The sequence below is a fragment of the Labeo rohita genome, chromosome 12 (genome assembly GCF_022985175.1).
Source record: "Labeo rohita strain BAU-BD-2019 chromosome 12, IGBB_LRoh.1.0, whole genome shotgun sequence".
Taxonomy (NCBI): domain Eukaryota; kingdom Metazoa; phylum Chordata; class Actinopteri; order Cypriniformes; family Cyprinidae; genus Labeo; species Labeo rohita.
In genome coordinates this window covers 25747499-25995678 of record NC_066880.1, presented here as the reverse complement: position 1 = coordinate 25995678, position 248180 = coordinate 25747499, and the positions used below count along the sequence as shown (strand labels likewise).

The window sequence follows — 248180 nt, the reverse complement described above, 5'->3', positions numbered from 1 at the left end:
AAAACCATGGAATTCAATAGGGTGTCCAAACTTTTTCACATGACTGTATATAGAGAGACTTGTCTAAATTATCAGTGATTTTCATGATCTTAAAAAAAAAAAGCTTAATCTAAAGGCTTTTGCTTAAAGGAGAAGTTTACAGATAATTATATAATTATATAATTATTACATAGATTTGTCTTTCTTTCTTCAGTCGATAGGAAGCTGACTCTTAAAGGAAAAAAAATCAGGAATTCTCTCAATGTAGTGGACTTCAATGATGCCCCCAAGTTGGAACTTCCAAAATGCAGCTTCAAATGGCTCTAAATGTTCCCAGCCGAGGAAGAATGGTCCTATCTAGCAAGACAATTGGTCATATTCAAAACAAATTGACAATTTATATACTTTTTAACCTCAAACGCTTATCTTGTCTAGGTCTACGTGAACTCTGTTGTTTTCCGGGTCAATACAGTTAGGGTATGTCGAAAAACTCCCATCCCCTTTTCTTCCCCAACATCAAAATCGTCCTACATCGCTGCAGAAGTACCGACCCAATGTTTACAAAGTGAACACACAAAGAACATCAAATGCCCTTTACAAAAATAAAATAAAAGTTTGAATAAGAAAACGAGATCAGAGTTTTTCGACCTACCCTAACTGTATTGATCCGGACATGCTCATCGCAGAGACGAGACAAGACGGGCATTTAAGGATTAAAAAGTATAGAAACTGTCAATTTGTTTCTAAAATGACAGATCGTTTCACTAGAATAAGACCCTTCTTCTTCAGCTGGGACTGTTTAGAGCCATTTGAAGCTGCATTTAAACCACATTTTGGAAGTTTGGAATGAAGTCCACTATATGGAGAGAAATTCTGAAATGTTTTCCTCAAGAAACATAATTTCTTCACGACTGAAGAAAGAAACGAACACCTTGAATGACAAGGGGGTGAATAAATTATCTCTCAATTTTTGTTCTGGAAGTGAACTTCTCTTTTAAATCTTATAAAGATACTGTATATAAAGTTTCAGTTACACTTTATTTTAAGATGCCCTTGTTACAGTGTAATTATACATTTATGCACCGAGTAATAGAGCTGGGTAAAAACTGATTACCTGTAATCTGGATTACATAATCACATTCCAAAAATCAAGTACTCATAATTAGAGTATATTAAATTTTATAATGCTCATAATCAGATGTAGTTATTTTTATAGATTACATGATTACAAATTATTCATGCAATGGCAGTAAATCATTCATAATTCATTGATTCTCACCCATCATTTTTTTTCTATAAAACTCCTGTTTGTTGTACCATTTAGCTTTCACAATATAATAATGACATGTAAATGCTTCTTAGTTTGGTGAAAAAAGCACCTCCCAAGCAATTAGATCATGTATGAAACAAAAAATTCTGTAAGTTACTAAACACTGGTGATGTATACCTATGAATCTCTGTCTTCATATCAAGTGAACCTTCAGTTTTTAAATTAAATGCGGTTTGGGAAACCCTGATCTAATGTAATGTAATTTTATGATGTTATTATAAAAAAATGGAATAAATATTTTCCCTTTGCTTTTTATATTAATATGGTATGTTTAATACAAGTTAGATTAAAAAAAAGTAATCTAAAAAGTAGCCTGATTACATTATCTAGATAGATTACATTACTGACTACAGTTTTTATCATGTAATCTGTAATCAGTAATGGACTACACTTTGTAAGTAATTTACCCAGATCTGCTGAGTTAACAACATATACTTACTTTGGGGTTGGAATTAGGGTTGGGTTAGAGTTAGTTGCATGCAAATATACAAAAACCATTACTATAGTAAGCATCTGTAACAAGAGAATTGTAAAATAAAATATTACCATTGATTCTGAATATAAAACACTGAATGAAAACATCTGAATAAATAAGCTTACATTGATGTATGGTTAGGATTGGTCAATATGTGTTAGGATTGAACAATATTTGGCAGAGATACAACTATTTGAAAATCTGGAATCTGAGGTTTGCCAAAAAGGCCTTTTTATAAATGTTTATATTTACAGGAGGAAATTTACAAAATATCTTCATGGAACATGATCTTTACTTACTATCCTAATGATTTTTGGCATAAAAGAAAAATAATAATTTTGATCCATACAATGTATTTTTGGCTATTGCTACAAATATACTCGTGCTACTTAAGTCTGGCTTTATGGTCCAGGGTTACATATTACTTGCATTTGTTAATATTAGACCCTGTGCATAGACTATATACAAAAAGTGCATTTTAATACATTTTTAATGTGCAGAGTAGCATAAATGTACTTATTCTTGTGCATACGTGATGGAAAAAAGCAGAGCTTATAACAATACGATAAGGGTATTTCTATTATAGATATTTAGTTATAACTACACCATTTTACTCACAGCAATAAAACATTTTATTTGTTTTATTTGCTGCATCACACTTTATACCATCTAGATTTAAGTATTTTATAGTTTTAAAGAAATCAAAGCGTTCTGAAATGAATGAAAAGAAGATGCATATGTATGTGTATATGTATATGTATCAAAATTAGTTTTAGAAATATTTTTTTTTCTTAAATTTTGCATTTATTTTGTTTATCATTAACTAAAAATTGTCTGTGGTTAAAATTATCTCAAAGGTTATGCAACTAATCTAATCTAATCTGAGAGTTTGGTTTCACACTGTCAACATGAAATAATGGCTATAAACAGTACAGAGAAAATTACCTTTGTCCTTGTGTTATATACACTGGAAGTGTGCACTTGTTGCACTTCACTTTTTCCTCTGTGCAAAACCTGCACCATTCAGTGAGTTAGAGCTTGGAATAACACATGTAAGTACTTTTTCCACATATTATATAAACCAGGAATATGTTTCACCTGTTTGATATTATGTTACATCTGTATTGGAACATTGCTGATAGCAGTGTGAATTATTTATATACCCTTTGCAGAATAAGCAACATGTTAATCATTTAAACAGAATATGAGGGATCATAAACAATGCATGTTATTTTTTATTTACTACTGTACTGAAGATGTTTCACATCAAGATGTTTACATATAGTCCAAAAAACTAAAATGAATTTACACAAACAAACTACTTCAAAAATACATAATCATGCATCTTAATACGGTCTGTTTACGCACTTCTTGGATGATCAACAGCATATTTTGGAAGGGGTATGTAAACTTATGAGCATCATAAGTAAAAATTAATATATTTATTCAGCAAGGATGTGCTAAATTGGTCAAAAGTGACTGTAATGATTTTTACATTATTATACTTATTTCAAATAAATGCTGTTCTTTTACATTTTGTATTCATTAAGGAATCCTGAAGAAAAATGAGTGCTTTCAGAAAAATAATCAGCAAAACAACTGTTTTTGACATTGATAGTATAAAGAAATGCTGCTTGAGCAGCAAATCAGCATTTTCGAATGATTTCTGAGCGCTGAAGACTGGAATAATGGCTGCTGAAAATTCTGCTGTTCCATCACAAGAATAAATTGCATTTTAAAATACATAAAAAACAATCCCAGATATTTGAAGTCTAGTGTTATCACCTTTAACAAGATAGAAATACAGATTTATGTTCAAACTTTGCACACTTGCTCTTTGTTCTGTGTAGCAATGTTGTCTGAGTTGTTTAGTGTGTTATATGTATTTATATTTTGTATGACATGTATGTGCTCTGTGTGTATGTGTGTTTGTCTCAGTGAAGGGCGATGGCGCGTAAGACTAAGTGCTGTCGGCTCAACGGTCTGGAGATCTCACTCCTAGTTCTCTTCCTTTTGATGACAGTAGTCTCAGTTGGGCTAATAACAGTCCTGGCCCTCAAAATCGATTCAGAAAAAAGTAATTATATGTTTTAAAGTAATTTTTGAATCCCACGGTAATTTTTCCATTCATAAGCTTATTGAAAAATCATATCATGTCTGGTTTGAATTATTTGCACACCAGAAGAAACAACTCCAGATGAACCTGAACCGATCCCATCAGTGAATCCTCCAGAGATGCATTATCTGATTGGTGTGGGTCGAGCTGACTGTACTGGGCCTGTGGCCGATCTGCCTATGGTCAGTTTCACTTCTCCCAATACTTCTCTGTTCAGTTCGACTTTGATCATTTGACTTTACTCTGAAACTATAACCAGCTGTTTAGTTTGATTATTGGTGAGGCGTTAGTTGGAAGTTGATATGAATCAGTTACTACAGACTGATAATGTTTATGACTGTGCATTTAAGATTTTCATTAATGCTGTTTTTTTTAATCATGGGAAAGATGGGTTATGCCAGTACTCAGCAGACGGCGAGAGGGATTCACACACGTCTCTTCAGCAGAGCCTTCATCGTGGACGATGGCAAAAAAAGAGTGGTGTTCGTCACCGCGGACATCGGCATGGTCTCTCAGAGACTGAGGCTAGAGGTAGCACATACTTATCATTACACTCTAAAAATGCTCAGTTAAAAACAACCCAACTTGGGTAATTTGGCAACCCAGCACTGGGTAAATATTGGACAGAACACATGCTGGGTTATTTTGACCCAGCTGGTTGGGTTATATGTTTTTACCAAACATGCTGGGCTAACTATTGTTTAAAAAAAATATTTTGCTGGTTTAAGATGGACTGGAACTTATGAAAAAACACACAGAATTACTAGAGGCAACAGCAATAATAAGAAGATGAAAATTTATTATTAAGCAAGAACACGTACAAAATACAAGACAAATTGAGTTTATTTGGATGAATACAGCATAATTTACAATATTACATACATTTAAACTCGTGTAACAAGCATTTTAGACAAAAAAAAGCATCTCTCGCTCTCGTGCGGCAGTACAGGAGAGTCTCAGAAACAAAATGGGTTTCTCCAAGAAGTCGCTAGATTTGTCGCTAGGCGCTTTTTTGGAAAAAAAGGGTCTGTAAAGTCGCTAAATCTGGCAACAAAGTCGCTAAGTTGGCAACACTGCAGCTGGGTTGTTTCGTCAGAGACGAAACCAAGCATTAAAAAATACCTAGCAACTTAGTTACAGAACTAAGTACTCAGCACCTGGGTAAAAAATATTGAAAATAACCCAATAAAATTACCCAATGCTGAACCCAGCATTTTTTAAGAGTGGGGGTTTCTTTTTCTGAAGTACACCACATATTTTACTACAATTATGGTTGCTGTAAGCTTCATCGCATCAGTTTGATCATATTGTGTTTGTATGAGCTAAAGTTTAATTTCAATATTGCCCAAATCTCATTGGAATTGCATTTTGAAGATGTATTTAAAGTCATTGTCCCAAACCATTCCAGGTTTTGCAAGAGCTAAAGGCGAAATACGGAGACCTGTACAGGCAGGACAACGTGGTCATGAGTGGCACGCACACACATGCAGGCGTGGGCGGCTATTTCCAGTACACGCTCTTTATGATCACCAGTAAAGGCTACATCAAACCATCTATACAAGCCATCGTCAGAGGAATAGTCAGGGTATGTTTTACTGGCCAACTCTTATTTGAAATTTTTGCTATGGAAATACATAATGCTTACTCTTTTGGTTCTTGTAAATGCCTTCAGCATGTCATTGCTAATGTTTTCTATCCTGTGTATCAGAGCATTGATGTAGCTCACAGGAATTTGAAACCTGGACGCATTTTCATAAATAAAGGACAACTAGTTGACAGCAACTTGAACAGAAGCCCACATTCATACATGAACAACCCTGAGGAGGAGAGAAACAGGTTTGTTTGTTTGCTGATGTGCTCATATTGATCCAGCTTTTATTATTAAAGGGATAGTTCACTTACCCTTATGTTTATTTCTTCTGTAGAACATAAAAGAAGATAATTTGAGGAATGTTGGTTATGTTCAAACTGTTTCTTATGGAAGCCCGTTTCTGGCACTGAATACAAAATAAACTGTGATTAAAAACTCACAATTCTGACTTTTTTCCTCAGAATTGCAAATTTACATCTCGCAATTGTGACTTTTTTCCTCAGAATTGCGAGTTTATATCTCGCAGTTCTGACTTCATAATAATTGCGAATTATTCAGTCAGAACTGTGAGATATAAACTTGTAATTCTGAGAACATATCAGTCTTTTTTTCCCCTCAAAATTTGACTTTATAACTGACAATTGCAAGTTTATATCTTGCAATTCTGACTGTTCTAAGCAATTCTGAGAAAATAAAGGAATAAAGTCATGCAGGTTTGGAACAACATGATGAATTTTGAATTTTGGGTGAACTGTCCCTTTAAGGGGCAATATTTGGCCTCTGGAATTGATTTTAATTTTACCTGCATGAGGGCATTTTTTTCTCCCTATATAAAACACAAAAAATGCTGTCCTTTTATGTGATATTTAATATTGCACATTGAATCAAGTAAAATGACCTTAAACTCAGACATTAAAGAGGTTCACTTACAGAACAAAAAATTACAGATAATTTACTCACCCCCTTATCATCCAAGTTGTTCTTGTCTTTCTTTCGTCAGTCATAAAGAAATTATGTTTTTTGAAGAAGGCATTTCAGGATTTATCTCTATACCAGGGGTCACCAAACATGTTCCTGGAGGGCTGGTGTCCTGCGGTGTTTACCTCCAACTTTCCTCAACACACCTGCCTGGAAGTTTCAAGTATACCTAGTAAGACCTTGATTAGCTGGTTCAGGTGTGTTTGATTAGGGTTGGAACTGAACTCTGCAGGGACACCGGCCCTCCAGGACCGGGTCTGGTGACCCCTGCTCTAAATAGTGGACTTATATGGTGCCCCCAAGTTTGTACTTCCAAAATGCCATTTAAATGCAGCTTCAAAGGGCTCTAAACGATCCCAGCCAAGGAAGAAGGGTCTTTTCTAGCAAAACAATCAGTTATTTTCCAAAAAAAATTACCATTTATATATTTACCATTACTCCCATCTCATTTTCTCCCCCAACTTCAAAACTGTCCTACATCGCTGCAGAAGTACCGACCCAGTGTTTACAAAGTGAACATGCAAAGAAGATCAAACGCCCTTTACAAAAAAAAAAAGGTAAAACAGCGATGTAAGGCGATTTTGAAGTTGGAGAAGAAAATGACATGGGAGTTTTTCAGCATACCCTAACTGTCTTGGACTGGAATACACAGAGTTCACGCAGAGCTAGACAAGATGAGCATTTGAGGTGAAAATGTATATAAATTGTCCATTTTTTTTTTTTAGAAAATAACTGTGCGTTTCGCTAGATAAGACCCTGCTTCCTCGGCTGGGATCGATATGAGCCCTTTGAAGCTGCTTTTAAACTGCATTTTGGAAGTTCAAACTCATGGGCACCATAGAAGTCCATTATATTGAGAAGTGTTTTATGCTCAAGAAACATAATTTCTTTACAGCCGAAGAAAGAAAGACATGAACATCTTGGATGACAAGTGGGTGAGTAAATTATCTGTAGATTTTTGTTCTGGAAGTGAACAACATCTCTAAAGCAATTTGTATGTAGTTTTGTGCTTTTTTCGACTTTGGAGCCCCCTACAGGTAAGTGAGTGGAATTCACTGTCGTAGATATTCACTGTGGTAATTACAGCGGATAGCTGTGCAGGTGCATTTGTTGCTGCCGTAACGCAGCAAAAAACGTGATTGGTCTAGTTTTGGGCTGGTTTTAAATAGCAGTTGAGTGGGTTTTGTTGTGAAAACCTGGCAACCCTGATTAAAAGTTAGCTTGTCATCAGTGATTTTGAAACTGATAAATCAAGGTAAACACTTACATACAGTTGCTTTAATTTCTTAATTACAGAGTCAAAACAAAATTATACACAAAAGTGCTTGTAAATAATACAAAAGACAGGTTAGTTGTCACACAGTCTATGTGTCAGTGACTACAATAAGATTTTTTAAATTGTTCGCAAGTATAAATCTGTCTTCCAAACTAAAATTCCAGGATCTTTATATTTTTGTAATAGCTGAACCCAGGGCAATTTGTCTCATTATTATTATTATTATTATTTTTTTAACCCAAACTATGTGTTTATATTGCTGCATGTAACATTTACATTTTTGCAGTTTCATGAATTGTTTACGTCTCAAAATTGTGTTGAATGTGTCGTGACAGCTAGCTCCAGTTTCCTGTTAAAAACACTTCATATCGGTTGTAAGTTGCTACAAGTTAATTTCTGACTCTGTTTCCAACCCAGATATGAATTCACCACAGACAAGCAGATTGTCATCATGAAGTTCACAGACCTGGACGGGGACGGTATGGGCTTGCTCAGGTATAATATACATTTTACTTCAAAAAACCATAAGCGTCAGTACAAGCAGAGTAAGATTTTAGGGACTACAAGTTCTGTTTCTAAGTTTCCAAAATACACTGATAATAATACAGTGCTCTGATAATTGATTTATTGGTTATGTGTCTGCCCTCAGCTGGTTTGCTGTCCATCCCGTCAGTATGAATAACACCAATCGCATGATAAGCTCAGACAATCTTGGCTACGCCTCCTATGCCTTCGAGCAAGAGAAAAACATTGGCTTTCTACCCGGTCAGGTAAAAGGTCAACCTTTTTAATTAGAGCCTTTTCCCTCTGAGCCCCACCATCAGGGTTAATTAACTTTGTCTTTATTAGTTGTAATCTACTTGAAGAATTCACAAGGACATTTTGCCACTCAATAAAGTCAATAGTTCCCCTGAGAATGCTCTAAACATAGAGGAAGTTTATTGAAGATGGTTAATTAATGTTGTTATTATGCAAGATCTGTTTGCCCTATAAATGAAGCAGGAGATAAAATTTCTGTTGCTTATGTCGACAGTTTCTTTAATAGGCTTTTTGACTCAGGGACAGTATGAAAAGCTCAGTGCTAATGCATTACGGTCTGTTTACCTCCAGGGTCCATTTGTAGCCGGCTTTTCCTCCAGTAATCTTGGAGATTCATCTCCCAACATTCGTGGCCCAGTGTGTGTGAACACAGGGGAAAAGTGTGACTACCTTAACAGTTCCTGTCCCGTCGGTGGAGTGAGTTATTATTATAAACATGCTGTATTAACAGTGTTGTGCACCATTTACTATGGAATTAAACTAAGGATACCATTATTACCATCTATAATTTTTACATTCTTAATTAAAAATTGTTATTTATAAAGATTTGACACCTTCTACCAATCTGCTGTGTCATTGTCGATTTTAAAAAATATATTAATAATTTTATTTTTATATTATATGTATATTTAAATAATCTGTATATTTATTTATTTTTGGACAAATGCAACCTTTTATTTCAACTTAAATAGTTGCGGACTCTTGAAAATATTAATTCTTCACGTTCTATTTCACATGTACCTTTCAACAGAAAAAAGCATGCATAGCTTTTGGACCCGGTGAGGACATGTTTGAAAGCACCAGGATCATTGGAGAGAATATGTATAAAAAAGCAAAGGTTTGTCTCATTTGTCTTATTGCTTGATTCTAATGTGTATAAGTGATTGCGGTGTGAGTGTGTTACTTTACCTAGTGAATTTGTTCTGCAGGAGCTGTACAGCAGTGCAACACAGGAGCTGCACGGGCCTGTTTACACTGCACATCAGTGGGTCAACATGACCGATGAGACTGTCCCATTCAACTCCACTCATACAGTGAGTACAGGGTTCCTGTGCATAAAATACAGCTAATGAGACCAGCAACATGTACTAAGAAAGTAGTCAATTTGCAAAATTATGTTCATGTAAACTTATTTAACAAAAACATAAAGATTGAGTACAGAATAGTTTCATCTCAAAAGGACAATTTTATTCAACTTTAAAGATCAGCTGAATATCACAGATGCTGTCTGTAGAGCTTAACATGAACCAGAAAACTCATCTTTGTGGTGTTTATGCTAAAACTGTTTCTGTCATCAGGCACGGACATGTAAACCTGCTCTAGGCCACAGTTTTGCTGCTGGTACAACCGATGGAGGAGGAGAGTTTGACTTCACACAAGGTAAGATGATGAGTTTCATAGACGTAGACACACTTTGCAAGTGCTTTGTTAATTCTTATGGTTGCATATGTGACAGGCTGATAATTTTGGTTATGCTTTTTCTTGTCATCAGGGGATACAGATGGGGATCCTTTCTGGGACGGAATAAGAGATGCTATTTTGGGAGCCCCATCCAACGAGACCGTGGCTTGTCATGAGCCTAAACCAATCCTCTTCAGCACTGGGGAGGTACGAGGACAAGTACAGCTCATAAAAAAAAAGAATAACAAAATCTTACAATATGTTATCTTTTGTTATTATAAACATACAATGTGCCAAATTGAAAAATCACTTCAGAGTTGGCACTTTTTAAACACCCATTGGATTGTTTTCTTTGTTTTGAAATAATAACAGTTATAGTTGTTTTTATGCAGATGGATTCACCCCTCCCATGGCATCCAGCTATTGTGGATGTTCAGATCATGACTATCGGCTCTTTAGCCATAGTTGCTGTCCCAGGAGAATTTACGTGAGTTCTGTTTAGTATAGGGGAAATTAATATAGGAAACAGTGTCTCTATAACCAATAGCCAATAATGTTTACGCTAAATTGTTTGCTATGTTCTAGCACCATGTCAGGGAGAAGGATACGGGAGGCAGTCAAAAAGGTGAGAAATGCACATATTCTCTACAGGTCAAAAGTTCGGAATAATTTATGACTTTGAAAGAAGTCTCTTATGTATGTTAAAAATAGTAATTTTGTAAAGTATAATTATAATTTATAATAAATATAATTTAATTCAGTCACATGATCCTTCAGAAATCATCCTAATATGCTATTCTAATGGTCTGATTTTGGTTATTTTTGCTGCTTGATATTTTTGTGGAAAATGTAATACATTTTTTTTCAGTATTCTTTAATGAATAGGAAGTTCAAAAGAGCAGTATGTAAAACAGAAATCTTTTGTAATATTATAAATGTCTTTACTGTCACTTTTGATCAGTTTAATGCATTCTTGCTGAATATGAGTATTCATTTCCTTTTATTAATCTTTCTTAAACCAAACTGCTGAATAGTAGCGTATCATGGTTTCTACAAAAATGTAGGAAAAACTGTTTTTAAAATTTATAAGAAATGTTTCAGCAATTCAGCATATTAGAATGATTTCTGAAGGAGCATGTGACACTGAAGACTGGAGTAATGATGCTGAAAATTCAGCTTTGAATCACACAAATAAACTACATTTTAAAATATTTCAAAAACATTAAAAATTATTTGAAGAAAATGTAATTAATGTAATTATTCTAAACATTTGACTGGCAGTCTCATTAAAAATGGTAAAAATTTCCCAAAAATAAGAGGGATATATTCCACAAGAGAAAATAATTGCTAGAAATTACCCAGTTCAAAAGTTTACATCCCCTTGATTTTTAATATGGTGTTTTTTTTGTTTAGTAATAGTTGTTCATGAGTCCCTTGTTTGTCCTGAACAGTTAAACTGCCTGTTGTTCTTTAGAAAAATCCTGCAGGTCCCACAAATTCTTTGGTTTTCCAGCATTTTTGTGTATTTGAACTCTTTCCAACAATGACTGTATGATTTTGAGATCCATCTTTTCACACTGAGGACAACTGAGGGACTCATATGCAACTATTACAAAAGGTTTAAATGCTCACTGATGCTTCTGAAGGAAATACAATGCATTAAGAGCTGGGGGTGAAAACTTTTGAACAGAATAAGGATGTGTAAATTTTTCTTATTTTGTCCAAAAAGTCACATTTTTTGTCAATTAGTACTGCCCTTTAGAAGCTACAAAAGATACATACATGTTTCCCAGAAGACAAAATGAGAATTTACCCTGATCTTCAAATTAAAAAGTTTTCACCCCTCGGCTCTTCATGCATCGTGTTTCCTTCTGAAGCATCAGTGAGCATTTGAACCTTCTGTAATAGCTGCATATGAGTCATTTTTATAAATTCAACTATTATTTTCTCTGGTGGACTATATGTAAACATTTTTTATGTGAAATATCTTACTCAGGTCAGTATTAAATAAACAAGTAATAACATGCATCCCTCTTATTTTGGTAAAATAATTAACATTTTTAATGTTTCTGAAAGGGGGGTGCAAACTTTTGACCTCAACTGTACATATAGGGATAGTTCACCCAAAAGTGAAAACATAAACATAAATATAATAAATGAACTATGTTAAATAAATGTATATTTTTGACACAAATAAAAATGTATTTATGGGGAATAGTGTTAACACATTTATGTATTTTGACATCACAATCATTTCACATGATTTCCATAGGAGCTGGAGGTGACAGAGTCTTTCTCTAATGCAGAGGTGGTCGTCGCTGGTCTGTGCAACATCTACACCCACTACATCACTACATATGAAGAGTATCAGGTATATACTGTATGCCTCAGTTTTAGTGTTTACAAAAACATATCGTAATATAGTGATGGTGCTTCAAGATGCATCAGTGATCTAAAAACTAAATATATGTGTCTATCTTTTTCTGCTACCCTCACAGATCCAGCGATATGAGGGTGCATCCACTATTTTTGGTCCGCACACTCTCTCAGCTTACATCCAGCGCTACAGAGGCCTGGCCAAAGCTATAGCTCATGTAACGCTCCACTGCCTTACAGTCATTTGTGACTTTTTGATGAACTGACATGGTCTGGCTGATCTCATGAATGAATCAATCTTCCACAGGGAACAATAGCAGAGCTGCCTAAGGGTCCCGAACCCCCTTTCTTTGATGAAGACAAACTTTTTAATCAAGTGAAGGACCCGGTGGCAGATGTAGCACCAGTTAACACCACATTTGGCGACGTTGTAGAGCAGGTCAACCCCGTCTATAAAGTGGTAGGTCAATTATACATACAGTACATACGGTTTAATAAGGGGGCAGTCACATTTACCATTGCTTGGCACATTTTTGCAGGCAAAATCAATAATTTCAATAGGAATCGGCACGTTTGAAAGTTTCACGTGAGGGTGAAAAAGTTCCCCATATAGATTTAGCTCTTGTTCAAGTTGGACCAAGATAAAGCTACTCGGTTCAAAAATTGCACTGTTAACAATGGACCTATTTTGCCTGTGCAATATGAGTGTACATTAACACTGTACTAGTGAAAGCTAAGCTTGCAGCGTACATATGCTCACTATTATAAATTGACAACCTGTAATTTATTTTTTTAAAGGGAGAAATTGCATCTGTCACATTTGTTGCTGGAAACCCGAGACACTCTGGAGATATTGTGAGTTCTTTAGTAGCAGTAACTTTACAGTAATCTCTTGCAAAACATGCTCTTTTATGAATGAGATATAACTAATTTTATAAATGAGATATAACTAATCTGTGGTGATTATGATATCAGAGAGATACGACATTTGTCACAGTGGAGATGTTTCACAACGACACAGACTCATGGGAAACAGTTCACAATGATGCATCATGGGAAACAAGGTAATGTGTTTTTTACAGATATACAGTACATGCTGAAGAAAGATGCATTTAATGCTTTTTAAATGCTAATGTTATCATATTCATTTGTATCATTCTATGCTTTCACTTTGAGGTTGAGTTAATAAAGTCATTTTAAAGCTAATGTATCTTTCAAGGTGTGTCCCCGATAAGGTAAACGCTGAGTCAAAGTCTTATCACTTTTTATATAATAGGGGTAGGAATCACAGGGTACCTCACGTTGCGATATGATACATGGTTCACGATACAGATATCACAATCCGGCAATTCTGAGATAATTAATATATTGCCAGACAGTCCGATAATGATCATCACGATAACTTTGATTACTTTGATAAACATCATAACTGTATAACTATGAAAACAAAATGCCTGTAAAAAGATTAAGTGTAGGTTTTCTCTATTTATTATTAAGTCCAAACTGTTAGAAAACAGAAATAAAAGGTAACATTTTAAGTAAACTAAACATTTTATTCTGACACTTTTTAAAAGCTTAAACCTTTCTTTGTGATACATTTTTATACAAGTCACTTTCCCAGTCAATAAAATTTAACACATCCAAGCATAGGACTTTAATGAGAAATCATAACTTTATTAGGCTTCATTCACATCCTCTTCATTAAAATGAAATATGTCATATACTGTAGAAAGAAAGCAGATTTATCAGCATGTATGATCAATAACGTACCTCAGAAAGTAAGTAAGATAGGTTTTTTGATTAATATTGATTTATTTGATATTAATTTTCATACCCTGTCTGAATCTGAGCATAGAGACAAACCTGAGTTTTCAAACTGGGACCACAGAAAAAAGGGAAAAAAATAGTGTAAAAATGTTAAATGATAATATTAATAATTAAATAAATGTACTATAATATATAACACATACTAATTTTTTGTATGTCTGTCTGTTCAGGTTTCACTGGATTAAAGGACTTGCAGGCCGGAGTCAGTCAAAAGTGGAGTGGCATATCCCACTCACGGCACAGACAGGAACCTACCGGATTCAACACTTTGGATACTTCAAGGATAACAGCAACATTACTAAACCATACGTGGGCACTTCTGATGCTTTCAAAGTCACCAAAAGCTTTTACTACTATTGATCAGTGAGAAAGAACATTAGATGCAATGCTGACAAATATTAGCTGCTCATAAGGCAGTAAACAAACGGCAACTTAATATTGTTGTTCTTTACACAACAATATTATTATTATTATTATTATTATTATTATTGTGTAAATCTACATAAATGTTAAATGTTCATACAGCGAGAGTACTAAATGTCAAATGCACTGAACTTTGTTTTTCTATAATATTGATTTCTAAGGTGAAGGAATTGTTTAGTGAAATATAAAAATATCTATAAACTGTTCCAGTAGCTCCTGATTGGTCTCTAACTGCTAAAATAAACAATATGTGTTCATATTATCATTGAGCAACAGACATAGAAGCCAAATATTAAACTTAATTTACATGTCAGGTACACTGTCTTAAGAATTTATTTAATAAAGTTTTTAACTGAAACTTGTGTCTTAATATTATGCCATATTTGTCTTGTAACCTCGAAAAATGGTTAATTTATCTTTAAAGGTGCAATCAGTGGTTTGATTCTGGTTTTAACAATTTCACATTGAAATGTTTTGTAAAGGCTAGTGTTCCATTACAAAAAGTTTGTATGTGATGGACAGCCCCTCAGGTGCAATGTACTTCGCCATGTTGAAAAGTCTTAACCCGCGTTTTTTTTTTTTTTTTTTTTTTTTTTTTTTTTTTTTAAATAAACGGAGAGTTATGCTAGCAGCATAATATAGTTTCATGATGCTAAGAGCGAAAATTAGGCAATGAAACCTAATTTAGGTAGGTTTTGATGCTGGTTTAAGCTGGTCCTTTGCTGGTTTATGCTGGTCCTTTGCTGGTTCATGAGGGTCCTTGACCAGCAACATGACCAGCAAAAACCAGCAAAGGACCAGCTTAAACCAGCATCAAAACCTACCTAACCAGCATTCCAGCATCAAAACATACCTACCAGCATATGCTGGTTTTTTCACCAGGGCGCTATTATCATTATAATTTATACAGAACGCAAAGAGACGATCGTGGTTCAGTCAATAATGTGGCATCGATACTTAAAAGTACATAAAGAACAGCCATGCTAACGCTAGCTAAAGAACTACTGGGTGTGCAACATTTACATATATAATACTTAGGCTACGGCATATAAAAAAATGTGTTGTATTTTAAAACGTGTCACAAATGCAAAACAAGACGTCAGGAGACACGTCAAGAAGTGAATTTGATTTATTGATAGTTAGTTGATTTACTAGAATTATATTTTCACAACTCTCTTAATTTGTAGCACTGTGAAGATCTTAACTTTTTATTTTTGTCCTGATGTTGCCCGTCCAATTCTTCCTACAGTTCTGATGCCAATCACTTGGACAATAAATTATTTAAAACACTCTATGATCGAATAACAAAGTTCATGGTACAAACAGAGTTGGAATTCAGGTATAAAAATAAGTTCTAAGTGCTACACAAACTTTAATACTGTCACCTTTAAGGCATCTTTATATTTAACAAAAATGTGTCCATGTGTATTTAAACAATGCTCTTATATTCCCCACTTACAAAAAGTATGAAGTGGGAAAATATTAGTAGCAAGCCTGTAAATATCTTATAAAATATAGCAAAACTACTAATAAATGAACCAGATACAAAGTGTTAACCATATCTAAAATGATCCTAAAACATGAAGATACATACAAAAGCTTGTGAATGGGTTTCAACTGTTAAAACTCTCTGTACTACAGTGTTAATGTTAAAATACTGAAAGAAAACCAACACAAAAACAAACCACTTTAAATACAATACCAAAGCTTACTAAAGTAAATGTCTGGATAAAAGTCTGTATCATGTAGCACAATGAGATATTACTCTGTGTTTTCAAATTACATTCCATTGTAATGATTCAGTGTTAAAGGCAATTGTTCAAATGCAGCATTGAACAAAAATCCAGCCTAAATTTCTGGAAAAAAAAAAAAAAAAAAAAATCAGCAATCCAATTACAATTTAAATCTGAAGGGTTCACCATTCTGGATGACCACAGTTTATGACACAAGTAATGTCAAGGGAATTCAAGCCTTGACAAACAGCAATAAATCATAAAACACAAAAAGTGAAATTTTCTCGAAATGTTTGGGACTGAGTTGTCTCTTCCTGAGTTAAGTCAAAAGATGACTCATATTCTTCAATAATGCTCAAAAACACTTGGGAAGAAATAAAGTTATAACTCTAAACAAACAGTCACTACTAAACCTACCTACACAACAAAATACATGGAACAGATTAACATTGACATTGCAGAGACTCTTAAAGGTTAAAGGTTTTAAAACACTCCATATGCATCCCCACGGGTTGCCACAGCGAAGGCAGGGTAACCCTCGTAGGTTGCATAGGCAGTCAGGTCCTGACCCAGAGAAACGGCCTGTTTCAGCTGGGTAGCAGTGGGGCTGGCAATTGTATAACCTGTGAAACCAAAAGGAAAAAACTCAACAAAATAATTTGAGAAGCCAAAGGTGTTTTTCTTAACCTTAAAGAGATAGTTCATCCAAAAATGAAAACTCTTTCATTAATTGCTCATTGTCATGTTGTTCCAAACCCGTAAGACCTTCATTCATCTTCAGAACACAAATTAAGATGTTCTTGATGAAATCTGAGAGCTTTCTGACCCTTCATATGCAGCAATGCAACTGACATGTTCAAGGCCCAGAAAGGTAGTAAGGACATCGTTAAAATAGCCCATGTGACATCAGTGGTTCAAACGTAATGTGCGTGGAAGACTGACGCGGAACAGAAAAAATGGTTGAATAAGGTCATTATTTTTGTTTTCTTGTTCTCATAGCTTCATAACATTGCCATTGAACCACTGATGTCACATGGACTATTTTAACAATGTCCTTACTACCTTTCTGGGTCTTGAACATGTCAGTTGCATTGCTGTCTATGCAGGGTCAGAAAGGTCTCGGATTTCCCCAAGAATATCCTGATTTGTGTTCCGAAGATGAACGAAGGTCTTACGGGTTTGGAACGACATAAGGGTGAGAAATTAATGACAGAATTTTAATTTTTGGGTGAACTATCCCTTTCTTTTCGTTACGTGGTCTTAAAAAGTCTTAAGAATTTACCTTCATAAAACCTACAGAAACCCATATGACATTAATATTTAAATATGAAATACAAATATGTATTCTTTAACTATATTAGCATTATGTGCCGGTTTCATTATAATTTAATAATTCTGTTACTTATGAGTTTTAGGTTTAAAACAAATCTTTATGCCACAGTCATACATTATTGAGTAATTAATACAATAAAACATTAGTCCTAATATGTGCTTACTCCATTATAACAGAATCACAGTAAAATAAGTAGCACTCTTACAGACCTTACATACCTGGGAATGCAGCAGCGACGGCCGCAGCAGCGGAAGCGTCAGCGCCCTCTGTCTGAACACCAAGGATTTGCAGCGTGTGTTCGGCTGCATGCAGCTTTGCCTCATCCACTGATGCACAGAGCTTGGCGGGGGTGAACGGATGTCTGATTGGGCACACAAAGAGCAAGAGTAGTAAAATATGGTGTTGAGTAAATGTAGATTTTACACTGTATGTATAGCACTGTGAGCTGTTTTGATTTCTAATGGCTACGTTGGCACCTGTCTACACCTGAAGTTTGTTTATTTATTTTTTTAAAGAAACTGATGGTGGATCGTTATATTGTTTTGTGCTTAATTTCCTTACACTGCTACTGCACCAGATTCACCCATAGTTCACCCACAAATGAAAATTCTGTCATTAATTACTCACCCTCTTGTTGTTTCAAACCCGTAAGACCTTTGTTCATCTTCGAAACACAAATTAAGATATTTTTGATGAGATCCAAAAGCTTTCTGACCCTGCATAGACAGCAAGGGTCCTACAATGGTCAAGGCACAGAAATGAGGACATTGTAAAAATAGTCCATGTGATTTTACAGAACTATGAGAATAATTTTTGTGCACAAAGAAAACAAACAACTTCATATTCAAAAATCCTTCTCCTCTGCGTCACCCTAGCACCATTGTGGAGAGTATCACAACGCATGTGTTTTCTACTTAAGCAGCACCAAGTGTATACGTCGATAATAGAGCTAAGGTGGAGCAGAACTGTTAAATAAAGTTATTTTTAATTTTGTTTTCTCGTAGCTTCATAAAATTACAGTTGAACCACTGATGTCACATGGACCATTTTTCTGTGGCTTGACTGTGGTAGGACCTCTGCTGTCTGTGGAGGATCAGAGATCTCTCGGATTGCATCAGAAATATCTTAATTTGTGTTCTGAAGATAAACGAAAGTCCTACAGGTTGGGAACGACATGAGGGTGAGTAATTAATGACGGAATTTTCATTTTTGGGTGAACTATCCCTTTAATGAATGCTCAGATGTGAAAAAAGGTAATGAGGTAATGATTTCCTAATTAATGATTTTCTAAATTTTCCAAATGTCAGTTTTGTTTTCCTTTTTTTCAGGTAGTTTGATCAATAGTGTGCAGGCGTTGTACGTAATAACCAATCGTGGTTGCAAAAAGGGTGTATCTTTAGAGAATGGTCGAAGCAATGCAAATATGTGTACATATAATGTATGAGGACTGTAGAGAATAAGTCGTTAGGAAATGAAAGCCAAAACCTGGACATTTTAGGCAATTTAGAAATCCAAGAAAAAGAGGACATGGTTATCCTAATCTACGTCAGTAGTTGCCAACTATGGTCCTGGAGTACCTCCAACACTGTACATTTTGCATGTCTCTTTTGCATGTCTCTAATCAAACAGACTTAATTCACCTCATTAGCTCTTTTGGTAGAGACTTCAAAACCTGAAATGGGAGTGTCAGAGAAAGGAGACATGTTTACGGCAGTTCATGTGCAGTGTTTATGGCTCCTCCAGGAATGTGGTTGGGATCTATGTTTTGTGAGTTAATGCAACTGTTCTTGCTTTGTGATGATGTGCGTATGGTTGAGGTAGAGGTTGTGGCGTACATGTTTGGATATTGAGTAGCCAAAGCAGGGATGGTGACTTTGTAAAGGAACAGTTGCCTCTGATCTGGTCCAATAGCAGAGTGAAGCTGGTAAACAGGTTGCCCCCAGTTATTCTTTTGGCAAATATCCTCTAAGATCTGCAAAAACAGGCAAAATCGTCCTTGGAAAATTGTTCCTTTGAAAGCTTCATCCTTTTAAAATCCACAAGTAGTCTTTTCAGTGAGGGAATAAGTGTACCTGTGGGGCGTGTTTGATGCCTTGGGGCTTCAGAGTGACTGGGTTCATGGGCGTGAGCTCCATGCCAGGAAGAAGGTCATAGAGTTTGTCGTCGGGGCGTTTGTCTGTCTTGAGTTGGTACATGGCGCAGCCACGACCCACGCCTGCATAGGCGAGGTATCCTCGCCCACCCAAACCACGTACGCCCGCTGCCCCTACAGGTACATTCATGTAAATTTCTAGGAATGCAAAAGGCATTAAGTCGAATCAAATCACCAGAAATCAGCTGGATTTCAATCAAGATTTAGAGAAACTGATCATATATTCCAAGCCAGCACATTACAGATGCTGCATCTCTGATTCTTGTCAGATCATTTCTTTTAGAAATTTGACAGACTTGATTTTTGGACCCCATTCATTCAGAATAATACATTATTGTAATTGGACTGTAATATGCAGGCATGGATAACATTCAAATGCTAGATAGGACAAGCAAGACTATCAAAAACAATATAGCAAAATACATTATGTTTAAGGTCACATGCAAATGAAGATGCAAATATCATACGGTTGAATTGGCATATTAAAACAGTAATGGAAGATCTTTACATAAGCAATTTGCCCTGTCTCTTTAAAGTCAACATGAAATAAAAATGTACTCAATTTACCTCCTGGCCTTATTGTGCACTATTCATCAGTTCATGTCAATCCAAAAATGTTAACTATTATTTCATTAATATACAGTAATTTGCTCCACCTCTGAAACTGTTCATTTCATCCAATCAATTTGTTATTTTTTTCCCCCCTCACTGACTATGCCATTTCGCTTGGAGTTGTCACATTGTGAATATAAAATATAATTTGAAATACACTTCATGTTGACTTTAATAAATGTAGACTGGCCAAGTCTGTATTCATTTTATTACTTGCTTAGATATGAAATGGATCTTTTGGTCATTAAAGAATCATTAAGAACTACTGCATACTTCACAAGCTTGATTAACAGTTACAGAATGATATTTCTTCGGAGATGATTTCATGTAATCACGTCTGAAACAGATTTCAACAAGTGAATCAAATGAATACCCACCTCTCACAGAAGGGGAGCGCACCAGCCCCCTGGTACTTATGTGCCCTTTATTACTGGGAAAGCGGAACTGATTAGGTATGGCTGCGTATGCATGGGGGGCGTAGAATATAGGTGCTCCTAGGTAGGCAGCTGAGGGGTCGTACATCTGGCCTACGGTGTAAGCATAGTCTCCTTGAAGCAAAGTACCGCCACGACCCCCTGTGCCTCGGGTGTACCGAACATAGCTGTCCTTATCCACAGGCTTGGCTAATGTGACCTCAATGGGAGAACCATCAATGACCTGGAGGGAAATCAGAGGTTTTTATACAGTATTATTTCGTAATGACTGGCGCGAGTTTCAATAGGTTGTGTCCCGTCTCACCTTTCCATTCAGTGCGTTCATGGCGTTGATGGCATCCTCTCTTTGAGAGAAATGAACAAAAGCGTAATCTCTGATCTTCTTCACCCTTTCAACAGCACCTGCGAGTCCACAAATTGCATTTAAACAAACCCACATTATGAACAGCAATCATATGAAATTTTATGACAATGCATGCAACACAACAACACTATTGTTATTATTATGCCACCTAGAGGGTGCTTAACTTTAAAACACAACTGTAGGTCATAACAAACTGCTTGCATAACAACCTACTGGGTCATTTTTTGGAGGAGGGCAATTTCCATTAATGATACTTCAAATTATGCATCTAGTTGTGCTGTTACTTTTCTAAGTGCTCGCACTTATGATTTTCGCCTGACAGATGATAGAAAGTGTAAAAAGACTAGCACTAAAGGTGTGACCTGAGCCATATCCAGAGACTTGAATATTAAAAAGACTTTTTGTTAGCTCACCAGGTTTGATGCTGTTAAACTCTATCTCTATAGTCTCCTCTGTAGTGGGCAACATCAGATTGCGAACATAGAGGATCTTCACTGTGGCCATGGTGTCTTCATCTACCTCTACTTCAGGTTCAGCCCAGTCAACTGCAATTGGATGACCCCACAGCTGAATCCTTCCTGGAAAGAGAGAGAAAACCATGTCAATGTCTAGTCTTTTATCTCTCATTTTCTTTGGGCAATGAACGAAGTATCTTTGAACTCAACATGAGTTCAGCCTGAGGGAAATCAATAAAATCTTGTCTGGCTCTGGAGACTGACGATTGGTTTGAAAAATGTCTGTACATTTAAAGAAGTGGGAGTGCTTTTTGGACAAGAACATTGGTGTAATATCTAACTTGATGTAGCTTACCTGGTAGCAGTTTCCTCCTGGCCATGGCGGCAGCTCTGTGGCTTTCATACTCGACAAATGCAAAACCTCTGTTTTTGGACTTGTCAGCAGCACTTGGATAAACGATGACATCCATGACACCATCCGTCACCTTCTTCATCTCTGCCAGGATTTCTTCTCTCTTTTTGGTCTTCGGAATGCCGCCCACAAATAGCCGACAGTTGTCTACACTTGCACACACACCAAGAAGTCTTCCATTCCTGTGTGAAGATATGTGAGAATTGTTCATCAGTTTTTTTGGTTACAAAATGCTTTGTCCACTAGATGTCCAGTGTGAACAATGGCTCACCGGATTTCATAATTGTTGAGCTGTTTCATGGCATTCTTAGCCTCTTGTTTTGTGGAGAAGGTAACAAATGCATAGCCTCGATTGTTGCCATTGAAGTCCATCATCATCCGTACTTCGTAAATTTTGCCAAACTGCAAAGACAGATAAGTGTAAGTTTTAAAGCTACACCACTGAAGGATTCGTTCACTTCCAGAATAAAAATTTCCTGATAATTTATTCATCCCTATGTTTTTTCAGTCAAGATGAAATTAAGGTTTTTGAGGAAAACTTTAGAGGATTTCTCTTCATGTAGTTGACTTCAATGGGACCCAGTGGATTGAAGGTCCAAACTGCAGTTTTAGTGCAGCTTCAAAGGGCTCTACACGACCCCAGCCAAAGAATAAGGGTCTTAAGTAGCTAAACGATTTTCATTTTGAACTAGCTTTGCGTCCCACTTCATGCATTGCGTAGCCACATTGAAAAGGTCACGCGTAACATAGGCGGAAGTACTGACCCAGTGTTTACAAAGTGAATGTAAAGTCAAACGCTCCTTACAAAAAAGACAACAATGTTGGACGAATTTGAAGTTGGAGGAGAAAATGAGATGGAGTTTTCATCCTACCCTACCTTTTTAAATCAAAGTACACAAAACTAACTTCGCATGACCTTTCCAATGTGATTACGTAGTGTGTGAAGATGTGCATTGGAGAGCTAATGCAAGATGAGCATTTGTGGTTAAAAAAGTGTATACATTTTCATTTATTTTTAGAAAATGGCCAAACGTTTCACTAGATAAGACCCTTATTCCTCGGCTGGGATCGTGTAGAGCCCTTTGAAGCTGCACTGAAACTGCAATTTGGACCTTCAACCCATTGATCCCCATTGAAGTCCACTATATGGTGAAAAATCCTGGATTGTTTTCCTCAAAAATCTTTCTTTTCAAATGAAGAAAGAAACATGAACATCTTGGATGACATGGGGGTGAGTAAATTACCAAGAAATTCAGGAGTGAGCTAAGAAGCTTTTAAGCTTTAAAGTCATTATCCATTCATTTCAAATTATTATAGTTGACCACTTTCCCCCTTACTTTTTCACAGAGCGGCACCAGTTCATCCTCAAAGAGGTCTCGAGGAAGCTTTCCCACAAAAATCTCACTGCCTCTCTCTGGAGGTGGGCCTTCCCAGCCAGGAGGTGGACCACCGTATCTCCTCTGGCCATTTTCCTGAGGAGAAAACAATTATAATGACTCTCAAGAATGGACAAATCATTGTACTGATCCGAAGACATATGCTACTTTTTAATTCACAGATGGAAAGGAAGGAGTTTTTTCCATTTTCACCATATATTGCCACTACACGACATATAAAAAACTGCTGAAGACAACCACACAGATATTCCCAGAGGAGAAAACATCAAAAAAATGGATTTTTATGAACCAGCGGCACTGAATTTCTCTCTCTGTGTTAACAGGTTAGAGTGGAATTAAGCAAGTGTTCCTATCCCATAATCCCACAGCGGCATCTGTCCTGTTACCCGAGACTGTGGTAACTCCTACCTGGTGTATGTGATATCCTGTGCGCTGGATCAGAGCACGCAGCGCAGTCTCTTTCTGCGTGCCAGTCAGTCCGTCCCCGCATTTTTGATTGGTTTCCATTGTGAGTGATTATCAGCAATAAATCAGCAAAATTAGGGGTGCTCACTGAAATTAAATCAAAGTTCAAACACACATAAATGACAGGGCAAGATTGCATACTCCTGCTTTAAATCTGAACATGATAAGAAGCCAAGACATGTCTCGCACGGACAGGTTCAAAGGTAAGAAATGTATATGTCTCAAATATTAATGCTCTTTTGAACAACACTAATCCATTAGAAAATAGCCATTTTCTTCATTCATACATAAGAGCCAACTTTATCACAAAGATCTGATCCTAGTGGAGGAGAAACGTGATTATTTGCTCTTAATGTAGGCATCTGTCATCTTAATTTAATCAGTGTCTCTGATCAAAGTCTGTTTGAACTGCATGAAGAAAGCTTTGGGTATATATTGGCTTTTTACCTGCTGGACAGCGCTGGCGCTGGCAAAAAAAAAAAAAAAAAGTGGGGGAAAAACATTTTCCGCACCTCCAGGTCAAGGACCGTGGTGTAATTATTAACTGAAGAGAACAAATCAAAACAGCAGACAATCATTGAGTCACATATGTTTCAATAGGAAGACATCTGTGTCCCGCCCTTATTTCACACCTTGTTCCAGCCAGTTTCCATCAATGAGAATGTAGAAAATAGAAACGCATAATTCTATTATAACATCAAAAGACTGCTCTATAAATAGCTTGCAACTCAGAAGACTAAAAGGATTGTTCACACATAAATTTAGATTCAGTCATCATTTACTTAAGTGTATGACTTTTTTTTTCATCTATGGAATACAAAATATATGTGTATAACGTATAACGTTTTTGTACGTATTATGAAAGCTGGGTCCAGGACATCTCTGGACACCTTTGACTTTAAAATCTATGACTTTGCAGACTCGTGCAAATCTGAGCACAGTTTAAGATGTTGAGATCTCTTTGGAGACTCATTAGAGACACTAGATACTATGTTTGTTTCTGAGGATAAAATTTGGGCAGGAATTAGGCTTAAGTAAAAAGTAAGCAGAAGTCCCCATTTATCTCGATCTAATATTAACAAGATCTCGCTTGTGATTATTCGCTCTTTTAAGATGAGAGCGCTATCAAGCGTGATTGAATCACATGGCCACGGGTCTTTAAAATCATCAGTGGAGTGTCTATTTGTCTTTGTCTTTTTCAGCTTCACTTGATCAAAGGGAGATGCTGAAGACAACAAAGGATGACGAGTACAGAATAGGGGTCAAAGGTGACAAGACTGCTAGTCATTTTCAAAAGCTCTTCAGCATCAGCGTGTAATCATGACAGCAATGATTATACCATGATACCATGATCATTGTCTCTGTATAAGCGGCTCAGAAAGACAAAGACAAGCTAGCCTTTATTTGGTATCTATCTATCTATCTTTGTAAACTTGTAATTTCTCAATTTTGTTTAGGTTGAAGTACTGAATTATCAACTTTTTGCATGTTCAGTATAAGGTCAGAATTTGAATCCACATGAAAATAACCACTTAGTCATTAAAATATGCTTATCTTGCCTAGTGCATCAAGTAAGCAAGGACTGCGCCCCATTAAAATAGGTGCACTATGTCCTGGAAGTCTGTGTTCTCTTTTGAATTTTCTCAAGCTTTCTTTGTATTAATTTTACAGTGCACCGCATATCACCAGCAATGACAGCGCTAATGTGTTCGCCTCTGCAAATTCAATAGCTTTTGCAAAGCACAGAGAGTTTATCTAGACTGAAAGGACTCGTCACATATGACTCACTGAGTGAGATGCTATTACCGCACGCTTTTGCAGTTGGCCTTTTATTCAATCCGTACAGTGCATAAGACCAAAAATCTTTAGGGAAGCGCCACAAATGGCGGCTTTCATGAAACTCAAACGTCAGGGATATAAGAGAGATGGGTGAACATTAGGAAGCCATTAAAGAGAGCATTTTAAGACAGTACGGAAAGGACTCCATTAGTCTGCAGTCCTTCCACTGCTCTCTCCTGGACAGCCTGGTTACCGTTTGCATAAACAAGATAACTAGACGTGCGCTTATCGTGCCTGGATCTCTGGCTGCTTTTCAGCCCATGTTGACTGAAGCTAAATACACATGTTCTGAAGGCCATTGTGCTGGACTAAAATGTGCAGGGAATATAATATATGTAATTGCACTTCAATTGCATGTTGCTGCCTGCCTCTGTATTTAGGCTTTTAAGACCATAAATCAAAAAAGATATCATATGCACTGACCAATCGCACATGTACACACTATTTCTAGTGTTAATAACCATCTGTGAGGTTCAGCATGGCGTGTTTAATAAATACCAAATGTTGGAGAAGTACCATATGTTGAAACATTACAGTAACAGCATTTATTAGCTCTGGGCTAACATTGTAGCTGAGCTCCTTACAACTAATGTGATATTTACATGTGCATGTGCTGTATGTTGAAATATAACAGTTGAAGAAAGGTGATGAGTGGCTTGTTTCTACATTATAAACATTGTGATGAAGTATCACAACAGAGTTTGTGTTGCTGAATCTAAATAAACTGCATTAGTCAAATTAATGTGTATAATTCATTGATTCTGTATTATATCTCACCTAGACAGTGTCCTCACAATCATACATGACAGTTTTAATGCAAAATGATTCATTGCATTGCGTAATTAAATGCTTTATATACATGCAACAATGCCGTATGGATGAGCACGGTGTTTTTTTAAACACTGCCACTACCTTGATCTTGCCACTACCTGACAAGACTCCCTTATGTCTCATAATTTGGTATTAAAGAAGCAACTTACCTGAGCAATTTCAGAGATCACCTCCCGGAAGACTCAGACCCTCATTCTGCTGAATTTGGCAACGTGTCACTGGGGTGATTCTGTAATCACATCATATCAAACTCCAAAGGTTCACTGTCCTGGGGCTGCTTTACAAGCCGGCGTGGTTAAACGTTAACCAGCTCTATCTCTGCCTCTCGCTGTAGGCCAGCCCTTTGACCAGGAACAGCGATCATGGTTCGCCTGCAGCAGGGAGCCTCCTGAACCAGATATCATGCTGCAGAAGACTTATAGTGCTCTTTTTGTAACAAATATTAATAGCTTTTTTAAAAATATATTTCTTGTTTTCAACCAAAATATCTCTTGTTTCCAAATGCACAAATACATTTAAAAATAGCATATTCGCTTGAATTCAGGCAGCTGGAAATTAAATTATAAAGGTGGGCCCCCATCATCACAGGGCCCAGGAAAATGTCCTTACCGACGGCAGTCCTGATGTTTTTATTTGTAAGGAGGCATTTATTGATTAAATACACCATAAGGTGCCATAATCTCTTTTATACAAATGGTTTTGTATAACGGGGCCACAAGAGGGTGTTAGAGGGTCCATGGAACATTTGTTTTACAAGATCAGTAATCAGTATATACATTTATATTTAAATACATTTAAAATGGCAGTAAAGACATTTATAATGTTACAAAATATTTTTAGCTTAAATAAATGCTGTTCTTTTTTTATCTTGAGCACCAAATCTGCATATTTTTTGACACTTAAGATTGGAGTAATGACTTATTATTTGGCATTCGTGGTTTCATAAAGAACTTTGAATGTCCATGGAATCTTTCCATTCCACAAAAGGTTCTTTATCATGGAAAAAGCTTCTTTAGATCATTAAAATGTTCTTCAAACACAAAAAGGGCAACTAAAAATGGTTATTCTCTGGCAAAAACCTCCTTTTTCAACCTTTATTTTTAATAATTTAATTTAATGTAAAATAGAAACTAGTTATTTTAAACTTTAATTATAAAATAATTAAATAATTGCAGCCTTGGTGAGAATAAGAGAATTTTCCAAATCTTACTAAATCTAAATGTCTTTAACCCTGAAAATACATAGCTGCCTTTATAGCCTCAAGGAGTCTAAAAAACTGTTGTATACTTCTGAAAAAAAAAAGGGACCAAATGCCACAGTTTTCTGTTTTAAACTTCCAGATTCTTCTGTCTTCTTACTTTCCACTCAACACTGGGTATTGACAAAGTAAACATGCTACTGCTGATGTCTTGTTGTCATGGCCCAGTGTTTGCTGTCTCCCGACTTGTTTGTTTGACTTTGATATGGGCAAGTGGTCCCATGGTCCCTGTGCTCTCAAGACAAACTCTGCTTTGCTCTACGTGCTACATAGAGTCTATTGACCTGAATTTCACGTGAATACAGCATTAACTGACGTCCAGCCGAGAAGTTCACCGAAAGTAACCTGAAGACCAAAAGGTTTTGATAAACATCCTCTTTTCATAGATAATCTTTAATTCAACATCTTTTTATAGAAAAAAGTCACGATTCAGATTCAACAAGCAAAATGGCACGGTGAGTGAAACGGCGCCCCCTTGTGAAAAAAAAACCTACTGTCTAAACAAAAATGGGGTGGATGAGGGCATTATTTTTGATTATATCAGATTCAGCCAATCAGAGGGGTGAATGGTGATTCATGCAACGATTCTCACAACTCATTGGCTCTTCAAATGCAAACATGGCTGTGGAAAGACATATTGTCCAAGACATATTGAAAACACTTCCACGGATAGTAACAAAGAGAACATATGCAGCACAGCAAAAAGCCTGAGAGCTACTGAGTCTTAAAAAAGCTTCTTTTACAGAGTGCTATTGATTTCTGTTTGGTCCATGTGCAAATTGGGTTTTCTTTACACAAGCTCTGTCAGCAGCCGCCTACAATCACTGTAACACACACACACAAGATCCCACTGTAAGGCTTTACACAACTCCATTTCACTGAAGTGTGTTTTTCTCTGTATTGTGTTATGTAACTGTTTTCTGAATTAAACAGGCAGCGCTTATGAATTCCAGTGAGAGTGTCCAGTGTGTCTTGCATCATTAGCCGGCGATGTTCTCCTTCTCCGTGGCTTGTGCTCCTCTAGATGACCTACTCTGACACTTTATAGATGGGAAGGAGAAAAATCATTAGTTGTATCAATGCAGTTACAAAAGATGTTTTTCTTATTAACAAAATAATTTTTAATCAGTTTTTTAATATGCACTTCATGTATTTATTTCTGTTGTAACTCTGACCTTATTTTAAAATATTTCCTTACATAGTGCAAAACGGAGCTTTTCTTCAGCTAAACATATAAAAAGTTGTGTAAGAGGAACCTCATTATTCAAAAAAATAGTTCACCTAAAACTCTGACCCATTATTATTTTCCTCCCATAAAACTCAAAATGAGATGTTAGGCAGAATGTCTTTATGCTCCCAGACTCCAAAAAGGCACAATAAAGCTCAATAAAAGTCATCCATATGAATTATAAGTTATATTAATAGTCCTCTAAAGCCATACAATGCAGATATTTAAGCTGCCTTTCACTCGGATTTCCAACTAATAATAGACAGGAAGTTATTAATTTTCAGTGGAGAGTAGTATGGGAGCTGCTTGGAGTTCCGATCAATTGCATATGCAGAAATAGACTGGAGCAACGATGGAGTGAGCAATGATGATGGGCAAACCGGAGGTACAGCTGGAGAGTTACGCATAAGTCAGTGGCGGGAGCTGAACATTGACCGACCGCAGTTGATCTGGAAGAACTAGAGGAGTCCCAGGACAGACAGGCAAAGGTGGAGACAAGGGAATGCAGAACCGGGCCGGAACCAAATGTCTGACAGGCTGAGGTGGCGACATAGAGGCGTGAGGAGCAGCTGGGTACTCTGTCATATGCAGAATATTGCATATGCAGAATTTTTGGTGGCGTAACAGAAATAGACTGGAGCAACGATGGAGTGAGCAATGATGATGGGCAAACCGGAGCAAGGGAGGCACAGCTGGAGAGTTACACTGGAGAGTTACGCATAAGCCAGTGACGGCAGCTAAACATTGACAGACTGCAGTTGAAGGAAGTTGATCTGGAAGGACTAGAGGACTAGAGGAGTCCCAGGACAGACAGAGAAAGACTGAAATAGTTCACAGGAGAAAAGCGGGCAGAGGCTTCCGTGGAGGGTATGGAGCTGGTGAAGGACAGGAACCTGGAGGAGATCAACACCATGGTGGAGCCAATGGTGGGAGGAACCAGGGTGGAGCTTTGGCTGAAGGACTGTGTGAATCCCAGAAGCCAATCAATGCTGGAGAAACCAGGGTGAGTGGAGGAACCTGCGGAGCAGAAAGGCCAACAGACCAGGGTGAAAATGATGGCCTAGGATCCAATGCTTGAGCTGCTGGCCTGCAGGACCAAGGAGGAGACAGGGGGCACAGCTAAGTGGGGTGACGATGGAGCGAGCAAGGACGATGGGCAAACCGGAGGAAGGGAGGCATAACGAAGACCTGTAAGTCCATGGAGGAAGCTGAGCGACAACTGACTGTAGTTGATCCGGAGTGTCAAGCGATCTCAGAGGAGTCCCAGGAAAAGTGGGCCATAATGGAGACAAGGGAACACAGAGCCGGGCCAGAGACATGGGCCTGGAGGCCCGAGAAGCAGCCAGGGACTCCATCTTATGCGAGCAGATGGAAGGTAAAAACCCAAGGCGAAGCTGGTGAAGTCCACAAAGCTAGCGGCAGAGCTGAGGAGCTAGACAACATCAGTGGTACCAACGGATCCAGGGCACTGGGACCAGGGAGTCAGGTAGCAACATAGACAGTGGAAGATCTCCGAATGGAACAGGATCATCCAAATATCTGTACGGGACTGGGAAAGAAGACAAGGATTTGAGGGTGGGGACTTGGTTGGGAATTGGATCCATGGATCCCAGATCTATCAGATCTAGGTTTGCTCCTGGCTCGGGGGTGTACTGATCAGTGCACATAGACTCCGGGGCTTTGATAGTATCTGGCTCTGGTTTCCGGACGAGCTTGGTGGGTGCCCAAGCTTGCAGGCTGCGAGGGAGATATTAATATGCCATAATAAAGCATCCAGCCCAAAGACCCCAGCAAATTCTAGTTTTTAGGGCACAACACCATTCGCAACAAATTTGCTTTTCGCTCACTATATAGATTCTAGAACTGATTTATATCTAAATTACAGATCAGTGTTTCATATCAGTATGTCCCTTCCAAGATTCTGCAACTCATGTAGTAAGTTTCCCATTTGTAAATGAGACTTTACTCTATCCTACATGTGCTTGGAACTTGTAATTATTGTTTTTGACGCCACTTGAATGGCACATTTAGACATGTTCCACCATGTTGTTGTGTGTCATGTGACCAAGTTTAAAAACACCACCGCAAATTAAAGCTATAGCAAGGAGAAAGATTATCAGTGATGGACTTTAATTTTCATTTTTGGGTGAGCTGTTCATTAAAGTCCTCTTTGGCAGGCTGCTGTTGTACCCAGACAAAGTGTACTGTAGCTAAATAGAAGCATTTCCCACTGGAATGCTAACCAAGCTATTTAACTCCCTCTTCATAAGCATAAGAACCCTCAATTACAGCCGTGATTGTTGCGAGATCAGCTGGGAGTGAACTTCAGTTCTCTCAAATCACATATCTGGCAGGAAATACCATGAATTCACCTTTATCTGATTTAAATTCAGGTTAAGTACACCTTCAAATATGCATGCTGATAGGCAAAATGATAAGAACAGAGCCATAATGGAAGATAACAAGCGATTTTAAAGTATTTTTAAATCTATCTGATAGCCTTCCGTATCTGCATTTTAGTACTGAAGTAGTGCATTTTTGGTAAATTAATAACTCAGCACACTTTACGTTATCTTTCAAAGGGTGGCGAGAAATGGGCAACTCTTGCTTGGTTTGTAATATACTATGCATTTTCAAATTTATTCTTATCCATATGCTGTTCTGTTGATAAATATACAGTAGACTTCGAATCTGTGGTAAAATAATAACCCTTGTACCTTCTTACCTTCTTGCATATTAATTTTTGATGTCACTGTTGTTGAACTGAATTGAATCAACATTAAATAGAATTGATCTAAACAACTGATCTGAACTGAATTCATTTCATAACTAATGAACTTTTTATGACACTGTTATTGAATTTAAGTGAAAAAACTGATTCATTGTAAAAAATGACACTTTTATTCTATTGTAGAGCTGCTAAATAGCTGAAATGTAATTAGGGATGCACCTAAATAAAAATTCTGGCCCAAAACAAAAAATTCAGATTTTTTTCTTAGAATTGCGAATTGATATCTCACAACTGCAACATTTTTTCTCAGAATTGCGAATTTACAATTCTTACAATTATGACTTTTTTTCGTCAGAATTGAGAGTTTGTCTTACAATAGTGACTTTTTTCTCAGAATTGCGAGTTTATGACTCACAATTGTGACTTCTTTCTCAGAGTTGAGAGTTTGTCTTACAATTGTGACTTTTTTTATCACAATTTGCGAGTTTATATCTCACAATTGTGACTTTGTTTCCTCAAAACTGAACGTTTGTCTTACAATTATGACCTTATTTCTCAGAATTACGTGTTTGTCTTACAGTTGTGACTTTTTTTCTCAGAATTGTGAGTTTATATCTCAAAATTTTGACTTTTTTTTTCCTCAGAATTGTGAGTTTATGCCTTGCAATTGTAACTTTTTTTTCTTCTCAGAATTGTGAGTTTGTCTGACGATTTCAACTTGTTTTCTCAGAAATGTGAGTTTGTATCATGATTTTTACTTTTTCTTAGAATTGCGAGTTTATGTCTCATGATTGTGGCTTTTTTTCAGAATTGCAATTTTGTCTTACAATTGTGACTTTTTTATCTCAGAATTGCGAGTTTATGTCTCACAGTTGTGAATTTTCTCAGAATTGCGACATTATGCCTCACAACGGTGACTTTTTTTTTTCTTCTCAGAATTGTGACTTTGCTTTCTCAGAATTGCGAGTTTATGTCTCACAATTGTGACTTTTTCTCAAAATTGCAAGTTTATTTCTCACAACTGTGACTTTTTTCTCAGAATTGAGTTTATGTTTCACAGTTGTGACTTTTTCCCCTCAGAATTGCAAGTTTATATCTTGCAATTCTGACTGCATTACACGCAGTTGCAAGTTATTAAGTCAGAATTGTGAGATATGAAAGTCAATGGGGTGTAATATAGACATTTTTCCCAAAACAAAACAAAACAAAAAAAAAACAATTTGTGTTCCCACAGAAGAAATCAAGTCAAATAGTATTGGAACGGCATGAGGGTGAGTTAATGATGACAGAATCTTCATTTTGGGGTGAACTATCCCTTTAAGAATTGCTAAAAATGTACAAGTCACTCCAAGCTGCTTACTGGTCATATGTCTAATAATCACTACGTCATCACCTTCCAAAATTGTTCCAGCTCTGATTCACGATACTTTATTAGATATACCATTTGATGTGTCATGCTATATCAAGCTTAAAGAGGTTTTCCCAATTTTTCTGGTGCATCATGCAGGTGGTTATCTCTCCTGACAATTTCTTATTGCTTTGTCGTAGCCAGTATGATACAAGTGCCCTGACCTTTTCATCCGTGCACTCGCTCCATGGTTATGGATACGGTGATGGGGGCTGAGACAGACACTGAAGGACCTCTGCTGAATTTGAATATCTCTGCAGCCCGAGGGCTGAGTTTTGGAGGTGGAAGAACACATATGCTGCGTTAATATTAGAATGACCATCTGCTGTCCAGCCACTTGTTCTTCCTTAGCTCTGTGAGGCGAAAAATTACATTGAATTTCAGATTTATTGGCGTGATTGTTTTGCACACAGTATTGGCACAGCATCAAGACACACACAGAAAGTAGATTACAGTTCAAAAGTTTTTAATGTTTTGAAATAAGTCTGCTATGCTCAGGAAAGCTGCATTTATTGATCAAAACAGCAGTATTGTGAAGTATTATTAAAATTTAAAATACCTGTGTTTATTTTAAAATGTAATTTATTCCTGTGATGCAAAGCTGAATTTTCAGCATCATTACTCAGTCTTCAGTGTTACATGATCCTTCGGAAATCGTTCTAATATGCTGATTTAAATAAAACAAAATAAAATATTGCACAAGGAAATAGCACTTTGATATACAAAACAGCATTTGCAGCTGCAGGAAAAGGCTTCATCTTCTGTGAGTTCTTTCAGCTGGGTCCAGTCTCTGGGAATTTGTATGAGGGCACTTGAGAATCACATCTTGGCAGGAGTGAGATCCAAGCACTGTGGCTTCAGCGGATGAGAGAGGTGTTGAAAAGACAAGTTTCATCCCCTGGCAATTATAACAGCCACGGAAGTAATCTGTTCCACCACAGGGGATCAGAGTGAGGGTGCTGACCTAAAAATAAATCCATGTCATTGAAGTCCCACTGAAGCTGCAAAACAACAAACAATGCCCACGTCATGGTGACTTTTAACAAGAGTTCTTTCCATAACTCTGTCTGGGGTGTGAAGGAATAGGTCAAATTCTGTCATTATTTACTCATTCTCATATAATGAGGAGAATATTTGAGGAATCTTCATGCAGCTTTCATCCATTTCAGCATTTCATAAATGCTGAAATGCATGAACTGTCCATACAAATAGAGTGGTGCAGAAACAAGTTGGTATTTATCACTTCTGGTTCCATCGTCCTGAATTCAATTTTGGTTAACTCTTTCCCTGCCAAACATGGTATTTCCCATTATTTATGAGACAACGCTTCCCCGCCAAACATAGAATTTTCCAGGTTTCCGCATTTTCACTGTTATCCACCCTTTTCTTCCCATAAGAGTGGGCGTGGCCATTTGTAAATGTTATGGTGTGGCTTCCAGTCTCATCTGCATCCAGCTATTTTTAGCTGTACAAAACAGCTCATTTTGCTGCTTGATATTGCAAATTGGTGTGTATTACCATATTATTTTAATGTGTTATCTTAATTATGAGGACACTGGTTTGTAGAGCAAACAGTTTTACCGTTTACTGTGCGCTGTTATTCTTCTCGTTATTTCTCTCTAGCGGATAATGAACCAGAAGTCTCACCCATACGCATAGAGGAAAAAGGTGGATACACTTGCAGACACTATTACAGATCTCCTGAATGAGTTTAAAAACTCCGGTGGTGAAGGAGTTAAATGCCTGAAATAAGGTCTGTGGTTAATGCAGTCACAAGATATTTTTACATTTTTTATTTAGCCTTGAAGAAGGCGGTAACTAACAAGTGGCTAAATGGGACTACAGAGGTACTTGGGAAAACTTAATGGTGGTGACGTTGATGTTATGTGACTAGTGTACAGCCTACATTTAGCTTTTTTACTTCTGCTAATTGTATTTGGGCTTCAAAATTCATACAAGTTGTGCTTATTTGTGAATATTATTATCATAAACAAAACAACTCATACTTGGCATGATGCATCTGCATGCTTTAAGTGGATAGTTCACCAAAAAATAAAAAAATGTTGAAAATTCACTTAAATGGACATCCAAGATGTAAATGAGTTTGTTTCTTCATCACAACAGAATTGGAGAAACTTAGCATCTCATCACTTGCTCACCAGTGGATCCTCTGCAGTGAATGGGTGCCGTCAGAATGAGAGTCCAACTAATAAAAACACACAATCATCCACAAGTAATGAATAAATACTGAATAAAAACTGAATAAAAGTATTAATTTCTATCAAAAACAAAAATTACTTGTACTTGGGTTAGATATTTAGTTATATAAAAAATAGAAAAATAAAAAGATTACAGAAAATAGACAAATATCTTTCACAAAATAAACCTATTCCCATAAATAATTCCTTAAAAAAGAATTTGAGTTCAAAAAGACTATTTATCTATGTCTTGTAAAGCGAAAAGCTGCACATAAATAATAAAATAATAATAAATAATAATAAATAATAAAAAAAAAATGTTTCAATTTAAAAAAGTGTGTTTGTGCCGCCTTAACATTTTAAGTTTATTTTAAGTTTAAGTTAAGACAACTTGGATATTTTAGTTGAGGAACTAACAATTTTAAGGCAGCACGACACTTACTTTTTTAAGTTGAACTTTTTTTTTTTTTTTTTTTTTTTTTGGAAATCCATCAAGACATTTAATAAAATAAAAAAGGTTGCTTCCAGCTAAGATACAAGTCCTCTATCAAGAAAAATGTTTTCCCCAGTGAAAAGTTTGATCGTTGATGCTTTTATCAACTGTTTGGACTCTCATTCTGACGGCACCCATCCACTGCAGAGCATCTTTTGCTGAGCAAGTGATGTAATGCTAAAATTCTCCAATATGTTCTGATGAAGAAACAAGCTCATCTTGAGGGAGAGCACATTTTCAACATAATTTTTTTTTTCATTTTTGGGTGAGCTATTCCTTTAAATTCTGGTATGATTATTGTAAATTGAAACTCTCTAAATATATATAACAAGTTGTATGTATGAACTATTAGTATGGACATTAGGGTGTGCAAATGACATTTTTTTTGCGTTGAACGATCCCTTTGCTCTTCTACATTCATGTTGAGTAAATCTGTAGTTTAGAGTCCCAGCCCCCTCCTTTCTCATCCCAGTCTCTCAGCAACATCAGCTCCGGCAGCGTCTCCTCCTCCCTCCATTTAGATAAATCCCGCTGTAGAGACGCATGATGACACAAACATTATTGATTTTGCAACATCCTGTCTTCACTTAGGAACGCTCTACAGTTTCTATGAGCGAAATCGTATGCATTACTGGAAGACCATTGACTGTCAGACCATTGAAGGTCTGTCTGAAAACTGATACACTTTCCCCTGGAGAGCTGCGAATGGCATTGCCTCATTGGGATGAGATAACCAACCGTGCTCAAATTTTGTGAATCACAGCAGGTTTTCTCTTATGTGACATAAACAGAGCAGAGAGAACAGAAGTCAAGGTGACCTGATCAGTCAGATGGAGAAAAAAAATAACTAAACAAACAAAATGGGCTGCATTGTGTTTGCTAGAACTTCGCTGAGAATGCATTCAAAAAGTCAAAATGGAAATATGATCCAGAAACATAGTTGTTGTGCACTTAAGTCTTAGTCTATCGGGTTGAACAGCAAAAGCTTTTTCCATATTCCAGATCAGTAGGTTTGTAAAGATTAACTTTGGCTTTTCTTGGATGACTGGGTACTGAGCCAAGGCCACAATATGCATAATATGATATTTGTTTCCATTCAGACACTGAAAATAACATCTTCGACCGAATGCAAATAGATTGATTGTTTTATAAGCCACCAGATAAAGTAAAATAAGAAAAAAACAAATTTATAGCAAGTTTTTTTTTTTCTTTTTTGTGCATACCAAGAATATCAAGAATTTAGCATCAGCGGTGACTCTGCTTAAATGGTTGCATAACTATGTGGGAAGAAGCCAAAGTAAAAATAATGTAACTCTTTAATAAATTGCTAGAACTCAGATGCTAAAACTAACTAAATGAATGAATAAATAAATAATTATTTCAGTAACAAACATCCAAACTCATTTATTTCAATACAATTGATTATTTATTATGCAATAATGAATAAAACCAATAATAAATATTTAATTAACAAACAGCAACCAAACAAACAAATACATTTCAAAACAATTTATTATTTGTAGTAAATAAATAAATAAATAAATACATATTTTAGTAACAAAAACAACCAAACTAACACATTTAAATGCAATTTAGTATTTATATATGTGGTATTATTTATGTTGCAGTAACAAATTTTGACCAAACAAATTAATACATTTCACTATTTATTTATTTTAAAATATTTCAATAAATAAAGAGAATATTATTTATATTTTAGTAACAAAGAACATCCAGTCAAGCTAATACATTTTAAAACAATTATTTATTTTTGAATAAGGAAAAAACAAACAAACAAGTAACAACAAACAGTTCAATACAATTTATTATTTATTTTGCAATAACAAACAACAGCCAAATAAATAAGCATATTTCAAAATGTATTTTGAAATAAACAACCAAAGAAATGAATAAATAAGTAAATAAATAAATAAATATTCAGTAACAAACAACCAAACAAACTGATACATTTCATAATATACAAATAAATAAATTAAATAAATAAATAAATAAATAAATATTTGGTAACAAACACCCAAACAAGCTAATACATTTCATAATGTATTATAAATAAATAAATAAATATTTTTAATAACAAACAACAACCAAACTAACACATTTCAATACAATTTAGTACTTATTTTAAATAAATAAATAAGCTATTATTTATGTTGCAGTAACAAATTTTAACCAAACAAATGAATACATTTCACAATTGAATTATTTTTAAATATTTCAATAAATAAATATTATTTATATTTCAGAAAAAATTCTATCAAACTAATACATTTTAAAACAATTGTTTATTTTTTAGTTTTTAAAAAGGAACAAACAAACAAATAAATAACAAACAACAAAAAACACAGTTTAATTCAATTTATTATTTATTTTTAATAAATAAACAGACTATTATTTATTTTGCAGTAACAAAACCAACCAAATAAATCGACACTCCAAAAAGTGTTTTTAAATAAACAACCAACCAACCAACCAAACAAATAAATTTATTTTATATTCGGTAACAACCAGGTACATTTCATAATGTATTAATTTAAATAAATAAAAAACATTCTTACTTTGTAAAAAGACGTTGTATAGCCTGCATCTGAATACTATTGTGTGATCATTGAGCGGTGCGTAGACTTACTCACCGAAGCACGTCACCAATCATATGATATGATAATTGATTCTATCTGAGTCTCGAGCGCGTGTTAAGAAAGCGTTCGCGGGTAGTCTGAAGCGGAGTGACCAGGTCTCTCTGGGGAAGGAGGGAGAGGGACATCTAATTGGTTTCTGAATGAAACAATCGTCCTAGTCTGCAGGAAGGGAGCGCACGGAGCGCAGTTGCTCTGTGCTGAAGTAAATCTTGACTGATAGAGTTGGAAGAACATCATTCAGCGGGAGTTGCGTTCAGTCTTCTTCGGTTCAAACTTCAAACATGAGCGAATTAGACGAAGAATTTGCCAAGATGCTGCTCATAAAAGAGGAGCGGATAAAGGAAATGGAGAGGCTGCTGTTGGCGAAGGAGCAGGAGGTGAATGAACTGAAGAGAAAACTGCACAAATGTCAGTCAGTGCTGCCAAGCGCTATTGGACCCAGAACCAGGCGCGCACAGGGCATCTCCGCGGAACCGCAGACCTTCAGGTCCTTCCAGGACTTGAAGAGCGAAGCTTTGCGCAAACACCCTAAGTCGGACCGGTAAGAGCCCTTCATTTACTATCTATAGACGTGTATTCTTTGCACTGGTGTCACAACCAGGCTGTGGATGGTTTTTGTATGAATCGAGTCTCTGTTACCCGGCTGTGCGCCTATACACTATACAAGAGCTGGTAACACTTTGTTTTGAGGTGCCATAGTCACCATGTTATATATACTTGCTACATGTAATAAATAACTGCAAACTATGCATAATTACAAGCAACTAACTCTAAACCAGCCACTAACACTATAGTATGTACATAGTTAATTAATATTACTCAGTAATTACATGTGTAATTACACTGTAACAAGAACACCTTAAAATAAAATGATTTGCACGACTATACTATACTATATGACTAATTGTAGTACTTTACTGTACTATTCAAAAAGTAAATGCATACAATACTATGCTACAAAGGTATATGCAAGATTGTATTATCACACTGTACAACATTTCTATACTATACTATACTATACTATACTATACTAAATATATGAAATACTGTGCTACAACGGTATATGCAAGATTGTATTATCATATTGTAAAACACTTCAGTACTTTACTATACTGAACTATGACTTCAAGCTTTCGATCAATTAATTTTAGTACACGTTTACAATGCAAACACATTAGCTTATACTATACTATACTATACTATACTATACTGCACTGTACTGTACTTCATTATACTTTACAATACTATACTGTACTGTACTATACTATACTATACTAAACTATACTACACTACACTACACTATACTATACTTTACTATACATACGACTAATTATATTAGTATATTAGTATTCTACACTCTAAAAACAAATGGTGCTATATAGCACTAAAAGTGGTTCTTTGGCTCGTAATCACAGGGGAACCACTTTTAGTGCTATATAGCACCTATTTTAAAAGGTGCTATATGGCACCTTTGTCAAATTCAGAGGCTTAACAGGTTCTTTGTATGGCAGTGGTGCTATATACCCCAAAGAACCACTGAAGAACTGCTGAAGAACCAGACAGGGGCTTGACCAGTTCTTTATACACTAACGGTGCTATATAGCACCACAATCACACCAAAGAACCGCTGAAGAACCGCTGAAGCACCATTTAACTAAAAATACAATACAATGCTATAAAGGTATATGCAAGATTATATTATCACATTGTACGGCACTTCTATACTATACTATACTATACGTCACAGTACTGCACTGTGCTGTGGTGTACTTTACTATACTATGTTATATGACTTATTATATTACTATGCTATACTATGCAAAAACTAAATGTATACAATACTGTTACAAAGGTATATGCAAGATTGTATTATCACATTGTACCACACTTCTAATCTATACTATACTATACTATACTATAGTGTGAAAATTGACTTCAAACTTTTGATTGGTTGCAGAGCATAAGACAGTTTATAAAATTATTTAATTGTATTTTTTGTGCTTGACTAAAATGCAGCTTGGTATCGTGTCACTATTGTGTTTCATTGTAGAAATCAGTTCTTCGAACACAAGCTTTAGTCATGTGTGCATCATTTACTTGGTATACGTTTCTCCCAAGTTTTAGTACTGATGAACATGTACTGAGGTTTAGAGCAACTTTACACTAAATGGGTGCAGCACATGGTTTCCGAAAAAAAGGTTGTCTGTTAGTGGTGTAAATAAATTTAAAATGCTTCTGCTATTACTTTCATCAGTTTTGCCTCTAAATTGTAATGGTATGAGATACACTTTATTAAATTCTGTATAGCTTTAAATGAAGCTCTATGTATGCATCATAATTAGCTGACGTTAACATATATAAATGTTGGTCCATAATGCCTATAATAATGCATTCACATATAGTAGTAGAAGTCCACATCTGGTCTAATGCTCTCAGGCATAAAAGCTCTCTTTCACACTCTTGCTCAGTGTCCAACAGCCCTTCTGTACAACCCTAACCTTGTTGAATATTTAATGCTGGCTGTTAAATATTTAATGTCACAGATATTCACTACTATATTTAGGATTCATATATTGTAACTTTCAACTTTTTCCTGGAAACATGTGGAATGTCCCGCATTTAGTGGGAATAAGTAAACCCCATTTCTGTAAATGAGTATCTTTATTAACCTCTGCATGGGTCAGTGGGAGCTGTAGCTTGTTGAACATGATTGCAATCAATACTACATTTTAATTTTACTTTTGAATATAATAAAATGAAAAAGTGCAGTTTTGGATTATAATCAGCAGTTTTATCAGTTCTTTTCAACTCTTAGCTGTGCTTAAACTACCTCAAAACTGAAATACCTTCCTGTTAATAGCCACTAGATGTCAGTAAAATATCATCATCCCACAAAGGGTTGATATTAAAACTGAGGTGTTTTATGTACGAATATGACAGTGGGTTAATACTGAGACCTATCATGAATTGTGAATGGAAAAGATCATGTTTTTGGTTCACAATTTCATTATAATCCTACTTATAAGCATATTTATGACTGTCTAAATAATTTATTAAGCAATTAATTAAGCGAAAAGTGTTGTCTGCGTCATTGATATGACTGGAGCCTTAATTCATTACAGGTATTTTTTAATACATTGTAGTTTATTTCTGGGATGGAAAACCTTATTTTCCCTCACGTAGGATTCTTTTAATAAAAATAAAATCTTATTAAACAGCATTTAACATTAAACTGAATGCATCCTTGCTGAAAAAAATGAGTTTTTCATTTATCTATCTTACTTACTACAAACTCCTGAATTTATCATGGTTTCCACAAACATATTATGCAGCAGAAACTTTTTCAACACTGATAACAATAAAAAATGTATCTTGAGCTGCAAATCAGCATATTAGAATGATTTCTGAAGGATCATGTGACACTGAAGACTGGAGTAATGATGCTGGAAATTCAGCTTTGCATCACAGGAATAAATTATATTTATATAATATTTCAAAATATTACTTTTTTTTTTTTACTCAAATAAATACATGCTTTGACATTTTAAGCCTTATAGCATTTAACGTTTGGTCTTATTTTATTAATTTATACACTGTTCAGTAGTCAGGTTCTTGTGACCGATAAAAAGCGATCTCTTTGACAAATACTGCCCGCCCTTGTCTCTGATCCTGTGTGTTCTCATGTAGAACTCCTTATATAATCAACAAGCTGCTTGAAAAGCACTTGAGAATGGAAAGTGTGTTATCTTTCCTGTGCTGATAAAAGGCTGCGGGGCTAACGGTGGCTTACACTGCAGATCCAGACTCCGGCCTTTCACATTAGCATCACATCTCTCACGTCCACATTGGCACAGACACTTTGATCTGCGCCTGGTCCCCAGTTCTTGTAAATGGTTTGCGAGAAGGACAGAGCCTCATCAATCGTGCTTAATTGGTCTTTTCTGCTATGCATGATAAATGGGATTCACGTTCATTTTGGGGCAGTGCTCATGGAAATCAGTTAAAAGGAAGGCATGGACTAGATACTGAATAATGTCCCTTGTGAGGTCTGTGTGCTACATTGTGGGATTTTAAATTCAGGACATTTATTAACCACTTTATTAACATCTTGTATTAAGTCTTCAGATACTTTTGGTCAAACAAAACACTTAGCGGAATGGTACATAAAACAAGTTGTAGACAAGAGCAAATTACACAGAGCAGTGAAAAATATACTGTACAAGACATAGCAAATAGAACAGCTTCATATTATATCACATTATATCTATATATATGTCTTCAGCTACTGATGTTATTGTATTGTTTTTTGTATGTTATATGCGGTCATGGTAATTCAATCTTTAGTTCACTAGAGGGCGCTTTTAATCCTGTTTTTTAAAACTAAGTTCTTGACATTTTCTTTCCCTCTCCATATATATCATTTCATTTGAATCATTTTAGTACTTCAACTTTAACTAAACAAAAATGAGATATGTTGTTTAGCTAGATGAAACAAAATAGGTTAATGGTTTTTATATATTTTATTATACTTAATATTTATTTTAAGTAATGAAAATGTGTTTTTTTATGGTTTAAGTTAACTATAATAACCTGTTTTGAAATTACATTGTTCTACAGAATTCCATAGGTTTGTGTCTAACATGCTTTCTGATGTGTTACAGTAGTGTAATGCACAAAAGGGCATATAAGTGTAACAATTTCATTCTCAGAGTAACATTTTTAGCGCTAGACAGTGGGAGCATTTAATGAGGTGAAATCAAGCACCAGCTGGTCGTATGTTAATGGGAAGGATCCAGATGTTGTTAGGGACTACAAAGTAGAAACATGCAGCAGAACTCCAGAGAATCATCTGGACATGCAGCTTGTTCTGTGCTGATGAAGTATGGAATTATTTTATTTTGAAAATTACTAATTGTTCCACTATAGAATACCCTTATTTGTTGGCTGGGATAATGTGGATTACTTTGAAACTGCCTAAATATGGATTTTGGGCAGTGAAATATGACCTAAGTTGGGTGCCAAAGAGGATCCTTAAGGTACAAACATGTACCTTTTGAAAAGTGACAGCCCCAGTGACAGCTTTTGTACCTTTATTTCTGAGAGTGTAGGGTGCCTAAAAATAATCAATTATTTTTGGGTGTACTATACCTCTAGGTGTCACTGTACAGTGAGGTACTTGTGGTACTGTAAAGGCACATAATGGTAAATTAACTTAGGAAGATCCCAAACAGAATTGCGACTGCAGTAGTGTTAAATGTTGATGGATTTCTTCTGTTTGTAGATAATGTATAACCACAATTCCAGAAATGTTAGGATGTTTTGTGAAATGCCATAAAATCAACAATATGTTATCTGTTTATTCTCTTTAACCTTTCTTTAATTGACTAAAGTACAAAAGAAACATTTCCAATGTTTTCGCTGGCCAACTTTTAACAGAGTGACATTTTTTTTTGGATTCACTAAATCTTTTAATAATATTATGTGAGGTAGTTGGTGAAAGACCTAAATTCTTCGTGATTTTCTATTGAGAAATGTGATTTTTGATTTGTTTGACACTTTTGTCATGAAATTTGGTGGTTGAAGTGAAAAGCGATGAGCCATGGATGAGCTATTCTTTAACGTTTTCACTTTTATTTTGCCTCTGTCCCAACTTTTTTGGAGTGTGTCATAGCCATCAAAATCAAAATTTGTTTATATTTACAAAATAAAATTAAAAGTTGTCCAGTGAAAACATTGCAAATGCCTTCTTTGTATTTAGTTAATTAGGTTCAAGAGAATGAACAGATAACATATTCTTGATTTTATGGCTTTTCATATAATTTCTGGAGTTGGGGTTGTATTTGAAATTCAAAATAAATAAATAAACACAATTATATAATTATATAATACATTAAATATAATAATAATAATTAATAATAACAATAATAATGATGATAATGATTCACCAGTTGCGTAAAAACATATTTAGCTTCTTTATCAGCACTGTATGTATGTAATAACAGTGACAAGGTGAAGAGCATAAAATTAGAGCAGAAATAAAACAATTTTAATTACGTTTTTTTTTTTTTTTTTACGTCATAATAAGGGTAAAGATCAATTGGGAGTAGGTCACAAAACTAGTTATTTTCTGTGTGCGTATTTTAATGCATGGTTGATGTAAGTAAAGATTATTTGCCTTTTAATAGGGGGAAGTTTCGTTTTGATTAAAATAAAGAAACTGTTAGTGAAACTATTGTTTGAATGTGCTCATGTGCTTGTGTATGGAAGCGCACTTAAAGGCTCTCAGCGGCTGTTACAGGTGCGCGGTGGAGTCTTTCCTCATTGGCTCATCGGGGAGCCACGAGCGTGCTGCTCTCACGGCGCGTTCACTCTGCGCTCATGGCGTTCCACTTGCGCTCGACAGCTGCGACTGACGTATTTGGACAAGAAATTAATGCCCTGTGAAACTTCTTCGTCTCCCGAATGTGATGTTTGCAGACGCCGTGGGTGTTTCCCCGCTCATTCCTCCGGTATAAGTAATCCGAAAGCGCGCCGGTGGATCGGCGCGGCATTATTTTGGCGACACTACCACGGAAAATACGACCGAGAGCGGTTTGTTTTAATTTCATGACCGAAGACTGACCGTTCGCCAAGTTGGTAACGACTCCGGATCGTGCACTGTGGGGAGAAATGGGCACTTTACGCGATCTCCAGTACGCGTTACAGGAGAAGATCGAAGAATTAAGACAGAGAGACGCGCTGATTGATGAACTGGAGTTGGAGCTGGACCAGAAAGATGAACTCATACAGAAGCTTCAGAATGAGTTAGACAAATACCGATCCGTCATAAGACCGGCAACTCAACAAGTCCACAAGCAGAGTGTCCTTCAAGAGCAGCAGAGGACCAAGAGACAGGCGATCTCAGCCGAACCTACAGCCTTTGATATTCAAGACCTCAATCATGTCACCCTGCCTTTCTACCCAAAGAGTCCACAGTAGGTGCCACTTTAGTCTGATCAGTGTTGTTATGAAGCTGTCCATCAAATTAACCGGAACAAAGTGCTAATAATTTGCATTACTGATGCAATTATGCATATGCAATCTTATAATGACACATGAATCATTGCGTGTGTGCTGTGCTGATTTTATGCAAGTGATCTTGGTCAGTAGGGCACCTTGAGTTCTGTGGTACGAGTATAATCATGACCATCCATCAAACCTGTCTCCGTCCAAACCCTCATTACTTCTCTGATGTGATGTATTGTGAATATAGGCAGACAGCCAGTCTGATGATTCCACCTGTTGATTCTGTTTATCAACTTTGAAGGGGGGAAAAAGTGCATATTCATATGCAGATTACAGTTCATGCGCAGCACTGGGTTTTTAAAGAGAAGATGTGAATTGCAAAATCTTATGTTTCTGGATCATAAATGTTTTATTAGATTAGATTCGACTTTGTTGTGCTTGTGCAGAGCAAGTTTAACCAGTGAGTAGTAATGCAGCATAGCACAGGCTATAAGTAAATTATGGTAAAGTGCAAACTGGAAAATGAGCTACAAATGACAGTGCAAATGAGTGCAGAAGACATGCTATATAGTATGTAATTTAGATTAGAATAGTCTAATGTGCAAAATGGCAAGGCTCTACAGATTCATGATTTTCCAACTGTTCACTCAAAATATTATGCTGAAAATATAAAATTACTATGAAAAATGTAATAGACCTACATTAGAACAATACAGCCCCCAAATGTATAAGTTTCTATAGGGCAGTAAATGAAAAACATACATATTGTCTAATGTCCTTAAAAAGTTGTAGTAACATTCTTTCTAAAACTGGAACCATGAAATAAAATATTAGAAACATAAAAATGTTTATAATTTATAATTAATTAATAAATAATTAACCAAAACTTAAACTGAAATAAAATTAATTCAAATATAGACATTTGAAAACAAAAATGACAAAAACACAAAAATGTACAAAAACTTCAAAACTAAACTAAAATCTGAAAATATAAAAATAACCTGAACACTCAATATATATATATATATATATATATATATATATATATATATATATATATATTTATATAGATATTTTTTAACAGAATGTATAAAAATCTATATATGCCCTTTTATGTTTTTTTAACAGAATGTATAAAAATCTATTATTTTTCTGCTTCATATTCATGTTTTATTACATTAGATTCAGCTTCATTGTGCTTGTGCAGAGCAAGTCTAACAATAACTGAGTATTAATATAGCATTGCAAGGTCTATAAATAAATTATGGTCAAGTGCAAATTGGAAAATGAGCTATAATGCAGAAGACATGGTCTATAGTATGTAATTTAGTTTAGAATAGCATAATTTCCACAGTGTTGAGCATTATAACAAATCAAATACAATTCTGTTGAGCATTATTGCAATGGCCAATCAGAGGCATTCAGATGAGTCATCGCTGAAACTCATCAGTTTTGTTGGGTGCGCACACTCACTGACTGAATTCCAGACTCTTGCGAATTCTCCAATCACAAAGAACAAAGCGCAGATGTACAAAAGCACAGATGTACGTACAATGTAAGTAAGAGATTAATTTCACTGTGTAGACGATTTTTTTTTTTTTTTAACTTTTAGATGCCACAGACCCCCAAATATGATCGTCATCCTGTGAGGGACCCCTGTTCTAATTTATATAGTTATTTGTATATATACCCAGTTTACACTGTAAAAAATTCATATTATAAGCAAGTTTAAAATATAAATTGGAAAATATTTAGTTTCTGTTAAATTACATTCTTCTTCTTTTTTTCCAAAAACAATTAATTAGATTTTATTTCTTTGTTTTAATTTTTACTAATTTATTTAAATCAATTTTTGGATAATTTATTTCTTTCATTCTTATTCAATCATATTTTTAATTATTTCTTTTAAAATTTATATAATATAATATAATATAATACAATTTTGTACATTTATTTTTACACTTTTTTTATGCTTTTTCTCCAAACATTTCCAAGGGCCACCTAGCACTTTCTTGTGGCCCCCTTTTTTGGAGAATACTCGAATTCGCCATAGATCAAAGTTGATAATGTCGCTTTCTGTATATAATTTATTCGCTGTTTGACCGTGGAAATGAAACCTTATGATTATCCATTTCAAATGTTTTTATTAAATTCAGTCCCATTAAACTTGTTTTATTAGCCTACATGACACCCATGTCTGGTTCTTGCCTAAAAGACGGGTTTGTGATGTTTGTAGTTAATAGATTTGGCTGCTTTTAGCCTTACCCTAAATTGGTTTACCTTCCGCCTGTATGTATAATGTGCAAAATAGAAACAAATATTTAATATATGTAAGGATATTCAGTGGGGTCGTAAAGTCTGGGACCACATTTAAAATCTGGGAACCAAAACCTGTGAAAGTTTTAAGATTCAGAAAGAAATGTAAATGAAAGAACCGCAAAATAAAGATGAAATATTAAGAATTCTGTTGCATTTGATCAAAAAGCACATTTGTAACCGACCGTGTGAACTCTCTGTACAGATGGCCAGATGTTATTGCTTCCAATGAAGCATTAAATCTCAAATCATGCTGGAGAACATCAGGTTTAGGTCATATCAGCACTAGTTCTGCTGTCAAAACAATACAGATCCCACTGTATATATTAGGCTGTATATGATTAACCTGTATGTTGGCTAATAGTCTTTTCACGATTATTTTAGGGATTATTTTTATTATTTCACGATTTATTTTTCAGTCTTGGATATCAGCCATAAAGGTGTACATACAATTTTAAGCATTTGAAACTGCTTTTAAGCCTTTAAAGCTATATATAATGAGTTCAGTGAAATGACATGATGATCTCTAATGAAATGCACACAACTGGAAAGCGGCGTAGATTCTTTGCGCCGTTGAGAATCTTTTCATCTTCTCCTCAGCTGGATCTCTAGAGCGGTATTATCCAAAAGCCCCCCTCATCCACCAGCAATGCCATCATTTTCTTGTGCAACTCATCTCCCTCCACTCTCAGTGTCTTTTCTTTCACAGTTTGTGAGCATTGCAGTTCTCCCTGTGTTTATGTCTGGTGAATATTTACTCTTGTTGCTGAGTGGATTTTGGTCGAGAGCCAGATGCCTACCATCCTTGTGAAGACATCACATTCTTTTGTGCTGGCATTCATAAATGCTGATGGGACACGCAAGACTCGTTTCACTTGAACAATAACTTTGTATGAAATCATTTGGTGATTGATGCCCATACAGGTTTATTTATTTATTTGACATGTATTACCTTATTAAAGCAGAACTCCACTTCCAGAACAACAATTTACAGATAATGTACTCACCCACTTGTCATACAACATGTCTTTCTTTTTTCAGTCGTAGTTGGAACGTCCAAAATGCAATTTAAATGCAGTTGTAAATGATCCCAGCAGAGGAAGAAGGGTCTTATCTAATGTAACAATCGGTTATTTTCATTTAAAAAAATACAATTTAAATACTTTTTAATCTCAAACGCTCATCTTGTTTTCCCTGAACTCTGTGTATTCTGCCTCAAGACAGTTAGGGTATGTCGAAAAACTCCCTCAGTTTCAAAACTCCTTTCAAAATCATTCTACATCGCTGCCGAAGTTCCAACCCAGTCTTTGCCACATGCAAAGAAGATCAAACACCCTTAACAAAAAAGGTAAAACAGTGATATAGAATGATTTTGAAGTTGAGGGAGAACATGAGTTGGGAGCTTTTTGACATACCCTAACCGTCACGAATGGGAAAAAAACAGAGGTCGGGAAGACCAAGACAAGACGAGCATTTGACGTTAAAAAGTATATAAATTGTATTATTTTTCTGAAAATAACCAGTCGTTTCACTAGATAAGACCCTTCTTTCTCAGCTGGGATCGTTTACAACTATATTTGGGATCGCTTGAAGCTGCATTTAAACTGCATTTTGGAAGTTCAAACTCGGGGCACCATATCAGTCCATTATATGGAGAAAATCCTGAAATGTTTTCCTCAAAAAACATAATTTCTTTACGACTGAAGAAAGAAAGACATGAACATCTTGGATGACAAGGGGGTGAGTACATTATCTGTAAAATGTTGCTCTGGAAGTGAACTTCTCCTTTAATGAAAGGCTGGATGTATATAGAGTGATATGAAGACCCCATGAATTCACAGTTGAAGTTTGTACTGTAGCTTTTAATTTATTTCTCTAAGTTTTAAAGTATTTATGTGCTAGTTTATTCCTAAAAGTTCAAAACATGTATATTTCAATCTTTATGTTCCAGCCCAATGACTTGATGCCTATATTTTTTTTTTTCAAAAAAAAAAAAAATCATTTGCTGCTGTTGTAAGTATAATCAAGTCATTTCAAGAAATTAAATTAAGCTGACTTAAAAAGTCAAGTTGAATCTCTTATTAATGTATAAAAACCTGAAAATGCTTAACGTCAAAGTAAAAGTAAGTTATTAATTGTAAAGTAAGTAAAATTGGATGTTACTTGCATAGTAGTCCTTCCACACTTCATTTCACAGCTTCTGTTACATAAAATGTTTCTATTTACAACGTTTTTGCAGCGTTTGAGAAATTACCAATCAAAGGTGTTTAAAAAATCCACCCAGTACCGAGCAGAACGCTACAGTTTTGTTCAGCACTCACTTACTGATTGAGTTCTTCAGTCTTGCGAATGCTTTAATTATATCAAATGCTTTTTATATCCAACTAAGTGTAGGTACGTTATACAGTAAATATGACATTCATTTTGCACTGTAGTCACTGCCTTTGATTATAATGAGAGTTTTCGCAATAGTGCAGAACTCATTCAGGGTACTGAACTGACAGCTCCACTAATTAAAACGGTAACGATGTTTGCTTGCTTTTTTATGCCGTTCATTCACAATCATTTATCATGCTGCTAAAAAGAAAAATGTGAAGTTGATCATGTAGTCACTGTTTTGATTTATAGTAGCTACTACCACAGCCAGACCTTCTTTTCTGTGTTTACGGATGTGAAGTTAGCACACACAAACAAATCACGTAAGCCCGGATTTCCCTCCAAAACCAAGCAGACAATGCAATCTTGTAGGTTTACTGTAGTGAGAAGAGGTAAGTGGTAAAAAAATTAATTAGAGATTAAACAATTATTAGAGTACATTTTACAAGAAAATACCATTTTAGTCATACTTCAGAATGTCACATTTAATTCAATGTGTTACTTGCTCATTCTTTGTAAATTACTACAGTTTTCTGAGTTTTTAAACATGGATTTGAATTTGATATGTATGTATTCACTTAATAATAGATTTTTGTTATTTTAATGAAAAAATACTGTAGTGCAGAACAATTATCAGATTAATTGAGTTTTTTTAAGGCAAGTTTTGTTCATAGGTGGAACGTCATGTGGTATGATTGAAATGATATTTATAAAATATATAAAAATGTATATATTTATTAAATATATATTCAAAAATTTAAGAAGAGAATACTATTTTAGTCATACTTCAGAATGTCATATTTAATTCAATGTGTTACATGCTCTTTCTTTGTAAAAACCTAACATTTTCTGAGTTTTTAAACATTGGTTTAGATTTGATATGTATGTGTTTACTTAATAATGGATTTTTGTACATTTTAATTAACTAATACTGTAGTGCAGCTACAATTATCAGATAAATTGAGTGTTTGAAACCAAAGATGTTCAAATATGAAGCATCATGTGGTGTGACTAAAATTATATATATAAATTATATTTATTAAATATATATTACAAATATTAAAATATTTTTTAAATATTGTTGTTTAATTTTTTTTAAATACTATTGTTTATTATTATTATTTTTGTTAATAATTATGAGGTATATAGTTACATGTATTTAAGATGTTAGTAAAATGCGTAATTACTTTTTACTGGAGAGATTTTTTTAACAATAAAATTCATTGAAAATCTTCCACCACCAAAAACCCCCCAAAAAAACAAATAGACATTGTCACCAGGCTTGTGCACAATTCAGAATTGAATTGAGAATGACTCCTAAATTCCAGTTCAATTCTTGAATTTGAATTGAATTTGAATTGATGTCAAAAACAGGATCTAGAATTACAATTCAAATTTGAATTAAAGGAAGCAGAATTGCAATTCAATACAAATTCAAAGAAATTCATATACATAAGTGAAGTGTTTAACAATGAAGCTTTACAATATATGTCAGATATGATTTCATTACATATTCTATAAATGATATTAGTTTGAACTACTTGTACAGATTACATTAACAGGAAATGTTTCCCCCCAGCAATGAATGTTAAAAGCTCTAGTCACAGAACACATAATTAAGTCTGATTTATTGGAATTGTAATTTTGTGGAACACAATGGAACGTGACTCCATATCCCAGAATGCTTTGCTTTAACCAAGTATTTAAAATGATACTATTGAGCTATTGAGGATTAGATGCAACAGTGTTGCTCAATGAGTTTTGCATTGGAATAAATGACAACTGCATTTACAACGACTTTGTGTTATTTGATTGCTTTGAAATGAAAATAACATTTTGAACAAAACTAATCAAACATTGAGGGAGTAATTTATTTCAAGAATTTGATCATTATCTGTATGTTGGAACAAAATGTATGCAGGGTTGAGGATTGACTAGTTATGTGTAATGAAATTATGCTATTAAATTACAAAATTAATGTAATTGTATGTGAGATTCAACACATTCTTTCTGTTGTATGACTGTGTGGAATGTCTTTGAATTGCCATGAATTTAATTCCACTTCCTGTCATTCCAACTCCAATTCAAAGTCAATTCAATTCAAATTCCAACTCATCAATTGAATGGCGGCCAATTCTGAAATTCTGAATTGTGCACAAGCCTGATTGTCACTGGGGGGTCCCAGGTCGTGACTAAAAGCAGACTAAATTTGCTTGCACAAAATATTATGCACAGAGTGTTTTTTTTCCTAAACTGGGGATTGGTTGCAATCTATTTTAATTGCTGCAAACAGAAATAGTGTAAGTAATTTTTGCAACAACAATTCACCCCATGGAATACTTTAAAGCACAGCTGTTATGTAGAGGCTACAATTGCACTTCTTTTGTCCTTAATTCCACTGATGCACAACACTGACCTTTAAAAACAAATGCTGGAACACCTGACATTTGTTTTAGTGTTTGTTAGAGACACGACGAACAAACATGAGCCGGGTCCAGAGAGTGTCTTCACATTGTTCTTTCCCACTCTGGGGCCCCGGTTAAGTTTTACGGAATGCATCCATCTTGCTTCCCACCAAAAGAGCATATTTTCTCCTTTTATGGAAACGGCTCAGTGTTGTTCTCCGTGTCTGGGCAGACATGAATCTTTGTTAAACAAAAGAGTGGAGAGTGGGTTAAGAAGAGCTGTAAAATCGTGCTGAGAGGGAAGGACTGTTAGGTAGGAGATGGCAACACATACTGCAAGTGTGCCAATCTACACTATCTGCCAGGCTTTCTGAAGTTATTCAGCGTGGCTCAACAAAGCCGTGCTCCATCTGGCTTCAAAATCACTTCGGCATTCCACTGAGCGGCCTGCCAGGACACCATAATGATGCCTCAAATATCAAAGACTCTGATTAAATTGAGGCTCCTGATGCGAGGTGGCATTTTCTGCGCTTTTTGCTATGGTTACCCCTTCTGAGCAATACTGTTGTCCGTCTCTCAAGACTTTGAAATCTGTCCACCTCCTGAGCTCAAAAAGAAAGTCTGGTGCGTGGCCATTCAGTTGGTTTTAATGAACATGAGGAAACAGCGGCTAATGATCTACCCTTATTTCAAAAGCATCGTTTTGATTTCGGTCAGCACTGTTACGCTTTAGTCCACATGGGCTTTTTCTGGTAAATGTGCCTTTGGGAACTGAAGAGCTAAAATTAGGCAAACAAGAAGGAATTGCACTCTTGCATGAGAACAGTGTTACACTATAGGATACAGTATCAATGGCCTTTATGCTCGTGGATGTGGCCTGGCCTCTGATCATGATCTGTAAATGATTTATGGATTAGCGATTTGCTATTCAAAATAGGTCATGATACAAACGGTCTGATATGGCATCGTGTAGGCCATGAAGAGCAGGGTAGGTAAATTTGAGTGAAAGCTTTAATGTCAACATGACAATCACAATCCGTAATTTCCTGTAAAGTCACGTCCTGCCTTCTAGACCAGGTGATTATTTTGAATAAGTACAAAAACAAAATGAACTTTTATTGGTTTTTACAGTCATGATAGCTCCTAAAGGTCACGTACACACTTTCAGGAGTGATTTTAAAGGGATAGTTCACCCAAAAATGAAAATTCTGTTATTAATTACTCACCCTCATGTCGTTCCAAACCTGTAAGACCTTTGCTCATCTTCGGAACACAAATTAAGATATTTTTTATGAAATCGAGAGCTCTCTGACCCTCCATAGACAGCAAGGGTACTACCACGGTGAAGGCACAGAAACTTTGTTAAAATAGTCCATGTGACATCAGTGGTTCAGTCGTAATTTTATAAAGCTATGAGAAAACGTTTTGTGCGCAAATAAAACAAAAATAACTATTTTATTTAAAGATTTCTTCTCTCCCAGGACAGTCCTCTGCAGTGTTGAGGGTAACGCATTACTAACACGAGTTACACTGCCCTCCAAAAGTTTGGAAACGCCCTAGAAAAGTGGGGTTTTGGACAACATTGGCATGAATCCTTTTTAATTTGTGATAATTTTGCACTGATAAGGGACAACACAATCTACAAAAACATATTTTATTACATAAACAGTTTATGCATAGAAATAACTTAAATTTTCGATTAATCAAAACATCCACCATTAGCAGCTATTACTGCTCTGCATAATCTGGGCCTAAATTCATTGTATTCTAAACTTAATTGGCAATCAGTTGCTGAAGCTATTTAGGTGTGCTGTCTCAAAAATCTTTTAAAAACCTGGGCCAAGTTTAAACCAGTAACCAGGCATCACAGCTGGCAAAGAGACATGTCTGACTTTGACATGTATATATTGCCATTATTATGTAATCAAAATGACAATAATTATTGTTGCTGGTCTTCAATGATAATGTCAAGTTACTTTAATGTATTTGCACCAAAAAATGATAAGGATTTATGCTGATATTGTCCAAAACCAAACTTTGCCAGGGATGTTTCCAAACTTTTGGAGGGCAGTGTATGTAATATTATTACTTTAATTAGTAACTAGTAAGTAACTAGTAAAGTAACGCATTACTTTTTAATTGACAAGAAAATATCTGAGTTACTTTTTTCAAATAAGTAACGTCAGTTACTTTTTTTTGACCATTTATTGATTAAAAGCTCTCCTGTCCCCATGCTGAGAGAAATGGGCAGTAAGTTGTTAGTTCTAGAATAAATGTGAACATGCATTAATTCATCTCACTCACAAAAACAGATTCAGTATTCCTCAAAATGAATAAAAACGGTGAAATTCAACTCAGAACATATGTGACCCTGGAGCACAAAACCGGTCCTAAGTCGCTGGGGTATATTTGTAGCAATAGCCAAAAATACATTGTATGGGTCAAAATGATTGATTTTTCTTTTATGGCAAAAATCATTAGGAAATTAAGTAAAGATCATGTTCCATGAAGATATTTTGTACTACTGTAAATATATGAAAACTTAATTTTTGATTAGTAATATACATTGTTAAGAACTTTATTTGGACAACTTTAAATGCAATTTTCTCAAAATTTAGATTTTTTGCACCCTCAGATTACAGATTTTCAAATAGTTGTATCTCGACCAAATATTGTCCTATTCTAATAAATGATAGATGATGTATAAATCTCAATTTTGAAAAATGTACCCTTATGACTGGTTTTGTGATCCAGGGTCACATATCTTAAATAATACAAATATCCTTTATGCATTTAATCCCATTTAACTGATGTCTTTGCTGCTGACCTTCGATGATCCAATTCAACCATACTACTAAGCAAAAATGAACATTTTTCTTCTGCAGTCTACTGTACAGACGTGAATTTACTTTTCTCAAAGCCTGAGACTTTTGGTGTGAAAAGGCCAAAAAAAAGGCCTTTTACATTTGCCAAAAATAGAACTTTTATATTAAAAACAAACAAGCAAGTGCTGCCCAGATTTAAAAAGTAACACAAAAGTAAAGTAACACATTACTTTCCATAAAAAGTAACTAAGCAACATGATTAGTTACTTTTTTAAGGAGTAACTCAATATTGTAATGCATTACTTTTAAATGTAACCTTCCCCAACACTGGTCCTCTGCCATTATTGAGAGTACTATGATGCACGACATGAGGGTGAGTAAATTTTGACAGAATTTGTATTTTTGAGTGAGCTAGCCTAGCCCTTTAAATACGAGAGTGAATCCACAAATTTTCATTTTTCATGTTTGTGTATGGAACAGAACTCACTCTTGAAACTTTGATGATTGACAGCATAATAACCTTAGCAGTGCTCTGGCGACTTGCACATATGGTGTTCATTATTTTTAACCTTAGTATTATTACAGTCACCAATAGCTTGTTATGTTCAGTGATTTTAACAAACCATCTTTAATAGAGCCATTGTGTTTTTATGTTTAAAAGGCTACTCTGTTAAGTGGACTTTTGAAGGGTTGCCATGTCCACTTTTTATAAGTAGGGGTTATTAAGCATCTTTGGGCTTGTTGTTTGGGCTCGGCTCATGAATCGTTGTACTTTATGTAGTTAACAAAGTATATAATTAAAGCTGCGGTCCATAACTTTTGGCTCTCTAGCAGTTAATAAACAGAACTGCACTGTGGAAGAACATTGTAGCCGGAGGTACTTCCCTCTGTTTATGTCTATGACGAATCACACAGGTTCTGGACTACTCTGCGGCAGTTCCTACCAGAACCAGTCTAAAATAGTCTGAATATAAAAATGTATTATAGGTGTACCATAGTGATTCAGGATAAGCCAAAATCACGGTTTGGAAATTGGATTCATGATGTACTCACTTATTATATACATTTTGTAAATTATTAACACAAAAAAGTTATGGACTGCATCTTAAATAAATAAATAAAATTTAGCGAGATTTGGCAACACTAATGAGTCACATAGGCTGTGATTTCATGCAACTCTTATATGTGTTACATTAACAACTAGTTGTTTGGTACAGTTCCATACATACATGTTTCTTTAAATGCGGTTGCCACTACTTTAATTTTTCAAGGTTAAAGGATAATTCACCCAAAAATTAAAATTCTGTCATTAATTAATCACTCTCATGTCGTTCCAAACCTGTAAGGCATTAAGATATTTTTGATTGAATCTAACAGCTTTCTGACTCTGCATAGACATCATCGCAACTACCACATTCAAAACCCAGAAAAGTAGTAAGGACATTGTTGAAATAGTCCATGTGACATCAATGTTTCAACCATTTTTGGATGAACTATCCCTTTAAGGTCATTTTTGATTTTTGAATGTAAACCAAAAAAATCCATAAACAATTCCAAGACATCATCCATTACATTTATTGACCTTTAACCCTAAAACACAGCACAATGCGTAAAATACAATACGGAAAATCAATATGGAAAATTGCTTCGTGTTAACATGCCCAATTTTTTTTACAGACTTTTGTCTTACCTGTCTTCTGTTCCACTGTCCCCTTGTCTTATTTACATCTCTCATTATTCTTGGTCGATGGTTGCCCATGTCTGTGTGGGAATAATAGATTGTCTCAATATAATGTCTTCATCAAGTATGAAAAGTAGAATGATTTGTTGTTAATCCCCCTTTCAGCGTCAGACAGAAGGAACAATCGAGGCCATATTTCTCTAGACAATTGCACGATCCGGGGATAAGAAAACAGCACATGAAATGAGTTTATAATCCTATAAGTGTTCTATTAGTTTCAATCTCGTTTTCCCCCTGGAATTCACATGCATACAAATGATCACGCATATCCGCTGCTGCCATTATGAGTTTGATTTGAACAGTTATTAGCTGTGATGACTCAAGAGTCTTATCAGCTGACCACAGTCAAACATGATACGCATGAGGTGCATTTGGTCTTTCCAAATCACTAGATCACTGGTTCTCGAGTACTGGGACAAAATAGTGAAATAAAGAGGATTATTTTGACTTAATCCGTTCAATATTTCTTAAAAAATGTGCGGTTTTCCAATCAGATACAACAAACAAACAAAAAAAAAGCCTGATTGACATTACATTTTGAGTAAATATTGAGGTTGTGACAAAAATTACTTTAATTTATATATATATAAAATAGGTACATTAGTACCACAATTTTTTACACTTTTTGGTAGATTCAACCTACAGATTTCTCACTAAATAGTAATCTTTAGAGTTGGTGATAATATAATATCACAATTGTATATAAAAATGTTAATATTTTAGTGATCATCTCTCCCCAAATGTTTCTTTTTGTCCAAGTAATTGCAGTGGAATTGCAGTACTTGTTTTGTCTTTATCTCAATAATCAGTGAGTTATATTAAGTGAGAGGTCAGTTATTTATGCAAAAACGCCATTGTCTGTAGCACCGGTGCCCACATGGATGACGAATAAGAAACTGTGCTGCTTGTTAATGTCATTAGTCCAGGCAGATCCACCGATCTTGAGGTCTTATCATCTGCCCATGGGACATTAGTACCCAGCAGGAGTGTGTGAGTGGTAGTAACGCAGTGTATCTGAGCAGTCATCTGTCCACCCCATGTCGTCCTCAGGCTCTAGTACTCGTGCACTCTTGCACAGATGGTCCGTTCTTGCCATCATCTCAGCCACACTGCCTTTTCTAATCAAAGGGAAAAAAAGAATCCAATATTTCCACAAGCAGATCTGCTTGTGCAGTGATTGAATAATCAAATTTACCCAGTCTAGGTTTAAAAAATAGATTTGTGAAAGGAAACTTGGAATGCAGCGGCACTTGCAAGGCCATCTGACCAGCATTGTCCAATAAACAGTGGTGTTGTCAATGAAAATGACTCATCATGTAGAGCCAAGATGCACTGCATACGAAGGAATTTGTCCATTGATGTGGTATGGTATTGATTGCATTCACAAACCCAGGTATGGGGGATTCTCTCTGATTATTTCAGCGGTTGACACTTTTCTATGAGTAATCTCACACGCTGTGGTGTTGAATGAAGGTGTCTGGGATTTAAAGAAAAAAAAAAAAAGATTTTTGAGATTTCAGTTATTTCGGAGACACCGAGTATTTTTGCTCATTGGTTTTTTAAACATTTCTTGATCTGTTTTTGTTTTATAAACAGGGTGGGTGATCTGACGATTTTGTTTTGTGATTGATCTGCTTTTTAAGTGAATTGTAGAAATTGTGACCAGATGTGTCCTACTTATGTCTGTGTGTAAATATACCCATGCATTTTTTTAGTTGGCTGGACTTTTTAAAGTAATCAACATGTGCAATGGATAAATGAGAAAGCAAAGAGTGTGACGTGGTTTATATTAAAAGCACAATAACGCAACGCCTGAAAGGCCCCAAAGGTCAAATACGCATATAATATGTTGAAATGCCTACCATGGGGGCTGTTCACATTCAATTATGTCTTAGATAAACGAAAATAAAGAAAATAGGATGTTTGTCAGCATATTAAATTAGGTCTTAAATTGAAAGCAGCTTAATGTATCTGCTGCTTCTGTGTCATAAATAGCAATCAAATGACAACAGAAAAAGAAAAATCACTCACTGCAAATAATTTTGTAGCTTTAATAAAAATGAATGTATGTTTAATTCACATAGTGTCGTATTTTGCAGTTAATTCCTTTATTAAATTTCTGTAGCATTTATTCCCTGAATACTGTTTGACAGGCTTGTCATTTGTTACTTTGTTCTGTTTACTTGTATTTAATAAGCATGAGAACATTTTACTTATATTAGTTGTAGGGCCTACTAGTTTTTATTGCTCAGTAACTTACTGACAAGATGTAATAAGTAGAGCTGGACCAATATGTGTTTTTTTTTAGGGCTGATGCCGATACCGATTATTATAGATCAAGAAGACGATGTATATATATAAATATATATATATATATATGTCTGGTGTAAAAATGAAATTTGTTACAAAAAATAAAGAAAAACAAGTGCTCTGACAAAAACTTTCTTGAAATGCTTTTAAATTATTGTATCAGCAAATGGGTTTTGAAGATGACTGATACCGATTACCATAAAAATGCTCAATATCGGCGCCGATAATTGGCCAGGGTGATAATCGGTTGACCCCTAGTGATAAGACTGTGGATCGTGGATTTTGCTATGGTATGGTATTTTTGATATTTGTGCCATATCACCCACTGATATTTTGAACCAATATATATGTCTGGTGTAAAAATTTAAATTAATGTCAAAATTAAGAAAAACAAGGGCTCAGACAAAAACTTTCTTTTTAAATGCTTTAAAATTATTTTATCATCAAAACGCTTTTGAAGCTGACGATAACCATAAAAACGCGTAATATTGGCGATGACAATCAGCCAGGCTAATGATTGGTCGACCCCTAGTGATAAGACTGTGGATCATGATTGTTTCTGAAAAAGTTTGGTATGATATTTTTGAGATTTTTGCCATATCACCTATCAATATTTTGAAGCGATATATATTTCTGGTAAAAAAAAAAAATAATAATAAAAAAAAGAAAATTAATGTCAAAATTAAGAAAAACAAGGGCTCTGACAAAAACATTGGTTACATTTTATTTTGATAGTCCACTTTAGACATTCTACTAACAGTAAGTATCTTTGCAACTACATGTCAACTAATTCTCATTAATTTGCAACTACATGTCTACTAGGTTAGGTTTAGGGTAGTAAGTACTTGCAAAATTTAGAAGAGTGTTAGAAGATATTAAGCAGACAGTCTACTAATATTCTAATGACTAGTTGACATGCAGTTGCAAAGTTACTTACTGTTAGTAGAATGTCTAAAGTGGACTATCAAGATAAAGTGTTACCAAAACTTTCTTTCTAAATGCTTTTAAATTATTTTATCATCAAATCGCTTTTTAAGCTGACTGATAACCATACAAATGCTTAATATCGGTGGCGATAATTGGCCAGGCTAACAATTGGTCGACCCCTAGTGATAAGACTGTGGATCGTAATTGTTCCTGAAAAAGTTTGATATGATATTTTTGATATTTTTGCTACATCACCCGATATTTTGAACCGATATATATGTCTGGTATAAAAATGAAAATGAATCCCAAAATCAAGAAAAACAAGGGTTCTGACAAAAACTTTCTTTTTAAATGCTTTTAAATTATTTTATCATCAAATCACTTTTGAAGATGCCCGATACGATAACCATAAAATGCTTAATATCGGTAATCAGCTAGGCTGATAATTGGTCGCCGACCCCTAGTGATAAGACTGTGGATTGTGATTGTTCCTGAAAAAATCGTGATATGATATTTTGTCCATATCGCCACATCTATTTTTAAAGTAAGCAGTTTTTTAATTTATCCTTGTCATCCATAGGTCTAAAGAACTAATCAAAGAGGCCATTCTTGACAATGACTTCATGAAGAACCTGGAGCTGTCTCAGATTCAGGAGATCGTGGACTGCATGTACCCTGTGGAGTATGATAAAGAAAGCTGTATCATCAAAGAAGGCGATGTGGGCTCCCTGGTCTATGTCATGGAAGGTAGGTCATATAAAAGTATCCTTGCTGTTTACTCTACTGTGTTTTACAGCTGTAACAGATGATATACAGACACGCCAGTAAACCACAAGAGACTGTGCATTAAAGTGATATTACATCGGGTTAGGAGTATTCTTTGGCAAAACCTGTGTAACACACAGTGGTGTATTGTTTTACTTATACTGAAAATTTCATGGCCATAAATAATTTGTAAAAGAAAAAAGTTTATATAAACTGCATTTTTTTTTAAAATGCTTTATTTTATTTAAAATGTATTTTATTATTTTTTTAAACATGTTTGTTCCCATTGTGTGAATTCCAGTCAAAGGCCCAGTTGACCTCATTTCACCCTACAATAAAAAAAGTTTTCTTTTTTTTTTTTTTTCAGAGATGCTATAGAATAAATATTTTGGGTTCCTCAAATAACCTTTCTGTGAACAGTTTTTAAAAGTAAAGAACATTTTAATAATCCATTGAAACTTTTTTTCACTATAAAGAATAGTTTTTGTCCAATGTAAAATGGTTTCATGAATGTTGAATTAATGGCAATAAAGAACCTTTACATTTGAACCAGTTGGTAACATTTTATAATAAGGTCTGAAGTTCTGGAAGGAAAAACCTTCTGATCCTAAAATTTCTGGATTTCTAGCAGTTTATAGCTACAGTTTGGGGTTTGCTTTCTGCTCTGAGTAGATTAATTATCTCTTGAATGTAAATGTCCTCGTCGTTATGCGGATTAATTTTCATGGTGATAAAATTTGTAGTAGTTCTCACAGGCCCACTCATTTTTTGTTAAACTAATGACTTATGAAAGGAAATGCTCCATGTAGTAACTCCCAAATCACTTTATTTTCTGTAGAGAGCAGCAGTGGAAACACCGGCACATGTTCACACACCAAACGAGACTCTGTTTAGTTATACATTTCGGTTGTCAACAACCAAACAGCATGAGAGCAGAGCCACGTTTAGCTTTCAAAAATAGGCCTGATGCTGTTTGAACACTGGCTTAGAACTGAACTCGAGGAGTAATAACCGTAGCCTTATTTAATGCATTTCCAATTTAGCTTTTCATCTCCAGGCGCCCGGTTTGAATGGTGAGTTTTATGGTCACCTTGGATCTTTTCACAGACATAACATAGATCTCTTTCTTCTTTTATCATGTTCTATTTCTGTGTGGTCTGTCGTAGGTTCTGCTGCAGCACTGTACGAGGACAAGTTTTAGAAATGTTCACATCTTCTTTAAGCCATCAGTCGTCCACATATTTGGTTTTTGACGCAACAGGGATTTTGTGAATGCACAGCCCCCCCTCTGTGCTGGAGCTGTCTCTGGAAACATTTAAAAGTTCACTTACAGCCTGTCTGAAAAAATAGTCTGAAGTTGATTGTGAAGTGCACCTTAAAAAAAAAAAAAAAATGTTGTTGGTATCGCTCTTGCTGAATTGGTCTCCAGCTGCACTTTAAAACATAAACTGTTAAAAAGATGGTTTATAGTCTTAAAGATGTCTCTTGAGCTGAATTCATACGTCTGTATGGATGTATACTCTTAAAGTAAAGTTTCCAAAAGGGGCTTTGTACAGCAGTGCCATTGAAGATCCTTTTTTTCTTAGTCTGAATAATTTTCATTTTAATAATCTAAACATCCTTTTTCCACTATAAAGAACATTTTGTTGGAAAGATTCTTATCGGATGCCAATAGAACCTTTATTTTTAAGACTGTAAAACAAATCAAACTAATGTTAGAAGTGTTGCCAACTAGGTTGGAGCACAGAGTTTGCTTTAATCCTAGGGTCATTGGATTTGTAGCAAGATAAAGATTGCTTCCTAAATGTTTCAGTGACATTTAAAATTCATCATTAGGCGCTGTAGGGTTTTGGTATTTACAAAAAACAGAAGTGCTTGAGTGAAAATATCCTGTGAACAGCTATGAATAGGCATTTAAGTGAGGCAGATGTACCATTCTGTTAAGTGGATCCACTCACTGTGGTGTTTTTCACAGCACTGTACCCATGAACCATTTTTGCCTCTCCAAACTAACCCCTGCCAGTCACCACAGGAGGCATGCTCTTTACCTCCAAACCTTTCAGTCTGCTCCCAGTAATGTACACTCGGCAGGCAGCTCACCTCCTCCTGATGTATTGTTGTAGCTTTAGAATATGTCTCGGTAGTCGCCTCTGGCGACAGAGATGCTAATTTCCTCTAATTTATTGCCTTGCCCTTGTGTCCGCCCTCTCATTTGATTCCAAACCCCATAAGACTGAGTGCGGTCCTCTTCATGAATGTATTTAGTAAGCATTTTTTGTGATAATGTGCATTCCCTGATATGTGTTCTCACCCTCAGACTATTCAAAATGTAGATGTTTCTCCATCAGAACAGATTTAGATCACTTGCTCACCAATGGATCCATTGCAGTGAGTGGGTGCCGTCAGAATGAGAGTCCAAATAGCTGATAAAAACATTGCAATAATCCAAAAATAATCCGCACCACTCCACTCTGGCAATTAAAGTCTTCTTAAACACAAATCTGGATGTTTGTACGAAACAAATTCATCATTAATATGCTTTTAATTTTTGATCATTGCTTACGGCTAAAATGTGAGTCCTCTATACATAATATTGCTTATTCTATTAAAAACGTTGATTATTGTGTTTTTATCAGCTGTTTGGACTCTCATTCTGACGGCACCCATCCACTGGTGAGCAAGTGATGTAATGCTAAAATTCCAAAAAATCTAATTTGATTTATTTGATGAAAAAACTCTACATTTTCTACATTTTCAAGAAATGTTCATTTTTGGGTGATCTATTCCTTAAATATGCTTAATTATAAGTATTCTGATGTAAGTTGATTTCCCCAAAAAGTGTAAGTCTTTTTTCTTTAGTACTTTCAAAACACTGCTCTGTTTGTTTGAACACCCTGACCAGCCTGGCAACAGCGACTTAACCAATGGCATGAGTGTGGGTGGAACTGTCCATCCAATAGCAGCTGGGTAAAGTGTTTACGAAACCTGTTTAAAAACAAAAAGAAAAAAGAAAGAAGAACAGTTCACCTTTTGCTGGCTTATGTAGTAAGCTCCGAAAGCTCAACAAAATTAGTATGGCTAAGAAATATAATGGCTATTCAATTCACACAGTCTCTTCCATCTCTTAATGTTTATTAATATGCTGAATTAACTTCAGACAGACCCCTTTGGTGCACAGCTGTCTGAATTTGAAGCAATTAAGTATTTGAAGCAACAGGTCACCGAATTCTCTGGGAGGCAAGTGAAGGAATTAAAGGTTAGGAACATATTAATCTGTCAGCTGTTACTGAAAAACCCTTACAGATTCCTTGTGCTCAGCTTCACATAAAAGACATAAAGAAGCAGTATTTAGCTCTATTATCAGACAGATGGATTGCAGGCGACTTAGGTCAGTGATGTTCTGTTATATGGAAATGAAATCTAAAATGATTTGTAAAGTGACTTTTGTCTATTCAGTTCTTCACTCATTTATTTGGAGGCGTTATATTGGTAATATCGAGGTATTCAGCTAATCTTTCAGTGTCAGTTTTGTGATACTCTCTACAGTATGCGTGTCAAGTCTGTTATCTGTTTGTATTATAGTGTTCTGTTTTAGTGGTGAAGCAATGAAAGCCACAGCTTGTGGAAAAAAGTTGTTTTTGTGTCTGGAAGTTTGTTTTTAAGGATCTGAGGCACTTACGAAAGGCACCAGCTGAAAGATGTGGTAATCAGGGCGTGAGGGCTGAGGTCTGACTGCCCCCTTCCTGGATGTTGACTCATAAAGGTCCTTGGAGGAGGGCAGATTGCAGCTGATGATTTTCATTGTGCTTGGATCCGGTGCCATGGCAGATCCATATCAGACTGTTTTGGGGATAGAATCAATGATGCCATTGTAGAACAAGCCAAGTTGAAGTTCTTGAAAGTTCTCGGGAGTTACTTGATCTTTAGTACTCGTGTGCATATGCATCGGTTATAGTTGGTGGTTTGTCTGACTAGTAGTATTTTGCCACTGTTGAACTTAAAATTAATGGGCCCTTTTCACAGATTGTGATGATTTGTTTCTAGTTATTAAAGGATTATTCACTTCCAGAAGAAAAAAAAATCCTAATAATTTACTCACCTCCGTGTCATCCAAGATGTTCATGTCTTTCTTTTTTTCAGTTGAAGGTTTTTGAGGAAAATGTTCTAGGATTTTTCTCCATATAGTGGACTTCAATATGACCCAATGGGTTGAAGGTCCAAAATTCAGTTTCAACATAGCTTCAAAAGGCTCCACACTATAGTGTTAATTTTGTCAGCTTTTTTCTAATTTTAGTCTTAGTCTTAGTCCCGTTTTAAATGTCCTTGTCAGATAAATCAAATTTACTCAACCTTATTCTAGCTTTAGCTGATTAAAATTCTCAACATTTTAGTCTAGTTTTAGTCAAAGAAAACCTGACGTATTTTAGTCTAGTTTTAGTCAATAAAAAGTTGACATTTCAGCAATAGGATTATTATTAATTAACCATATAGAAGTATTAGTTTTGGCAGCCATTTTTAAATTAGTCTTAGTCTTACTCAAATGTATTGTAGTTATCATATTTAGTCAACCTTGTCCTGTTTTTGTTTAGTCAAGTTTAAGTCAACGAAATGCATTTCAGATATTGCACTTTTACCAGAAAGCACAAATCAATATGTGGACACAAACATGGTTTATTTTACCTCATCTAGTGTCTGGTTTGTTATAGGCTTCTTATTATACAAATTAATACCAAAGACGTATTCACTCTCTCTGTCTACATTATGAAAACTGGTAAGACAAACAATATTATAACAGTGAAATTCCCAATAGTAATTCCACTAATTTCAAATTGCAATAGCCCATGTTTCTCTATTAAAACAACACAGTTGAGTAAGTGCATTTATTCAGCAACCACAATCACAAACAATATAGTCGAAATATCATAACAGAACACAGACCGGCTGAATGACGCTTTCATTTAGATAACTCCAGTTTGTTTGTTGGTGTTTTCAGATTATCGGTGACGGCACTTCCCCAATGAGGAGCGAGCATGTGCGCATGGTTGCCAGATTGCTTAAAATAAGCAAAACACTGGGCAGAAAATGTATCCCATTTAATTTAAATGATTATTATTATTATATATTTTTATATATTAATACAGTAAATAAAAAAGCGATTTTAGTAGTTTTGGTATTGAAATTAAGTCATGAAATTTTACTGGTATTTTTAAAGAAACATTGTTATTGTCATCAGCCAAATCTCTACTGTCTTTAGAACATTGATTTGTAAGATCTGACTGCACCAGGACACCAGGTGCAGAACTTCATTCAGTTCTGTTGTTGCATATTAGGCCAATCAGCAAAATCTGCAATTTTGAGAGGATTTCTTCAAGGTGCAGTCATTTGTGAGAAGAGAAGTGGAGACAGCAAGCTACTTTCTGGTACTTCAGTACTGATAGTCAGTGAGCCAGTTGTACTTCATGCTGGTGAGAAAATTTGCATGTATTCCTAATGTTTCCTCAGTTGGTGTGTATACATGTATCATGGTAGTCTGTATGTGAGCATGCTTTAGCTTTAAAAGTCAGTTCTTTTAGCTGACTCTTTTTGACAAAACACAACTGGAAATGGAAAAACCCATCAAGCAGATTGCTGGGGTTAAGTGAGTTGTGGTAGGGAAATGTTATGATCTCAATAAATCTCCTGCCTGTGGGTCTCGTCTGCTGGGGTTGAGCCTGTAACCTTTGTGCAAGCAGATCAGTATAATAACCACAAACCTCGAAGTTTGACAGAATGACTAAGGGTTTTGGTGACATACAGATTTATCAAAGCTTTCCCCTGAAGTCTTGCATTTCCTGTCACTTCTTAAAAAACCTTTTTGATTTGGAGATATTCATCCAGACAGGAAAATATATGTCAAATATATTTGCTATAATATTTTATTATTAATAATGACCTCAAAATTTGACAGAAATGTTGCAGATCTAGCAAAGCTTTTTCCTGGTGTCGATATGAATCTGATATAAGTTTTGATATGCGTCCAGACAGAAAAATATGTTTACCATATATTTATGTATACTGAAAGAAAAATGGCTTTGAAACAATTTTCACTCAGAAAATGCTAGTGAACACAAATAATCACAAAGAAATGACAAGTAAAACATTGAATGAAACATGCAATATATATATATATATATATATATATATTACCAGAGAGATTGTGGTTTTGTCACATATATTTTGGTTTTTTATGCCTTTGTGTCAGGAGTGGTGTCCTCCTGGGTCTCTTACCATAGCGTCCCTCTTCATTTAGATGGCTAAATGAGGATGGCTAAATTAAGGATAATGCGAGCTGACACTATTGTACCCTGTGTCTGCAGATCAGCTTGAATTTGTTTGGAAGTTAATCGGGGTTCTTTATCCACCATTCGAACAATCCTTTGTTGTAATTTTTCATTAATGCTGCTCTTCCGTCCTCGTCCAGGGAGGTTAGCTACAGTGCCATGGGCTGTAAACCTCTTGATGATATTGCGCACAGTGGAAACAAGAACATTAAGATTTCTGGAGATGGACTTGTAGCCTTGAGATTGTCCATGTTTTTCCACAATTTTTTCTCTCAAATCCACAGACAACACTTCTATTTTCTTCATGCTCAGTGTGACATACAACACAAAGGTTGAGTCAACTTTTCTCCATTTGGAGTGTGATGTATTTCCCACACATGTTACTTGCCAGAGGTCTGTCTAAATACAAATTACAGGAGCATCACATGCTTGAAAATCAGTTATTTCTTACAATTTTGACAAGGTGCTAATAATTTTGTCCATTTTTGAGTTCTGTGTGAAATTTAGCAAGTTTGACTTTTCTTCTCTATTTTTTTTTTGTTGTGTTGATGCAGTGCAAACAAAAACAATAAACACATGAATACCAAAACATTCACAACTGGAACAATTTTCTGAGAGAAGTGTTGCATTTTCTGACAGAGTTGCAAGGGTGCCAATATTTTTGGCCATGACTGTATATATATATATATACATTGCCAGGAAATCTGGATGCTTACAGTGCTAAAGGAATAAACACTGCTATTTAATTTACACTTCAGGAGTATCTTTGCTTTAAGTTTTGTACCAAGTAACTTTGAAACCGACTTGTTAAAATTATTTATTTGTGTTAGATAAACTTCTAATAACGACTTTGACACAGATCCCAGATTGTTGCAGACTTTCCCAGACAATCACAATGGCAAACAATGAGTGAATCAATAACAATTTTAGAAAGCTGAAAACAAAATCACCACCACGTTGTTTTAGAAAGCAGTGAGTGTTTGGTTATCAGGTTTATCTGCAGGCCATCATTTGTGATTTCATGCGTCACGCACTAAAGCTTTGTTAGAATTCACTGAAGTCGAGCCAATGATGAGCAGCGCTGGATTATAAAACATGTGTGAGGATGACTGTCAGTGACGTAAAATAATGACATAATTTTGCGCAAGACTTCCTTTCCTACTTACGTAGGGTGAGGAGTTGGCAAGAGACCCACTACATTTCCAGCACGAAAATAAGCGTGATCCAAACAGGAAAAGCCCCCCCCTTATGCCCTCTGAAGACAGCAGAAGCGATGATGAAACCGAGCTATACTTAGCCATGTGAGATCTAAACACTGAGAGCATGACTTGTCACATTTACTTTTGGAAAGACGCAGATGCAGCGGATCTGTGCTCTAGAAAACAGCAAGTAACAGCTTCACCAGCCTTCCGCCAAACTGCCACAAACTGTCCCTGCATGCCGATGGTTGCATAGCAACCTCATGAATGCTCACCCGGGGAAGTTTATTTACATCCGCATTAATATACGGTGCCCCACAAACCCAGCATGGGATATTGCGTAAGATTGTCTGAAGTTTCAATTATGCTGAGCAAAATATGTGTGAAATACAGTGAGAAAACATGTTAGTCATCTGGAAATCTGACTATTTATGTGACAGATCCAATTCCAGGTAATGCATTTTGGCTGTGAAAACGCATAAAGTGCATCATTTATTTTTTTGTGTAAATTGGTTTGTACAATTCTTATGTAAACTGGTGCATGACGTGGTAACCATTTACCCCAAAAATGGATATTCTGTCATTATTTATTCAACTTCATGTTTTTCCAAACTACTCCTGCTGTTCTTTTCTCCATGGAATGCTAAAAAAGGATTTTTGTGAGTAATATTAATAATAATAATAATAAATGACTTAAATTTCATTCTGGTTCACAAATAAAAACCTTCAAAGGCTTGTAATATAGATCACAAGCTGACCACATTTATGGTGCTTTTTGGACCCTGACAACTCATGATTGCTATAATTGTTGGTTTTTATTTCTATGATCTAAAGATTCTTGGAGAAAATAGGAGCATTTGGGTTAGGAACAAGATTAGGTCAATTAAATTACAGCATTTTCATTTTTTAGGTGAACTATGCTTTTAAAATGATTGGAAAATGGGACAAGGCATTGGGAAAATTAAGTTAGTCATTTAGTGATCCATGTTCCAGATCAAAGTTCTGTCATCAATTACCCTCATGTCTTCCAAAACTTATTCCAAAAATTACTTTCTTTCATCTGTGGAACACAAAAAAGACTTTCTGTGGGGGAAAAAAAAGTAAAGGTTTGAAATGTTGACAGAATTTTTTTAAATTTTGGGTTAACTGTGCCTTTAAAGGAGATAAAAAATAGCTGAAAATGTACTTCCCTTTAGGCCATCCATGATGTAGATGGCTTTCTTCATTGGAACAGATTTGGAGAAATTTAGCTTTATATCACTTTGTTCACCAATGCAGCGAATGGGTGCCGTCAGAATGAGAGTCCAAGCATTTGATAAAAACATCACAATAATCCACAAGTAATCCAAACCACTCCAGTCCATCATTTAATGTCTTGTAAAAGAAAAGCTGTTTGCAAAAACAAATCTGTAATTTAAAGCATTTTCACTTTAAACCATTGCTTCTGTCCAAAATATCAGACTATAATCTATAAAAACACTTCCTTCAGAGAAAAAGTCCATTCCCTGTTATTCTCTCACACAAGTGTTTTCCACTGGTTTGGACTATTTTCACTTGTAAGCAGTGCTTGATCTGTGCATATTTCTCTCTTGATTTAGTCAAGATGACTTTTCACTGGAGAAAACAAAATTAAAAGAGGACTCTCTTTAACTGTTTTTTACAAACATGCAGCTTTTTACTTTACAAGATGTTAACTGTTGGTGTGATGTGGATTAATTGTGGATTAATGTGATGTTTTTATCAGCTGTCTGGACTTTCATTCTGACGGCACCCATTCACTGCAGAGGGTCCATTGGTGAGCAAGTGATGTAATGCTAAATTTCTCTGAATCTCTTTTGGTGAAGAAACAAATTTATCTACATCTTGGATGAACTAAAAGTATGTAAATGTTCAGAAAATGTTCATATTTGACTGAATTATTCCTTTAAACCCCTGAGCCTTCATTTCATTCTAACTGAAGGAAGACTTAGGCCTATTTGTTTAATTAATATTTTTTTCCCAATGTCATGCTTCCAATGTAAATATGCTTTTATTGCATGATTGGACAACCTCATTTAAAGTGTTGCTTGTGCAAATTCACCACCATATTACATACATAAATTAAAATACAAAAATGGGTAAACCACTGAGTACACCACAAAAATATTGAATAATCAGTCAGTGATTAAACCAGATTCAGCCCCAGAGTGTAAATTTTAGGAAAACAGTCTTACAGAAATTGTTCTGTTTAAATTTTCATGAACAAAGCCCAGTGATCAGTGTACACTGTCTCATACTATTGAATTATTCAATCAGTCAGCCTATAACACGTTGTTGATGAGCAGGAAACAGAACCTGTGGTGCTGCAGCAAAACAATTAATACACTTCCAAAACAGATGAATTAGATTTGAGAGACTTCTGGGGTGAAGACAGCTATATAGATCCGGTTTGATGAACTGATGCTTTTATAATGTGTCTAAAGTATGTGATAGCATTTTGTAATATTTCAAACCAAAGTGGGTGGTGTTTGGCATTTGGTGCGAGTTGCTGTGTGGGAGTTGGATATTGCAGACTGGACTTTAGATCGCGGTTCTAGATCCAACCTCAGCGCTTCATGCTCACGTTGACTCATAATTGTTCGGGCCAATGTGTGAGACCCTCCCACTCGAGGATCAAGTGTCAATTAAATAGACTTTGTCAACAGCAGGCACCACTAATGCGAAGGTTAAATCCAAAGGCATGACCGTTTTGCAATCAAATGAAGGGTAAATCTAGCCTGAAGCTCCGCTACGGGTAATGCGCTAGAGGTCTCAGCAAGGGCAGGCAGACTAGAACCGAAAGAATATTGCTTGTTTTAGTATTCACAAAGATCCCCTATTTTTTTGTGGATTAGGTTTATCATTGTGCTTGTAGACAGAGATGATGGCAGTTTATTTCAGCTGTGAAATGGGTTTCTTTGAAACTTTCAAACCAGACTAAGACATTTAACTGTCACTGACCTCTACTCATTTATGAACTATGGTATGTGGCACAAACTGTTATGCAAGAATTTATTCAGATGATGTCTGACCTTGTCCAACTGAGAGACTGAAATATTAAATCACCAGTGAAGTATTTTACGAAGGAAGGCATTTTTGTAGTGCTGGAACACATTTTATATTAACCTTTTAAATGCAGTTAATTATAGTTGTGTTATTCATACAAATGCCACAGTGGTCACAAGCCTTTAATGTAATTTTAGCGTAATGTAATTTAGTAACTGCAGGGCTGTCATGTAAATTTTAAAGTTAGATAAATGAATAATGTGACCTTATGATGTTATTTTTTATTTTGTATTGTATTTTAGCAGTCGAAAGTGCTGAATATACTCTTATCAAATTAATAGTTCATGGCATAGTTAAAATGCTATGTTATGTTGCTGTTATTTTCAAACAGCTTCAAATGCAGCTTATCAGTCAGATTTAGAATATATTATATCTTGTCTTTGGATATTGTAAAGCTGTTTTTGCACTGATGCCAGACTCCTTCATTTATTATGAATTAACTTATCTAGTGGATTGCAAATTTCAAAATGATAAGAGAAAACATTTAAATGTCAAAACAGTAATTCACAAAGTAATAAATTCAATGTATTATCAAAAATAAGCATTACTACATGACTGTGTAACTGCAATTTCAACAAAGATAAAGTAATAGTCTGAATGACTTTAGTATAAATGCAGATATCATTTTCATTTTTTTGGCTGAACTATTTATTTAAAAGCCATGAACAGAGCTAGAAGCTCTCTGCTGCAGTACCTCTGAAAAAATAGGAATATAGTCTTAATAAATAGTTCATGGCGTAATGAAAATTTTATGATGTTTTATTGTTATAATGGGTTCAAATACCGCTCATCAATCAGATTTGTAATATATTACTTATGTCTTTACATAGTTTGAAAGCTGGTTTTGCGCTGAATGCCAGACTCGTTCATTTGTTATGAATAATCTTTTTGGTTTGCAAGTTCCAAATTAAAACCGTCAAATGTCAAAGCAGTCATTTACAAACTAATAAAATGTCAAAATATAGGCATTACTACATGCATATTTAAAATATAAACATTATTAGGTTGATTTTCTAAGACATTCTGCCCTTTTGTATTTCTTTTTTGGCTCAATTATTACTTTAAAAGCCATGAACGGAGCTCAAAGCTCTATGTTGCAATACCTCTTAAAAAAGAAGACATGAAGCACTTTGCTGAAGAGCAAGGAGCAAATATTTAGAGCAAGTGTTTGGTTTTACTTGTATTCACATCCCTGGCCACCCACATAAGGGGTGACAGCAGTTTTGTTCCTTATGAGAAGGGGCAAAGAGCAAATGTTCACCATAAAATCAATGATTTGCATCTCAATATCCTGAGCTTTTGTGATATTTATTGCATGAATATTAATGTTAGCCATAACATAGGCCTGTTTGCATTGCTTGCCAAAGGAGATGTTCAAGGGATGTACTCTTAAATGATAGATGGCTGTAATTTTATTCAAAATACTTGGAAATAGCTATAAACAATGTAATCATAATATTTGACTTTAATGGTGTATTTGTAAAATGGATTCCATAAATTTGACATTTGCTTTTTTCTGTGATCTCAGTGATGCTGAGGCAACAATCTGCAATCTTAGTGCAAATACAGACACTGTGGGCTGTTCTTTATTTTTGCTTTTAATAGTTAAATCTAAATTATGAATGTTTCTTCAGCTTTAGGCACTTCTGTTGCAGTGTTTTTAGTTTTTATTTATTTTTTGATTTTTGTTTTATGAAGGTCACATTAAAACAGTCATATTTTTAACCATGGCTTTAGAATTTATATGTGGTTTTCTTTTACATACTACATTTTTTACTACAGCTGTGTTTTTTTGTTTAGTGAGAGTTGTTCATAAGTCCCTTGTTTGTCCTGAAAAGTTAAACTGCCTGTTGTTCTTCAGGTCCCACAAATTCTTCGGTTTTTCATCAGTTTTGTGTATTTGAATCCTTTCCAAAAATGACTCTGTGATTTTGAGATTTAACTTCTCACACGGAGGACAACTGAGGGACTCATATGCAACTATTACAGAAGGTTCAAATGCTCACTGATGCTCAAGAAGGAAAAACGATGCATTGAGTTGGGGGGTGAAAACTTTTGAACGGAATAAAGATGTGTACATTTTTCTTTTTTTGCCTAAATATCATATTTATTCATTTAGTACTGCCCTTCAGAAGCTACAGAAGATACTTACATGTTTCCCAGCAGAGAAAATAAGCTAAATTGACCCTGATCTTTAAATTCATAAAGTTTCCTTTTGAAGCATCAATGAGCATTTCTGTAATAGTTGCTTATGTGTCCTTCAGTTGTTCTCAATGAGAAAAAGTGGATCTCAAATCATACAGACATTGTTGGAAATTGTTCAAATACACAAAAAATGCTGAAAAACCACAGTATTTGTGGGACCTGAAGGATATTTTTGAAGAACAGCGGACAGACAAGGGACTCATGAACAAATATGTCTAAACAAAAAAAACACAGCTGTAGACAGGGTCATTTATATAAATTCAACTTTTATTTTCATTAGTGGACTATTTGTAAACGTCTTTTATGTGACATATCTTATTCAGGTCAGTACTAAATAAAAAAAAAATGCATTTTGTATAATCCCTCCTATTTTGATAAAATAATTGACATTTTGCAGATTTTGCAAGGTGTATGTAAACTTTTGACGTCAACTGTATATACAAATAATGACTGTTCCTGAGTAATGACATTATTTCCACCATGACAAACAATTTAGTACCTAATTAGATATAAATATTACTTATGAACAAAACATTGCACATCATTTCTAATCAAGATTAAATTGTCAAATTGTGCATAACATTATTATTTAATTGAGTGTATTTTGTATATAGTTAATTAACCATAGCACTACATTGTCAACCACATTCTAAATCTGTGATTTCCATTACTAAGTAAAAGTTTATTTAAGATGGTGTTAGAAATGTTTAGGGAAAATGATTGAGTTCTACACCTTTGAACATTGTTAATAGACAAATTAAATTAACTGAGCTTTAAGGTAGTCTAGAGGGCCAAAAGTGTCACTCATTTTTGTATTCCACCACTTCAGTTAGCAAAATGTTTATTGGTGTTATACATGACCATACATCATCCCAGAGAAAGGATAGAGAAGAAATATGAGATTGTGTCTGACACTTGAACATCTGGATGAAAAATAAGTGGCATCCTCTGAAATGTCATGCTAAAACAGGGGTAGACTGCTAAATTATTTCCAGACGTTTTGTTTTCTTGTGCACGACAAGCATCAGTGAGCCAGTGTCAACTCCTCTCTCTTCGCGGATCAGATAATGTGCAAATGGACCCGTCGAGATTTGCATTACTGGCTGTACTTCAGCTCCCACAGTTGAGGAGGAAGTGAGGGCGTCTTGCTGTAGTTTCAGATACAGGATATCGTTACTCCTGTGAAATAAAGAACAACATTACAGGAGTGAGACAAAACTTGTCAGCAGTTCTAAAACAAAGTAAATTATTTTTGCTTATCTGCGTTCAGGCATTATAGGACAGGAATTAGCATCAAAAAAAATAAAAGTTTAATACAGCTTTACATTTTAAAGACTTTAAGGATCATTCAAAATTTAGTACGATCACATTCTTTTATGTTTTAATAGGCACAGGTCAGAATAAATATGTGGTTTTTTTTGTTTGTTTTGTTTTTTTACATTAATATACATATATATATATATATATATATGCTACGGTGAAAGACAATGGTACATTATTTTTCCTGTATTTTGACATTTTATTTTCACAAAAGTTACATGAACCATTAAAGTAGCCATAAAAGTAATTATTTACAGTAAAGTAACCATTCAATTATGTAAATAAATAAATATGCATAATATATATGTATTTTCATAAAAATGATGTATTGTCTGGTTAATTTTAGTATCTCATCTCATCATTTATTAAACTGAAATTATCCAGCTAAGAGTTTTACAATTAGTTTTAGTTTTTTTCTATTTTATTTTTATGGTTTGGCTCATCTGGCTTTGCATCTGGCTGCAAAGATTAGTATGCTAGCTATGATTTTAAAAGGAATTAGTCACACAAAAAGTAAAATACAAAGCAACATCCCGTATCTGGAGATAACTGTATTTAATACAGAATTTTGGAACATTTCTGAATATGCTTTTAAGCCCATGTAGAAACCTTTTTGGTTAACGTAATTATCATCGTCATTTTTGTTATGTTGTCGCAGAGCAGTGAAAGCTTAAAAGCAAATCGTCCCCTTTGTGATTATGTTTACTGGGTGTGCTAATTGAGTTTGTGCCAAACATGTTAGCCTGAACTCAACTTAGATAAAGGAAACCTGGCATGATTATGATTTGTAAGTGCAATTTTCTGCTTTGGCATTGTGGCAGTGAATGTAGGTGTCAGTCATTGTAGTAATGCACAGCGCATCTGCTTCACTTGGTTCAGTGGTTCTGAATGCATTGCTTATTCATTTGATACATGCAAAATATCACCAATACAACAAATGCAGCTTTGGAAAGGACTAATACTGGATTACCAACTTAAAACCTTGAGCTTTTGAAAATGCAAATGTGTCTTTTTATTAGGGCTCCATGGTTATGACAAAAATCATAAATCATAACATTGACATGGCACACACACAGTGAAAAGATCTGATTGCAGATAAAGTCCTAGAACACTGGGGAAAAGAAAATTGCATAGGATTTACTTTTTTAAACACTTTTCACTCAGAGATCAGTGATGGGAATAATGACATTATAAATACATGGCGTTACTAATGGCATTATGTTTTTTTCAGTATGGGCACACGACTAGCCATCACTTTCTCAGAAAGAGAGATTAATCAATATTCTTTGTTGTATTTTCCTGTTCTTTTGAGTTATGAGTTCTTTTGGAATTCTTAAGCTTTTAAGTACTGCTGTTTTCTCCGGTAGTAGGCGAAACTGTAAAACAACACCCTTTTTACCTTTAAATGCAACCCTAACCCTTTAAATGCAAATGAGCTCTGCATATTCTTGTCTAACTTACATCCCTGCTTCGGCATCGAAACAAGGAAAGTTACTGGACTGTGACAGCTGGTCTGAGATAAGAGCTCATGTCAATCAACTATCGTGGGAACGGCGATTTGAAAAAGGGGATATTGTTTTTACAGATTAACTAAAAACCACTGCATGGATTTTTATCATTATAAGGTAGATTTGTACATACACTGCCAACATACATTAATGTTCAAACAACATGAAAAAGTGAAGTTTCCATCCGATGACCCCTTTAAGGTGCACAAAGAAAATTGTGCTTTAAATACTTATTTTACTTATTTATAAACTGGTTGTCAATACTAATAGGCCAATGCATTCATCTGCTCAGGCTCTGTATGAATCCCATTTTTGATGCAGCAAGACCAAATGGAGAGTTTTAATCATCACTTTTAATGATTTCTTAATCGTGGCAGCTGTAATCTCAGTTATTTAATTGATTAATTGTTTAGCCCTGCCAGATTTCAAACCCAATGTAATTGGACAGCCATGAGACAGTGGCGCTAACCATAAGCAGCATGACACTACAGCAGCTTTTTCCCAGAGGCTGAGCTGCTTTAATTCACTGCCATGTTTGCCAGTCTGCAGATGACATGTGATTTAGGGCTGCCGGCTGTTTGAAGGGCTGGGATCAGCTGTAGACCAGCCAGGAAGTGCATAAGCCGTGTCGGTGGATGTCAGCTCTACACCTGGCATCACCCACAGCTACAGGTCACCGCTGGACTGGAACCAAACCACTGAGTCCAACTGGAGCTGCTGCTGACAGACTCATTTGTGTGTTCCTTGCTTGAGATAATGAGCCAGTGCAGAGGATAGATCTACAGGTCATACCCATTACTTTGGCAAAGGGTGCTAGCAAGATTTAGCTGCGGTTCAAGGTTTTTAGACAATGTTGATTGTCGTTTGCATGTCACATGGACTATTTTAACAACATTCTTACTACCTTTCTGGGCCTTGAACATGTCAGTTGCGTTGCTGTCTGTGCAGGGCCAGAAAGCTTTAAGGTTATCAAAAATATCTTAATTTGTGTTCCAAAGATGAACAAATGTCTTACAGGTTTAGAATAACATGAGGGTGAGTAATTAATGACAGAATTTTCATTTTTGGATGAACTATCCCTTTAATAGTGTCGTGTGAGGCACTAGACCATGCTTACGTTTTTTGAGAATGGATTGTTTTATAGGTTGTTTTCATATTTCGTTTGATTGCTTTAACCACAGGTCTGTTTTCATATTGCACCATTTCTAATCACAGCATGAGAACTGATGTAAGTGCTAGCGGCATCTGTGTAATAATACAGGAGAACACCAGTTTCAATTCTTGACTTCTTGAAGAACTGGTCCCTTTGGTTTACCATCAACACTTAAAGAAAGGCACTTGCATTTATCTGCTTCAAATGCAGTGCAGGAGATGCAAAGAGATGCTCTCCAAAGGCAATTTATTCAAAGCTTTGAGAAATGCATTATTCTGTAATTAGTGTGACCGGGAGCGTGTCTAGATGCAAATTATACGTCTGCACTCACGTGAGTCAAGATGGACGTTTTGAAGAAGACTTAGTGGTGCACAGCCAAATTCGAAAACTGCTTTCACACCAACCAATTGAACCGAACTCTGATGTCAAAATTGGGTTTGCACCAAGAACTCTAGCATGAAGGGCTCGTCCAAACAGCCTTGTTTTTCTATCTTTTAAATGACCATACTGCAGACACTGGCTTTTTAATGTCAACTGGTCATCTAGAAAAAAGCCCAGACTGGGTATTGATGCCTGTGTGACATTCAAACGAGAGAAAGGCTGTGTGAGAGACGTCATGTAGGAAGAGGAGCTCAGTTTTGTAAAGACTGACCCTTAGTTCACTTGCACGTTCAGTTAAAATGATCTAATCTAATTTAATACAGGCCGAGATCTGAGATAGAGAGGAGGATATGAGATCGGGAATTGGGCATGGCATTGGTGGGAAAGGAATGTGTTTTAATTAAGGAATCTAGCAGATGTGATTTAGTAGATGGGGGGGGACAGTGTGGTGAAGATAGAACCCTGGCGTACCTCTAAATTGAAGAAGTTTATACATGTAGAATACAGTCAGGGAAAGTACAGATTCAGGGAGGAAGGTATGTATACTACCAAAACTTAAAGGAGTAGTTCAGTTCCAGAACAAAAATTTACAGATAATGTGTATTTATATACTTTTTTATATACCCATCTCATTTTCTGCTCTAACTTTAAAATCGTTCTACATAACTGCAGACGTACCGACCCAGTGTTTACAAAGTGAATTTGCAAAAACAGTTAAACGCCCTTTACCGAATAAGGTAAAACAGTGATGTAGGATGATTTTGAATTTGGAGTTGATTTTAAAATAACCAATCGTTTCACTAGATATGACCGTACCTCCTTGACTGTGATCCTTTAGAGCCCTTTGAAGCTGCATTTAAACTGCATTTTGGAAGTTCAAACTTGGGGGCACCATAGAAGTCCATTATATGGAGAGAAATCCTAAAATGGATTTCTTGGATGACAAGGGGGTGAGTAGATTATCTGCAAATTTTTGTTCTGGAAGTGAACTACCCCTTTAAAAAGTTGTGCATGTATAATATGTTTTTTACTTTTACTTACTTTTTTAAGAAATTGATACTTTGTCGGCACTGATAGCCTTGTGGGCAGTGCGTCGACATAAAACGCTGTTGCACTACGGGCATCCCGAGTTCGAATTCTGACACAAGGACCTTTCCGAGTCTTTGCCCCTCTCTCTCCTACTTTGCTTCCTGTCACCTCTACACTGTCTTATCACAACAAAGGCAAAAATGCCAAAAAATAAATCTTTAAAAAGAAATTGATAATTTTATTCAGCCAAGGATTAATTAAATTTTATCAAAAATTATAGCTAAGTCATAATGTTACTAAAGATTTAGATTTCAAATAAATAATTTCCCATTATAGAAATACATACAAATACAGCAAATTAAAAATATATTAAAAATAAAAAAAGTACCCTAAAGCGCTCTCACTCAATTTTGGGAGGAGTAAAATTTACTTATGTGTTATCAACGACTAGATGAATTTACATCTATATTCTAATGTCTTTAAAGGAGTAGTTCACTTTCAGAACAAATATTTACAGATAATGTACTCACCCCCTTTTCATCCAAGATGTTCATGTCTTTCTTTCTTGTACCTAGCGAAACAGTCTGTTATTTTCTAAAAAAAATTACAATTTACTTTTTAACCTTAAACACTTGTCTAAGTCTGCGTGAACTCTGTATCTGGTTCAATACAGTTAGGGTATGTCGAAAAACTCTCCTCCATCTTTAAAATCATCCTATATTGCTGTTTTACCTTTTTTGTTCACTTGCATGTTCACTTTGTAAACACTGGGTCAGTAGTTCTTCAAAGATTTAGTACGATTTTGAAGTTGGAGGAGAAAATGAGATAGAAATTTTTCAACATACCCTAACTGTGTTGAACCGGAAAAGACCTAGACCTAGACAAGCGTTTGAGTTTAAAAAGTATAGAAATTGTAATTTTTTTTTGGTAATAACGACCCTTCTTTCTCTGCTGGGATCGTTTAGAGCCCTTTGAAGCTGCATTGAAACTGCATTTTGGAAGTTCAAGCTCAGGGGCACCATAGAAGTCCATTATATGGAGAGGGATCCTGAAATGTTTTCCTCAAAAAACATAATTTCTTAACAACTGAAGAAAAAAGACATAAACATCTTGGATGACAAGGGGGTAAGTACATTATCTGTACATTTTTGTTCTGGAACTGAACTACTCCTTTAATTTAATTTAAGTGATTTTATGGCACGTTCACAGCTTCAGAGTCACATGTATCTAAACGTTTCTTTTTGATTTTGTACAAGAATTTGTTCCATTCCTTTTTTGTTTCGCATCTCCTAAGGCAAACTTTTCCTTTATCAGTTTCAATACAGCGAAGTCTAAAATCAAACATGAAGAGATAATATATTGTTGCCTTTTTATTATACAGTTCCACTTAAAACCTGACATCCTTTTAAGATTGTGAGTTCTTCAACAAAACCTGTATGAAATAACCTTCTTTTTTTGTCAGAGTGCAGGTTTATTTGAACAGAAGGATTATTCCAGCTGAGCTGTCTCTTTTCTAGCGATAATTCCCCTATCATGCTGAAAGGGCCCATGTCCTGCCCTAGATGCAAAGCCTTTTTTATCAACATGGCTTTCAGATGCTCTCCTCATTCACAAGTTCATGCCCCCTTTGTTCTACTGTATGCAATTTCAACTAACACCCCAGTGTTAAAAGCATTCAGAACATATATGTTGAGAGATACATACGGTGTGTTAAAAAAAGAATAATAAGTAGAAAAGAGATGTTGCCCTTTAGTTCTTGTCTCATGCGTGATGCTCTCGAGAGGGGAGTGGGTTCAGGGTGAGATGAAAAAAACAGGTTTGAGTACACACTGAGAGTACGAGTGGTCGTTCCATCGATCAACACCACTCTTCCTCGAGTTCCTCCAACACTGAGGCACTTTAACGTGAGAGCCCTGCAATGGGACTCCTACACAAAACCATCAGAGGTGCCACAGGTTACACCGAATGTATGAAATTATCACGCTTTCTCAGCGAGATACTCAGGGCGGTGAATGTTGGGTAGACCCGTATGGAATTTCCAGCCACAGGTCTTCCACATGTCATTCATAAAGTCCAATGCGCTTCTTGCCCATTGCTTGTTGATTTCATACATATTTGACCACATCACATTCAGATTCAAATAAAAGCTCTGTTTTAGTTTTACTGTATTGCAGGGCCGTTCAGTCCATATAAGCATATTAATTCATATAAGTTGTAAAAACAAATTGGCTCATATCCACAAAACTGTCATGAATAAAGCAATATGAGCCCATACATGCTTTATACGAACAGGCAGTGATGAGAAGAGCAATACGTATCAGTACTGATTCCGAACACCATCTTTTTAGCGAAAACCAGCTGCTGCCATCGGGAAAGAGACTGAGAATGCAGATGTGTAAAACTAATAGACTGAGCTCTCATTTGTTCCTGCCTTGATAAAATTGTTGAACTCTTCCAAGAATAATGCGCTTAAAGCATATTAGCAGTGGTTGTATTTTAATGTATGTTCTTAATTGTTTTTATTTATTATTATTGTTTGTTCAGAGCAACACTGTAGCACTTTGCCCAAACAAATAAAGTTTGTCCTTAATGCTCAGCATACCCAAGACTTTTAAAGGAGTAATTCACTTCCAGAACAAAGTTTTATAGATAATGTACTTACCCCTGTTGTCATCCAAAATGTTCATGTCTTTCTTTCTTCAGTCGTAAAAAATTATGTTTTTTTGAGGAAAACATTTCGGCAATTACGTCCATATAGTGGACTTCAATGGTGCCTGTGAGTTTGAACTTCCAAATGCAGCTTTAATGTAGCTTCAAAGGCTCTAATTGATCCCAGCCGAGGAGTAAGGGACTTATCTAGCAGAACGATTGGTCATTTTCTAAAAAAATAAAAAATTATATACTTTTTAACCTCAAATGCTCATCTTGTCTAGCTCTGCGTGTACTCTGTGCATTCCAGTTCAATACAGTTAGGGTATGTCGAAAAACTCCCATCTCATTTTCTCCTTCAACTTCAACATCATCCTACATCGCTGCAGAAGTTCCGACTCAGTGTTTACAAAGTGAACATGCAAAGAAGGTCAAAAGTCCTTAACAAAAAAAGGTGAAACAGTGATGGTTTTTCGACCTACCCTAATGGGACTGGCACAGACTACGCATGCACATGGCAGAGCTAGACAAGACGAGCATTTAAGGTTAAAAAGTATATACATTTTTATTTATTTTATTTTTTTTAGAAAATGACCGATTGTTTTACTAGATAAGACCCTTATTACTCAGCTTGGATTGTTTAGAGTTCTTTGAAGCCGCATTGAAACCGCATTTTGCGAGTTTAAACTCGCGGGCACCATAGAAGACCACTGTATGGATAAAATTCCTGAAATGTTGTCCTCAAAAAACGACTGAAGAAAGAAAGACATGAACATCTTGGATGACAATGGGGTGAGTACATTATCTGTAAATTTTTGTTCTGGAAGTTAACTACTCCTTTAAGAGAATGAGTTTGGGGACTAATTAATACTAAATTCCTGTCATTTGAGATATAACTTGCATAATACATACGTAACTCTTCGTAAACTGTTTATTTGCCAAACGATGGTCATTTTCTGTAAATCTGTGCTGTTTATGAAGGTTTTGTGTTACATTCTATTTCTGTGAATCGCTGAGAAAACTATGCTGGTGCTGCCGAGAGAAGGCATGTGCCTCACCTTACTTCATATACGCCATATATTAATATTTATAATTTTTCATAACCACTATAGCTGTGCATGCACAAGTGATGGGATTTTGGCTGTACAACCATTGCTTGCACCGCTTTCTGTGTGTCTCTCATTGAAAATGAACTAGAGACTTATGCTTTCCGCATCCTGAACAGCCTTTATGTCGAGCTGCCCACTGGGAATTCTCCCAGACTTGGAGATGGCCATACCAGGCCATACCAGGCCTGTACATACACTTATTAAATCATAGGCTATAATATAGAATATGCATCTGTAATAGTGGTTACACGCTGAAATCTGAAAACGTGCGTGTACTCGTGAAACACTCATGTATGCTTTTATTTTAGTGCAGTTGTATACTCTAAAATATGCTGGGTTATTTTGTTTTTTAGCCCAAATGCTGAGTTCAGCCTGCTGGGTCATTTTATTGGGTTGTTTTTTTAATATTTTTACCCAGGTGCTGGGTAGTTTTTCTGTAACTAAGCTGCTGGGACATTTTTAATGGGTTTTTAAATAAAGTTTTTTTTTTTTTTTTTCTGCCCAACCACTGGATTGAGCCTGTCTCCGATGAAACAACCCAGCTGCTGAGTTACATCCTCTATCCTTACATCATAGCTTTTTTCATCCTCTACAGGATAGAGCGGCTTTTAGCGCTGCTGATTTGGTGCACTTCTTCAGCGAAATAAAGGTTTTATTTTATGTTATGTATAAAGTCTTTACTGTGCTGTAAATGAGATTATTTTACACAATGCAACATACAAGTATGAGATGTCAGTCAGCTGCGTTAGCAGCGGTCCTTTTGCATGATGGAAATGCCTTTTGCCATAACATAAACTAATTTTATTCATTATAATACTGAATTTAATTTAATGTAATGTTAACATATGTTCTCTAATCTCAGTACTGTTTTAGCTACTCTTTCAGATATAAGTAAAATGCGAGGCGGCAGTGTGTGGTTCATAGTTCCCTCTGCCAGCAGCCTATCACCTGCTTAGATTTTACCGATACTGGCACAAGAATTAGCACTATTTCGGTGAAAAGGTATTACAGGGAAGGGTTGAATACACTTAAATTAAAATGCTAATTTGCAATGTTAGACTTTTTATTTCTAAAATGCTTGTTAAATGAGTTTAAATGTATGTAATTTTGTAAACTATGTTGTATTCACCCTAATAAATTCAGTTTGTCTTATATTTTTGTCCATGGGTGTTCTTGCTTAGTAATAAATGTTAATCTTTTGATTATTGCTGTTGCCTCTATAATTCTGTGTGTGATGTTTAATTTCCAGCCCTTTTTAAGTCGACAATATAATATTTTTTAAACAATAGTTGACATAAAACAACCCAGAATGTTGGGTAAAACATTTAACCCAACCAGCTGGGTCAAAAAAAAAACCCAGCATGTGTTCTGTCCAATATTTACCCAGCTCTGGTTTGCCAAAAAACCCAAGTTGGGTTGTTTTTTACCCATTTTGTACCAATAAACAAAAAACGTCAGTCTTTCAGGTGCATCCTAAAGAGCGTGTTTAATTGTGAATGAGAAGTGGGGGCGGCACAATAGTGTTTTGCCTAGAGCGACAGTTGAGCTTGTGCGGGCCCTGAGTGTGTGACTTCAAATGTTTGTAAAATACAAGTTTTGTTTAGAACTCCTAGTAACAAATGGATATTCACCACTATAGAATCCACTTTTTTCTGTCTGCAAAAATAGTAAGTACTGCACTTTGTGCAGACAAAAATCCAGACATTTTCTTTTCTTTTTCTCACAAAAGGCAAGTTATTGTTTACTCAGTCTCATCATTCCAAACTTGTGTGACTTATTTTCTTCCATGGTTAAAAAGAAACTTAATGTAGGTCAAAAGTGACTATGAGTTTAAAGCTCTTTATAGACAGGAAAAAAAGCACCATAAATGTAGTCCAAAAAAATACAGTATGACCTATATTCTGAATAATCTGAAATCAGTTCAATTGTAAATTAATTGTTTGTGCACTTTGTGAATGAACCATTCAGTCTCATTTGTGAGTTAGATTAACCAGTTTATTGAAAACAACTAACCCACAAGAATGATATTGTTATGATTATTCATGGCTACTACTGTATAAAAAGAAACATTGCAGGAAACTCATAAGCTGTAAAATTATCATGACATGAAGGTAAGGAAATAATGACAGTACTTCTATTTTTGGGTGGACTATTTCCTTAAGTGTTCCCTTTACTTTTGTCTTTGAATAAAAGACGTACAGGTGGGAGATTGGTAGTCTTAGTCATGCTGGTTTGGGGTGAGTCAGAATAATTGGCCTCCAACCGGTGGATTCATTAACACAGAATCAAATTCCACAGACTCATTTAGAGTAGCAGAGATGCGCTGCATGCTATGAAGCAAATCCTACAAGTGCTGTCTCTACTTCTGAGAATTACACATCACAGTCTTATGATACAGAATCTTGAAGATGCTTATCCTCAGAAGATCTTTAACCTGTTCTGTAATGAATAGCCCTATGTTTAATAAAACCCACCAGATTTAATATATAGACCTCAAGGCGTCCTAGCCCGAGTGCCATCTGCAATAATCAGAGCTCACCTCAAACGCTCCTTTCTTCAAAACCACATTCCTGGTCTTTTTATGAGGACGATGACTCAGGTTGTTTACAGGGCATTGCATACCCGATTGTTGTAGAATCACACCAGTGTTGAAAAACTTTACAACTGTAGCTTGTAAGTCTGTAAGTAAGTACAAAAAGTATTTTTTTTTTTTTTTTTTCGTGTTGGGGAAACTTTAAAACTGTAGTTTGCAATATGCATTTTTTGTATTTTGAGTATCGCTTTTTTGGCTCATTATTATATAAGGAAAATATGGAGCTCATTCTCAAGGAGGAAAAATCCTCTCAGTTTTATTAAGAGGCCCAACCTGAACAAAAATAAGACATAAATAAGTAAAAAAAGTTTAGTACTCAAAAAGCTTAATAGAATTGCTATATAATTTCTAATAGAATAGTTGCAATAACTGTATGTACTTCTTTATATGTAAAAATGACAAATGTTCATCATCAAAGCATTAAAGGGGTCATCGGATGCAGTGTTCACTTTTGCATGTTGTTTAAACATCAATGTGTGTTGGCAGTGTATGTACACATCTACCCTACATTGATAAAAATCCATGCAGTGGTTTTTAATTAATCTGTAAAAATAATATCCCCTTTTTCAAATCAAGCCATTCTCAGAAGCCTGTCGGTGTGGCGTCAACGACATGAGCATTTTACCACAGATCAGCTGTAACAGTCCAACCTTCACTGTTTCGATGCTGAAGCAGGGATGTAAGTTAGACAACAGTATGTCTGATTGAGCGATTGCGGTGTTGTGTTGCTGGATGTAATAATGAACATAGTTTTGTCATTTACTCCTGACATCTGAGCCGCTGAAGATGCAGTGGATGACATTTGTTTGTGAAGGGATGTGCCTCCCGATCTACATAAATGTGTCTATGTTCACGTAAATCATTCGTGATCCAGCTTCACTTACAGCAGAAGTGAGTATAAGGGTTTTTTTTTAATGAATCTCTGCAATCACCTTTCCTAATAACAGGCTAGTTAGCAAATTTCACCGCTAAACGAGCTAAATGTGGCTAAAGTAAACAGGCTCGTCACTCCACAGAAGAGAGGGGCAGGGCGAGCAGAGCTCATTTACATTTAAAGGAACAATCCCCCAGAATGGGTTGACAAGATAAAAAGGGTGTTGTTTTACACTACTATTGAGAATTTTTAACCAAAGTATATTATAGACTTCTAAAAAAGACCCTAAAGAATCATATCAACTTGTGGAAAATGGGCAGCCGATGACCCCTTTAAAAAGGTGCAGATATGCCATCACAGAAAATACCCAGCATTATTTTTTGTATGCACGTGTTGATTTTTCATCTTGTTGTCTCAGAGCCTTAAAGGATGCCACATTTAGATTCCTAGTTACAGTAGGTTATTTCCCTTGGTTGTGGATGCAGGCAGTGATAATAGAGTACAAGTCAGTATGACCTGCCCGAAAACAGGCTGATAGTCACAGCTCCCTGATAACAACATCCTTCTTTTGTGCGCAGTCTCATTCCTCATATTGCCCTGCCAAGATAAAGCCGTCAGAACATGATGGAAATCTAATAAAAGTTTACGCTGAAGAGAAGACATCGACAGTGTTACATTCGGTGTGATGTATTACTGTGATGCAGGTGTCAGAGTGGACTTAAAACGTGTGACTTTGGAATTTGAAATGCTTGAAACTTGACTTTGCCTTTCAAGTGGCTGTTACTTTTGACTCGACTCAAACTTGTGTGTCAAAAAATAATAATTTCAGCCAATTATGTCATTTAAAACAGGGTCTCGTTGTTCTATGTCAATTATGGAGTTAGCTGAATTTAATTGTTAATGAATTGACACAATTTTGGATTATTCTGTTCTTTAAGGCTCATCCCAGTTGTTGTCATAGCAACAGGTCCTTAAGCTCAAACCCGCTCAGGAGCAGGTTTATGTAACATAAACAGGATTAGATGGCTTGCGAAGGTGATACTCGAAGACACTACCAGACGCTGCTTCATTCTTCATTCACAGAACAATATTGAACCAGAAGCAATAATATTTTTAGTGCTATTACAGTACCTTTAAAATAGTTACAATTTCTGATACCGTTAGGACATCTGCATTTACATCTGGAAGATGTATTTTGTTCATCTGTTCTACGTCTAAAGGACATTTCCTATCAGATGTCAAATAGTTGTTTATTAGATGTCTTTAAGATGTTTATTATTTAGTATGTAAAACATATTACAGATGTCTGTCAGATGTTTGTAAACAGCAGATGCCTTCCAGATCAAGTGATCTTTAACAGACATCTTGCAGACGTATGTGTGCTATCTGGGTAAGAAAAAATCATGGTGTGATTCCCAGCTGCCTACCCAGATAGCTCATGTATGTCTGCAAGATGTCTGCTATAGATCACTTAACCTGGAAAGCATCTGCTGTGTACAAACATCTGACAGACATCTGTAAGATAGCAGTTTTACATGCATTCTAAATCATAAACATCTTAAAGACATCTAATGGACGTCGATTCTAGTTTTTAGTCATTGCCCTGACAGCACACGTACATCTCGGAGACGTCTATTTGACGTCTGCATTTACATGTGCAAGACATCTGCAGATGTAGTTTGCTCGTCTATTGGATGTTTCCTATCAGATGTCAAATAGACGTCTATTAGATGTCTTTAAGATGTTTATGATTTAGAATGTATGTAAAAGTGACATCTTACAGACGTCTGCCAGACAATTGTACACTGCAGATGCTTTGCAGATCAAGAGATCTTTAACAGACATCTTGCAGACGTACTTGTGCTATTTGAGTGCTAACATAATTTAGTATGCTTCACGTTAAAGCACGTTCCTTGCGTGATTTAACGTTGCTGTTTATAGTATGTTTTAACACATTGCTAGCATGTTTCTAACATACAGTATTTAATATATTGACAGTTTTCACTCATTGCTAGCATGATTTAGTATGTTTCTAGCATGCTGAACGCATGTTTTAACATGTTATAGCACATTCCTTGCATGATTTAGCACATTGCTAGTATATTTCTAACATATTTTATGTTAGTATTGTAGCTTAATACATTGCTAGCATGGTTATATTGTCTCATATTATCTCAGATGTACATACAAAGTGATAAAGATATTGTGTGATGTGTCATATTTCTCTGAACAAACTATTGAATTACAGCTGGATCGGTTTAGGATTTAAAAACAGTTTTTTTTTGGTTAGAAAAATCAGAAGTTTGCCTTTTTAAACTCAAAACAACAAGTGGGTAGTTAGCAAAGTGGTGCCCCATAGAGCAAACAACATAATTTTTTGCTTGTCAATGCCAACCAGTAGCTTTTTACTTCACTATTTCTATATCAGCTGTTACAGTCACTGAGCCCATGAATCTGGGTCAGTTTAAGTGTTTGGTAATTACTTTTTTTTTTCTAGTAGTGTGTGACCTGATTTTATCCATTGCAAGCTATGGCCGTATGATAACATTACTTCATGTGCTGTATTTCTAGACACAGCAGTGTTCAGAAATCTACATGAATCTTTTGTTTATGATATTTAGTTACTAAGGTATACAGGCCAAAACCTAGAACTTGGCCTAAAGGAATAGTTCACCCCAAAACGAAAATTTTAAGAAAATTTACTCATCCCCTGGCCATCCTAGATATAGATGAGTTTGGTTCTCCATCAGAACAGATTTGTGAAATGTCATTAAGGAGTTTTACCTTTAAACCATTGCTTCTGTTCAAAATACCAGTCCATAATCCATAGTAACAGTTCCTCTTGTGAAAAGATCTGTCCCCTGTTATGTCCACCGACATATTTGTTTAGATATATGTTTTTGCATGTAAATGTTAGAATAGTTATAATTTAAATTATGTATAATCTTTACATATTTCTCCCCTGATTCAGAATAGACACATTTTTACTGGAGGCAGCAATATTATGGATAGACGAGCCAGAGGAAATGGTTTGGAGTTTAAAAATGTCTTAATGATGGATTGTTTCTCACAAACCCAGCTTTTTCTTTCACAAGATGTTTGATCAGCTGTTTGGACTTTCATTCTGATGGCACCCATTTACTGCAGAGGAAGTCACATCACAGTGATCAAGTGATGTAATGCTAAAATCAATCTAAAGTCTAGGATGTGAGAATTGACTCTCGACTGGACTCACATATTCCAGGTGTACTGTTTTTAATCTCAATTGTTAATTCAAAGGCATTGCATTGTATTTACACATTGAGTGAGTGGGCTGGTGGTCATGGTGGGCTTAAAGTGGATGTTTTTTGTTTCGTGCTGTTAGTGGTTGGGATGGCCACTGGTGTTTGAGATCCGTCATTAGACAGACCCCAGGTGGCGGGAGAACTGAGCCACAACAAACTGATTCTGGGTCAGTGTATGTGTAGCCTGTTTGGATTAGCCTTGCTGATAGCATCAGAGCTCCCAAATAGCCTACCAAGAAGTCTGATAAAGGAAATGTGTGGTTCTTCCCCTGTGGAGAGGAACCTTACTGTTAGTGTTCAGCTGATTAAAATTTGAGACTGACTCACAACTAGATGAAAAAAAAAAAAAACTGTTGTAGAGAACTTACAGGCCATAATATTTCTTTTATATATCAAGAAGTGCGATTTTTTTTTTTTTTTTTTTTTTTTTTAATGCTCATCAATGCTGCATTTATTTAATCAAAATCCTGAAAAATATTTCTCACAAAACAGATGTTTACATATACTTCACAAGATAAAATGACTGAATTTATAAAAAAATGTCCCCTTTCAAAAATGTACATATCCTGTCTGTTGTTACCAGAATAGTCCATGTCTGCTTTCATGTTCTGTGATAGTTGTTTGTGAGTCACTTTCTGAGCAGTTCAACTGCCTGCTGTTCTTCAGAAAAATCCTACAGGTCCTGCACATTCTTCGTTTTTTTTTTTTCAGCATCTTCTGCATATTTGACACCTTTCCAACAATGACTGTATGATTTTGGAATCTATGTTTTCACACTAAAGACAGGAGGAGGGAGTCTTACACAAATGTTACAAAAGGTGAAAACATTTACTGATGCTCAGAATGGCAACAACACATTAGGAGCATGGGTTGTAAACTTTTGAACAGGATGATGTGTAAATGTTTCCTTTTTTTGTTTAAAAATATTTTAGTACTGCATCAGTTTAATTATTTTTTTTTTAGTTCATTTTTCCTTTGAGAATTATTGTGAAAAATAATATGATGTAATAATAATAATCAAATTATGATGCAAATATGATGTTAAAATATAATATAATCAATGTTCTTGCAGAATAAAAAAAAAAAAAATATTTTTTTCATTTAAATCTTACTCTCCCCAAACGTGTGAATAGTAGTTTATCTCAGTTTCCACAAGAATATTTTGTTTCCACACTGGAGTAATGGCTGCTGAAAAATTTGGCTTTGCCATCACAGGAATGCATTGGATTTTAACGTATATTAAAATGCAAAAAAAAAATAAATTGTAGTAAAATATCTATATATGCACAGTGAATGTAATTACACAGTGCTTCTAAAACCTAATATCTGCAGGCCTGTGTCCCCGGCATGCTTTTTATCTGAACAACATGACATCACTGTCAGTCTGTGCGTAAACATCTTTGCTTTTACGTGCCACCTTGCTGTTGCCAGCGTTTAGCAGAAAGCGCTTTCTCAGACCTACTTTATTCCAAGTAGGGCCCCCCGGAAGTATTGGTATAATTCGAAGACTGCGTGAGGTGACAGATGAGCTCTTCAGCTAAGACTGTTGTCGAATTTCCCTTGAGCTAATGCAGAGGAAGTTACGTGTGTCTCACGCATGAATCCTGAAATAACAGTCCCAGACCCTCTCACTATGGTTTCACTGCATCTCATCTAATAGTTTAGGCATAATACTCTGCTAATCCTCTACTCCTTTCTTTTTTTTTTTTTAACATCTTTTCACTGGCCTCTTTCTCTCTGTGCCAATTCCCAGTGATTTTCCCTACCCCATTCCCTCGAAGCTTCTGCTCATGTCTGCTGGCCTAATGAAATGAGACTGTTATTGGAATGTATTAGGCCAGGCTCCGTCCGATCCAGGCAGCCGGCACGGCTGCATTTCCAATCTGTCATGCCCACTTTCATGAACAGAGCATCATCAATGGACTTAAGGATTTATCTTCTGATTGCTTTCAGATGGCAAGGTGGAGGTGACCAAGGAAGGCATGAAACTCTGCACTATGGGACCGGGGAAGGTGTTTGGAGAGCTCGCCATCCTCTACAACTGCACCAGGACTGCTACGGTACAGAGTGAGTGAGGAGAACAACGATGCACCTGCACATTCACAATTGCAAGTTATTAAAGGGGTCATGAAATGCAGTTTCAGATCTGTATCTTATGCTTCCACAAATCTGATAAAGTTAGCAGTTTTTGCTGCAAGTTTTTGTGCCAAAAAAGCACAATTTTCACTCTCTTTGGAAAAAAAGGGTGTTACCTCTTACAGAAGTGTAAGTAGACACCCACTGTTGTGATTGGCTAACTTTATTGCACCGGTTTCACGTCCTCCAATACAGCATGTCATGTGTTTTGATACTCGAGATGGCAAGCGCTGTGATAGAGCCATATATGAGTCAGATCTTGAGGCAGAAGAATTGAAACAACATAACCACTAGGATTGCAATAGTCTGTTTCAGTGTGATAACTACATTACATATATTAAAAGCAAAATATACTCTAGTAAAAAATCCTATGCCACCGTAATTTATATAAAATGCATTCATTTTATACTAAGTATACTTCAAATCCAGTAACATATTTATTGACATATCACTTAAGAATTACAAATAAATATAAAATATAGATATTAAATTATAATTAAACTGTATTTGGGGTATTTCTTTATTGCACAATGACCATTTCTTAATATTATGCCTAAAATGTGTTTTAACATCACTGTTAATAAGGATTGTATGATCTATGTATAATATCAGTCTTTCAATTCAAGATATTTAAAGTGAATATGAAGTATATTTGCAATAGTTCCACTTTAGCACAATCAAATATACTTCAGTTTATCTTTATTTGGAGCTCAGCAGTACATCTGCACAATTAAAATGCATTAGGTACAAAATTATTTGTTCTAATTTAGCGGACTTTAAGTATACCGGTTTGGTATACCAAAAGTAAAATTGCAGGGTATTTTTATTAAGCTCATAAATATGTAAATGTATATACATATAAGTGTACTTAGCACAAAATGGATGTATTTCAAATACATTTTCGTTTTTTCAGTAGGGTATGCATTAATATATTAATATATGCATTAATATATATTTTTTTAAATCATGAAATGCCTTATGTCAGGGTTGTGTACTGGAAGGAGGAGCAGGGACAAGGAAATAACGCCAACGTGCTTTAATATAAATAATCCAGACAGGGAACAGGAACAAGCAGAAACAGCAGGAAAAACACACGCTAACACAACAAAAACTAACATTAAGAACCGACAAGAAACAAGGAACTGAATCAAACTTATATAAGAAGGCTAATGAGACAAGGACAGGTGAAAGTGATTAAACAATGACGTCATAACAAGCAACAGAACAGGAAAGACCAAATAAGGACACAAGAGGGCAAAACCAACAAAACAGTCCACAGGGGTGTGACACCTTATCTCTCAGCAGAGTACTTTTGTAGTATAAACCATACTGGTTCACAGCATCACAAGATGGGTCATTACACAGTGTAACTAAGTGAAGATATGATACCGTTCCTGAAGCTTTTAAATTATATTTTCTTTACACTAAGTGCAAATAGCAATGAATTCTATTTACATTAAGTAAAAAAATTGCATATTTTCTTAATGATAGATGTTATTTATACTAAGTGCAAATAGTGATAGGTTCTATTTACACTATGTAAAAATAGCAGTATTTTCTTTGCAATTATGTTAGTTAGATGCTATTTATACTGCTTAGTGCAAGTGGCAGATATCTGCACCTCAGTATTATAGAACATTATAAAACAGTATGCAGTAGTAAAGTATTGAGTGGAAATGGTCATTTTTATAAAAAATATTAAATGGATGCCAACTAATTGAAACAATGAAATCCTGATGGAATGATGATGCCGCCTTAATATTGTGATGTTTATCAGTCATCGGCGATGGATGATGGCATCGTCTTTTGGCCCAACCCTAACCCCTAACCCTAACCGATAAACACCTATGGCTTTATTTTCCACTTTTTGAACATCTCCTTCATTTCATTGAAAATAAATGCCTTTCTGATCTGATATGTGATGTGAAAAGGGAGAAGAATGAGTTCAGCAAAAGGTTAATTCAAACTCGGATCAGCTGTGTCAGAAAGTCACTGCTACGCGTTTACCACCTACGCCACTGGAGCTGTTGTTAAGCAGGCGTCTTTTGTAACGTTGTGTAGCCCAATCACACATTGGTGGGTGGAGTTAGTGTAAACAGCTTCTGCCAACAAATCGGGCTATTTGCACTTAGTGTAAATAGACACTCTGTTAAATACATAATAAAGTTAAATAATAAACAGTTAATTTTTCTGAAATACTTAAAGGAGTAGTTCACTTCCAGAACAAAAATTTACAGATAATGTACTCACCCCATAGTCATCCAAGATGATCTTGCCTTTCTTTCTTCAGTCGTGAGGAAATTAAATTTTTTTGAGGAAAACATTTCAGGATATATCTCCATATAATGGACTTCTATGGTGCCCGCGAGTTTGAACGACCAAAGAACGACAAGCTTGTCTTGTCTAGCTCTGTGATGCACATGCGTACTCTGTGTAATCCGGGTCAATACAGTTAAGTTATGTCAAAAAACTCTCATTTTCTCCTCCAACTTCAAAATCGCCCTACATCGCTGTCTTACCTTTTTTTTGTAAAGGGTGTTTGACCACCTTTACATGTTCACTTTGTAAACACTGGGTCGGTACTTCTGCAGCGATGTAGGACGATTTTAAAGTTGGAAGAGAAAATGAGATTTTCTACCTACCCTAACTGTGTTGACCCAGATTACACAGAGTACGCATGTCTAGCTCTGCCATGACAAGACAAGCGTTTGAGGTTAAAACGTATATACATTTTATACAAATATACAAAGGGACTGTTTAGAGTGCCCTTTGAAGCTGCATTTAAACTGTACTTTGGACGTTCAAACTCGTGGCCGCTATTGAAATCCGCTATATGGAGATAATTCCTGAAATGTTTTCTAAAAAAGCATAATTTCTTTACGACTGAAGAAAGAAAGGCATGAATGTGTTGAAAAACAACAGGTTGAGTACATTATCTGTACATTTTTGTTCTGGAAGTGAACTTCTCCTTTAATACATGTAACAGCAGCAATACACAGATGCAGTGGAACAGGAATACTTATGTAATGATGTCAAGGTGTATGTTTGTAGAGTAATTTAGAACGTTTTTGAACGTGGCTCAACCAATCAGAATCAAGGATTGGAACTATCTGTTTTATAAGTACCTGATATTACTTGTGGTGTTGCAAAAGATGCTGCATATGTGGGTATGTACTAATTTTATTAGCAACACTCAAACAGTAATACACTTGATAACATTAAATGCTGGTTTGATGTAAGATTAAAAATAAATATACTTACCTGAGGACAAAGTGCTTGGCATTGCTTTATTTTTCAATGAAATATATTTTGAAAAATTGGCAGCTTGTTTAGAATAATTCACAAAACAGTCCATTGTGAAATGTGAAGAACAAACAAAAACTTTATCTTTCAGTTGCTCAGACATGTCATTAAAAATTAAACTTCAGCCATGCATTTCTAATGCTCAGACCTTTTCCTAACTGTAACTCCTAAAACTTTGCATAGCCTTCCTTCCTAGGCTATGCAAAGTTTTGAGAGTTACAGTTTCTTTAAATCCACTGACAGAACAATGTTTGAGTTTGACAGTTCTACTCAACATATATATCCAACAGCGGTATCGCTGTTGTGATTGATGGACATGAGTTGTTGATTACTTCTTGTAATACGCCGATGACATGTTAAGGCGTGTATCGAGGGGCATTTTGATTCTTCGTTTCATGACCACTTTAAAATTTAGTGGACCTTTAGTCCAAAATGTCATTTGCATAGGAGACTGCATGCACAAATATGCAAACATACATGCTTAAGCATGAAAATGCACATAAAAGGACCCTTTTGCTTCAAAACTGTGCAAATACAAACCACAATCTGGAGTGAGTAACCATGGAAACACACACACTGTGTTGTCATCCTTAACTTAGCAAGAACAGCTACTCTCAGGAGGGAGTAACCATGGAAACCACACACACACACACACACACACACACACACACATTTGCAACACTGTTAGGCATATATACTATATCTAAATATGTGAAGTAACCTTAATTCCTTTGCATACAGTTTTTGTCTGTTTCTTTAAATATTTGAATGCAAAATGAAATATGAGGCATGATAGTCTCATGATTTTTTTGCAGTTATGTCTACACAATAAATAATTCAAATATTGTCATGTATTGCTCTCTTCATGTTTGACAAGGTTCATATGTCTTGTACGTCTAAAACAATATGACAAGCTAATTTGTATGCATGTCAGCCTGGCAAAATAATTTGCAAGCCTCACTTAATTTAATTATCTAAACGCACAAAGCATAATGGCTCCGGTTCTTCCCCTGTTAAACCAGACGCAACACTGTGTTTTATTAGAGTATTCTGTATTGTTTTTCTTGCTGTGTGGTGGTTCTTCAGTCTTTGCTAAATCACTGATCTTTCATGTGTTTGCGTCCTTGTTATTGACACTGGTAGGGGTGTTAGCTTTGGTGTGTCTAGCGTGAAATAGTGTGCTATATACCAGCCACAGAAAGAGGTGAGTCAGAATCTCTGTCTCATCTGCATCTCTTAAGTGCGACAAATGCCAGGCCATTTCCTCAGATTTGGAGAGAGCCGCCAAGATGAGAAACACAAGCAGAAAGGCATTATTTTCTCATGATGAAGTACAATCTTCAGCATCTTATTTTTGTAGCATTTTGCCTCTGAGACAAATGCAAATACAAGTACTCCCTATCTATTGTTCTGTCTCCCCCCCCCCTCTCTCTCTCGCTCTATGTTTTCTGTGTAGCAGCTGTTGCTTCCTAAAATCTAATCAAACATTTTTTTCCCTGCTGGTTCTTTTTTTTTTTTTTTCTTCCGGAGTTTTGGTTGAGATTTGTTTTTCCTTTTAAAATGTATTATTTATTTATTTATTTTGTTTGAAGTTTTGCACACATGCAATACAAGATGTATGGTAAGAAATATATGGTAAACAGGAATGGGAAAAATAATTTTAAGAATTGGCTCTCATTCTGTTCATAAATGTGCCACAGGATATTGATTTTTATTATTTTTTTTTAATGAAACAATGCCCTATGATTTCCATGAAAAGCAGATGCAATCACGGAATCCAGTCATAAAAGTGGAATTTACTGAAGTACGTGTGACACTCGCAGTGTTTTGAGCCTCTGGCATCTCAATATATGAGTAAATAAACACATAAACCTCTAGACCTGCTCAGAGAGTCACATTTATGAGCATTTTACTGCTTCTTTCATGAAAAATTTGCATTATATTATATACAAACAGAAACTTACAGGCCTCCACAGCAACCTGTCAAAATAAAAGTTTGGTTTAACTTGAAGAAATTGTGACATAAATATATTACTTAATATAATGATAGGACTAATAAAAATATTAAACCATTATTTTAAGGAATATTTATCAGAAAAATAATTTTAAAAATATTTCTGAAAAAATAAAAAATAAAAATAATAATAAAACCAATTAATTAGGGATGATTAGAGAAATTTAATGAAATGATTAAAATGGAATATATTCCATTTATATATTCCAAAGAAAATATTTCATAGTGCCTTAAAAATGTAATTTTTTTAAACTTTTAATAAATTGCTGTTAAACTGTGTGTTTCATGATTTTGATTAATTAGACATGCTTTTTGATTTGTATTTTTTTATTTAACGGTTAAAACAGTCTACACAATTGAAAACTGAAAAAATGGAATGGAATCCACAAAATTTTTTATATGCAACCCTGCTTTACATCTAAGAGAAAACCTGTGGCTTTATCTCGCTTAAACAGCCTTGAACTCGGAGCACGTATTTCCATCAAAAAAGCCGGTATTAATGAAGTCACATTTTGTGCCATACAAAATATATATATATGCAATTGTTTGGCATAATAAACAGTCATAATTACTGGTGTTTGTTATATATTTTTTCTGTAACTGGCATTTCAGAGATTGATTTTAAAATCCTCAAATGCTCCACAATAATAGCAGTTATATGAATTTAATTTGAAATTCAATTCAAATTCAAATTTAGAAACTGCTATGGAATTTTTGCACCACACTGATGGCAGCCAGCACATCTTGAATGCAGAGAAAGCAAGCAAGGAGAGAGATCAGGAAAGAGGTGAAAAAATAATGACGCATAAATACATCAAGGTGAGACTAAGCAAAACTGATTTGGCAGTGTTGAGGCTCTCCCTGGTGATCTCTGTGCTTACTGATCTCTACACAGTGTCTAGTCATAAACTACAAGGAGTGAGCTTCTCAGAGATGTGTGCTGTGAGTCACTGCTGTATGAGAAGCACTTCTGTACCAGAAGTACAATAGATAGAGCTTAAACTATACATAGTCGATGATAACCTCTTCATTACAAAAACAAGATTTTTAATTCTTCAACATCTACTACACTAGCTCTGTTAGTGGTTTTTCAGTAAACACAACATCAGTACAGCAGCAAAAAAACGAGTGCTTTCTGTCACTTACAATACCTCATCACTGCACCTGCTGAGAGACTCGGATTCATGCGGTACGCTTAAAAGATTAATCTGCTCAAAAAGAAAATCCTGTCATCATTTACTCACTCTCATGTCATTTCAAACCTGTATGACTTTCGTCTGCAGAACACAAGAAAAGGTATTTCTCCTTTTGTATCACACCACAGGAAGAAAGTCATACAGGTTTTAAAGCGACATGAGGAAATAATTGATCTTTTTTGAACGGATCTATTTGTGAGGCTGTCTGCAATGATGGTTATAACTTGTGAGCTCATAAAAAAATCATTCAATTAATTTTTAAAGTCTACATGAACTGGAAGTTGCTGCCGACTTTAATTCAGTATAGTGATGTATTTCCAACTAAAATAGAATATTGAACAGAGGGCAGAGCTTTTTTTTTTTTTTTTTTTTTTTTTTACAGCGTTCCTCCTCTTCACCTCTCACTTATAGCAAACTAACAGTTGGAGGGCAGTGGTTAAGGATACTGTGCCCAAGCCATCAAACTGATGTCATCAGTGAAGCAATGCCATTCCAGAGGAGAAGCAAATGTTTAGATTTTTATTAAAGATTATCAAAATTTTTCCCCCCAGTGGATTAACTTGTTCACCTAAAGACTAGCAATGTACGCTAACAAAGTAAATAGTTCAAATTTTGATTTCATGAAGACTTTCATGATTTTAAATATTTTTAGTGTTCCACCATAGCCAATAAAAGTTGATTAAGAATAAGAATAAGAATAAATTAGTGATTAATTCTTATTCTTATTCTTATTCTTATTCTTATTCTTATTCTTATTCTTATTCTTATTATGAACCATTGTGGAGCACTATATTTTAATATGTAAGTTGATTTAGTAAAAATTAATCAGTAGAGACTTGAAAAAAGAAAAAAAAAGAGACTTTTTTTCAAACTTTTGACTGTTAATGTTTATCTGATAATAATAATAATAATAATAAATCTATTGATTTAATAATAATAATAATAATAATAATAATATTAATAAATTTATTGATTAATTTTTACAAAATATATATATAATATGTTTCGCCATGGTCAGTAAAAGTTGATTTTGTAAAAATTAACCAATCGATTATTATTATTACTATTATTATTACTACTATTAGCATTATATACATTACCAGTCAAAAGTTTGGAAAAAAAGGCATTTTTGTAGTAAATGCATTAAATTTGATTTTAAAATGTAATTTAAATATTACATATTACTATTTTTTATATATATATATATATATATATATACTACCGTTCAAAAGTTTGGGGTCAGTACATTTTTATTGTTTCTTTTCTTTTTTTTTTTTTTTTAAGAAATTAATACTTTTATTCACCAAGGATGCATTAAGTTAATAATTAAAAGTTTATTAAAAGTTAATAATAAATAATTTACATTGCTATAAAATATTTATATTTTGAATAAACACTGTACTTTTTAAACTTGTTATTCATGAAAGAATCCTGAAAAAAAAAAAAATCACAGGTTCCAAAAAAAATATTTGGCAGCACAACTCATATTATCCAACATTGATCATTCTAATAATAAATCCGCGTATTAGAATGATTTCTGAAGGATCATGTGACACTTAAGACTGGAGTAACAGCTGATAAAAATTCAGCATTTCATCACAGGAATAAATTCTATTTTAAAGTATGTTAAAATAAAAAACATTATTTTATATTGTAAAAACATTTTGCAATATTACTGTTTTTTTCTACATTTTTAATCAAATAAATGCAGCCTTGATGAGCATAAGAGACTTCTTTAAAGACTATTACAAGTCTTACTGACCCCAAACTTTTGAACGGTAGTATATATATATATATATATATATATATAAATTAATTATTATTTCAATTTAAAATTTGTTTTTAATTTTAATATATTTTAAAATGTAATTTATTCCTGTGATGGCAAAGTTGAATTTTTGGAATCATTATTTCAGTGTCACATGATCCTTCAAAAATCATTCTATTATAATGATTTGCTGCTCAAGAAACTCTGATTATTATCAATGCTTTTGCTGCTTAATATTTTTGTGTAAATTGTTAAAACCATGCCATTTAAAAATTTGGGGTAAGTTAGATTTAAAAAAAAAAATCTTTATCAAATGTGATAATAAAGACATTTTATTTAAAATATATGCTGATTTTTTAAATATAAAATAAATGCTGTTCTCATGACCTTCATTTTAATTAATGAGTCCTAACAAAAGAGTATGGCAGTTTCCACAAAAATGTTAAGCAGCAAAAATTAATTTCAGCATAAACAGTAAGAATCATTATTAATAATTGAGTACCAATAATAATTAAAAATAACTGAGCACCAAATCAGCATATTAAATTTGTTTTCTCAAGGATCTTATATATCCCAGAAAAATGGGGCAACATGGCAGTCATTCTCATTAGGATAAAAAACAAAAAACAAAAAACAAAACAGGTATTTTATAGATGGAAACATTGATGTGGGTCACATTACTAATATCTTAACACGTGAGTTGTACCACATCTGCCTCATCTTGTGTGAATGGAAGTAAGAAAAGTGCTGTAGTCGAGTTCCATTTGAGCCCTCATTAGCTCTGTATGGAGAAAGGTCCCATTCAAAGACAGCCAGCCACACAAAACTTGCTCTTTGATTTCAGCTCCCAGACTCATTAAGAGCATTAGCAGCTAAAATTTAGAGAGCGACGCATTATCTGTCACTCCAGTTCATTGTTGCATTAAGTGCCACGACTCGCTTGTTGCCATAGAAACCCTTCTGCATTGAATATTAGTGGTGAAATCCCTAGGGGAGATCGTTTCACCCTTCGCTTTTTTGGCAGTGTCCCTTTGCTCGGGGTTGGTATGGCACAAAATGTGACTTCATTAATACCGGCTTTTTTGATGGAAATACGTGCTCCGAGTTCAAGGCTGTTTAAGCGAGATAAAGCCACAGGTTTTCTCTTAGATGTAAAGCAGGGTTGCTGAAAGGCAAATTGATCTTAATAAGCGTGTGCTTTCTTATGCAGCCTTTTGAGAATCAGATGTTTGGATTATTCTTTTTGATAGTGCTGTTTACTTCAGGCTTTTGTTAAAAACGGCCATTTCTAGCTTGAAACCATCATTTGCTCAAGGGTGGTGATGGTGGTACAGTGTTTTGCAATGATTTCCTTCCTCATTACAAAGTCAAAGGCTTTCCTAAAGACGATCGTTCAGGACTGCCCATTGCTTATAATGATCATGAGCCACAGGATTGTCTGAATCTCTGGCTATGGTTTAAAGTCACACTGCTATCATAATAACAGTTTGCTCTCTGCCAGACGAGTCTCTAATGACCCAAACAAGGATGACATGACTAACCTTTTAAAGTACTAATGGGCACCACCATTGTCAAGTTTTAACAAGGTGGTATTTTCTTTTTCTTTTGTTTTATTTATACAATTTTTTTTAAAAGAAATTTGTTTTTCAAAAAGATACTATTTGTTGCAGCACTGTAATAGATCCAGAGACCGAAGTAAGCTGAAACACTTTATTTATTCATTAATTTATTAATACTTTTTTTAAATTACTTTTATTATTACATTTTTATTTACTGCAATATTAAAGCTTAAAATAGAAAGAAATAATAGTTTTATATTTTTTAATAGTTTTATATTTTTATATATTATTATTACTATTGTTGTTGTTGTTGTCAATGCTGAAAGCTGTGCAAATTCATCTTTTTCATGAAATAGAATGAATAAATGGCTTTTTATTCATTATTATTTACTTTATTATTGTTATTATTATTATTATTATTATTATTACTTTTGATCAATTTAATGGACGATGTTGAAAGCATTAATTTCTTTAAAACAATTAATTAATATTCAGATTAAATTTAGAATGAGATATTTTAAATTTGAACAATAAAATGAAAAAAAGGTGTAGAAATAATAATAAAAGTATTATTATTATTATTATTATTATTGTCGTTATCAATGCTGAAAACTGTTCTGCATATATATATATATAATTTGTGAAAAAGAATAAATTTGAACAATAAAATGAAAAAAGTGTAGAAAGAATAATAAAATTATTATTATTATTATTATTATTGTCGTTATCAATGCTGAAAACTGTTATGTATATATATATATATATATATATATATATATATATATATATATATAATTTGTGAAAAAGAATAAATTTGAACAATACAATGAAAAAAAAGTGGAGAAAAAATATATATTATTAGTATTATTATTATTGTTGTTGTTATCAATGCTGAAAGCTGTTGTGCAAATTATTGTTATTATTATCATCATCATCAGTACTTTTAAACAATTTGATGGATTCTTGCTGAAAGCATTAATTTCTTAAAAAAAAAAAAAAAAATTAAGTAAGTAAATAAATCTATAAAACTGGTAATAGTAGTGTGTGCATATGTTTGATTTCAAGGATTTTAAATGTATTATGTTGCACGTCCTAATAAAACCACCAGCCAACTGGTAAACTGCATCAAAATGCATCTTGTGACCTTGACGTTTCTGGAGTGCCCACCTTAGCTAGGTGCTCTTCAGTGTTGGGATGTCTGAACAGCTGAGTGCCTGATATAGTAAAGTAAATAGGCTGTTAGCTGGAAGAAAGTGTGGTTTTGGACAAAGTGGAAGTCATCCGTAATAGGCCTCAACCCTGCTGCAATTCAGGAGTGACTGTGCACATTCATCTACTTCAGAACCAGACTTTTACAGCCAAAAGAGCAAAGAATCTAGTGCCGTCGACAAAGAAATGCAACCGCTGTGAATAACATCTATAACTACAGTGATTCTTAAAGATGGCGACAGTCCAGGAAGTTTAGTGGTTGAAAGCAGTTGTCACATTTTCACACCAAACTGTGTGTGTGAAAAGAATTATTTTTAGTACTGTATAAGAAGGATGAAAGCTGTATTCTGCTGAATGTACAATAGCCATAGATTCATGTTGGTGTTGAACTGGCTCTGGAAACCCAAGTCTTTTTACATGCTAAAAGAGTAACTGATCTGGACACAGATTACTGAACCAAACAATGAGGTTTCACAGCTCTAGAGTGAACCAAGGATATTTGCCTGGCATGGTGCTGTTTATCTTATTGCAAAGATCTGTATAAATGAATATTTTTTGTTTCACATTACCGGTTATTCACCAGCTTGACTATCTGATAATAACCAGGTTTCCATTCAAGAAGAAAGGTTGAGCGCATCAAAATATTTATATAACTGATGAAAATGCAATTTGCTGATAAATTACACTTCAGTTTTTTTTTTTTTTCTATACACTGACCAAAATTATAAACGCTTTTGTTTTTGCCCCCATTTTTCATGAGCTCAACTCAAAGATCTAAGACTTTTTCTATGTACACAAAAGGACTATTTCTCTCAAATATTGTTCTCAAATCTGTGTAAATCTGTGTTAGTGAGAACTTCTCCTTTGCCGAGATAATCCATCCACCTCACAGGTGTGGTATATCAAGATGCTGATTAGACAGCATGATTATTGCACAGGTGTGTCTTAGGCTGGCCACAATAAAAGGCCACTCTAAAATGGGCAGTTTTATCACACAGCACAATGCCACAGATGTCGCAAGTTTTGAGGGAGCGTGCAATTGGCATGCTGACTGCATGAATATCCACCAGAACTGTTGCCCATGAATTGAATATTCATTTCTCTACCATAAGGCGTCTCTAAAGGCGTTTCAGAGAATTTGGCAGTACATCCAACCGGCCTCACAACCACAGACCACGTGTAACCACACCAGCCCAGGACCACAACATCCAGCATCTTCGCCCCCAAAATCATCTGAGACCAGCCACCCGGACAGCTCCTGCAACAGGTTTGCATAACCAAAGAATTTCTTCACAAACTGTCAGAAACCATCTCAGGGAAGCTCATCTGCATGCTCGTCGTCCTCATCGGGGTCTCGACCTGACTGCAGTTCGTTGTCGTAACCGACTTGAGTGGGCAAATGCTCACATTCGATGGTGTCTGGCACTTTGGAGAGGTGTTCTCTTCATGGATGAATCCCGGTTTTCATTGTACAGGGCAGATGGCAGACAGCGTGTATGGCTTCGTGTGGGTGAGCGGTTTGCTGTTGTAAACATTGTGAATCGAATGGCCCATGGTGGCGGTGGGGTTATGGTATGGGCAGGTGTATGTTATGGACAACGAACACAGGTGCATTTTATTGATGGCATTTTGAATGCACAGAGATACCGTGACGAGATCCTGAGACCCATTGTTGTGCCATTCACCCACGACCATCACCTCATGTTGCAGTAGGATAATGCACGGCCCCATGTTGCAAGGATCTGTACACAATTGCTGGAAGCTGAAAACATCAGCATGTCACCCACTGAGCATGTTTTGGATGCTCTGGATCGGCTTATACGACAGCGTGTTCCAGTTCCTGCCAATATCCAGCAACTTCGCACAGCCATTGAAGAGGAGTGGACCAATATTCTGCAGGCCACAATCAACAACCTGATCAACTCCATGCAAAGGAGATGTGTTGCACTGCATGAGGCAAATGGTGGTCATACCAGATACTGACTGGTTTTCGGACCTCCCCTGGACCCCCCCAATACAGTAAAACTGCACATTTTAGAGTGACCTTTTATTGTGGCCAGCCTAAGGCACACCTGTGCAATATTCATGCTGTCTAATCAGCATCTTGATATGCCACACCTGTGAAGTGGATGGATAATCTCGGCAAAGGAGAAGTGCTCACTAACACAGATTTAGACAGATTTGTGAACAATATTTGAGAGAAATAGGCCTTTTGTGTACATAGAAGAAGTCTTAGATCTTGAAAAATGGGAGCAAAAATGAAAGTGTTGGGTTTATAATTTTGGTCAGTGTATATAAAATACATCTTGAAAATTTTTATTCTATTGGCCGAAACATTCTTAATTATCAAGGAGATCCAATGTCCATCTTCTTAACTTTCATTTGCTATTGTGGTGATGTCTTGCAAGATAGAAAGAAACTCTTTATTGGGATGATGAGTTCTGGTCGTCCGATGTGCATTACTGTGACAGAGCGCTTGATTGTAACCACACGCTTCCTAATGAACATAATGAGCGGTCACAGACTGGAGTGGCTGCTTCACAGTGTGAAAAGGACATGGAGATCCTGAACTAGACCTCATGTCTTGCTCTCGCTTTGCTCTTCTTCCCTCTCCACACCTCTTGAGATGTTAGTGGAGCAAGACTTTATTGAGTCTGATTAGGGTCATGTGCCCAAATCATAATGTGATTTGTATGATTGGAAGAAGCGACAGAGTGTTCACTGAACAGAAAAAAAAGACTTGCTTTCACACCACTTAGCTTTTCTTTTTTGCCAAGCACGTCTGAGCTGTATTAGCAATGTCTTTATTTTAGTTCCAGCTGCGCAGGACTTTTTTAAGCAAAGTCAATAGATTAAATCTTCATCAGGTCCTCAACTTCTCATTCTGGTAATGATATATAATCTAACACTCTTTTCCATGTGTGAAAATTTTTGAGTGATTATACACTAGACAGGTTTTTAACCACACGCTGGTTTATGTGTCATGTGGTGGTGTTTAATTTGTGCTACCATTTCTGGGACTTTAGTGACAGGTGGGCAAAATATAGTTGTCAGTATTTTTTTACCAGTAAAAATATAAAAAAATCCTTAAAACAAATAATAACATTACATGTTATTATAAAACGGAATTTACTGTGTAATGCGGAATGTCACAGCATTTGTCAAAAGTTTGGATGAATTAATCAAAAGTAGGTCATTACACTTAAATCAAATCACCATATGAACTAGTATCTGTAAATATTAAGCCACAAAATTTCCATTTAAATATGATTCCTGCATGTTCTGCAACTTTTAATAAATTAATGTTAAAATTGTTTATGTTTCGTGTTTTTATTTAATTAGACATGCTTTATGATTATAAAATTTAATATTTTAAAATTTAATATTTTAATGTTTAATAGTTAAAAATGAGCTGGGAAAAATTATAACAGAAAATAAAATCCAGAAAAAATTGAAACTGAAAAAACAGAATTTAAAGCAACAAGACAACAAGATTTGTCTATGTAAATATATTTTTATTTTATTATATTTTTGATTTTATATATTATAAGTCTAATATTCTGTGAATCCCAATGTTTTTCAAAATGTTCTTTTTTTTGTGAATGTAAATGATGATGGAATTTGAATTTTTTGGTTGAACTATCACTTTAAGTCCAGCCTTGTGCTTTGTCTGATTTTCATACTTTTTTATGTATTGCAATTCATTTCAGAGCTGGTTGGTTTGATTAATGGCATAACTCTTTATTGAAGATTTCTTTAAATCCTTATAGAGAAAATGGATGGGGAAAACACTTCCAGAGCCAAGGCTGCTGAAAAAAATATGTGGGCATTGTTGCGGTTTGTTGAAGTTTAGCAGTCCCATAGATCACATTTCCAAAGTAAGCCTTATTCCTTATAAAAATGTGCAATGACAATCATTGTTTCAGCCACAATAAGATAATTATTGTTGTTAATTATTAATAGTTAATTATCCCCCCCCCCCCCTCCTCCTCCTCCATTTTAATATTTCTATTTTAATGGTTTATTTAAATTCTGATAATCAAAAAGCATGCCTAATCAATTGAATTATTAACATTTTTGAGGAAAACAGTCCAGGATTTTTTTCCATATAATGGACTTCAAAGGGGATCAATGGTTTGAAGGTCCAAATTGCAGATTCAGTGCAGCTTCAAAAGGGCTCTACATGATCCCAGCCAAAAAATAAGGGTCCTATCTAGCACAGTGGTTTTCAAACGTGTCCTGGAGGCACCCCTGCCCTGCACATTTTGCATGTCTCCCTCATCTAACACACCTGATTCACATTCAAGACTGCAAGACCTGATTTGGGTGTATCTAATAAGGGAGACATACAAAATATGCAGGGCAGGGGTGCCTCCAGGACAGGTTTGAAAACCATTGATCTAGAGAATTGTCGGTCATTTTCTAAAAAAAAATAAAAATAAACGTATATTCTTTGTAACCACAAAAGCTGGTCTTGCACTAACTTGACCTCACGCATTACATATTCATGTTGGGCAAGTCAGGCGTGATGAAGGCAGAAGTACTGACCCAGTGTTTACAAAGCAACTGAAAAAGGTACAACACGACTGGACGATTTTGAAGTCGGAGAAGGAAATGTTTTTCACCCTACTCTACCATTTTTTTAACCGAAGTACACAGACAAAGTAAATGGCTAATTGTTTTGCTAGATAAGACTCTTATTCCTCAGCTGGGATTGTGTAGAACCATTTGAAGCTGCATTGAAACTGCAATTTGGACCTAGAACCCCTTGGCTCTCATTGAAGTCCTCTATATGGAGAAAAATCCTGAAATGAAACGCACAAAGAAGATGAACAGTAATGCAAATAGTCTTTAATAATCCATAAGAGGATCATAAATACAGGACGGATAGGCGGGATGCACATGTAGGGATAAGGTTGGGTATTGAAAATCGGATTCTTAAGGTCAGGAATCAGATACTACTTAAAATTTCGATTCTGCCTATCAATTCCTATATGCGGTTCTTTTTTTCATCTATGAGGACCCGACCTAGCAATCTGCCAGGACCTTGCTCACTAATGGCTACACTTTCGATCAGAAGTCGAAAAAGCAAAGTAGCCTATATTTGTGATAAGCTAAACATGATGTGTCACCACCAATATAACAAAGCATTTTAATTGTCGTTAAAGATCACAAACACGATTCAGATACTAACGTGATTCTGTTCCTAAATTACAATGATAAATCTGTTTGATTTCACAACCTTTCTTCCGTGCAGCGTACGACCAGTATGATTTGAACATTCAAATCTGCATTCGTACTGCTACTGACCTAAAGAGAGCCACTGTCATGTATTTAAATGAAACAGTTTTTGAATGAAACACATTTCTGTGTTACAAACATTCAATTAATCACAGAAGTACTGGGATAATAAAAGTTCATAGTCTGGATATAAAATCTGATATGTACGGTAGAGATCAAAATAGAGTAAATCATCCTTTTGAAAGTTAATTTGACATTCCAAATAATGTTAAAGATTTATCAATTATGTTGTTATGCCAGTAGATGGCAAAAAGGGGCTGTTAATAATGCATTTATCTTTGATCATTCATTCAAAAACACTGATTCATCCAGTAATGAACCAAGTAAATATTGAGTGAATCACTAAATCATTAACTTATAAATTAGGCCTACATGTGATTTTGTTTAGTTGTCTAAAGTTTTTTTTTCTTCAGAATTGTAAGAGAACCACAACTTCCATTAAAAAACAACAACAACAACAACAACAACCCAATTCATCCAGAATCACGCAGCTCTATTTTGCAAATGGCTCTTAAGTGAATCTTGTTTTTATGTTGATTTTTGTTCATGGTATTCAGCTGCAACTGAATGTTTAGCAAAAAAGAAACAGAATAAATATGCTTGATATCATCTTTTCACATTGGAATTGAAACTGGGAATCGAAAAGAATCTGAATCGATAAGCGGAATCGGAATTGATAATATTCCAACGATACCCAACCCTATGTAGGGACTTAGACCGGATGAGAGAACACAGGACTGAACACAACTTAAATACATACAAATGAGGATTGTTAACTAGACAAACCTGAACCAAATGACATAATTAGCGGGAGACAGGAACTAGATCACACTGAGCACATGGGGAATGAAAACACAACAAAACGTCCATGGGTGTGACAGTTTTCCTCAAAAACCTTCATTTCTGTTCAACTGAAGAAAGAAAGACATGAACATATTGGATGACGTGCGGGTGAGTAAATTATCAGGAAGTTTTTGTCCTAATCCTTCAATACAACTTCACTATCAAAAAATGGTTCTGCTGTACAATAATAACATTTCTGTCACAATTTCTTCAAGTTAAACCAGACGTTTATTTTGTTTTTTTGTGAAGACCTTTGAGTTTCTGTGTGTATCTGACCAGTACTCTGCCCATCTGTAGTTTTTATCAAATTAAATAGTGAAATCCTGGTGAAGTGACTCTCAGAACAGCTCTGAAGATGAAGTTCATGTGTCCTCATATAGAAAGAAGCGAGATGCTGGATTCACCAAATTCTGTGACATTCCATCTTATACTGTAAATTCCATTTTCCATTTCCATTTTTTGTAATTGCCACCTAATTTTTTGCATCTTCATTGGCATCAGTTGTTCCATCAAGAACCTTCAACATCCGTGAAGCCATTGAGCAAAAGGTGCACAAAAGATTACAGATTACAGAAATGTGTAAGATAAAGTGGTTCTGCTTACTGAAAAGTTTATTGGAAAACCAAAAATGGTTCTTCCATGTAGCTGCTTAATTGTCGATGTCTATTTATACTCTATTCATACATGCATAGCATGAAGTATGCATGTGCACATCAACATGTGCTGTTTCTGAGAGATGCATCCTTAGAACATTAAACTGCCATGTTCATTAAAACACAACACATTCACATGTAGCTAATCAAGTAAGCTGCCTTTGATCAGGAAGCAAGCTGGTGAAAAGGGGATGTTGTCCACGATCTGCTTTCTCTCCCTCAACGCTTTATGCAGAACACCTCTCCAACATCCTGCCAACCACTTAACTGCTCACAGGGCTTGCAGCTCATGTTGTGAGGTCTGTGTTATATCAATTCGCTCCTTGTAAAACAGGGGGAGGCAGGCAGAATGCATCCCCCCTGCTAGGCAGTGCTATGTAAACATGCCAGGAGCCAACCGAGAGGAACTAACAAAGGTACTCACACTGAGGCAGATGGAATCTCATGCGCTGCGTTCATAGATCGTTGCAGCGTCTGACGGCGCACACATGCACTGCCCAGCTGGCTAGCTGGTGCATATTGCACATGAAGATGCCAATAGCTGCCTGAGTTCACCAGCTCCAATTTAGATTATTACAATAATAACATGGTTATTACCATTTTATATTTGTCATTTAGTTTTTATTACTATATTAGTTTCTGTTTGGAGAGGCACCTGGTGTGGTCTTCTGCTGCTGTCCAGCTGCTTCAAGGTTTGACTTGTTGTGCATTCAGAGATGCTCTTCTGCATACCTTGGTTGTAACGAGTTGTTATTTGAGTTATTATTGCCTTTCTATCAACTCAAATCAGTCCAGCCATGCTCCTCTGACCTCTCAAGGCATTTTCACCCACAGAACTGCTGCTCACTGGATAATTTTTCTTTTTCGCACCATTCTCTGTAAACCCTAGAGATGGTTTTGTGTTAAAATCCCAGTAGATCAGCAGCAGTTTCTCATCTCATGATCTTTAGGGAAAAAAAAAGCTTCATTCCTCAAACTCTATCTGCTTCGGTATAGGTAAACTGTTTGGATGACTGGTTTTCATGATGTGTGGTGATGATAATGACTTTGGTTGCCATGGACAACACAGCTACACTCAGATTAAACTGGGTTTGACTGAACAAACTTTACTTGATTGCTCTGCTAAAGCTGTGGTCACAGTGTGTGTTTGACATTCATGTGTATAGTGCATGTGAATATGTAAAGTAAAAACCTTTCCTCAGCATATGAGAGTAGTGTGTTCCAGTGTATTAACTTCTAAATTCATTGCCATATCACCTCTATATATATATTTTTTTGTTGTTTTTTAAAGGTGTTTGTTGGTCTTGTATGTGAAGCATACACATATGTAAATACATGAATATAATTATATAAGAATTCAATCATTAAACAGTTAATCACGGATGCTGATTTTCAGTCACATCACACTTCTGCTTGTGTGATGTATATCATATATAATCTAATTTTTTTGCACTTTTTCAGTGACTAAATTTAAATATTATCCAACTTCAACATGTAATAAATGAATTACTTTTTTTGTGCTCAGTCTTTAGAAATCACAAGCATGCATTACATTGATCAAAAATGAGGGTAAAAACATTTATAATGTTACTATATATTAATATATAATTCTTGAAAATTCAGCTTTGCTTCACAGGAATAAATTACATTTTAAAATATATTAAAATAGAAAATATATTTATTTATTTATTTATTTAACCAAATTAATGCTGCCTTGGTGAGCATAAATGACTTTTTCAAAATTCAAAATTCAAAATTCAAAATTCAAAAAACAAAAAACAAAAAACAAAAAACAAAAAACATTTTGAACCATTTGGTTATGTATATATGAAATTTTACAAAATTTAAATGAATTTACAATAGTAAGTTAAATTATGCAAATGTATTATTGCATTAAAATATCACTTAATGAGTAATAATTTATTATAATACAGTAAAGTCAGTTTAATGCAAATTTAACATTTGCATGACTCTAATGTTGTTTATATGTAAAATTCTAGATGCTTTATGTCAATGTGTTTCAGTGTCTGAGATGCAATTTAAAAAAAAGTATACATATACAACTAATGAAATCACGTTGAGTATACAGACTCAAAAGTGACAGCAATTTGTCCTGTTATGCTTACTTATCCAAGGGTGGTCCAGTCTACTTACTGGAATGTTCTTCCAAAATGATAAACACATCGCAGAAGCAATTTATATTTCTATTAAATGATGTGACCCAGAAACATTCACTGTTTATGCAAGACATCTTTGTCAAAACGACAGATTGGACAATATTCATACAGTACAATTGTGTTTATCATGGCTGTGCATCATGTGTCTTTTATTTTGACCATTTTAATATAATAGTTACTCTACAGTAAATGTTCAGATGGTAGCTTATGTGTACAGGGACATTCAGCACCTTGTAGGAAACTGAAAGTATTTATTATTCCAAGTAATAGCTTGTCATATAATTTGTTATGTACTCAAAGTCATTAAAGTTTTCATTGTGGTGCCTTTGGTTCAGTGTAGCAGGCCTGTTAGGCTTCTCAAAGCGTCTGTTTATGAAGTCTCAGTGGTGTTCAGACAGAAAGTTAGAGGTGCTGTCGACAGTATTTGGTAATATAAATGTTAATCAAACATTTAAACAAATTTAAAACATTGCCTGGAAACACACTGTTCAAAATCATTGCTCAAAGTGGGAACGAGAGAGAAGAATCGTCCCTTTCACTGAGAGGGAGAGCATAAGAATGAGTGTGAAAGTGAGATATCCACTGTACTGCAAAAACATTAGTCATGACCGTCAAACCACATCAGAGAAGAACGTCTTCGAGACAGAGCGTGAACAAAACCACTGGAACTGTGCACGTTTTTACAGCAAATCTCAGAATATTAAAGGCCAGCACTCAATTAAACTCTACAATATTGTGTTGAAAATTGGTAGAAGCTAAATAAGTAAGGTAGGTACCAACAGGGATGGGTAGCGTGACATAGTAGTGTGTTGGTTCCAGTGTAAGGGCAATTTTCATGACTACCTTACTAAACATATCTGTGATGATTTTCTGTATGTCAGATATTTAAATTTAATCAAATTATTCAATCAGTCAAAGGATTAGTTTAGTCTAATAAAATTTCCTCATAGTTTAGAATTTTTCTTCATAGTGGACTTTATTGGGGATCAGTGGGTTGAAAGTCCAAACTGCAGTTTCAGTGCAGCTTTAAAGGGCTCTACACGATACCAGCCAAGAGATAAGGGTCTTACACTCTCAGAAAAAAAGGTATAGTTCTGTCACTGGGCCGGTACCCTAAGGTACAAAAGTGAAAAGGTATATTTTTGTACTTTACCTACCCCTAAACAGTATATATTAGTACCTTAAAGGTACATTTTAGTACTTTCAAAGTACATTTTGGTACCTTGAAAGTAAATATTAGTACTTTCAAAGTACATATTTGTACCTTAGGGTACCACCCCAATGGTATATTTTTGTACCTTACCTACCTCTAAACAGTACATATTGGTACCTTAAAGGTGCAGTGTGTAATATTTAGGAGAATTTATTGGCAGAAATGCAATATAACATACAAAACTATGTTTTAAGAGGTGTGTAAAGACCTTACATAATAAGCCGTTATGATTTTATAACCTTAGAATGAGCAATTTATATCTACGTACACCGCGGGTCCCCTTACGTGGAAGTCGCCATTTAGTGCCACCATGTTTCTATAGTAGCCCTAAACGGACAAACTTCTACAGAGCGCGTTTCGTCAGTACGTTGTTCTACTTCTTCGTTGGTGTTTTAAGAGGCCGCTCGTGTCGCCACCACGTTGAAATGTTGAAACGATGTTGAGCCGGCATCGTGATCCCATCGCACCCCCTCCTCCTTTTCCCCTCCCGCAAGCCACCGCATCCCAATGCCGTGTTCGGAAAGAAAGTTGTGTTTTAAAGGCAATAAACATTAGATAGAAAAATATATATATTTCATTACTTTCTTTCGCAGTTATATCGTTAAGTAATTATACTATATATAAATTGCGGGCATCAGGGGGCCGCTAGTAATGTGCATGGCATTAAAACTGATTTCGTATGCACGATCGCATTTCACTTTCACTTTTCATCATGATGTTTCACTGTAGACTTCGTCCGATGCCAATTTGGTAGATGTCGCCCAACCCTACTAACTGTAATATAAAAAATCTAACTAAAGTCAGCGAATAAACCTGAGACAATGATAAATGAGTAACAATAATATTTGCAATAACATATTGGTTTACTGATTAATTAAGTAAATATAATTCTTTGACTTACCTTTGTACAGAAACCTCATCGCTTGATTGGCTACTGTCAGGTGTAACAGACGACGACATTTTTGTCCTGTGTCAGCTTCCGTAGCTTGAAATTCGAATCCTCACCGCTAGATGCCGCTAAAAATTACACACTGCACCTTTAAAGGTACATACTGGTACTTTAAAAATACATATTAGTATGCAAATGTTTTTTTAGAATGTCCAATCGTATGTCCAATTGTTTCACTAGATACACTGTCAGAAAAAAAAGGTACAGTTCTGTCGCTGGAGTGGTACCCTACTTTTAAAGTACTAATATGTACCTTTAAGGTACTAATATGAACTGTTCAGGAGTAGGTAGTTCTGTCTGTACCTTACCTACCTCTAAACAGAACATATTAGTACCTTAAAGGTACATTTTAGTACTTTCAAAGTACATATTGGTACCTTAAAGGGGTCATCGGATGCCCATTTTCCACAAGTTGATATGATTCTTTAGGGTCTTAATGAAAAATCTCTATTATACTTTGATTAAAAATTCTCAATGGTTTTGTAAAACAACACCCTTTTTACCTTGTCAAAATCAGCTCTGCAAAAATCATCTCATTCTAAGGGGTTGTTCCTTTAAATGCAAATGACGCCACACCGACAGGCATCTGAGAACGGCTCGATCTGAAAAAGGGGATATTATTTTTACAGATTAATTAAAAACCACTGCATGGATTTTTATCATTATAGGGTAGATTTGTACATACACTGCCAACACACATTACTGTTCAAACAACATGAAAAAGTGAATTTAGCATCCGATGACCCCTTTAAAGGTACCTACTGGTACCTTAAAAATACATATTAGTACTTTAAAAGTAGGGTGCCGCTCCAGTGACAGAACTGTACCTTTTTTTTTTTGACAGTGTATCTAGTGAAATGATTGGACATACATTGGACATTCAAAAAATAAACATTTACATACTTTTTAATCACATATTATCATCTTGCACTAGCTTGACTGCATGCATTACACTGTCAGAAAAAAAGGTACAGTGCTGTCACTGGGCCGGTACCCTAAGGTACAAAAGTGAAAAGGTACATCTTTGTACCTTACCTACTCCTAAACATTATATATTAGTACCTTAAAGGTACATTTTAGCACTTTGAAAGTACATATTGGCACCTCAAAGGTACATATTGGTACTTTCAATGTACATATTTGTACCTTTTCACTTTGTACCTTAGGTTACCACCCCAGTGGTATATTTTTGTACCTTACCTACCCCTAAACAGTTCATATTAGTACCTTAAAGGTACATTTTAGTACTTTGAAAGTACATATTGGTACCTTAAAGGTACTTATTAGTACTTTAAAAGTAGGGTACCACTCCAGCGACAGAACTGTACCTTTTTTTTCTGACAGTGTTTCTAGTGAAACGATTGGACATACGATTGGACAGTCTAAAAAAACATTTGCATACTTTTTAACCACATATCATCACATAACCACATATCATTATCTTGCACTAGCTTGACTTCATGCATTACACTCTCCGAAAAAAAGGTACAGTTCTGTCGCTGGGGCGGTACCCTAAGGTACAAAAGTGAAAAGGTACATCTTTGTACCTTACCTACCCCTAAACAGTACATATTGATACCTTAAGGCAGGGGTTCTCAACCTTTTGCAAGCTGGGCCCCCCCAAAGCTGGTTCATTGCAGTTGGGAGACTGACCGCCTGTGAGTGATTTTGGACGGGAGAGGGGCTCACGGCAGCACCCGCTGCTCGTTGAGCACAGTAGGCCTAACTATAGGGTGATTCGTGCTTCCGAGTCTCCAAACACCACAAAAGTCTCCAAAAACACCAGTAAAAATCACTGGATTTGTCGCTTTTGACAAAAAATAAATAAATAAATAAAAATAAAAGTCGCCAGGAGGATGATTTGTTTGTGTTATAATCAGTGCTTGAAGTCTATTTTGTCAAAAGAAATGTTCTTGATTACAAGAAAAATACAGATTGTTCTTGTTGTGATTTATTTTGTCTTTCCTTTATACAGATTTAAATAGTTTCGTTTTCGAAGTACTCTAAATTATATCAGTGATTCTCCGATGTTAAATATGATCAAGAATTATTTTATTTCGATCTACAGTGTAATAAAAGTTAAGAAAAATATTAGCCTATAGCCCTAAATATATAGATTACAAGCTAATTCTTTTTTTCTTAACTTTTAACTTCTTCTAAAAATTATCAAGAATATTAAATCAACTCAATAGGCTAAAGAATTTTCTTATACAAACTTAACGAATGCACTTCAAAACGAAGTTTTCATATATAAATTCAGGAATCACGAATATGACAAAATAATATTATTTTTTATATATTAGTTGTATAGCTATAATAGTTGTATCAAATGAATAAGGAAATTATGCCTTGAATTTATTAAGTAATGTTTAATTTCGTTCGTTTCGCTCTCTGGAAATGTAAAGAAAAATACCGTTTTTACTTGGAATTCGTTTTTAATCCCTGGTTTTAAACAAGGATATACATGAGATAATTTATATATTATTGCTTGAATATTTCCTATAAATTACAAAGGTTTAATTGGAATCTTTATTTCAAACGACCCGACCGCCGCGACCCGAATATCATTAAAAATATTTTTGGATGACTCGTAACTGCGGGTAACCGCGGGTGACCGCAAGCACCCGCTCATTTTGGATCAACCCGCGCATCACTGATCAAACAAATGAGCGCCGTTTTCTAAAGTCTATGAGCGCAGCACACACAAATAAACTAAATTGACATACTGCAGTTAAATTTCAAAATGTGGTGTTTTTATATTTATAACATTTGAATACAGTTCAGCAACATACATCACACGACCTGACGACCAAGAGAGCTGACAATTGACCATCACTTAATTTCACCTCACGATTGAAAATGTGACACTGATTTCATATGACAGTTCAACAAACAAGTTAATAATATTAAGTCACTTATATTTTTGATGAAATAATGACTGTTTTGGTCTATTTTAGCAGCGAAAATAGATCCGATGAATCCAAACAAAGATCACGAATTTGCATTTTTTTTTTTTCTGTTTTTTTTGCTCCCATCCTGTAGCCTACTCGCGCCCCCCCGCAAGAGTGTCCCCACCGGTTGAGAACCACTGCCTTAAGGGTACATATTAGTACTTTCAAAGTACATATTTGTACATTTTCACTTTGTGAAAGTTGGGGGAGAAAATGAGATGGTGTTGGTTAGTTTACTATTCATTGTACTATGCTCATTATTCTGCAAGTTTCATCACTGAATGGGAAATGGACTCCTGGCTAGGTCACCGCTTGATGTCCACTGTAAAATTGAAGCCCTGAAGCAAAACCAGACAAGACCCACACAGAACTCTGTCCTCAAATTACAACTCATGGTGTTTTTCTGGCATATAATAGGGAAAAACAGCAATTATTACAATCCATCAGGTAAAGGAAGCTAGCGTAAAAAGAAATGGATGAAATGGACTTAATTACTGTGTCTGTAATTGAAAGATCAATCTGGAGGTCCAGATTTTGCTTTGTTTTCTCTGACATCTCTCTACAGAGCCAATTATCAGTAGACTCTTGTAAAGCTGATGGGAGTTGTGTAGTTTGAGTGCTGGATATTCATCTAATATAATGCAGCTCAACAGGGGGTTAGTTCATATTCTTGCTAAACTGAGCAATTTCTCTGGGTCCCCTCTGGGCATAGGGACCGAATGTGAATAATAAACCACAACCACTGCTTAGATAACATCTTTACTACATTCACGAGAGTCAAAATCCACATTTATCGCTTGTAGAGTGGATTGGCACAAAAGCAAAATGACTTGGCAAGATAATTTGTTTTCTACATCGGACATCTGTTTAAAAAGGAAATTTCAGCTAGAGTCCATGTTTTTTTGCATTGCATTTTATAACTTGGTGACAAGACCACTACAAATTTTGTGAATTTAAAAGATTCAAAAATTTAGATTTATTGATTTTTGCATTGCATTTAATTTTTAAAATCACAAGAACTCTACAAATCTGTTTATTAGGGCTGCACAATTAATTGAATTTCTAATTGTGATTGCAATTACAGATGCCACAATTATGTAATCGTTCAAAGGCACAATTACAAAAAATAAAAAATAAAAATCCACTTACGTTATTCTGCTTTCTTAAGATGTGTGTGTGTGTGTGTGTGTGTGTGAGAGAGAGAGAGAGAGTGAGAGAGTGTGTATTTTTCCTACAGCTTCTCTTAAGGGTTTTTTTCTCATTGTTTTAATTTTTACATTTTTGCTTTTTTATATTTAAAGAAGAAACTATTTAATTTCTAGATCACAAGAACAAATCTATTTGCACATTGCAATCATTGCTATTTAGGTTTTTTTTTTTTTTTTGGCATTGCAAACTTATTTAAAACATTGAAATGGAAAATTACTATAGAACTGTACAAATCTATTTATATTTTGCAACTTTATTAAATTTTACAAAAGAGGACAAAAAAGAAGACTTTACTTAAAATGTTAAATACTGCAAAACTTTGAGGAACATTTGCTCCCCACAAGGAGAAGATCGATGTTTTGAATATTGCACATTTAACAACTAGTTACTAAGCAACCATACGTCTCATCCATCCCACAACGACTCAAAATACAATTAGCTACAGACACTTCATGTTTTGTGAGTTTTGTGAGTTTTCACCATTGGGATCAAAAGTTTTAGCTGTTCATAATGAGGAAGAATAATAAAAAAATAGGCCAGAGAAGCTAAAACAAGCTCAGAGAAACTAGCTGCTTACTCTACACTATTTGATCATGTTAGTCTTTCTCTGTTTACACCAGGTTTTAACATCAGGTGTTGGATAGAGATAGATAAACACGTCTCCTGTAAAGATTTTAATCAGATTTCATCCAGATGGTTTCTGACTGCATGAGTACATACATCACATCACCATATTTCAGCATATTGCTACAATGACAAATTTACTTGAATTTGTATTTCACATCTACACTCTTAAAAATAAAGGTGCTTTAAAAGGTTTCTCACAGCGATGCCATAAAAGAACCATTTCTGGTTCCACAAAGAACCATTCGGTCAAAGGTTCTTTAAAGAACCATCTATATCTTACCTTTTTATGATCTTAAGAACCTTTTGTGAAATAGAAAAGTTCTTCAGATGTTAAAGCTTCTTCATGGAACCATTTGAACAGAAAAGGTTCTTTCATGGCATCGTGAAGCACCTTTATTTTTAAGATTGTATTTGGTTCTATTTTAAATTTTTCAGTCTATCAACTCTCAGACCATTTAAAAGAATCCTTTTTTAGCACAGTGTTTGGCTGAAAAGTAAGTATGTTTACCCTACAATTTTGTTGTGTTCTTGTGCGTTAAAACATTTTAGACCCTGTTTAGTTGTGTATTTAGCTATGTCCCCATGAGGCCGAGTCACCCAAGATGGATGGTAGTACCAGGTATAAACAAGGCCGTTTTTTTATTTAGTCTTTCCCCTCAGGGCTTCTGAACATTCAGGCAACAACGGATAAATTGATAACTGAAAGCCACAGTTAGATAAACACGTCTTCTGTTTGGGATGCTCTACTGATAATGATTATGTGTCAGTGCAGCCAGATTACAGAGGATCTGTTAACCACATATTAGACAAGCGGTCTAGATAAATATAGATATAAAGACCTCTTCAGTTCATGGGTCACTTGTGCCTGGAATCAAACCTGCAGCATTTGAAAGCTCAGAAATGATGGCCCTAAGCCGCTAATATTAATTCACTGTTTCCATTATGTTCATATGATATATTGGTCAGGGTTATTATAGTTTACTAAAATAAAAAAAATCCAAAAAGAAAAAAGCACACAGTAAAATAAAATTGTTACTTAATGGAGTGAATGTAAAATGACAATATATATAAAGCATTGAATGTGCACAGATCTAAACTGTGTAGTGCAAAAAGTCACTGCTATTTAGACAGAACACTCATAATTGTTAAGGGCCTCTCTGGTGAGTCCAGAGTGAGACCAGCAATCTGATCTTGATCAGTTTATTGAGGCGTTTAAAATTGCTTCAGCTGGAAAGTGTGAAGCCCTGAATCTCCAGCTCTGGTCTTTTCTACACATTTGAAGCGTGCCATCTGTCCTGTTTGCCGTTCAGATGGATTCCCAGGTGCATGTGCTCATGAGGCTGAACCTCCACAACATTATCTCCCTGGATGGTAATTAGTCTCTGGTGTTCATTGGAAATTCACCACCAGTGAGAACTGGAGGTCACCAGATTCCTGTGTAGCGGTTCAGCTATCGGGCTTCACTGCACTGCTATTTAGCGACAATGGTGCCTGGCTGCCTAATCTACAGCCTAAGTCGGACTGATCACAGCGGATTGGTAATGTTGGTTATGAACTACTGGAAGTCTAGAAGAGAAGCAAAATTTTAAATGGACAATTTTTAACAGGCTATATATATATACATACATACATGCATATATATATATATATATATATATATATATATATATATATATACTGCCCTCCAAAACTTTGGAAACGCCCTAGAAAAATGTGGTTTTGCACAATTGTGATAATTTTGCACTGATAAGGGACAACACAAACGAAAACATATTTTATTACATAAACAGTTTATACATAGAATAAAAGTACATTTTTGATTCATCAAAATATCCACCATTAGCAGCTATTACAGCTCTGCATAATTCATTGTATTCTAAACTTAATTGGCAATCAATTGTTGAAGCTATTAAGGTGTGCTGACCCAAAAATCTTTTAAAAACCTGGTAAAGGTTTAAACCGGTAACCAGGCATCACAGCTGGCAAAGGGACATGTCTGACTTTGACATGTATATATTGCCAGTATTATGTAATCAAAATGAAAATTATTGCTGGTCTTGTGATGTCAAGTTACTTTAATATATTTGCACCAAAAAATGATAAGGATTTATGCTGATATCGTCCAAAACCACACTTTGCCAGGGGTGTTTTGGAAGGCAGTGTGTGTATATCGTTCTGAAAGTCTTTTATATTCAGTATGTACAGTAAAAAAGTGTTAATTATTATTTTAAAATAAAATAACTGTTTTCTGTTTCAATGTTTTAAAATTTATTCCTGTGATTTATTCCTTTGCAGAATTTTCAGTGTCACAGTTGGAAAAACTGCAATCATTTTTGTCTTTGCTGTCACTTTGATTTCATGTGTTTTTGCTAAACAAGAGTATTACATTTTTTTATCTTACCCCAAACTTTTTAATGGTTCTGTATCATAGTGTCCACAAAATATTAGGCCACAAACACTGTTTTCAACATAGATAATATTTTTTTCTTGAGAAGCAAATGAGCCTATCAAAATGATTTATGAAGGATCATGTGACACTGTAGACTGGAGTAATGATGATGTAGATTTGCATCACAGGAATAAATTACAGTTGAAAATATATTCAAATAGAAAAAATATTTCACAATATTACTGTATTTTTAACCAGCCTTGGTGAGAATAAGCGTTAAGAATGTTAATAGATCTTAATTATTAATTTATCTTAATTTATCATTTTTAATACTGTAGTGTGTATACACTACCAGTCAAAAGTTTTTGAACAGTAAGATTTTCAATGTTTTTTAAAGAAAACTCTTCTGCTCACCAAGCCTGCTTTTATTTGATCCAGAGTACAGCAAAAACAGGAAATTTTTGAAATATTTTTACTGTTCAAAATAACTGTTTTCTATTTGAACATATTTTAAAATGAGATTTATTCCTGTGATTTCAAAGCTGAATTTCAGCATCATTACTCCAGTCACATGATCCTTCAAACATCATTCTAATATTCTGATTTGCTGCTCAAAAATATTTATTATTAATATTATTATGTTGAAAACAACTGAGAAGTTTTTTTTTTTTTTTCAGGTTTCTTTGATGAATAGAGAGTTCAGAAGAACAGCATTTATCTGAAATCTTTTGTAACATTATAAATGTCTTTATCACCAGTTTTGATCCATTTAAAGTATCCTTGCTAAATGAAAGTATTAATTTCTATAATTTCTCAACTGTTTTAAATATTGATAATAATAATAATAATAATAATAATAATAATGTTTCATGAGCAGCAAATCAGCATATTAGAATGATTTCTGAAGGATCATGTGACACTGAAGACTGGAGTAAGGATGCTGAAAATGTAGCTTTGATCACAGGAATAAATTACATTTTAAAATATATTCAAATAGAAAACAGTTATTTTAAATAGTAAAAATATTTCAAAATTCTGTTTTTGCTTTGGAGCAAATAAATGCAGGCTTGGTGAGCAGAAGAGACCTCTTTAAAAAAAAAAAACATCAATAATCTTACTGTTCAAAAACCTTTGACTGGTAGTGTATGTGTATTTTTATATGTAGAAGAACAAAAATAGTAAGTGAATATATCATAATATACAATAAATGTTGGAAAGCTCATATTTCTTCACAATAGTGAGTAAAAAAAGTTGTCAATTCAAATTTTACTTAAGTGATAGTTTATGGTGTCTTATAATACATAATACACACAGGAATCTGGTGGCCTACTACTGTATACAGTACTTGACATAAGGAGTCTATATGCATGGAAATATATAGCTGCATTTATATTTTAGAAACAGAGAGCTGATTTTCTATGGTTGATCTGCCATGAATGGAATAAAGAGACACTGAACCAACCTTGAATGTTACTCCCCACCATCTCCAACACAATCCTGCAACCTCACGACCAGCTGCCCGCTGGGAAGTTATTGCATGATCTGGGAGACTGCTGGGGCATGTGCTTGCATCTCCCCGAGCATGTCTGCGGGTGGGAATAAGTTCTCTGGAGCGTGTAAATCAAAATGTCGTCCATACCTCTGTGTTTCTCCAGGCAGCGAGAAAGAGGCCGTGCCACAGGTCAGAGGTTAGATGCTGGATGCAAGCCAGCTTCTTTTACTTATCTAAACACTGCAGGAACGCACTGGATTTTACAAACACATACGCACACGCCTAGTGTCTGTATGTGTGTGTAAATGTGCATTAGTCATGCTCAGAACAGGAGTTAAAATTTATACCTTTACTGACAGGAAGATTTATACCTCTCAGCTTCTCAAACTCAGAGTGTTTCATCTGTTTTCAGAAGATGATAGCACCTGCTCCAGCACGTTTATGCTCTTTCCACAGTTGCAGTAGCACGTGGATGGTTTTGGCAGACTGTTAGTATGCTAAATTAGCTTTTGCTGTAGTATCAGACTGGAAGAGTTTGGTACCTTGAAAACACTTTACTTTTTTTTAGGAATTTTCTAATTGAAACTAACAATTAGCAATTAGTATGGTCACCTCTGACTGAATGAATCATTAAAATTAAGCAATAAGTCTTGTGAAATCATGCACTACAGTTTACATTTTACCAGGTTGAAGGCATGTTTTTCCACTTTATTTTTTACTTTGTTTTTCACACTTTATTTTAAGTTCCAATTTTCGCTATTAACAAACCATTAATTATAGCTTTTACCTCAACAAACTCCCAATGTGCTGCTTATTAGTAGTTAGTAAGGTAGTTTGTAACTTCAGGCATTGGGTAGGATTAGAGATTTAGAATATGGTCATGTAAAATAGTTGATTTAAAAGTACTAATAAACAGCCAATATGTTAATAATAGACATGCTAATAAGTAACTGGTTAAAAGTAAGAATTTTTCCTTATACTGAAGTGTTACCCTGAAGTATTACATTTTTAACTTCATGTCATACTTAACCCCCTTAATTGTGATTAAAATTACTGTAAAACAGTAATTTGACAAGTGCTTGGTAGGTAGTTGACAAGAAAGTTGAAATGTTCTGAAATTTATGGAAGCCCATTTCTGTTGTTAAATAAAAAAATAAAAATTCTGACTTTTTTTCTTGCAATTGCTAGATTATATGTAGCAAATCAGTTTTTTTTCTAGCAATGGTGGCTTTTTTTCCCCTCAGAATTGTGCAATATAAATTCCCAATTGCAAGTTTACATCTTGCACTTCTGAGTTTTTTTCTCAGAATTGTGAGATACAGTATAAACTCACAATTGCATGTTATAAAGTCAGAATTACGCAATTCTGAAAAATAAAGTTACAATTCTGAAAAATAAAGTCGCAATTCTGAAAAATAAAGTCGGAATGGCAAGACATGAAGTCACAATTCTGACTTTTTTTACTCAGAATCGCATGATATAAACTCAATTGTGAGAAATAAAGTCAGAATTGTTAATGTTTTTTCACAATTGCGAGTTTGTATCTCACAAATCTGACTTTTTCTTTATATGTAGCAAATCAGATTTTTTTGTCTCGCAATGGTGACTTTTTTCCTCAGAATAGTGCGATATTCACAACTGCGAGTTATAAAGTCCAAATTTGAGGGAAAAAAAGACTGACGTTCTCAGAATTGCATTTATATTTCACAATTCTGACTTAATAACTCTCAATTACATGTTATAAAGTCAGAATTGCAAAATATTAACTCGCAATTCTGGGGAAAAAAGTTTCAATTGTGAGCTATAAATACAATTCTGAGAAAAAAAAGTCAGTTTATATAGAAATATATAACGAGTTTATATCTCGCAATTCTGACTTTATTTCTCAAATTTGTGATTTTATTTCTCAGAATTGCGAGTTTATATCACACCAGAATTGCGAGATGTAAACTCGCAATTGCAAAAAAAAATATTGTGAAAAAAAAAAAAAAAGTCATAATTGTGAGATTTTGTATTGAAAGTTGTATTAAATTCCAGCAACAACATGATAAAAGACATTAATATTCAGTAAATTAGATGTATTATTAATAATAATCATAAAAATTTAAATGCATAGTACAATCCATTAGCTTAACTGTGAGCTGTTACCAAGCAACATAATGATCAGAGAATGTTCAAAGGGAGTTTTAAAAAATTGCACTTTCCAGGCCTGGAATAGTCATAAAAATGGATCAGTCCTACAAAGTCAAGGAATATTAAAATATTAAATAGTGTACAAAGTTTTTCCATAACATATTTCAGCACCAGCTCTTTGTGAGTGCAATGTCTGTAAAATATCTATATCCAGTATACATGAAAGACTGGATGAGTCACGGAAATGCATTAGTTAAAATGTGCGGGAGCCCTGAATATGAAATTCAGCTGATGTGCAGTCACAGGTGTGCGCATGTTGGCTATTTTACAAAAGCTGTGAACGCAGTTCCTCATCAGAGTTTAGAGCCATAAACGGCAGTTTGTCCTTTGCTATAATGAATGAACCTGGAGACACACTGTGTCCGACGGTATCCTGCCATTGCGATCGCCTGTTTGTCATAAGAGATGGAAATGAAAGTCTGATTGTTTCTTAATATGGAAATAGTCTCTTTCCGGTCTCAGGAGAACAGGGGAAGAAGCATCATCATACAGCTGAATGTTTGAGTCATGATGGAATAAAGCTCTTTCCTTTGGGAAGGAGGTTGAGGGCTGCTCTTCTGTGACCTGCATGAGTATTAAACCTGAGGTCTCTAGAGAAGAACCCTGCCAATCATTTTTTGGTGGCGATAGTTGTTGTGGAGGATTCTGGGAAGCCGCAGGGTTTTCTTGAGAGTTCCTCTGAATGCGACTTAGTGATGCGAAAAGCAGCCTGTGTTTGTCGTATCCTCCGGCCGTTTAGAGAGAGGTTACCTGGTAACCGAATACTCTAATCCACAGTCACACAACCATGAAAGTGCATTTCGATGGCAGTCATGCTGTTCTTTTGCTTGTCGGTTCGTTTGTATGCACACAGCGAGTCTGCTTTACTTTCAATGCATTTCTGTTTTATTTGTAATTTTGCTGAATTCTTTCTCATGGAGGAGCAAATCCGACCTATTTTCTCATATTAAAACATTGTATTGACACACGTGGTCAATAGGAACGTTTTTGCGATCATACGCTTTAAGGAATATTTCAGGTTCAATACAAGTTAGGGTCTATTGACCACATCTGTGACGTGATGTCGATTTAACAAAGAAAATTACTTTGACTCGTCCTTCAGCTTGTAAAAACAAATAAAAGAAAATCTAATGATTGATGCATATAGATAACCACTGCAAGTACATTATCAACACATTTTTCAGCTTCTGTTTAACCCCGAATATATATTTAATTCCCTGTTTTTGATATTCACAATACATTTTGTTTACAAAGCAGCTTTACAGAAGATGCTTGTTTCAATGTTACAACTAGGGCTGGGCGATATGGCAACAAATTAAAATCTCGTTTTTTTTTGTTTTTGTTTTTGTTTTGTTTTTTTTTTAGAACGTTTGACCAATTCTCAATTTTATTTATTTATTTATTTTTATGATTTTTAACTAGTCAATTTAAAAACGTAACTACAACATGATTCAAGTACATTTTTCTTTATTAACGCTCTAGTTAAAAAAAATTCTATTCCAAGCGCACCACACATGAAGTTGTCAACATGTGTAAATGTAAATGTTAAACAGATCACTTGTTAAATATCTTTGCATTATCCACCACTACATCTTATACAAACTTGTCTTATTAGATGTTAAGAAATAATACAAGGAGAATGCTTTAAAAAAAAAAAAATCTAAATTTAAGGTAATTCAAATTTAAAAAGACTGAAGTTATAACACCAGTAGACTATTATTAACTATAAATGGTATGCAAAAACAGTGAACAGCAGCATTTAGATGCAAATGATGCAAACATGAAATGTCAGGCATACAGTAGTAGTTCTTCAAAGTTGTTTATTCGATTGCGCTGCTTTTCCATTGTTTTTTTCTATGTAAACATGGACGCGTTTGACTGTTGCACTCGCGTCTCTTGCAGCTTCTCATCATGCGTGAAACAGCATTCTAAAAATGCGGCGCTCAAGTTAAAAGAAGTTCAGTCCCATCTTCTTGCATGTTTTCTCTATTCCACTGCCCGCGTAGCATCTTTGTCAAAACACAAATGCATTCTGTGTGAATAACACCTAGCAATATGAGCATGTTACATGCGAGCGGTTTATCATGTGCACCAACATGTGGTTAGAATGTTCTTTTCTCTTTACTGTTATCATTGGCATATTGTAAAGGTTCTAATTCTAACCTTTGGTAATATTTTTATTTGGTAATATATAATTTCCTGGATTTCTAAAAAATAAAATCATGGCAGAACATTAAATTTGAATTAATCCATAAAATCTGAAAAATGGCCCAGCGCAAAAACTATGAAGTCGTTTCGGCCAGAGATGAGCAAACAAAGGAATATCCATATATGTCAGTAATATGCAACTAAAATATAATACATATTATGCAATTAGTTCAGCTAAGCAGACACAGCGAACAGAGGCTTGGAAGTTTAATTTTCTTTGTAAATAAACATACATTTGATATCTTTTTATTATGCAAATGAGAAGTTTCACTAAAAATAGTTTTAGCTTTATTAATTTAGATTATATTTTATTATTAATTACTAATCTATATAGAATTTTAAATAGCATTGTGTGACTAATTCACATCCTGCGTTCTCCTACAGTGTTGGATGTGAATAACGCCACATGCTGCAATTTTATTCTGTGTGAAGGCATTTGGCTAAAAAGGTGAGATATTATTCAGTTTGCCCACAAAGTCAAATACAGAGTGGCATTTGGATGCTCCATTTTATGAATCCAAGTTTTAAAAGTGCCCTTTTGACTGACTGGATTCAGCAGTCTGAGCATGATGTTGGTGATATGACTGGTCTGACAGCTCTTAGGCAGATGGAAGAATCTTCAAGGGAAAAGTTTACCCTAAAATTAAAATTTGCTGAAAATTTACTCACCCTCAGGCCGTCCAAGATATATATGAGAATTTTCTCAGAGAAATGTAGTATTACATCACTTGTTCGCCAATAAATCCTCTGCAGTGAATGGGTGCCGTCAGCCCAAACAGCTGATATAAACGTCACAATAACCCACAAGTAATCCAGACCACTCCAGTTAATCAATATAATGTCTAGTGAAGTGAAAAGCTAGATGTTTATAAGAAACAAATCCATCATTAAGGGATTAATCGCATCCAAAATAAAAGTTTGTGTTTACATAATATATGTGCGTGTGATGTGTGTGTGTGTGTGTGTGTGTGTGTGTGTATATATATATATATATATATATATATATATAAATCATATATAATTTAGGGCTGTTAAATAATTAATCGTGATTAATCGCATACTAAATAAAAAGTTTGAGTTCGCCTAATAAATGTGTGTGTACTGTGTGTAATTATTATGTATATATAAATGCACACGAGTTAATGTATATATTTAAGAGAAATATATTATTTATGTACAAAATATTTTTATTTATAGAATATAAATTATATAAAAATTATAATAAATACATATACTTGTAAATATTTCTTAAATGTATGAATCTGTTTGTATTTATATATACATAATAATTACACACAGTACACACACATATATTAGGCAAACTCAAACTTTTTGATTAATCATTTGACAGCCCTAAATATGAATACATATATACGTGCAAATATTTCCTAAATATATGCATGTACGTTTGTGTATTTATAAATATATGCAACACACACACACGTCAAGTAAACATAAGCTGTTAATTTGGATGCGATTAATTGTGATTAATCGATTTGACAGCACTAGTTTAAAACTTTAAACCATTGCTTCTGGCCAAAATGAGAGTCCATGATCAATTGTAATGCTTTCACCTGTGAAAAAGTCCATCCTCTGTTGTCTGTTCACATCACAATCAGCTGTTTTGGGCCATTTTCACAGTGCTTGATTTGTGCATATTTTGTGTGGATTACTTGTGTTTTTTATAAGCTGTTTGGAATCTCATGCTGACGGCACCCATACACTACAGAGGATCCATTGGTGAGCAAGTGATGTAATGCTAAATTTCTCCAAATCAGTTCTGATGAAGAAACAAATTCATCTACATCTTGAATAAATTTTTTAGCAAATTTTCATTTTGGGGTGAACTGTTTCTTTAAGATCATATCCTAAAATATATAGTAATAATACAGTGTTTGTATTGGTCCACCAAATTGCACTGCAAAAACTGTAGACTTTGCTTAATATTATTCATAATAGGACTAGCTGTTCACATGCATCAGCACAGGAAAATCTGCACTTGCATAAAAAACTTGCATTAGATATATCAGTAAAAATAGGAGGACATCGCTGTGCCTTCGCATCGCATTTTTATATGCTCTAATTTGATCAAAGATACTTGGCCTTAAAGTTTGAAATCCAAACAACTGCCTCTCTACACAAGAGAGATCATTGACTGTCAGGAGCAATAAATAGACTCGGGGTGTTTGTCAAAATCAATAAAAATTCCCTCATTCTCGCCCTGGTAGAACAAAACTGACATGTGTTATGATTTATTTATAGAATTGCACAGGGTTGTAAATGTATTTCATGCTGCTGTTTACTGTATACACAGCAGTTTGAATGAAAAAGAATATGAACATCATCTCAGGTGAGATCCACAATAATTCAACTGACGTTAAATAAATAATAGAATGCTTGTAAGTTGCTGTATGTTTCAATGAGTTTAGGTTTGGGAAAAGGGAGTTCTTACTGAAATATTCAGATGTAGAGGCAAAAAGAGAGAGGAAATATAGGGAATACAGGAAGGAGATGCTTTGAAAGACTGTTTAATATGCAAGACACGACAATGTCACTAAACCATATCAGATGTATTATTGGCTTTCTGCCTCTATATCTCCAAAAGTCTTTCTCTCTTATGAAATGGAACTGTATGAAAATGTGATTTCCTTTCATGGGGGAAGTCATTGTTTTTTTTTTCTTTTTCTTTTGGTCAAATCAACAGCTATCATACAGAGGAAAATAATATATATACGGTGGTTGTTCCGGCATGCAGGATAATTTAAGTGTTTGAGCCAATGGAACTTATTAAATGCTGCTGCCAAGTGATTTGTCTGGGCATGAAAAGATTAAACGTGTTTTTATGGGGTTGTTTGAAAAAGAAATGTTTTCCTTTTAGTCAGTTGACTTTGTTCTTAAAAATAAGAGAAAAATTAATTAAAAAACAATAGTAATTTTTTGGTTAGCCAACAAAACCAGAGAAAAAAATTATATTTAACATTTAAACTATTTAATTAGTTATTAAAGATGTAATGCTCACTAAAGAAGTCCACTTCCAAAACAAAGACCCCCTTGTCATCCAAGATGTTCATGTCTGTCTTTCTTCCGTCATAAAGAAATTATGTTTTTGAGGAAAACATTTCAGCATTTTTCTCCATATAATGGACTGGTATGGTGCCCCGATTTTGAACTTCTAAAGTGTAGTTTAAATGCGAGGGTCAGCCAAGGGAAAAGGGTCTTATCTAGTGAAATGATTGTTGTTTTCATTAAAAAAATACAATTTAAATACTTTCTAATCTCAAATGCTCGTCTTGCCTTGCTCTCCCTGAACTGTGTGTATTCTGGCTCAAGACAGTTAGGGTATGTCAAAAAACTCCAATCATTTTTTCTCCCTCAACTTCAAAAATCATTTCAAACTCATCCTACATCGCTGCAGAAGTACCGACCCAGTCTTTGCAAAGTGAACATGCAAAGAAGATCAAATACCCTTAACAAAAAAGGTAAAACAAAGCTGAGGGAGAACATGAGATGGGATGTTTTTCAACATACCCTAACTGTATATTGTATTATTGTATTATTTTTTATGAAAATAACCAATCGTTATGCTAGATAAGACCCTTCTTTCTTGGCTGGGAGCGTTTACAACTACATTTGGGATCGTTTGAAGCCACATTTAAACTGCATTTTTGAAGTTCAAAATCGGGGCAACATAGCAGTCCATTATATGGAGAAAAATGCTGAAATGTTTTCCTCAAAAACATAATTTCTTTACGACTGAAGAAAGAAAGACATGAACATCTTGGATGACAAGGGGGTGAGTACATTATATGTGAATCTTTGTTTTGGAAGTGGACTTCTCCTTTTAAAATTTTAAATAAATATAAAGATACGTTTAAATAAATTCTCTCAGAAGAGTAAAAACTCTTGCATTTTTTAAAAAGTTGTTTTTAAAAGACTTGAGCAATCTATTTGCACATGAAATAATAAATGATACTCTCTGTGTAGCCCTTTTTTAAGTACAGAGCTAATGAAGAATTAAGTTTTTACTCTTTTGGAGGAATTCACTGTACAGTTGTAAAATATGTTTATGTTCTCATACCCTCTCATCCTTCATCCATAATCTTCATCCCACAAAAGAGTGTTATTAATTTACAGTCTTTTTGTTTCTTAAGAGGTTTTAAATAAGAAGCTAACCACTATTGTGCCTCATCCCCAATCATTGTTTTCATGGCATATCATCCAGGAATTACTAAAGACAGTGAATAGGCTGTGGATTTCTTAAGAGGTTTTTATCGTTCGGTCACAAAGGCGCCTCATTGTTTAGTGTAATCTATATTTTGCAGCATAGCTGGTCTGACTAAATTAGTGTAGCATTTAATATGGTTTACAGGTCAAGTAATGCATCTTCTATTACAGTTAGTGCACTTGAATTCAAAAGATCACATTCCCATCACTGCTGCGGCTGCTCTCAAGGGATGGCTTTAATTTGTTATGGTCATGTGAGCCTCGTATTCATTCTTTTAATTGACTAAGTATATAAATCTGTTCGAGTGGATGAAATAACAGAGATAGACGTTCTGAAATTGGCCAAATAATTGCTTTGGAGAACATTCGGATATCAGACTAAATTTCCTTTCTTCAGTCTGATAACAGGTCTTTGTTTATTGTATACAATGCGTAGTGAAATGCACAAGCCTTTCAATGCCCTGACATGCTTTCACAGGCTTCTTAAACGTTCCTTTTGAGTGCAGTTTCTTATTTGTGTCAGTTGAAGCCCGAGCTTCATTTTTCTATGAGAGATCCATGCAGTCAGCTCGTCATCTCACTGTAATCACACTAGACAAACAGCTATATATTTCCATTAGTAATTGCCTCAGATGTGGCTGATATGTTGGAAACAGGCTTTGCAAGTATGTGTGTCAGAATTACTCCTGTCAGTTCAATTGAAAATGGATTTTTTTTCTTGTATCTGGCAGATGCTTTTATCCGAAGTGACTTACAGTGCATTCAGAGAATACGTTATCAATTCACACAAACCCTTGATTTTGGCAATTTCTCTACTTCTTGAACTACGAGCACATGATTATATTTTTAGAACAGTGACAGTAGCTTAGCTCAATTTTACTAACTAAAATGCTACTAAATTTTCATTTCAACAGCTTCAATATTTATCTGTTTTGTACCATCAATCTTATTGCGATCCTCAATGATTTTGTACTATACACTACCTGTCAAAAAATTTTGGAATAATTAAGGTTTTTAATGTTTTTGAAAGAAGCCTCTTATGTTCACCAAGGCTGCATTTATCTGAGAAAACATACAGTAAAAACAGTAATATTGTGAAATATTATTACAATTTCAAGTTTCTGTTTTCTGTTTGAATATATTTGAAAATGTAATTTATTCCTGTGATGCAAAACTGAATTTTCAGCATCATTACTCCAGTCTTCCGTTTGACATGATCGTTCAGAAATGATTATAATATGCTGATTTGCTGCTCAAAAAAACATTTCTTAATATTATCAATTTAAAAAAACAGTTTTTGCTGCTTACTATTTTGTGGAAACAGTAAAAGACATGTATAATGCTACAAAAATGTGTTTTTATTTAAATAATTTCTGTTAATTTAACTTTATATTAATCAAAGTATCATTAAAAAAACGTTTTTGTAAAAATACAGTTTTTACAAACATCTTAAGCAACAAACAGTTTTCAACATGAATAATAATAAGAAAAAACGGTAATAATTGAGCACCAATAATAACTGATAATGTTTGAGTATCGAGTCAAAATATTACCATAGTTCTGAGGCATCACAGGAATAAATTGCATTTTTAAATATATTCAAATAGAAAACAGTTTATTTCAAACTGGGATAATAATTTACAATATTTTTATTTTTACTGATTTTTTTCATCAAATAAAAGCAGCCTTGATGAGCATAACAGACTTATTTCATTAGAAACATCTATGGTATGTATATGCAGATAAAACTGCTCTAAATAAAAAAACCCTAAATATTAATTATATACAGTAATTGGCTTCAATTGGCCCCCGCTTAGGGATGGGACCGAATGTTTACAGTGTTTTGAGTTACTCTCAAAGACTTCAAATCACACCATTCTCTACTACAAAAACATTTGACATCTAATTTGACAACCAGCTGACATGAAACATGTAGGCTTTGTCTAGTCTAAAAGCAGAAGGTACTTTGGGTCGGCAAATTTTCCCTGTTTAATTGACACCTCGTTTAATCAGAGTGACAGAAAGGCAATTTCGCTGCTCAAGAGTGCTGCAGTGATTTGTTGCACGTTGCCATGAATAACATTAAGACAGCTAATCAATAAGAAGATTAGACTTGATTTAAGTTGACCGATCACCCTCTCTGCTGTGCCACTGTCACGTTTTCCACGTTGAATCTCCTCCCCAGTGTCTCCCAGCTAACACTAAATGGGTTTGATTGAAGTGAGGTTGGCCGTCCCGCTTGCTGTAAAATGTTGAAAGGTGGCTAACAGCTTGATGACGGATTAAAGATTGCCTCTGCTTTATGATATTGAATATTCATCATCTTGCATCAGAATAACAGCAGATAACATCTGCTTGGCTCTGGCTCGGAGCCAGCTGTATTATTGTCTTAGCAATCATGTTTATCATTCGGGAGTTTATCATTATGTTATTGGCGGGAGTGTTGTAATTACCTTCAAATTGAACCTTTCCAGAGCAGGAGCAGGATAACTGGAGCATTGTGGTACATCTCATGATGTGTATTCGAGACTTGTTGATTAGAGGTTTGACCTGTTGTCTCGATCCTAAAAGAACAGTTGATTCACACAAAAATGCAAATTCTGGCAGAGAATGAGAGCTGCCAAGCTTTTAGAAAGGATGTAAAAGCACCATTAAAGCATAAAAATGGTCCATATGACTTCTGGATTATAGTCTAGATCTTCATACAATAGTTTTTTTGTGAGAAATAGACTAAATTTAAGCCGTCACTCTCTGGATCATTGAGTGAGTCAGTGAGTTTGAGAGCAAAATCAGTCCAATTTGTGAATGAATCATTCAGACCAGTTTTGTGAACTAGATCAGCTGATTTTTTGAAAACATCTTCAAAGAACAGTTTCGTCTTGAACCTTTAATATGCACCAAAAATAAATAAGATTTTCATTGTGTAATGGCCTACCCAGGCTCATTGGAGTTTGCACCCCCTTTTAGTATCATTAAAAATGGGGTCATACAAAATGCATGTTATTGTTTATTTAGTACTGACCTGAATAAGATATTTTACATAAAATATAGCTAAATTTATAAAAATGATCAGGTTAAAAAGTTTACATCCCCTTGGTTCTTAATGCTGTGTTGTTACCTAAATGATCCACAGCTGTGTTTTTTGTTTAGTGATAGTTGTTCATGAGTCCCTTGTTTGTCCTGAACAGTTAAACTACCTGCTGTTCTTCAGAAAAATCCTTTTTGGTTTTCCAGCATTTTTGTGTGTTTGAACCCTTTCCAACAATGACTGTATGATTTTGAGATCCATCTTTTCACACTGAGGACAACTGAGGGCAACATATGCAACTATTACAGAAGGTTCAAACACTCACTGATGCTCTAGAAAGAAAAACGATGCATTAAGAGCCAGGGGTGAAAACTTTTGAACTTGAATATCAGAGTCATTATCTTCTGTGGCTTCTGAAGGAAAGTACTAAATAATAATAATAATAATAAAGATATTTAGACAAAATAAGAAAAAAGTACATATCTTTATTCTTTTCAAAAGTCCCGTCCCCCCCCCCAGGTCACTGTTGGAAAGGATTAAAAAAAAACAAAAAAACAGCTGTGGATCATTCAACAACACAGTATTAAGAATCAAGGGGATGTCATTTTTATAAATTCAACTATGATTTTCTTTTGTGGACTATATGTAAACATCTTTTATGTGCAATGTCTTATTCAGGTCAGTACTAAATAAACAATAACGTGCATTTTGTATGATTCCTCCTATTTCGGTAAAATAATTAATATTTTTAATGATTCTGAAAGAAGAATGCAAACTTTTGACCTCAACTGTACATTTCTCAAACTCAAAACATGTACCTATACATACAAATCGCTGCAGTTTCCAGTTGAAATGAACACTAGAGGCAGTAAAACTCTGGCAACTTTTATTCCTTTTTATATAACAGGGCCGGAGTTTCAATTAAAAAAAGCCTAATTTTCACACAATTCCTTGCACAATATTATGTTATAACTTCAAAACAATTTCAACATGCTGCCAGATTTTTAAAACTTATACTTTTGAACGTTATCATCACATGTAGAGCTTCATATGCATGAGTTTTCACATTCAGTAGGTTTGCTCAGTAGCTCACGCAATATGCCGTTGCTCTTGTAATGTGAAGTGCTCAGGTACGAATTTGGTACAAACACATATAAGGCATTTAAGGGCTGGGTTTGGTGTAGGAGATATTTCCAACACAATAGAACATTAACTTTTTAGCGTCATTACCCGGACATTTGAATTTTAAACTGCCACAATACATACACTATATTGCTAAAAATATTGGCTGAGGTGCATAGTGCGAAGAGGTCGCCAATTTTCTGCAGAGTCAATCGCTACAGACCTCCAAACTTCATGTGGCCTTCAGATTAGCACAAGAACAGTGCACAGAGAGCTTCATGGAATGGGTTTCCATGGCCGAGCAGCTGCATCCAAGCCATACATCACCAAGTGCAATGCAAAGTTTCGGATGCAGTGGTGTAAAGCTCGCCGCCACTGGACTCTAGAGCAGTGGAGACCCGTTCTCTGGAGTGACGAATCGCGCTTCTCCATCTGGCAATCTGATGGACGAGTCTGGGTTTGGCGGTTGCCAGGAGAATGGTACTTGTCTGACTGCATTGTGCCAAGTGTAAAGTTTGGTGGAGGGGAAATTATGGTGTGGGGTTGTTTTTCTGGAGCTGGGCTTGGCCCCTTAGTTCCAGTGAAAGGAACTCTGAATGCTTCAGCATACCAAGACATTCTTGAATTCCATGCTCCCAACTTTGTGGGAACAGTTTGGAGCTGGCCCCTTCCTCTTCCAACATGACTGTGCACCAGTGCGCAAAGCAAGGTCCATAAAGACATGGATGACAGAGTCTGGTGTGGATGAACTTGACTGGCCTGCACAGAGTCCTGACCTCAACCTGATAGAACACCTTTGGGATGAATTAGAGCAGAGACTCAGAGCCAGGCCTTCTCGTCCAACATCAGTGTGTGACCTCACAAATGCGCTTCTGGAAGAATGGTCAAAAATTCCCATAAACGCACTCCTAAACCTTGTGGACAGCCTTCCCAGAAGAGTTGAAGCTGTTATAGCTGTTATTAAGGGTGGACCGACGTCATATTGAACCCTATGGATTAGGAATGGGATGTCACTTAAGTTACATTCGAGTCAAGGCAGGTGAGCGAATACTTTTAGCAATATAGCGTACCTCAAGCAACATAATAAAAACACAGCAATACGTGCCTGTACTGTCTAAACTTTTGTGGAATTAAAATAATCGAAGGGTAAAAGAATCTCACTATTATTAAATGTTTTTTTTGTTTTTTTTCTGGAATACACAAAGACATTTAATGCACCATTTTATTCAACCACATTCATTTGCTTATATAACAGCTCTGAGTCTTCCCTTGCAATGCCTAATGAGGTTGGAGAACACCTGACAAGAGATCAGAAATCATTCCTTTATACAGAATCACTTCAGATCCTTCAGATTCCCAGTTCAACTCCTCTACAGTTCACCCCACTCATCTTCTATAGGGTTCAGGTCAGGGAACTGGGATGGAATGAATGTAATTTTGTATTCAGTGACCCATTTTTGTTTTGATTTTAATGTATGTTTTTTGACCATTGTTTTGATGGAAGATCCAATCATGGCCCCATTATAAGATGTCTAGCAGGGACAGTGATGTTTTGATTTTTTTTTGTTTTTAATCTGTTAGTATTCGATACAATCCATGATTCCATATATCTGATCAAGATGTACCTGATGAAAACAGGGATTTTTTTTTTTTCTTGAAACCCTCCCCAGCAACTTGTGGTGATGAGGGTGCTGTTTGATGTTTATTTATTAATTATTTATTAGTCTGTCTGACCCAAGACTCAACTATTGCCCTGATGATGAAAATGTGAATTTTCAGTGCTTTAGGTTTTATTTTATTATCATTACTATTTCAAACAGCCATGTTATTCTGTTTTGTGAAGCTCAGCAGTCTTTTGCTGCACATCAGAAGTCAGAGTTGACAGTCAGAGTTTTGACTTATATTGAAAAGGCTAGCCATATTCTTCAAAAATTATTTCAATGTGCTTCAAGTATTTTGTTCAAGGGCACAACAGTGATTCAGGAACTCAACTGTTCTGTTTCATAGCTTCTTAGAAATCTTTTTATTCTTGTTGATTTGATGTTTTTGAAAAACATTTCGACAAAGATTTTGAAATAATGACTAAATAAAAACATGTCAAATGGTGTAACCATAAAGTAATAAAATAAACATTTCCTTTCACCTTGAATACATCTAACTGTGCATATTTTTTCCTTTCTTCTTCTTTTTTTTTTTTGCTAAAAATAAATAATTTTTTAAACATGAATATGTTTTGTTGGGCTTTTGACATTTCAAATCTGAGCACTCTTAAAAATAAAGGTTAAAAAATAAACATTGCTATAAAAGAAAACAATTTTGGAACCTTTATTTTTAATAAAAATGCCAGATTATCAGATTTTTTTTTTTTTTTTTTTTTTTTGTAAGAACCATACTGACCTTGACATGCAGGGTTTTAAAAAAATTATTTATATTGGGAATATTATTTAACTACTTCATTTCCTATAAAAAAAATAGAAGAATACTAAAAAAATGAAGACTGAATAATTTCATTTAAAAACTGAAAACATTTCTTCATAGAAAATATGTATTCAAGTCACTGTCTTCATGAACTGCCTGTCTGGTGTATTTTTGAATAACCTCAAAATTGTAAATTCAATAAAAAGTTATTGAATTTAAAGAATTCAATAAAATCTTTCAATATTTTTAATAAGACCGAGCCCCATATAAAACAGTTTAATCATTATCTCCTTTATTTTTTCTCCTAAAGAATATTAGAAGACATATTAGAGACAGAATTGATACTAACAGGAAACTCCCCTGAATAATGAAAGAGAAAGGTCTGAGCAGTAGAGTTTTGCTTTGGGGTGAACCTAGAATTTTGCAGTTGCCAGCCTATCTATCCACTGAATTATTATCTTCCCTGCAATTTTGGGGTTCTTACTTGGGATTATTATCTTGAGGCACTGACACATGCATTTTGCATGTGTGGTTGATGGAGATATCATCATGGCCAAAATGTTTATCAGAATGAAGCATCTGCAACTGGTGCACACTTAAGGGAGTCAGGTGCTTTCATCTCTAATGTGATTTGCAATATTAATCATTATTTCTTGGTCAGGCTCATTTTGGTCTCTGCAGACATTACTGGGGACTGAAAATAGTCAAGGGAATATAGTCTGCCGGCTTAGCCAAAAATGAGCCTGACGAGTTTAATTTGTCCTCTGATACCGAGAAGCCTGTCTCGAGCACTTATGCTTGTGAGGCAAAGGCTTCTGGGAATTAGTATAGTAGTAGTCTTGCATAACCTCAGCACTTTAAATTGTGCCTGTGTTAAATTTGCATATGTATTTGAATGATGACTTCCATTTTAAAATTCATCCTGACAGTGATGAACAAATCGGATATAATTAATATTTGCCGAGTCTCTGTGGCTGGAATGAAAGTTCTCATTGTGTTTACGCTCTGGCATCTCAGTGAAATTATTTATAATTCAAAGTTAATATATGTTTTCACTCTCAAGTGAGAAAATCACCACAAATGAATTGCAGCTACTGATAGTGTTGTTCATATGCACATGCTGTCTGTGTTGTTTCAGCGCCCAATTCACTAAAGGAATTATACAAATCAGGTAATGCCTCAAACACACCTGCTGAACATAATTACATCGTTAAAGTAGACTAATTATGCCTGTCTGTTCCATGATATGGTGACAACATTTGTAGAAATATTTCTCTAAACTAGGTTCAGTACTGTCAAAACAACACTGTCGTGATTTATTTTTTTCCTGAATGTCCGCTTTTTTGCTTTCACGTAAAGCAAAATAAATTAAAATAAATTATAAAAATAAACATAGGCATAAAAATTTGAATTTGTTAATTATGAAATACAACAGTGGTCAAAAGATTGGAATAATTACGCATTACTTACTTGAAAACAATAATATTGTAAAATATTAAAAATGCTACAAAAGGTCTGAAATGTAATAAAATGTGAATAAATTAGAAACGTAACATATGTTAACATTTCAGACCTTTTATAGCATTTTTAATATTTTACAATATTATTGTATTTTTACAATATTATTCTTATTATTATCTTATTCTTATTATTCTTATTTACAGTATTATTCTTATTTGAGATATACATACATATATATATATATATATATTACAATAAAAAGTTATTTTAAATGGTTGCAATATTTAATATTTTTGGTGTATTTTGTGTATTTTTGATCAAATATACACAACTGTGGTAGGCATTAAAACAAAAAACAAACAAACAAACACAAACACACACACACACACACACACACACACACACACACACACAAACATATACACTACCGTTCAAAAGTTTGGGGTCAGTACATTTTTATTGTTTTTTTTTTTTTTTTTTTTTTAAGAAATTAATACTTTTATTCACCAAGGATGTATTAAGTTAATAATTAAAAGTTTATTAAAAGTTAATAATAAATAATTTACATTGTTATAAAATATTTATATTTTGAATAAACACTGTACTTTTTAAACTTGTTATTCATGAAAGAATCCTGAAAAAAAAAATCACAGGTTCCAAAAAATATTTGGTAGCACAACTGTTGATATTATCCAACATTGATCATTCTAATAATAAATCCGCATATTAGAATGATTTCTGAAGGATCATGTGACACTTAAGACTGGAGTAACAGCTGATAAAAATTCAGCTTTTCATCACAGGAATAAATTCTATTTTAAAGTATGTTAAAATAAAAAACATTATTTTATAAACATAATTTATTATTTTATATTGTAAAAACATTTTGCAATATTACTGTTTTTTTTTCTATATTTTTAATCAAATAAATGCAGCCTTGATGAGCATAAGAGACTTCTTTAAAGACTATTACAAGTCTTACTGACCCCAAATTTTTGAACGGTAGTGTATATATATATATATTGTGAAGGCTCCTACAGATCAGATAGCTTGAATTAAGTCAGAATTAAGTCTTAAGTTTTGACCAGAGATTTATTTTATGGTTTCTTAGTTGCTTATTAGCATGCGTATTACTAGAATATTAGCCATTAATTAGTACAAATTAAGCACATATTAATGCCTTATTTTACATGACCTTATTCTACATCCCTAATCCTACCCAATACCTAAACTTAACAACTACCTTACTATTAATAAGCAGCCAATTAGGAATTTATTGAGGGAAAAGTCATAGTTAATAGTGAACAAGTATACCCTACTCTAAAGTGTTACCGAGATTTCACTATGGTTAGTCTCTTGACATGTCAGTTGTTGTTGTTTCTTCCTCTCTTACTGTGCGTTCATGGCCGGAACAGCAACCTCAAGTCAAAATCTGGCTACACAATACTGACTATTCCTGGACACAAAAGAGCATTCAAACCCTCCATTCACTCTCTCACTAGTTCTGCTCTTTCCTTCTCTCTCAGTATAACAGTCTCTGTCCTCAGTGTTGCCCATTTCCTGTAGAGAAAGAAGATTCAATTGGTTATCTTGTATCGCTGCTGCTGACATTAGTGACGGAGTGAGTGATAAAAAAGACCCACAACAGAATCAATATGTGCCGCTTGCGTGAAGGCGTTCCTGTCAATAGTCTCTCTGGGCAGGCAGTGCTGTAATTGCTTGGCTCTTATTTGAGATGCTGATGGTCTTTGGTAGTAATTGACCCCAAATCTGACCTGCATTTCATTATTACAGAGACGGCTAGATAAAAAACACTACGTGCGGATGAACTCTTTGACACTAAATGCTACACATTACATCATGCCTTTACTAGGTGCAACTAAAGTGAAGTTACCAGCGAGTATCTGTTTAAACTAAAATACTGCGTGTCTAGACAAAATCAGAACCTTTTAATGTTTAAAAAATTAAACATTGGTGAAAATACTGACCCTTAGGTCAATCCAAATGCATAATTTTGTTTCTTCATCGGAACAGATTTGGAGAAATTTAGCATCATTTGCTCATCAATGGATCCTCTGCAGTGAATGGGTGCCGTCAGAATGAGAGTCCAAACAGCTGATAAAAACATTAAAATAATCCACAAGTAATCCACACCATTCCAGCCCATCAGTTAATGTCTTAAAAAAGGAAAAAAGCTGTATGTTTGTAATAAGCAAACGGTTTAACTTCAAACCGTTGTTTAAAAAGTGAGCCCTCTATCCGTAATACTGCTTTCTTCAGTGGAAAAGTCATCTTGTCTGAATCAGGAGAGAAATATGCACAGAAAAGCATTATTTACAAGCAAAAAGATTTGAAAACAGTCCAAATGATGGACTGGAGTGGTGTGGATTACTTGTGGATTATTGTGACGTCTTTATCAGCTGTTTGGACTTTCATTTTGACGGCACCCATTCACTGCAGAGCATCCACTGGTGATCCTAGTGAAGTAGGATGTTGAATTTCTCTTGATCTGTTCTGATAATGAAACATCCTGCACTGTAAAAAACAATTTGTTGAGTCAACTTAAAATAATTTGTAACCTGGCTGCCTTAAAATTTTAAGTTCAGTCAACTCAAAAAAAATTTCAACTTGAAATGTTAAATAATACTAAGTGACAACTTAGATATTTGAGTTGAATCAACTTCAAATTTTTAGGCAGCTGGGTTACTTACCCATCTGTTAAGTTTAGCAAACACAAATATTTAAGTTGTTATTTAGTACAACTTAACATTTCAAGTTGAATAAACTTATTTTAGTTGACTGAACTTAAAATTTTAAGGCAGCAGGCCTTAAAAACAAATTATTTTAAGCTGACTCAACAAATTGTTTTTTTTTTTTTTTTTTTTTTTTTTTTTTTTTTTTTTTTTTATAGTGTGGATGGCCTGAAGCTGAAAAAAAAAAAAAAAACATATGTAAATATATATATATAGAAAATCCACAACTAATTGTGCATTGAACAAACTGAATTTCAGAATTTATTAAACTTTAATACAACAACAACAACAACAAAGCTCTATATTTGCACAAGTTAAAGGGGTGCTGTTATGCTTTTTCAGTTTTTGAATTTTAGTGTGTGGTGTGTATCTTTGGGCATAAAAAGATCTACAAAGTTACAAATCTCAAAGTCCACTCCACACTGTAAAAAATAAAAAACACAATTTGTTGAGTCATCTTAAAATAATTTGTTACCCTGCTGCCTTAAAAATTTAGGTTCAGTCAACTAAAATAAGTTTAGTCAACTTGAAATGTTAAGTTGTACTAAGTAACAACTTAGATATTTGTGTTCGCTAAACTTAACAGATGGGTAAGTAACCCAGCTGCCTTAACATTTTAAGTTGACTCAACTCAAATATCTAAGTTGTCACTTAGAATAATTTAACATTTCAAGTTGAATAAACTTTTTTTGGATTGACTGAACTTAAAATTTTAAGGCAGCTAGGTTACAAATTATTTTAAATTGACTCAACAAAGCAGGTGTGTTTTTTTACAGTGGAAAGGGAGATATTTCGTATTTAAAAAATCTCTTTTCAAGAACTAAAATGAACGGCTCCATTGGACTACAGCGTTTGTTTTCCGCATGCAATGATGTCACAATGCGGTCCATTAGAATATCATTAAATTAAATCCCACCCGAGATGGGGGATTAGCCTAACTTTAGCTGTGTACCTTTTGTCACATAGCAGCTTTTAGACATTGTTCTGTTTTTTGTTATAAGTCAGAAATGTCAAGGAGGCAGCTTCCCACATTACAAAGTCAATGGAGAGCGCTGGATTGTTTTCCCCCCCCCGGTGGGTATGGTTTTTAGATTATGACGCGTGTTGCTCTGTCTCTATAGTCCAAAATATGCATAAAAACGATGATTAATCTTTTATTATTACATATTTCAGTAAGAGACATCATATATGTTACTTTAAGCAATACAAGTCTTAATACCCGGGGTTCCCTTTTTAAAAAAAAGAGTTCGTTATTGGCATTGATGGTTCCCTTTAACAGACCCTTTAACAATCATGAAATCTTTCTCACATGGTCTAACTCAAAAATGATTCCAATTAGCTGGAAAGTGTGCGTTAAACTATTGAATGAACATTAAGTTCTAGTCAGTTCAATCAGCGTTCGAAATCAATGTGCTGCCTTCAGTTTAGCACAGGCACACACACATACAGATCACAATCACAAAGAAACTTGTTGCCATTGCTGTCAACACTAAAAAAAACCTTGCTACTCAAAAGCTACATTATTTTTCTAAGCAGCAAAGTGGTAACGTCGCTGTGTTTAAGTAATTAAACTCAAGCTTTACTTGAGAGACACTGCACAGGCGTGGATAATTAACAAACGCGCAATCTCTCTCTTGTAAATCATTCAAATTAATCTAATCTTAGTTAACTATTTCATTTCTCTACAGCATTCAAAATTCAACGACCCATAGAAAAAATACCTAAGAAAAGTCAAATTCTAGTCAAATTTTGTCTTGCAAATATAGAGCTTTAAGAGACATCATTTACGTTATATTAAGCCATACGAGTCTTAATACCCAAGGTTCGATATCATGATATCATGATATTTTGATATCATGACAACTCTACAGAGATACTGAAGCTTTTGTCATTATCATGTCACACCCAGATAAGGGACAGTGTTACAGGTGTCCAGTATCTTATAATGAAATCTTATTGATGTCCTTTCATAAAACCTTCAGACAACTGGTCTGTACGGTCTGAAGATTTCTAAACTTTGATTTACACGTTACATTGACTGATTGTAGTTTGCACTGATGATAAATGTTAGAGAGGCCTGTCTGTGCTGCTAATATAGAGTAATTGCACACCTGTATAAAAGCACACTGGCCGACAAACCCTCTCATGAAAGCGCATCAAAAGGGCATTTGATCCTTACTCTTCATTCTTAGCATCTGAGTTGGACTATGACTGCATAATCAACATCTCGCTAATCAACGTCATGACAAGGGATCAAAAAGAAGCTTGTGTTATATAATCAGAGTGTAAAGGTTCCACTGGAATAGATTTCCCCTTCCGTCAATGGAGGGTTTGCCGGATCTGAATGACAGGAACACAAGCGTGGCTCGTGATCAGACCACTCATAGAGACAGACAATCATAAAGAATTTTCTGTCTTGCATTTTGCTCCCCAGTGAAAAGCGGAGACAGAGAAAGCACTCAGCCAGTATTTAATAAGGTGTTGGGAAATGGTTTTGATTTGGATTCATGGATAATTGGAAGCTCAAAGCTGTGTGGCACATTCAGATTAAACAAGACGTTCCGGTCCAAGTGCAGCCAAGCGGCAATGTTCTGTGTTTATTTTGTATCAAAATGAGTCAAATGAGGCTGTCTACATTTGTTTGGTGAAGTTTTCTTTTTTTTTTAAATTATAGTTTTGATTCTTGAATCTTGAGTTTTGCTTTTACTGCCATTGTTATTTTGCCTTAACAGCATCTTAATTGGGACCACTTGTCACAAGTGTGGTTGCCAATTATATTTGCTTCCACTGCTGTCATAGTTATATTCCGTGATGTAGGAGACCTAATTCATCTTAAACTTAAAGTTCTTAAACTTTGTCATTTGGCAGTAACAGGAATTAGGGCTGCACATATAAAAAAAATATCACCATCTCAATGGTTTTTAAGCGCTGTGTGAACACAAGTTTGAGTGAGTGATTTTATATATATATATAAACAAAAACATACAAATAAATAAATTTGCTTGTGTTTATGTTTATTTAGTTATGTACTTATTAATTTAGTTATATAGAAAACATGCTTGGGATACAGTATAGTTATCTCTATAAAAATACATTATAAAAATTATTTTTTAAAATAATAAATTATGTAATAAGTTACTATAGAATAATTTATTATTATATATAAATTTATTTTTTATTATAGATAAATATCACAAAAAACTATAACACCATTTAACACATTTTCACTCATATGCATAAATGTAACGACACAAATGTTTTTTTTTTAATATAATATAATATAATATAATATATAAATTAATAATATTTATTAATATTTATTTATTAATATTATTTATTAAATAAAATAATATTTAACTAGATTAACACGTTTTCATTTATGTGTACAAATTTAACATCATAAAAAATAGGTACATATGTTATATTTGTGCTTAAATTAAATTGATAAAATGATAAAACATTTGTGCTTGTGTTCATGTTAATTTGGTCTAAAACTGTGTATGTAACATGCCTATATTATATTTAAATTTCTATAATTAAATATTTATTTATATTTTTATAATATAATATTAAAATATAATTATTTCCAATTTGTTTGTAATCTATATTAAAAATACACTATATATATATATATATATATATATAATCATAGTTATATTGAATTTTTTAAAGGTGGTAAAATGTATCACATCAGTACACAAATTCATGGACAGTTTGATAAAAATGATTCATTGAAATGTATATCTTTTTTATTGCAACATACAAAATCATCTCAGTATTCTTGACTTTTTTTTCTGTCATCAACAAGATCTTTATATCTATATCATATCTAGTTTATCATAAATGTTTGAGAAATTACCCAGCCCTAATGGTTATTAAATATCTGTAAAGAATTATGTGAGTTTTAATGGTTGCTACAAAACTTAGACTTTTTCAGGCTTGTAGAACTGATTTTGCGTATTCAAAGCACATTTACAACAGAAATCCTAGTTGATCAAGGCTTACTGTCTTGTATAATAAATCCATTGTAATTGGTTAGGACCTAATGGGTTTAAAACCATTAAAACATAGTGCTCTCTCATTAAAAAGCTCTGGTGACCATTTCTTCATGAGAAGGTGTATTAAAGTGGCCATAACCGTTGCTCTGCAAATGACCACAGAGTGTGAATTTAGTTTTGAAAATGGTCTTTGTGAAGCGTTTCTTGTATAAGCGTCATTTGTGCTCGCTGCATGAAGGTGCAAATAATGCATGCACATAAACGCATTCCTGTTAAATGAGGGCTTATTGTGTGGGAAACACTTGTACTGCTATTTCATGTGATTGCATGGGTTTGCATCCGGAGATGTGCCATCATTTCGGTCCTTCAAGCACTAAAGCCTTTTTAGTATATTGTTATTCAGATGCCTTGCAGATCTTTGCAGTGTTAGGGTAAGAATATAGTCTTTGGCTGTGTTTGAAATAGCATAATACTATGCTATTGTTAATATTTCTGCATTACTGCATCCGCACATGCACATTTTATCATTCAAACATTTAAAAGGTGGAGTCTGTAGAGGAAAGTTTTAAGTATAGGGCTTATAATGTGTGATATAAACAATATAGCTGCTCTGAAAGAAGTTTATGCTAATTTTGTGCATAAACCTGTGAGATATTGAGGGCCCAGAGGGTTTTTTCATCTAAAAAATAATTTGGCAGTTACCCTCTCCTGAAGGCACGTCTTAGAGGGCAAGTAATATATTGGTAATGTCGTCGAGTGACAGCCATTTTATGACTCTGTCAGCACAGACAAACGTCCTTTTTCTCTCCAGCTCTGACAGCATTCCCAGACTGCAAAATCAATTAGACTGAAACTAAGTGAGTTACAATGATTTTTAAAGATGATGGAGGTTTTGGGTTTTGTTGAGGTAGACATTATGGGTAATGTCAGGTTCTGCAAATCATTCATTTCGTATGTGCTTAGACTGAAGTGAATTATCTTCTATTTTATTTGAGTCTCAATAGTTTTATTTGTCCAGATTTGATTAATAATAAAGAAAATATAAGCTTAAGATTAATTTAAATCAGTGTTGTTTTGTTTTTTAGTAATTATATATATATATATATATATATATATACAGGGGTTGGACAGTGAAACTGAAACACCTGGGTTTAGACCACAATTAGTATGCCGTTTGGCCTCCTTTTGCAGCCAATACAGCATTATTTCATCTTGGGAATGACAAATACAAGTCCTGCACAGTAGCCAGAAGGATTTTGAGCCATTCCTTTCGTAGAACAGTGGCCAGGTCACTATGTGATGTTGGTGTATGAAAACATTTCCTGACTCGCTCCTCCAAAACATATATTCAGTAATATTCAGTAATATTCAATAATATTCAGATCTGGTGACTGTGCAGGCCATGGGAGATTTTTAACTTTACTTTCATGTTCATCAAATCACTCTTGTCGCCAGTCTTGCTGTGTGTATTGGTGCATTATCATCCTAATACACGGCACCACCTTCAGGGTACAATGTTTGAGCTATTGGGTGCACATAGTCAACCTTCACACTCTGCTCTTATTGGTGGAATGTGCGATCAGTAAAGACTGGCCACCAGGCTGCATAAATATAGCCATGAAACCTCCAACACTATATTGGCCAGTGTTTCAGTTTCATTGTCCAACCCCTGTATGTGTGTATGTGTATATATATATATATATATATTACTATTACTATTTATTTATTTATTTTCATTTTAGTTTGAGCAACTTTGTTGTATTTTTGTCTTAAAAAAATAAAACGAGACAAAATGAGGGCTGTCAAACCATTAATCACGATTAATCGCATACAAAATAAAAGTTTGACTAAACTTTTGTTTAGTTTGCCTAATATGTGTGTATGTACTGTGTGTAATTATCATGTAAATATAAATACAAACACATTCATGTATATATTTAAGAAATATTTACAAGTATATAAGTATATAGGTACAAGTATTTATATATACATAATTACACAGTGCACACACATTTATTAGGCAAACTCAAACTTTTATTTTGTATGCAATTAATCGCATATCTATCGCTATCTATCTATTGACATAACTTTTTATATTTTTATATATTTCCTTTAATGATTATACAAATGTTTTTTTTTTCAGTTTTAGTTTTAAATGACTATAATAACCCTTATTTAAATATGCTTTTTACGTGTTTAAATTATTTTTAAAAATGATTCTTAATATGTGTATTGAGATGATTTGTACAATCATAAAATACAGACAAAAAATATACACTTACCATGCTTGTTCCATGCTTGTTTCCAACTCCGCTAGAGTTAAACATTTGAGTTTTACCGTTTTCGAATCCATTCAGTGGATTTCCGGGTCTGGCGGTAGCACTTTTAGCATAGCTTAGCATAGATCATTGAATCTAATTAGACCATTAGCATCTCGCTCAAAAATGACCAAAGAGTTTCGATATTTTCCCCATTTAAAACTTGACTCTTCTGTAGTTACATTGTGTACAAACATGGACGATAAATGAAAAGTTGCAATTTTCTATCTAGACTGACATGGCTAGGAACTATACTCTCATTTCGGCGTAATAACTTTGCTGCCGTACCATGGGTGCAGCAGGCGCAATGATATTACGCAGCCGTCAACTCTGCTGGCTGCAACTCTGCATCTACACAAACTTAGTGCTGGTCACTTTCAGCCATGGTACGGCAGCAAAGTTCCTAGATTATTACGCCGGAATGAGAGTATAGTTCCTAGTCATATCAGCCTAGAAAATCCCATCTTTTCATTTTCTGTCAGTCTTAGTACACAATGTAACTAAAGAAGAGTCAAGTTTTATGTTGTCATTATATATGGTCAGATGCTATCGGTCTAATCAGATTCAATGATCTATGCTAAGCTATGCTAAAGGTTCTACTGCCAGACTTGGAGATCGGCTGAATGGATTTGAAAACGGTAAAACTCAACTGTTTGACTCTAGGGGAGTTGGACAATGAGCCTATTTTCAAAAAAAAGTGGAGTATTCCTTTATTAGGGCTAATTTTTATTAAAGTCAATTACTTTGGTTACTTTTAATTTTGGAATAAGTGGAGCTGCCAAAGTTAAGTTGTTAACATAATAAAAGAAATAAAAATAAGATAGATTTATTTAGAAACTTAAATCAGATGGGACATTTAATAAAAGTAAAGTGATTAGCTATGTTTTTATTAATAATTTATTGTAAATGAAACTCAGCCTTGTGAAATATGATTTATGTGAGCAATACACTGTGAGTTCTTTTCTGGTGCTAAAAAGGCGTTATAAGGACAGCAATATAGTTAGCACATATTTGATACATAATATCTTCAGATAATGATAAATTTGGCTAGGTAAATGTGCTTGTGGATATTATTCATTTGTTGATTTTTATATTTTATTCCTCAGCCCTCACGAATGTGAAGTTATGGGCCATCGACCGCCAGTGTTTCCAGACCATCATGATGAGGACCGGACTCATCAAGCATGCAGAGTACATGGAGTTTCTGAAGAGGTGGGCTGCATCTCCGTTCCTTTTTATTTATTCTTCCTAACCCCTGATGGAAGAGGCCTTTCCTTCACCAGTATGCAATAAAAGAAATTGATTTTCATCGTGAATGAATAACACAGGAGTGCATGGTTACACAATCACAGATAACTCAGGCTTTACACTCTCTGTCCTTTGCCGTGCATTGGCGTTAATCTCTCGGGTGATGGGTTTTGATTGTAATATTTTGGAAGGTGAAATGGCATATTACTGTCAAATGTTTCTAATCAACTGTCGTTATATTCCGGCAGTTTTTCTGAGGAGAGTGAAATGTGTGTTGGTTAAGCGTAGACAGAGGGCACATAATGATTAGAGTGCTGTTGCCTTCTGTAGATTCACTCTGTTCGTTCGAGTCTAATTCATCTCCTTCCACTCACTTAGAAGTTATTGATTTTTAGCCATGAGCTGTTTACGAGTAGCTTTGCTTTATTAGAACATTCTTATTTTTATTCTTTAATATCGATTAGTCTACAGCCTACCATAAAAATGCATTCAGACTGTTGTTCTCACCCATTAATGTCTACTGCATTATCTAATTATGGATTTTGCATTCATATTTTAGTATGCATCGTAAGTAGAAAGTACATTGTTAGTCTTTCAGAGTGAAAATTTGAGATTGCTAATGCAGTGGTTCTAGTTTTTTTTACTCCAAGGCCCCCAATATTGACTACAGTATTCAAAGACCGCATGATTTTTCAATGCAATTTATTGGATAAATATTAAATATGTGACATATAGTTGAGGTCATAAGTTTACATACACCTTGCAGAATCTGCAAAATGTAGGTTTTTCAGCATTTTTGTGTATTCAAACCCTTTCCAGCAGTACTTTTATGATTTTGAGAAGCATCCTTTCACACTGAGGACAACTGAGCGACTTATTATTACTGAACTGTTACAGAAGGTCCAAACGCTTACTGATGCTCCAGAAGGAAACACAGTGCAATAATATCTGGGGGGGTGAAAACTTTTTGAATTTGAAGATCATGGTAAATTTATCATGGTAAACTTATTTTGTCTTCTGGGAAACATGTAAGTATCTTCTGAAGCTTCTGAATGGCAGTACTAAATAAAAAAATATGTGATATTTAGGCAAAATAAGAAAAATGTTCACATCTTCATTCTGTTTAAAAGTTTTCACCCCCCAGCCCGCTCTTAAAGTGCTCCTATCATGCCATTTTAAAGGTTGCTGTCTCCTAAAACAGGTTTACATGTATGTAAGGTCAAGCCCTCACTGCTGTGATTGGTCAGATGGTCCTTTATGATTGGTCTACCGCGTACAGCGAAGCGATGGCATCGATTTTACCTTAGCAATTCGCGCCAGAGTCTGACGATGAAAAGGTTAAAGTGGCTGATTGACAAGTTAGCACAGACTACCGTGGAAAGTGCTCCCAATTCGCTTATGTAAGCGAACCGGGCACACCTCTATGTTGTAAACTTCAATATTGTATAATGCATTTCACACCGAATGCGGAAAGCGCTGCGCTGGCCACTGGGTTCAGTGCAGCCCTTCAGAGCACGGCAGCAAAAGTTCAATTAATTTGAACATTGAGCACGGCGTGCGCCCCCCCTTGCGTGCAAGTGGTGCGTTAGGCTGAGTGTTCACTTTGGTCAACGCAGAAACAAGCCATCCTCGTTTGGCGCAAGTAATTGAAATGAATGGGTTTCATAGTGCAGCGCTTTCCGCATTCTGTGTGAAAGCCGCTTCGTGCGTCATCCTTTATCATTACTCCAACTAATGAGACAGACAGACAGTCAAGCTGCATCAATCACACATTTTTAGACTACAGTGGGTCCACAGCTGAACAACAGAACTACAGAAGTGCGAGTTAGCCGTTTAGCAAGACATATGCAGGGTTGTTACACAACATAACATACACAACTATGTATTTTGAACGATCGCTAGAAAATACAATCTTTGTAATCGCAGAACATGGGTGGACATTATGTAAATGTGTTACTTCGTGACATACAGCCGTAACAGAATAAGATTCAAATTCCTGACGACTCGTGCAGGCGATTGTGAGCCGACTCTTTTTTTTGATAGACAATAATTTTATTTATCCTGCACAACTTTGCAGATAGTTTATGTTCACATCCAGCTACATGACACACTGCATGAAAGTTCATATTTGAAAAGGCATTATAGGAGCACTTTATTGCATCGTTTTCCTTCTGGAGCATCAGTGAGTGTTTGAACCTTGTATTATAGTTGCATATGAGTCCCTCAGTTGTAAAAAGATGGATCTCAAAATCATACAGTCATTGTTGGAAAGGGTTCAAATACACGCAAATGCCGAAAAAACTAAAAATTTGTGAATTTAAATTTGTGGGACCTTGAGGATTTTTCTGAAGAACAGCGGGCAGTTTAACAGTTCAGGACAAACAAGGGACTCATGAACAACTATCACTTAAAAAAAAAAACAACAACAACAAAAAAAAACACACAGCTGTGGATCATTCAGGTAACAACACATTAAGAATCAAGTGTATGTAAACTTTCGAATGGGGTCATTTTTATAAATTCACCTATTCTTTTCTCTTGTGGACTATATGGATATATTTTTTTATGTGGAATATCTTATTGAGGTCAGTACTAAATAAAAAATAACATGCACTTTGTATGATCCCTCTTAATTTGGTAAAATAATTAGATTCTGCAAGGTGTATGTAAACTTATGAACTCAACTGTATGTTGTGTAGATGTTTAAAAATACCTTTTTTTTTTATTTATGTATTTTTTAGTTTCCATGTGATACAATATTTTAAAGATTTGCATGGCTTTATAGGTCTAGAAATCACTTTTAAAATGAAAAGAAAATAAATAAATAAAATACTTGTTGAGAGGGTGAATTGTAGTAAGAAATATCTTAATTTTACTTATTTTTGTTTGATTTTAAATAACTTGAAAGTATGCCGAGGACCCCTAGATGAGAACCATTGTTATCGGGTATTGTGGGTCTTCTGGGCCTTCTGGGCATTATGGTTGCCAGTGTCAAAAGACAAAATATTCTTTCTTCAGTGTATTTTTATGGGCATCTTTGTAGTTGTTGCCAGTTTTACCATCTGCCAGGCAAAAACATAAATTTGATTGCTTAGAAATGAAAGGCAAACTTGGAAATGCAATAAACCACACGATTTGATGCACCATTTATGTACAAATGGTGAAGGATGAGTTGTGAGAAACCACTAACCCGACGTATGAGCAATAGTAATAGTATTAGTAAACACCTAATAAACCGTGCTCTGAAAATAGAAAGAAAACAATGTTATGGTTTCATACGTAATGAATTATTGAATTTGTGAACAAAGAGGTCAGGGTTTTTTTTTTTTTTTTTTAACAATCATTTAATCACCGTCTCCAAATTGTCTGGTGACACAAAACAGTGGCATTTTGCAATAAGATTCTCCAAGAAAATTACATTTCCCCAGCAGACCCAAACCAGTTTTACTGGAAACCTTATGGCTGGTGATGTCAAGGAATGGAAAGAACTTGGCTTTAGAAGGAAACTTAAGATGCCTAGGAGCTACGTGGAGCAGTGAGAGAAGAATTGTTGCATTCAGAACCAATACGTTGATGCCCTGGACAATGTGACTGCAGAAATAGACTTGTGCTTTATCATCTGAGGAGTTTCAGATATTAAATGAAAAGAGTGAACTGTAGAAGTTCATTCTGTAAGAGCTATATTTATAGCACATTAAAATGCAAATGTATTTTTACACATATTTACCCTTTATTATGTTCTAACACTATAGTCAATTTCATCATCATCATAATTTATCATGAGAATGAACATTTCAAGTGTCAGAGGCAGAGCAAGTTGGGTAAACATTAGAAAGACAAAATGTTGTGTGTTAAAAGTACACAGAGTCAGTTTTGATTATGTGATTAAAATCTGGAAAACAACTTTGACTTTTTTGATTCTACTGAGAATCAGCAGAGATTTTCCAGTAAAGTTCTTTCTGCTTGACTGGTTTTCTTGGCTATTTAAACTGAGTGGCAGCCCTTTTTTATGAAAACTCATGAGAAATCCACCCACACCTCAACCTGAGACATTATTTCTGAGGCTGCAAGTGTGCTTGTCAGTCTCTTGCATACATTTACTCTGTTCATAAAAGCTTTCGTAGATTTCATTTCTGATATTACTTTATTAATTTCACAAAACTCAACCTTTGCAGGCCAGTCTTTTGTAACTAACACTCGGGTTGTTTTTCTGCTGGTCAGATATGATGCTTTGTGACCTGATGGAAACAGCTTGTTTTGTTGGCTCACAAAACCTCAAACTTTCTCTTTATTTTGTTCACAGCGTTCCGACATTCCAAGGCCTTCCGGAGGAAATACTCAGCAAGCTAGCTGATGTGCTGGAGGAAGTAAGTCACTGAATACAGATTGTGCATTTTTTCAGAAAAGCCAGTGAACACTGTGATTCTTTACTACGACAAATGTAGATTCATTGTGTACTAAACATAATACATCACTGGGGTGTCATTCAATAAACATCACTAGGCAATGGTTTTAATCAAAAAGGTTATTTAATTTAAAAAATCTTGTTACTGAATCTTCTTATTTCCATGAAAATAGGACTGTTACATCAGTGTGGATGGTCAATTGTGTGCTGTTTCAAATGGTTTTATTTCATTTCATTGTGGAATATTTCACAATTAAACATGAAAAAAATAAGAAGTTGAAATCACATTAAATGTGAGTTTTACAGAAGCACATATTAGTAAAGATCGTTGGAGCTCATGGTTGGTCTGTATTGAGCATTTTATATATTATTACTAAAAATCAATATCTCTATGGAGATATTGAATATCATTTTGAATATCAGTGTTATTTTAGTGTCACTCATATGCTATTATGGTTTTTATTCATATTTTGAATTTATTTTTTTATATTATGTTTTCATTTTAATTTTAAGAAAACTTGTATTAATTTTGTAGTGTTTTTGTCTTTTCTTGTCTATATCATTTTTTGTTTTAGTTATTTTAGTACTTTAAACAAAAATGAGAAATGTTTTTAATTGTATTTATTTTTTATTTTATTAGTGTTTATTTTATATTTATTTTAGTATTTCAAGTAATGAAAATGTTTGTTTTAATGATTTAAGTCTTAGGTTTAGTTAACAGGTTTAAACTATTGGCCCAACAGTCCAATTTTTAATAGTTTTATAGTTTTTTTAATTGCATTTTTAAGGGCCAAAACATGCTCGGAAACTCATGAAACTTTGCACACACACCAAAGGTGGTGAAAATTTATATCTGATATGGGTTTCAGAAGTGGGTGTGGCAAAATGGCTCAATAGCGCCACCAATAAAATTTCAGCTAAGTGCCCCCTCGAGCTATGTTTCACATACATGTATGAAATTTGGTGCACACATGTAACACACCAATACTTAAAAAAAAGTCCCTTGGTATGAAGTCCGAAACCCAACAGGAAGTCCGTTATTTTAAATTTTCTTTGCAAGTTTTGTGCCTTTTTTGTCTTTTTCAGGCATTGTATTTAAACAAACTCCTCATATAGATTTAAACAGTTCAACACTAAATTTGGTCAGTGTAATTCAAAGCCCTTTGTGACGTTAAATTGCGAAGATCTTGACAAACTTCGATGTTTCACCCTGAAACAGGAAGTTGTTATAATTCAAGCATACAGTGTCTGATGTTTTAATGATGTCTTAGGTTTAGTTGAGAGGTGGAAACTATGGGCCCAAGAGTCCAATTTTGAATAGTTTTAAGAGGCCTAGATGTTGTTTTTAGGGTCTGTGTATGTAATTCATATTCACTCCATTTCAAATAGGCCATGAACAATTATGTCCATTGCCCTAAGCAATAAACAACACCATCAGATATGTTGTCATGATGGTTCGCCTTATGAAATATAAGATCCTGACTGCCTCTATTCACATTTGGGGCTGTTGTTCTGTGATAAATTTGAAATTTACTAGGGGGAAAAAACATGTTTTTTTTGTTTGTTGTTACCTAGATGAGCTCAATTTGTCATGTTGACAAAGCAAACATTGGGCTTATTGAGTCAGAGGGAGTTTGGAGACATTTACTCAAAGAATATTCCCACACGGAATGACATTTATTTTTGTTAAAGAAACAAAGAACACCAAATTGCTGTTGACGGGCTGTTCTCAAGTGTAGATGATATAAGTAATAAGCCCTGAAGTGTTAAGTAAAGGACAGCTTTGACTTTTTGGTGCTCTCTTCAGAAACATGAACTAAATCTTATGAACTAAATCTCTCATTTGCATGTGGATCTGCCCTGAAGACATGAGTAAAGATGCTGATCAAATCTACTTGGTTTGTTATCAAGAACATATGGCGAGTACAACTGACCCCCTCAAACTAATTTGATTAGCATTGTGTTTACAGTTTCTGTTAGAGACAAAATTAGTCTCTTTTATTTTATTGTTCGTTTTCATAATGTTGGGAAATTAACAGAGTAGCTTTGGGACTTCCTTGTTAATTAAGATTACATCACTGAATTCAAAACTGCTTTGTTTTTTTTGAATGTTATTTGCCTGAAGCTCTTTCATAAATTCATAGGCTTGTGTTTACAGTGCAGCTTTTGGCATCCAATTCACAACCATTTTCTCAGTGTTTCCTAGTGCATTACAATAAGTTAATACAGTGCTTGCAAGGAAATCCCTCTTTTTATTAGGGCCCGAGCACGGGTGGTGCGAGGACCCTATTGGAATTGCTCGGGGTTTTTTTTTCTTTCTCTTTTTCTCTTCTCCAAAATTAATAGCATTTTTTAGGGGCTAAACATGCTCGAAAATGAATAAAACTTAATGCCAAAAGTGATAAAAATGTACATCCGATATGGGTTTCAGAAGTGGATTGGCTCAGTAGCACCACCTATAAAATTTCAACTAAGTGCCCCTCAAGCTATGCTTCACATACATATACAAAATTCGGTACGCACATGTAACACACCAATACCTACAAAAAAAGTCCCTTGGTACAAAGTACGAACCCTAACAGGAAGTCTGTTAGTTTGCATTTTCTCTGCAAGTTTTCATTTCATTCATTCATTTTCAGGTGTTGTATTTAAACAAACTCCTCCTAGAGATTTAAACAGACCAACACCAAATTTGGTCAGTGTAATCTAAAGCCCCTTGTGACGTTAAGTTGCGAAGATCTTGAGTTTTCGTCGAAGGGCGTGTGTGTGGCGGTCTGACAGACTTTGATGTTTCACCATAATTCAGGCATACAATGACTGATCTGCACCAAAACTCACATGTTTGATAAGAGTCCTGTCCTGAACACATGCCCATGCCCATATTCAATTATAGTCACAATGCCACCTCCTGGAAACAGGAAGTGACATGTTTTATGCTGTAACGAACTCCTAGATATTATATACACTACCGTTCAAAAGTTTGGGGTCAGTACATTTTTTTTTTTTTTTTTTGTTTAAGAAATTAATACTTTTATTCACCAAGGATGTATTAAGTTAATAATTAAAAGTTTATTAAAAGTTAATAATAAATAATTTACATTGTTATAAAATATTTATATTTTGAATAAACACTACTTTTTAAACTTGTTATTCATGAAAGAATCCTGAAAAAAAAAATCACAGGTTCCAAAAAATATTTGGCAGCACAACTGTTGATATTATCCAACATTGATCATTCTAATAATAAATCCGCATATTAGAATGATTTCTGAAGGATCATGTGACACTTAAGACTGGAGTAACAGCTGATAAAAATTCAGCTTTTCATCACAGGAATAAATTCTATTTTAAAGTATGTTAAAATAAAAAACATTATTTTATATTGTAAAAACATTTTGCAATATTACTGTTTTTTTTCTATATTTTTAATCAAATAAATGCAGCCTTGATGAGCATAAGAGACTTCTTTAAAGACTATTACAAGTCTTACTGACCCCAAACTTTTGAACGGTAGTGTATAATATTTAGTTTTAGTTATTTTAGTACTTTAAACCAAAATGAGAAGTGTTTTAAAAAGGCTTAATTTAATATGTTTTTTTAATTTATATTTAAATTTTTTAATTGTATTTATTTTTCCTTTATCAGTGTTTATTTTATTCAAAGTAATGAAAATGTTTGTTTTAATGATTTAGTCTTAGGTTTAGTTAACAGGTGGAAACTACGGGCCCAACAGTTCAATTTTGTATACTTTTATGGTTTTATGAATTGCATTTTTATGGCCTAAACATGCTCAAAAACTCATGAAACTTTGAACAAGCCAAAAATTGTAAAAATTTACATCTGATATGGCTTTCAGAAGTGTGTGTGGAAAAATGGCTCGATAGCGCCACCTATAAAATTTCAACGTAGTGCTCTTCAAACTATGTTTCTCATACATGTGCAAAATTCGGCACACACGTGTAACACACTAATACCTAAAACAAAACAAAACAAAAAACCTTGGTACCAAGACCAACACCCAACAGGAAGTCTGTTATTTAGGATTTTCTCTGCAAGTTTTGTGCCTTTTTTGTCATTTTCAGGGATTGTATTTAAACAAACTCCTCTTATAGATTTAAACAAATCAACACCAAATTTAGTCAGTGTAATCTAAAGCCTGTTAAATTGCAAAGATCTGTAATGACAACCACATATATGTGGTCAGTTTAATCTAAAGGCCTTTGCGATGGTAAATTGTGAAGATCTTGAGTTTTCGTTAAAGGACGTGTCCGTGGCACCCTGACAAAGTTCAATGTTTCGCCATGGAAAAAGAAGTTGTTGTAACTGTACAATGTCCGATCTTCCCCAAACTTCAACTGCTCCTGTGACAGGATATGTCATTCTTTAGGCAAACTCAAACGTACCATGTTCAATCCAAACTTCATATGTTGATGAAAGTCCTGGCCTGAAGACATCTACATGCCAATATTCAGGTATAGTCATAGCCCCACCAGCTGGCAGCAGGAAGTTTGGCACATATAATTGACTTACTGACATATTTCCTATATTTAACACTTTAATTTTTGTTTGAAACACTGAGAAGTCACAGACATCCTGTCTAATCTTTTTAAACACTGCATGTATATCTCACCAGCCACTTTGTTAGATACATCTCTTCAGCTCCTTGCTAATGCAAATATCTAATCCATGGCAACAACCCAATGCATTTAGCCATGTAGACATGGTCAAGCTGATCTGCTGAAGGTGAAACTGATCATTAGAATAAGGAAAAAATTTGATTTAAATGATTTGTACATGGTTGTTGATGTCAGACATGCTGGTCTGAGTATCTGCTAATCTAGTTGGATCATCCATCTTAAGGATTTACAGAAAATGGTCCAAAAAAAACGAGGAAATATCCAGTGAGCAGTAGTTATGTCAGGGAAAATGCTTTTTTTGATGTCAGATGAGGATGGCCAGACTGGTTCAAGATGATAGAACGGCAACAATAAATCCAATAACAACTCGTTATAATCGAAGTATGCAGAAGAGCATTTCCGAAAGCACATATCAAATCTTCAAGCAGATGGGCTACAGCAGCAGAAAATTCCAAAATTGGAAAAACGTTGCCTGATCTGATGAGCTTTGATGGTGGGGTCAGAATTTGGCTTAAAAAAGGCTTTTTATCAACAGTTCAGGCTGGTGGTGGTGTAATGGTGTGGGGAATATTTTTTGCATACTTTGGACCCCTTACTACCAATTGAGCATTATTTAAATGTCACAGCCTACCTGAGTATTGTTGCTGACCAGGATAACGTGCCATCTTACAAAGCTCAGATCATCTCAAACTAGTTTCTTGAACATGGCAATAAGTTCACTGTACTCAAATGGCCTCCACAGTTGCCAGATCTCAATCCAAAAGAGCACCTCTGAGATTCCTATTGAAGCAAAAGGATGTCCAATGTGGTATATATTCTAAACATGACTAAAACTAGATGAAAGTCAACTTGCAATGATGGAAGTTCACAGTGTACCTTTATTCCTTTTTTAAACATACTTTGGGAACAAAGAATAATTAGATCAATTCCTTTATGAATCGCACTGTCATGTTTAAAGGCAGAGCTGATGGACATGATCATGGCCTGAAACTGTGGGTAGACTGACTAATGAGCTGCCTTCATGCTGGGTCCCTACTGGTCACCTGCTGCGGTTACTGCTCTGACTAAACATGATGAAAACATTGCTCTGTTCCCTGCTTTGATCTCTCGCTCTGTTCTCTCTACGTTCTCTCAGTCCCTCATTCCTCTCTCGTTCTCATCCTACAATCTCTCTCTCACGCGCTTTGTTTACGCTCTGTCCCAGCTGGTTCTCTGCTCTCTTAGCTGGTCGCCGTAGGCTCAGGATAGAGAACATCTCTGACCATATGTATGAATCTGTCTGACAAAACAGCTGTGTGAGTTCCCCAGGCATGCTTCATGATATAAGATGCTAGCATCCTGTGCTGATTTTTCATATCATTAGTATTATTATTAAAAAATAAGGCAATAAAGAAGTATTGTTTAATTGTGCCCTGACCCATATGTAACTTCTGTATTAAGCAATTTTCCTGCCACTGGAGCATTTCAAAATTGTAATATTTTTGCAGTCAACACAGGCCAGCTGCTACGACAGTCATTGTGCCTCACCAGACCACTCTTATCAAGAGCCGACAGCACAGAATGAGTAAGAATGAGTTGCTCACAAAGGATGCATTGTTGTGTTCCAAAAAAGCCAGACGTTTCTGTGCCAAAGAAACATTACCATTTTCTAACTTCTTGCTGGCAATTGGATTTAAATGAGTCGTTTTTTGCTGCTGACCTCACAAAGCCATGGCGAGTCATTTTTGCAACTCGGTTTCAATAAATGCATTTTGCCTAGACTGGAAAGTAAGATTTAGTAGTATACAGTTGAGTGCATCTGACTCATATTACATTAGAGTATAATAGAAGACTAAATGTATCACTGCAGGTTTTCAACATTTTTGATTCTGTGCAAACTATCGCAAACATATTTATTCATGAATGAGTAAATGAGCCATCAAACCTTCTCCATTATGAAGTGAAATAAATCCATGCACTTACAAAACCTCTGTGCCAGAATACAAAGTCTTTTTTGTCGTTTTAATAGAAACACAAATATAATTTGGAATTGTTAGAATTAATATTGTGAATTTCTGTGTTTTAGCTTCTGAGAGAAGCTTTTGAGTTGTACGAGTTTTTTTATACTGTAGAGAGTGTGCTAAGTTATATGATAATTAAAATAAACCATATGAGTTGTTCAATAATTTTCATGAAGTTTCTCAAGTAACAGCAAACATGATCGGTAATTGCGTTTATAATAGTGCTGGGCAATGATTAATTGCGATTAATCACATCCAAAGTAATTTGTGTGTGTGTGTGTGTGTGTACATAATATATGTGTGTGTACTGTGTGTATTTATTATGTATATATAAAGAAACAAACACACAGTATATATTTTTTAAATATTTACATGTATTTGCATGTGTGTATATTTATATTCATATAATTTATATAATATAAAATATATATTTTATATATAAACGTAACAGTTTTCTTAAATATATACATGTGTGTGTATTTATAGATATATTATGGGCACAAAAACTTTTTGTATGCAATTAATCACAATTAATTGTTGCCCAGCACTAGTTTATAATGCATATTAGTTGTCATTATAATTTTAACCATTATGAAGCATGACTAGCATTCCCAGATTTGTCAATTAAAGCTTGAAACAAAAAAACAAACAAACAAAAAAAACAGGAATGACTAAATATGTATTCTAAAAACTAAACAGGACATCTGACACAGGACCTAAAAAAAAAAAAAATTAACAAATTTAAAAACAAATTAACACTACATGGACCATCAGATATGATGAATAAGACCCATTTATACTGTGACAACTAAAAATGTACATCATCTGAAAAGATTTACTTTCTATTCAGCTGACAACTGTAAATAAATCATTTTAATACCTACTGACCTACTGTACCTAACAACTAAACTTTCTAAAACAGCAACTAAGATGTGTGCAAATAAGTGTCTAGCTAATACAGTAACACAGCAACAGTATTAGTTATTATCTCCATGTCAAGACCTACTGATCCATGTGAGTGGATGTGTGGGATGCACTGGACTGCCATATTTTGGCACACTGAGTATCTTTTCATATGCTGCAAGCCTGCTGATGAAGCGAACTTATGGTATCATATATTTTGCAGTTCAGTGTGGAGAGGGTCGTCGCTGAAAACCGCTCAGCATGAAGTTCCAGTTTGAAGATCTATGACTCTTTAATTGATGACTCTCCTGAAACCCATTTGAAGGAGGAAATTACAGCAAATAGCTTTTCATTTTTAAAAAATGAAACCAAATGGATGCTTGATGATAATGTCCTCTTGGGGAACACAAGGGCGAAGACACGAGGTGAAATGAAAATAAGAGTTCTGCTTTTCAGTGCCTTTTATGCCAAAATGGGAATTGACTTTTTATTGAAAAGTTTTCTCTTTCCACAGCATGGTCATTAAGATAATGATCAAGGCCCTAAAACATTGCAAGATTGTTTAGAAAATATATCTTTGTGATTGCAGTGTTTTCTTCTTTCAAGATCAAGATATTCCAAATAAGCTGTCTCAGGCAATATATTCAATCTCAGCAAAGTTTTTAAAGACTTTAATGTGAACTAATGTGTGCTTAGTACAATTAGTCATTGATTTTTTTCTCCAGCATCTAATAGCTTTTGACCACACTGCAGTGTCTTTATCTCTAGTGCCTCAGAAATGCCTGCGCCGACCTAAAAGTGCCGGACGGGAGGCATTCAGACACCCAATTATTGAACTTTTCAACAAATAAAGCACAATCTTTCAGAGATGACTGACAGCAATGTGGGAAGTTGAAGAGCTAGACACAAAGACTATGTTCAGACTGCAGGCAAATCAGATTTTTTCTCAAATCAGATCTTTTCAAGCAGACTGTCCGCACTATTAATTGCAAGTGATTAAATCCGATTTGTGCGTCCAGACAAACAACTTATCAGCATGGGTTGCTTTGGTTACAACGTAGGCGTGCCCATGTTTTCGATGAAGCCTTCAAAGTAGATGTAGGAAAAATAAAGGTGCATCATATCAATCTTCAAATAAGCGCCCTGTCGAGTTGCGATGCAGAACTCCTCTGACACACGTCAAAAAAACTCGGCGACGGAGGAGACTGATATATATTCCGATGTCCTGTGCTGCCAGCTTCGGCTTCGTTTGAATATTGTATGAATACTTCTGCCATTTTCGTTACCATTTTTGACGTTATCGTTGTGTGTCATTTTAGGAGTGACGAAAAAGACAATTTGAAATCCATTATGAGCAGCCAGAGTGTCCAGACTGAGACTCATCTGTATCTAAATCTGATTGGAATCACATTTCAAACCGTCTCCATATGCAGTTTAAATCAGATTTGGAAAAATATGATTTCATGTTTGTTTTTTTTTTGCTGTCCAGAATTTCAAAAACCCATCTGGATATCTCAATATGAAATAGCTTTTGCTGACAGTCTGAACAAGGACAAATATTCACACTGAAGTTCCCAATGTAAAAATGCTGAGAAAATACATTCAAACCAGTGGCTCAAACTCATCTCCTGAAGGGCCACAGCCCTGCATTAACTTCAACTGAGTTAAACACACCTGAATAACTCATCAAGGCCATCTGGATTACTAGAAACTTCCAAGCAGGTGAGTTGGAGCTGGATTCGGTTAAATTCTGGGCTGTGGCTCTCCAGGAACTGATTTGAGACCACTGATTTAAACTATAACACATAAACCGTGAATGCTTTCTGTAAAATAAATAAAATGTAAATTGCAGAATTCTCTGTGAGTAACTACCCTGTCCATAATCCTGAAAAGAGATCCACCAATCAAATAAGCCACTGTTACCATGGAAACGAGAGTTGCTCAGTAGTGACCACACACTCCCAGTGATTTAATCAAGAGACTACACTTTTAGAAAGACTGAAATAGTAAAGTGAATGGGAAAAAACACATCTGAAACCAAGGACGCTTAAAAAAATGGACGTCCCTATTGCACTCTGTTATCCTCTGTATCTACAGCAGTTAGCTATGTCTGGGCTTTATCCCAGACATACTTGTGAAGTGCTGGAGTTGGCAGGCTTTCCCACACTGCACTGTTCTACTTGGAGCAACATGGGTCAGAAAGTCAGATTTTTCCATCAGATGTGTGAGGCCCTATGGTAGGAATAAAAGAATGTAGGGCAAAGAGTCGAAAGAGGGGGGTTTTTAGACAAGGGTAGCAGTTACAGTTAAATAGTAAATCAGTAGGGATTATGCAACAATAACTGAGGGTTTTCTTTTCTAATAGTAATATGCTAATATTAATACTATTAATATCAGGGATGTGTCCTCTGATGAGGCAGCACCTTCTGAAAATACTGAATGAGAAAAAAAATCATAGTATAAAAATAAAACAATGACAATATTACAAAATATAACATTAAAAAGTGTATAAATCAAAGAAACATTGTCCAGGGTTGCCAGGTTTTCACAACAAAACCCTTCCAATTGCTACTCAAAACTAGCCTTTTGAGGGGGTCACTGGTAAAAATCGCAATCAATCGGTAATTGAAAATTAATGGTAGAAAGTCACTTGAGAGGACGCAATTTCCTCCATCGTGATATTGGATATGAATGGTTATGATCAGCTGTGATTGGTTTATGCGATAAATCCCGCCTCTTGTGTTTGTGTGTGTTCCGTGTTCGCCAGTCAGTCTGAATGAAAAATATAATGCCATTAATGGAAAGACTAATTTAAAAAAGTAGGTAAACAGCTCACACACTTAGATACAACCACTTTTTGTCAAAATAAAACGGCATGAGAACATGATCTGTTGGAGTGAATAATCAGCTTGGCGAAATTTAAAGTAAATCTCAGTGTCTGACTAATATTTACCACGCTTGTTGACTGATGATCCGAAAAATTCTGAAATATTTAAAAGTTAACTAAATAGAATAGGTGAACATAAGTTCACAAATAAAATATATTGTTTAACTTGTTACTACCTTAAGTTATTATTTAAAAATAAATGTAAAATGCTTAAAAACACTAACTTGATGAGATTCATTGCAAATCTCTCATTATCTATTATTACCAAATCTTTTATCAACTTGTTTTCTTTCAATAAGCACAGAGTTTTTATTTCTTATTGGTTTAGTTGATCTGAGCTAACGCATGTTCATTTTTGAATGAATATTGGCAAAACTGTCCATAACTAGCTTTTTTTCACTTAACCCTTTAACTGTCACTCACATTTTTTAACATAGACGTGAAAAAGCACTTTCCAAACTTACATTTTTATAACTCATGAACAAAAACATTTTGTAATATAATTTTGAAGTACATTTTCAAGGTAATGCAATGTCTGATTTTAAAATGGTTTTCAAAGGATGAATTTTGAGATTTTAAGTTTTTAAGTGATATATAATTACTTTTGATTTCTAAAGTGTGATAGGCAATGAAGAAAGTCTTTTTGAGACAAAGGTCAGAACTCCTGTTATGATTTTTTGAGGTGCACTCTTGTCATAAATTAATCTATTACTTTTGCTATATAATGTGTAGAATGTGTAAGTCTTAGACCTTTCCAACAATATATAGTTTGATTAGATTAGGACTTATTTGTGATATGGTGAAGTTAACTTAGGTGTCCCGCTAACAGGACAGGTGACAGTTAAGAGGTTAAAAACTGAGGTGCATAAGCTCAGATTAAAGGCCTACAAATAATCAGTTTCAAAAATAAATACAAAAACTGTGCTTATCGGAAGAAAACAAGTTGCCAAAAAGATTGAATGCAAGATATGATGATAATATAGCATAATGAGAGATTTACAAGCAATTTATTTAAAAGGCCATTTTTGGCCGGGATCACCAAATTAGGTAATATCTCTTCAGCACAGCACAAGGGTTAAAAATGTTTGAACATTTGGCAGTCCAGTCAGATCATGTCAAGAGCAAGATGTTAAAAATCACAGCTGTTATTACTTCCCGGTTATCTATCACACAAAGCAGGTCACGTTGAGTGCATTGCATTGCAGTATAAGGTATTCCACACAGTCAGCTCTGTTATATACTTTATATTTGAGCAAATTTAGTAAGGTGTTCCAGAGGTTTTATGCATATGGAAAAATTACATTCTGTGTGCAGTACGTACTGCAGCAAAAACAGTATGGCAGTACGCTATTCTGCAATTGGCATGTTTTAGTAAAACTCCACAGAGAGGAATTGTATAGCCAGAATTCATCCACCAAGAAAAATAGGACGTTTTGAATTAAAATTCTGTAAATTAGCTTTATAGCACTAACAAATGAAATTCACGGTTTACAAATTTTTTTTTTTTTTTTACTCAATCCTTTATGTAAGAATTTCACATTCCTGCTTTTAAACCATCTGGAATACCTTGCCATGTAAACTTCCATTGTATGCACATTACTACAAATGTGTTTTCCATTTGTGCTTAAAAATGCTGGATGAGTCAGAATTCTTTTCAGCAAGCCCCAGATGCTGTTGAGAGATGTAGAGGTGGTATTTAATAATACATCCTAACAGTACAAAAGAGAGTCAAATTCACTTCCTCAAGGTGAGCTCAGCAGTAGCCTTATGAACTGTACAATGCTGCAGGAGCAGCCCATTCATTCTCTTGCTGTAAACCGAAGAACTGTGAACCCTACTTTTAAGGAACTGGGCTTGATATCTGAAATTATGATAAATGTGTTGGGTCTTGATGTCCAGGTCTTTGGGCTTGGAATGATGAACTCCGCTGAAACAAAGACCCAGAGGGATTTTGTTTGGCCATGGCCAACAATAGGGGACAAATAGTTCAGTTACAAAGGCTGATGTCATATCTCTTAATTTGACATATTTGTTAAAATAAATAAATAAACAACAACAACAATAATAATTAAAGCTGCAAGCAGCGATGAACGGGCCCTCGCACCCGGGCTCACCGCCGACCGGTGGCTTTAGGGAAACAGCGAACGGTGGGCACTATGCTTTTAACATAGTAAATTTAGGAGGAATATATCAAAGTCATTTAGATGTGCCAAACTTCATGCTGCCAGCTGGTGGCGCTATGCCTATAACTGAATATTGGCATGTAGACGTCTTCAGGTCAGCGCTTTTATCAAACATATGAAGTTTGGTGCAGATTGAACATGGTATGCTTGAGTTAGTGTAAGACAAGTCATTTCCTGTTGCCAGCTGGTGGCGCTATAATTGTAATGGAATATTGGCCTTTAGATGTGTTCAGGCCAGGACTCTTATCGAACATATGAAGTTTGGGGCAGATCGGACATTGTATGGCTGAGTTACAACAACTTCCTGTTTCATGGCATTAATAGGATGCATTAGCACTTAGAAAGTGTGTCTAGCATATTTAGCACAATATGGCATATTTTGCTGTGCTTTTAATAGACCATCACAGTGTTAAACATGTCACTTCCGGTTGCCAGCAGGTGGCGCTATGACTTTAACTGAATATGAGCATGTAGATATCTTCAGGCCAGGACTCTTATCAAACATGTGAAGTTTGGGGAAGATTGGACATTGTTTGCAGGAATTGCAACAACTTCCTGTTTCATGGCTTTAACAAGATGCTTTAGCACTTAGTAAGTGTTGCTAGCATGTTTGAGTGTGTTTTTAGCAAGTTTAGCACTCACTGGCTTATTTTTGTGTGTTGCTAATAGTGTATCACAGTGTTAAACATCACTTCCTGTTGACAGTAGGTGGCGCTATGACTATAATTGAATATTGTTATGTAAATGTGTTCAGACCAGGACTCTTATCAAACCTGTTAAGTTTGGGGCAGATTGGACATTGTATGCCTGAGTTACTGTAGCTTCCCGTTTCATTGCATTAATAACATGCTTTAGCACTTAGCTAAGTGTTGCTAACATGTTATAGCATGTTTCTAGCTTGTTGCTACCCTATTTAACACTTGTTGATATTTCTAAAATGTTGCGTTCATTACAGAGTGCAACATCTCACTTCCTGTTGCCAGCAGGTGGAGCTATGACTATAACTGAATATGGGCATGGGCATGTGTTCAGGCCAGGACTCTTATCAAACATGTTAAGCTTGGGGCATATTGGATATTGTATGCCTGAGTTACAGTAACTTCCTGTTTCATTGTATTATTAGCATGCTTTAGCATTTTAGCTAAGTGTTGCTAGCATGCTTTACTATGTTTGTAGCATGTTGAATATTAAGTTTGGGTCAGATTGGACATTGTATGCATGAGTTACAGCAATTTGTCTTTGTATTAATATCATGCTTTAGCTCTTAGCTAAGTGTTGCTAGCATGTTTTAACATGATTCTAGCATGATCCTAGCCTATTTAAAACTTGCTAACGCTTTTTAATATGTTGCTAGGAGTCCGTAACACCGTTAAACATGTCACTTCCTGTTGTCAGGAGGTGGCGCTATAACTATAACTGAATATGGGCATGTATATATCTTCAGACCAGGACTCTTATCAAACATGTGAAGTTTGGGGCAGATTGGACATTGTTTACATGAATTACAACAATTTCCTGTTTTATGTCTTTAACAACATGCTTTAGCATTAAGTAAGTGTTGCTAGCATGTTTGAGTGTGTTTTTAACTACTTTAGCACTCAATGGCTTTTTAGTGTGTTGATAATAGTGTATCACAGTGTTAAACATGTCACTTCCTGTTGACAGTAGGTGGCGCTATGACTATAACTGAATATAGGCACGTAGTGTTCAGGCTAGAACTCTTATCAAACATATTAAGTTTGGGGCAGATTGGACATTGTATGCCTGAGTTACAGTAACTTCCTGTTTCATTGCATTAAGAGCATGCTTTAGCATTTAGCTAAGTGTCGCTAACATGTTTTAGCATGTTTCTAGCATGTTGCTACCCTATTTAACACGTGTTGATATTTTTAAAATGTTGCTAGGCATCCACAACAGTATTAAACATGTGACTTGCTGTTGCCAGCAGGTGGCGCTATGACTATAACTGAATACGGGCATGGGCATGTGTTCAGTCCAGGACTCTTATCAAACATGTCAAGTTTGGGGCAGATTGGACATTGTATGCCCGAGTTAAAGTAACTTCCTGTTTTATAGTATTATTAGCATGCTTTAGCATATTAGCTAAGTGTTGTTAGCATGCTTTACTATGTTCGTAGCATGTTGAATATTAAATTTGGGTCAGATTGGACATTGTGTGCATGAGTTACAGCAATTTTCTTTTTCTTTGTATTAATAGCATGCATTAGCTCTTAGCTAAGTGTTGCTAGCATGTTGTAGCATGACTGTAGCATGTTGCTAGCCTATTTAAAACTTGCTAATGCTTTTTAATATGTTGCTAGGAGTCCGTAACAGTGTTAAACATGTCACTTCCTGTTGTCATCAGGTGGCGCTATGACTATAACTGAATATGGGCACTGACATGTGTTCAGGACCAGACTCTTATCACACCTGTGAAGTTTGAGGCAGATCGGACATTGTTTGCCTGAGTTACAGCCACTTCCTTTTTCATGGCGACACGTCAAATTTTGTCAGGCCGCCACGGACACGCCCCTCGATGAAAACTCAAAAGCTTCGCAATTTAACATCGCAAGGGCCTTATGATAACACTCAGCAAATTTGAAGATGATCGGATAAAAACTGTAGGAGGAGGTCGTTAAAGTACGAGGCCTGAAAATGGCAAAAACTGCACAAAAATCGTACAGGAAATTCGATATAACGGACTTCCTGTTGGGTTTAGGATGTTGTACCAGGAGACTTTTTTGTAGGTATTGGTGTGCTACACCTGTGTACCGAGTTTCGTACATGTACGTGAAACGCAGCTCGAGGCGCACTCCGTTGAAATTTTATAGGTGGCGCTATCGAGCCATTTTGCCACACCCACTTCTGAAAACCATATCAGATGTAAATTTTCACCAGGACTGATGCGTGTGCAAAGTTTCATGAGTTTTCGAGCATGTTTAGGCCCTCAAAAAGACTTTTTACTTTGGAGAAGAAGAAGAAGAAGAAGAAGAAGAAGAAGAATAAACAGAGCAATTCCAATAGGGTCCTCGCACTGCAGTGCTCGGGCCCTAATAATAATAATAATAATAATAATAATTGGTAATACACTAAAAGGCAAAAGCTTTTGAAGAGTAAGATTTTTTAAAGTTTTTTTTTTAAAGAAGCCTCTTCTGTTTACCAAGCCTGTATTTGTTTGATCCAATATATAGTAATATCAGTAATATTGTGAAATATTTTTACTATTTAAAATAACTTTCTTCTTTTTGAATATGTTTCAAAATGTAATTTATTCCTGTGATCAAAGCTACATTTTCAGCATCATTACTCCTGTCTTCAGCTGCTTAAGAAACATTTATTATTATTATTATTATTATTATTATCAATATAACAGTAATTTTGAGTATTTTTTGATCAACATTTATATAAATATAAATAAATAAATAAATATATATATATATATATATATATAAAATTTATTTTTATTTGCTTTAAATTGATCAAAAGTGATGATAAAGACATTTATAATGCTAAAAATTTTTCTTCTGAAGTTCTTCTGAACTTTCTGTTCATCAAATAAACCTGTAAAAATTCTACTGAGCTGTTTTCAACATAATAATAATAATAATAATCATAATAATAATAATAATAATAGTACTACTACTACTACTACTACAACTACTAATAATAATAACTGTTTTTTGAGCAGCAAATCAGAATATTATAATGATTTCTGAAGGATCATTTGACTGGAGTAATGATGCTAAAAATTCAGCTTTGAAATCACAGGAATAAATTTTAAAATACATTTTAAAATATATTCAAATAGAAAACAAAATTTTACTGTTTTTTTTTTTCTCTAATTTGGATCAAATAAATTCAGGCTTGGTGAGTAGATAAGACTTCATTAAAAAACATTAAAATTCTTACTGTTCAAAATTTTTTGGCTGGTACTTAACAATAAGGTCTCATTTACATTTACATTAGGTAATGCGCTAGCTAATATGAAACAAAAAATCAGCAATACATTTCTTGCAGCATTTATTATTTATTATCAATGTTAATGTGAGTTAAAAAATGCTCATTCATGTTAGTTCACAGTGCATTAACGTTAACCGATAAAACGTGATTTTAAAAATGCTTTAGTAAATGTTGAAATTAACAGTAGCTAAGCTTTAAATCAATTTTTTTTAATCAAAAGATATTCTTATCTTTTGTTTTTGAATACCAGTATTTTGCATTCCAAACATTCCTTTTGGCATTAATTGTAATAATCAGTGAGATTTTCATACAAGATCCTTTTCAAACTGTTGCTCTTCCATTAAAGTACTTGACCAGAGAAAACTGGCTGTAAAAACTGGCTGTCTACTTGCATTATGTTATGAATTGCATACAACACATTTAGGAACAAACAGATTTTGCATTTGCTGAAGAAAATGTAAGTGGTGCTTGAAAATTTGCCATGGATGTTCTGGTTGGTTGCCAAGGCATTGCTATGCAGTTGCTATGGTGTTCTGAGAGGTTTCATCACATTGCTATGCAGTTCCTCTGGTGTTCTAGGTGATCCTAGGTGGTTATTTATTGACCCAAGACGGATTGCATCCACAAGCCTTTATAATATCCTGCTCTCTATAATCTGAAGTCCAAGTGTTTAAAAGAGAAGTCCACTTCCAGAACAAAAATTTACAGATAATGTACTCACTCACCCCCTTGTCATCCAAGATGTTCATGTCTTTCTTTCTTCAGTCGTAAAGAAATTATTTTTTGAGGAAAACATTTCAGCATTTTTCTTCATATAATGGACTGCTATGGTGCCCAGAGTTTGAACTTCCAAAATGCGGCTTAAATGATCCCAAATGCGGTTGTAAACGATCCCAGCTGAGGAAGACGGGTCTTATCTAGCAAAACAATTGGTTATTTTCATAAAAATAATACAATTTATATACTTTAAAATGTCAAACGCTCATCTTGTCTTACTCTGCTTGAACTCTGTTTTTTCCGGTTCTTGACAGTTAGGGTATGTCAAAAAACTCCCATGTCATGTTCTCCCTCAACTTCAAAATCGTACTGTATCACCTTTTACCTTTTTTGTTAAGGTTGTTTGATCTTTTTTTGCATGTTCACTTTGCAAAGACTGGGTCGGTACTTTTGCAGCGATGTAGGATGATTTTGAAATGATTTCTGAAGTTAAGAGAGAAAATATTATTGGAGTTTTTTGACATACCCTGACTGTCTTGAGGCAGAATACACAGAGTTTAGGCAGAGCAAGACAAGATGAGCGTTTGAGATTAAAAAGTATTTATATAGTTTTTTTTTTTTAATGAAAATAACCAATTGTTTCGCTAGATAAGACCCTTCTTCCTCGTCTGGGATCATTTACAACCGCATTTGGGATCGTTTGAAGCCACATTTAAACTGCATTTTGGAAGTTCAAACTCGGGGCACCATATCAGTCCATTATATGGAGAAAAATCCTGAAATGTTTTCCTCAAAAAACATAATTTCTTTAAGACTGAAGAAAGAAAGACACGAACATCTTAGATGACAAGGGGGTGAGTACATTTTCTGTAAATTTTTGTTCTAGAAGTGGACTTCTCCTTTAAAAAATAACAATCTGAGGTATCTTTCATAATCATAGTAGAAACAAAGCTGAACAAATTGCACACCAAAAGTCAATATTTAAAGTAAAGGGTTTGCTCAGATACTTAAGTAGGAGTAATAATAACACTTACGTTAGTAAACACATATAATGATGTGTGAAATCTGGAATCTGGATTCAAACACTTGTGTAATGTTTGTTTCAGGCCTTCAAATGACTATAATCTAAACACTGAGGCCAAAGCCAAAATTACATTTGCAGTAGGTGCTGTTGTGGTTTGCCAGCAGCATGGATTATTGCTTTGAGGACTTCTGTTCTTGTTTTGGTGTTGCAGCCCTGGAGTGGCCAGTTGCGTTACTGAGGGACTGTCTTCGTGATGGCTTGAGGATGATTGTGATGGACCAAGACTGAAAATTGAACCAGAAGGAAAAAAATGACACTTTAGTAATTCTCTCTCTCTTTGCCTCTCTTTCTTTATCTCGTTTCTCAGACTCACTACGGTGATGGAGAGTATATTATTAGACAAGGCGCCAGAGGGGACACATTCTTTATCATTAGCAAGGGAAAGGTAAGATCTTTTCCACCACAGAGACAAAATACCACTACGATTGCATGCATGAACAACTTTTGAAGAAAAGTTTCTTCCCTGTCATCATTTACTCGCCCTCATGTCATTCCAAACCTGTATGCAGTTTTTTTTTTTTTCTCCAAAAGTTTTCTCCAAAAGATCTCCAAAAGTTTTGAAGGATCTTCATGCAGCACTTTCACATACTACAACAGAGTACTTCATTATGTCTGTCATGCTTCAAAAAAAGGGCAGAAACCACTGTAAAAAGTATCTTAAAAAGAAGTACATGTGAGCTGTATGCTGTATTCCAGATCTTCAAAACAGTAAGATTTTTAATGTTTTTTTTTTTTAAAAAGTCTCTTCTGCTCACCAAGCCTGCATTTATTTGATCCAAAGTACAGCAAAAATAGTACAATTTTGAAATATTTTTACTTTATTTTTATTTTTGCTTTGCATTTGAATATATTTCAAAATGTAATTTATTCCTGTGATTTCAAAGCTGAATTTTTAGCATCATTACTCCAGTCACATGATCCTTCAGAGATCGTTGTAATATTCTGATTTGCTGCACAAAAAAAAACAACAACCAAAAAAAATTATACTAACTCCAAGCTTTTGAATGGTATCGTGTATAATGTTACAAAAGCTATTTCAAATAAATACTGATCTTTGGATCTTTCTTTTCATCAAAGAATCCAGAAAAACTGTCTCAACTTCTCAAGTGTTTTAAATAATAATAATAATAATAATAATAATAAAAATAATAAATGTTTCTTGAACGGCAAATCAGCATATTAGAATGATTTCTGAAGGATCATGTGACACCGAAGACTGGAGTAATGATGCTGAAAATTTAGCTTTGGTCACAGGAATAAATCACATTTTAAAATATATTTAAATAGAAAGCATTTATTTTAAATAGTAAAAATATTTCACAATATTACTGCTTTTGCAGTATTTTGGATTAAATAAATGTCGGCTTGGTAAGCAGAAGAGGCTTCTTTAAAAAACATTAAAAATCATACTGTTCAAAAACTTTTGACTGTTAGCGTACATTATCTTACATTACATTATCTTAAAGAACTTTACATCATTATTCACTCACAAGCTTCCCCTCTAATAAAGGAATTATTTATAAAGTTGAATGGACTACAAAAATTGTAATTGGATGAAAACTTTATTAATCAATAGTCTGTCCTGTAATAGTTTGTGTGAAAGGGAATAAAAGTTGTTAGGGTTTTACCACCACTAGTGTTCATTTCAGCTGAAAACTGCAGAGAATTGTATATATGAAGCACTTTTTTTCCATTAACCTTTTTGATTTGAGAGCTACAGAGAAGGGGAAGAAGTTAAGTGAGTAGTAAATTTCAGTCTCTTCCTCCCACAAAGCTGTTGACTGACTTTATAAGACTTGGAATATAACCCATACAGATTATTTTGCTGTTATGGATTTTATTGTGTTTCTGAAGATTGACAGACGTGGTCACTATGAAAGAAAAGAGCTGTCTGTCCTTTGAAGTTCTTCCTTCAAAATGTTAATTTTTTTGTGAACTATCCATTAGTAGATTTTAAAGAGCCCTTAATCCGAAAACACCCTCGCTATTATTGCTATATCATTTAGTATCCTCAGTGCCAACTAATAAGAAATGTAAATGCTAAATAATTGATCATTTAGGAACAAATCAGAAGATTATTCAAAGGATAGTCCACCCAGAAAAGAAAATTCTGTCATTAATTATCCACCCTCATGTCGTTCCAAACCGGTAACACCTTCGTTCCTCTTTGGGACACAAATTAAGATATCTTTGATAAAATCTGAGAATTTTCTGACCCTGCATAGACAGCAACGCAATGCTCAAGGTCCAGAAAGGTAGCAAGGACATCATTAAAATAGTGGTTCAACCCTGATGTAATGAAGCTACAAGAATACAGAGAAAACAAAAATAACTTTATTTAACAATTTCTGGTCTTCCGTGTCAGTGTCCGCCACCATTCACAAGAGTACCACAACACATGACGCAGGAGCCGGTGTACTGACGTACAAACAGAGGAATGCAAACTGCACATAAAACAGTCTTCATAAACATGTCTGAAGATTTCGACAGAGAGGATGACTTGCATTTTTTTGCCTAGCCTTACTTATTTAAACCAGAATTTGCAGACGATGAACTAAGAGAGTTGGATGTTCTACATCAGACATATGCTCTGTGGTGCTCTCGTCAATGCGCGTCGGAGACACGGAAGACATTGTTGAATCAAGTCGTTATTTATTTATTTATTTTTTTTGTGCACAAAATGCTTCATAACATAATGGTTGAACCACTGATGTCACATATACTACTTTAACAATGTCCTTACTACATTTCTGGGCCTTGAGCCAGTCAAGGTTTCAGTTGTGTTACTGTTTGTGCAGGTCAGAAAGCTCTCGGATTTGATCAAAAATATCTTAATTTGTGTTCCAAAGATGAACGGAGGTCTCCCGAGTTTGGAATGACATAAGGGTGAGTAATTGATGACAGAAAGTCTTCTTTAATAATCAATTATCTGTACTTACAGGTAAACGTTACTCGAGAAGATCCACCCAATGGGACCCCTGTCTATCTGCGGGCGTTAGGTAAAGGAGACTGGTTTGGAGAAAAAGCCCTTCAAGGGTAAGAAATTTTTGCACACTACTTACAGCGCTGCAATCGCAGCTGGCCGCTGTCCATGTTTACGAAAGCAAGCATTGACATCAATTATGTGCTCGATGGATCGTTTGCTGCAGGGACAGCCTAATGGGCTGTTAACTGAGGAAAATCAAATGCACATCCAAACAAAGCATCTGTTTTGACTTGTGTTCAACTCGCTACGGGAATACTTTAGAAAGCATTTGAACTTAACACGAAAACAAAATGCTTCCTAAATGCACAGTCCTGATTCATGTTGAAATAAATCATAATAATCAACTTGCTCCACCTCTGAAGCAGCTTACTTTTCCAAATCACAGATACCTCTTATTTGTGAAGTCTTCCTCTACATTTTTTCTTCTGCTTCACTTGGTAATATTTCACATTATGGAAGTGAGCTGTGAACTGCGTTTCATTTGGCTTTTAACCTGATTTGAAATGGGCTTATATGAAAATGCCTGTCATATTTGAGGCTTTATTTGCAAGGGTACCATCTAATGGACTGGGAGTAGAGCTAATTTGAAAAGAAGATGAGACCGGTTGTGTCAGAACAGTCAGATGCACATCTAGTCCTCCCCACCTCATATTTCTCACAGAGCCGACCAGTTATGAACATCATCCTCCGCTCTATTTCCATATTCTTGCACAATCCCACTGCTGCTGATTCAATAGAGGCCAAATGCAGGCACCTTCACTCAGCTTCCATTATGGCTTTCGATTTGTGTTTCAAGTGAGTTATTCCTGCTGAGCAAAGAGATGCTTTTTAGATGTAATTTACACATTTATTTCCACATGGTTGTTTTAGTTTTGAAACTTTTTGAACATCTGTTGCAAGGGACGCTGATAGAACGTATGCAGTGGGGACCCCTAGTGGAGAGCAGAGGAAGTGTTAGAGCATTAATGGTCGTGGATGTGACAAACAACAATCTATTTTATTGTTATTGTTGGGCAATTACCCTAATGAATAGTAGTAAACACAGTAAATGATTTCTACAATGTTTTTTTTTCCCATTTAACAAGCATGCATCAATGCACTTGGCTGCTGTTGCACAGCTGTGTTGCGATATTGAGCTTGTCATCGACCCTGAAAAAAAGGGCAAGCTGCTAATGGACCGAAATAAAGAGCCTGCAGATTTCCGTGCTGGGAAAATTAATATTTGTTAGGATTAACTTGAATGAGAGAGTGGTAGGATATGTTACGACCGCAGGACTCATGGGACGAGAGCTCTTGATGAAATCTTGGCTCAAGGAAGACATACTTTCTTTGCTTTTGATCTCCAACGTTCAAGAAGTCTAAAACAGAAGTGCCTCTGGTTCAGTACACTATGCCATCCTTCAATGCACAAGTGAAATGAAATATTGTTTCTGAGCTTTCTGATATCAAAAGTACAGATATAGCTGAGAAACTAATCTAGACTTTTTTTTTTTTTTTAGCTTTAGCTTGAGTGTTTGGTCTCAAATGACTCTTGAATTTCAGCTTTTTCATTGTTTCTACAGCCAGTAATTCACATCAAAAAACAATTTTGGTCACAAAAAAAACATATTCGACTAACCATGTGACATTTTACAAATGTAAAGCTAACAATAAACAGTACTTTCACTGCATTTATTAATCTTGGATGATGTCATTTTTAATACATGTATACATTTTAACATTTAAAATGCTATAAATTAACATTAATCTATCATAAACATACAATAGTATATTTATAAGTTAACTTAAAAATAAACTATTAGTAATGTTAATTTAAATAATTATTTAATTCTGTTTTTGATTGCATTGATAGTATCTAATTACCAGTTTTATTAGCTACAATATATGTAGACTATTATTAAATTTAAGCACAATCTATTTTTACTATAGGAAATATTATAAGGGCAAGGTTTTATCATTGCATGTGCATTTTTTTAATCGGCTGTATATTTATAGTTATACGCTGAGTGATCTATTGATCAATTGTTACTGTTTCTATTCACAATGCCACCTAGTTAGATGGCTCTCGCTTTGATCTGAGCCCAAGGACAACCAAGCTGATGAGTTGTAATATGCTGTGTAGTGTATTAGTTTTCGCCTGAAGAGGTGTTACTCCTACAAATGTGTGTTCTTGATCTTCATGTCTTTGATCTCACCTCTCACTCTCAGCTTTAATTAGTACACAATCTTGCGTTTGTGTTTTGGTTGTTGTTTGTTTAGTTTTTCTCCTTTCTGAATGCTAGTATGTTTAGCAAATCAATCAGTGCTTTGTTGAAGTGGATCAAGTCAGTCTTTCATCTTAAACAATATTTTTATGCCGTTCTGAGTCGTGTTTGTGTGCTATGGGAGCTGCCTGGGATTTGACTAAGTAACAGGCATAACAATAGCTGTGGTCTTGTGGATTAAAGGCTGTCCACTGCTTTGATGTGCAACAGCTTGTATGCTAAGTAAACTTTCATGTCCCTCTTAAGCAAAACACCTTGTTGAGTCAAAACAATTCATTTGCTGCCAGTTAAGGAGATGTTGACCAGACCTAGAATAATTGTCTTCTTCTGAAGTTTACACACCGGAAGGGATGTATGCAAACACACTCAGATCAAGGACCACTGTTTGGGTGGATCTAATGAAAACATGTCTGGGTCACATTACCAAAATCACCTTAGAGTCAAATGAAATTAGGCCTATTTAAAGATCATTAAGACATTTTAATGTGACATTATTTTCATGGCAATCAAGCATTTCCTTATCCCAAATTACCACATTTATTATTTATTCTCAAAGGCGATTCTCATTACGTTTTTAATACTTTAATTACAATAGAAGTTTTACAGTTTATTGAAAATGCTATTTAATAGAACAACATATACAACCATGTATAAATACACTTGTACAATTGCGAGTTATAAAGTCCAGTTATAAGGGGAAAAAAGACTGAAATTTTTCCAGAATTGCAATTCTGATTTAATAACTCACAATTTAAGTTTTTTTTTTTTTTTTTAGATTTGTGGGATATAATTTTGAAATTGTGAGAAATAAAGTTTGTATAAGTTTATATAAAGTGAGTTTATATCTGACAATTCTGACTTTATATCTCAGAATTTTAAATTTATATCCCGCAATTCTAACTTTATATCTTACAATTCTGACTTTATAACTCGCAATTCAGATTCAAAAATCTAAATTGTTACCTTTTTTTAAAAAAAAATATTCAGTGGTGGAAACGGCTTCCATAACAATTCATTTTCACTTACAATACACCATACAAAGTGGGTTTATTGGAAGCTCTTTTGGTAAGAATGCATCTGAAAAGACATTTATGTAAATTTAAATTTCCCAGAAAATTAAAAGCATTGCTATATCAGAGCTATTTCCTTGTCAGCTAAATCTCAGCTATACTTTAATGTTAATTACCACATAAAGCTTTAGTTCACTCAAAAATAAAACTTTTATTTTCATTTACCCATATATTGTTCAAACTCTGTATTAATTTCCTTTTGCTTTGAACACAAACTGATAATATTCACATTGCTTTTTTACATATATGAAAAACATACAATGAACAAGGGCTATCGTGCATTTATTTTTGAGTGCACTAACCTATAATTACAGTGCTACATTGAAGACATCTCATGCACCACAAGCGGAACGTTAACCTTGGTTTCGGTTTCTCTGAGAACCTCTCGTTGTGTCACTTTATCCTGTTATTCTTCCAGCTTGATTGACGGCTCAGACCTTTCTTTCATAAAGCTCCCCCCACACTTGCTGTCATATAGGCTCACTACATCCAGACTTTGACTGACAGCTGAAACATGTTTGCGCTGGCTGGTTTTAACCTCTCTCTGTCTTTCTTTGACTCTATCCTCACCTAATGCTGTCACAGCATTCAAAGACATCCCTCTGCTTCTGAAGTGTGGTGTGGTAATTGAAGGATGTTTCCTGGTACTGGACTTTCTTAGTGGCAGTTTTATCCTCATGTGCGATTGATGTGATAAGTGTAGCTGTGATGTGAATTGCAGAAGACTGATGTAATAATCACTTTAGGTGTTATAATTGGACCTTATTCGCAAGAGCTGTGGCACCTCTGATATGTTCGGTCTCAATGGGAGTTATCTTTTTCACAGTTGTGCCGGGAAACATCATATCTAATGAGAGCCAGTTTGAGGCAGTTGAATTCCAGCACATGCAAATGGGTCTCAAGACAGCGGACACTAATGACACCCTAAACATAGACTTGTCCACTGGAAAGTGAAGAATATTCACAACTGCATGGTGCTAATTGGAGACCCACATGTCAAAGTCGAGGATGAGGGTGGCGTGTCACAGCTTTTGTCCTTGTATTGTACAAAGGTCATATTTGAAATGTTCAGAAACATTGGAAACTGGAAACATTTTACCTTTATGATTTATTTTGTCTCTTTTCAAATGCATAAAAGCAAAAACATTGCACCAATCCATCATAAAAATAAAAGCCAAATTACTGGCTTTTTAAGGTAATTGCACATAAGTGGTTTACTGTCTGCAGCTGGTTTTCTTGATGTCCTTGTAATGTGTTGTAAAGTTGCTGAACAAATCTGCAATTTAAAGAACAATCAATGTAATTGTAAAGATGCACCATGATTTTTGCTCCTTGTTTGAGTGGTTCCTGCCTGTTTAAAACTCTCTGGCACAATGCAAGGGTGTTGTGGGTGGCTGTCAGGGAATTGTTACGCAGTTGCAAGTGGTCTTAGTGGTTTTCGTGTGTTGCAGGTGCCATGGAATTTAACGAACTGCATGATTTGAGGTAAAATTCATGTCCTTAGCATAAACAGGATGAGTTCTACCCTAAAGTTTAAAGGGAACCCCAGGTAGACTTGTATGGCATTATATACTGTAACATAAATTATATATCTTACTTAACTATGTAGTAGAAAACCCATGAAAAAATGTATGTTATTTAAAAAAAAGACGCATTGTTTTATACATATTTTAGAATATGGTGGGCACCATTGTTTTGATGACATCAAATGGTTTTGTAAGCTACTGGTGCTATCTGTTGCTAATTAACACATCTCGGAACGTAAAATACTACTATGATGACCACAGCTACTGAAAAAGCTAACAGGTGGTGATGGATATAAGCGTAGGCTTAAACCAAATGCTGCACCATCGATTTTTTTCCCCACAAGAAGTCTAAACACTCCCAGATATTAAGTGACATCCCAGCTGAGAAACTGTTTTAGTGGCTGCGGCGTCATGACAAGGTTTGACATGTTTATATCCTGCCAGGATGGCATCTAGCGTTTCATGTCTCGGCTGTTTAGTAGCTGTGGCCTACTAAAATCCTCAAAGGCATCAGGGATGAAGTGAATAGAACAAAGACGCAGATTTTTAGGAAGTTTTATTCGACTACAAGCATCTTGCCATTCTTTTCTCCTTTTCTTATCTCTAGAAAAGCAGTGAAGACTTACATCCCTTCTCTTGTTGCCCTTTGACTGAAAATTACAACCAAAAGCCGCACAATGTGGCATTGTATCACTGTTTTATTTTCTGAGTTGTGTATTCTCAGTTGTGTTGCGGTAAAAATAGCAATAGCCCCCCCTTATCCAAAATATGTATAAAACGATGTAGATTTTTAAATAACGTAAATCTTTCATGTAATTCATGATTTCATGTATCATTTAAGTTATATTAAGCCATAAAAGTCTTAATACTCAGGATTCCCTTTAATACTTGTAGTTTGGGTTTGTTCAAAAAGCATGATCAATAATACTAGCCTGCTTTAGTATACAGCAGTTTTAATGTCTTGTGATTTTTCAACACAGTCTCAGTGGAAAATCATGACTCTACCTGCACTTTTAAAAAAAACTCAAATTTCACCTATACTCAATATCAACAACTTGATAAACAGGCTCGGAGACTTGGAGTGTCAAGGTAAGATGGCATGGTCATATATGCAAATGTGTTTTTATTTCTTGTTGGCTTTTGTTGACATCTGTTTTAGGGTTGAGTTTGGTGTAGGTATTGCGTTATTGTTCAAAACACTTTTACCATAGTGCAAACTAATACATTTTAATGTTTGCATCACAAACCCAGCTCCATATATGTGCCTTTTCTGATGTGGTAAACATGCTCAGTAGTTCACCCGGTACAGCACTGCACTTGCGGTTTTTATTTCTTGTTGGCTTTTGTTAACATCTGTTTTAGGATTGAGTTTAATGTAGGTACTACGTTATTGTCAAACTTAATAGAGCATTAATCTTTTAGCACCACTCACCGGAGATTTCATTTCCGAACTGGCACAATATGCACAGCAACCAACACCATAAAACGTTGCCAGATTGTTTTGGATAAAATTGAACAAGCTTTAAACTCCACTCACTGAACATTTCAGTTTGAATGTGGCATTTCATTTGCAGAAATGTCACCACATGCACGTTTTTCCAGTGAGCCCGGGTTAACAGTTAAGAGGCACTTCCTGTTTGTGTGTGAAGGCAATCAGCCTTCCCACCTGGTTATTGTAAACTGGCATTGTGCAGCTGCTTGGAGCTGTCATTTGGAAATCTGGTCAACACACACAAAACATACACATGCAGGGCTGTGTTGAAGTTCAGGCCATCCACAAAGAGACCAGTCTATGCCTTCATCCTTCTTGTAGACCTGGACTTCACTTCCTGTGGATGTTTGTCACACTGCAGTGGGGAAGACTTCAGTGACACAGAGGGCAACCATTCTATGTAATGCCACAGATGCTGTTGTGTGCCACGTGTGTTTGTGTTATGAGAAACCTTACAGCGAGATAAATGTTTTGGTTACGCTGTGCCACGTGGTGAAAAATGCTGTAAAATAATAATGGATGATGATTAACACTGCTCCATTTGTCACTGATTAGGATGAATTATGTTGTATGGATGCAAATTTTTCTGAAATGGTATAATGGATCTTGATTTGTTGTTTTCCTCTTATTAAGTACATTTACATACACAATTATTAACAAGCTTGAGTGAGTCTTTTTAGTAGATTAAATTATGCGAAGGATTAAATCGCACACTGTTTCTGACTTTTTGAGCTACTGCTCTATATGGTCTTAGCCCGACTTTACAAAAATTGGACTGGTATGATTTCAGTCAGGCTAAAATGTTACATGACACTGTAACATTTTTACTTCAATCAAAATCAAACTTTGAAATTATGTGTAAACAAACTTATTGATTGCATAATGGTGGTATATAATTTTGTATTGCAGTAACTGTATGTCACAAAATAGTATTTCTGATTGGAATTCAACCAAAATGTCTCTATATTAAATTACCATCACATTTCATTTTGTTCACAAACCAAAAAAGATGAATATTCATAACATATGAATGATAAATTTCAGTTTATGTGACACTTCAAAACCATAAAACAAATATTATATAATATACTCGACAATTCCATAGTTCCAACTGCAAAATCTGGTTGAATAAGCCACAGTCAAGCAAATATATAAAGTCATTCTTCTATATGAAAACCCTTGGCCATAGAACAGAATGATTAATAAAAAAATAAAAATATAATGTAGCAAGCTGCACATAAACAAACTAATTTATTAGACAGTACTTGGCCCTGGACCACAAAACCAGTCATAAGTAGCACTGGTATATTTCACTTAAAAAAAAAAAAATGTTGAGTCAACTTGAAATAATTTGTTACCCCGCTGCCTTAAAATTTTTAAGTTTAGTCAGCTCAAATAAGTTTAGTCAACTTGAAATGTTAAGTTGTACTAAGTGACTACTTAGGTATTTGTGTTGACTAAACTTACAATTTTAAGGCAGCGGGGTAACAAATTATTTTAAGTTGAAACCTCAATTTGTTTTTTACAGTGTTGTAGCAATAGCCAACAAAACGTTGTATGGGCCAAAATAATCTTTTTTTTTTTAATGCGAAAAATCATTTCCATGTTCGCGTTCCATGAAGATATTTTGGAAATTTCCTGCTGTAAATATATCAAAACAAGTAATATGCATAGCTAAAAACTTAATATGGACAACTTTAAAGGTGATTTTCTCAATATTTAGATTTTTTTTTGCGCCCTTAGATTCCAGATTTTTAAATAGACGTATCTCAGTCAAACTATACATCAGAGGAAAGCTTTTTTATTTTTTTAAAGCTTATTTATTTATCTTTTAGATTATAAATCTCAGTTTCAAAAAATGTACTCTTATGACTGGTTTTGTGGTCCATGGTTACATATGTTCCCTTTTCCTTTTCTCCTGTAATAAAATGATATCATATTGTGTAATTCATCAAAAATGAATACATTACAGATTTTGACTGTGTATGATTGACATGTATTCTTTGTGTCTCCACAGAGAAGACATCAGGACGGCTAATGTCATTGCCGCTGAAGCTGTCACCTGCCTCGTCATTGACAGAGAGTGAGTTGTGTGTGTGTGTGTACTGATGCTGTGAAATTTGATTAGTCTTTCATCTTTTCCACTGTGTGCTCACTAAATTACCGCTGCTAATTTCTAACGACCTCATACGCCTTTCACTGCGGCAAGTTCATGCTAGTTTACGCCAGTTAACTACAGGGAGCCGTATCTTCTCATTTGCTATCCTTAGACAGCAGACTGTCAGGAAACAAACTATGTCCTCATTTGAGTGACACAGCGTGTGACAAAACAGTAGGAGCACAATGCCTTGCTGCACAGCAGGACTCGTAGACCTCCTCTCGACTCGTACTCCAGAGACTTTGATTTTACTTCGGTCTAAGGAAGAGATATAATAAGCAACCTCTCATGCAAACTGACTTTCACTCTCACTGCAGGAATTAGACCATTATCTCAGTCCTGTCATCAGTCAGGGGTTTATGGTAATGCTCATTAAAAGACTCTTGTTGTTGCGTGCTAGCTGACCTGTGGTCGGTGGGGATTTTAACCACTGATTCATACAGCTAATTTTCTGTAGCAGTAGAGCTTGGGATACAGAAATATTTGTGCCTTTCATTTTGTCCACAGGGATTTCAGTAAAAAAATATAACAGTATGTTATATTATGAGCAGAAAAGGGAAATCCTGTCACTCCGTTCCAGTCACATACTCTATTTTAATGTTTGGAATGATTTTTTAGCGGAAAGAAATGTAAATGGATACATTTAGCAAACGGTTACTCAATTACAGTTACAGTCATTTTTTCTGGCTCTAACAATTTATTAAACAATACATTAAAAATGAAATTCATATGAACAACTTTTGTGATGAATGTTTTGAATTTCTGAACTAAAATTTATTCTGATTTTTCTTTAAGATGCTTTAAGACAAAAAAAAAAAAAAAAAATCATTATAATGTTATATTAGAATATATTATTATATTATATTATATTACTTAATATGTAAGAAAAATATTTTCATACATTATTCTTGATGGTTACACAATTACATTTTTGGAATATTTTTAGCTAAAATACACTATAAAAATTAAATAAATAAATAAATAAATAAATAAATACAAATTCTGCAAAAAATTGTATATTATTTTTTACAGCTTGATTTATGATCAAATTTATGATACATTTAAGACTCTCTTATATTTGTCATGGACCCATTAACTTGTGCATTAAAGCAGTATTTTGCAGTTATGTTTAGTTCTGCTAGTGTAGCAGAAATTACAGACTTTTAAATAACGTATATCTGAGGTAAGTCGTATTTTAATGGCAGAAATATAAGTACACGTGAGTGACTTTGGGTTCACACCCCCTGAACATTTCTGCTACTAATTATGGGGCTTCACTTGGGGCTGTGCTAAGAATACATCATGAAATGGGTCAGCAGTGCAGTGATATAAAGTCATTCACACTTTAAATGTCCATCAAATCATTATCATGGTTCAGGTTACCGCTGTCCTGCCTGACCTCAGCTGCCACGACTCAAAAGTCTGTATAAATCACGGTAACATCAAACCATTAGGATTTAAAGCTTTCAATTAATCCTACATTTCAGCTCTTAACCATCAAAATGATTGTTCCCCTTTTAGTTTCAATGTTTCAGAGTTCTAATAAAAATATGAGATAATGTGAGAATTCTCTGGTGGATGAGTCACATCCTGAAGCACAGCAGCTGTAGTAATGAACAATATTACTGTCTCTATCTCATGTCTAAATCTCTTATCCTGTAGCAACATATAGGCAATTAAATATTTCTCTGATTTAATAAGAGGACAGAGGAAAAAAAAAATAAAAGCTCTTTTTATATATTGTGTTAAGGGATGAGATATTTAACCACTAGCAAGCTATGACATGACATTAGAAAGGCAGGAGTGTAAAGCTGGAGATGCCAAATTTCAAATGAACGTAATTAAAATTGACCCTATTTACCTTCTTAAGGGATTAGATCACTTCCTGAATTTACTCACCCCCATGTCTTCCAAGATGTTCATGTCTTTCTTTTTTCAGTCGAAAAGGAGGTTTTTGAGAAAAACATTCCAGGATTTTTTACCATATAGTGGACTTCAATGGGTGCCAACAGGTTGAAGTTGCAAATTGTAATTTCAATGCAGCTTTAAATGGCTGTACATTATCCCAGCTGAGGAATAAGGGTCTTATCTAGCGAAACAATCTATCATTTTCTAACCGGCATAGTTGTTTTACCATTTTTTGTAAAGGATATTTGACTTTCTTTGCACGTTCTCTTGGTAAACACTGGGTCTACATCACACTTTTCTAACTTGACTAGATAATATGTGACATTGAGCTAGTGCAATCTTAGACACTGACCGATCGTTTCGCTAGACAAGACCCTTATTTCTCGGCCGGGATTGTGTAGAGCCCTTTGAAGCGCCATTGAAACTGCAGTTTGGCCCTTCAGCCCATTGATCCCCACTGAAGTCCACTATATGGTGAAAAATCCTGCAATGTTTTTCTTAAAAACCATCATTTCTTTTCGCTTGAAGAAAGAAAGACATGAACGTCTAGGTTGACATGGGGTGAGTAAATTATCAGGAAATTTTTATTCTGGAAATTAACTTATCCTTTAATGCAAAACCAGTGGACTCTACAGTGAATTTAACTGCTGATATCTCTATGAAATTTGAGAAAAAGTAAATAGGTTAGGATAAATGGCCAATTTAACCTTCTTGTTGTTTTATGCAATGCTACCTCACAACCAATTTGTATGGATTTTACAAGGTGGCTAATTTGTATGAATTCATATGACCTCGTACGAATTTCTACAATTTCAGTGATGGGTAGGTTTAGGAGCGGGGTTAGGTGTATGTCATTAGTACAAATTCATCTGTTTTATCACATTGGGCCTGGATTAGGACTCTGCAGTTTTAAAGCAACTCAACTACTGATATGCTAATGATGAGTGAATAGTTTGGTGAAAGAGATGGAAACATGAAGAAGTGTCAGACTTAAAATTACTTAAAAAATTACTTAAGACTTGACTTAGACCTGTCAAGAATTGGCTTGAACCTTAAATAGGACTTCAAACTGTACTTGCTGCATCTTTGTCAACATTACTCAAAAGTGTTTTTGCAACAATTCCATATAAGAACCAGTTTGGGTTCCCCAAAGAACCTTTCAGCAAATAGTTCTGAAAAGAACGTTTTTTTCTTAGTGTTAGGAACATTTTAATACTCTTTTCGAACTATAAAGAACCGTTATTGTCAAAAGAAAGGTTCTATGAATGTTAAAGGGGTCATCGGATGCCCATTTTCCACAAGTTGATATGATTCTTTAGGGTCTTAATGAAAAGTCTCTAATATAGTTTGGTTAAAATTTTTCAATGGTACTGTAAAACAACACCCTTTTTACCTTGTCAAAATGAGCTATACAAAAATAAACCCGTTCTGATGGATTGTTCCTTTAAATGCAAATGAGCTCTGCTCGTCCCGCCCCTCTCTTCTCTCTGTGGAGTGATGAGCTGCTCTGAGAGATTGTTTACTTTATTCGCATTTAGCGCGTTTAGCCACGAAACTTGCTAATTGGCATATTATTAGGAAAGGTGATTGCAGAGATTCATAAAAAACCCCTCATACTCACTTCTGCTGTAGGTGAAACTGGATCACAAATGATTTGCGTGAACATTTATGTAGACGCATTTATGTAGATCGGGAGACGCATTCCCTTTACAAACAAACGTAATCCACTGCATCTTCAGCGGCTCAGATGTCGGGAGTAAATGACGACCACTATGTTCATAATTACATTCAACAACACAACACCTCAATTGCTCAATCAGAGATATATTTGTCTAACTTACATCCCTGCTCCGGCATTGAAACAGTGGAAGTCGGACTGTTACAGCTGATTTAGGGCTGGTCTGAGGTAAGACTCATGTCAATCCACTATCGTGGGAGCGGCCGGCATCACACTGACAGGCATCTGAGAATGGCTCGATTTAAAAAAGGGGATATTATTTTTACAGATTAATTAAAAAACCACTGCATGGATTGTTATCATTATAGGACAGATGTGTATATACACTGCCAACACACATTAATGTTCAAACAACATGTAAAAGTGAACTTTGTATTCGATGACCCCTTTAAAAGTTCTTCATTGAACCATAGATGCTAATAAGCAATCTTTATTTTTAAGAGTGAAGGAGAAATATTTTCTCTGAATATCACAAAACTATTAAGATAATACAGTCTTTCATCACATTGATGATTCCTTATTGAGTGGCTACTCCCTTTCTGACTTACTGAATAAACTCTTAAATTAAAAAATGAGTGACATTAGGGAAGAAAAGACATTTTAATTTAAGTGAAAACTCATACACTTTGAGTATGACTTGGTGGACCAAATATATATAATTAATTGTCCCGTAACAGGGTTTATAAAATTAACATGTCTGTTTAGCAGAGATTAGGCTCAGCAGTCTTGGCAAACTGCTGTCTTTTTAATTATTATTTTGGAAATATTAATTTAACAGCTTTTCTTTTTAAAGAATATAGACAACAATTGTTCTACATACAAAACTTTTTATTAAAGCCAACAAAGTTCAGCGTTTTTTACTACCTGCTACTGCTGAAATACCTTTAATGTGGACATTTTATTATTTTACCCTTCCTCGTCCCAGACCTTCAAGTTCTGCCAGCCAAATCCTTGTCTTATTCTAGAAGCAGAACAAACTGTTCTATGTGTGATGTTAGACATATTCTGCCTTATAAACAGATGGGAGAAAGAAATCCACAGATGTCTTTCCTTCAAACGATGATGAACGGCTGGAAGTTTAATGGGATGAAAAGCATTTGGGACACACTGTGTTGTGATTGACTCTGTCCTGTGCAGATCATAGATCTATTCAGCTTATAGTCAAATTGTTTGTTCCTAAATAATAATTGTCTGTTTATGCCATTATTCAATACAAATGGTTCCTGCGATGGCTTGATTTGTATCATTAAGAAGTCAATCTTTTTTTAAATTAAAAATACACTATGTTGCGAACTTTTCTCTTTTTAGAAACCTTAGATGGTTTGCAGACCCCCTGCCTTAGTATAAAGCATTCATTTTTCATTAGACACTTCAGATTTTATATTGTACTGTGCTCATTTGTTCATTCCCTTTAAGTACACCTTGACTTTGTCTTTTCTGTGACGTACATACACATTTATTGCTTTGAACCTGTTGTGGCTCATATTCAAGCAAGTTAATCTGAAATAGTTCACAATAATAGGCCAGTGGCCTGAACTATTAATTGAACAATTGTACAAGCCCACAATGGACTGTATGGAACAAAAAAGTTGAATAATGAAATAATGAAGACCTTTAGACCTTTTGGTTTATAATAGTGCTCATTAGGCCTCATTCATAAAACATAGTTGGTATAAATTTCTGATTAAATCATGAAGACAAAATCGTTTTGAATCAACCCAGTGTCCGCGCAGAACCTCTACTTTCTTTACATCTAAAGACGTTTAGAAATAGCAAGGATGTAAGGAACCATTTTTTTCTGTTCACATTTGCAGATCTTTCAAGCACTTGATTGGAGGTCTAGACGACGTCTCAAACAAAGGCTATGATGATGCTGGCGCCAAAGCGAAGTAAGTATGATATCCAGCACTTTCTGATCATGTTATCACAGTATTGGAGTTCTGTACATTAAATTATGAATCAGTATGATTCAATCAAGTGCTGTTCATACAGAGAGTATTCAGTTTTTCATGTTATGTTGCAGACTTCTGCTAAAATGTTTTTTTTTTTTTTCCAAACTCACTCCCAATACCCCAAATTTATTAAAAAGAAAAAAAAAAAAACTGAAACATCACATTGACATAAGTGCCACACTATTACACTTGAAAATTAGTTTCATTCCATTTCTCTGAATCATCTTTGAGATTTTTCTGCACTTTAACCTGAGTCCACCTGTGCTTTTTGCTTGGACATTATACGGTACAGTCTAGTTTGGGAAAGGGGTGGGGGATCTAATTATTTTCTGAGTTGCAATATCAAATAAAAAAAAGCCTTTTACATATGTACAAACTACACAAACAGACAACACACTCCCTTTATTAATAACATCTTTGCGATACGAATTCATCTCTTCTGTAATGAGTTCGACCATGTGGTGTATGATGAAGGTCCACATGGCAGAAATTAATTGGTCTGTGTTTTTCATTTGATTTGCATGTCTGGCTGTGGCTCTGACCTCCTTGTGGCTATAATTATCTCAGCTTGACAGGTTTTCAGAAATGAGTAAACCAATATGACCAATTGCATTAGAATTTTCACCATATCTGAAGACATGTTGAGCTTTCTTGTTTAGATATAGTTGAAGTTACATTTATAATCCATAATCTATCTATCTATCTATCTATCTATCTATCTATCTATCTATCTATCTATCTATCTATCTATCTATCTATCCATCCATCCTTTTTTCTTTCTTTCTTTCTTTTCATCATTTATCTGTTTTTCTATCCTTAATGCTGTGTTGTATAGCATTATTTTTTGCATTACTTTTCAGAAATTTCATATCTAGTGTGACTGAAGCAAACTTTCCATAATTTGCACAGTATGATGATATTTCCTCTAGAAGCACATAGACGAAACACTAGAAGTTATGTTCTCTCTCTTTCCCCTAATATTGGTTAAACAAGCAAACCTGTGTCAAGAGTGGATTAATTGACTGTCAACAGTGTTACACAAATATTTTGTGTAATCAATTTTAAAAAGACAATTTAAAGGGGTCCTATTATGCTCTTTTACAAAGTCTTGATTTTGTTTTGTGGGTGTACTAGAACATGCTTTCATGGTTCGAAAAACGCATTGTTTGTAACATAATTTACATTATTACAATACATTTCTCCCAGCCTAGCACAAATGGCTTAAATAGTTCCAGGTTTAATGAAGGCCCGCCTTCCGAAAAACGAAACGTGTTGCGATTGGTTATCTGTCCCACTGCATTGCAAACAGCTTAGACGATGTTTCAGTACTCCCATACCCCTTGTCAAAGAAGCAAGTTCTGTGTACAACTGTTAGCACAAGCTAGATTAAAGCGATTTTTACGTATTAAATATGGATATTTTTCTTACAAAAACACATCGATTCGCTACAGGAGGCCTTTATTAACCACCCGGATGCCATGTGGGTCACTTTTTATTATGCACATATTATTGGACTTGTTTTGGACTGATGAGCAGAAACACCCGTCTATGCCGTTCTAAAGCTTGGGAGTGCCAGGATAAATTTTAATATAACTCCGATTGCATTCGTCTGAAAGAGGGAAGTCATATACACCTAGGATGCATGGAGGGAGAGTAAATAATATGCTACAGTAGTGTTGGGTCATGTCGTCAGCCTGCGAGATACATGATATTATCGTGCTGATTTATTAAATTATTTACATACTTAGTTTCATTGTCACCATCTCCGGCATAAGGCTAAAAGCAGCCTAACATTATCAAAGAACATCATCACTGATTGCCTAGCCTATTCTAGTGCAAGTTTATGCATTTTAAAAAACACTTGTGTTATAAGTGAAGCTATTTACACTGTATGATGAATAAATCTCTTACCACACACTGCACACGGCATGTATTTGGACCCGCTGTACTGCACAAGCTGCGGTGCGTTACTGCTGTGAAGCGGCCACTGTAGTCAATGTTTGTGTTTATACCCGCCACGCTGCGGCTCATTGAAGCGGTTCTCCATGCTGCATCGCTAAAGTTAGGCTAATCCCCCACCTCATCCCTACACACCCCCCAACAATTTCATTTTCTGTGGGCAGGATTTAATTTAATGATATTCTAATGGACCGCATTGTGACATCATTGCATGTGGAAAACAAATGTTGTAGTTCAAAGGAGCTGTTTGTTGTAGTTCTTGAAAAGGGATTTTTTAAAAACGAAATATCTCCCTTTGGAGTGGACTTTGAGATTTGTAACTTAGTAGATCTTTTTTATGCCCAAAGATAGACACCACACACTGACTAAAGTTCAAAAAAAAAAAAAAAAAAAAAAGCATAATAGCACCCCTTTGTCAGCTAAGTTACCTGTCAACTGTGTTACCCAGTAAAGGTAACAAGGTGGACAGTAGCAAACATAGGTGGTATTTTATGCACATATTCCTACAGATCACCTTTATTTCTATAGCACTTCATACAATATGATTGTTTTAAAGCAGCTGTGTAAGGTCATGTTTGAGTTTTGGGAAACAGGAAAACTTTTTACTTCACACTGTCAAATTCTAAATGTACCCCTAATTATAGAATGAGTCACTTTATAAGATATTGTTAAAGCCTGGAGCCTACACACACAGTGAGTGATGTAAGAGCGCCCTCGTGTGGCCATATAAGATATACAGTGTTCAGTGGTAAATATTGAATGATATTTAAAATCTCTTGTCAGCTGTAGAATATAATTTTATTTTAATTATATGCTTATTGTTTTTAAGTGACCTTGGACTGTAAACACTGTTCAACAGTGTTTGCAATGTGTTATATCTGAGCAAAATGAATTATACTTAATTGAAGTATTATGTAAAACATTTTCACTCACTAGGCCCTTTGCCTCTGCAAAGCCTTATACAGTGAACTGAACAATATAATTACATGCAGGTAACTTGCGTGATATGAGGGGGTGGTTTCAATATGCATGAAATGATATAGCTGCATATTGTTGTTGCGCTCTAGCTGTAAATAGAGACTTTAATAGATGCGTGTTTAATTAAGAGAGTGCCTGTTAAAAGCCCAGACATGAAACTGAAGCGCTGCATTATCAGACAAAAATGAGCCTGTAGATGTAGTCAGTCTTGTGTATTTATTCATTTCTTTATTTAATTTAATTAAAAGATAAATTTATCAAAAAGCAGGCATCTTGTTGTAAACCTGTATGACTTTCTTTCCCATTAAACACAAAAGGTGAAATTGATTAGAACATATTAGAATAGATTATTAATAACTGCTTAATTAAATACAATGTCACTTTTTTCTTCTTCAGTATGTGAGATATATTCCAAGAAATTTTTAGAAATCATATTTTTCTAAGCAGTTTTAAAACAGTTGACACAATTCAATTGCAATGGTTCCAGTTAGGTGATAAAAACCTGTTGCACCTGTTTTATGAACAGCAGATATACAGTAGACATCTAAATTTACACTCTTTCAATTAGGGTTTCGCAAATTGGTGTTTGCGAAGGAACTGCATTGGTTTTGTCAGCTGATAAAAACATAATTATTTTATCCAATGTAAAGTTTAAATATATAAATCTGGCAGCACGATAATTGCAATATTGCTTACTGTGGTTATGAAATGAAAGGCTGCAGTTTAATTAAATATATGTATAGTCTCATGGTTTAGCCAAAAGTAAAATAAAATAAATCAGTCGTTCCAAACCCGTAAGACCTTCATTCATCCTTGGAACACAAATTAAGATATTTTTGATGAAATCCAAGAGCTTTCTGACCCTGCATAGACAACAATGCAACTGACACGTTCAACTGACATGTTCAGTACTTGCATTTGAATAATATTATTATTTAAATAATAGCAAATAATAATAATAATAATAATAATAATAATAATATGTATTATTATTATTATTATTATTATTATTATTATTGTTGTTGTTGTTGTTCTTGTTATTACTAACAATATTGTTATTATAATTATTATGTGCAATACTTATTTTAATTTACCATATTTAAATGTTTAACACTGTTAATAACTATAATTTGTCATTATAATTTGTTATTATAATTATTATTATTAATTATTATTATTATTAATAATAATAATATTGAAAATATTGTTCTAATTATTATGTTGTTATTGTTTACAGTACTTATATTTGTTTAACATTGTAAATATTTTTAATATTTGTAATAATTATTGTTTAATGCTAATTTATAGGGTCATAGTAGTAGTAGTAATACATTATTATTATTATTATTATTATTGTTGTGGTTGTTGTTGTTGTTGTTGTTGACAATATTTTAATTATTATACAATCAGTGTTATAATTATTTACAGTATTTATTATTTACAGTACTTAAACTAATTGTATAATAATTAAAAATATTATTGTTAATAATAGTAATAGTAATAATAATAATAATTTAATGCTAATTAAAGGTTAATAATAATAATAATAACTATTATTATTATTATTATTATTATTATTAGCATTAAATGACAATCACTACAAATATAATTATTTACTTAAATACTTATATAAATACTTATTATGTCATTACTCAAATAAGTAAATAATTGTATTTTCTTAATTATCATTATTATTATTATTATTACCCTACAAATTAGCATTCAAATATTCTTTATTATTATTATTACCCTACAAATTGGCATAAAATTATGATTATTATTATGATTAACCACATTCAACTGACATGTTCAAAGGTAGTAAGAACATTAATAAAATAGTCCATGTGAAATGGTTCAGCCAAGCTATTTTATGAAGTTATGAGAATACTTTTTGTCACAAAGAAAACAAAAATAATGAGTCATTTCAAGAACTTCTTCTCTTCTGTTTCAGTCTTTGACACACTTTCACGAGAGAACCACAACGCATCCTTTTTAAAATGGTTACCAGTATTCTTTCAAAGAAACTCATATTGATTTGGAGCAACTTGTGGGTAAATAAAAGAAGACAGAATTTTCATTTTTGGGTGAACTATCCCTTTAAGGTGAACATTAACAGCTGTAGACTGTCAAATCTAACAACATGTAGCTGAAACCACTGAAGAATTTGTCATGTCCGCAGTATGTAGGTCCTTAAGTCAGCAAAATGAATAAACAATTCCCAGCTGACAGGATAAACCTATGTTTACTCAGTGTGTATGCTGCTGTTGGTCCAACACAGCTGGAAGTGTGACTCATCACACAGATCTGACTGCTTCCAGCCCAATCACAGTGTTTCTTTGCTCATGAGAACCGCACAGCCCAGCTGCACAGTGTTAGAGATGGGTGCGTTTTTCCAAACTCTGGCATTAGACAGCGCTCTGATGTTGAAATCCAAGCCAGCGGTCGGCTTGGAGGAAGCATGGCACGGTGCAGCACCTGCAGTGACTCCAACATCTCTAACTGTCATAACATAACCATTGTTCTTCTGTGATGCACATGTACTGTATGGTGGTGTTGTTGCCATGGCGGCTGGTCAGCGTGTGTATTCAGCACCTCTGTTCTCATTAGAGCGTCAGGCGTGTGGAGGAGCTCAAGTGCTGAATACACAGAGAGATCTGAAGTTGTGTTAATGAAATGCACTCTGCTCACAATAGCAAGTGTCTAAACAACCTCTATCACCCAAGAGAATTACATTTCATTCATTAGTTACTAGGATACTGGCCTTTGGCTTAGTGTGTGTGTTTGTGTGTGTGTGTTTCATATTATATAGAGTGGTGCATTTGGATATTTTAGAAATAGTGATTTTTTTTTTCTTTCATTTGGTGGGGCTTGGCAATGGAGTGCGCACTTTGCAATGTTTAATACTACTGCAATGTTTATTATTATTAATAAAATATTAATAATAATAATTATTATTATTATTAGCAATACTTGAAATAACAATAATGATCATTGTTATAGTTATATTGTACAATAATTTTTTTAACCATATTTATATTTGACATAATTTGTAATCATAAATTATTATCAATAACATTGAAAATTATTCTTGTAATTATTATGTACAATACTTGTTTTTTAACATTGTAATAATAATAATAATAATAATAATAATAATTATTATTATTATTGTTGTTGTTGTTGTTGTTATTACCGTTGTTATAACAATATTGAACATTATTCTTATAATTTTATGCACAATATTTGTTGTTATTTTATCAACATTGTTATTAACAAGTAAGTATTTGCAATATTTATCATTTAATGATAATGTGTAGGGTCATAATAATAATAATAATAATAATAATAATAATAATAATAATAATTAGTAGTAGTAGTAGTAATATTGAAAATTATTGTTAGAATTATGTGCAATACTTGTTATTATTTACAGTACTTATATTTGTTTAACATTTTAAATATTTGTAATATTTGTAATTTTCATCTAATGCTAATTTGTAGGGTCATATTATTATTATTATTATTATTATTATTATTATTATTATAATTACTATGTATAATACTTGTTATTTGTTCATTTTTATTATTATTTTTTACTAAAAATATTGAACATTTATTGTTATAATTTTTATGTACAATATTTGTTGCTATTTTAATAACATTGTTATTAACCTAGTAAATATTTGTAATATTAAAAATAATTGTTATAATTAATTTTAATTTATTGTTATAATTATTATGTACAATACTTGGTATTATTTATAGTACTTTTATTTGTTTAACATTGTACATATTTGTAATATTTGTAATTATCATGTAATGATAATTTGTAGGGTCATATTATTATTATTATTGTTGTTGTTGTTGTTGTTGTTGTTAATAATAATAATAATAATAGTGCAGTACTTGCATTTGAATAACAAATTATTAAAATTTGACATTTTAATTTAATAATATAAATATTATTACAAATATTAATGTTATATATTATACATATTAATATAATATTTATTTATAATTATACATAATATAATATAAAAATATTATTATTATTATTATTATTATTATTATTAATTTTACTATTGTTAGTTTTTATAAAATAATTGTTATAATAATTATGTACAATACTTACTATTTTCAGTACTTATATTTGTTTAACATTGATAATAATTTTATTTGTAATAATAATAATAATAATAATAATAATATATTCCATTCTACTAATATTTAAATATTTCACAATACTACAGTTTTTATGTATTTCTGTGTTTTTGATTAAAAAGTAAAAAAAAAGTCAAAAAAAAGTTTTGTTTTTTTTTGTTTGTTTTTTTTAATGCTATATGTTAAGCGAGTTTCCCTGCAACATGGTTTATAAAGCTAACCTGCTGCATGGAGAAAACTGTTACTGACTTGAACTTGTGGAAGGCGGCTTCAGACTTGGACTCACAGACTTGGCACCACATCTGCCAAAAGTTTGACAGTCTGATCTGACGTTACCCCAAAAGTTGCTCCACATTGCTTTGGCTGCGCTGGCCGTGCTGAGCACACAGATAAGGCAGATGTCATTTCACACTATGTTGTCGCAGGAAAATGAGGACACTATGTCCTGTCCTCTGCAATAGGGCGGACACATTTCTCATCGGCCTTAAGCTGTCAGTCAACAGATACTTAGGGATTACCTTCATTTCTCTTTCTTGACTACACCACCAAGAGCACACTTCATGCGTGTTGACTGTGTTTGGGCTGGCCATGCGGTGGGCAGCTGTCTCCTGTCGCTCTTACTAGCATGTTGTTTTTCTTGGGAATCGCCTGACATAAACAGCTTATATGTAGAAGCAGAGGAGACCCTGCGAAGCTGATTATGTGACATGCATTACTGAGTGGTGATTGGCTACTGACCAGCCCAGCCTCAGCAATAGTGACATGTGTTTTCATCAGATTTATGCAGTACCAAGAAAGGATGTATTAAATAAAAGCAGCTATATTTTAATTGTGATACAGAAATTACAGTTAAGAAATTTAAAAATATTATGCAGTTTCTTAAACTGACAGTCATGTTATTTTATTTCTTGAATAAACAATTTAATGCTGTTTGTTTTGGTTAATATTTCCCCAGTGCGCCCTCTTGTGGACAAGCTAGTAGCAATTTTTCCCATAAATTAAATTAAGATATGATTTGAGTATTAGTAATGTTTAAGAAAAATTAAAAAACACTGTTGTTTTCAGACCTTCTTTAACAAATCATGCACATTATTTCATCATAACACTATTCATATCATTGTTTACAACCATGAAACTTTTTTTTTGTTTTCAAGACACACTACACATATACAAATGTCATCTATTTACCATATTTACTTGCATCATGTAGTAATATTTGTCTAGATGTACACTATGGAATTCTTTAACTTGAGAAACACAATCCTGGCAGACGCTTATGTAAGGCTTTTATTTTTGCACCTGGCCTTTCACTCTCAAGTACAACCCATTTGACAGCTCAGTTACTCATATCCTTCAGAAGTTCAGTTGTATTCTATATCATTAACTATGAATACCACATCCGTCAATATGTCAATATATGTGTTTTGCGTGTTTTCTGAGCATGTTGTTTCACTTATGTAGTTGTCTTGCACATAGTTACCTTTACTTTAAGAACATTGAATTCGAGATCTGGGACTTTGGGTTCTAGAACAGATGTCCCCGTTTGTATTCACTGTAAATATTTCAGTCTTCAAATCTTGAGCCCCTTGGACTAAACAAACCAGCTCTAAAATACAACACTTAAAGGGACAATGTTGTCATGTCATCTTCGGAACACAAATTAAGATATTTTTGATGAAATCTGAGAGCTTTCTGACCCTGCATAAAGCAAAACAACTATGTTCAAGGCCCAGAAAAGTAGTAAGGACACCATTACAATAGTCCATGTGACATCAATGGTTTAACCTTAATTTGATGAAGCTACGAGAAGCTACTATTTGTGCAAAAAATTCAAGAAATTTTCTTTTTTTTTTTTTTAAATAGATAAATAAATAAATAATTTTTATATACAGTTGAGGTCAAAAGTTTACATACACCTTGTAAAATGTTGATTATTTGACCAAAATAAGAGACATCATACAACATGCATGTTATTTTTTATTTAGTACCGACCCGAATAAGATATTTGCACATAAAAGACATTTACATATAGTTCACAAAAGAAAATAATAGTTGAATTTATAAAAACGACCTCGTTCAAAAGTTTACATACACTTGATTCTTACTGTGTTGTTACCTGAATGATCCACAGCTGTGTTTGTGTGTGTTTTTTTTTTTTTTTTTTTTTTTTTTTTTTTTTTAGTGATAGTTGTTATGAGTCCCTTTGTCCTGAACAGTTATACTGCCTGCTGTTTTTCAGAAAAATCCTTCAGGTCCCACAAATTATTTGGTTTTTCAGCATTTTTGTGTATTCAAACCCTTTCCAACAATGAGGGACTCATACACAACTATTACAGAAGATTCAAACACTCACTGATGCTCCAGTAGAAAGATGATGCATTAAGAGTCAGGGGTGTAAACTTTTGAATAGAATGAAGATGTGTACATTTCTCTTATTTCTCTTATTTTTAAGTATCATATTTTTTTCATTTAGTATTGACTTCAGAAGCTACAGAAGACACTTACATGTTTCCCAGAAGACAAAATAAGTTAAATTTACCCTGATCTTCAAATTCAAAAATTCTTAACGCATTGTGTTTCCCTCTGGAGCATCAGTGAGTGTTTGAAACCTCTGTAATAGCTGCATATGAGCCTCTCAGTTGTCCTCAGTTTGAAAAGATGGATCTTAAAATCATGCAGTCATTGATGGAAAGGGTTCAAATACACAAAAATGCTGAAAAACCAAATAATTTGTGGGACCTGAAGGATTTTTCTGAAAAACAGCAGGCAGTATAACTGTTCAGGACAAAGGGACTCAGGACAAAGGGACTCATAACAACAAAGAAAATGTGGGACCTGAAGGATTTTTCCTGAAGGATTCTGTGGATCAATCAGGTAACAACACAGTATAAAAAATCAAGTGAATGTAAACTTTTGAACAGGGTCATTTTTATAGATTCCTATATATAAAATATCTTTTATGCGAGTTATCTTATTCAGGTCAGTACTAAATAAAAAATAACATGCATTTTGTATGATGATTATTATGGTAAAATAATTTTGCAGATTATGCAAGGTGCATGTAAATTTTTGACCTCAACTGTATATGAAAAACAATTTTGAAAAATAGTTTTATAAATCTCTGTAATTCTTTATTTTATTGTTATTGTAGTTGTTTCCCTCACTAAACTATTAAGTACATAGTCTTGTATCGTTTGCACTTTGTTTATTATTTTACATTTTATATATATATTTTTTAATTAAATTAAGTAAATTTCACTATGGATAAAACAAATGAGATTTTTACTTCCCAAAGCAAATTGGCCAAAATATCAATTACCTCACTTGGAGAACTATTACAAAATAACTATTATCTTTAACTACTGTAATAATTACCAAGCAAGACCTTCTCAGTTGGTTGAAGTGCCAATGTGTTATTACTGTCCTGCTGTAGTTTGGAGAAAGGCCATCCATCCGTCATAATGACAGTTGTTATCTGTGGCATCAGAAGAGGGTGTTGAAGGAACAAAGCTGAGATTGGTGCGAGGTCAGTACTGCTGTTCGGATTCATGTGACTGAGACCTCGCATGTAGATCTAAAAACAGACGAAGAAACAAACCCCATGTAAGGCCATTATACCAATGATACATGACCCAACCACTAATGGTTGTTGCATCAGGGTGCGAAGCTGATAAGCGAGGTTTGCGGTTCTCAACTTTGGCTTATGTCTTCTTTACATTATGTAACGTTCTGTACATTGTGTGGCAAACCATATTACTATTGTTAATTGTATGAAAGTAAAATAAACTGTAGTCACAATCAAACAGTGAATTGTATTAATATGAACTGAACAATCTGTTCAATTGACTTTTTTTGTTTTGTCAATACCATTTTGATTAATGTATCAAATTAATCAGAATTTATAGATTTGTAGATTTCTTAATAGCCAGTATAGATGTCAAGTTAAAAAAAAAATAAAAATTATAAGGAGCCCTAAAATACTGAAATACTGAAAGCAGTGTTTATGTGATTTGATTTAATTTTGTTTTAAGAATAATAAAATTAATATTGAATACAGTTATCAGTTTAATTTTTAGTATCAAAGCTTAAAAGATATTGTAGCATGTAAAAAATTGAGTGTTGCTCATATCAATGGTTTTACAGCGTGTCCGATTTCACACGTATCTGGAATGGTCACATGCATGCACTGGATTTAGCTCGTTCTGTCATGCTACTTGGCAATCATTAAATAATTTTTTAGTTGCTCTAGAAAGGTCTATGCTGGAAATTTTACAAGGCCTGTGAACTGGTATATCATTTTGATGTTGTTTAAAGTCACAGTGCAGTCAAATAGGTCATGTAAGACACGTGCGAAGCGAAATGAGTAAAACATAATGTGACAAGAACCAAGTCAACAAAAGCTCACTCTGACTTAAAGAGGTCGTCTGAAGTCAAGGGGATGTAATGCAGTCAAATGCTGCATTGTGGAGAACACCTGGGCAGGCCGCCCGCAGCACGCTGTTTTCTGTCATTTCATCCATCTTTTCTTTGTTGGGTATGAGGTCAAAGCCCAGCATCCAGCCGTTCTTAGCTAACCACTGACCCCTGAGGAAACTGCCCGCGGTCCGACTGGAGTTCGGACTTAGGGCTTATTTTCACAGCTGTAACAGCAGAAGTGGATATGTTGAAAGGCTGCCACTTCTGCATGGAGGAATGTGACTGCTCTTCAGCTTTTTGCCAGAGACTGGAGGCCAGTCAAGGTCTAGAACATTCCTCCCGAAAATGCTAGATAGGCAGCATTTTTAAGAAGTCGTTCCAAGCATGTAAAACTTTCGGACTTCTGCAAATTACAGAAGTTGTCACAAACGTCTGTGATACAATGAAAGTCAATGGGGTCCAATCTTCTTTTAGTTCAAAATATCTTCTTTTACTGTAGGTCTTGCCTCAGAGCAGAAGCTTTTGTAAATTGTGCTCTCTTCTTTTGGCTAATTCTAAGACCGTATAATTTACCTCCTTCACAGAGAAGCAATCCCATAATGCATTGTGAGGAAATCTGTTGAAAAAAAGACTCCTTACAATGAAGGTAATGCATTTAATGAGAAAAGTGATGCATGGTGTCCTATTATGCTCTTTTACAAAGTCTTGGGGGTGTACTAGAACATGCTCTCATGCTTGGTGAGATTTTCACATATTATTATTATTTTTCACATAATTTACATTATTACAATACCTTTCTCCCAGCCTGGCACAAATAGCTCGATTAGTTCCGGGTTTAATGAATGCCCGCCTTCCGAAAAAAGGAAATGTGTGATTGGCGAACAGCTTAGACGTGTTTCAGTACTGCCTGTGTTTCGACCCCCTGTACTGATGTTGTTAACTAATGAACCTGATTGTAAAGTGTTACCCAATTATATAATTACGTATGTAATACATAATATTTATATGAGTGGTACATCTGTGTAATTAATTATTAATTTTAAAAAATGTATTTAATTTTTTTGTTGTCATTAGTTTAGCAATATTGAACAACTCAATTAAAATCAGTTGCTTGACACACAAGGTTGGCTTTTAAGACCTTTTGTTAATTTTTGGATCACTTTTTAATATATATTTATATTCAAATTTATTTATTTTTTTTTTTTTGTCCATCAATTGACAGTCTATGTAATCAACTATTTCAAGCTTCAAAATGTATATAATGACAATGTAAAATTAATGCATATGAATTGAGCAGTTTAATCCAAGTCTTCTAAAGTGGAATGATTGTTAAAAGAATTTAGTACTGAAAAGTATCATATAAAATAAGTTAATTGATTAATAATTAAAACAATATGTGACCCTGGACCACAAAACCTTAAATATGCCTGGGGTATATTTGAAGCAATAACCAGCAATAACCAAAATACATGTATGGGTCAAAATGATTGATTTTTCTTTTATGCCAAAAATCATTAGGAAATTAAGCAAAGATCATGTTCCATGAAGATATTTTGTAAAATATATCTGTTTTGTACTGTAAATACCTGCTAATGCCAAACTTAATTGAAATCAGCTGCTTGACACCTAAGGTTGCCAGTGTAGTGTGTTTTTCAAACTCCATTTCAGTTAGGTTGCTGCCCTAAGCCATAGACTGCAAGGCACCTCACTAGGTTTGGAGCCTACATCAAATGTTTTTTTCCACCAGAAGTTTTAAAACCCAAGTACTGTAAAACGGTTCTGGCTTTTTCAGATTGTCTTATCAAAGCCTCTCAGCTGGTATCTTGGACTTGTTTACTGTCCTGTGAAGTACATATGGGTTTTCATAACACACTGTAACTCATGCTCTCAGCTAGGGCAGTGGAAAATCACTCGAGTCGACCATGTGACGTCAGTCATCAGTCACTCTTCTCAGAGCTCACACCTAACATATCACCTGTCAACAGCTCATGTGAAATCCAGCCCGCACCCCTCTGTCCACTTATGGAGCTCAAACATTAGAGGGGTTACGCTTGTAACCATAACAATGGAGAACAACATAGCTTGGAGACACCTGTCTCCACCTGACACCTGAAAAAAGCTGATTCATAGAATAAAATTAGATTGTGTATCCACCTTATTTGTCCCGTAAGAGCGGGCGTGGCCATTTGTAAATTTTTATGGCTTCTGGTCTCACCCGCATCCAGCTATTTTTAGCTGTACAAAGCTTGTTTTGCTGCTTGATATTGCAAATTGGTGTGTCTTACCATATTATTTTAATGTATTATCTTAATTATGAGCACACTTGTTTGTATTGCAAACAGTTTTACAGTTTACTGCACGTTTTTATTCTTCTCGTTATTTCCTTATAGAACCGGAAGTCTCACTCATAGGCTTACTTCCACATTGAAGAAGAGTGGATATAAAAAAAGTCCATATAAAGCAATATTAAATATGTGTTCTGAGTTTGTCACGCCACAGAGAAATGTGTTATTAACCACCCAGCCAAATTTGAATGAATAAATAAAATTATTAAAAAATCTTGAAAAAAAAAAAGTATTCTCTGTTCTCATACGCTGGGGGCGTGTCTCCTGGTGCTGAAACCACGCCCACTCGTGGGAAAGTTGACGCCTCTCTGTGAAAAACAAATAAATTTAAATAGGGAGACCTAGCTGTTATGTAAATAATCGCAACCAATAAGAATTTATTGGATAAAGGCGTAGCTAGCTAGCAAACTGTAGGCTGTAGTAACTAACGGTAATGACAGTAACTCACGATTATTATTATAGTGTTAGGGGAGGGGCCATGCTCAGTGGCTCCAGTCATCAAGACAATTTTTAAGCCTGCCCAAAAAAAAAAATCCTAAACACAAAAATGGTAGAAAACTGTTCAACTTTCTAACTTCACAATTCAGTACTACATAGTTCATAGTCTTTGTAATGTGTTTGAGCAATATATTTCTAACATTTATAATGTGTTTAGAAATAATAAACTTCATTAACTAATTTGTATAGTCAATTTATTTGGACATAATCATTAGTTAGCGTTAGAGTTAGGGTTACACATATTTCTGAACACATTTACTCATCCTCAAGGCTTTTGTTTATCTTTGAAAAACATTTTTTATTGTTAAATGATTTTGATTAAAATACAGTATATTTAATATTATTTCATATTTGTGACCCTGGACCACAAAACCAGTCTTAAATAGCACAGGTATATTTGTAGCAATAGCCAACAATACATTGTATGGGTCAAGATCATTGATTTTGCTTTTGTGCCAAAAATCATTAGGATATTAAGTAAAGATCATGTTCCATGAAGATATTTTATAAATTATTGTAAAAAAAAAAAAAAGTTAGTTTTGTGGTCCATGGTCATGTCTATTTATTGACAGTAATCATTTTCAAGCTTCAAAAAGTACATAAAGGCATCATAATATGAAACCATATGAATCTAATTACTTAATCTATATCTTCTGAAGAGATGTGGTCACTTTAAGTGATGAATAGATCTTAGGTTTTTAATCACATATAAACGTTAATGGACATGCAACACACAGATTACATCAAATATGATAATCAGAACTTCAGATGTGCAAGTGTGACTCACAAATCAAAATCAAATCAAATCACCTTTATTTATATACCGCCTTTAACAATACACAATTGTGACAAGGCGGCTGGAAACAAGAGTTTCGTTCTTGTGCACCATTTGTGTTCCAAATATAAACAAAATTTTTGTGGGAATTTACATTTTTGGGTGAACTGTCCCTTTAACTATAGAGCTGCTGATTATAACAGTTAGTTTTTTAATACCTCTGGCCCTAGTAAACATGTTCCATAATGTCCAACGTAATTTTATTTATCAAAGAACTCTTAGTCCCAGAGTTGATTTGCAGTTTATAGGGACATTCGCACTGGGTACTTATTTGCTGAACACCAGGCACTTCCCTTTCCTCCATCTTTCATTTGTTGACATTGTCGAACGTCATTCTTAAATGACGCCGCTGCTGGCCAGCCTAGATCACTTCAGAGTTTCATATTGGTGGTATGAATGTTACCAGGAAAATGGCCCTAGGGGAACATTTAGTTCACAGGGGACCACCCTGGTGTCTAGTTTCTATAACTATCTGGTGCGAAGGCCCCTTATGTCTCTGGTAGTTCCTATTGTGCTGAGTTAGACCCTACTCTAAAGTCCCCCCCAAAAGGCTTCTCTATAACTAAAATCGTTCCCAGTTCCTGCAGTGTAAACATGTAAAAAAATGGTACTTCTGCCAGTAGTTATAGGAACTATGAAAATGTAGGGCTGGGAATCAAGTAGGGCTGGGAATCAAGAACTGGTTCTGGTTATTCCCAAAATACTAAAACTGGATGCTTTACGTGCTTCATACAGATGGGACAACGTACCGGAATACTCACTTCTTTCCAAATGACTATTCGACCTTGGCAGAAACAGCCATGTCATTATGTGGCGTGTTCTTATGCAGACAACTGCAGTGGTCTGAGTTCTCTTATTGCCTGGAGAGGTTGGAGAGGGCAGCTGTCCCCCTGCCCGGTGTCTTGGTTAAATGTGGAAACTTACTGCAGATATCTTGTCCTTGCCGTGTCAAATAGCAGTGGTGGTCTTCCAGGGTGTTTTCCAGCTTCTAAAGTGTCATGAGGGATTCTGTGACTTTGACCTCGAGACTTTCGGAATTTTACCGTCTAGATTTGTGAATGGCAAGTGGAAATACTATGATGTGTCTTATAAATTGATAGTTCATCCAAAAATTTAAATTCATTTACTCACTCTCATTCTAAACGTGTATTACTATGTACCTGTATGTATCTTTGTTTTGTGAAAAATAAACAATGTTGAAATCAATGCAATCAATGAATCAATCCAAGACAACATGGGATCGCAACGGTTTAATTCTTTGGAGAAAACAAAAAAAGAAAAAAGAAAAACTATCTCTTTAAAAGTAAGGTCCATAGAACCTTAATAAATAAACAAACCTTGAGTGAAACTAAACTTTAATTAAAACAGTTTTACTTATTAAATAATTAAGTATTATTTATGATTCACAATAAATCATAATGGTCAAATGTGCAAAGTTTTTTAAAAAGGAAATATTAATAAAATCCAATTGTCATTTGTCTTGACTATATGAATCTCTAGGCCACATGAGAGTTATACAGAAGCCTATATTATAAATTAATTTAATCAGTGTCAGATTTTATAGTTGTTTAACCTTTGACTGACAGATTGGTGGTTATAAATAAGAGATTTCTTTAGATATTTCTTAAAATATTTCTTTAGGTCAACTGTCACCCAAGCATGAATTGTTATAGCTAATTAAAATCTAAATGCATATATGCACTAAGATAAGTAGCAGGTTTTTATCATTTTAAGGAGTAATAAAAAAACCTTTTTCCCTTGCAGCTTCAGCTTCAAAAGTACAAATTCCTCAAAACAATGTATTGTAACAAAGTACAGTTAATAACGATTCCTACCCTATAAAAAAGTAATATATTTAAAAGACATTTATTTTATACAAGTATAGTTGAAGTCTGTTAACATATTTACTGACATGGTAATTAAACTTTATTTGGAGTACTACTTGTGCACAATGCACATTTCTTAATATTAAGTCTAAAATATGTTTTAATGTCACTGTTGATGAGAACTGTATGATCTTTAAATAATATTGGTCTTTAAATACCTGCAGTACACTTGCAATAGTTCCACTTTAGCACAATCAAATATACTTAAGTATATCTTTAGTTGGACTTCAGCACTACTTCTGTACAATTAAAGTGCATTAAGTGCAAAATTAGTTGTTTCTATTTAGCAGACTTTAAATATACAAGTTTAGTATACTAAAAATACAACTGCAGGGTATTTTTAAGTACATAATATGTAAATGTATTTGTAGTATACTTAATGAAATAAACATATAAATTATATTCATATGAAATAAATGTATTTTAAACACATTTCAGTATATTCATTTTTCACTAGGGTAATTCCTGATTGCTTCATCCTATTTTCCTATCTTACATTTCTTCTAGTCTTCCAGGTTCTTCCCGTCAGAAGGCCTAGGTATCACACTTATTTTCAGGACGAGCTAATTTTGTTAATATATGTGCTAATTGAAAGCTTAATTCTCTCAACTCTAAAGCATGTAAATGGACTCATAATTATGCAGTGCCAATGTCCTTCTCAAGTTACATTTGAACTTTAAAGAGAGATGGTGGTGTGAGGGTAGCGCAGGAAAACCTTTTCTGACTAGAAGAAGCGTAAGCCAAGTTCACATGCTAAAAATAAAGCTGGATCCGGCAAGGCAGTATTAGTAGAGACTGCAGCTCACACAAGGATCACAGTCAAGCCCAGTTTAAGCACAGGGACTGAGACTTAGTCATAAGGACAGCACTAGTCTCCTCAGTCAAGCGTACTGTCCCTCGCCGTGAACTCCTGCTGCTGCAAGGACAGAATCTCTTGCTTTGTGAGATTTTCAGCAAGGACCTTTGCGCGACTTTTAGTACTGTCTCTGCTGATGACTGTGACATCTTTGGGTATTTCTGCATCCAAACTTGGTATCCAGAGAAGCTTTCACAAACCAATATTAATGCGGAGAGGCTCCACCAATCTGGATCGCTCTGTCCTTCGCCACACTCGATCTACGCTGCATCCCGAATCTCGAAATGTAACCTGGAAATGGCGCCTTAACTCCAGCGAAGACTGTTGTTATTATTCTGCCATACGTGCTCTTGAGGCGAGGACTGTATTGCATATTGCAAGCCAGATATTGCAAAATCGTCTTCGCAATATTGCTAGCCGTTTTGAGAATTGTGCATTTAACTGTTTCACAGTATTTGGTTTGGTCAAGCCACAAGGAGGTCAGAATGCGTGAGCTACTTCCTATTGCGGTAAAGGAGAGAAAAGAGAGGGAGCGAATAAACAGCCTTCCTGCCCCAATTCCTGCTCCAACATTCCCTATTACATACTCTATCCAAACCTCTAAGAAGTTTCCCTTTTTCCACTTCAAAAAATGCAGATACGAGGCAGAGAATGCCTTCTTCTCCAACCTGAAGCTGGCGGATTTCAACATCATCGACACATTGGGAGTTGGAGGATTTGGAAGAGTTGAGCTGGTAGGATGGCCTGCCTTCTATATGCATGCATTGCATGCTTTATGTTTTCATGTACATAAAAATGCATATGTTCAAATTCTTGAGCTTCTTCTATAATTAAACATTGAAAGGTGATTGCAGCAAAAAAAGACAAAAAAACAAAAACAGTTAATGCATTTGGAGATTTTGCTATATACCAGGGATGCCACAACCTGTTCCTAGAGGGCTGCAGTCTTGCAGGTGTTTAAACACAACAGAACCAGCTAATCAAGGTTTTCAGACTCATTAGAAACTTCCAGGAAAGTTTGTTGGTGCTGGTTGAAGGACAATGGCCCTCCAGGAGCAGGATTGGACCCCAACCAGATAGTATTCTGCTACTTGTTATGCAGTACCACTAAACAAAAACTTCTATCAACAAATAATAAGAAAACATTTTGCTGATCTACTCTGCACAGTGCTTGACATATGAGCAGCTCTTATGTGTTCTTCTGTGCTGATGGACAGATCAGGTCTAGGAATGTTGTAGCTCTATTCAGGGTAACTTTCCACAACAGAGCTAAAAGAGCAGACATCTGACTTACTGCCATTCAAAGTCCAAGAAGACTTGTTTAATGAGTAGATAGATAAATAGACAGACAGACCGACAGAAAGATACTGTAGGATGTAATAAGTAGATGGGAAGTGGTTAGGTAGGAAGATTGTTAGACATAGTAATTAGGTAGGCAGACAGTGGACTGACAGATCGACGGACGGACGGATGGATAGACAGACAGATAGATAGATAGATAGATAGATAGATAGATACAGAGTATGACAAAATAGATCGTTGGTAATGGTCAAGTAGGTAGGTCGATAGGCAGATAGACAGGCAGACACATAAAGTAAGTAGGTAGGTAGACAGACAGACAGTTAATGGATGGACGGACGGACAGACAGACAGACAGATGTATGATGTATGTATGATGTAATAAATGGTAAGTGGTTAGGTAGGAAAGTCGGTAGACAGACAGTAAGTAGTTAGGTAGGCAGACAGTTGATGGACGGACGGACGGGCAGACAGACAGATCGATCGATAGATAGTGCATGACTTTATAGAGATGGTCAGTGGTCCAGTAGGTAGGTCAGTAGGCACACAAACAGTTGACGCACAGACGGATAGACAGACAGATAGACAGACGGATAGGCAGATAGATAGAGAGATAGACAGACAGACAGACAGACAGACTAACAGATAGATAGAATGCTGTTCCGTAATAAATCATCATTGTATTTACCGCAGGACCATTTATGTTGAAGGAAGATGATGGAAACTTTGACGTAGAGAGGAGGGCAGAGTTCCGCATTGCGGATCAGATTCTGTTGTAAAGGAAAGCCCAGTGATCTGGGCAGAGGATTCCCCTTTCCACTCGCCTATTTCTGGCACTGCGGCAACATAGTAAAAACAAGTGTCCTTTCACCGGGGCTGTGATATATGGCTGTAGTGCTATCCGTTTGCTAGATAGCTACAGGATCGAATGAACACGTAAGTGCGTTCACAGAGACGCAATGTGAAGAATTCTTGCTCACTTGAGCTATTTTGAGGACCCTTAACACGTTAATAGACCATGACTCAAGTGCTATATTAAGGAGCACTGGCACTTGTTTTTACAGCTAGTTTCCACAGAAAATTAGCTTATTAGCACTTTCCCAGCACTCATTTTTCACGTGCCTTTGGTGTTCACAGGTGCAGCTCAAGAGTGAAGAGACCAAAACGTTTGCAATGAAGATTCTGAAGAAGCGTCACATCGTGGACACGCGGCAACAGGAGCACATCCGCTCTGAGAAACAAATCATGCAGGAGGCCCATTCAGACTTTATTGTAAGGTAGGTGCTAAAACATCATTGGAGGTCATATCCTATTAAATATCAAAGCAAAAACAGATATTGATGGGCAAAATTGTGTATTTGTGTTCCTTCAGGTTGTACAGGACTTTCAAAGACAGTAAATATCTGTACATGTTGATGGAGGCCTGTCTAGGAGGAGAGCTTTGGACCATTCTTAGAGATAGGTAGCCAAATTGCTCTTGCGATGGTGGCGATGGTAATCACTCTAAATGATAGAAACCCAGTAAAACATAAATGTTTTTTTTTTTTTTATTATTTGTAGAGGATCATTTGAAGACTCCACTACACGGTTTTATACAGCCTGTGTGGTTGAAGCCTTCGCTTACCTGCATTCCAAGGGAATAATCTACCGTGATTTAAAGCCAGAAAATCTCATTCTGGATCACAGAGGATATGCCAAGCTTGTGAGTATACCTCTCAAACACTTTATAATATGAGATGACACATTCAAAGGCTGGTGAATTTTGTTGTTAGTCAGTATCAGAGGGAAGGACTTTCCATTTTAGAAAGCATCTGTTTGGGCAACAATTTGCATACGCCCCTGAGTGCAACATTAGTCATCAATATTTTTAGTCCATTTACCCAAAATGACTTTGTTTATTGTCAACTTTGGAGGACAATAGTATATTTAAAGCTGAAAAACATAAACTAAAAGCAACAAAAGTGTAGTTTTGATATGAATACACTTCTTGTCTCTTGTAGGTGGACTTTGGCTTTGCCAAAAAGATTGGATTTGGGAAGAAAACATGGACTTTCTGCGGAACGCCGGAGTATGTAGCCCCAGAGATCATACTGAATAAAGGCCATGACATCTCAGCAGACTACTGGTCATTGGGAATTCTTATGTATGAACTCTTGACTGGAAGGTAAAACATGTTTCCTGTCGTTGGGTTTGACAAGATAAGCTCAAATGTTTTTCAGTTTGTGTGTTAGGATTACTCCTCCTTCGAGTTTTATAAAATCTAATGTGCATTTCTTGTTCAGCCCACCATTCTCAGGACCGGATCCAATGAAGACGTATAATATAATTTTAAGAGGAATCGACATGATAGAATTTCCAAAGAAGATCACCAAAAATGCAGGCAATCTAATTAAAAAACTATGCAGGTGGGTACATTTTAAAGCTCTTTAAGTTCAAGTTCAAGTTTTAAATGAACTAAAATGTTCTGCTGTTTTAACTTGTAGCACACATTTATACCTTAAAGTTAAAAAAAAAAAAAAACCTTAGCTGGAACTAGATTTAACAAGGACATTTTTGACAAAACGTCAACTCCATAAACTAAATCTGCTTCGAAATATATTGTTTCCCCCAGAGACAATCCGTCTGAGAGGCTAGGAAACTTGAAAAATGGAGTCAAAGATATCCAAAAGCACAAGTGAGTACTGTAATATCCCTGTTCTTTGGGGATTTGGGGAAAAATTGTGTTTTTTAAGTCTGGAAAGAGGCTGAGATTTAATAATAAAACATTAAGGTCAAGAAATTCCTATAAAACTAATCTTATTATGCTGTGCATGGGGTCAAGATGTGTTTGTCATTTTGGTAATGCCTCTTTTCTAAGTATGTGTTTAAAACTTTGGAATCAAAGACTAAATTTTTTTTTTTTCATTACAGATGGTTTGAAGGCTTTAACTGGGAAGGATTGCGCAAAGGAACTCTCACCCCTCCAATTATTCCTGATGTGAGTATAAAACATCTCCATTTTAAACATGCTCCAATTTAACTAATAAGTATGAATATTTGACAGGAGGAGACACTAAGAGATTTGCATTTAAAATAAATCAAACATAATTACATTGTACGTTAAATGCTGTCAGAAAAATGTAGGATTTTGGTTTGGTGAAAAAAAAAAAATCTAACTATGATTTTTGTGATAAATAATAATAAAAAGAACCAAAATAATAAATATATTATTGTTATATTTCACTGTAAAATTAAATCTTTTTAACTTTTAGGAAACATAATATATTTTCGCACAGTATAACTGTGAAATTACAATAATAATATTTATTGCTCTTAATTTCTTCTTTATCAAAATTAAATTGCAGCCTTTGTGATTTGATAATTGCACTAGGCTATTTCAGTCTTATTTTGTTTAATTGTGCAGCCCTATTTCCACAATAAAGTCATAAAATAAAGTTAACTGATTATAATGAAATATTAATGAATGAAATAATAATTTATACTGGTTTGAATTTTAAACATTGAATAATGAATAAATATGCAGTCACACATTATGATTTTTACATTTACATTTCCTCTGTTCACGCACCTATTAGGTTGCAAGCCCGACTGACACCAGTAACTTTGATAGCTTTCCCGAGGACAATGAGGACCCTCCCCCAGATGACAATTCCGGCTGGGACACTGATTTCTAAAACTGAATCTTGTAACATGCCCTGCCCTGGAGTGTCTTGTGTGGTTCGTCAGCGAAGAGGAGAATGGAAGATGTCTCGCCCAGCTCTGTGACACCAAGTTGCCTTCGCCCACACTTCTGTCATGCGGTGCCACTGGGGGCGTCTCAGCTCCCCGCCGCACCCCACGACTCCCATAACTGTCCTAATCAGAAGGACTGGAGTCCATATTTCCAAAACGGCCTCAGATGTGGACTCAGACCGCCTTGTGCTGGAGCCGATGTTTCATAAATGAGCCCTTCATTTTTTTCTCTGCTGTTTTATGTTTGACTGATTGCACAAGCAGTGGTTTCAGGTTTTTGGTCTGGGTCTTAAAAATAAGTAGAGACAGCACCATGATCTGGACTGAGTATTGATAATGTTTCTAAGAAGCATTTTAGCAAGGAATTTAGTTTGTGGTATAAATACGGCTAATATAAAACAGAAACACACCAGTGTAAAATACCTAAAAAGTCCGCTGGTGGAGACTGTTTAATTTAAATTGATTGATATTACTAAATTTAGTTCCATTTGGTCTTTTTTATGCATACACCTCTTAAAGGAACAGTCCCCCCGAAATGAAACATCTGTTGTCCCAAACCTGTATGTTTTTTTTTTTTTTTCTTCTGTGGAACACCGAATAATATAGTTTTTGAAGAATGGTATTATATGAGGTCAGTGGGAATCGAAACTTCGGTGACCAACGTTGTTCAAAATATATAAGAAAGTCATACAGGTCTGAAACAACACAACAGATATTGCAATTTTTTTGTGTACTATCCCTTTGCGTTTTTATTTAAATTCTTCTTTTAAAGGCTTATGGATACCTTATGTTTGTATTATGGGAAACTTGAAAGTTTTTTCTTTCTTTCTTTCTTTCTTTTTTTTAAGACGATGGGAATCTACTCCTATAATGAATCAGACTCAATACAGTTTGTGCACCACTAGAGGGCAGGCTTTTTACTTAAATACACCCTGTACTTCCCAAATGGAAGGGCAGTCAAGTCACAACGTCCCAGATAAAATGTGGGTAAGATTGGAATTGTTTATGAAGTTACATAATCAGCTCTATTATTGACACCAGACATAACTACAGATTATTTTCTCCAGTCATTTTCACCAATCATATTCATGGCTCAACTTGACTCAAACAATGACGAGAAGACTGCCTGTAGTCTAAAATAGCTTGAACACAAAGTGCTGTGCTGGAAAACCAATTATGTAATCTTATTTATTGTAGGACCAGGGGTAAATATTTATGTATATATATATATATATATATATATATATATATACAGTGGTAATATTTTTGTGATATTTGTAGAGATTTATTGTCAGAGTAAAACCAGTCCTATTGCCTTTTTTTTCTTTTGAGAATACATTTTATCTGTAAGCTATTTTTAGTTCTCTGTTATCTTTTCAAGATGGATATTCTGTGCTCACCATATATCTTTTGGCATTATTGAAAGTGCCTTAACACAGTGGCATCCAGAATTCACCCTGCTTGTTTTTATGCTGCACGACTAGGTCAGACACCTCAAAATGTTCTTCTTAATCAGTTGTGGCTTTTTTAAAGGTACAGAGATTTATATGCCATTTTCTTACAATAAAAGCATCTTTCAAAGTAATACTTCTGTACAAATCTTTCAGTCTTTGAAATCTGCACCTGCTGTTTTCATTGCGTGTTCCATTCATTATACTCAGAAGTTCAGAAAGTCCTACAAACAAGATTTGCTATCTTGTCCTACAAACAAGATATAGCTGGAGGTGTTAGTACTATGAAGGGTCTGACTCATATCAGCTGGTGATAATGCTCTGTAAACATCTGCCCTCCCCTCTTCCCAACAGATAACACATGAGCATGGTAGCTTTTCATTGCCAGCACTGTGGCCCATAGACATCAAAAGATGTAAACCCAGGGGGTACAGAAGACATCTTTGACCTCTAGTTCACAGCTAAAGCAATCAGTCAATGGCATATCCACTACTAATAGGTGATTTTCAACCAATATATTAGGATTTCAATATTTACTAGCAGAGAAGACAGTTCAAAAACCAGTCATGTTAGACAATACTCTTCCTGAAAACTTGAAAAACGTACTATAACATCAGAATAAGGTCGTTTAGAGATAAAACACCAAGGATAGGCCTAACTAAGACTAAATTATTACAACATTTTACATTACACGCATCACCCCCTGCTTAGATACTGTCACGCCAAACGAGGACAGCAAATTACAAAAATAAACCACGTACCTTTGCATTCCATCTGCAGAATGTATAACACACCATTACCATAAAAGCAGGAATGTCTGAATCCCGTGGGAATGTGAAAATGTGAAATCACGCAATAAAAAACACCTTACCCAGCTTCAAACATGAAATCCAACAAAGGCATCTTTGACTTCCAGTTCACAGCTAAAGCAATCAGTCAATGGCATATCTACTACTAATGGGTGATTTTCAACCAATATATTAAGATTTAAATATTTACTAGGCTAGCAGAGAAGACATTAAAATTAACTGTTCAAAAAGCATTCATGTTAGGCAATACTCTTACTGAAAACATTAAAAACGTACTATAACATAAGGGTAAGGTCGTTTAGAGATAAAGCACCAAGGATAGGCCTAACTAAGACAGTTTTCTCAACATAAAGATAGATTATTACTACATTTTTGGTCCAGTTAGTTACAGTTAACCCCTTATCCAGCTTCAAACATGAAATCCAACAAAGCATCAACAAAGAAGACGTCTTTGACCTCCAGTTCACAGCAATCGGTCAACGGCATATCTACTACTAATAGTTGATTTTCAACCAATATATTAAGATTTAAATATTTACTAGGGCTAGCAGGGAAGACATTAAAATGAACTGTTCAAAAAGCAGTCATGTTAGGCAATACTCGTCCTGAAAACATTAACTTACCCTAAAGTACTATAACTTTAGGGTAAGTTCATTTAGAGATAAAGTACCTCATAGTTAAAATAGATTAATACCACCTACCCACTACTACATTTCTGGTCCAGTTAGCTACAGTAAACCCCTTATCCAGCTTCAAACATGAAGTCCAACAAAGCATCAACAAAGAAACAAGTTTGTTTTGGAGAGTCATCAGAGGACATGCATCACCCCCTGCTTAGATACTATCACACCAAAAGAAGACAGCAGCTTACAAAAATACACCACGTACCTTTGCATTCCATCTGCAGAATGTATAACACACCATTACCATTAAAGCGGGAATGTCCGAGTCCCGCGGGATCATTTGAAAATTTGAAATCACGCAATAAAAAGCAGCGATTTAATGAATCCTTTTAAATGTCATCACAATGGCTCTTTTTGCCTTGGAGACGCGGGTTGGTATTATTTTACAAAAAGAATAGCAACGTCTGATGCATTAACAAATCATATGGATCTTTTCCCAATTAAATATATACAAAACGAGTCTGAACGATTCGTTTAGAAATAACTGAATCTTCCTAGTGGTTCGCGAGTCATCAACTCAGTCTTGAACATGTGCGAATCGTAGCTAAATTAATATCTAAGGTTTGAAAGTAATAAGAACGGTGTGAACAAATGGGGTGAAAAGTTACTTTAATACAGTAACAGCGAAAATGTTACACTGTTCTACTAATATGAATATAAAACAGAGTTGGTTTTAATAGAAGTTTCAGTCAATGGGCTTATGGTTTTGTCGTTTTCATAACCTGAGGGCTGCAACGAAATTAACTGGGACACATTAAATTAAACACCCTTAATAATAATAATCAAAAAGCTTAATAACTTACATGTCTCTACATAGTATTGGAACATGTTTGAACATGAAAAGCACATCAGGATATCAAGAGATGAGGTAATTACCTCACATCGTAAAAACATCACTAAGTCGATGTTTTGAACCGGTTCTTTGAACAGACCTGTTCAAAAGAGTCGATTCGCGGAATAGAACTTCCATCACTATGCAAAACCATTGCAGTAAACTGATAAAGGCACACCTGCAACCGCGTATTATATTAATGCAACAAGTTACGCAGCTTGGCAACCTTAAACTTTGGATAGTTAGGCTTATTAAACAAATATTCTTATTTTGTTAATTATTAGCCTATTATTAAAGTTTACTATATTGAACACCGGTGTCATTTATGATTTTGTTGTTGCCGCCTCCTGTAAATGCAGTGATTTTTACAAGATTTTTTTTATTGCTATAGCGAATAACACTTACTCAAGGGTCACTAAGGAGCACTGACCTGAATAAGCTGTCATCAGGAATTTTAAAACAGGATTACCTGGCATCCCACTAAATGAATTTGCTGAGTACAATGTCTACAAAAAGCCGCTAAAAGCCGAGCAAATGGACTGTTTGCGAAAATGCCATCGCTGTGGAAGTCTGATTAAGACACGGGCTTCAGTCCTGTTTGATCTGAGCTCATCAAAGGCTGCTTTACACAAGCTTCATTTTACACCACTGTAGGCTTTGGATGTACAATTAAAACAAAGCCAATAGACAAAGGGATGGGGATGAACCCTGCCAATTCGCGTTTAATGAAGTGTATTGAGCGTTTGTCCTGTGGTCGTCTATTAAAAGTGACCCTTGTCAACAACATCAAAGACATTGATTTGGGAGTTATCCCAGAGTATAGGGCAGAGGGACACTTTGAAATCGCGCAGGCTATGTCCACCGAAATGCAATACTACAATGATACAATTACAATTCATTTAATTCTACTATTTTAGAGCAATCTTTTCATATTGGAGTAGGCAGCGACTGTGTGTGTCTTTTAATTAGGAGGTCACCCATCAAGTGCTGTCTTTTTTTAAAGATAAATGTGGATACACGGGTAGCTCAGTTAATTTGGATAACATTAAAATTTAGAAGCGAGATTATTAAGGTTATTATTTTATTCCGTTCAGATCAACTCTTTATAATCAGCCAGATCAATAGATGAACCACGTCACCTAAGAGCGTCACGTCCTTATCTCAGATTGCTAATCACTCACTATTTGTTTAAAAGCACAGACTGAATGATAATTAATTCGGTAAACTTCTCACTTCTTCTTATTTGCATATTCACTTTGATCTTCTGCACTTGTTTAATCAAACGCATTTCAAAGGCTCCCCATCACGGTTATGACTCAATTTCTACCAAATCTTTACTGCATTTATAACATGGAATATACAAACTTACTGTAAAGAAAGAAAGAAAAAATAAATAAATAAATAAATAAATAAATAAATAAATAAGGACATCCATGTTTAAATCTCCAATGACATCCAGAAGGGATTTTAATTATTTGATTTTTGTTTGCTTTTTTATACAAAAATAATAAAATAATTAGACTACAACAATAAAAATCTAAGTAATATGACTATGTATTATTATTATTATTATTATTAAAATATATCCCTGTTCCAAAATTCCAAACATATTGATATATTAGTAATTCAATTTAAAGAGGTTTAACTTTTCTGTGCAGGCTGTAACTTTCCATATCTTTTTATATTAACATATTAAATATAAAAGCAATTAAAGTTCACTTTTTTTTAGCTGGCGTAAATATTTTACACAGCATGCAAAAATGTCGGTAAATGTACATCATCTCCTAAAATCTATATTATGTTATATAGAAAACTAGAAAAATTGATAAACTTTATATTCTCGACTGATTTTCCCATCCAGTTAGCGGTATTACCGTGGTTGCTGTTTGATGGCAGCTCATGAAGAAATACAGCTCATGCATACAAACATACCGATAGACAGACAGCTCATGACACAACGCTTTGAAATTTCATCCAGCCCTTTGTTGCTCTCAGCGAGGGGCGGGAGCGCAAACAACTCCGCGCACGTATAAATGAAGCGTCCTGAGCTCATGAGGAATCACAGAAGAGCTCCGCTCACCTCGGGAATACATCCTCCATCCAAGGAATACCAGACCTGACAATGCTGCACATTGCCATGTTCTCTACCGCATGCCTCATTCTTGTGGCCTGCATCAAAGCGGCATCTGCCGGTTCCGTGGTGCTCAACTCCAACGCTATCAAAGTTGGTTCAGGTGCGGCGAGTCCAAGTCACCCGGTCAGCCCGAGCCCGGCTGAGTCACCTGCGGACAGCGGCAACCTGAACTTCGCCGTCGATACACCTCAGGTAAGAACATGAAGCACATGTTTTCTTCTCAGACAGCTGCTTTTACTTCGAGGTCGTTAGACTAATAGTGTCTTTCTAAACTCCAGCAGCCTTTAATCTGCGAGAGTGATGAGGAATGCGGTGGCGACGAGTTCTGCTTCCTGTCTCGCGGTGTCTGTCTCCAGTGCAAGAAGCGCAGGAAGCGCTGCATCCGGGATGCGATGTGCTGCCCTGGCAACCACTGCAGCAACGGTAAGATCAAAGTTATGATATACTGATTACAGACATCTCAGCGTTATATAGCCTTAACAAATAACAGGCAATGTTGACTAACAATTAACTTAAATGCATCTTCCTTGTAGGAGTTTGTCTTCCAAATGACCCTGACATGATCCACCAGATCGGAATGGAAGAGTTTGTGTCCATCTCCCAAGAAAACTCAACTGTTGTGGTACCACCAAAAGTTGCAACTCAAGGTTCACCACAAAACCAAATGCAAAAAGGTAAACAATGATTCAAAAACCAATGATTTAAATATGTTATTTTAACCTAGTTTCAACTCAGTTAGCAGGTATTTTTAAAGCTTTAATCCTGTGTTGCATCACAAGGCATTAAGTTTTTAGGAATGCGACTGATGTTAAATACAGTATAAACTTTTATATATATATATATATATATATATATATATATATATATATAGATAAACTTTCTTTGTGTGTAAAAGTAAAAGACGTGCAGGACATCTGGAGCATGTTAGCAAAGTAATAAAATGTTATGAAATTTGTTTATAAGACCAGGCTTTAAAACCAAGTCAATCTTCAATCTGAAAGCTATTACAGTGGTCTCTCAAATCTCAAAAAATGTAAGTTGTGCATGGTATTCATAAGTGTTGTTTTGTTTTTAAAGGTCTGGAGGGAGAGAACTGCCTGAGATCATCAGATTGTGCAGAGGGACTCTGCTGCGCCCGCCACTTTTGGTCCAAAATCTGCAAGCCAGTCCTAAAAGAAGGCCAGGTCTGCACCAAGCACAAGAGGAAAGGCACCCATGGCTTGGAGATATTCCAGCGTTGCGATTGTGCAGAAGGTCTGTCCTGCAGAACGCAAAGAGATGGCAGCAAGTCATCGCGGAGTCTGCACACTTGCCAGAGACACTGAATGAACATTTGAGGAATTTTCTTTCACAACAGACTTGATCAGAGTCGACAAGCGATCGAGGAGAAGCAGGACTTGGAATACCCTGTTTTTCCTCCATTTTCTTGTGTCAACATTGCAGAGTAGATATAATTGTTTCTCAACGGAACTTAAATCTTGCAGTAAATTACTGTATTATACTGTAAATAATATAAGGCAGTTGGCACTTAATTCAGATATTTTTGTCAACCCTGAAAGAAGGTGCATCAGTCTTTTGCTAGTCTATCTTAAATGTGTATACATCTGGTTTTTACGCTCATATAGAGACGATTTAAATGTCTATTTTATTCTAAATAAAGATGATATAAAGTCTTAAATCATGCTTGCAATACGAGAGTGTATATATTTCACTGTGGTAGTTTCTTATGTTGCACGTAAAGGACACAGTACGTTAGGTGTGGTCAGAGCTGAGGGCTGGAATGCATTCACGTCTAGAAGTTTAATTAAGGTATTTAATAAGGTGTGTCTATATTTAATAGCCATTTTCCACTGCTAAAAAAAAAAAAAAAAAAAAATAGTAAAATTCAAAGTCATTGGGTGGTCACTATTTAATTGCATCTAGAAGGCTATTTTTACTTTTTATTACTTTGAAGTCACTTTGTTATACCTCTTCAAACAAATTTATCAGAGAACAAAGAGATCAAAATGATCAGTGAATGACCTATTATTTTTAAAACATGTTTTTTGAAGCTTAATATACAAAGTTGCAAGCAAAACATGAAAGAGCAATGTCACAACAATAAAGAAAACAAAATAGCAGTCATGCAAACTAACCAGAGATTAAAAAGCCACGCATATCTGATTGATCCGATGCTTTCAAAAGCGTTTATATAGACAGGTCACACATTACAAACACGCATCTGTTTGAGGTCTGCTTGTGAATTCTGTCTGTCTCTCTCTCTTTGAAGGTGAGAGGCTTTAATATGGTCTAGCACGTGGAGACTGACTATAGTCACCTTCTCTTTAAAGTTCAAGGATGCTTACTGATAGAGGCAGCATTTAATGGCACTGTCTGCTCTTAGCTACAGCTTCTAGTAAACCATTATGGGACATATATCAAGCAATTTATTGGCTTTATGCATGGATGAATGATTATTATTAAGTTCTTTTATGTTTGGTCATTTTAACACTTCAAACAGAGCACAATGCTGCAAAAGAGCAAATACTCTTCTTCTCAAAACACGCCCTCATTCACAAAGTCCTTTTTTGCGGGCACTGCTTCCTTTTGCATTTCTCCCAGCTGTAATTGGAAACTTTAAGTCTTTTACCTGGAGCTGTCAAGAGAGACAAAGCGGTGGGGTAAGCATTTCAAAGCACAGGATATACAGTTTGCAATTGTCCCTTTCCCATCCATGTGCCTCGGCTGGCATTGGAGAGGCTTTCTCCCAGCTTTTGTCAATACCGTCAACAGCTTGAAGACCACAAACATCTGTGGATGGAATCCCGAGCTGCACAATGGTGCAAAAGAAACCCAAACCTCCGCAGTCTGCATACAGTAAAGCAGTTAAGTCTTTGATGGCAAAAGAGTTTCGCAACAGGTCAAGGCCAACTTCACTAAGAGCAATCAAGAGTCCGGGCAGAAATAATCTGCAAACATGAGTGTGAAAAGGCGGATTTCCTTCTTTTTTCAAACTAGGTACAATAAAGCAGCAATACTGGGGCTTCTGAACATAGCAGTGTGAATGTTTGCGAACTGCCCCTAAAGCCTGGTTCGCTTTGAAGTTGAGATCAGTCAACACTTCACGGCACATACTATTTTTCAACAAATAGTTAAGTAACTGGGGCTCACACGCAGAGTTACTTAAAAAGAACCCAAACACATTAATGCGAAATGAGCATTTACCCTCGAAAGTATGTGCCGTTGACGGTAGTCTGGCTGTTTTCAACAACATTTGGCGAGATGAATGGGACACATGGCTGTTTGTGTAGTAATATTTGATTTAATTTCATTTTTCCCTAATCAATCACTTTAGTGAATTTACTTGTCTGGATAATTGAATTTAAGAAACTGTAAGGAAAGAAAATAAAATTAAAAAGTGTATATTTTTTTTTAAATAATAAAATCATTTTTCAATCAAAATGAGTTAATTTGGGTTGTATTTTAAAGCTCAGATCTCTTAGTGTTAATTAACCCTAAACAGGTGGAAGTGAGATGAGAGGATACAATTAAGGAAACATTTTGAACATTTTGTGTGGTAAAAGATGTTTTTCACAGCTCTTTATTATAATATGCACCATAAATGAATGACATTTGAGCGGTTGTCTTTAATTTTAAGGTTGTGTAATTACTAGTATGATCTTACCTACCTACCAGTCACTGTTAGATGTTTGCATCAAAGGGGTGAAAATACTGATGTGGTGATTAAAACAGAAGATCCCGGAATATTATTAAAATAGCCTTATTAGGCAGCATCACCTTTTCAAGAGTGATTCAGATTCTGAGCTGTTTTAATGATATTGTATCGAATCGCATTTACCATTTGTGGAACTATACACCCAAGTCTCAGCAATGTGCATAAATACAGAGATGTCTCGTCTGTGTCACATGGAGTAGAGGTTTGTGGGTCAGTGTTGGCTGTAGAATGGCTTGGAATGACCCTGTGCTGTTTTACTAGCTGACTGACTGCCATGCTTGCAAATTACAGACAGCGAGATCCGACTGTAATGATGGCAGGCGTCACAGATATGAGCTCTTTAAGATGCATGGTTTTCAGAAGCAGACAGCAGCCTGACAGAGTCCAAACACAGAGTTAGAGAGCAGAACGCCACCTTCTCTATGGCTTTGTTTACCTCAAGTCAATGGACTTGAATTTGAAGAGGGCCAGAAACAGTTAGACAACAACTAGGTGAATATGAGCATTTTATGATATGCCTTTAACAATTATTCTGAATTGCGGTATCAGACAAGCCAGTTAAAATGACTTCCTTTCCAACACTTTGGGGTAAAAAGTAAAAACTCTGAGGTAAAATTTTGTTGTTCACAGTTGCTTTGTGTATTGGAGAATTAGTATTGACTTAGATGTTTCTCCTAAAATGCAAATGACAATTGTTGACATGCAGTAAGTGTATAAAATTATTAACGGTAGCATAGTTTACTTTGATTTAGAAGAATCTGATGAGAAATATTTGAATTCATATTGAGCCCTCTGACTCTGAGTAGATCATTTAGAATCTGGCAAATCTGAGCACAGTTTGAGACATTGTTGAGATCTCTTCTGAAACATAGGATGAGGCCTTTTTGAAGTGTTATACATAACCCTCAGCAACATTTGCAAAAGTGAAGCTTTGGTTTTGACGCTTGGCTTAAAATTAATGCAACACTTGGGTTAGTTAAATCATGCACAACGTGTTAGTTTTCTAATACATAATCTTGACACATTATCTGAATGTTTATTTCATCATTAATCTAAAAGAGTTTGTTATGTCATGGAACATCTGAGAATGGTCTAACGCTCAGTCTTGTTCCACCAGCTTTACAATGTGATTTATGGACACTTGGTCGCTAAGGCCTGTCGGCATAATTACCAAAATTACATGATAAATATTTGTCATGTTTTGATTTCTTGTGGAAAAGTGATTTTCATTTGTGCTGACAAATGACTGGCTCTAAAATAACAGTATTACGCCTTCAGAATATGATGTGAGAAAAAGGACAAACAGCCTCTCGTTTTTCACTCAAGGAACACAGAACAGATGCTGGAACAGCTTTATGAAGTTTTATGGCAAACATCATTCATGCACCTGTCATGTTTTTTTGGAAATCACTAAACTTGCAATCTCTCAGTCACAGAACAGCCTTAAAACAAATTAAAAGACAGCTGTACTTCTCATAATTTTGCAACTATTTTTTTAAGGTTACTCCTATTTTTGTGCCTTAATTAGTAACTACTCATTTAAAAGGCTATTTGGTTTTGGAAGAATATGATAATAAATTATTCATAGTGAAATATTTGAAAATCTGGTAAAGTCTGAGGCATTGCTCCAATCTCATCTGAAACTCTAAATGTGACATGAGATTATTGGACTGTTTTCTCTGGAATAAATCATAGGATATATGATATGACAATACAATTGTGGGTGCTTATTTCTTCTGTTTTATACGTTTAGATCATATTTAATGCTCACTCAGTGTTCACATTTTTGACAAAATACAATATACTTTAGACATTACTGGCCATGCATTTACCAGATTATCATATCTATATCATCTCAAAAGATGAATCATGCATTTAGCTTTGTTTACTATGAAGAATGAACTTGATAGTGTATGCAAAAGTGTTACATTTTGAGACATACTGTAATGTACTGTATAGTCTCCTGCTTTACAGCAGCACTGAGCTGCTGATGTGGCTGGCTGTGAGCGTATGGTTGTGTCATGTGGAGGACAGAGGCAACTTCTTTGCTGTCACCATGGTGCTGGGTGTCATCATCGTTTAAGTGTCTGATTAGTGCAAAAGCTTCCACACCCACTCATAAAAAGTCACTATTGAGTATCAATCCATTAGCAGAGGGGCAAAGGGAAAAATGCTGGACTCCATTGTGTATTAAAGGAATAGTTTACCACACACCATATAGTAGAACTTGAGCCCTTAATTTCAAGTCTTTAGATTTGTATTTATTTATTGAGTTTTAGTTAGTTAGTAAATGTATTTCTTCAACTATGTTTAAACACACCCAAATAATTCATTAGTATTCAGACTGGTGGCTCAAGAGGACTGAAAAGTCCTTATCACAAACACTAAATTTCAGTCAGATTGTTGATTGGTGTTGTAGTCTTGAAATAAATCAATCAATAGGAAAGCATTATTTAAATTCTTGAATCTGACTGTCTTTTCAATCTGATTCAAAAATACCTTGCAAACATGCACAGTGTTGTGATGCATATTTTTATCATGTTCACCAGCCCTTTTATAATAAGATCTCTGATGTTTACATATGTTTTACTTCTTATGAACATGTGGTTTTACGTCTTACAAACTGGTCAGTGGAGTGAAGACTGAATTTTCACTAAATATTGGCTAAAAAAGCTTACCTGACATGTATGTTAGCTTTCATTTTAAACATATCATCACGCCAAAAAGCAATTTAACATTATTGTGGTGGCATTGTGCTGAATTTTTGTTCTGAATATAAATGCACATTTATGTAAACAGAACTTTCAGTATCTGAAATCAGATTGGTTTCATTCAGATTGACGAATGTTAGCGCATGTAAACATACCTAATGATAAATTTGGGTCTATTACAAAAGGGTTGGAAATTAATGACAGCTTGTGGCAAAAATGCCACCAAAATGAACAAAAATGCACTATAAATTCAAGACAAAGTGTTGTTTATCTCATCATAAACAACACAGTGCAGATACGATGTAAAAGATTCATTTCGTAGCTTTGGTGATTATAACGGGAGTTTTTACTTAACTTGTGCTAGTAACGTCATGGACCAACATTTTTGTCTGTGATGCCAGAATGTGACGTGTCCAAAATGCAGACGCAAAACAAAAATGTTTTAATATTGTTTTCTATATCGATATTAATAACCATTATTACAATAAAAAGAGTAATAATATACAATAACGGTTTTAGTCATAATACTGCAGCTCTATGAGCTTTTGTTTTTACGTGTATAATTTAAGTAAAACTTTAAACAGTTTATTGTTATTGACAATAGTTTAAAATATTTATTAAAGTAACTGGGTAAATTTAAGTATTTGATATTGAAGACAACAAAGTATGGTGATTATTATAATAAGGTGATTATAAAATGTAAAAAAAATGCGCCTGGTAATCAATTCCAGTGGGCAAATATTGCTCTTTAACAGAAAAGTTCATTTCTGACCCTGTGTTGCACAAGGCACAAATCATATGATCCATGTCATTTTGGCAATGTCTATGGTGGGTGGTTTTTGTCAGTTATTGAGCTTGACAGATGTTTTGATTCTTCCACAAAAAAGACTTCTCATTTTATCATAAGCTATGAATTTTAGTTCTGAATATAAATGCACATTTATGTAAACAGAACTTTCACAATCTGAAATTAGATCGGGTTCATTCGGATTGACAAAAGTTAGCGCATGTAAACATACCTAATGATAAATTACAAAGCACAAATCATATGATCCAGGTCACTTCGCAAATGTCTACGGTGGGTGTTTTTTCTCAGTTATTGAGCTTGACAGATGTTTTGATTCTTCCACAAAAAAGGCTTCTTATTTTATCACAAGCTATCCCTTTAAGACAGCAACTAAATATTTTAAGGTGCTCCACATGCGATGCCCTTCTTATAAGGCTGGATCAGCGATTCCCCGAAGTGAAAATGCTGGAGGCGTCTTCCTCTTTGAGGTTTGTAGGTCACCCAGAGTTGAAGTCAGATAACGTGGCAAACCTCAACAGAGATTTACACAATCGCTTCGGAAAAGAAAGGCATATCTCCTGTCTCCCTGTGAAAAGAGACAATGTCATTCCGCAGGAGTGCTCAGACCGCTGATCTTCATCATTAAAGACAATTATGTCACATTCACTTCTCCTCTCCCTGCTCTGAAGGGAAGTAGCCAAAGCCAATTTAATGTTCCTCAATTGTCTCCTTTGTACTGCGTACAGTTTACTGGGCTTAATAGGACAGGCCGCTTCCCTTTGATATTACCTCTTCCTCCGCCAAACCCATAATGCCCCCATTTGTTCTACACAAAAGCCCAACTTAAACTACACAAAGAGGTGGTTACACAGAATCTCATTTGCCTAAGTGATTGCATCCACAAAAAAAGCTTCGGATCTTTGATCTCAGTGAGGTGCAAATGTGTTGGCTTTACTCGGTTGCGTGAGGCGCTGACCGAAACAATGGCGCCCCTAATTCGAGCTATTACCCGCACATTACTAGCTCAGCGTTTGCTCATTTGCACAAGGCTTTAGGAGCAAAGAATACGTGTCGATGGGTGGACTCGAGTCCGGCCGAGTCGGTCGAGTTTATCTGTGTCATCCGAGAGGACCAGCGGGCAGCCTTAATTTGGAGGGGCCGCTTCAAAAAGAGCGGCTTTGGCTGCCGTCGAAAAGCAAACAACATTTAGCACCTCAGCGCCTAGCGCTAATGACAAACAAGCTGCTCGGATCCACATGAAAGAGGGGCATCCTTGGGTCTCCATCAATGACCTTTTCAAATACACTTCCTCCACACACAAAAGAGCCCACCATCCATCTCCTCAGAGGAGCAACCATGCTCCAGCCCAGGCCCATTCACTGGCCCTCACTCTAAATATGAATGCAAGGACGGGGGAAAAGTTTTTCTTCTCAACTACACTTGAAACAAATACCATAAATAAGTCAAAGAGAAGGAGGGAGGGGTAGGTGTACATTACATGACTTCAAAGGCTCTCTCTCCCTCTTCCCCCATAGAGCCCAGGCAGCGTGCTTATTTTCAAGGTGCTTATTCATGTGTGCAGACTTGGGGCTACATCACTCAGCATTACCCGAGGGACACTTAACAGTTTCCTCCAAAATAAAAAAACAGGGAGGGGGTCTAAACAGATTCAGGAGAACTTGAAACTGACAGAGGGGATATTTCCGAGACGACGGCGGTGACCTCACGTCACCCCCGTGGGCTATGTCAATTAACCTCCCATTTTACAGTTGGCTGCCTCGTGAGAAAATACACACCGACACAAAGGCTAAGTATCATCAATTATATCATAAAAACAACAGTGGCCTCTCATAAAAGAAGATAAGCTTACTTTATTTGAGTTTTTATATCACGTCATTTCAAGATGACAGATGGCGACGTTTTCTATCGAGTCACTCCTTAAGAGCATGCGCGCTATTCATGACAGTAACACAATCGGGTTGTCGCTGACATCACACTTTCTTGCATTACATATTTTTAGCTGTATGTTACTTCCCAGCTTTTTTTGTCTTTACCCCCACAGGCCCGTCAGTAACAGCGGCTTTTCTGTATAAAGCTGGCAAACATCTGCATCCTCTCTTCTTACACAGGCATCAAAGGTTTCATCTGCTGACTGCGTTAATGTAACAGCAAAGATTATCATCTGTAGGGAAACAGTTTTACAGTTCAATTCACAGTGATTCTCCTGTTGTTATCTTAATCTCTGATTCTGTTTTGATTATGGCATCCACAGGACTGCCTCTGTTTTCAAAGGAAACGGGCTTGGCTTTTATCCCAAATGAATTGTTTTTTGTTTGCTTTAGTCCCATAAAGGAATTTGATCTTCATATAAGGTGTAGAAACATGAAATTGTGATTCAACCATATCTGAAGCCCGGGAAAACTTGAACATATAATTTTATAATTACACATTTTCATTGCATTATATTGATTAGACTACATGGAATAATAGTGCATGGAATCATTAGTTATGCTTTGTGAATAATGTGGTTTTATTTTTAAATTTTCTGTTTTCATTTTCATTTTTTTTGTTGTGTTTTTGTCATTTTTTTAAATTAGATTTCTATGCATTTTCTGTATCTCTATAGGTTTTATTGACTTTTTAATTTCTATTTTTTTTTAAATAATTTATTTTAGTTTAATCTTTTACTACATCAAGTTAAACTAAATAAAAAATATTGGTTTGGCAACTAGCCAAAATAAAATAAGTGTATTATTATTATTATTATTATTATTATTATTATTATTATTATGTTTTATTATTATGTTTTATTTCAGGTGAAGTTTATTTTGTTTCACATAACACAAGTTTTAATTAATTAATTAATTAATTAATTTGTCAGTTAACTATAATAACCTTGCCTCGATACTGACCAGATAATATTTCAGTGTGTGAAACCTGGTATTAATTTGTCAAATAAGAAAAAGGTTGTGCTGAAGCATAGCAACTTAATTTGCATAAATCAATTAATATACCTACTATTAATGTACTTTTGTACATCATTATTTTATTTTATTTTATTTTACATTGACCCTTAACCGCCTGGTCATGGGTGATTTTTCGTAGATGTATGAAGCCAGTGCTCCTCCAAGTTTTCACAGGTGTCTTATTAGAGTAACTACAGGTGTAGCTCATCACATCAACTGTGGACATGTTACATTAACATTTATTGTCATTTTTAGACCTCATCAACACCAGTCCCCATTTATTTCAGTATATGGAAAACAGCATGATGTTGACTAATGAATAACATTAAAAATCATCCATGTTTGGAGCCACATAAGGGTGAGTAAATGATGACAGCTTTTACATTTTAGGATGAACTCTTCCACCTGTACTGTCATTATTTGAGTCTGTGAGTGAAGTCTTTGTAACAGACTCCAGAGAATCTTATTATCAGTCAAACACAGTCCTCCGTGCAGAGAGACGCTCCTAATCTCATCTATAAGAACAGGTGTTTCCCATCCAAACAAATGTGTTTAGAGTAAGTGGAGACTCAAAAACAACAATTGACTTAAAGCTGAACGCAAGTCCATTCCAAACATAGTCTGAGATACTAACAATAGCTTAGCACAGATTTAAAAACTTGACAAGCTAATATAAATCGACTGGTCTTTATAAACAATGACACTGGACAGTGACAGTTCACAATGTCAGTCTAAACTATATTAATATTTGGCAAATACCGATAAAAAAATGTTTAATATGCAATAATGTAATATATTGATTGCTAATATATAAGAAAATATATTTTCTTTGAATAAGAAAAGGTTTCATATATTTCTGATGCTGAACAACATAAATGAATCCCCATAGTGTCAAATATTTCTAGCCAATTTATTTGCACCAAAATTCATTATATCATAAGTAATAACCACTGATCTCTAACTTTCTGAAAATTATCCAAAATTTTGCTTTAAACCATTTCCGAGACTAAAGCAGGTGAAAGCAAGCCTTTCATTCAGACAGTTTTTTCCATATTTCTTTCCAGACAGTCTATTAGTCAGCATTGTAAGTTCTGAATGTGGCACTAGAGCCACCCAAGATCATGACTGTAACGGCTTGCTTGCCACAGACTTATAATGGGTCATTATGAATTTGATTTATGATGAGGTTTAGCCTCTTAAAGTTTCCATCATCAGCTGATCGCACATTGCGCATTCTCCAGAGTCTCGGCCGCAACCATGCCGCCTCATCGTCACCTCATTCTCTGTACACTGGACAGGCCACTAGATTAGAATGACACACTACTTAAGGGCCAATTAGAGAGTAATCAGGATGTTTGAGCATTTCGAGAGGGTGGCAGGGGATAATTGCCAAGACCACACTGCAGGGACCGTCAACACGCCACAGAGTTGCTCCCCGCAGTCCCCGCAGTAGTGAAATCAAGACCTGGCTGCAGTTCAGTGTGGTCAAAGGCATGTGTGTGGAATGTGGGGCCCGTCTGTTGAGGGCCCACTTCTCTATTCAGGCAAGTCTCTCCTGGTGTTTCTCATCTACATGCGGTTTGCAGATTTCAGATTTTGCATTGCGCATCAAGTGGCAACCCGACATAGTACCAGAATGCTTTATTGTATTAAAGTCTGTGTAAAGCAATATTAAGTTTGTGTTCTGAGTTTGTCTCACCACAGAAAAGTGTGGTATTAACCAGCCAGCCAAATCTGAATGATTAAAAAACCGCCAAGTAAATAAGTTGTCAAAATCTTAAAAAAAGGAATATTCTCTACTCTCAAACACTGGGGGTGTGATGACCTTCCAAACGCTGAGGAATCACAGTCGACACGTGTTCAACTTACTTCATTATTTATTAGAAAATCTATAGCACAGCATCGAAAAAGAAACGAGAGTCCAAACAGCTCCCAACATGGTCTTATAACTGTGTCCCTTTCCCCATAGGCCACACCCTTCCCTCGTGACAACCTGACTAAAACACCAATATGGTGGGTACAACCCCCCTCATTTACTAATTATGGAAAATAATAAATATTATACAATACATAATACATATAGGTGCATAAACATAAAAAAAATACCTTACAGGCTCGTACAGGGGATGTGTCAGCTGTCGGCGCTGAAACCCCACCCACTCGGGGAAAGCTGCCACCACTCTCAACTGTCAATTTAAATAAATTATCACAACCAGATAATATGCATTTGCGTTGCGAAGGCATAGGTAGCAAACTGTTGTCTGTAGTAACCAGTGATAGGAATAACAGTGTTATAAATAAACAACATTAATTTTCAGTAACGAATTACTGTTTCCCCCATTACAATGCCGTTACCATTACTGACAGTAAAATGTGGCGTTACTATAATTTATTATAATAGTGTAATTTTATTTTTAAGTTCATCTGAATGGATGCGCAGCTTACCTGTATTTGGTGAACCGTAAACTCTAGTGTGAAGACACACAGCTTAATAAGTTGAATTCTTCAACTTTTAAGAATTGCCGGTTTCTCCGGTAGTAGGCGGAACTAATGAGCAAACGGCAATCTCATTGGCTGGTGCTCACCTATAGACGTTTTTCCTGAACGCGGAAGTCACACCTGACTCTTACCCAGAAGGATGCTTTGCAATTCTGGTCTCCAATGTTTCTAATCAAATTAGCATATATTCTGATCTGATAATCTAATGTTAAACGTATTAAAATGTTCTTAAAAAGCACATCACTTTGCAGGGTCGCAATGACCATTAGTCAGTGCCTCACTCCTCAAAAGTTAATAAGTGTGTAGATGACATGAAGCTCCCGACGTTAGCTACATTAAAAACAGATGGGCGCTTTTTGAATGGGTTCCTATGGAGACCGGAACAGAAGAGCATCCAATCGGACGTTAGAATTTGTAATGGCGGCGCTCATCGTTTACTCAGGAAAAAGGTCTATTATCGTCCCTGTTTTGATTTCAGCAAATCAGTTAGAGCAAACACAGACAACGTGATTTATATTCATGAACCTAGCAGCTCATTTATCCCTATTGCATTTTATATTGTTATTAGTAGAATTTGTAGTAGATTTCTTATCTAAATTATCATAATGTCAAATTATAATGCTTGACTGACTGATGCTAAGTGTACATTCTGATATTTAAAAAACCCTACTGAAAAATAAATATACTAAAATGCATTTAAAATACATTTATTTTATGCTAATTATAATACAAAATCATTTACACATTATGTACTTAATAAAAATACCCTTCAATTGTGCTTTTGGTATGCTAAACTGGTATATTTGCAAAATATTTAAAGATAATACAATCCTCATCAACAGTGACATTAAAACATATTTTAGTCTTAATTTTAAGAAATGTGCATTGTGCACAAGTAGTACTCCAAATAAAGTTTAATTACAATTTTTAAATCAGTAAGTCTCGAGCGATATGTCAGTAAATATGTTAATAGACTTGAACTGTACTTATATGTACTTATATATGTATAAAATAGATGCATTTAATGTGTTAGGGTATAGCCCTCGCTGTACTTTAATGTCCTACAACAATGGGTCTGTGCAGCACTGCTTAAAGTCGAACACACCTCTTATAGTGTTAGGGGAGGGGCCATACTCAGCGACATCAATACATGATTTCAGGCTGCTCAAAAAAATCCTAAACCCAGAAATTGGTAGAAGCTGTTTAATGTCTAACTCCACAATTCAGTACTACATCTTTCACAGTCTCTATAACATATTTCAGCAATACATTTTTAACATTTATGTGTATTTAATGTGTTTGGAAACAAGGAGAAAGTAAATAAAAATGTCCTGAAAATTTGTATCCGTATTCCAAAACCTGCTTGCCCTATGCAGGCTTGCAGGGATGCTGGACCCTATCCCAGCATTTTAAGTCAGCACAGAAACACCTTAGATGCAATAGGCAGTCAATTGCAGGGCCAAGGCTAAGTCTACATTAATCCACATATATTTGAAAGCGCTCTCCGTCTACACTACACACACACACACACACACATATATATATTGTTTTCACAAAATATTAAGTGTATTGAGTTGCTTGTCCATACTAAAATGTCTGAAAATGTACATTTTATGTTAGTTCACCCAAAAATTGAAAATTCTTGGATTAATTACTGACCCTAATTTCGTTCCAAACCTGTAAGTCCCTCATTCATCTTTAGAACACAAATTAAGAAATTTTGTTGAAATCCGAGATCCTTCTGACCCTGCAGAGACAGCAACACATCTGACACACTAAAGGCCCAGAAAGGTAGTAAGAACGTCATTAAAATAGTCCATGTGAAATCAGTGGTTCAACTGTAATTTTATGAAGCTATGAGATTTTTTTTTGCACAAAGAAAACAAAAATATTGACCTTATTTAGCAACTCAGCTCTTCTGTGTCATTCCCCGCTGCTTTTCCTGAGAGTACCACGACGCATATTTTTGTTTTCTTTGCATGCAAAAGATATTTTCGTAGCTTCATTAAAATACAGTTAAACCACTGATGACTATTTTAACTATGTATTTACTATTTTTCTGGCCCTTGAATGTGTTAATTACATTGTTGTCTATGTGGGGTCAGAAAGTTCTTGGATATCATCAGAAATATCTTTGTATATCTTTGTAGAAATATATTTGTGTTCAGAAGATGAACAAGGGACTTATGGTTTTGGAACGACATGAGGGTGAGTAATTAATGACAGAATTTTCATTTTTAGGTGAACTATCTCTTTAAGTTTGATTGAATATATTGCCCTTGATGTTATCAAAAATTTGAAAAATGCATCTCTACCTACATTTTGCAAAACTTCAAAAATTTACAATCACATAACCAGCTCCATATGCATGGCTTTTCAGATGTGGTAAACTTGCTCGGTAGATCACCTGGTATAGCACTGCACTGTTGCAAATCCTGTGCATGACACGCGCTTAAAGACTTATTGAAGAAAGCTAAAATGTTATGTTTGCTGAACCAAATGCATTTTTATATAATTTTTACTTTTGTCTATTGGTTAGGTTTAGAATATGATTTAGTGTTATAGAGTATGGTTTAGAGCCGTAACCTTTTTTCGAACTACCACAAATTGCGCTACGAAATGCAACACTCACTAACACTCACACTCATTTTCAGATAAAAATGAACTTGCTTTTAGTGCCACCCACTGGACAAGTGCCCTGAAATGTGCAAAAAGCATATAATATCATCTTGAAGAATTGTTTCCACAGGCAGAGTGATATAGTGAATACAGCACAGTCTCAATATCTTTTTTTTTTTTTTTTTTTTTTTTTTAAATATTAATAGCTACTGATTAGTATATAAAACATTTTAAGCATATTCATAAAAGATGTATTCTCTGGCATAACAGAATGTTGCAATGCAGCATTGATTATGGGGAATATATTTTTTTTATAGCACCACTGATACACTGAATTGACCAATTAGAAATCAGGATCATAGCTATATACTATATAAAAGGCAAAGTTAAAACTTTACGGTAAATCACGGTAAATGTTAATAATTTAAAAATTTATTTAGATTTGTGAAATTTGCAGATTAATTTTTTGTTAAACATTTCACAGGAAAATGTGGATTTAAATGGAACAGAGTACTACAATGTTGAATTAGTAGCCAAAAGAATAATGAAATTAGCCAAAATATTTTGTTAACACACACACACACACACACACACACACACACACAAGGATTGGAATTCACAAAAAATGTATGAATGACAGGTAGATTTGCAGAGATTTCTGAGGTTGCAGATTTCATACTGGTTATACAGCAAGCAAGTCAATTAATTTATTAATTTATAACTTTAAAAATGAAGAACAAAAATATCTGTGTCCATAATCAAATATTATCAGTATGTTTTACAAATTCTTAGGTTTCCAGGTGGTGACTGGGCATTTTTTTTTTAAAGCAGTGTTTTCTTTCTTCCCAGAGGCCTGAAGGACACCGACAGTCTTTAATGGGGCTCTCAGGGCAAAAAATAACATTGTAGCATAAATAAAGCAGCTGTGGTCCTGACCTGTTACATATACTCCTCTGTGGAGATATTTCTGACCTACACTTGGGGTTACTGTTTAAAGCAGTTAGTAACTGTGATGTTTAGATGAAGACATGAAGCCTAATCTTCTAAATTAAAGACGAGCGCTACAATATAAATACAATCATCTGTAATAAGAGAGGACACAAGAGCCATCATAAACCTTAACTATGTCATCTCACACCAGTTAAACCATAAACATGGCCATGTTTCTATTTTTGTTCTTTTGAATCTTCATTTTGAAATTTTAAACTAAGAATTCCTTTGATCGGGGTGGCACCCTTCAAGTCAAGTGAAATGTATTTATCCCTTGTGCTGTGCTAAAATTAATCATTTGCCTAATTTGGTCAAAAATGACCAGCCTTTTAAAAATTGGTTCATAGGCTCAGCTCAATAAGGTCTATGACCAATCAGTTACAAAAGAAATACAATTAGTGCTAAATGAAAGAAAACAAATTGATAAAATGACTGTATCCAAGATTTGGCAATATTATAAAGCATAACGGGATTTTTTTGCAATTTTTCAAACTAAATGTCAAGTTCTGCCAGGCACTAGTTAGTGCATACTGATGGGTTCTTAACGCAAATTGATGATACTCACAGCGTTAAACTACTTGGCACAAGCTGATTGGTTCATGTTGCATATGCAGCCAATGAGTTTGCTGCTTTATGTCTGGTTAGCATTCACTAGAGCATTTTGCAGTGCGCTTTCAGAGTTCCTCTGAAACCCTCCACCTCCCCAGCTCCACCTGTATAGATCTGCTACAGGTTATTATATATGCTATGTGTGTAGCACATGTATTGTGCTCAGCGTAAGTTCCTGTACTTGCTTTGCATCGGCAGCAATAATCTACAACAACAGCAATAACCAACAGCAGCAGCAATTCAGCAGCGTAGCAGATCTATTCTGCCAAGACCAAATATATTAACACTATCATAAGCAGTGCACAGTATCAATGAGTACACCCCCTCTAAAACTTAAAAAAAAAAAAAAAATCAGCAATTACTCTATACTTAGAAGACATGTTAGGGTTCTTTGGAGATATAATGTTCCAACAAGCCTGTCTGAGCAATTACCAAAGAAGAATGTCAAAATTATTCAGGAAAATAAGATTTTCTTATCAAAGTGAAAAAATGTTGTGTTGCAAAAATGAGTACACCCTACTGAAAGTTCCTATATAAAACTAAAAGAGAAAATTTTAGTGTAGGTTTAAGGCAATTTTTGATCAATAGGAATCAAATACTGAATTAAAACTTTTAAAAACAAGTAATTTCCTGACAGTTAAAAGTGTTATATAGCCTACTGAATCATACTCAGACTTAATGCTGACAACAGTGGAACCACTTGGGAGAGAAGGAAATTTATTTCTTATCATAAAAGAGGACAATGGTACAAGAGGAATACCAAATTATTGTTTTAAGTGTGAACATACAGCAGAAATAGCACAGACATTCAAAAACAATGGACTTGTAACAAGGCTCCTGAAATAATCAGGTCTTCACTTTAAGTTTTCATGTAATGATGAGTATATTCTTGCTGGAAAAAGAGCAGGAGAAATACCATGCAAGTGTCTTAGAGCTGGCAAAAGCTATTAAAAGAGTAACACTTTGTCTCACAGAGTACGACACACCCTGCAGAAGTGACATGGATGGTTGTTGTCACCACTGGAGTTACCTACTGTAGCCAAAGCACAATAAACTCATTAAACCTCTTCCAAGGCCCATATTTACAAAATATAGACTTCTGAGAATACATACTCTTGTCTCAAGTGACCAAGTCAATCATTTTGGATCCATGAGCATCCAAAATGTTCTGGTGTTGCTAGAGGAGGAGTACAGTGAGAAGTGCCTGGTTCTCACAGTGACGTTCAGCAGTAGTAAAGCTCTTATATAGGGATGTAGGAGTACTGAAGGTGTGAGGGAGTTGTACTTTATCAGTGCTGTCATGAATTCACACACCACTGTGTGATGTAATACAAAAACCTGAAACAGAAGATGCTACCTTCTCCTCATTCCTTGCATTGGTGGATGTTTTTTCAGCATGAAAATGAAGATATTCATTCTCCCATAGTGAAAATCCATTAGTGGACATATATTTCACTCAATCTTAAAGGGTTACTCCACCCCAAAATTAACATTTTGGTCATTAATCACTTACCCCGTTTTGTTCCAAACCCGTAAAAGCTTTGTTCGTCTTCAGAACACAATTTAAGATTTTTGGATAAAAACCAGGAGGCTCGTCACTGTCCCATTGACTGCCAGGTAAATACCACTGTCAAGACTCAGAAAAGTATGTAAGTCATCGCCAAAATAGTTAATAAATTTCAGATTCAACCACTGATAGCAGATGGACTATTTTGACGATGTCTTTCATACTTTCTGGGTCTTGATAGTGGTATTTACCTGGCAGTCAATAGGACAGTGACGAGCCTCCCAGTTTTCATCCAAAATATATAAATTGTGTTCCGAAGACGAACTAAGTGTTTACGGGTTTGGAACGACATGGGGTAAGTGATTAATGACAACGTTTTCATTTTGGGGTGAAGTAACCCTTTAACGCTTTTGAGCAGCTGTGGGGGATTCTGTAGAGACGAACTGAGCAAAACTCCCCATTAAAGACCAGGGCATTTAAGGGGGTTGTCCTCCAGGAGTTAAACAGGACAGACATGGAATTTTGCCATGAACTTGTACACTTAGTGCCAAGAAAGGTCAGAGCAGTGAACTTAACGTTCTGGAGGACATACTAAGTACTAGAATATTATACATTTGTTGAATTAAATCTAGGTTGTACTCATTTCTGCAATCCATTGGCTAATTTACAAATTTTACAGAAAATATTGGCATATATTTTTTGTTTTTATTAAGTATATGTTTAATACTTTTCAATTTTGCCATCTTTCTATGAATTATATTAGTGATCTTTAAAAAAATACAGAGGGGGTGTACTCATTTATGCTGTGGACTGTACATTACCAGAGATTTGTCATGATAGAACTAGCATTTCTGAAGAATAAGAAAATCATCTGTGGGTCAAAATAACTCAAATTTTCTTAATTATTCTGTATACCAAGAAGCTCCAGCTCTGGTCGTAGACAAGTTGTTTTTCTAAACCTACTGTGTTAGAATCTTCAGTATGGTGAAACCCTGAAAGACATTCATTTTCCTTTCAAGCTTTGCTGACTACGGAGCACTGCAACTCCAGTCAAATCCCCAAATTCACACTTAATACTTTGCACTGGCAGGCATTTTGCTCATTTTCATGACCTTGTTATTTAGCAGAGGACAACCACACAAAATTTGAGGAGGGCAATTATTTTAGAATAGCTAGCTGGTGTTTGTCGGCCAAGAGCCATTTGAAAATTATCATTCGGTATAAATAAGCATCAAAGAAAACAAACAGGCAAGTTATTTTGAGGTGATGCAACATATTATTAGCTAAATATAGCATGTTCTAATCAGAACTCGGAATTCCCTTTCAACTGGACATTCTTTGATGATCTGGAATGTCTGATGTTCTTCCTAAAGAGAGAGACAACTGGATTCACTAATTGTATAAAAGAAAATCCTCATTTGAAAGATAACAAAGAGAAAACGTCTGATAGCCAGGACAATCTGCCATACTTAAAAGACATTGAAGCAAGATAATAGTTCCCGAAGTTCCCGACACACAGACCGCAATGCTAATGATAATTGATGTCACATGTTCTCCATGCTCTTCCCAGAGACAGAAGCTTAAAGAGGAAAGCCAGATATTTGTGTCCTGTCCTCAAGTCTCCCACTTTCCTTCCGCCTTGGTGCCTTCATCTAATTTGTAGGTTGAATCATGAAAGCACTGTGATAAATGGGGGATTACGGTGGATGGACTGGGCATTAATGAAATATCAGGAGGATTAGGGGTGACGTAAACTGTTGGGGGTTGCAAGGGCTCAAGGAGCCCCACTTCTCCTTAGAGGAGCCAGTTGAGGGGTCAAGAGGAGTGTGAGTGAATTAATTGGAGAAATGCAAGGCGTGGTTCTCCTTTAATCCTCTCAACGTCTCATGGCTGGCTCCAGTCCACACCCTCATACGTTTCCTAATCACCACTGAAGCACTGGAACGAAGGAAAACCGAGTGTCTTTAATGTAGTAATAACAGAGTTTGACAGATCTTATCATCGCACCGTAAGGTGACTGTTGACGTTTCGGAGAGGGCTCGAAGACAATGCATGTGAAAAAGGGCTTCCGGAAGAGAGTTCTGTAACATCAAACGGCTGGCCGTGCACTTAGACGTCCTCCGTTGAGTCATTTGTTGATCTATAACTCACTCTGAACACGCTCAGTGGGGGACAAGGCTGTGTGGAGCCAGGGAGACATTATAAAGTGTTGAAGGAGACAAGATTGAGATTCATGGATAAATAATGACACGGTCCAGGTCAGGAGAATTAGAGCCTGTCCAAAACACATCAACATAGAGGGCGAAAACACATTTTTGGAGGCATTGCATAATACATATAGTGTATATGTTATTTTTGTATCACTGGGAAACTATTCTAGTTTTTGTTAATATTTTTAGAATGAATTTTATGCCTTCATGTTAATTTTGGTTAAAGTTTTAGTAATTTTTACATTTTTGTCTTTTTTTAAAAATATATGTCTATATAGTGTTTATTCATTTTTATTTTAGGTTGAGTTGTTTTTCTTTCAGTACATCAGGTTAAACAAAAAGAAAATGAGAAAATTATTTTAGAAAGTAACTCAAATAAATTAGTTTACATTTTTTTGTTTAAATATAAATTCCCCCCCCCCCAAAATTGACAAAGCACGTAAAGTTTTCAGTGTTTAAAATGATGATGATAATATAAAGCATGTTTATATACAACACAATCTAGAATGCAAATAAATATTGTAATATTATTAATAAACAGTAATAAATACTGAGAAGAAATTATTACAAAAAAATATTATAGAAACAATCGTTATTAAAAATCAAAATGATATAAGTGGGAGTACTGATTTTATTTTATTTTTAATTTTTTTCTATAAATCAGAACAGTTGGGTCCGATTCAGTTTGATTTGATTTCAGTTATTTTATTTTATTTTATTTTATTTTATTTTATTTTATTTTATAAATCAAAACAATTTGGTCTGATTCAATTTGATTTGATTTTAGTTAGTGATATGATTCTGTACTTTATTATATTTTATTATTTTATACAAGTATCATATAAATACAATATCATGTGGTAAATATTGTTAAAAAGTAATTAAAACTTTTTTCTTTTTTGTATCTAATATGGAATTGTCATCTCAAACTGTTCTACTTTTCTCACTAATGAAACTATGTATGAAACCCCATCCCCTATAAACCTGAAAACAATTAATTGAAAAGGCCTTTCCTTCCAGTGCAGGAAGTGAGATTCATATTGATCATTGTAGATGGTCTAGACTCATGTTACCCAGGCCAGACTCTCTCATACGGGGCTGAAACCTGATCCAGAGCCAGCGTGCACTCGGTGGCAGACCTCCTGGCACCAGAGCAGAGAGGGCCCGAACTCACAGTGCTGCAGGGAAGGCCTGTCATTAGAGGAGCTGACTCCAGATCAGTGCCGTGATTAATTATCCAGCTCGGGAGACACACCTTCAGTCGAGCGCCTGTTAGGGTCGACCGAACTCCCTGGTCCTCATTACATCGCCGCTTGGCTTGTAATTTACTGTCTTCTCCGTCAAACGCCGTCAGAGAACCTCCAGACAAACCTGAAGGTGTCTCCGCCACGTTTGGAATTCTGCTGGAATTTTTGGGATACCTTTGGAGGACGCTGCTGGAGATTTATGTGTTCTGTGGTGCGTTTGTCATACTTTAAAATACTGACATCATGGGAGGTTAAAAAGATTCATTGCCCCAATTAGAGTTGGGCGGTAGTAGGGGGCAAATCTTTGGGTTGACAGCAACTTGATTAACAGTTAGGTACTAAAGTAAATTTACATTCTTCTTTTCTTTTCTTTTCTTTTCTTTTCTTTTCTTTTCTTTTCTTTTCTTTTCTTTTTTCTATTTTTTTCCCCTCTAAATCAGAACAGTTTGATCTGATTCAGTTTGATTTGATTTCAGTTAGTGATTTGATTCTGTTTTATTTTATTTTATTTTATTTTATTTTATTTTATTTTATTTTATTTATCATCTGTTTCAGAACAATTTGGTTTGATTCCGTTTGATTTGATTTAAGTTAGTGATATGATTCTGTATTTTATTTTATTTTCAATTTCAATTCAATTTGGTCTGATTCAGTTTGATTTGATTTCAGTTAGTGATATTATTCTGTATTTTCTATTATTTTATTTTATAAGTGCATACATAAAATTAAGCAAAGGCTTCTGCTATATTTTGATTACATACTTGTTATAAAATATTTTAGAGCTAAACACACCTTACGGAAGTATTCAATTTCTAAATATTATATTAATTTTATTTTTTTTGTCTGTCAGGACAGTTATTAAAGTTAACAAAACTGAAACTAAAATTAAAAAAAAAAAAAAAAAAAAAAATTAAAGAAATTCATTTATTGAAATAAAATGAGCATAAACTAAAAATATCTCTGTCTGTCTAAACCAGAACTACAAAAAAGACAAACAAACAATTAAATAAATAAATAAAAATTTTAAAAAACATTTTTTTTTTACCAAAATATTACAATATTATCTAATACATACAGTTTCTTGAAGGTCCCATATGCAAATAAAGAAAATATAATAATAATAGTAATGACTTAAATTCTTTCTGCTTATCAAAAGAACTAATGATAGCAAACCAGCTATAGTAGTTAGCTGCTAATAGTAGTTAACCAACATTTTAAACCAGTATTTTATAGTATTATAGTATTAGAATGAAAATACTGAGAAACAACATCATAGTAAACTTAAAAACAAACTTGAGACCCAAAACAGATTGTAAATTGTGATTGAATGAGGCACATTGAAAGCCATTCTATTGAAAATAGCTGAAACAAGTGGCTGTTTTGTTCATAAGTGAAGTTGTACTGTTGCTAGGCAACCATCAACAACTAAACTTTATGTGTTTTCTAGTAGAGCCCCCTCATAACAAGGTTTAACTTGTTTTTCACATTACATATAACATCGAACAGTCACAGTATAAATGGTGTAAAAAAAATCTCAACAGCAACACGACAAACAAAAACACTTGCGCAAGAGTTGTGACTGACAGCATGGAGTCAGAGTTGTTTCCCGTAAGGTGAGTGTCTTGAGCAGGCCTCTGCGGGTGTGAATGCATGTGTTTGTGTCAGAGGAGGGTAATGATAAGGTTCAGCGCGGCAGATGTACAGGCCGTGCCCAGGAGTGACAGCAGGAGCGTCTTGTCAGTGGCGTCGCTCCTCTGCGGACCATCCGTGCAATTTCTCTTATTACAAGGCTAGACGGGGCACACAACAACCACAAAAAATAAGCAATTACATTTAATTAGACAACAACAACCCAAAGACGGTCTCGGACACAGCGCTAGCAAATAAAAGGAAGCGTGAGGCGACCGAAGAGAGTATAATGAATGATACATCAAAGTCCAGAGCTAAATGACTGTTTCATTAGTGGAGTCACAAAATTGCATGATTTCTTCAAAGCAGAGAGAGCAGAGATGAGTAAGATAAAGGGGAGTGGAGATAGAGAGACAGACACAACAGAAAAGTTAATGATCCCAGAGCAATTTCAGGAAACTACTAACTTCTTGAGTTAGTCGCTTTGAGTGTGAAGGATTGCAGGTTTTGACCTAAAGTAACTTTTAATAAAGCAGATTGGTTGCTGCATTTCTGAAGCTCATGAGTCAGAACATTTTTGCAATTTGTGCTGGAGTAATGATGCATTTTTATAGTTAGAATCACCCTGGTTCCCTCGACAAAAACCCAATAGGATTTAAGGAATTAAGACTTGTATGGCTTAATATAACGTGAATGATGTCTCTTATTATGTAGTAGAAAACCTGTGAAAGATTTACGTTATTTAAAAAAATCCACATTCACATCGTTTGTACAATGAGGGGGGCTGTTATTCCGATGACGTGGAATGGTAGCACTCAGTGAGCTACTGGCACTACCTGTTGCTATTTTACAGCAACACAATTCTGAATAACTCTAAAAGTACAATAGTGATACGATGACCACAGCTACTGCTTATAGGTGGCAATGGATATAAGCGCAGGCCCAAACCAAATGCTTTACCATGGATTTTTCTCACAAGGAGTCTAAACGCCCCTGGATATCACGTGAAATCCACTCTGAAAAACTCCTTCAGTGGCTGCGGCGTCATGACAAGCATCTAGCATTTCTTGTCTCTGCTGTTTGTAAGCTCTTTCAGTGGCTGTGGTCTACTAAAATTCTCAAAGGCTTTAGGGCTAAAGTGGAAAGAACAAAGATGAGGGTATTTAGGAAGTTTAGGAATCAGTGAAGGCTTACCTCGCTTCTTTTGTTGCACTTCAACTGAATATTACAATCAAAAGCCGTACAATGCGGCTTCCTATCAGTACTTTATTTTTTTGACTTGCGTTGCAGTAAAAATAGCAACAGGTTGCGCCAGTACACTCACTGAGTGCAACCATTTTACACATCATCAAAATAATGGCGCCCCGATAGTTCAAAATATGAATGTGGATTTTTTTTTTTAATAATGTAATCTTTCATGGGTTTTCTACTACATATTTCAGTAAAAGAAATATTTTTTAAAAGTTTTTGATAATTGCACATTTTGTCCACCATAATAATCTTCACAAATTTTAAGACTTAATACATTCTGCAGAAGAAAAAGCTAAATGTGGGCATTAAATGAACTATACGTGATTTTAATATGACCAAGGACAACTCTTTCAGTTTTTATTTAAAATACATTTTCCCTGAAAGAGGTTAAAGTGAGTAGATGGGTTTAACTGTTTGGTGTGATGACAACCTCTGTAGCAGTTATTATTATTATTAACTAAAAAAAATAAATAAATAATAAAAAAAAAAAAATAATAATAATAATAACAATAATAATAATAATAATAATAATAATAATAATAAAAATCTTCTTCAAATCTACTTGAAGCAAAATAAAAATTAACTGAAATAAAAGAAAATATAAACAAACTTATTTTTATTAGTTGACATAAAAAAAAAAAAAAAAACATTTAGTTTTAAAGGTTGCAATGAAAATAAGCCCATTATTTACTCACCCTCCGGGCATCCTAGATGTATATGACTTCCTTCTTTCAGATGAATGCAATCGGTGTTATATTAAAAATTATCCTGCCACTTCCAATCTCTATCATGGCAATGGGTGGGTGTTTCTCTTCATCAGTCCAAACAAGTCCAATAAAGTGCATCCATCCATAATAAAAAGTGCCTCGCACAGCTCCAGGGGGTGAATAAAGGCCTCCTGTAGCGAATCGAAAATATCCATATATAAAATGTAATAATCACTTAATTTAGCTTGCACTAACAGACGTACACGGAAGCAGCTCTGGGTGGATGACGTAGGATGTTTGCATTGCGCATGCACCTGTGAGTCTCGTGAAAACCAACGTTTGGTTACAGGAGCAAAGGAAACAAAGTCTCCTGACTTTAGCAAAGGAAAAACAGTCTCCACTTGATTTATATCTAAATTCTCTGAAATTTTCCTTTACAGGTCCTCTTTCTGTGCTTCTAATTTGTGACTGTTGTTTGCCGTCATCATGTCTGAATGGCGCAAAGTCGATGTACTATGTCATCCACCGGGAGCGGCTTCCGTGTACATGCAAGCTAGATTAAAGTGATTCTTACATTTTAAATATGAATATTTATCTTACAAAAACGCATCGATTCACTACAGGAGGCCTCTATTCACCCCCTGGAGTGGTGTGACACACTTCTTATTATGGATGGATGCACTTTATTGGACTTTTGTACTGATGAACGGAAACACCCGCCTATGCCGTTCTAAAGATTGGGAGTGCCAGGACAATTTTTTATATAACTCCGATTGGATTCGTCTGAAAAAAGGAAGTGATATACACTTAGGATGCCTGGAGGGTGAGTAAATAATGTGCTAATTTTCATTTTTGGGTGAACTAATGTTAACACTTTAACTAGAAAGAGCTAAAATTAAAACTAATAAATAAAAATTCATAAACATACTAAAAATATAGCAACACAGAGCTGGTTTTAGTTGGCAATAACCCTAGTTGAGATTGCTTGATAAAATGTTTATCAGGATCCCAGAAAAGCTTCTGTTTGCTGTTCATTTAATCTTATTTGGACTGAAATATTGCACATAATTTAACAGTAAGGATTTTTCCTTTAATCCAACCAAGCCATGTCATTTCCAAGGTGCATTTCCATTACAGATTCGCACAAAACTTTGGCGATATTTCATAAATATTGGCAAAAAAAGTATTGTGAAATGATGGCGCTTCCGTTAACCAATGTTATGCGACTAAAACTTACGTTTTTCCTCTCGTGATAAGTCATGGCAATGGGTTTTGGTGGGATTTTGACAGATTTTAATTATTAATTATATTTCATTAAAGGAGGCGTGTGCGTGTATCTTTACAGAACTGGAGCACGGTGAGGCACTTCTGAAACATGCGCAGCATGCCTGGTAAAAAACAAACTAGAGTGTTTGTTCAGCTCCAGTGCTGAAGATGCATTAATGGCAAGGAAAGCCCCTTATACTTGAGAGCGACCATGTATGAAGTGTTTCTTGAAGGTTATAGTACATTGAAGAATGATCAGACTTTTTATGTATGCTATGCGAACTGCACATGTAAAAAAAAACACATTTCCATTGCAGTTTTGCAAAATATTCCTTTTTGAATTGCCTTAAAATCCACCTCACATGAGCGTAAAAACTGTCTTGCAAAATACGGGCATTTTACATTTTTTTAATTTGCAATTTCAATTTGTGCAATTTGGAGTGTAATAGAAATGCAGTTACTGCCACACTGCAGAATAATGATTAATGTTTTCTAGAAATATTTGTATCAAAAAAAAATCTTAAATGTTACACCTGCATTAAACAGATCAGTGCTTGGAACGCCATCATTCATACAGATAACTGAGGCGTCCACAGTTGTGGTTTTTCTTTCCTACTGGAGCATAGCTAAACCCTCAACTCAGCTTTATGCTGAGAAGAGAAACTGTTTTCCACTAGTTGGCACAGATTAAAACCACAGTCCTCTTCTTCTGTTGTTGTTATTGCTGCTGACTCTTAGCACGCTGTCTCTGCCACTCTGCATAATGCGTTTGCCTGGCTTGCTCCTAATTTCCCAAGCTTCTCATCACTGTCAGGGAGTTCCTGTTTGATCTGGGAGACACCCTCCCTCTTTCTCTCTCTCTCTCGGCTGTCTGCAGCCTGGGAAAAGCCGCAGCGACACGGCAAACTGTCACTGGCTGGCTGAGGGGGGGAACGGGCGCAGAGGCGTGCGCTCTGAGAACATGAAAGACAAACAGCCGCGGTCTGCCGCTGCACCGCTGTCGCCAGGCCTGCCCGTCTGTCTGTGGGGATCGGCGGTCGGGAGCTGGTGCTGCTGTTGCTGCTGCAGTGGGAGGCCAATTTCTGGGTGATCTGAGCTGCGCTGTTTGGTTTAGCTTGACTGCAGCTTTCACCGGTAAATAAAGCTGGTCTTAGCTGTTCTCCAAGCTGGTTTAGAGGGGTTTTGGCCAGCTTTCAGATGGGAGACCAGCTGGCCGCTCCGGTTAAACCTGCTAAGGCCAACGAACAAGCTTAGTCTGATTTAAGCAAGTTTTTTTTTTTTTGTCAGCAGCTTTGGACCAACAATATGCACATTCAGCCCATCCAAGATGTAGATGAGTTTGTTTCTTCATTAAAACAGATTTGGAGAAATTTTGCATTATGTCACTTGCTCACCAGAGGAATTTCTGACTAAATACGAGTCATTTATCTATAATATTGCTTTCCCCAGTGAAAAAGTTGTTGTCTGAATCAGGAGAGAAATATAAACAGATCAAGTGCCATTTACAAGCCAGAACAGAACTTTTTCACTGGAGGAAGTGTTATTATGAATTATGGACTCCTATGGAAACCACCTTAAAACAGTTTTTAACGATAACAATAGTTCTTATAAATAGCCGGGATGTGGCCGAATAGTGAATCCATATTCAAAAAGGCACGAAAAATGAAGAACACATTCTGCAGAGCCACGAAAGGGACACGGTTAGCCGTTTGCTACTAGTAGCCTGTTACGGTACATAAAATTTCACTTATCACATAAACAGAGTAAGGAGAGACAACTGATAGGACGATGGTGAATGATTTGCAGATCCTGAGCACCACTGAAAAACATCTAATCTTGTAAAATATATGGTAAGTACTGTAGCTCCAGATATGTGTGAATGCGAATCTCGAAAGTGAAAATAAAAAATGAGCATGCATTCAAAAGCGATTTCAGTGCCCCCATATTTTGATTTTCAATTTATGTACAGTATAATTACCCAACTATATAACTGTGAGTGATAGCATTGAAATAGATTTTTTTTAGGGGTTTCCTAAAAAAAAGGGTTTTCTTACTTTTACAAACATGCAGCTTTTTACTATTCACAGATGTTAGTTCTTGGCTGGACTTGTGTGGATTACTTGTGATGCTAAATTTCTCCAAATCTGCTCTGATGAGTAAACAAAGTCTTGGAGACATCTTGGATGCCTTGAGGGGGAATTTTCAGCAATTTTTCTGTTTGCACTGAACTGTGGCTTTAATATGACCAACAATAAGAAAATTGGCTTTTGGATTTAAATTTAGATGGTTCCTTGATGGAAGATGCTGCTGGCAGCCAATAAATTTTTGCACAGAACACACTGTGGTTGCAAGTCATGTTTATTCTTGTTGCAAATGAACCTGTATTTAATGCGGTCTGAGTCTTATTTACTTTTGCATTCTTAAAAATAAAGTTTCTTTATTCGAGTCAATAGTTCCATGAGCAACCTTTAACATCCATGGAATCTTTCCATTGCACAAAAGGTGAAATAAAGGTTATTTGGAACATCTGAACTGTTCTAAGGAAAAATGGTTCTTTTAAGAACTATTCACTGAAAGGTTATTTGGGGAACTCAAAATGGTTTCTCTATGGTGTACCTTGCAAAAGTTTTGGGTTGTGACCCTCCAATTAAGAACCCCAATTGGAACCCTTTGGAATGAATAATTTGTGATTTCTCCCTATGGCGTAAAAAATGCGGTAAACAGGTGCAGAAACTTCATTATACACCCACATTTGAAAAATTCCAATTGCTTCCCAACCAGACCCAGGGCATCT

General features: G+C 35.0%; 4 protein-coding genes across 9 annotated transcripts; 3 read left to right on the top strand and 1 right to left on the bottom strand.

Moving 5' to 3' along the window:
• The first annotated feature begins 2746 nt into the window (after positions 1-2746).
• On the top strand, positions 2747-14528 carry asah2 (N-acylsphingosine amidohydrolase 2). The gene is made up of 21 exons (XM_051124318.1): positions 2747-2836; positions 3723-3861; positions 3967-4082; positions 4288-4431; positions 5309-5485; positions 5609-5736; positions 8163-8240; positions 8395-8515; positions 8856-8981; positions 9316-9402; positions 9494-9598; positions 9863-9944; positions 10057-10172; positions 10358-10452; positions 10551-10590; positions 12238-12336; positions 12464-12559; positions 12649-12801; positions 13140-13196; positions 13317-13405; positions 14339-14528. The coding sequence occupies exons 2-21, from the start codon at positions 3732-3734 to the stop codon at positions 14526-14528; spliced, it is 2229 nt and encodes a 742-aa protein (XP_050980275.1). The 5' UTR covers positions 2747-2836; positions 3723-3731.
• A 1176-nt stretch (positions 14529-15704) lies between these two features.
• On the bottom strand, positions 15705-26869 carry a1cf (apobec1 complementation factor). 3 transcript variants are annotated; one of them, XM_051124322.1, is made up of 12 exons: positions 26768-26869; positions 23892-24035; positions 23424-23558; positions 22358-22488; positions 22030-22268; positions 21633-21797; positions 21160-21257; positions 20799-21078; positions 19730-19947; positions 19493-19629; positions 17876-18018; positions 15705-16947 (listed from the first exon to the last, which is right to left on the bottom strand). In XM_051124322.1, the coding sequence occupies exons 2-12, from the start codon at positions 23988-23990 to the stop codon at positions 16808-16810; spliced, it is 1785 nt and encodes a 594-aa protein (XP_050980279.1). In that variant the 5' UTR covers positions 23991-24035; positions 26768-26869; the 3' UTR covers positions 15705-16807. The 3 variants fall into 3 exon arrangements, with proteins under 3 accessions (XP_050980279.1, XP_050980280.1, XP_050980281.1); XM_051124323.1 differs by having other exon boundaries at positions 19730-19923; XM_051124324.1 differs by having other exon boundaries at positions 16800-16947; positions 17867-18018.
• An 11796-nt stretch (positions 26870-38665) lies between these two features.
• On the top strand, positions 38666-213344 carry prkg1b (protein kinase cGMP-dependent 1b). 3 transcript variants are annotated; one of them, XM_051124320.1, is made up of 18 exons: positions 38666-39132; positions 61077-61243; positions 91923-92036; positions 149788-149893; positions 154233-154296; positions 173013-173090; positions 175647-175741; positions 184061-184126; positions 189662-189736; positions 208371-208467; positions 210170-210309; positions 210405-210494; positions 210593-210734; positions 211033-211196; positions 211315-211437; positions 211644-211706; positions 211943-212009; positions 212608-213344. In XM_051124320.1, exons 1-18 carry the CDS (start codon positions 38873-38875, stop codon positions 212704-212706), a joined length of 2010 nt encoding a protein of 669 aa, XP_050980277.1. In that variant the 5' UTR covers positions 38666-38872; the 3' UTR covers positions 212707-213344. The 3 variants fall into 3 exon arrangements, with proteins under 3 accessions (XP_050980277.1, XP_050980276.1, XP_050980278.1); XM_051124319.1 differs by lacking the exon at positions 38666-39132 and adding an exon at positions 44920-45565; XM_051124321.1 differs by lacking the exons at positions 38666-39132; positions 61077-61243; positions 91923-92036; ... (4 more) ...; positions 184061-184126; positions 189662-189736 and adding an exon at positions 209726-209968 and having other exon boundaries at positions 208320-208467.
• Positions 213345-218533: 5189 nt separating this feature from the next.
• dkk1b (dickkopf WNT signaling pathway inhibitor 1b) lies at positions 218534-220297 on the top strand. 2 transcript variants are annotated; one of them, XM_051124335.1, is made up of 4 exons: positions 218534-218865; positions 218955-219096; positions 219207-219347; positions 219751-220297. In XM_051124335.1, the coding sequence occupies exons 1-4, from the start codon at positions 218662-218664 to the stop codon at positions 219996-219998; spliced, it is 735 nt and encodes a 244-aa protein (XP_050980292.1). In that variant the 5' UTR covers positions 218534-218661; the 3' UTR covers positions 219999-220297. The 2 variants fall into 2 exon arrangements, with proteins under 2 accessions (XP_050980292.1, XP_050980291.1); XM_051124334.1 differs by having other exon boundaries at positions 218952-219096.
• Positions 220298-248180: the final 27883 nt, after the last annotated feature.

Excerpts from the sequence above, each read along its gene's own strand:
- asah2 (XM_051124318.1), top strand. The coding sequence starts at position 3,732 with ATGGCGCGTAAGACTAAGTGCTGTCGGCTCAACGGTCTGGAGATCTCA. Across the intron at positions 4,083-4,287 it reads CTGTGGCCGATCTGCCTATG|ATGGGTTATGCCAGTACTCA; the intron begins GTCAGTTTCACT and ends ATCATGGGAAAG. Across the intron at positions 8,982-9,315 it reads GTTCCTGTCCCGTCGGTGGA|AAAAAAGCATGCATAGCTTT; the intron begins GTGAGTTATTAT and ends ACCTTTCAACAG.
- a1cf (XM_051124322.1), bottom strand. The coding sequence starts at position 23,990 with ATGGAAACCAATCAAAAATGCGGGGACGGACTGACTGGCACGCAGAAA. Across the intron at positions 23,559-23,891 it reads CAGGATATCACATACACCAG|GAAAATGGCCAGAGGAGATA; the intron begins GTAGGAGTTACC and ends TTTTCTCCTCAG. Across the intron at positions 19,948-20,798 it reads GCGCTCCCCTTCTGTGAGAG|AAATTTACATGAATGTACCT; the intron begins GTGGGTATTCAT and ends TTGCATTCCTAG.
- prkg1b (XM_051124319.1), top strand. The coding sequence starts at position 45,261 with ATGGGCACTTTACGCGATCTCCAGTACGCGTTACAGGAGAAGATCGAA. Across the intron at positions 45,566-61,076 it reads TTCTACCCAAAGAGTCCACA|GTCTAAAGAACTAATCAAAG; the intron begins GTAGGTGCCACT and ends TGTCATCCATAG. Across the intron at positions 210,310-210,404 it reads CATTCAGACTTTATTGTAAG|GTTGTACAGGACTTTCAAAG; the intron begins GTAGGTGCTAAA and ends GTGTTCCTTCAG.
- dkk1b (XM_051124334.1), top strand. The coding sequence starts at position 218,662 with ATGCTGCACATTGCCATGTTCTCTACCGCATGCCTCATTCTTGTGGCC. Across the intron at positions 219,097-219,206 it reads TGGCAACCACTGCAGCAACG|GAGTTTGTCTTCCAAATGAC; the intron begins GTAAGATCAAAG and ends TCTTCCTTGTAG. Across the intron at positions 219,348-219,750 it reads ACAAAACCAAATGCAAAAAG|GTCTGGAGGGAGAGAACTGC; the intron begins GTAAACAATGAT and ends TTGTTTTTAAAG.